The following is a 288358-nucleotide window of genomic DNA, read 5'->3' on the forward strand; positions in this document are numbered from 1 at the left end:
ACAGTGAGCAGGGTCCTCCTGGCGTGGACCTCCGGGGGCCCCCCCGGGACACCAGTGCTCGGGGCACCCCTCCCTCTGCCGCGGCCCCTCCCCCGGAGCAGAGGCGGGAGTCGCCAGGGTGCTTGCCAGCACCAGCACGGTGTGTGAGCCCCCGGCAGCAGTCACGGGAGCAGAGGTCCTGTCTAAAGTGGCCAGAACGGGCAGAAGTTAGAGAGCTGGAAAGGAAAGATAACGCCCCGGTCTCTCCTCTGCTCTGAGCAAAGTGACCCGAGTGTGTCCTCCTTGCTGGTTTCTCGGCACCTGCATTAAAGTCGTGGCTTCTCAGAATGTTCTCTAGGGCTTGTCGAAGCAACCGCACGGCCCAGAAGAGTGTGCTGGCTTGTGACATCAGGACGTTGCTTGCAGGCCCATGTTCAGCAATAGACTCCCGGCAGGGTCCCTGATGAGCCAGACACCTGACTTCTGGAATGTGTGTATCATTCCCTGAAGCCCAGGCCACAGCCCCGCAGGTCGAGACACCGGCAGCCCCACAGTGAGGACTCTGCGGCCTTTTGTTGTTGGAAAGGCCAAGTGTTTATCTGTAGAGGGAGGAATCCCTGCCTTGGTTAAAAGGATCGGTGCTAAAAAAATAAAAAATAAATTAAAAAGAAAGAAAGGATCGGTGCTGTGGGAGAAATTAGTATTTTTGGATTTGCACAGGTCCGGTCGCTGTGCTCCCCTGGAGGGTTTCCAACGTGGGTCCAGCCCCAAGCCTCCCCTTGTAGGGCTAACAACTGGCAAGGAGGGACGAGTGAGCATGTGGGCTCCTAGCGTCCCTGGCTCCAGCAGCCAGGTGGGCCCCCGCTGGGGGTGCGAGAAGGGCCCAGGACAGACGCAGAGCTTTGTCCACCGCCAGCGGCAGGCCTGTCCTGCAGGTCCACAGCCAACCCCGCACCCGTCCATCACCCCGTCCATCATGGGCACCGGACAGCACTAAGCACTCCCGAAGCCCAGCCTGGGGAGACTCCCGGGTGTTGCAAAGGACTCAAGCAGGCTCTTGTCCTCCGGAGATGAGTCACGAGCTTGAGGAGGAGCAAGCAGGAAGTTTTCCCCTGCATGCCAGAAAAGGCTTTAAATTAAATTAAAAATGAGTGCATGTCAAACTGGTGCAATCTGGATAAAGTCTGGACATTTTCCTGCCTCTGACATTGTACCGTGCTGACACATGGCATCACCGTGGGGGAAACTGAGCAAAGAGTACAAGGGACCTCTCTGTGAATCTAGTAGAAAGTTTAAAAATATGTGTATCACCACGTTGAACCGTTCCATTTCACAGATAAGGAAGCTGAGGCCCAGACGTAGGCAGAGGCTTTCCCAAGGTTACCCGGTGAGCTGGACTCCTGGGGAAGGCTCTGACCAGCCCCAGGGATGCCCGCCAGACTGTGAGGTCAGAAACGGGCCCGAGTTCTGGGGATCTCTGCTTTCCTGGTGGCAGACCGCCTGTGCCTGGTGCTGGATTTAGGACCATGAGCAGGAAGACAGGCCCACTTTTCAGGAGCTTCGGGAGACAACAAGGTATTAGAAGGGTCAGTTGGGGCTCAGCAAGTATGAGGGGAAGATACTTCAGAGTTTTCCTTGACAGAGAGCTTAGTGGCTCTCTGCTGAAATAGCTGCCAGCTCTTGGGCTATCATAATAGGAGCATAGCGTCTAATATGTGGGAGGTGATAGTCCATTTAGCTTAGCATTGGACAGAGTACATGAAGAGTGTTGTGTCCAGCTCCTGGAGAATTCAGAAGAAAGGGATCAGACTGGCAAAGGGACCCAATATCATAACACAGCAAGAGCCTGAGAGGGCTTTTTTTAAAGAAGCAAAGACCTGTGGAGAAAGGGGAACAAATGTATGTAGTGTGACCCCAGCAGGACCAAAGAGAAACAAATCCTGAGAAACACATTCTGGCGTATTTTGAGGAAAGAGCTTTCTGATAGGCAGAGCTGTCCCATGATAGAACCTGGCTAGGGGTGGGTTCCCTGTTCCCAAGGCACACCCACCCTCCAGGAGCTCACTGCGAGCAGGGATAGGAAAAAAAAAAAAAAAAGTCGTTTCTCAGGATGAGATCTATAATCCCGGGGTGATAGAGTCGGTCTGGAAGGAATTCCAGAAACAAGCGGAGGGGGGGTGGGGGTGACAGGAGGTGAAGGGTCTTGAAGTTAAGTAGGACCAGCCTTTGCCTCGCCCAAGATGTCAGCCCGTGAGACCAAGGGCTGGAAGAATTATGACAAGGCTCAGAAGTCACAAGAGTCCACGGAGACTCTAAAGGGGGGGCATCATGGTCAGACCACACTTCAGAGCAATCACGCCACTAGAACACGTGGGTGTGGATGATGGCCTGTATAAGCTATGTATTGCTGCATAACAAACCACTCCCCCAAAACTACAGGTGTAGGACCACCCGAGCTCACAGTTCCGTAGTCGACCACGTGGGCTGGGTTCTGCTCATGGTTCTTCTGCTGGTCTTGGCTGCATTCACAGAAGCATCTGTGATCAGCAGCCACCCAGCCAGCTCTGCTCCTGGGGGTTGAGTGGGAGGGAGCAGCAGGCACAGAGTGAGCCCCAGATAATTTAAGAATCACTGTAGATTAGGTGTAGGCCGGGGAGCACCCCAATTCTGATTTCCCCGATCTAAGACAGAATCAGAGCAACTGAATCCTCCACAGCTTTGACTGCACTTATTGCATGTTTGATACAGGAGAGGAATGGTGTGAGGCTCGGATGCAGAGCATAGTGAGGCCCCGTCCTCTCGGAGAGCTCACAGGGCGTGGAAGAGATCACCTCATGCCGGCTGCCCAGTTTACAGATGGAAAACCTGAGGCCCTAAATGCTTGGCCCCGTCACGAAATGACACCACTGATGTGAAGTCTGGATGAGGCACCAGCTCTCCTACCCTGTCCAGCCCTCTCCCCCTGTACAGTGGCTCCCCAGAAAATGCTTCCTAAGATCACCTTGTCTTTCGTCTTTTTTTAAAAAGATTTATTTATTTATTTATTTATTTATTTATTTAAGAGAGAAAGAGAGAGAGAGAGAGTCTCAAGCAGAGTCCCTGCTAAGCACAGAGCCCGACTCAGGGCTCGATCTCATGACTCTAAGATCACAACCTGAGCTGAAACCAAGAGTCTGACACTTAAGTGATTGAGCCCGGCCGGGGGCCTCAAACACCAGGTCTTTCAAACAGAACAGCCCAGTGCTGACCAGGTGAGGGCAGGGGTGGGCCATTCTCATCCTTGGTCTCCTGTAAGAGATGTTTCTGCTGTCCAGTGACAGTTCCAGTCCTCCCGTCCTTCTTGGAAGCAGGGATTGAACTACCTCATGCTGTGGAGGCCAAGAGCGGTTTTCTCAACTCCTTTGGCCAATGCAAGAGGATCTGGATTCACTTCTAGGCAGAAGCGATCCTCTCTTCCTCTGCTGGAGCAAACCCCAAAGGCTTGTATCGAGACGGTGGTGTCACTAAGATGTGGAGACCCAAGAGCCTGGGCCCCTCAGTTAGTAGAAGAGCAGACCTCTGACCCCAGCTGCATTAAGTCTGCAGTATGAGCAGGAAATCAACCTTGGAGGTTTCAGAGCTGCAGAGCATTGGGGGATGTTTGTTACACAGCAGAACCCCTTCCATCCTGACTGATCCACCAGGCTTCGCTGGGGAGGGATAGCTCCCTACTCCCTACACCCCTTGCCCACCCCTTGCTTCTCTCTCTGACAGGTCTCAAAACAAGAACTGAGCCTATAGTGCTCACTGCCTTTCTCCCATTCTCCCTCTTTGGGAAGTGTCTGTCTGCAGAGTCGTGAGGTGAACTTAGCGCTAGAGGCTCTGCCTCAGTGGGGGAAGTTGCCGGCACTGCCAGGGCCTCCTGGGTAAGTGGGCCTGCCTCTGCGGTTCAGAGTTAAGAGGCTGTTTGATGCCACACATCTAAGTGACATCACCCAGCCAAGCCCTCCTTGGTCATGAAGGTGACATCGTGGCCCCCAGCTGCTGACCCCTGTCTGCCTCACTTAGTTCCAAACTCAGGCAGGCAAATCGTGTCCTCGAACCCCAGCTCCTATTATCTTGCCCATCTCTGAGTCCAAGGGACTCAAAATCCAAACGTCCGTCACTCGTGGGCAAAAACACGAAAGCCCAGTGGTGAAACGCAAACCTGATTCCCGAGAGACCTTTCACAAAACCCACAGTAATACCTTAGCCAGTTTTGATTCCGGGTTTCTTGGCACTGGGGACACTTTGGGCCACACGGCTCTGTGGCGTGCGGGGCTGTCTGCGGCATCCATCGTAGGTCGTCCAGCAGCATCTCAGACCCCTCCCTGCTGCCACTAGATTCCAGAAGCCTCCCCACCCCCCCAGCACGACAACCCAAATGTCCTCCATCCTCCGGGAGCAAGATGACCCTCCACCCCCAAGTGAGAACCACATTTCAGCTCATGTGACCTAGTTATCCAGCCACGGCCTCTGGGAGAGGCTGGTGGTCTGGGGGGACTTCTTGGAGGTGGTGGGACGCCAGCCCTCGAAGGACTGAAGGGCCGCGGAGAAGCCACGGTGCCAGGACGGCAGGACAGAAGGGGACGTGGAGGCGGGCACCCCCGGGGATGGCAGCAGAGCGGCAAGTCTGCACAAAGGCGGGTCGGCAGGACCCGGGACCCGGTGGCCAAACAGGGAAGCGCGCAGAACCACCGCGCAGCTAACGTTTGCTGCTGTCACTACCGCCCGTCCTCGCGCCCAGCCCAAATAGTGACAGTGTTTGCAGCAACTCGTCACTATTGATTTTGGCGTCATTCCCTGGCCTTTAACAAGAAATTGCTCCCGTCAGCGGCTGTGCCTTCTCCCAGTTAGATTCCCTCCATCATCCTGTTGCCAACCTTGGGGCGGGCGGAGGGGTGAGGCGCAGGAAGGGGGGGCGAAGGGAGGGAAGGACGAGACTCAGTCACAACGGCCAGATGTGCCCTTGTAAGTCAAGGCAGGGCCCAACGGGTGGCCAGCGGTGAGGTGTTAGGAGCTGGGGAGCAGGCTCAGGTCTTTACTCACAATGCTGAGGTTTGGGGCTCCGGCCGGAGGCGCCTGCCATCCGCTCAGGTCACGACCCGGGGTCCTGGGGTAGAGCCCCACATGGGGCTCAGCGGGGAGTCTGCTCCTCCCTCCCACGTGTGATCTCTCAAATAAATAAAGAAAATCTTTTTAAAAAATGCTGATGTTTTTGGTGCCTGGGTCTGCTGCAGATGCTCTCTCTCCCTCTCCCTCTGTGCCCCCCACCATGCTCTCTCTCTCTCTCTCTTGCAAATGAATCTCCTTTTTTTTAATAAATCAATAAATAATAAATAAAATGCTACTGTTTTGGATGCTTGAGTGGCTCTGTCAGTGGAGGATGCAGCTCTTGGTCTCACGGTTACTGCCCATATTGGGCAGCAGCTTATTGTTAAAAAATTAAGGTATTACCTATTTTTAAAAAAATAAAAATAAAAATAGGGGCGCCTTAGGTGGCCAAGTGGGTTGAGCGACTGCCTTGGGCTCAGGTCATGACCCCAGCGTCACCCCCACCCCCACCCTCGCTCAGCGGGGAGTCCGCTCCTCTCTCTCCCTCTGTCCCTCCCCTGCTCATTCTCTGTCAAATAAATGGATAAAATTTCTAAAACAAAAGCAAAAAATGAAATGCGATGTTCTGTGCATCGTGGAGGTTTGTGTATTCATATGGGGTTAAATCAATGCTAATCTTGATTGCAGATGCACTGGGCGGTGCGCCCCGAGGGGCCCCCCCGCCCCGCCCTCCCTCACCCTCCTGCGGGGGGGGGGGGGGGGGGGTTGTGGGGGGGGGCGCCCGCACCTGCTGCAGAGCAGCGACTGCAGCACAGAGGCCTACTGGGCTCGGGCTCAGGCTCACCTTCAGCGCCCCCTGCAAGAAAAGCCCCCCCCAGCCTTCCTCTGAATATAAAGCGCACCTCGATGACCTGATGCCCCAAACTGCCCCCTAGCCTGCAGCGACACCCCCCAGGGGACTCTGTGGGGCGAGGTCAGTCGTGAAGCTCAACGGACGTCTCTGCAATTCGAGCAGAGCCGCCGACCTCGAGGGCACGGCCGGGGCACAGCCGGGTTCCCCTCGGACGCCGCACAGGTTCCCGGGGCCCGGTAGGTTCCCAACCACCCGGTTCCAGAGCTTCTTGGGATGTAGAAATGGGAAAAGGCAACGATTTCTCTGGAACACGGTTGTTTAAAGAGCTCTTCAAAATAAAATGTTTGAATGATTGGTTTTGGTTTTTTTTGGGGGGGGGGGGTTGTTAGTAGGTACCACTTGTGCAAGAGCAAAACGGTCAACAGACTCGCACATCTAAACGGGTGTATCACGGACTCGATGTTTCCCCTGGGCAGGATCTATCGGGCAGGTGAACCACGGGGAATCCGGGATGCAGCAAAGGAAAGTGACTTAGTCTTTGGGATGGAGAGTGGCTAAAACTCCAAAATAGGGCATAAAAGGCTAAGAAAAGCCTTTAGAACCAAAAAGCATTTTTTTAAAGATTTTATTTATTTATTTATAGAGACACAGAGAGAGAGGCAGAGGGAGAAGCAGGCTCCCTGTGGGAGCCCGATGCAGGACTCGATCCCAGTACCCCGGGATCACACCCTGGGCCGAAGGCAGATGTTCAACCACTGAGCCACGCAGAGATCCTTAAAAGGGTTTTGAAGACAATAGTGTATTATGAAGGGGAAATTTTTTAAAATAAAACTTCAAGCTGAGATGGAGAAGAGAGGCGTTGATTTGGCGTTAGAGGAGTGTCCATCATAAATGCAAGGGGGGATCGTATGGAACTGTGCCATCGGTACTGACGTTAAAAGCAGAGTGGAGCAGGGAGAGGGGCTGCACTTAACTTTTGCTAAGCGTTAAACGCATTTTGGAGGTAGAGCCTATAAATAACTGGGCCCCGTCTGGGTGGACAAATGCTCACATTAGGGTTTTGGAAGCAGAATTAGTACCTTGCACCAAGCAGCCATGCTTTCCTTTATTCCTCAGTGGAATCTGAATCTAACAGATTGGTTTGCCCTCTGCAGATAGTCTAGAAATTGTTACGGTAAGGACATGGCAGGGTTGGCTTTTCTCAGCCGCCCCTGAACCCAAACGACTGTGCCACCAGCACCTTCTTTGGCCTTCATTTCCAAATGCTACCCCAGATGGACCCTCCATGTCAAATTTCCCTGTAACCAGGGAATCCTGGACATCAGGTTGAAAGGGAGCCGGTTCCCCCCACAATCCCAAGGCTTCCCCAGATCTGTGTTTAATGCCAGGGAAGCAAGACTTCTGAATGGCTGGGGGAAAAGGGAGACCAAGTGGTGTCTTAGAAGCAGGAATTCCAAGTCTACAGCGCCCCTGTGTGGTTTCTGTCTCGGCTTTGCAAAATATCACTTGCTTTCTCATTTCCATTTTATAAGGGACAAATGGCTGGAATGATTAGCTGGGTCTAACTGATGTCCTCCCACTGGGTTCTGAGCTCCCCAAGAGCAAGGGGGCACCTTTCAACTCTAGGACATGGCACATAGTAGGCATTCAGCAAACAGTAACTCTAATGCTCACACGATACTTCAAGCATAGGAGACCCTATTCTAAGCACTTTGCATGTATTAAGTCACAGGATCCTCATGCCAATCGTATCATCTGTTTCATAGAAGAAACTGAAGCACAGAGAGTTTAAGCAACTTCCCCAAGGCCACACGGCTAACAAGTACTGAAGCCTGGGTTCGGCCCTAGACAGTCTCTAAAATCTGTATGTTTAGCCATTATACCAGTGGTACCCAAAGTTGCCTGTGCACAAATCACTTGGGGGACCTCTGAAAATAAGTCCCAGGTATTGTGATTTAATTGATCTCGGGTGTGGCCTGAATTTTGGAACTGTTAAAAGATCGCCCCGCGCCTCCAATATGCAGACAAGTTGTGAGGACTACTGCATTATACTCTCCTGCCTCACGACTCAGCAGATTTGTTTGCTGAATCTAATTTGCTCCATGTGGAACTGCTTTCAGGAATATAAACAAGTCCAGGAGGAAAAAAAAAAAAATCCAACTCCAATAGTGGCAAATGATCTACAAGTGCAACTACTTATAATTCCAGTAGGGTACTGCTAAGTGTGGGGCTGCAGTCAGACATCCCCGGACTCAAATTTTCAATTACAAGCTACATGTTAGCAGTCAGGCCAGGTGCTCGTCAACCCCAATTTCCTTCCTTCCTAGACCAACGGGACCCAGCTGCCAGGTTCCCTTCATGCTGGGTGCCGTGACGTGCCAGGATTCTGACCAACAGTACGTGGGCATGGGATACCTGGGTGGCGCAGCGGTTTAGCGCCTGCCTTTGGCCCAGGGTGTGATCCTGGAGACCTGGGATCGAGTCCCACGTCGGGCTCCCTGCATGGAGCCTGCTTCTCCCTCTGCCTATGTCTCTGCCTCTCTCTCTCTCTCTCTGTGTGACTATCATAAATAAATAAAAATTAAAAAAAAAAAAAAACAGTACGTGGGCAGACGTCTCTAGCTCGGAGCTGCCTTCTCCCTCTCGCCAGCCCCCCCATCCTATTCCGGGGGAGGCAGAGCCACAAGGTAGGGGGAGCCTGGGCTCCCCCATCACCACCTGAGGAGAACTACCAGATACTTAGGAGCAGCGGCTGGACTTCACGTGAATGAAACACGGCTGGGATTGGGGGGTTCCTCTGTCGTTAGTGACTAGGGTTCCTTGGCTGGTAGACTGTGTGGCTTTGGGCAGGTCACTTGCAGGATGAATAGCACAGACACAAGATGATGCCCGAGTGCTGGGAGGCTCTGATCTGCTGCTCCCGAGGCTCCAGCGGCAGATGGGAGGGTAGGAACCTGAGGGTGGCATTTATTCCTCTGGCCCCTCTGGTTACTTCCCCGCATGCAAGGTCATCGTTGCCACCAGACCGCCCCTCCTTCAGCTGCAGGTTCTGGAGTCTCTCGCACTTTGTCCCTTCCAAGCCTGCCAGGAGGCTTTAGTGTTGCTCCACTTGCTTCTCGGGAGGAGAGAAATCACCTTGGACTCCTGGCTGAGACCCAGGACAGACCCAGAGCTGAGAGTCAAAGAGGCTCCCAGGGGCCATGTCCACCTATGCTAGGCCAACCAGTCCCTTACAGCCTCCTTATAGTTGTCCGTGTGGCCGCCTGCAAGGCCCTTGTTGACGCGGGGTGTGCAGGCCACACGGATGGATGCTGAGCACATCAGTTGCAGAGTCAATACTGAACACACGCAGAGTCGTCACCTACTTCGTCTATGCGTATTTGTACGAATTCTCATTGCTAAAGCCAAAGAACAGTAAAACTGCACTGAATAGAGGGCATCTTCGAGCACTAACCATGTGATCTTGGGCACATAACTTTGCCTCTCTGGACTTCATCCTCGACTGCAAAGTGACCGTGCAGGACTTAGGACCGCTAAGTTCATTCGTTCCTTCATTCACTCACTAGGCCCCGAAGTCTTGATTCTGAGCAAGGCCCTGTGCCAGGTGTGTGCGCCCTGCCCTCCCGGAGGGTGTCAGACAATAAACCCTGAGGCAAGTCAGTGTGGCCTGATGAGAGGAGGGCCACAAAGGTTTGTTATGTTTAAAGGAACATGTGCTACAATGGAGAATTAAGAGGTAGGGTGGCTGGCCCTGTCTGAAAAGGACGAGGAAGCAGGCAGAGGGAGCATTCTAGAAAGGAATGTTGGGAAGGCTCTCAGGCAAGGTTCTAGCTCCAGGAGGCACATTATTCCCCCCAGAGGAGGCACTGTGAGCCCAGTGGTTGCTCCAGGTGGATTTTGCACCCAGCGAACGTTTGGCCCTATCCGTGGACATTTTGGTTTTCACAGTTGGGGAGGGGTGCTACTTGCATCTACTGGGTAAGGCCAAGGGTGCACCTAGACATCCTGCAGTGCACAACATGTCCCCCCTCCCCGATGGAGGATTATCCAGCCCCAAATGTCAAGATTGCTAAGGTGGAGAGACCATGACTTAGCCCTGTCCATAGATTTTTATTTAACTGATGCTGAGTGGGGCCTGAGAAGAGAGAGAGAAAAGGAAAAAAAAAAAAGGAGAAAAAGAAAACGAAAAGAAAGAAAAAAACCTCCAAGTGGCTCTAACCCCTTCATACAGGAATGTGGGCAGAACCAGCAACTAGAGCAGCTGGTCCAAGCCAGGAGAGCGGAGCAGGGCTGGAGATGCAGGTGAGAGATGGAGAAACAAGTTTGTTGTTGCCTTTGGCTCGAGTGTTCTAGGAATCGTGAATCTTAATCTTCTAGCAAAATTCCTTTCTCAGTTTCCTAATTAGTGAGGAGTTTTCACTAATTCAGACAACTGTGCAGGCTCCCCTTAAATGAAGTCCTAGGAGGAGCGTGGGGTTTGGTGGTCACACCACGTGACCACAGCAAGGTTCCTGACCTTTCTGAACCGGCCTCCTCCTCTGGAAAACAGTGACTACACCAACTGCCCCTCAGAGGGGCTCTGAGGTTACAGAAGGAGCCCGGGCACAACACCCACAGAGGTCCCCATCCCTCCTTCAGGAGCCACGTGTGAAGCGGTGTTTCCCTGATAGCTCAGAGTGGTTTTACACAGTGACACCTGTCCTATCAAAACCTCTTTTAAAGCACTGCCTTTGTAAGTATTTAAAATTTCTCTTTTACAAGTAAAAACATTCCCCCATATAGAATGGATTAATCAAGTATTTACCTAGGTCCCTCAGATCAACACTACAAGGTACGTCTGCCCCGCGTCCACCCTGTAGGGCTGAGATAACAGAGTGATTAATACGTGGCGTGGGGTGGCGAACTTTAACACCACATGCCCTAGGTATCGCAGAAACGGGCAACAGGACACATGATTTGCCATCACAAGCACCGGGGTCATAGGAACAGTTTCTCAGTAACAGGATCTGACACAGACCTACGTGCCGCCCCGAGAAGGGTTTCACACAGGCTCTGGGAACAGTTCTTGGCGAAAGACAATAGTGTGTAAACCAAACTCCAAAGAGTAAATATTTTAATTTTCTTCCAAGGTACTCATTTCATAATATTTCCAATAGTCACACTGACAAGTTACATTTCCACAAAAATACTCGTACAGCAGCAGTATTCTTAAATTCTCACATCCAAAATTATCTTAAGCAGGGAAATTAGGAAACTTAGCAACGAGGATACAACACCGTGGAGAGGTTAAGTTCAGTCTCTAAAGTAACTCAGGATGGATTCGCAGAAGAGCCGAACTCGGGGCCCCTCCCAAATTCCACAGTGAAAGAGCGACCAGTCCCATGTGACCGGCGACTTCTACAATGTAAGACCAATCCAACTGGAAGCTGGAAGCTGCCATATGTCATACATACGGAATACATGTGAAACGGCAAAGTAAACATATTTCTTAAAGGAGGGGCCGCTATTTCCACCGCCCGCAGCACTAGAGGGGTCACGGGGCCCGCCGACAACACATCTGCCAATCTCGTGACACACAGTGGCGAGCACTCTGGCACCTGCTACAAAGTCACCCGCTTGGGACCACAGTGCCCACGGTTGGTACGGGAGGCAAAAATCCCTAACACCGTGTTTTTTGAAAACCACCGACATCTCAAAGTGTGAATTGTTGAAACTCAAATTTCCCACCCCCAAAGCAGCCCGTTCTGACGGTACGTTAGAAAACCTTTTCTGTGCCTGACATACAGTAACAGGATCTAAGGAAGGTGTACTCCCCACGGAAGGTGGGGACTTAGGGCAGCTCTGCTTTACGAGGTCTATTAAAGGGGGTGGTGTGCCATCAAGGTCCTGGAAATATGGAGATAAAAATAAATTGGCATTAAAGCACTCAACTAGGCTTCTCTGGAAAGACTGACTATACCTTCCAGTAAACAGAAGATTGCTTGATAAAAGATTCCCCCCCCCCCCACGTGAACTATACGCTATACGAATAACCTTCCTAGTTAAACCCAAGATTCACAAATTTCTAATTGATTTATTCTACTTGACACTAACTGGTACATCCAATGGATGCATCTGCAGGTACAAAAGAGTATCACTTTGTTTTTGATGGTCCCTTACTCTCAAGCTCAAAGAACTTTATGGACACCGGCCCTAATGTCTTAGGTAGGTCAAGACGACGTGAGGGGACACAGAGTAACTGCTCACCATGAACACCAGCCCTGTCACACGCCTCCCCATCTCTCTCTGAGGGATACGATCCGATGCAAGTATAAGACAATGGAAGCAAAGGCCACTGATTTCTCTGAAGTCACGATGCTTTTCACAGCTACAGAATTTAATGTTACGACAGTTGTTAACCCTGAAACCACGTAGTGGAGGGTGCTCATTTACAACTGCTGGAAGTCAGCACTGCCTGCTGCCTGTCCTCTCTGGCCCGGGTACACACAGTGCCCAGAACCCAATCCCAAACCCACCCGTGGGAGGCAGTACACCTCTGGACCAGCGGCCCCTGCACCAGAGCAGGCACAGTGGTCTAGGCGGTTCTGAAACTGAACAAAGGAACCGACCCTACAGAACACCCTTTTTTAAATGAGAGGACTAGAAATATTCCTCCTGGAAATATTTAATACCATTTAAAAGTGACACAGGAAACACTGGTTTTTAATATTTATGCTATTCTAGGCACACTGCGACTTGGCAAGATTTCCTAAAGTGAGTCTTGCATTATAAAAATATTGATGTTAAATACATGTGCTTGAAGTGGGAATCCAAAGTGGACCCAAACTTCACTAAAATGAAAGTTTATTGCTACGCCCAGAAGAAATGCTGTATTATGTCTATCCTAAAAGGCAAGTATTACAAGATGTTCTACTCATAATAGCGATCTGGGGACAGACAGGAAGGGACACTGGGGGTGCACGCCATTCAAGAGGAGGGACTGCCTTTATAAAGTGGTCTTCACAAGTCTCTGTAACACTGTGCTGTTCTAAACCTCGCTTCACCTGGACTCCTGGGGGAGATACCTGTACGGCCTCCATGCAGTGACAAGTGGACACAAGCAGTCTACTCCATGCAGAAGAGCACATCAAAAGTCAACCACACAGGTACTGTGGGCACTCAGACACGCAGTACTCTGGGAGATCCAAGAGCTCTTTGGGGCCGTGGCAATCGTGTGTGGTGTGACCTCAGTGCTCCCCTTCAGCGCCACCGCCTGAGGGGTCACCAGTCTGGGACACTCTACTGAGCACTACATCTCACACCATCATTCTCTCTCTCTCTCTCTCTCTCTCTCTCTCTCTCTCTCACACACACACACACACACACACACACACGCACCCTGAACATCCAAAAACCTCTGCTGGGCCTTATCATACAAAACCCCTTAGTTTACAGACAGACCCTAAGGCATAGAGAAATGTAACGTCTTGGCCAAGTTATCTACTGAGTGAGTGCCGACCTGGCAGCCCAAGGGTCCTCCCTGACCCTCTTCTTACTATGTCACTGTGACATAAAGTTGGAAAAGACATTTTTTAAAAAGAAAAAAACTGAGGATACTTAATAATGCAGAAGTGTTCAAACATAGTCTACATCAACACTTCAAAACAAGAGCATCTTGGTTAAACTGGCAACACACGGAGCCTTGATACTGAGCCTTTCTGAGGCAGGTTTCTGGTTCCCAAACCCAGATTCTGTGGCTAGCAGGTACAGGAGCACAGACAGCGAAAGAACCGTGGAGATTACATTGTGAAGATATATGTTAAAATAGGATTTATAAACCGAATCTGTCAAAAGACAGGTCTGTTTGCAACTCCAAGTGCAAAGATGAGGAGGGCTCTTTCCCCCTGTGCTATATCTAACTGAACTTAAATAACTAGTAAAACTATAGAAAATACATTTAAAAATCAAAGAGATTTTGTACTTTAAGTTTGATCAAGGGCTGTTCAGTTTGATTAACCAGAGATAACATACCTACTATGTTTTATGAAAACATGGAGAATCACGGGGTCAGTGAGCAAGGTGGTCAAAACATGCCCCCAAGCAGGCTGAGCCTTCGTGATAGTGAACAGGCGTGGCTACTGTTTACTCAGGATCACATTCTACATGGGTTCCATTTAATTGGAGAGTACTAGATGGTTCCATGACACCTGAACACACATGGTTGTCCGAGCAATCCCTTTTTAAAGTTTTTCAGCAGTAAAAAGGAAACAAAAATTAAATGCTGTTTAACGCAATTTTTATAAATTTTAAATGTCCAGATGTCTGCTTTACATTGCTTTCTTATTCAGAAAAATCTAGAGAATGGAATCGATTCTGGATCATTTTTTAAACTCCAAACTGAAATGTAGTTTTGAAATCCAAACTGATGTTGATGGCATTCTCCCCACTTCAGAAAATGAGAATTCACATCATTCAACTTTAAACAGTGGATGAACACAAAGCCTTGTACTTCTTTCTGCTAGATTAACCTAAAGCAAAAAGTGAGTTCTTAACAATTTCCCTCTCGCTCCTAGGTAATGATTTACTTGATATTAGCCAAAATCAGTTCGGAGAAAGTATTCCCAAGTGTCTTGGGAGGGGTCCTAGTATTGCATCTATGAATATGCTCTAAGAGAAGCAAAATATTCATGGAAGCATAAAACAATTTTACCTTTAAATAAAAATACTTTATTCATTCCTGACAGGTTATCAAAACGTACATTGTTAACCAAGTAAAAACGGTACTTTGAAATAGCTGACTAGGGCATATTTGGAGGATTTTTGGTTAATTTCAGAAAAGTAAAAATCATTTCCAATCTCCCTTTCCACACATTCCTAACAAGCTTGCACTCTATATGCTCAAAAGTGAACGCATAAACAATCATATGGGCCCCAGTTCATTATAGAACGCATATTTTCATTTACACTTAAAATAAACGGAAGTTACATTTGAGTTAGCTTCCTTTGCCAAAAACATTCAGTCTTACTCTATATTGTGAAGATTTGTAAATTACATAACGAATATATCACGACTTGTATTAATCTAAACGCGCGCGCGCGCGCACACACACACACACACACGATAAAGTGCAACACAACAGAACATGTCTGCGACATTCACGTCCTCAAATGCCCACAGAAAGATTTTCTGAGGGAATGGAAATAATGTTCTCAAGTGCACGGACACTAAATCCAGCAGACTAGGTTATTTATTCCTCAGTGATATTTATATTAAAATCCTATTTGCTGTGCTTTCCCTGTGGCTTCTGTCTCTCATTCTCAATGAGAGTTTTGAAGCTGTGATTCTTTTTTAAACCTTGAGAAATAAATCAACTCCTCAGGGCAACATAAATAGCGCTTTCCAAGTACGCAAATGTTTCTGAGCACTCTGTACTGTAACAGGCTTCCAATGATCTCTTATCTATACCAAGGAGAAGTACAGCCATTTTAATAAAAGCAAGGATTCCACTCACTTGGCAGCAAACACTGAAGGACTTTTGACACTAGCCACCAAACATTTCTCTAGGCAAGTACCAAACTAGCCCTAAAATGTCACAAGTTTTTGGTTGCATGTTGCTTTGATATTAAATTATTTAGCTAAGAAATGCTTTTGTTCCTGAGATGAGCACAATAAAGTTAAATGAATAACCTCTAAAGCTGCCAATGGGACACCACTCCTTATTTCCACCCTCATAATATCTTCATAAAGAATTGTGTCGGAAATATCAGTCTTCCCCATGGCGCCATTTCTGTGACTCGTCTTGCCGAACATCTGGTCTAATCTGGTTTCTCATGCCACCTAATACATTTGATGTTGCTTCTGTGGCCACAATCAGAGGTTTCACCACTGCGGGAGGAATCTGGCGCAGGACCTCGCCCACAGCACCAGTGACCCCTCTGCTCTCATGTTCTCGTGCTGCAGTTTCATAAATTGTCTGAGCTGTGTCTGTAAGTCCCTAAAGGGGGGAGAGGAAAGAAGGTCAGAAAAATCTCTAAAATTATCCTATTGTATACAACTTTAGCAGAGTTCATCAACATTATGCTTGTAACAAGACAAAAAAAAAAACAAAACAAAACATAACAAAAAAAACAAAACCCACTGTGCTTTTGAGATAACCCCGGATAATTATGACAAAATTATAAGGGAAAATAAGAGGGAATTATTATGACTCAGCATTTTGTTGTGACATGTGCATGTAGAAAATGTAGCTAAGCTACCAGTTCATGTAGGGAAGTGCAAAGAAATATTTAATGATCCAAGAGTAGCTTTCCTGGCACTATTAATCACTCTAGTTAAACTTAGCAAACAAAGCTTCTAGAATAAATATAATCACAAAAGGAACACGATGATAGTTCCTTTGATTCAACTGTAACAGAAAAATCGAATCCGAAGAAGCTCCAGAAAATTGTTTTTAAATTACTGGCTATGTACTAGAAAAAATTATTGTGGAATATTCAATTAAGATAAAAGACTAAATAGAACATCTTAATAAATTAAATAGAAAAAATTCTAAGAACATAAAGCAAGGACATGTTTAAAAATTAAAAAGTTTCTGTAGCATTTTTCATTTTCTTATAACTGTGTAACATTAAAATAATCATGACTGCTAAAATGCTTTAAAGCTGAATATATAAGTGTGTCAATCAAGCCAAAGTGGTAAAACTTCACGTGACTTTTGAATCTCCCATTGGTCTAACTCAATTCCTCAGGGTACACGAGGGACTTTGTGACCGTTTCAGTGAGTGGCACAAGGAACTCTGGGCTCTCCAGGGAAACCGAGGAACCCTCTCTGAACCCAGAGCCCAGCCATCGTTCCGACAAGCTAACAAGAGTATCATTTCTTCCTGACACGGCAGCAAAAATATGTAATACCAAGAAAAAGTACAGAACTAAAAACAAACAAACAAACAAAAAAAGAAACTGTTATTTTTAAAACTATCTACAATAAGAGAAACCAAAACAATAAAGAAAATGCTCATGGTTGGATCCACTCATCCCCATCATCATTCTCCCTCCTCTCTTAGCTCCCCTCCCTAGTCCACAAATAATAAACAGGTACTAGTTGATTATAATATAGTGAGAGTGAGTACCATACTGAGTCTGGAGACAACACAAGTGAATTAATATCTCAGCTCCATCACTTAAGTGTGTTACCTTAGCAGAGTCCTTTCTTTCATTCTTTTGTTAGTCAAGTCCTTTTGATGGGGAATTAAAATTCTGTGGTAAGTGTCAGACTTCAATGACACAATGTAGCCAGAAACACTTGCACAGCACAGCAGGCATGTAGTGCTCGGGAAGCATGCCTGGACCACTGCCACCCTCACCACAGCTACCTGTCTGCCACCAAGGGGAATGATGTAAAGCAGGGATCAGCCAACTTTCTCTGGAAAGGATGGCAAATATTTGTGGGCATACAGTTTCTATCGTATATGCTTTTTCTTTCTTTTTTTACAATCCTTTAAAATTGTTAAGATAATTCTGAGCTAATAGGGCCACACAAAAACAAGTATGGGCCAGATGTGATCTATAATCTATTGGTGTGCCGAGCGCCCAGGTTTAAAGGACGAGAGTATCTGTGAAACATCTGGAATGTTTTCTCTCAATCTTTTGAATTACTAACATCTAGAAGGGAAAAGACAAATTATCGCCATGTAGGAAGCCTCTATTTTAAAAAGTTTTTAACACAGAAGTCAGATTCCATCTAATCAAGCATACCCTACTATCTCAATCCCGCTCACTGTTCTCACCTTCCGTTCTCACCCCATTCTTCACATTGACAGTTTTAGAGAAAGAACCACATGGCAGATCCGATTTCCCAGGGTCCAATTGTGGCCCAAGAGTGATTCACCCGACTACACTGGGGAGCCATTCCTGCTGAGCCGGTGTCCTCATGGGCAAGTAAGGAACACCACCTACCTTTAACAGTTGCTGTTACTTTGCTGGCACAAAGTAAGTGCATAAATATTTTTTTCAAATGAATGTAGATTAAATCAGGCAGGCATTGTGCTAACTTTAAAGTGCTAAAAGCCAGGAAGCAGGCCAGCTGGCTCTGGCCCGCCCACTCAGGTAAGCACTCACCTCTTTCACAACACTGTAGGCCTTGGCCACACCTTCTCGCAGGTCCACTGGCTGGTGGGCTAAGCGGTGATGAGGAAACCTTTTGATCTTCTTGGGCTCAATAGAAAGGGTCCCAGGAGATACCATGTCATAAGCAGTCTCTGCTGCTGCCTGGATCATTTTATCATAAAGTAAGAAACGAATCAGAAGGAAGTCTGCAGAGTTATGCTTCAATAATGCACTTCTCATCAGGAGTGAGAAAGAACAGAGGGACTTGCAGGCCCTAACGCAGGCACTTCTGCAGTATCAGGAGTTGTTCACAATAAAAACTTAGCACTTTTAGAACAAGAATATAGAAGTGCGTGCTGAGAACTAGTACATGGATTGAGGGGCCTTTCTCAGTCGCTCCTCTGTCCTTCTGAGAACACTCTCCATGTCACCAGGTGAATCAGAATGCCCTGTCTGTGAACAACTGGATAAGGTCAACCAGAGCCTCATACTTAACATAAAAACCTTAATTCGTCTACTGTTTGATCTGTAATGCTTTCTTCACATTTGGCTATGATCTATTCATATAAATGAGGCAAGATAAATCCTCGACTAACTTAATGATTACAATTTAAGTGAAATACACAAATCTGACATCATATTCCACTGCTGTATTCTACGAATTACTTAACACTGAACAGCTGAGCAATAAAACAAAAACAAAACAAAAACATTAAATCATAAATAAAACCTCTATTCTCAACATTTGTATATTTAAAAATACTTTTTTAATCAAAATATCTTTTTATAAACAAAAAAAACCCAATCATTTTACAGTAGCTATTCCTCTCTGTACAGTAAGTAAGGCAGTCTGTGGAGAATACCTGTATAGTCTGAACCATTCTGTTTGTGAGCTCAAGAGCAGCCATCGCTGTTGAGGTGCCAAAGGAGGCAGCGCCTCTCTGGAACCCTCTGACAATACGACCGTCCTTCCGGTATTGCTCTATCGGTAACCAGACCAAGTCCTTTAGGCCTTGCACTAGAACAACAGTCAATACAGAGAGATCAGCAGGAGTGCTGGAGATCAGAACCCTGCCATCATTTTAACCCTGGGGTTTTTAACCTCAAATGGGATGCCAAGTGCTCTTACATGTGTGGTCATGCACACATGTCCTCACAGAGACTGTCCCAAAGGCACTCATAACCCCAAATGGGTTAAGAATCACAGATCAGGCAATAAATCATCTTTTGATTAAAAAAGAAAACTCACCTAATTGTACTAGTGAATGCATAGGCCCCACACCTCCCAAGATTCCTGGTAGCTGATTCTTCTTAATGTCAGTAAGCCATTCGGTGATTGCATATGAAAACAATTTGTCAACACCTAGCAAGCTAGAGCAAATGACTATTAGTATACAGAAAAAAGAAAGAAATTTGTAGTTTCAGGTAAGTTGGGGTTTTTTGTTTTTTGTTTTTAAGTTTCAGGGGTAGAATTTAGTGATTCATCACTGGCATGTAACACGCAGTGTTCCTTCTATCATGTGCCCTCCTTAATGCCCATCATCCAGTTACCCTATTCCCCACCCCCCCAGCCCCTGCCTCCCCTCCAGAGACCCTTAATTTGTTTCCTGGAGTTGAGTCTCTTATGGTTTTGTCTCCCTCTCTGTTATTTTATTTTTCCTTCTGTTCCTGTATGTTCATCTTCATCACATGAGTGAAATCATACAGTATTGGTCTCTCTGACTGACTTATTTCGCTTAGCATAATAATATGTTGGGGGGGGTTTTAACTTAAAAGAAAATTTACCAGTTACAAAGACAAAATATTATAGATGTTTGACCTAAATATATATATAAATGCACACACACACATATGTACACATATATATAATCCAGCTTAATGTTAGTAATTTCTACAAGGCTTCAGTAACATGTATAAATGTGTTCTTCCACTGTTCCTATTTCTTGAACATCTAAAGCTCTAGCATAGGGGGCACTTGGGTGGCTCAGTCGGTTGAGCAGCAGACTCTTGGTTTCAGCTCAGGTCATGATCCCAGAGTCCTAAGATCGAGCCCCATGTCAGGCTCCATACTCAATGCAAAGTCTGCTTGAGATTCTCTGTCTCCCTTCCTCCGCCCTTCCCCCCACTTGCATGTACGCACGTGTGCACACTCACTCTCTCAAAACAATAAAATCTTTAAAGCTCTAGCACAGGATTAACTCAATGTCTACAAATTGCTACATGGTTCTCACCTATTAACAGTCATTATATTGTGAACTTCCAGCCTTTTCACTAAATGAATGAATTTTTATGACTCCGGGAAATTATTAAAAAATAACTATAGCTATTTTTGAAAAATACTACTCTGTTATTAGTAGCTCCTAATCAGTAAGTCTCCTCTGAAAACGAGCTCTCTGCACACAATACTGTAAAATAATGATTTATGTTTGCTAAGAAAAATCAATGTTTGATCTGTTGTAAACTAATTGTAGTCACTATACCGTAAAGCCTTATAGGATTTAAACTGACCTACCCATGCCGGTAGAAAAGCCTCTTTAGCTTCAGTTCTGAGCAGTTTAACTGGGCCAGACCAATCAGAATCCCAGCTAGTGTACCCTTAAAAATTTTAAAAAGCCATATTAATGTGTAATTAAGAGCTAACATTTAAAATAGTTATTTGGGCAAGTCAAAGTAATATTCATTCACTAATGCAGCTAAAACAAAATATTTACAGCAAAAAAAAAAATACATAATAATATATATAACCCAATTTATACTAAATTTTACTCACAGGTTAAAGTAAATTATGTTTACTTTAAAAAGTTAAATTTTAAAATCTTGCATGTCATTTCAAACATATAAACCATGACAGAAAAGTTTAAAAATTAACTCCATTAGAGAAAACAAGGGAGATAATCTTATAGAGTATATTTATATAAAGTTTCCAAACCTGATCCATTGATACGTGTTTACCATGATAATCAAGTCGAATAGGAACTTCTGATGTGAATCTAAATTCTCTGAAGATAAAAAAAAGGAGGAGAGTTATTTATATTCAAAAGTACTACCAGTTGAGATTAGATATAATTTGTTCAAATGGATAATAAAAACAAAGCCACAAGATTGATAATGTGAAGATCTCAAAGCCTAAACAAAGGGCAATGTCTTTTAGCTCTACTTTTTTCTTAAAGTAATATTACTAAACTAATGTTAATCATCTTATACGTTGTATTTATTTTATTTAAATCTTCTCACAAAAAACATCTAGCTTACTAGATGTTTACCCTAGAAGAATTTATTCTGGCAGATATTCTCAATTTATATGGAGAAATAATAAAAGCAACCTTCAAGATTAAACCAAATAATATAATCATTACCAAGAAGTTTAAAAAAAAGGGGGGGGGGGATTTATTTCAGCTCCATCACGAAGCAGAAAGTGCTAGAAAAGCCAGCCACAAATCTCAGTTTTACCAGGTATATGTGATGTACCATGAGAAAGAACTTAAACTCTGAGCCTACCACACATCTTAGTAAATCTTTAATATGCCACCTATGTTGGTAAGTTTTAGTGAGCATTCTTGAAATTAATGTTTGACACTCAAACATCGGGAATTCTGTGAGAATGAAATCATAATTATATACCAATGGTATACAACAAACAAAAGGAGCTGGCTTCCCAAAACTGGACTGTTAAATTAGACTCAAAACACAATTTTTCTACAGAATTAATGTCTGCATTTATATCCTAAGCCATTCCACAGAAGTCTAATTTAGCCCACAGTAAAATGGAAATGCTGTATTTAGACATTAGTCACTAAAGAAGCCTGAGACCCCAGGTAATTCATCTTCCAAATACCCATCTCCATTTGGTTCTCTGGGCATTTTGGTTCTCTTCCTTTCTTATTCTTTGTTTTCTTCATGGTACATAATATGACAGATCAGATAATTATTTGTAAGCTCAATAACATAGGGATTTTTCTTGATTTTGTTCACTGTGCCAAAACCTGGCATACACAGAGTAAGAAGAGCTCAATGATTATTTGTGGAATGGTTGGACCATCACTTAGAAAATGCACTAGACTGGGGATTACGATCAATGTTTTGGTCCTGACTCGGCCACTAGCTGTGTGGTCTTGAGCAAGTCAACTTACTTCTCTGGAGATTAAAGTTCCTTGTCTGTGAAGTGAGTAATCTGGATTATACCACTGACTGCCACTCCTGCATCCTAGGCCTTCTAGGAGCTTTCGAGAGTAGAAACAAATCCATAAGCTATTTTAAATAGTCTAATGAAAAAAAAAAAAAAAACCCACAACATTTACCTAAGACTACACCAACTGACAAAAAAAGTGTCAAATTTCTTTGCTTTCAGGCCCCAACTGTTAACAATTCAATTTCCTTTGGACTGGTTATCCAGTGTTCACAAAAACCAAACTAAGAGTTCGGGTGTGATTAATATAAAATGAGAATTCAAATTCCTACTTCTGATACACAATTTTTTGGTAGCAAAAAAACTTTTAAAGATCAATGTGGGAAAGTAATAAAAGAGATTCTTCTTTCCTGGTAAAAGGTTTAGAACTGCCAGAGACCCTCTATCCCAGGATCTTTCCAATTCTCATAGTTCTTTTTTTCTCTTTTCTACAGTATACAAGATATATAAAACATGAAAGCACTTTAAATAGTCAAATTGAGCTTTGGGCCATACCTAATGTCTAACCTAAAGTCGGCTTGAAAAGACAGAATTTGGGGCCCATGGAGAGTACAGGAAATGAGGGGAAGTAACTAACTGCCCCTCACAATACTGGTGGCATGGGTCTTCTTCCTTACTCCTTCCGACAGAGCCAAGACTCCATGCCCCCCATGAAAGGCCAGGAAAGAATGAAGATGGGAAACGTGAATTGGTCTGGGAATGAGAGTAAATGTCAGCATGCAAGCAGCTAGCTGAGTTGTGGGGCAATAGTGAGAGCACACAGCACCAGCACAGCAGACCTGTCTCTGCTAAGAGTGCCCACTGAGCCAGAGACTGAAGGGTCAGGAAAGACAACAGTGATGGGGAAGAACAGATGGAAAACCAGACAGAAAATTCCCACAAGGGAGAAGGGGAGCCCAGGGAAGCCCAGGTGTGTAAAGGAAAAGAGGAAAGGACATCAGGAGCTACAAATAAGCTGTAACAGCAACTGGGAAGAGGGACAGGAGGGAAAATGAAGCAGCAAGAGGAAAAGAATATTTCTGCTCCAGAATCAAGAGAAAGGACTCCTGAACCAGGGTTACTATGTGCATCAAGGGGTGCATGATGCATGGAGCCCACACGTAGATACCAGTTACTGTTTGACAGCACAAAGAAAACCCGTTGTAACCTCATGATTAGTGGTACACAAACACATTAAATAACCAACTACAAAGCTCTAAAATACTCCATTTGTTATCAAAATCAAGTGACTTACCTAAAAAACACGGGCTGATCACTAAATGATGTTTCTTCAGCTGAGAAGTCCTTCTCTTCTTCCCCATTAACCACTTCTGCTGAATTGGCACTATCATCTTGGGAAGGCTGCTTTGGCCCAGGGAAAGACAGAACTAGATTTGGCTCCTTGGAGGCGCTTAAGTGCCTTGGCAAACTGCAGGTAACATCAGCTCCAGGAGACTTTTTAACTGAAAAAGTAATATGCACACTTGAAAAATGAGGAACCCTTCTACAGAGCAACTATTTAAAATTAATGTGGATTTAACTTGTTTTGCTACATTTCATTTAATAAACATAATTACTGCTACACAGAAAATTGACTTCTGCCTTTTAAATTATTACTCTGACATAAACTGCATTTGTAAAATATTAAAAAAAATAAATACAAAACACATTTATATAAATGAGAATAAAGACTAAGTACACTCTCAAAAAGGCCTCAATACAATCAAAATCAATCCAAGTACTTGTTACAGACTTTATCAAACTATACACATTTAATACCTTCTGGATCTGGAGCCATTAGAAGCTCTACTTCCGTGGAAAGACTTGTGAAGAAATCCTTCAGGAAGAACAAGGCATCCTAAAATGAAAAGATGCAATTATAAGCAAAAGGCAGAGGTGGAGAGGGGAGACATTTCTAAAACTACAAAGTATCTTAAGGTCCCATATTTTACTCATTATTCATCCAGCACTATAATTTGTTGAGTTCTTACTCTGTGTGAGGCACTGTTCCTAGTCCCATCACTCACTTGCTCTCTCACACACACACACACACACACACACACACACACACACACACACTTCCTTGTTAATTCTCACAACTCTGAGAAAATTATAGATGTGAAATTAAGACACAGAGAAATTAAAAATTACATAGCTATTTCTAAATCAAAGTACACTTCAGTTTTCTTAGAAATACAGTGTTCTTATTCTTTAACATCACTTCTCACTTGAACTGGTAGTTGGGATATTACCAACACAAGTAATAGCAGCTGGCAGACTAGATACTTTCATGTACCTTGCAAGATCTATCTTATTTCCACCTTTACCACTGTTATATTGCGTTAATACATTTTCTTCATTGGATGTGATATTCAAAATTAAAATCAGTAAAAATCACCCAGTGTGTGGTCTCTTTTGAAATTATATAAGGACAAAACTGCATGGACTTGTCTTAATGTTGTCCAAGCAAGCCACATTGTCCCAATACTAGCAGCTTCATTTTATCTACCTCATTCATACTAACAAATCCCTCTTGGAAAATACAGAAATTAAATACCTGAGCCTCTTCTTATATTTCCCTTTCATTTAAAAAAAATTCTCAATTAATATAAAACATTAATATTGTACCATAATGCAGTGTGGTGGGGAATTACAGGGTCATGTTATTTCACAGTATGCCATAAGTTTGGTAATTCCAAAGGATCTGATCAACTATCAATCACATTGGTCAGAAGCATAAATGATGAAAATGAGAAAGGTATTTTTCTAGCCACCATGGCATATGGGAGCCTGAGGGATGAAACTGAAAAACAAGCAAGTAGTTTCAACAGTACCAAAAATATTTTGGTTCTACAGTAAGGTAGTGAGTTCACAGAATTGCTCATTACATTATGCTTTACATTTATATATGTACATATTTTGCTATTCACATTACACACATATTACTATATAGATACATGTGTGTACATATACCTACACATTTGATATATATTTATATCAAATATTAGATGTTTATAAGGTTAGTACCTAAAATGTTACTCTTTGACCACTAGATGGTGATATTTTAATGCAATAAATGCTTTGACTGTAACTGCCTTCAAAAAAAATTTTTTTAAACCCACAAGAAAATTCCAAGTATAAATTGCTCTTGAAAAAAAGGAAGACTACAGAGACAGTGGCTTTGTGTGTGTGTGCGCGCACTTTCACTACAAATGCACAAAACAACAGAAGAGGAGATACTAATCATCAGCGTTTCAATATGCTCTCAGAAGTTTTGATCTGGTATTTCTGCTAAACTCTTTACAACTCAATAAAACAATCTAATTTTAAAACTAGCAAGACACAGACACTTTACAGAAGGGTATACAATTGTCAAGCATATAAAAAGATGCATATAGCATCACTAGTCATCAAGGAAATCCAAATTAAAACCACAATGAACACCAAATAAAATCATTAAAATTAAAAATATCAGGTTTGGTGAGAATGTGAAGTAGCAGCAGCTCTCATGGGGGGAATCCACAAGGGTATGACCACGGTGGGAAACTGGCAGTTTCTTACAATGCTCAAACACCTATCTACCTTATGGCCTGGAAACTGTTTATAATACTGAAAACATAGGTCCATAAAAAACTTGTACACAAACTTCATAACAGCTTTATTTGTAACAGCCCCAAACAAGAAAACCACCCAAATGGATATACAAATTGGGGCACAGCCATACAATGAAATGTATACTCAGCACAATGAACAGACTGAAAGAAATGAAGAGATACGCCTCAGATGATCACACAAAGATGAAGCTCCTGGCACAGGAAGCCAAATACATTTCCATTTAGCTAACCTATGGCGATAGGAAGGTCAATGGTGGCTTTAGGGGATGTGGAGACCAACCACAATGGAGGGGGAGGGGATGACTCTGAGGGGACCAGAAGATGCTCTCTATTTCAACTGATGCGTGGTTACTCAAGTGCGTGTACCTGTCAAGCTCAAACCTTACACCGAAAATCCTGGCACTTTATTATATGCAAATTATACCTCCATACAATCAACTTCTTCTTAAAACTTTAAAAAATTTGATTTTTACAAACTTCAACTATAGCTATTTCTAGTTTATTTAAGGTCTATGATAGAAGATACTAACAGTACAGTAAGACTTAAAGTGTTAAAATAATTAAAATGCCATATTGAGGCAATCAAGTAATGATGCTAAAAAAAACTCACAAATGTGCAAACTAGTACTGCTACATATTCACCATCTCCAGCCACAGCCAAGCACATAACTTACCAGAACAGCTTCACATCTCTTCTCACAACCTGAATTAGGCCTCAGTGCCTGTACAAAAATTTTAATGCAACTAACTCCACCACATTCCATAAGACCCTGCATTCCTTTAAGACTCACTTCGAGTGTCATCTCCTTCAGAAAGCCCTTCCTGATTACCCCTTTTTCTTCTGAATTCCCTGCCTGGCTTTGGAGCCCCCTCTACTGGGACATACTATAGACTATGTCTATCTTTATCACTGATCCTCACCACAGGGTGTTAAAGTAATCTGTTTTATGTCAGTATCTACCCCGTACATAGATCTTTTAGGATGGGGATGTTCACTTACCTTTGTATCCTCAGCATCCTACTATAGGACCTGGAAAGAGGCTGGCATTCCACAAATCATTTGGGATTAACAAGCATATCTTCCCTACACATATTTCCAGACAGTACAACACTGAAATAGATACCAGACTAGAAGAGTCAGGAAAACTGGCCTCTTCACAGTTCAGATCTCAAACTGCCCAGTTACATGACCTTCATCATCTACTTGCCCTTCCCTAGATAAAAATCACTCCGTTTCTTATTTAAATAACAAGTCAACATTATGAATCTACACCACTTAAGCAAAGAGTGCTATCCCACATATACTCTACTTTTCACACCAACATAAGGTGCAACAGGGCAATTCTGTTATTTCAAAAGCAGGCTATTTTCCATTTATTTTCGTCAGTTACGTGCTTCAGTTAATAAGAACAACAGCTAACAACTTCTGATTTTTAACACTGTGTTCCAGGCACCAAGCTAAATATTTAATAAATGCTAGTCTCATTCGATCCTCATTTTTTTAAAAAAATGAAGCTGTATATACTGCTATTACTTTGATTTTGTCAGTGAAGAAAGTGAGGCTTAGAGAAGTAACTTCCCCAAAGCCACCTAACTAGGGAAAGACAACAGCGGGTATAAACCCCAGTCTGACTCCCCAGCCCATACGCCTCACTGCTATAGTGCACGACAGCAGAGCATCACGTGTTCATACACCCTGAGTCATGTCTGCATAAGAGGCACCAACTAGGTTTTAAGCAGCTGAGTCAAAGCAAAACCCAGAATAATTTGATGGAATATTTGCTAGAACATGGCAAAGTGGATTTATGCCTTTCCACAAATCTCTGTTGTGACCTGTTTAAGTACCAAATTTACTCATTTGTCATCTTACCCAGGGCAGAAGGGCAGCCCTGGTGGCTCGGCGGTTTAGCGCCGCCTTCAGCCCAGGATGTGATCTTGGAGACCTGGGATGGAGTCCCACGTCAGGCTCCCTGCATGGAGCCTGCTTCTCCCTCTGCCTGTGTTTTTGCCCCTCTGTGTGTTTTTCATGAATAAATAAATAAAATCTTAAAAAAAAAAAGAGAGAGAGAGAGAGAGAGAGACAAACCCTCTGATCTTTCCATCACAGATGTCAGGGAGTCATTTCCTACTCTCTGAAAATACCTGAGTACCTTCACGAGTGTGCATATGTGAGCATGGGAAAATGGGAAGCATGTAGTGAGTGCTAAGTCACGTAGAAAATGAGAAGACCAGAGCACAACACCTACTGTTTACTCTCCAACAGTTCAGATCCCAAATGCCTGATGAATTGGCCCTGTTTCTTACCAGCAGAACTCTGCTTTAATTATGTAACTTTCCTAACAGTTAAGTAGCAATCAACATTTTAATTCAATGAAATTACACCTCTCCTTCTGAATCTGGGACATATAAGCGTAACTTCATAGACGATTCATGCAATACAAACCTGGTCAATATTGAGGCGAAGTGGCATTAGGGATACTCTCAGGCAGCATTCCTGTGGTGACCTGCCAGACTCCGGTCGCACATGTAATGCTTTCACTGTCAGCTACAAGATAAGAATATTTTTTCCCCAATGAAATTACAACCTTGTTTTCTTTAAAAAAAAAAAAGAAGAAGAAAGAAGAAAGAAGAAAGAAGAAAGAAGAAAGAAGAAAGAAGAAAGAAGAAAGAAGAAAGAAGAAGAAAGAAGAAAGAAGAAAGAAGAAGAAAGAAGAAAGAAGAAAGAAGAAAGAAGAAAGAAGAAAGAAGAAAGAAGAAAGAAGAAAGAAGAAGAAGAAAGAAGAAAGAAGAAAGAAGAAAGAAGAAAGAAGAAAGAAGAAAGAAGAAAGAAGAAAGAAGAAAGAAGAAAGAAGAAAGAAGAAAGAAGAAAGAAGAAAGAAGAAAGAAGAAAGAAGAAAGAAGAAAGAAGAAAGAAGAAAGAAGAAAGAAGAAAGAAGAAAGAAGAAAGAAGAAAGAAGAAAGAAGAAAGAAGAAAGAAGAAAGAAGAAAGAAGAAAGAAGAAAGAAGAAAGAAGAAAGAAGAAAGAAGAAAGAAGAAAGAAGAAAGAAGAAAGAAGAAAGAAGAAAGAAGAAAGAAGAAAGAAGAAAGAAGAAAGAAGAAAGAAGAAAGAAGAAAGAAGAAAGAAGAAAGAAGAAAGAAGAAAGAAGAAAGAAGAAAGAAGAAAGAAGAAAGAAGAAAGAAGAAAGAAGAAAGAAGAAAGAAGAAAGAAGAAAGAAGAAAGAAGAAAGAAGAAAGAAGAAAGAAGAAAGAAGAAAGAAGAAAGAAGAAAGAAGAAAGAAGAAAGAAGAAAGAAGAAAGAAGAAAGAAGAAAGAAGAAAGAAGAAAGAAGAAAGAAGAAAGAAGAAAGAAGAAAGAAGAAAGAAGAAAGAAGAAAGAAGAAAGAAGAAGAAGAAGAAAGAAGAAAGAAGAAGAAGAAGAAGAAGAAGAAGAAGAAGAAGAAGAAGAAGAAGAAAAGAAACAAATAAAAAATCCCAATGTTACTCCTTAGAGGAGAACTAAAAGTGGAATGGTTTCCCCCCTTTTCCTTAAAAGCCTGAATCACACTTTTCTGGGTCACACACTCCCTGAAAAACCTCATGAGAGAAATGGATTCTCTTTAGTGGGAAAGATGCAAATGACAGTGCTGTACACATAGTGTCCTGGGAGCCCGCTGGGCCCCTGAAGCGAACCTGTAGAGCCACCCTCCAAAGATGGCTTTCTAGGACATTTTCTTCCAGCAATCCTGAATCATTCCTATTCCACTAAAATTCAGAAAGTGTTAGAAATCCGGAAAACTTCCAGCAATACTAAATATTTTGTGTAGATCACTATGGACTTCTGGTTTTCCTCATGTATCATCAGCAATAATAATTAATGGGCCCTAAAAGTGACATGTAAAATAATTTTTAAATAAAACATTAAGCGGCTTATTTAAAAGGGATTTTCATATTAGCATAAAAAAAAACCTTCAATTTTCTCCAATCTAAATCTTCTGCAGTTAGATACAATAAACATACTTTTTGAAAAATACGCAACAGAAAACATGAGGTCTTAAATCTTACCATGTTGGAATGAGCTTTTCGAGGCATTTCTTTACTACAATACAGGTACAAAAACTTATTCATTTGTGATGTTGCCAGACGATCTCGAATTTCAAGATCCTGCACAATGAACACCTGCCGGGAGACTGGCTGCTCTACGAGGCCAGAATCACACTCTGGCTTGCAAGGCGGGTAGACCTCGTGCTGAAACTTCACCTTCACAGACAAAAAAAAAAAAAAAAAAAAACCACACAACAATTTTTACCTTTTATTTAAATTAGTTTTCCTCTTTAAAATGCAAAGTATCACCCATCATTTTCTTTGAATTCTCAGCTTCCACTCCACTTTCAGAGAACAGAACATTCCTTCATTTGTTCACTATATTGATCTATGTATGCCCCACCACACGAGGATAAGCTCAAATGACATTTCTTATTCAATCTTGGCAAAATCCTTATCTTTTTCAAGCAAAACCCTCCATAGGAATAATACACAAAATTGTCATCTTGCATACCTATGAAACCACTTGAGAAAGAACCAGTGGAGGCAGGGCTCAAGTTCCAAAGGGGGGCAAGGATACAAGCAAATGCATGGAATCTTCATCACTGCAATATCTCCATGTTAAGTACCCTAATATATATATATATGACAGTTGGCACAATCCCAGATAAGCTGGAAGAATTGAATGCATATAATGTCGTTGGTGACCTGAACATACTGGTCTCTAGACATTCATGAAGGATCTGATCACACAGGTCTTATCCAACAGCAGGCCCTTCCAGACATATCCCAAGGCAGTGGTTTCCCAAGTGTAGTCCTGGGAAAGGTATTATCAGAATCACCTGGGAACTCATTAAAAATGCAAATTCATGAGCCCCACCTCAGACCTACTGATTCAGAAATTCTAGGGCCCAGCAACTTGTTTTAATAAGCCCTCAAGAGGATTCTTTCTGATGCTTGCTCAACTCTGAAAGACTCCTCTAAGGACAGCCTGGGAAAACAAAAATGAAACAAAACCCCTCAAACTTCTCAGAACACCTGAGAAAGAAAAAGAAAAAGTTCTACAAACCCCCTGCACTTTTCCAATCCAAAGGGCTAGGACTTATGACTCAAGACCACAAGGTTGGGGAGTAACCAAAGAACTGCTATTAATGCTCTTACTTCAGTGGCTTTTTCCTTTCAAAATGCCATCTTACCTTGCTTAATTGTATTTCCATTAAAAAGTCATGGTTTCTTCCTTTTCCCCCACATACCATGTTGCGTCCATGCCTTGTGGGTGTGTGAGAAGGTGAGCTGTGAGGACTGCTATAAATGGAAAAATAAAAATTAAAAATAAGAATAAATAAACCTTTTGTTAAAGGAAATATTTAAAGAAAGGTAATGAATAACCTCAGGAAAAACAGCAAGATAAAAAGAGAAAATAAGATTATAGAACTATCAACACATGGCCACAAACTGTATTTCTCTATATCAAATCTACATCTTTATGCTTTAGAGACACTGAGAATGTGAATTTTATTACTGCCGTTGTGGCAATCATCTGCCTGCTAAATATTTACGACTCTGGAAAAACTAACTATGGTGTTGGCATTCATATAACAGGACATGTAAAAATGAGAACTCTTGAGAAATTCTTTAGTACATCACAAACTTCTTACAGTCAGAGTACAAATCCTAAATATCCCAATCAATACAGAAGAGAATTGAAGTTGTAAGTTCTTAAAAATCACTTTTAAATAGAAAGTCTATACACTGTTGTGCTAGAGGTTATCATTCCCTGAAGCCTTCTCTGATCCTCCCACCCTGATAAGAATGTTCACCCCACCGCACCTAGTCTCCGTAGACCTCTTCTAGACCCACCGAACAATGCACTCATTTAACAAGTACTTCAGGAGCATCGCCTCTTGCCTGGCAGTCTACTGGATGCAGGAGATTCAGGGCCAGGCGTGGTCCCTGCCTCTTGAGGCATACACTTCACTTCATTGCCCTCATCTGCTTACATAATGGTCCTTTTGAACAGAGGGCAGATTCTGAGTCTTACTCATTTTAGTGAATGTGCCTCTAACACAAGCTCTGGCACTTGGTAAATATCCAAAATATTTTGCTGAATGGCAATCACTTAAGTCACGTTTTAGTAAATATACAAACAATGCAACGATGTTTAGAAATGAAAAGCTTTAACATTAAAAGAGTAACATTTAAATTAGTTTTCTTTGTAAAGATTTTATTTATTTATTCATGAGAGAGAGGCAGAGACACAGGCAGAGGGAGAAGCAGGCTCCCCACATGTGGGACTTGATCCCAGGACCCCAGGATCACAACCTAAGCCAAAGGCAGAAGCTCAATCACTGAGCCACCAGGGTACCCCTAAATTACAGTTTTCAATACTACTTTGTTAAAAAGTTTTGTAAAGATTTTATTTGAGAGAGAGAGTGCTCATGAGCAGAGGGAGCACCAGACTCCCTGCTGAGGGATCCATCCCAAGACCCTAAGATCATGACCTGAGCCAGAGGCAGATGCTTAACCAATGAAGCCACCCAGGGGCCCCTTAATTCTTAAAATGACAAATTCTATGTATTTCTCTATGAAAAGAATATAGTGTCGGTAAAAAAAATAAATAAATAAGCTTCTGTAGAATTCAACTTACATGTAACTTTTAGCAGGAGAAGTAGGAGGGGCGGTTCCAAAATCCTTTCCTCCATAAAGATGCCAAACAAGAGAGACTTCTTTAACAACATAGCGGACGACAGGGACCGGAAAATGCAATGGGGCTTTGCTCGTATCAGTCTTCTTAACAGGCTGACTAAAGTAATTCTCTCTTATTACAATTGCATCATCAACCATTACTTTTACAACGGGCTCTTCTTCCTTCTCCTAAAATAAACATGGAACACACAGTCTTGTCTCAGTAGAAATTACTGATTATTATACTGCATAACTCAAATTTCTTGATTCTGGCATTCTAATATCAATATATGAATTGGGCAAGTACTGACATTAATACCACACTGCATACCCTGCATTATTCAGCATCAAATGGACTTACTGTTCTATGTAAATCACTCCACAAGGAGTCTTCATATCCTTCAATTTGGCCTTTACTATTTGATAACAAAAAGGCACAAATTTAGTGGGTGTGTATTGTTGTGGATGTGTGTCTGTGTGTATAGTTCTTTAATTCAAAATCAGTACTACATTCCAAATTGAACATACTTCAATATACTGACCAAATTACCATGTTTAATTGCTTTTTATGTTTTTAATTTCCTAGGATGAAGTAAACAAATACATTCACCAAGTTATTAGTAAGCAGTTTAATATGTATATAGACTAAATGGTGACTCATGAAGTTCAACTCCAGCATTAATGCTTAACTATTCTAGTTGAACTCTATTCATTACATCTAGATCATACTTTTTAAATGTGAGCATGACTCTCACATGGCAATTACACTCATCAACCATCCATCAGTCTTCACACAAACCACGTCTTACCTTTCCCAATTCTTGGACTAGCAACTCTGGATAGCACTCCTTTCGCCATTTCCTTGCCCTAAAAGCTATCTTAACTACATTCAACATCTGTAGTTTAATAATCTATGTAGAAAATTTTGCCCTCAAACTAATACACTATATATTAACTAACTTGAATTTAAATCTAAAAAAATTTTTAAATAAATTTTTTTTTTTAATTTTGCAAATATAGAGCATCTTGGAGTTTTGGAGCAATGTGTCACAGAAATAAATAGTGAAGTACAGCAAACATTTGCAAAGCCTCAATAATAAGTTACAAAATGAAGTCACTGTAAAGTGCCAAGAATTCTTAAAAAAAAAAAAAAAAAAAAAAAATCTAGAGACTCCTTCTCAGGTACCCTTTGGTCAATTCAATTTGTAACACTACCTAAAGGCCTCAATTGTATTATCCATTTATTACCTGACTGTTTGCTCTTGGTGCAAAAAGAATGCAAAAGTCGTCATTCTCAGTAGGCACACCTGCCATTGCATCACTAATCAAGTGGGGTGTGAATGAGGTATAAGGAGGGCCAGGCTCCTGGGACACATTCCCACTCTCATCTGGAAACAGGAAGAGGTCTGAACAACAAGGCTCCTGAATTTGAGATTTTTCATCCAAAACACCTAGGTAAAAAAGAATACAACACTCAACTTGGCACATTCTGAAACATCAACAATAACACTTAAACATTTTAGCTACATGTCAGATACAGTTTTCACCTACATCTCATTTCTTACAATAACCTTCTGACTACTAATAAAAAGAGTGATAATAAGTTTGAAGTTCTCTATGAGAACAGTAAATGACGGTCTCAAAGTCATAGCAAGTCTCCTCTTCGTTATTTCGCACTAGAGCAGCTCAGAAATTGAGCAGCAGCTGGTTAGTGTTGACTAGAGTTTTGTTTAAACCAGAATTGCGGGATCCCTGGGTGGCGCAGCGGTTTGGCGCCTGCCTTTGGCCCAGGGCACGATCCTGGAGACCCGGGATCGAATCCCACCATCGGGCTCCCGGTTCATGGAGCCTGCTTCTCCCTCTGCCTGTGTGTCTGCCCCTCACTCTCTCTCTCTCTATCATAAATAAATAGAAATTTTAAAAAAATTATTACATATTAGATCCACTAATTCTTTCACCATTCGGTCATTCCAAACCACTGTAATATGGACTCGGAATGTGAAGATGAATAAAGTGATATCTTAGCCTCAAGAGGCTCATAGATCAGATTTTTAAATTCTTCTATGGCAGCACCTTGGAGTTACTCATCCTTTATAAGTGCCCAGTGCTGGGGGATCCCTGGGTGGCTCAGTGGTTTAGCACTTGCCTTTGGCCCAGAGTGTGATCCCGGAGTCCTGGGATCAAGTCCCACATCAGGATCCCTGCATGAAGCCTGCTTCTCCCTCTGCCTGTATCTCTACCCCTCTCTCTCTTCATTCTCTCTCTCTCTCGAATAAACAAATAAAATCTTAAAAAAAAAAAAAAAAGTGACCAGTGCACCTGAATTGAAGCTGCTCAGTAAACATGAAATATTCTTTCCCACAGAAGTAGGTAGCTGCTAAAAGTTCCTATTTGTTCCTGAGTTCTAATTTATGCTAAATTAGAATGAAATCAACAATTTAACCATAAATTTTATGATACCAGGAGATAATTTTTAAAAATTACGATTTCATAACATATAGAAATGACTTTTCAACCAATTAGAAAAGAAATATTTTTAGATAGATGCTTCAAAGTACTTAGATGCTTCCGGTTGGTTTTGAAGGCTCTCCCACTGGCTGGTCCCTCCCTTTGCTGGCCAATTCTTTCCAATGAGAAGGGAGTTGTTGTTCCAGTAAGAGCCAAAGCTGTAAGATAAGGCTTCTGCACCTCTTTCAACATTCATGACCTTGCCAAGACTACCTTCTCTCCCCACTCCATATACTACTTTTTTTTTTCCACATACCACTCTTTAAAAGCCAACTCCTCTCACTTTTACTGAAATCTAATGAGACAATTCCAATAGTTGAGATCGTTACCCACTCCCCCAAGCACTTTCTCATGTCATTTCTCAATCATTCTAAGTAAGAGCATCAGTCTGGCTTGGTGCCAATCTGTTTTACGAAACTCTAAGCTAACAGAAAAGATAAGCTTTGTCTTTCACTTAATCTGTATCCCCCACAACACCCTGGCCAGTGGTTATTTATCTACTAGTCGCTTGATCACACAAGTGGATTGACTAATAAATATCTACCAAAACTTGGACTTTTAATAAGTTGTTCACTGCAGAATTTATAAGCAGACAAATAACATAAGCTTCAAGTGTGGCCCCAGTGCTCCCAGGGAGGAAGACCTGGCCTGTCCTACCGTTAGCCTGGGCTTGCGTAGACGCAGCAGCCTGCTGCAGATCAACCTCTTCCATAGCGTCACTCATCAAATCACGTAACATCTGCTGGTCGGCTTCAGGAAGGACTGGACCTCGTGAGGATGAGCGACCACTGGAATCTACCTACAGCCAAAACACCTAATTAAAAATAACTGAAAATGCTCTAAGAAGTAAACTACTTAGCATGATTTTGTCCTAGAAACACACTACAGTTTACAGCAGAAACAGAACACAGCTGTTGTTCTACCTTCTGCCTGGAAACTATTACATTTTAAGCTGTTAGCATCATTACCACCCCAACAACTACTGGCAAACAAATAAATGTGCCATCGTCTCAAAGCCAGGATGGTAAGCTGGGATGGTGGAGAGAAAGCACCCTAGAAGATTCAGAAGCTAAGAACACTACAGTGAGGCCTGGGGAGAGGCAGTCTTTCTCTGCAGAGTAGGAACTGCTCAAATCTGGCAGCTACACCAACCACTTCATGGCACAAAGCAGCTGGAGGTCAGAGCCTTGTGGCTTGGAGTGAATAGACACCCAAGGACATCAGGGGGCATACACAGCAGGGGAAATCTACTAAGTGAAGATTCATGGGCTTCAACTCCAGCACTGGTGCTTAATCATTTTGGTTAGTGAACTGTGCATTCATGAAATCCAGACCATGCTTTTTAAATGGGAGCATGACTCTAACATGGAAAGATCCAATTTGAAAGGGATAATTCAAAATAACTTTTAATAAACCGGAGAATGTTTTTTAAAAGAGAATAAACAGTAGAGAGAGGGAGTCTCATAAATCGCCTTAACAGTGAGAAGACAACAGGAGCAAGAAGTCCAGACCTGAAGCATAACACGAATGAAGTGCCAGAGCATCTAAACCAGAGACAATGCATGACCAGTCAGACCCATACTAGAGGCTCTGTTACCTCAGAGACTGAATCCTGTTCACGGAGCAGTTCATGAAAGACAATGAAGTAGCACTAACAAGTTAAAAATGCTAAGCAAACCAGACATTGCTCAATCTATACGTAAGAAAGCACATGAGAGTATAAGAAAGCACTGACCCAGAAATCAAAGTATCTGAGTTTTGTTGCTGTTTTTGCTAATTTGGGCAAATCGCCTAATTCTCGGGGTTTTAACTTATTCATCTCTAAAACAGAAGTGACCCTCTTTAACCTATCACACAGAGCTAAAGAAAATCAGAAACGAGAAAATATACCGAAAATCTAACAGAACCATATGTAACAAAAGGTAGCATTAGTCGTCTGGTAATAATACCAACCCTTATATCTATCTTCTCAGAAGCATTTTTACATGTAAGACTAGCAGAGAATAAGCTCTTGCTAGCTAAGTGTTTTCTTTCTTCCAGAGGGGAGATGAAAATAACTCAAGTCTGGAAGAAAGTACTGCATTGGCCCAGAAGACGAATGTTCCGAAACAAAGAATATCAAACAATAGAATGGTTTTCCAAAAAGGCCCATGGAGTCACCTTTCCGGACCCTATCACTCTGAAGGTAAATAACAACTAGGTGATTTCTCAAAGTTTCTTTTCTACCTCATGACTGTCATGAGGACCTCACTGGCACACACACATCACTCAGGTGGCTGCAAGGTGTCAGGGGTGAGTTAGCTCTAATGAACGATGCTGCCAGCTCTACCTTCATCTTTCGGTGAGGGGCTCCAGGCTTCATCTCTACCTTGCTCGCTGCATGTAAGTCCCCATAGCTTGCAATGTATTGAATGAGGTTCATTAACGCAGCACAAGAGTCTGAGCATGTTCGGATATGGACAATGTCACTAGAACAGTGTAGCTCAAAGCGTGGCTCAGTCTGGATGGACACAAGGGAAAAGGAATAAACAGGTTTTCCAAACAAGAGATAAAAATTTCCTGTTTTGCATAGGTTTACATTAAATAAAATAGAATTTTACTTGCCACAGGAAATGTATAACTAAATCTTAAAACATTTTATCTACTTTTAACCAAAATAATTTTACAGTAAATTCAATTTTTTAGTCACTCCTATAAAAAATAGGAGTTACATAAAAATTTCCATTTATTTTAATAGCTTACTTGCTCTCCATCAGAATCAGATTTCATTGCAGTTATGGTTAATTCCAAAAGCCCCATATCCATCACACGAACGTAATCTAGAATTTTTTTAATTAACAAAATAATCTGAGTAAAGGTTCCACAAAATACTTATCCAACCAACATGTAATAAAACTAGCATCTCTTTAAAATTCATGGCAGTTAGTGGTACAAATATTTAGAATGCAACAGAAATACAGCTTCACCTTATGAAAGTCCTATAATTCCTTTTATTTAGGAACAAAACTAATCTTATATTAAATAGAGTATATGTAACTTGATGCACTTAACTAACGTTCTAAGGACATTACAATTTCAAACTGGTATTTAATAAGATTCTTAGTTCAATGGCATTATTCCAGAGTTCAAACACTTTAAAATAGTCACATAAAAAAAAAAAAAAAAGCATTCATCCATCCCAGACTTTGTTTTTTAACTCTTACCTCTACTCAAATTAATAGTGACAGTATTACATTTGTCAGACAGATGTAAAGCAGCTTCATCCAAGATTATCCTGAGGAAACAATATAAAAACAATATCCAAAATATTAACTTTGAATACATGACATGTGACCACAACATCTTTAGTTGTATCATTCTTCTGATTTACAAGCTATGAAAGTCACTGGTGATTTCTTACAAGTGACATCTAACATCCCTAAAACTCATGATTTCTGAGTGCTAGAAATATTTAAATGGTGTTAAGAATGAGACTGAATTATTTGCTAAATTAATTTCAAATTTTCAGCATTTTTTAATAGATGCCCACATTCATAAATCTAAATTATGAAAATAAAGTGTTATCAGGTAGTATGGGAAGTTTAGATTTGTTTTTAAAAGTAAACTATCAATCTTAATAATTCATTTCCTCCCTAAAAGTGAGAAACAGTGATAAATGGAAGAGATGAGACAAATCCCATTTTTTCAAATGAAAAATTGAAAACCTAAAGGGACAATGACTACAAGTAAAAGAATGCTGATTTTAGCAATGCCTGGGTGGCTCAGCAGTTGAGCATCTGCCTTCAGCTTAGGGTACGATCCCACAGGGAGCCTATTTCTCCCTCTGCCTGTGTCTCTGCCTCTCTGTCTCTCATAAATAATCTTAAAAAAAAAAAAAAAAAAAAAGAATGCTGATTTTAACAAAAGGTTGGGACTTTAGTCAAAGACTTCAGCTAAATATCAGTTAGCATGTTTAGAACAGCTGCATTTAGCAGACATTAAAGTTTACCCAGGCACCTGAGAGTAGACGAGGATTTGTCCAAGGCCACGCTACTTGAAACACTGAAGGTTTCCACAGTGAGAAGAGATCGGATCGGCAAATAGAGAGGCCTGATATCAAAAGGAAACAAAGAATATCAGTCTTCTGCCAACAACAGAAACTCCCTTAAAAGATCATTTTGAACCTTAACCCTAAAATTTGAATTATGTATTTTTTCAAAACTTAGTACATACTTCAAATAAAGCTTTATTTTGCTCCGTGAACTGACCTATAATCAAGTGCGCAGCTCCAGAGATGAACATGAAAAGTTGTAAACGAAGTTGGAGGATTATATCCCAGAACAGGTTCATCAGCAATATTCAAGAAGTATAAAATCTATAATCACAAAAATATAAAATGCCCTGCTTTAGAAGGAAAAAAAAAGTTTTGATATGATATCCCTAATACCAACATAAAACATCTCACAGAAAAAGCAACTGTTTATTGACAAAATTAATGCTAAAAGAAAAAAAAAATCATTTTGAAGCAATTCATCTCAAAAAGTATTTGCAAAACTGGGGAGCCCCGGTTTTGGCTCAGTGGTTTAGTGCCACCTTCAGCCCCAGGCATGATCCTGGAGACCCGGGATCGAGTCCCACGCCGGGCTCCCTGCGTGGAGCCTGCTTCTCCCTCTGCCTGTGTCTCTGCCTCTATGTCTCTCATCAATAAATGAATAAAATCTTTTAAAAAAATGTTTAAAAAAAAAAAAGTATTTGCATAACTACTTTTGAAGTATTTCTGAAATGAAGAGAGAGCCCCATCTGACAACTGCAGTGTTACAGAAGTCTTAGAAAAATCCTATCTTCTCAAAGATACAATTTATATGAAAATCATTATAAATTCCTTCTATTCCATCTGCTTTTCTATGTAATCCACTTTTGGGAAAAGTTACTTTTCCTTAAACTATACCTAGCTCAGTCTAAAACCAGATCCTCTTACAAACATCCACTCTCCTCTATTTCTATCTCTATGAGGCTAGACTAAATCTCCCCTTTACAGCAGAGCTCAGGGTTCGCACCAACCATCTCTCGACCCTCACTACACAGATCTAGGTCTTCTCAGGTTTCCTAAATGCTTTTATGAAAGCTCTCTGAAAACTTTTAAGGTATAAAATATTTTATTATTTTCTCAACACAAAGAAAAAGTTCCTCTAAGGAAAATAAACAAGAATCACAGTGCATTAATTTTCACTCTCAATAGAAAAGAATTAACCAACTGCACTTCATTAATCAAAAACCAACTGCATTTCACTAATCCTTAGAAATGTCTCAAAGCATGTTACTGGCCTAGGGAATAACTCTGAAATTCTGGCACCTACAAGAGTAAGTGCAAGTCAATACATCATTTATTGTTCCTCTACACCAGGGACTCAATAGAATCCCTTCCCTTAAATGACATAAAAGATAACGGTTTTGAGATGTTCAAGGTCGAAACTTAAAGGTAAAAAAAATCGATTTCATTCTGGAGTGGTGATAACGTTCTATTACTAACCTAAGAGGTGGCTAGTTATACAGGAGTGTTTACTTCAATGATAATTCAATGCACACTGATTATTTACGATTTGTGACTTTACAGTATTACGTATCTGTATAAAGTAAAAAGTAAAATCAATATGTACCTAACAACTCTCTTACCTGCTCGTGCCAGCTAAGCCCAGAAGGAAGTATTCTGTGCTGGAGTGTGGCTCCTTTCAACCCCACAGCAATGAGAAATTCCTATACAGAATAACACAAAAAGTTACATTGATCACCCGTATATCACTAGGTGAAAACCTGAAAAGTTTTCCTAAGAAAATAAATGTGCTGCCTTTTACACAATCACGTTTAGCTAGTAATCAAATGAACAGCAAGTATTTAATGGTATAAAAGTGTAAAAACACAAACCTTTGTATTGGACTCTGATTTATCAGAAAGTATTTTAACTGCAACAGAGAGCATATTCAAAGTGTCTCCTCCAACACCATCTGAAGAAGCTCTACTGAGGCCATCTTCTTCAGAGGAATAAATAGTAGGTTCCAACCAGTGTGGGCGGGTTGAACTGGGCAGTCGTGTTTCTGTAGGAAGAATCACTCCATCTACTACACCTACATTGACAAGGAGGTGACAATATAACAAAATAATAATCTGAATTAGTTCACAGATTTTGACAACTCAAAACAAAAATCTATAGGCTTCCACTGAATATAATTCTGGAGGCAAAATGATCAAAAACCAGCTTGACGTTATTAATCTGTACCCTCTCTGCTAATGTTGGTAGAACTGACCATACCCTACCTAAAAAAAAATTAAGATATGAAACGCTAGGAAATTAAATAGAAAACTCTGAAATATTAAGACTGTGCAAGTATTGTTTTCTAGACTTTGGGGGTAAAAAAAAGAACGTGTATCTTCCATTCACAAGATAATAGGGAATGTGCTCAAAAGATGGTAAATTCTGTTTTTTTTTACCAAAAGGAAATGCTGCTTAAGTAACAAATGTAAAGTCCTATCAATTCATCAGAGGATAATAAGATACAGTACATCCATAAAATGGAATATTATCTGGCAATAAAAGGAATAAAATACTGTTACACTTGGATGACCCTTGAAAACATCATGCCAAACGAAAGATGCCAGTCACAAAAGACCATATATCATATGATTCCATAAATATCCAGAGTACACAATCCACAGAGGCAAAGTAGATTAGAGGTTATTTAGTGCTGGAGGGTGGGAGGTGGAAGGCCATGGCAGGGTTACATCTAAAAGGGTACATAGCTTCTTCTACAGGTGATAGAAAGGTTCTAATGTTGTGATGATGGCTCCAATTCTGTAAAATTTTGAAAACCAGTGAAATGTATAGTTTGAATGGGTGAATTATATGGAATACGAACTACTATATCTCAAAGTATAGAAGTTATTGCCCAGAAAAACCATAAAGTCTACTCCCAATTTACAGTATTCTTTTGCCAATGAATCAGAACAACCCACAGAAAATAATTTCTATTATCAGAGTTTTGTTCTCAAAATAGATTTTCCTTATTAGGGGGCAGTTAAGTGTCTTCAGCTCAGGTCATGATCTCGGAGTTTTGTTTTTTTAAGATTTATTTATTTATTTATGATAGACACACAGAGTGAGAGTGAGAGAGAGAGAGAAAGAGAGAGAGAGAGAGAGAGAGAGAGAGAGAGAGGCAGAGACAAAGGCAGAGGGAGAAGCAGGCTCCATGCCGGGAGCCCAACACAGGACTCAATCCCAGGACTCCAGGATTGCGCCCCAGGCCAAAGGCAGGCACCAAACCACTGAACCATCCAGGGATCCCCTGATTCCGGAGTTCTGAGATCGAGCCCCACATCAGGCTCCCTGCTCAGCGGGGAGTCTTCTTTCTCTCCCTCTGCCGCTGTCTACACTTGTGAGCTCTCTTTCTCAACTCTCTCTCAAATAAATGAATAATCTTTTTAAAAACTTTATTAAAATTTAAATGGGTCTAAACAGAGGTGAACAGAACACACATTCAACATGTGTCCTACCTTTGTGGTATAGACTGAGACTGCTGGCATGAAGGCAGATGTAGTGCTTGTCATCACAGCCTTCATACTTGGTCACACAAAACAAGGAACCACTGTTGAACTCTAACCAGAACTCGCCATGCTTATTTTCCAACAGCTCTCCATTATCTTGCTAATAAAAAGACCAAAAAACGCAGAAGTCATTACTTAAATGCAGAAAAGTCAAAATGCCTCTTGAATTGCTCCTTCCTGATTCAGCCAACAGGACTCGCCCATGTGGCAGCAAAGCACTTTGATTCTCAAACCACCCAACATGAGGTGGCATGAAATGCTGTGTAGGGTCTCCTCTGCCGAATGAACCCCTGCACTTCACTCTCCTTTATAATACGTAAATTGCTAGTGATCACCTCAGCAGCAGAACCAGTACATTTGCCAAAAGAAGGTCCATACTAGGTTTGTCTTCTGATCCACAGTGAAACGCTCTCGGAAGCTGCTGTCACTGCAGACCTTCCTCAGGCAGTGAAACAACCTCCCACTACCTCAATGACAGCATGTGTAAATCATGGCACATTTAAAATAAAATATACCTGAAACAATACTTTGGCTTTGCAAATCCTTACCCTGACATCTGTAAACACTGCCATTAATCCATGATTGATACTCAGAAGAACAGAAAGAAAACTCTGTGAGTTCTTGTTCTGAGAGTCTAATTTTTTTTTCCTACGGGAACGATAGTTGGGATCCACTGTAGAAAAATACTGCAACGTCTCCTCCTCAGATCCACTTTCCTCATCTGTGAGAAACAAAGGTCACAGGAAATATGGTGCTGACAGCTATGGAAATAAAATAGCAACTAAAACAATATCACAAAAATATTTTACAAAAAAAATTTTTAAAAATATTTTACAACCTGTTTTTTTTTTTTTTTACCAAGAATCTGGCATGACAATAAAAATGTACTTTCTATTTATTTTCTCCTCCCCACTGAACTTAATATATATATATACTACTACTATAGAGATAACATATATAATTGACAATATTCAATGTGTAGATAAAAGGGGGGAAATACTGTTATTAGAAGACATTATAAAATATAGTTACCAGGGGAAATACCCAAGAAACATTTTAAAATCAATTGAAAAGGTTACTACTCTGTTTATTGATAAACCCGGCATTTTAAAGTCAAAACAAAGTTAAATACATTACCATAGTGAACTGTGGATTTAAATGGACTAAAACTCTCTTTGTTGAAGGTGTTAATCAGCTGACTGGCTACAGAAAGACCAAGACCATAAGAAATATTTTCAAATGTCTCCACTGGTGAAGGAGCTGTTGGTTCCCACAGCAGCAAGTCATTAAAGATCCTACAGAAGACAGAAGTTGAAAAATACATAACTCCTACTTCAGCTAAAAGTAATCTCAAGAACATAACCTTTAAGAAGTCACATGAATAATAGTTTTTCTAAATGGAAAACAGAAATTAGATCCCACAAAGGATTTTTTTTTTTAAAGCATCAAATACATTTCTTTCAATAGGAAAAGTACTGATACGGCTCAACTACAAGGCAATGAGAAAGGAATCTGTACAAATAGGTACTTAATGAGCTATCAGCCTAGTTTTAGCTGTGTTGTGTGCATCAATTACATACACCTAAATGCACCTTAAAGGAGGAAGTTAAAAACTTATTAAAAAAAAAAAAAAAAGGAAACACTGTTCACATAGGAGAGCTCTCTGTAAACTGGAACACACCATGCACCCTCATCTGACCCACACACCCACCCATGGGGCAGCCCATGGAAGAATCATTACTCTCACTTCACACTTGGGAGAAACTGCCTCATAAAGGTTAAGTGCCCTGCCCAAAGTCACAGAGCTAATTTGGGGGAGGACCAGACCATAGCCCAGATCTTGTCCAGCTCCCAGTTCAGCTCTCCTCATTACTCACTGTTCCTAGGGATAACTGCTTTTTGTCTCGCTCCCACAGAAAGCACAGCTTCCCTGGGAAATGTGCATGGGAGAAGAATGCATAAGAAGCAGGGAATAAAGGCAGGAAATCCTCTAACTGGCTGCACGACCAAGTCAATACTCGTGATTAATGGGTGATACACATCAATCTAGGTTTCTAGCACATCCTACTCTGTCATGACTCAGATGTCTTGCTGCTCCTATGTTCCCCACTGCAATTAGCTCTGCTTCACATTTTCATAGAAATTCAGACTTTACAATGTCCTCTCTGAAGCCTGCTGTTAGATTTGGACCCACAGTGAATCCTTCACAAACCTAACTCAATCACGCGCCTGTAACAGTATTTTCTCGCTTCCCCTTCCTAGACCATAGCCTCTCAGAGAGACGGCCTTAGGTCTTGGTCATATTTATATGTCCTAGCACAGTGGCTGTCATTAAGCAGGCATTTGATGATGAGACAACCAGTGGATGACTCACATGGCAGGACTGCCAAAGGCACAGCCTCGTCGTAAAGCCTAGTGTGAATACCAATCAAGGTGCCAAGCAATGAGGCAGGCTGGCCCTTCCTGTGAGAAGCCACTTGTCTAGGAACTTCCTGGACCAATTCCTAAGCTTCTGAAGCCCTAGAAAGTATAAACCAGGACTGAGTGCCATGACTCTCAGTAGACTGAAATCCCCACTCCAAAAGCTCTCCATTTGGAACTATCAGTAGGTGAAGAATACCAGAGATACGGGGCAGAAACAAGTCTCCTCTCAGAACCAATGACAACTATGCCCCCAAACTGTGTGATACTTATTGGGTCACTGCTTCTTGGGTATATTGCTCACAGGACAAAGAAACAAGAGTGTAAGCCCAGATCTTACTCTAAACTCCTTTGTAGGGATCCCTGGATGGCGCAGCGGTTTGGCGCCTGCCTTTGGCCCAGGGCGCGATCCTGGAGACCCGGGATCGAATCCCACATCGGGCTCCCGGTGCATGGAGCCTGCTTCTCCCTCTGCCTGTGTCTCTGCCTCTCTGTCTCTCTCTGTGTGACTATCATGAATAAATAAATAAAATCTTAAAAAATAAAAATAAAAATAAACTCCTTTGTAAATAAATAATGAAGATATAAAAATGAATTTTCTCAGGAAATGCCCTTCCTATACGTTATTCCCTATAACAATTCTCTTAACTTCACAGGTTAAAGAGAAACTACTACTTTATGTAAAATCTGACCTGTAAATATGTTTCATATGACTTTGCATTTTCCTTATTTACATTTTGATCTAAACATGGTCTTGATATCATTAATACTGTAAAATATTAGATGTTTCTAATACCAAGAAAACATTTGAGATATTTAAGGACAGAGCGGGTGCTTGGATGGCTCAATCAATTAAGCCGCCAACTCCTGATTTCCGCTCAGGTCAGGATCATGGAAGTGAGCCCTGTGTCAGGCTCCTCACTCAGCAGGGAGTCTGCTTGAGGATTCTTGCTCTCCCTCTCTATTTGCCCCTTCCCCTGCTCTTGCTCTCTCTAAAATATCTTTTAAAAGAAGATATTTAAGGACGTATCACCATGATTCTGTGGTTATGAGCCTGAAATATAACAGGTAATAAATACTCATTTAAGAAAGCTAGTAAAAATTCTTTTATATTCTAAAGAAATTTTGAAATAGAAAAAAGTTCTCCTGTACCTAAGACCATCTAAAAAGAGCCAGTTGACCAAGGCACTAAAGGAATAAACCAAGATCTTAAAGTATATGAAGTTAAGGCAGAGTGGTTATAACCCTGCTCAGAAAGTTACTTTCTTTAATGTATGAAAATAAAAATAAATAAAAATTATATGGATAAAGAGGCAACACTAAAACATTTAGCAAAACTCAAATGGGGTGTGATGATTAGGTAACAATATTAATTTTCTCATTTTGAGGGCTGAATTATGATTATGTAGAAGAATGTCTATGGGAAATACACACTCAAGTGCTCAGGAAGGGCATTAGGTCAGCAGCTCACTCTCAAATGGTTCAGGGTTTGGTAAAAAAAAAAAAAAAAAAAAAAAGCTCTTTGTGCTATACTTGCAACTTCTCTAAGTTTGAGAATATTCAAATACTTTAAAAAATATTAACTTCATAATACATATTCAAAGCCAAATAAGGGGCCAAGAATTGACACCAAGAACTTAGATACATCATTTATAAGATCCACAGGGTGAAGGAGAACTTCAGCCTTTATGTAAGTGTAGGCACCTGAGAGCTGGAGATACAGAGTAGAACAGTAACGCTTTCCAGCAACCACTATGTAACCAACTCCCCAAAAGAACACTTTCCTGTTCCCTCCTCTGAGCAATCAACAGCCCCACCAGCCATCCCAACTGACCTCCCCATGTGCTCTCCCCATGTGCTAACTGCTGGCTCCTTGGGACTGCTCTCTAGCACACCTAAGAAGTCAGCTCCCATAGCGTGAGCTCTGTTCTGTATATTCACCAAATGCCAATTGTATTTGGCCTCTACTATGCTCATCTCTATTGTTTTAAGTAGAGTTTTAATTCTAAATTGTACTAATAGGTGACTTTTAAATATATAGACTGAAAAAATTTTTTTAATTATATATATAAATATATATAAATAATAAATTATATATACACATATATAGAGAGACTGAAGTGGAAAAAATCTTAAAAATCGAAGATTTTGCACTCAAATTCCTTTGAAACTATTTTTTCAGGGACACCTGGGTGGCTCAGCGGTTGGGCATCTGCCTTTGGCTCAGGCAGGATCCCACGGTCCTGGGATCGAGTCCCATATTGGGCTCCCTGCATGGAGCCTGCTTCTCCCTCTGCCCTTGTCTCCGCCTCTGTGTCTTTCATGAGTAAATAAATAAAATCTTTAAAAAAACAAAAACACTTTTTTCAGAAACTGAAGATTGTAGAAAAAAGGAGATAAAATCAGACAGGGTGACAAAACATGAGACACCTAACTCTGGGAAATGAACAAGGGGTGCTAGTGGAAGGGGAGGTGGGCGGGGGGATGGGGTGACTGGGTGATGGGCACAGAGGGGAGCACTTGATGGGATGAGCACTGGGTGTTATGCTAGATGCTGGCAAATTGAACTCCAAAAAAAAACTATGCAAAAATAAAGAAGTCTTTAAAAAATAAATAAGACTTTTCAAAAAGTTAAATAGAAGAACATTTTCTTCCTACACCTCAATGGACTATCCTGTAAATCTCATCATCAAGACAACTGAACCCCCCCCCCCCCCCGCAGCACCTGCTGGCCCTCCATACAGGCGTCTCTCAACTCTCTTCATGTCTCTGCACACACAGGAGACATATTTGCTCAGTACTCTATGGAAATGTGATGGAGAGCAACCAGTCACCAAAGGTGGATGGAATAAACATCTCACGTACAAGTAACTCAGTTACCAGACACACTGATTAGGAAATTCCACTATGACAACAGCCCCACATAACAGTTAACGGTTTTGTAATCAACACCACACAAAGTACCCAGGGGTTGTAGATACTATTAAAGCAAGGACAGAAAAAGGGGAAGTGGGGAAACAGGGAAGCAGTTAGGCAGAAAAGTACAATCCCAAAAACTCAACTAAATGTACTTAAACTCACCTATTATAAAGCTTCTCATAAAAACTTTTACTAGGTAGTGTTATGTGAATGTTGGGTAACGTAAGTTCCAGCACATAGTGAGAATTGCTGATTGCTTTATCCTGAAACTCTGTCATTTCTACAGGGTCTCCAGGCATCACCATCTAAAATAGAATAGTTTAGTGGGGAAAAAAAAAAAAAGCACCAAATAACCATTTCATGTTTAAAATAACAGTAGCACCTTCTGCCTTATCCATGGACTCGATATTGTAAACAGAGAAGAGTGTAACTTTTAAAGAAAGAAAAATACTATTCAGTCTTAGAGCTAAATGCCTAACAAAAACAGCAAAGTACTTCAAAAACAAAGAATGAAAACGACTGCTGTATGGAACAGGTAATTCTTTGGTTGCACGCTGGCATTTTACCTGCTCATTTTCAAACATGACTCTCCGAGAGGAGAAGGGAGATGGGGCCGGTCTTCGCAGATCACAAACATCCTTCAGGGAATGAGCACCCCCTTCCTCCTCTTCCTGGTAGCGGCCATCACTCTCTTCTTCCTCCGCAGCTATTCGCTCCAAAATGGAATGCACAGCTGGCGGATTTAATTTGAGTACAATTCTGACAGCAAAGACAATTTAAAAAAATCAAGGTCTCAGTGCAACCAGCACAGCTGTAACTTTTCCGCACTCTACTACAAAGACCACTGATGATAGGATTCAGCTTCTCCACAAAATCTAGTTATGTCTCATGTAACCACTTCTGAGTGTACTCCAAACTTGAAAATGTTGAATGGATGAAACAAATAAAGGAAGGGCATCACCACTGCATACTTGGCTAACTGAAAATCTGATCTTGTAACAAAAGGACAAAAGGTTATCTTTCAATTTCATTAACAGCTGGCAAATTTTGCCTAAGAATTCTATTTGTTTTCATGAAACCAAACCCTTCTGGGGTCTGTTCTGCTATTAAAGAAGATCTGCACACCTAAGAGACCTTGTATCATAGAAATTGTTCAAGTAGAAAAGACAGACGGATAAGAGATTAACTGCAACAACAAAGTAGCATTTTCCTTCAGGAATTTCAATAACAAAAAGGCTTGTTGGTGCACTGAAGCTACAAACCACAAGTAAAGGAATTCTGGGCCCCTGCTATCCTACTACTACCCGCACATCAGGAGCAAAGGCTTTGCTGTCTCCTTCCCAACACCACTGTGAGAAGCCTGGTGCCCTCAAACCAAACAGCTGTGAGGCATCTGTAACGGGTTATTCCCCTAAGTAGATGGTACATAATGGTTCCCATTTTGAACAATCATGACTGCTTCCTGATTTATGGACACCCTAATGCAAACTGTGCTACAAAATTAACTCCAGTAGATCCATTTCTTATGATAAAAACCCATGTACTAAACCGCTCATTATCAGGCATGTACTGGTCACACCTAAGAGCCTGCTAGGTCTGATACACAGGGGTGGATGTAAAAAAGGCCGGAGGGAAAATAGCACCTCCCCCCCCCCCAAAAAAAGTCACTTTAATTCTCAGTTGTCAAATATTGTTTTCAATGTACCAAAAAAAAAAAAAAAAAAAATCATTATTTCAAGTGAACAAAGTCCTTTTAAATATATCCAAGCCTACTACCAATCTATTAGTTTAATTAATGTTTTAATATACAATGAGTAATTAAATATGTTAATAAACAATAATCTATAATGAATAATTACTTTATTAATTCTAAGAAATCCTGAAGCAGTGGTTCTTAACATCCACCTGCACATCAGATCACCTGGTGTAATTTTTAGACTATCCTGATGCCGGCTCTATCCCAAAATCTCAGGGTGGGGCCAGTGAGTCAGAATTTTGTAAAAGCTCCCCACATCTGAAAAAGTGTCCTAAAGCAATCACAGACTATAAAATTCATTTGACAACTAATCAAATGGTGCCATATAACTCTTCCACTGTAGCACTGAACTATTTTTTTTTTAAATGGTTAATGATCCTTTTGTCCCTCTAATTAAACAAGGTAACTTTGGACCAGGGAATACATTTTATACTTTCATCTCTCACAAAATAGACAGACATCTTTCATATGTTAGTACACTTAATATGGATTTTTGAATTTAATTTGTCCATCTTTCTCTGCCTTCTCTCATCAGGGCTGAATATTTTTAGTTTAAATTAATAGCCAAAATGTCAAAAGTACTACAGCAGGGGCACTTGGGTGGTACAATCAGTTAAGCATGCTACTCTTGGTTTAGGCTCAGGTCATGACCTCAGGGTCCTGAGATGGAGCCCCGTGTGGGGCTCCACACTCAGCTCAGAGTCTGCTTATGATTCGCTCTCCCCATCTCCTTCTGCACCTCCTCCCACCCACACGTTCTCTCTCAAAATTAATAAAAAAATAATAAAGTACCACACCAATTTATTTTTGCAAGGATAATCTCATTAAAATCTATCATGTATACCTACTTACTCACCGTGGCCAGTCAAAGTCATCGGATGATGCTGTATCTCCATCTACTCCACTAGACACATGGAAAAACTTAATAGATGGTTCTCCTCTATCTTCCTGGAATGATCCTAATAAAACAAGACTGGTTAACTAAACTACATTTCTTCTCAAGTGCTGAAAGAAAAGATAGTTTCCTCCTTACATAATAAGCAAAGATCTTCTACATCTGGGACACAGTGTAATAATACTAAGTTGTATAGCACTTATTCCTTTGTTCCTATTTCTTGGGTACATATGGGGAGATAGCATATAAAGATGATGTTTTCTGTTCAAACTCAAATTCTTAGTTACCAAGTTTAATCTATAAGGTACATCATCATAACATAAATAGAGCAGCTGTCACTTGCTGCCACTGAATAGTTATTCTACATAGAAGTTTATGCAGTTAATCTAGGAACACACAGATAATAACTCTATTTCTTAAATGTTTTGTACCAAGCACTGTAAAAATTACTTCCATTCACAAAAATTGAATGCATGGTTTTTCAGTCCATTTTACAAAGAATGACTTTCCTCCAGAATAATAGTTTTTTCCCCACTATAGATAAGATCAGAACCCCTAAAGGCTCTTTCATGAAGTCCTAATCAGCAAGTCCATTGTAAATATCTCTGAAGATGTGTAAAACTCAGAACAAAGGAAAAAAAAATGTGCAGCCTATTTCCTGAGATGGAGGAGCAGGATATGGTGACAGGGGGAGGTGTGGTTAGATGAGGTGTGGTGGCAGAGGTTATATCGTTTAGGAACCACAGAATAAAGCATCAGAATCTTCTAGAGTTCCTCATAGACTTGGTTCACCCTACATTTATATTCTGTTAGATGACAAAAGCAAATACAGAAAAACTGTTAAACAGGTTTTACAAAGAAAAGTCGCCAGAGATTAGTCTGATAAGTGACAGTTCAAGTGGGAGACTTAGGTTTGAATCTGATTCTGTCATTTACATGGTCTTAGAAGGTACCTCTTCTTAAGTCTGTGGATTCCTCACTTATAAATTATAAATGATACAAAGAATTGGAAATAATAAGCCTACTATAACCATGATGACGAAAGGAAACCAGGAGAACATAGGAGAAGTGCTCAGCACAGTACCTAACAGATTGGCACTCAAAAAATTCCAGTTACTTTTAGCTATACAAGTCAGTCATGTGGCATTAAAAACGTAAGCTAGAGTACTATAGTACCCCGTAGAAAAGAAGTATTTTAATAAAGTGAATAATCATGCTTAGTAATTTTTTAAAAGTTAATTATAATCACATATTCCTATACAATACTGGAAAAAGGCCATTACTCTTGTTTTCTAACAGTGTCTAATGTTACTATATTGGGGATTGCCGTATGCTTTTTCATGATGTTTGCTTGAGTAGTAGTTGGTGGTTTCTGGTCTAGCTCTTATAGGCATATTCAATCTTACCAACTAGTTCTCTAAAGGTAAGTTCCAATTTAATTTGCTCTGGGGTTGATCCTCCTATAAATTCAGTCTTAAATTCTAGGTCTGTGAATGCTAAATGAAGCATCTCCTTCTGAAGTGACTTCTTAAACCATGGTCCTCTTTCTTGATCTGACCGAAGATCAGGTATTGGGAAGCGAATAGAAAGGTTTAAAGCTGGTGTGGCAACTTGTACGGATATCCGACAATTTGCAGGATTATGTGAATCATCCAGAAATACTTCAGTGAAAGCCTTGTGCTAAAACACAAATCAAAAATATGCCAGAATATCAAAGTAAAGAAACATAAATGATATTAGTATTGAACATTACAATATATATAATCACTACTTCCTCATTCAGTATAATGTACTAAAATACAATTCAAATTACCTACTACCATATTAATTTAGTGTAATGAAATTTTATAATGCAGTAGCAGCTACTGACAAAACTTCAAATAACCGGCAAAAGTTAAACCAAATAAATCAAAATCAATCAAAACAAACACTGAACTAAAATGAAGACACAGGTGCTAGAGATGTATAAACATATTACTATAGACTAAAAGACAATAGCATGTACATTAGGTTATCAGTAAATCCAATAGAGTTAAAAATCAATTCAGCATTCAATTTGAAGGATTTATCTACCAATATGCTACTTTAAAGACTTGGTGTGAAATAAGATTATGCCAAATGCAAGGTCCATCTCTGACTTAACTTTGTATTTCCAGGACTAAGCCTAGAGCCTGGCACAGCATAAGTTCTAAATATTCACCAAATGACTCACTCTGAGCTCCCAAAGGCTATGAGTCCATCAAATGGCTCTTAAAAACCAAGACACATATGCACCCTCTGCTCAAAATAACATGCCCTTCAGATAAAAGTCATTTATGTTTTGTTTTTCCCTAAAATGTGCTGAAGCTTATAAGGCTTTAGCCCAGAGAACACTGCAGGTATTAACACTCCTCCACTCTATGAATCGGCGTCTAACCTCCTGGATTTAGGAGTTCCCTTCTTCCCCTAGACTGGGATTTTTAGCACTATTCTTTTTCTCCCCTATTGGACTCTGTAATACTAACCCCTACCTCAGCAAAAATAATCGAAGAAATTAAACCATCATCCCAGTACATCAATGGCTAATAGCAAATATGCATACTAGTCCCAGAGAACTTGAAATAACTAGTAATTGGTGGCAACAAAAAATAAAGAATGCTGATTTAATGTAAATATCCACCACTAATTAAGGAACAAACAAGTAAGTAGAAAAACAGTGAATCTCCCTTTTCTTTTTAACCGAAGGGGTCAAAGAGCCCCCAAATTCCAGCCCAGAATTTCTAACAGATTTCTTGCAAATCTGACTTATTTGAAATGCTTAGAAAAAAAAAAAAAAAAAAACACCATGCACCAGACAGAACTAAGTATAAGTTACCTAATGTGATGCTTGGTAACAATGCCATAAATTATGTTCCCACTTTCAAAAGTGTACTTTACATTATCTGGACTACATTTTATAGGCAGATCAGGTTGTTTACTCAATGTGTGAATAAATTTTGGGCAGATATTACAATTGCAGTTTATAAAATTCAGAAAACACAGAGAGGGAAAGGAAATCTCATTCTACACTTTAACATAATCAAAGCTACCAACTGGTGTATTTCTACCCATTCTTTTTCAATACTTCAATTTCTTTTTAAGATTTTATTGTTTAAGAGAGGGAGAGAGAGGAAGGGAGGGAGAGAGAGAGAGAAAGACAGAGCGAGCATGGGGGTGGAGGGGGGGAGAAGCAGATGGAGAGGGAAAGGCAGACTTCCTACTAAGCAGGGAACCCAATGTGAAGCTCCAACCCAGGACCCTGGGATCATGACCTGAGCCAAAGGTATGCACTTAACCAACTGAACCAGCCAGGTGCCCCTATACCTCAATTTTATTTACACAGCTGTGATAAAAATTTAGAGTAGTACGTTTCACTTTTTCTCTTAATACTCCTTCATGAGCTTCCTTCATGTTGCTTCACCATTTTTATAACTATCATTTAAAATGGCCACATAAAATTTCACTTGATATATTAGCAAAACTTACTCAGCTAGTCTATGATCTAGACATAAGTTTCTCCATAACCTATTAAGAACACTTAAGCTCAGAAATGATTCCAATAAGCCCATTAGTTAGCTATAATTAGGATTAGTATTTGTAACATTCTGAATACTTACCAGACTAATATGTTTATTGTATGAAGTATACATGTGAGATGCCATCATCTCTACTGTGGTAAGCTTTTGTGGTTGGAGCAAGGAATTTAACCTGTCCACAATACTGATATCCAGCTCACAAAACACAGGATTCAACTTAATTTGTAATTCTGCCTTCTGAGGAACAGAACTAAGTCTTGCTTGATTGCCCTTTAAAAGCAAAAAAAAAAAAAGGAAAACATTAACATGATCACTAAGAGTACTACAAAATTAAGTGAAAACTAGGAATATGACTAAATAAAAACTGTATAACTATGACAAAATACGTATCAAATGAAAATTTACAGGTGGTAATCACACAATATGGCTTCTTACCTGGGGTCCTTTATTCTCAGAATGCTTATAATGAAGCTGAAGACACACAGGTGGATGGGAATCAGTTCGTTCCTTGGAATGGAACATTAAAAGCTTACAAAGACAAAAATAAATTAAATGTAAGATTTTAAACTATAACTCATCACATGAATTAATAGAGGGGCTAATAGTCGAAAGACCTTTTCAAAGCCAGGAAAGCTGATTTTACATTTCATTTTGGTCACTTATAAACCATGTCAATCTTAAGTTAATTTCTGTGATTCTTAGTATCTCAACTGCAGAATGTACATGAGAATTCAAGTAAATTAATGCCCAAGAAAGTACTTTGAAAATAAAATAATGAACAAGGGCAAAGTAACAGCAATATAGGTTATCTTGATAACTTTGGAAAGTTTCTCTAGCACACACTTTTAGAATTGGGAAAAAAAAATTAGACTAATAAATGAACAAAAGACATTTTGCTTGTCTTAAACAGTGCAGTATTTAACAGACTTCTTCTAAAATTAATAGTGCTTGGAAAATCAGTGAAATGAAGTCATCTATTCCATAACCTGTCTGCCACTCTAAAACAAGTCAACTCTAAAAATTCTACCAGACTCTTAGAATGACCTTGAATGCCACTTTAAAATGTTTCAACAAAATACAAATGTGTGTGCACGCATGTGAGCGTGCACGCACACACACTTCCTATGACTTCCTCTTTTTTTTTTTTTTTAAGAAAAATCACTGCTGTTAATACAACTCTTTAAAAGCAAAGCCGAAAAAAAATAAATAAATAAAATATAAAAAAATAAAAAAAAGCAAAGCCGATTTAAAGAAAAATCCTAAAGGAAAAATATCTAGTATAATTTACCTCTGTGTAGTGAGGAGGAACAGAATGAAAATCCGTGGGAAATAGGCACTCCAAAAGTTCCATTTGCCCGATGGACATGTCAGTACTAAAATATCGGGAAGCTGATCTTTGTCTTTGTTCATAGGACACTTTGATGCCAGTACCTATAAATCTATTACAAAAAAATGAAGCATTTAAGAGAACTCATTTTTTCTAGGTTAACCAATGTCAAAGAATAGTACACAAGTGTTAATAGCACAATTGTCCACCTATTCTGACAAGTTCAAGTTGTTAGTAATAACTAATATTCCAAAGAGTATTAACCAGAAAGACCGCTTCAAATTTCCCACTCCCTGACATAAGACAGCAGCTCTGTTGATAAGAAATTATCCAGGATATATGTATTTCCCAATACTGCCCTCCCTTGACATTTTATTTATTTATTTTTTAATTTTTATTTATTTATGATAGTCACAGAGAGACACAGAGAGAGGCAGAGACATAGGCAGAGGGAGAAACAGGTTCCATGCACCGGGAGCCTGATGTGGGATTCGATCCCGGGTCTCCAGGATCGCGCCCTGGGCCAAAGGCAAGCGCCAAACCACTGCGCCACCCAGGGATCCCTCCCTTGACATTTTAAAATTTACACTGCAGTGGACAAAAATCTTTCAAATCTGTAAAATATATGTAATAGATTCTTAACATTTTAAAACCTTCAATCATTGGATCCCAAGTGAAGTTGTCCTGTTTTTGCTGTTTTTGTTATATTTTCTACTAGCAGACATTTGAAACCTTGTCAAAAATGTTTTTACATTTTAATTATAAATACTACAGTCCACAGGACGCCTAGGTGGCTCAGTCCGTTAAGCATCTGCCTTTGGTTCAGGTCATGATCCCAGGGTCCTGGGATTGAGCACCAACCACATTAGGCTGTTTGCTCAGCAGATTCCCTCTCCTCCCTCTACTTCTGCCTACCACTCCCCCTGCTTGTGTTCTCTCTCTCTAGGTCAAATAAATAAAATCTTTAAAAGAAAAAAATTTTTAATAAGGTAAATACTATGATCCTAACCTGTACAGTTTCTTTAGCTACATATAAAAACTACCCTGTATACTAATTTTAATACTTCAAAAAACAATAAAAGGCCAAAACTGCTTTATCAAAATATTAATTTATTTTTTATATTTTTTATATATGCCTAAACCACTGTATAAAATATGATCAATCACTTTCATGTTAAAATTAGCAATGTTTATTAAAAAAAAAAAACTTTAAAAAATATTGTTAATTCATGAGAGACACACAGAGAAGGCAGACACATAGGCAGAGGAGAAGCAGGCTCCCTGCAGGGAGCCTGATGTGGGACCTGACCCCAGAATTCCAGGATCATGCCCTGAGCTAAAGGCAGATGCTCAACCACCGAGCCACCCAAGCGTCCCTACTTATTAACAATATTATATCTTCAAATTTAATTATCTCCTCACCTACCAGGACTCAACTCATGAAAAAGTCTTTGGCTATTTGGACGACTTAACTTTTTTAATAAAGTTTTGTTGTTGTTGTTAATTCACTCACAACAGTGAGAGCAAGACCTGAACTGAGATCAAGGGTTGGACATTTAATGGACTAGCCACCCAGGTGCCCCCGGACAGCTTTACTTTTTTAAAGCAGAAGTTGAAAGTACAGCATCCGTGCTTAGGATCAGCCTTGGTGCCATTCCCCACCTCAAAGACCATGTCACAGGGTTCATGTTGTGTCCACGGCCCCTCTCATTAGCTCACTCCACTCTCCCCGCACCACTGTCATCTCTGCTGAGCAAGTAGTGATAGTAAGAACTATTTTTAGATAGTAAGAACTATTTTTATGATTGTAACGGTGTCAATATTTTAAACGGCAAGATGTGGTCAAAAACACTGGTCATGAGCAGAGAAAACTCCTGATTATCTCAGTGTCCTAGTTTCACGTGCCAACTAACCTAAATTCGAAATGGTAAGCATTTCTGTAGCATTGCAAGAAAACCTTGTTCATTTCCTCATTTACAAATAAAATGTGAATCAGAAAACCAGAGATAGGTAGATACAAAAGTCCACATCTGATTCTTTTTCAAGCATCATTAATAAACATGAGAGAATTTACCGAAGGTGATCGTGTTTGCAAGCTTCCGCAAATACTGCTCGGAGAGACTTAAAATCATCTGCTGAAAATCTTGCTGGGTCAATATTTTCTATGCAGGTAAAGAAAGCTATCGCCAAAGGTGTCAATGGATTGAGGTTGAGTGATGTTTCAGGTGGTGATAAAGGATCGATGTGAAGCACAGAGATGGACAAGGTTCCCACAGCTAGTCTAAAAATAAGTTCAGGCCTGGATTCATCCACTGAAACAGATCTAGATGGGAGAGCTGAAACACATGGGTTAAAATTATGCATATAATTTGATATTTAAAAACAATCCATTATATCAAAATTATAAGACATTTACTCGTACATTAGTTTTAAAAAGCAGGTGATCAATCACACAACAATTTGAAGGATATTTGATATTAGACAAGTAAGATAAACTGTTATCTTTCTACATCTGACATCCAGGATCCTTGATACTTGAAGCATCAAAAAGAAACATATGAACAAAAGTTTTGCATTAATGAAACTATATTGGAAAAGTAGCAGATTAACCAAAAGCTGCTCACCACATTTTCCTCTAAGCCTTGCGTCTATTTCAATTAAATTTTGCAGAGAAGAGACTGGAGGTTCTCTTTCAAGTAAAGTGTAAACAATGGGACAAACTGCAATAATATGAAACTTACAGTGTACTTTTTACTAAAATTATTTAAATATGTAAAGATTACAACAAATCGGCAACTATTTTAAATTACTTCAGTGAGCTATTAAACCTTGCTTCACATTTTCTTCCTAAACTTTTGTTAAATGGCCCAGATCAAAAAAAATATGGAGAGAAAAGCAGCAGTACAATGGCATTTTCTAGAAACCATTTGTTTTAATTTTTTATTTTCTTAAAATTCCAATGGGAAACTATCAAAAAACGTCTTACACTACTTACAAGTCTTCTGTAAATTTGGTGGGTGAACTAGGTTGGATGGCAAGGTGGACCCTCTTACTGGTTGTTCTTTATGATGATCAAGGAAATCTCCCCACGTTGGCTGAAGCTGTAAACAATTTTTTTAAATCACATGAATAAACTGTAGAATTTCAGAAGCCACTTTAAAGAATCAAACAAAACTTAAATAATACTTTACCACAGTAGCACTTAATGGAGATCCTGCTGGAGTATTTGTGTATGTACTAGTTAATGATAACTCAAGGTCCATATTTGGAGGGTCTCCCAGAGGTGGAAGAGAAGAGAGACTATGAGACATGTCCATATCAGCCATGGAGAAGAAAACTTCTTCTTCTAGAGAGAATTAACCTTGTCAATTGTATAATTCACATCTTTTTTTTTTTTTTGCACATCTTTAAAGTAAGTTAACATACATTAATATACTTCCTTCAAATTATCTGAAGTAGAGTGATGCCCTAAATTTTACATTACTTCTGAAGGGGTAATCTGTGAGGATCCAAGATATAAAAGGTATAGTAAAAACTCAACCAAATACAAGTTAACAAAAAAGGTTATGCTATCCTATTGGTGAACTTGTTTTTTTCCCTTAAATATAGGATCTGCAGGACTACATGGTGTATTTTTAAGTGTCATATGACAATTTAGAAGTTAAAATCCAATTTTAAAATAGTATAAAGATCTTGTAATCTCTGGTTTCATATGGATACAACTCTTTCTTTAAAAAAAAAAAAAAAAACCTGAATATATTATTTCGAATTCTATTTACATTTCACTTCTTTCTGGAGGTTGTTTTACCCTCAAGCAAATGAGGTTTATTATGGCCAAAATTTCTTATAGACTTTAATTTTTTAGTTCTTAATTTATTGAGTTCAACATTCTATACTTCATTATTATTTAAGGTATTAGTGCTTAAAGAGTTTTAGACACCTATAAATGCAAAGTAAACTGGGTAAAGACTGTATACAATTGACAGAAGAAAAGATTTATATTTAATGGCATCTAACCATATATTATACAAGCATGTAAGAATTTGACAAAAATGAATTAATTATCCCTATTTATCTTTTGTGTAAATCTGCATTTTTGTAAATTGTCCTTAGAATAAAAATTTTTTTAAAAATCCTGATTTACAAAACATGAGATACATAATCAGAAAGATATTTGTGCCAGTGCCTCCCTGTAATGCTGTGGTTACATCAACTTAGAAATGTTCTTCTTAGAGCATGGAACTTGTTCTTTCATTACTAAACTCCATTTCGCAACAGCCAAATTAAGTTTACTTTGCTCTAGGATGACACTGTAGAAATCTAGTGTCAATTGTTTTAGTTGCTTACCACGGCTAGAAGGTGTACGAGCAGATTCTGTCTCATAAAAACTTTGCTCTGAAGACACACCCACCGAAAGGGAATCTTTTCTCAAATAATACCGGTTTAATTCCATCTGAATTCGATATTCGTCTTCCTGCTGCATGGGTCGGTTTTTTCTATCTTTATTAGCTAACCCTATTTTGCTAGAATTTTCTACAAGTATAGAAAGGAAAGCAAAACAGTAATTAAATTTGGAGTTACTTAATCATCTCTCTCCCAAAACCCACTTGTCCAATACCAACAGCAACTTCGTGCCACAGTTAACGCAGAACTACCACTATTTAATATTAATAAGGGCTATGCAGTAGCTTTAAGCAGCTAGCTAGGAATCACAGAATCTAAAAAGTTTTAAATAATTAAAAACAATAACAATAGAGTTGCCTATTGCCATACTTGCCTGGTCCAGCAATAGCTGCTAACATATCCAAAAGCAAGTGCACCTGCCTTGGTGACAGGAATAGATGAATAGAGTCTATCTGTCCATCAATATCCAACTTCAAAAAAAAAAAAAAAAAAAGCCATTCAGGATAAACACTCTTTAAAACCTCATCACCACAAATCCCAGTATACTTTAATGTACTGAGATGAATACTGATTAGTCTCGGATTCCTTCACCTAAGATTCCCTCCATTAATTCAATCTAAATGAAAAGACTTGAAGGTTACCAAACTGTTATTCTAAGAGGGAAAATCCTCCTGAGAAATTTCACGTTGGCAAGTCCAACGTCTTACTTTTTGTCTGAGTTTTCTGAGTATTTCAGGTATTTGAGGAGGCCCTGTGTCAGTCAGTGGAAGACACTAAAGATAGTAGCACAGAATACATTCCCATCAGGATCTCAAGACTCAACTCATAATCCTCAAAGTGGGATTCAAACCAGAGCAAATAAAGTTGGCTTTCCCAAGTCTGCCCATGGATAAAACTCCCTAGCAGAACATGTGAGGCCCTCCCCTACCAACAGTGTGCCATTGCACATGCCCAGTGTCCCACAAAGCCTACTCTCTGCTGGGCAGGACAGTGCAGGCCACAGCAGAAATGCCCACGAAATGAGCGCCATGTGGACTTCCTTGCTCATTTCCAAATCGTTGTCCACTTATCCTCCTAGAAATAAAAGCTCCAGCAAGTCTCATATCTATTCCTATGGAGTATATATTCTGACAGAACAATTACTCTATTTTCTACATCACATTCTAACAAGTTGAGTATGCCTACCTTACTTTTCACTCTCCTCCTCTTAGTTCTAATGCTAACACTCCTATTATCCTTATGCTATTTTGCAATTTAGAAAGAATTAATACATTTATATTTGGAAAATGGTGTCTTCCTGGTGGGGGGAGAGGGATTTCTTCTGATTGTAAAAACAAAATATTACATGATAATGCCAAGAAGCTTCCTTGACCTGAGAATATAATACATTTTCCAGTAATAATCATCACTATCACCTTTTTCTGAGTGTTGGGGCACTATGTTTTTATTACATTTCCATTTGTTCTAATAAAGTTCCTGTTCTATAGACAAGGACACAGGCTCACAAAGATTTACAACACAAGGCCATCTACAGACCCAGAGCCAGGATTTTAACCTCGGCTGACCCAGATGGGAAGTCCTCATCCTCTCAGGGTATGGCTATCTAGCTGCCCATGGAAGATTTCTTTTATGGGGCCCCTTACTGACGGCTGCCATCCCAGACCATGAATTAGCAAAGAGTTTAGTCTGAGGACAGTGGGAAAATCTCTTTCTGATTAACACACCAAATTTTTTTTTTAAAGATTTTATTTATCTATTCATGAAAGACAGAGAGGCAGAGACACAGGCAGAGGGAGAAGCAGGCTCCCCACAGGGAGCATGATGTGGGACTCGAACCCAGGAGCCCGGAATTATGACCTGAGCCCTATTATGCTCAACCACTGAGCCACCCAGGCATCCCTTAAATGCCAAATTTAAAATCTGATTTTTAATTTCTTAGTATTGAAAACATAATCTCTGACCTTTATTAGGATGAATGATCAAGAGTTTCACTTCTAATGTTCATGAATATTATTTGCACATTCTAAGTTTGGCATACAAAGAACAAAGTACCTATTACTTTCCTCTGGAAATAGAAAAGATAGGACATAACTAAAAAAATGAATTTCAAATTCAATATGACACAGTAACTAAACAAGAGGTCTATAAATTCAGTCCATACAGTTCCTCTATTTTCTTACATGATGCATTCCTGTATATGTATATGCTAAAACTGAACATGTGAACCATCAGGCTGACACATCATTTGGGATAGGTACCATCTCAGAGAACTAAAAAAAAAAAAAAAATTTTTTTTAAAGATTGATTTATTGAAGAGGGAAAGAGTACATGTGCACACACATGCAAGGGGTGGGGAGGGAGAGGGAGAGAATCTCAAGCAGGCTCCATGCCAAGTGTAGAGCCTGACCCGGGGCTGGATCTCATGACTCTGAGATCATGACCTGGGCCGAGATCAAGAGTCCAACGCTTAACTGACTCAGTCACCCAGGAGCCACTCCCCAAATCTTTCATAACATTTTGATCCCACAGTTAAGATTTGTGGATCTAATGAACCCCAGAGAGACTAAAGATCTAACACCTGAGCATCCCTAACCAATGCCACCTTTAACTACACAGTATTTATGTGATTTACGTTTCTCAAAGTTAGTATCTAGAACTTTTATTTTTCTATTTAGCCTTCATTTTCCTTAAATAAGAACAAAAGGTACTCAAACTCAAGTTACTATACAAATGTTACCATGTAGGCAAAAAATGCCATGCTAGAATTCCAGATGTTCATTTGTCACCTAATACACATATGTCCAAAAGTAACATCTAAAAGGTACTTACACAAATCAACATATAATGTGCAAAAGTTCAGGTTTGTACAAAGATTAAACATACAAAATTTAAAACAGAACTATAAAAGTGACTGCTGTGGTTCTTCCTTCTTAGAGAAATAGCTAATGCATTCCCCAGAGACATGGGTGTGGTTAGGTTCCGAAGGATGTTATTAGCCCATCACGGGATTCCCTGTAGTGTTTAAACATACTTATATGGCTTTCATGTTATTCTATGAACAGGCTTAAGACCTGGTGAAAAGATTTCATACTGCCTGAGGTAGGAGACAGCAGTAAACAAAGGAGAGGGAGTCCTCAGCAAGAGGAAGGTTGGCATTCTGATCACCACCATCCTCTGACTTCAACTATAGCCAGGCATGCCAATCCAAGGATGGATTGCTGGAGATCCTCAATCCTCTGTACTCAGCTGCTCCCTCTTCCAGGTCCCCACAGCAATTTCTATACCCCTTACTATACATTGTGTTAAGGCAAAGATAGTATTCCACTCTTCTCTATATCAGAGCCTGGTATACAGTAGTCCCTCAAACACCTACAGCTAGTTAGCCCAGTAGGTAAACAAATGAAATCCTGATATTTTCTTAATTTAAACTACATTTTACAGAGATTATATAAAAAATTAGTTTTCAAAGTGTGAAAATAACACTTCACACAGTTTTAACAGACTAAATATAGGCTTCCTGATTCTCCAGCAGATTATTCAATACTTTTCTGTGAGAAATAAGTGCAGTTGTCTTTACAGTGTCTTCAAAAAGCCATGAAACATGAAAAAATAATACATCTCTTTTCATAAATATTATACAACTATAAAAACGGCCATTCTGCTCAAAACCCATCTAGGTGAGTGGGCATTTTTACATGCATACAAATTAAACACCTTCTATGGTCAACTTCTTACTTTCCAAATCTCTTCTCCTTTAAACTGAATGTTATGAAAGAGTCTTTAATAAATTCCTTATTAACTCACAAATGTTTCTGAACTGCTAGAATGGGGGAAAGTGAGTGCAGGACACAGTGCTAATAACACCTGAGCCTAAGCAGAAGTGTGAGAGATAGTCCTCACATGAGGTCCTAAGACCTAAGGTCAGAGACAGCAGAGAGTAAGAACACAGACTCCAGGACAGAGGGTGCCATAGTTACAGGACAACACACAGTAGTCAATCCGCGGGTCACTGCACACATTACAGAATACTTATACTTTTGTTTTTAACTATAGAAAATAAAACAAATACTGACCTTAGCTCCAGGAAGTACTTCATTCTGTTTCAATGTGAGACTCAACTCCAGCCTACCAATTAGCCCTCCAATCTGCACTGGGTCAGAGGGTGCTACCTCTGGTAAATTTCTAGTTAGTTGTGGGTGTGGCTCATAAACAATTTTGGGATTCCAGCTAGGTGACAGCTTTGGCTCAGTTTCCTACAATGAGGCAGTAAGAATAAAGCAATTCTTTAAAACACCTTAGTTTAAATATCCTGAAATGCAAAATACAAATGTCAAGAAGAGTAAAATACAGGACATGAAAAATGTTATGTGACAATGAATAAACCAGTGTCTTATAGCTAGCATGGAACATAGTAGTAATAAAGGAAAATCACGGAAAAGGATTTTATGAAAAAAAGCACAATATCTATTCAAATTACAACAATAAGAAAACAACATTCTATAATAATGAAAATCCGAAATAATTTAAAAGATAAATTACAGAAGGACTGATTTATAAAAGGACTCTCTACTCTTAGAAAGGATTAATAAAAAGTTCCTTAATTACAAAATTTTAAGATAGGATTTATAAGTTTTCAATAATACATTCATTCTGTAAGGTAAATATGAACATTGCTTTCGTTTTTATAATAAAAGAGTATTAGTTGTTAATATACCATTTCCCCTCAAGACACAGTACCCAATGTTATACCCAGCACTGGTAGGAAAGGCACTGATCATAAATATGAGTATTTTAAAAACTCTGAAATGTGGGTCTCCACTACTGAATATTTTAGTTAACTTCAGATCAGCCGGAAACTCACTAACACATATTTTATATCCTAACACAATTTAATAGTCCTCCTTTAAACATTTATTTATTTACTTTGTTTTCTTTGTTTTTTGAAGAGGGAAAAATAGACTCTTAAGCAGGCTCCATTCCCAGTGCAGAGCCTGATAACGGGCTTGATCTCACAACCCTGAGATCACGACCTAAGCCAAAATCAAGTCAGATGCTCAACTGACTGAGCCACCCAAATACCCCTAATTTTAAAGATTTATCATTTAGTGTTTGGTGTTTTTGTTTTTCTCACCACTGGTGCAGTTGAACACACTGGGGAAGATTTTGCTGACGCAGAAAACTCCTCCCAGAAGAGAGATACTCCGGAGAGCTGAAGTAACTTGTGAGCAAAGGCTGTGGGCTGATGCACATTAATTCCTGAGGACTCGTCAGCAGCTTCATCACAGTAGACAGTTCTAAAAGTTCAAGACAAAAAAGCACTGGCATAAAACTTTTTTTTTAAGATTGTATTTATTTATTCATGATGGGGGGTTGGGCAGAGACATAGGCAGAGGGAGAGGGAGAGGGAGAGGGAGAGGGAGAGGGAGAAGGAGAAGCAGGCTCCCCTCAGGGACCTGATGTGGGACTCGATCCCTGAACTCCAAGATCACATCCTGAGCCGAAAGCAGAGCTCGCTGAGCCATCCAGGCATCCCATAAACTCCTAAGAAAATCTACTTGCAAATATAAAGAAACACGTAACTTTTAAAGTAAAAGTTTTTTCAAGCGTTGGCACTCCTTAGAAATGTCTAGAATGTGGTCAGCATCACTGTGCTTTACTACAGGAAATGTTTTGACCAAGAGACCTCACCCTCAAGAAAGATAATTTTATGGGGCTCCTATTGGGGGAAAAAAATTAATAACTTCCTAAAGTTAGCCTCAAGGAAAACAATTCCTGTGCTCCCTTACGAATATCTCCTGGTAAAGTGAGACAGCATTTGGCTCTAAGTCATTAAGTCTGACATGAATGACATTTCTTGAATTCTTATGGCCACTCTGAGTTTTTATGACTACACTTCAGTTTCAACAAAAAACAGAATGTAGTTCTACAAGAAATTTTATATACTTTTTAATATACCATTTCAGGGAATGCAACCTAATTTTAAAAATCTGTTAACAATAACCATTTCACTAATAGGTAATTTTATGATGATAGAAAGACGGAAACCATAGCATATCTGTTTAAAATTTGGTAAAAGCCCCCAACAGATCCCTATACAGAGTGTCGTTAGTGCTCAGTACACACACTTCATTCCATGCATTTCTGTTGGCATTCATATCACATTAAGACACAGATGAACAGTGACTGCCTCAAGGGCAACCCTCTTGGGTCCCCTCCCACTCTGCGTGCTTAGTACTATCCGTATGTTACCGTACTCTAAATAAACTTTGGGCCCACCAAAAATGAAAACAAAAAAACAGTGACTACCTCAGATTGACACTCAGGAGCATGTATGTCAATCAATCTCTGTTTTGGAGATAACATAGGGTTCCAAGTGAGCATACACAAAAAACTAAGTGCTGGTTTCTTTTTAAGTAAATCACTATCATACATATTGACCTTAAGATACTCTCATAGAATCCTCTCAAAGAAAACCAGTCAGCCTTTCTCATGTAAGCAGCACTTAAATCAAGCACAGGAAAGCAAAGAAGCCCTTCGAGTTAATGAGACATGCCGAAACAGGGTGTCACTCATATGAAAAAAACTCCAACAGAAGTGCTTTAAATTTAGCAGTACTCATATATTCATGATTTTTACTTGATATTACTAAAAGAAAAATCATATGCTCTGAATTCCACACAGTATTATATACTTCTACCCCGAATGGTACCTTAAGTTTTCAATTATAGGATTAAAATGTATCTTGGAAAGCCGCGCTTTACCCAGAAACCACACAACATGGTAACTGAATAGCATCATTTCTAATCTCTAAAAGCATCTGATGAAAGTCAGATCTTACTATTTATAAAAGGAAATAGGGCCACTTATTCTCAGATATAAGAAATCTTACCTTTCTATTCGAATCTCAAGTGCAGTTCCAGTTTTGGAATTGTCTGGCACGTGCTCAATTCTTAAGACTGTGTCTATAAAAGTGACTGTTACTCTTCTTAGTACTAGAACAAACAGGTAACTGTCAACATGATACCGCACATATACTCAATAAAAACTTCTAATGAAAGGAATAAATGCTACCTTACACAGAACTTAGAAAATACAAAAGTTGTATTTTTTTCCTTCAAAATTCCAAAATCTTAAGTTTGGTAAAAAAACATTGTGTCTTACTGAGCACCCACGCCAACACACCTCAACAGACACCTTGGCAAGGCCTAACACTGCTGAAATCTAAACCCTTCATTACACAAGTAAAATAAACAGTAGAAACTAAGGAACAAAAGAACATGAAATTAAATTGGATATATTTAAAATAACCTCAATCTCAAAGTTCTGGAGAACAGTAACTTCTTTAAAAAAAAAAAAAAGTCACTCCAATGGATTTTCCTTATACAAGGCTTATTAAATAACAGTACTAATTCACACACGCGCGCGCACACACCTACACACACACACACACACACGCCCTAAAATTTTTGAAAATACTCAATAATGCCAAACCTGTTTCAATGGTTTCAGCAAACTTTTCAAGTCCTTCAAAAGGCTGAGATCCTTCTCCTTGTTCATCTGTTAATTTCTGGCTAAGACATTCTTTTGCCAATTGCATACTGCTGGTCATGAAACTTGACCAATACATAGGCTCAGAACCAGTTGCTGCAGAAAATATAGATTAATCCTAGATAACTTCTCATAGTTACAACAAAGTTATTTCTTAAAATGCCACATTTGAAATAAAACTCTTAACCCTCCAAGAGACATTTAACATCACAGTATTACCTAGGCATACGATACTCTAAAAATTACTCTTGAGATTTAAATATCACCTTATAATAACTGAGAAGAAACAACGAAAAAATCACAGGAATAAGTACAGAGACATGTGCTCTCATTAAATGATATGTATGTCTAATATTAACTCATGAATTCATTCAAGAAGTATTTAATGCATGCATGGTACTATTCAAAATACTATAGAATGGGGTCAACAGATTTTTTGGCGAGCATCAGATGGTCAACAGTTTAGACCCCGTGGTTCCTACAGTCTACTCTGACTACTCTCTCACTCTAGTGCAAAAGCAGGCAGAGAGAACAAGGAAATGAATGAGTACGGTAGTGTTCCAATACAAATTTATTTACAAAAAATGTCAGATCAAAGTTGGCCTGCAGGCCATTGTTAGCTGACCCTGCTGTAGGGACAGAAAAATCATTAATTCTGCCCTCTGAGAGCCTACAATATAGTGAAAGAAAGGAGATGTTTAAGAAGGATTGGTAAACAACTATGCAATGTCAACAGAAAATACTGGCAGCTAAATTAGGAGGTTAATTCTTCCCACAAACTGAAGTTAACAGGAAATCTGGTTAAGGTGGCATCTGACCTAGGCTGTAGAAGGTCAGTATAAATGTAGATAAAACAGAAGAACATCCTGGGAGGGATACATGAACTGGGAAAAATCCTTTCCAGATATTCCCTCATCAGAGAATTGAACTTACTTCCTTACATTATTCAAGACAAACTGAGATTGTTAGAATTACTGTCTTCCAAAATGGAATTTAAAACCCCTTCCTTTTCACAGAGTATTTTTCAAGTAAGGGAGAATATTTGATTTTCCATAAGAAAGTATTATTCTTTCTACTCATCATGGTTAAAAATAATAAAATATTCTTGTTAATTAAATGCATTATCAAGGAGGATTTCCACACACAGACTACCAATTTTCAAAGTACAGGGGCTATTAATTCGAGTAAGCATAATTTAAACTCTGGTGTTTCAGACAACACTTAGGATTATAATACCTCAAGTATGTCTTGACCAATTTCACTTGCCACTCAAAGAATTTAAATTCAGAAGATGATTTACATCATGACTCTTACTGGCTTATAAAACACACATACACACTCACTCACTCACTCCAATGTAGAAAATCTGAACTACAACAGGGCACAGTGGTTAAGAAGGGACTCCAGAACTAGACTGCCTGGGTTAAGATCCCAAATTTCCACTTAATGAGCAATGACTGTGGACAAGTTACTGAATCTACCCGTGCTTCAATGTCTGGCTCCATAAAATGGAGAGAATAGTATCTATTTCAAAGAGCTACGGTAAAATAATATTGGCAAAGCATTCACAACAGCATCTGGCATGCAAGAAGCACTGTATATGTGTTTGGTAAGTCAGAAAACAGCATATATGTGAGTAAAGCTACCACATGGATATACCTATAAATAATGACTTGCTACTACTTTAAAGCTTTTCCCTCCTAAACTGTCCTTCTAAATGTTTTCAATCCTAAGGAAGAGGTGAAAAAACCGTACAATGAACACCTGCATAGCTTTCACTTAGATTCGTCAAAACTATACACACACTCACAAATACACATCCATTCTCATTCTTTTGCTGAACTATCTGAAGGCAAACTGCAGGCATCCTAACACCCACTCACTCACTCCTAAATACTTCAGCAGCTAACTCCTAGGAATATGAACATTCCCCTGCAAATGCTCAATAACATGAACACACCCAACAAACCTAGCACTGACAAAATACTATTTGCTATACATTCCACATCCAAATTTCCCAGCTGCCCCAATAACATCCTTCATAACAAAAACACAGGATTATCTACTGCAGTTTCTCATGTCTTACTCTTCTTTAATCTGGCACAATTACTCTATTTTCTTGTCTTTCATGAACTGAAACTTCTAAAGAGTATCACCCAGTTAATCTAGAGAATTTCCCTTATTTTGGATTTGCTTGAAGTCTTATGATTTGATTCAGATTAAGCACTTTTAGCAAGAACAGTATATAATATGATGTGTCCTTTTCAGCCATCACATCAGGACATACTTCATGGCAGTTTGGCCCACTATTGATGAGATTAAGTTTGATCACTAGGTTGTTGTGGGGACTATCAATTTCCTCCACCGTCAAAGAAACATTTTTCTCTCTGTAAATAACACGTAATCAATGAAGTATGTTGATATATCTCAATATCAAGTTCCTCAACAACTTTTCACCAAATGAGATTAGCATTCATTGATGATTACCACCTGTACCAATTTTTTTTTTTTTTTACCATGGTGGCCAAAACATGGTGATGATCTATCAATTTTTCTACTCTAATAAGTAGATATTCTACTGCATACAGAGCTTTCCCTTCTTCCTGCCTCCCTTACATACAGATTACTTATTTGTAACAATATGGACTTAGAGTTGTTTTTTTATTTTTTTTTTATTTATTTATTTATTTTTTAATTTATTTATGATAGTCACAGAGAGAGAGAGAGGCAGAGACATAGGCAGAGGGAGAAGCAGGCTCCATGCACCGGGAGCCTGATGTGGGATTCGATCCTGGGTCTCCAGGATCGCGCCCTGGGCCAAAGGCAAGCACCGAACCACTGCGCCACCCAGGGATCCCTGTTTTTTAATTTATAATCCACTTATTGTCATTCCAGATTTGGCCAACAAGAGCATCTATAAGCCCAATCCTCAGTCCTTTTAACATTTCTCCATTAATCTTTAAGCATTTCCCTTGTTTCTGGCATAATACTTTGAAATTTTAGAACAGTCACTTTATATGATCGGTAACAAATAATTAAACCAAATCATCAGTATACTAAAGTTACCATGGGTAAGTAAGGCAAGTAACTCTAAATATAAAATCACACACCCCCAAGTCCTAATATTTTATCTGCTGAAAATCTCACAAATATAATGTTAAGTAATACCGGGTTTAATGCAAGTAGGTTACTTTCCCAATCTGTGAAGAATACAAATAGAAACAGAAACACATAACACACCTACCTAGGCGGGGTCTAGGCCGGAAGACCATTTCTAGCCCTTTCACTTCCAGTGCACAATTATCCTGCAGCAAGGAGCCCCATGGAACTGACAGAGAAATTGACTGTATGAATCCTTCAGTGACTTCTAAAGGTGCATCTGCCGACTCCAGGATCTCATTGAGACACTAAAGAGAAAAACCAAATGCATTTTGAAATCACAGAAACAAGAACTCAAAATTGTTAACTTATTCAAAGATGCTGAATATGCTCATATGTAAGTCAGACACTAGGGATAAGGAAAGCAGAGTCCATAGTAAAGACTCCCCATCCTTATGAAGTTTACAAAATAGCTTTACTGTGACAGACACATGCATCAAGGTGTGATGAAGCTACATGAAAAAGGAAATACAGTACTATTTGAGCATGTAAAAGAACCTAATCTAGAGATCCAAGATAGGCCACATTGAGGAAGTGCTATTTAAAGGTGAGACCAGAGAAGGCTGAGGAGTTAACCAAGCAAAGGAGTCCACGCAGAGATAATAACATGTGGAGGATTCAAAGAAAGCAGAGGTCAGAGAGTGCAAGCCCACATATTTGAAACACAAAACTTTTTGAGAGGGAAATTAGGCTCTGGCGCAGTGTGCTAGTGTTAGTGTTACGGTGATGAGCCAGAGATAAGACTACATAGATAAGGGACAATGAAATCCAAATGGCCTTATAATTTATGTTAAGAAGTCTGTCATTTACCTCAAGAGCAAAGTGAAGCCACTGAAAGATTTTAAGCAAGGGCACCATGATGAGATTAGAACTTTTGGTGAACCACTTCTGCAAACACACTGAGTTGCATGCATGGGAATAAAGTAAAACTCAGGCACAAAACCGTTCTGAGCCAGGGAAGCCAGGAAAATTGGTTGGGTGAGGACAGTGACACTGAGGATAGTCAGAAGTGCACAGATTTTTGTAGAATATTAGGAAGTAGAATTAATTGGCGTCATGAGAAATAAAGGAGGAATGAAGAACGACTTCTGGGTTGGAGGCTTAGACAACAGGTTATTAGCTAGTAGTGCCATTTACTGGGGAAAAAACCTGGAGAAGCAGGTTAGGGGAAGCTCAAGAGCTCAGTTCCAAAGAGTACATGTGAGGAGACATTTGGGCGGAGATGTCCATAAGGCAGCCAGATATTCTGATCTAGATGTCAGGAGAGTCATCTGGGTTGATGATATGGAAGGGCATTATGAATCCAGGGGGTCAATGAAGCCCTAGGATGAGGAGAGACAACGTTTTTAGAATTAAGAGTCGGTTGGTCATCTGACTCTCTATTTCAACTCAGGTCATGATCAGGTTGGGGGTAGAGCCTGCTTGGGGAACCTGCGAAATAAACTAGAAAAAAGCAAATGGAGAGCAAGAAGGAAAATCAAGAAAGTCTTACATCCCAGAAAATCATGGAAAGACAATTATAAAAAGAGCGGTCCAGTGCAATAAAAGGTAACAAGAGGCCAAAGATTTCTAAATGTCCACTGGATTTTGTGATATTTAGGGTATGGGTGATCCCACTGAGAGCAGTTTCCATGGCGTGGTAAGGCAAACCAGACTACAGCAGAAGACAGAATGGATGTAAATATAGTTAATAGAATAAATATATTTCTTGACAATGTATTTTTTTTAAGATTTTATTTATTCATGAGACACGGAAAAAGAGGCAGAGACACAGGCAGAGGGAGGAGATGCAGGCTCCATGCAAGGAGCCCGATGTGGGACTTAATCCCGAGACTCCAGGATCACACCCTGAGCCAAAGGCAGACGCTCAACCGCCGAGCCACCCAGGTGTCCCAGACAAGGTACTTTTTAAAATTAAATAACAAATGTTTATTAAATGACAGTTTATATGTAAGGTACCTCCTGCATACTATGATGAATAGCAGTGTCATAATTCTTGGCCTACAACTTAATGTTGAATGTTGACATTAAACCAACTCACATTTTATCACCGGAAGTTACTACTTTAAAATGCTCTCTTCATGCTGGTGTTTGTGTAATCCTACACTTTCTGCAAAGCACACGGGCATGGGTGGTTTTAAGGTAAACACATCCAGATCCTCAATCCAAAAATATATTCTGTTCTACAACTGACCTTCCTGAGAAGAGTATTTAACAATGGCACTATGTTGGATCTCCATTCCCATATTCCCTTGTACAATTTCCCATCTTCTACTTATCCAACAAGACCTATCATTTCCCTTCCCGAATCCTCCTTTGTGCACTGCCTAGGTATGAAAATCTCCAGGCAGCACAAGCAATACGTTTGCTAGAATGTATTTTGGTCAGAACACTACAAGTCAAAGAACTAAGTGAAGTTGCTACTACAAAATTCCTTCAATTCTCATCTACTTATTTATGCCTCAAGCTTATAGTTATTTAAAAAATTTAGAATGAAATTTATGGTAAGCTCTAGTAAGTATATTCATTTATGGGCACACAAACTAATCAAGAAAAGGCAGAAACCACCTACCTACATCATTTAAAAAAAAATGTATTTCCAATAGAAGTTTTTATGTTCAATTTTTCAAACATATATTTATATGGTTTTGATCAACGGCACACTTGTTACAACACAATCCAGAGAAAAAAAATGTTAACACTTAAAGCCTAATGATTATCTGAAGGAAACACTGATAAGATCAATATGGTAGGCCCTTAGAGGAATTAAGGAAATCACTTAAAAAACTTAAAAGACATCAAGTGAAGAAATCATTAAAGGAATTAAAATGAGAATTAAAAGGAATTAAATTTTAAAAGGGAATTAAAAGGAAATATTTACTTAAATACAAAATAAAGCTGCACACTAACAGTAAATTTTTAAATATGATCAATTTCAACTTAGTTACATGTTTTTATTGAAGAGAAATCATAGCATGATCAATAGAAGACTTAAGCATAAAATATATAAATTAAGATAAAGTTCTGCAAAGAAAGATGGACATAGGAGTTCAACGCGAAAAGATACAATGTTGTCTCCAACTACTGATGAAGAGCTTGTTCAAGCATTTTTAAATTATAATAGTGGGTATTTAGATCCTACTGGGTGAAAGCATGTATTTTTTATATCAATATTTACAACACAATAAGAATTATTCTTTACAACTATTTAAACTGTTAAAAAGAAAACTAAAGGCCAAGGTAGAGTCACTTGTCCCCCAGGACAGCAAATCAAGATTTAATTGCAGTCTCAACCTCTCCAGGAGTGAAATTTTAAGCCAAACAAACTGGATTTTCTGGTTGGCACCAACAAGGTAACCTGGGGTCTCTCCCCCAAAGAAAAGATGAGGTAATCCACCTATGACTCCATGTTCTTCCCCCTAAGGAAAGAAGTCCAGGGCTGAAATAATCTTTTCTTTCAGTAATAACTTTTTGCCCTACTCTCCCTCCTTCCAATAAAAACCTTCCCTTTTGCACAACTTTGGAGCTCCCCTCTACCTGCTAGGTGGACGCTACCCAATTCAGCCAATTAGATTTTCAAATGCTCTTGGGTGAATTTTCTTTTTTAACAAAATTTCATTACGAAAAATTTTTAATTTTAAAATACACAAAGAATGCAGTAATTTTTTAAACATTTTAAGACTGGGCAAACATGTTTGAAGAACAATCCTTTAAAATATCATGTAGTCAGGTCCTAGCTCAGTCACTTCATTAGCTGAGTGGCTTTGGACAAGTTCTTGAGTCCCAATTTCCTCATCCATAAAATAGGATAGTATCTATTTCATAGGGTTATTGTGAGCGTAAATGAGATAATAACATGTAAAGATGCTAACATAGTTCCTGATACCAAGGATGCACTTTATAAATGCTGACTATTGTTCTTTATCTTGCACAGTGCCTACCTAGTGCAATGATGAGCACTATTAGGAATTCAAGGTGTGTCTGACATTAAGAAAAACATGAAGTTATGTTTCTCTTTAACATGTACCATAAGAGTAACTAGGAAAATACAGCTTATTAGTTTAAACCAAGGCATCAGAATTCAAAAAGAGCTAAAACACAGCATAAAAATTAGCAAGACCAAACTTAAACCAATTAACATTTCATCAGCACTTAATACATGTGTATTAAGGACACTGCACTACACTATTTAAACCTATGTTACTACACTAAATCATCACAATAGCCCTCTGAACTAGGTATTTTTGTGCCCATTTTACAGATAAGGTAACTGAGATCAGAAGAGTTAAGTACTTTCAAAAGCTCCTCAGTTCATCACTGCAGAAACAAAACTATATGAAAGAGAAATATTTTCACAATGGAAAATTTTGCAGAGGGTCATCAAAATCATGTGCTAACATCAATAAGTCTCTAAAATGCAAGATTTGGGCTTAGGAGCTGGCTTATCGAACAAGCTTTCTAGGACAAAAATTCTCAGTCCCTTCGTACTGTTTTCCAAAATGCAATCAAGGACAGTATGCATGACTCTCCTAGAATACTTCCTAAAAATTCAGATTCTTGACTCTTTAGAACACAAATCTATAGGGAAGGGGCTAGAAGTCTGCATGCTAGCAAACTTCCTAGGTGAACCCAGTACTTCTAGTGTTTTAGTAGCTCAGGTTTCTTAACTCTTTTGAGCCAGTGTGAGGTACAAAAAGAACATAGGAGTTAGAAAGACTTAAGTATAAAATCTTGCTGTACTGCTAATATTAAGCCTAAGTTAATCTCATAAAATGGAAATGTAGCACCCAACTTAGAGCAAGAAAATGTATATAAAAGCACCCAGTACAGTATACAGAGATGGAACATGCTTAAAAAAAAAAGATGCTATTATGCTCAAAAGCAAACTAAAATCCCTTACCTTGACTCCGTGTCCCCTCAAGTCATCAACCTCTTCTCTCATAGCCAAGGCAGAGATTCACTGGAACCACCAACTACTACCTGCCTTCTAACTGCAGCTCCTAAGACATTCCTCTTAACTTCCAAAAAGAACTACCAAACGCAAAGAACAATGTTCAGTCCTCACCTTCCTTGAATTTTCATCTCTAATTCCTATGGCAGCTTCCCTGTCTGAAATTCTAACTTCCTTTGGCTTCCATAACACTCTTCATACTCTCACTCTCCCTTCGGGTCCTTTACCACTTAAATGGTGGTATTCACCTCAGCCCCATGCACATACTACCCATGAACTTTGTGCGGTTCTGGTTTCAGTCAGTACTGACACTGATAACTTCCAAATTTTATCTTCAGCTCTTCCTCAACTCCCATACTATGTATGTTGTGAGAATTAATAAAAGGAAACCTCACCTATAATGGAGGGGTGGGGGTGGGCAATGGAGGCTTAGCTGATTGAGCATCTGAATCCTGATTTAGGCTCAGGTTGTGATCTTTAGGTCATGAGATAGGACTCCACACTCATCAGGGAGTCAGCTGGGATTCCATCTATCGCCCTCTGACCCTCCTCCCACAGGCATTCTCACTAGTGGGCTCAGGCACTCTCTCACTCTCTTAAGTAAATAAAAAATAAATGTTAAAAAATAAAACGGGATCCCTGGGTGGCTCAGTGGTTTAGCACCTGCCTTTGGCCCAGGGGGCGATCCTGGAGTCCCGAGATCGAGTCCTGCGTCAGGCTGCCTGCATGGAGCCTGCTTCTGCTTCTGCCTGTGTCTCTGCCTCTATCATGAATAAATATTTAAAAATAAAAAATAAAAAAAATAAAACAAAGTGGAGTCAGGAAGACAGCAGGGAGAGACCTCAGGCCCTACCACTGGCGGTCGATTGCAGACCTAACAAGGAGATACCTAACTTGCAAGTCCATCCTACTTCAGCTACTATCTTCTTATCCCAGCAAGAGGGAGGAAAGTTTCCTCCGCACCCGCCCCCCACCCTGGCCCCCACAACCACCCAGAGGGGGAAAGACAGTAACAGCTCAGCCAATGAAGAGCCACGCTACTGCAAACTCCCAGTTTACTCCAATGGACTTTTTGTCTCTGACAGCCCTTCCAACTTCTCCCTTTCCTCTATAAAAGAGCTTACTTCTTTGTTCTACGGGTTTTGCTGTAGCTTACTTGTCCCAGATTGCAATTCTCTGCTATTCCCAAATAAACCAATTTTTGCTAGGAAAGCAACCGGCAGTTTTATTTTTAAGGTTAACAATATATAGCTCTCACTGCCTCCTGAGCATCTCTGTCTGGAAGTTCCAAAGTCCCCTTAAAAAAAAAAAAAAAAAAATCCATGTTGAAACTTAAGCCTCCCCCCCTCCCCATCTCAATCCTCTCCTTTCCTCTCCTAGAGGGATGGGGAGGGAAACAACAAATACAACCTTCTCCATTTCTAGTATTTCATACTAAACCAACTAACTAGAACAAGTGCAGTAAGCTACAGCCATTCAAGATTCATCCCTCTACTCCTGTTTTTCATATTTTCAAGTCAATTTCAAAGGAAAAAATTAGAATGTTTGACTCTTAAAAAGGAAAGGATGCATCATATAAGAGGGGGAAAAAAGTTCAGAACAGTTTATTTCATGGGTTATTTCTTAAATTTTTGTACCATATTGATATCTTTGGAACAGAAGGGATTAAGGGCTATTACTTCATATTCAATACATTTCTTTTTATATGTTTGTGTGTGTATATTGTGTTTCCTCTTTACCATTTGAAATTTTTGCAATGAGTATGTTGATCATATAATAAAAGTAACTAAAACATACCAAAGTTTTAAACTGTATATAGGCAATGACAGCTTCAGTACCATGGGGATTGTCAATATTAGACAACTATCTAGGAAAATGGATTTGATAAAATTCCCTTCTCAATAAATATCAACTTTTCATTTGTCTCAATTTTGTGGCTACCTTAAACCTGTAACAGTTCAGAAAGTTTTATTATGGCATTGAAGAACAGTATTAAAAGAACTAATACAAAAAAAAGAAATAATATGGTAATGTTAAGGAAATAGTTCTGGAGAGAATCAACAGTTCGAGAATTTACACTGTGCCACTAAGGTACAAAATAATGGCTCTATATAAGATGTTTAAATAGGTCATACTTACATATAGTCCTATATGCACTTGGGTAAAATTCCCTATACCCAGTATCATAAAGTATTTAGAAATTCCCTCATTCTGAGAAATCCCAAGATCTACTACAGCCAGTATATGAATAGGACAAAATCTCAGCCTACTTGGCTAAATTGATACCCTGTTATCTACTTAGGCAACACTTTCCTCATTAGCCTGAAGTATATCCTTGTGATTGAGTACTTCTTAACCTAAAAGCAGAGCCACCTGAAGTGCTCAGCAAGTGTCCTATTTTAGATTACCTTAGAATTTTAATGTTGAAGGTCATTTTGCTTTCAGTTATCAATGAGTTTCACATATACACAGAAAAAGGTAACTCTAGTCTAATACACCATCTGGCAAAGAATTAGTAATCAATATTCCTTAAACTGAAGATTTTTACTATATATACCAGTAAGCAAGAAAGCAGTAGAAAGATTATTAAGTAAAAATTAAAAGACTTCAATGTCTTAATGTCTATCCTCCTGGACATACTGAACCTCTGTGAGGAAAGGGTCTTCACCCATTGCTATATCCCCCCAGCCCCTCATAGTGGCACATGTTAAGAACTCAATAAATGTAACAAACCAACTGATGAAAAAACTTCAATTAAAAAAATAAGAATAAAGTCATAGTCTTAGAAAGCTAGAAAAGGTAAGTCATCAAATGCAACCTCCTACCCAGTAGAACTTCCTTCTTTCAACATTTTGCATTTTCAAACATTTCCTTGGGAAAAGAATTCATGAATGTATGAACCCACTACAGTTGTGGAGTAGTTTCAAGCCCCTTGCTTCTATTCCTCCCTCCCACTTCAAGCCCCTCAAGGTAGTAATCTCCAAAGTGAGGTGTATGCATCCCAGAGAGTTTTAGCAGATGATCTATAGGTATGTGAGAAGTTAGACATTCTATATTCAATTTTTCTCACTTTTAGCTTTAAAAGTTCTACTAACATTTAGAAGACAAATGGGCATTGGCACGGTCACTCAGGCCATGCATCAGATTAGAACAAAGGGAAGAACAGTAGTTCCACGTTGGGGAAATGTTAAGAGTTAAATATACTCGGATATTCCATTTCAGAATACTGAAACTTATTTGAGCACAGATTATAATAAAAATAGACCTTTAAACAGTAGAACCTTTGTAAAGAGACAGAATGTGACAATAACTTCCTGATTTCCTGGTTTTCTTATGGCCAAATATTTAAGAGTTGAATTTAAAGATAAACAGTTTTCTTCTACACACAGAGTTCCAAATATACTAAAGATTTATGTGATGATCCAGGGCTATCAGTAGCATATGCTACCTAGCAGGGAGAGTCCAAAAAACAAAACATTTCACTTTTCTAAAGTAAAGATATCACTTTAGGGGCGCCTGGGTGGCTCAGCTGGTTAAATATCTGACTCTTGATATCAGGTCCTGATCTCAGGGTCATGAGATTGAGCCCTTTGTTGGACTCCACGCTCAGCATGGAGTCTCCCTGAGATGGTCCCTCTCCCTTTCTCTTTGCCCTCCCCTGACTTAGTTAAAGGTATCACTTTAATAATGAGAAAATAACTGCTTTTCAGGGCACCTGGCTGACTCAATCGGCAGAGCATCTGACTTTTGATCTCAGGGTTCTGAGTTTGAACCCCATGTTGGGTGTAGAAAATACTTAAAAATAAAATCTTAAAAAAAAAAAAAGGAAAAACTGTTTTCTAAAGGATATTTGCATTATAGAGTAGACATTTTGGAAAATTATATTTAGAAATGTTTCCATTCATCCATGATTTTGTTACTGAAACATGTTAAAAATATTGTCTATTTTTTAAAGTCATCTACATACATTATAAAAGATCTGAAAACATGAAAAGATTATCCAAGTGAATCTAAAAGTCTTAGTTTTTTAAAAAAGGTTTTAAAGTTAATTAATATATAAAAATGCAACAACTTCTAATTAGCAAGAAAACTGAATGAGATCAAGGAAGAAGGGAATTTCAACACAATCTTGTGCATAACTGATGGCTGAGAATTGAACCGTTACTAACGTCGTCAATGATGTGATTCTTCCATTTGGACCTATGAATCATCTTGAGGTATCTTTTTTTTTCCCACTCATGAAAATCATTAAAATCAAGAGTCAAAAGCAACTGAATTTGGAATCAGAGCTTTGAAGAGTTATAGCTAAGTGTCACATCAAAATTTAGACTAGTTCAAACACAGCACACTATAATAGATAATCAGCAACAGCAAATATTTACTGAATGCTTTGACATTTGGTCATATTCTTTGCCTTCGAGGAACAGAACCATAATCTTCAGATTAGGTCTAACCATAAATTGTTTTCTTAACAATCCTGAAGTTGTAAATTCAATCACCACCACCTGAGGCACCTACGTGGCTCAGTCAGGCACCTGACTCTTGATTTCGGCTCAAGTTATGATCTCAGGGTCCTCAGATGGAGGTCGGGCTCCACATTAGGCTCTGTGCTGTGTGGAGTTCGCTTAAGTTTCTCTCTCCCCGTCTCCCTCTGCCCTTCCCCTCTCCTGCACACACGTGTGTGCATACGCACGCGCTCTCTCTAAAAAAAACAAAAAACAAACAAAACAAAACAAAACAAAAAAAACAAATGAGAAAACAAAACAGAACATTAAAAAAAAAAAATCGCTGCCTGATTTCCCATGAAGATTAAATTAAAAACACAAATAAGAATGCCTAGTGTGCACAGTACCTGAAATAGATGCCCAATAAACAGTAACAACCATTTCCCTGGCTTGCAGCCATGTGATTAATGAAGAAACAAGGGGCTTAAAAATTAGGTCTGATTTCTCACAGTACCATTTGCTAGCTGTGTGACTTGGGGCATATTTAACTTCAACTTTAAAAGAGAAATAGTAGTCGTTACAGGGTTAATGTGAAAAGTCATTTAGAAATAATGCGTAAGGGATCCCTGGGTGGCGCAGCGGTTTGGCGCCTGCCTTTGGCCCAGGGCGCGATACTGGAGACCCGGGATCGAATCCCACATCAGGCTCCCGGTGCATGGAGCCTGCTTCTCCCTCTGCCTGTGTCTCTGCCTCTCTCTCTCTCTCTGTGTGTGACTATCATAAATAAATAAAAATTAAAAAAAAAAAAAACTTAAAAAAAAAAGAATGCATAAGATCATTCAACCCACAAAAGACAATGAATAGGTCTCCAATCCTCCTCCTCTAAGATAGCTTTTTCATACCTATACTAAAAGTATAGACTCATGGGTCACTGAACTGAAAAATATCCATCAGAATCCTTATCTTCAGCGAAGAATTACAGCAACACACTATCCTGACACGTGGAATGTATACTCCATTAAGGTTTATTAATCTCAGGTGAATTACTATGCCTGCCCACTGTCACTTAGCTAACTGGCAGCCTGGGCTAGTGTGATCTAGCCTCATGTGGGACTGGATCTACTCAAACTACAGCTCTTTCCACTATGTGTACTCTCCCTAGTTAAGTCATCCACGTATTTAAAAAAAAAAAAAGTTTATTCATACAAGTGCAATTAATTGAAGGGTCATAATAAGATGTTACCATAATTTGAGTTTTCCAGGTTTCTGTGGCTAAGAAGTCATTACTCTGTTAACAAACACTTTTATATATATATATATATATTAAAAAAAAATAGTTTAGCTTTTCACACAGCACCTCCCCATGGTGTGTGGGGAGGTTTCCTTTTGTTTTGCTCAACTATCACTACCGGGAAAGTCACCTATGTTTATAACGTCCTAAACGTAACCTGTGTACGAATGCATTTAGGATAGTAAAACTCTAAAATGCCACAAACCAATCCAAACTGCCAGCAGCAAACTCCAGCGCAAAAACTGAAGGGTTGGGGGCAGGAGAAAAGCTGGTCGGGGGGGATCCCTGAGTGGCCCAGCGGTTTAGCGCTGCCTGCAGCCCAGGATGTGGCCCTGGAGACCGGGGATCGAGTCCCACATCAGGCTCCCCGCATGGAGCCTGCTTCTCCCTCTGCCTGTGTCTCTCATGAATAAATAAAATCTTAAAAAATAAAAAAAGGAAATGTCAAAAAAAAAAAAAAAAAAAAAGCCGGTCGGTTCTTGTTCAACTCCCGGCTGAATACAGTTTAAGTGAAGCGCTCCGCGTCGCACCTACAAATGCAGGTACAACCGTCCGGGCCGAAGCACCTGTAAGACACCCCGAGGCCGCGCACAGCCTCCCGCTGACAAGTAGAAAGCAGGTTTTCCAACGCCGCAGCTTCAGCGCTTTTGCAACACCTGCTTTCACGCTCGGTCACGTGAGGCCAATAAGCAAAACCGAAGCGCCCTACTAGGGCCACACACAGGCGCTCACAGGTTGGCCTCGTAGGCTTCTCATTAAGCCAAAACAGGCAGAGCGGCCGGCGGCCTTCGCCTCCTTCCTTCCAGATGGCAGGCGCTGCACGGGCAGCCCCCCCAAACCAAGTGAGGGGATGACGAGGAAGCCTGACATCCCCAAACGTCCTCCCCCACCCTTAATCTTCCCGGACTGTCATGTCATGAAACAGGACGTGTTCGCCGCGGAGCCCTGCGACCCTCGCTACCCAAGGGGCAGCCGGGTCACCTCCTCGCAGGCCCCCTCCAACCCCCGACGCAACCGCTCCCCGCAGTGTAGACACCAACCCCTCCGTTAAGTTTCCGAAGCACGTGATGGGGGGGGGGGGGGGGCGCAACACGCTAGAACAGACTATAAACACTAGAACACATTTCCGTGAGCCCTGCCACGCTGGGATCCAAACAATCCCCGGGGAGCGGGAGGCGGACGGGGACGGGGGGTGGACGTCACCCAGCGCGGGGGACGGGTGATACCCGCTCGCCGGCCCCCGAGGAGGGGGAGCGAGGCCCTCCCGGCCGGCCGCCGGCGGCTCTTACCCATTTGTCCAAGGGGACTTGGGCGAGGGAGCCGGTGCCCTGGTACAGGTCCAGGCTGAGCTGCTCCAGGCTGAGCTTCTCCTGCAGGAAGTGGCCCAGGTATCTCTGCAGGAGGTACCGACATGCCCTCTTCTTGATGGACTCCGAGAACGGCCACGGCATGGTGAGCGCCGGCCACGGGGCCCGCGGGGGCTGCAGGCGGCGACTCCGGCCCTGGGGCCCAGGCTCCGGCTCCGGCTCCGGCTCCAGGCCGCGGCGGCGGCGGCAGCAGCAGCGGCGGCTCGAGTCCCGGCGGCGGGGCCTAAGCCCGGGACGGCCCCTCCATGCCCGCTGGGCGCCGGGCGTCCCTCAGGGCGACCCCATGGCCCGCGCCGCGGGGCTCGCGCTAGGCCCGGCGGGGACCCGTCGCCCCAGGCCCGGGGGGATGTGAGGGCGTGGGGAGGCCTCCGCGAGGGCCCCAGTCGTCACGCAGGCAGGATGCAGGGGCGCACGCGGCACGGCCCGCGGCAGGTACCGAGGCGGACTCCTCCACCGCCGCCGCCGCGCGACGAATTTGTTGTCATCCGCGGGGCGCGCTCCCGACTCTGGGGCGCTCCCGGCGCGTGCGCGACGCCCACGCTCGCGGCGCGCGGCCGGGCGCTGGCGGAAGTGACGCCACACTAGGGGCCGGGGGGGCGGGGAGAAGCGCCCGGAAGCCCGCGGTTCCGGCTCCGAGGGGGCGGGGCGGGCGCGGGAGGCGGGACGGCGCCGCGGGTCGGCTCCAGACGCCTCCCGAGGGGGGAAGCGGAGGACGCCGGGCGCGCGCAGGTGAGCCGGCGGGGGCTGCCCGGGGGGCGGAGGGAGGGGGGGGCTGCGGCGGGCGACGGCGGGAGGGGCCCGGGGCCGGGGCCGGCAGGGGTCGCGGGCGCGGCTGGCCTGGGCCGTGCGGCCACCTGGGACCCCGACCCCGGAAACGAGCTGTCGGAGCGCGCCGGCCGCGGGGGGGGAGGGGGGGCGGGGGCTGCAGCAGCGCCTGGCCCTTCCCGCCACCGCGCCCCCCCACCCGGTCCCCCGGCAGCGGCCGGCGCCCGTTGCCGGCAAGTTCTTGCCCCCCCGCCTCCCGGAGGTATTGTTTCCGAAGCTCCGGTTTGCCCAGCGGCTTGGCAGTTTGCAGGGCGCTTTCTTCCTGCGGGGCGTGCTGCACCGCCCCCCCGCCCCGGCTCCGGGAAACTTGAGCCTTGGAGGCATCTGCGGGCAGAACTGCTTTGTGTGCTCAACGCCAGAGGCTCCGGACCCCGCGGAAACCTGAGCCAAGCGCTCGTGCCGCTCCGGGAAGCTGCGCGATCCTAGTGCTGCCTTTTTTTTTGGGGGGGGGGGGGGGGGAGGGCATCTCCAGCGGAGGCCGAGCCGCCCTCTAGCTCCGCCAGCCCTGAGAGGCCTGCGAGCCGGGCTTCGGCGCCCCGAGACTTGCCGAGCTGCGGTGGGGGACGAAGCCAAACCGAGCCCCGAGCACAGACGGTTGCATCCAGGGATACACAGTGAAGACGGCGGGTTACTGGCAGGTCGGTAACTCGCACCAAGACCGCCCGGAAATGTTGACCCAGGAAGGCTCCGGGTCCCCTTTCCGCAGCCACACTCTTTTGAGAGTCAGTGCGCTCTCTCTCGCGTGTGTGTATGTAGTCGCTTGGACTGTTGTGTCCTCCCCCCTCCCCACCCCACCCCCCCGTTCTTTGTAGGCTTGTCCGAAGCATTGTCGGTAACCTCAGTTCCCGTGCTCTTCACTCATTCAGAAATATTCGTTAAGGGCCCGTGAAAGGAAAGTCTCCGCGGTTGGAGAGGTGGAGAAGGTAGAAAAGAACTCGGGGAGTTTATGTTCGCTGGTGAAAGGGCTACGCCTTTATTCAGTAAGCATTTGTGTTGTTGCCTGCTGGGGTGCTGGGGATACAGCAGGGAGCAGAGTTAAGTTTCTGGCCTCATGGAGCTTACATCTTGTTGAAGGGAAGGGAAACCAACAGTAATTAAATATATCATAGGCCGTGGGCTGGTACGTGCTGTTGAAAAAAGTAAAGTGATATAAAGCGAATGGAGAGGGAAGTTATTTGCCGCTTGTATACAGAGGGGTAAGAGAAGGCCTCTCTCATTTAACAAGGTGATGTTTTAGCAGAGTCTTGGAGAAAGCCAGGGAGCAAGGCATGTTGACTTCCGTGGCAGGGGAACAGCAAGGGCAGGATTGATGAGTTGCAGAGTGAACTAAGGAGGAGGAGAAGCTGGGGGCTTGGGGGCACAGGCCCTGTAGGGCCCTGTGAGGACTTTGGGCTCTTACTTGGGTAGGTGACTGGGTTCGAGGAGAGGAGTGACATAATCTGGCCTGAGTTTCTACAGAATCATGCTAACTGCGGTGTGGAGGTGGGAGGACCAAAGGAGAAAAAGCCAGAACAGAGATTATTGTAGGAATCCAGGTGGCAGAAGGCAGTAGCTTGGACTTAGAGTAGTCGTGGTCGAGGAGGTGCGAAGCAGTTAGGTTCTGGATATATTTTGAAGATATAAGTAAGACATGTTTGTGAATAGTGATTACAGTTATCAATAAAAGGAATATAAACAAAGCGACGAAAAGGCGGAATTTCATCTGGGCGGGGAATTAGCATAGGCCTTGGAAGGTTCCAACTGGACTTTTGACAAATGGATACAGTCGACTTCTTTCAAGGGCAAATGTTAAGTGATTTCCTTTGGAATAGAGAATTGCACAGGATGTCCACGAAATGCCTGAAATTTCAACCATCGGGAAAGGAAAATAAAAATCAGAAGATTTTGTTGTGATAACAGGCATGCTCCCTTCGAATGTTGCCTCGTATGTGTTATGCTTTCTAGGAGAAAGTCAGCATGCAAGTTCAGGCTTGGGACCTAGCATTTTTATACCTGGAGCTCGATTAGAATATGATACTCATTTTAACTCACAGTGCTATTTTTATGTTTTATCAAAGACAGAGTACTATCACAAAATGTTAACACCTAGTGTTAATTAAATGAGGAAGGTGAAGAAACATTGTCAACTTTTTAAGAATTCCGTAAAAGGCTTTGAAGTGACGGGTTAGAAGCTACATAGCAGAGCTGTATACATCCTTCAAAGAAATCCATGCTAATGTGTGAAACAAAAGAAAAGTGCGTGACATACTTTTGGCTTTTTAAGACTTGCACTCGTAACTGGAATATGATGTTCGGGCTCCCTTAGGGCTCCCGTATCTCATGATTCTGGGAGCTGTAAAAGACAGCAGCAGCCACAGCACTTCACGTGATGTTAAAAGCACCAAACTCGAAGTTAAATGGCTTGAGTTTCAGGGTCAGCTCTTCCTTAACCATCTTTTCAGTATATAATAATAAACATACTATTTTCTGAGCTTAGTTAGCACCGTGCTGAGCACTTTCCATATGTACTTGTGGTACCTTTATGTGATGCTATGGTTAGCTTCATTTTAAAGAGGAGGAATGTGTGACCAGAGAGATTCAAGTATCCTGCCCCAAGTCCCAGAATAGCTAGAGCAGAGATTCTTGCTGTGTTCAAGACCCTTTAACCAACTGCAGCCTACTGGCCACTTGTTCATATTGAGAGGATTTTTCAGGCTATGAGATATACAAATAAAAAGTCATCCTGATTAAGATACCGTGTTCTAGCCCTCTGCTGACTGTTGGGATGTCACTTGTCAGATTCTCAAAGTGAAAATTGGAAATCTGTATACTGCTCTTGAAATCATTCTGCCTCTATTATTTTTTTTTTTAAGATTTTATGTATTTGAGAGAGAGTACGGGCAGGGGGAAGCAGAGAAAGAGGAAGAAGCAGACTCCGCACTGAGCAGGAAGCTGGATGAGGGCTCAACCCAGAACCCTGAGATCATGACCTGAGCCAAAGGCAGACACTTAACCACTGAGCCACTGTGCTTCTATTATTTTGTCATGCTATATATATATATATATGACTGTTGTCATTAAGGACAAATCTACAGTCTTTTTTCAGCTCTTTGATGCTGTAAATCTGTGATGAAACTCAACAAAGTCCATTAAATTAAGTAGAGAATAAAGAACTTAGTGATAAATTCCTTGATAACCAGTTTATCAAGACTCCAGAACACTAACATACCACAAAAATTATACCCACAGATGAAGTTAGAGCTGGTTCCTAAATAATTGATGTATGATGTTATAAGGAATCATTTTGGAAACTTTCTACCAGATGACACAGTCATCTGACCAGAATAACTAATAGCACCCGTAAGGTATTCCAGTTTTTTGAAGGTACTGGCAATGGAATATTACTCAGAACCTGGTAGGGAGCCAATTTAGAGTCAAAATGGAAAGCAGAGAGGTTTTCTATTTTGTATTCTTCAGATATTGATTTGTCTTATTTTGCTCGTAATGTACTTTATATTAAATATAGTACCCAATCCTCTGTGTAACCTAGAGGATTACTTGGAAACAAAAAATTAATGCCTGGATGGTTTTTTTTAAGCATTCAAATTTTGAGTCTTTTCTTAAAATCTCATTTATAGTTTCTGGTTTTGAAGGAAAGGGTGTTTACAGGGATGTGGTGTTGCTGCTTATTTACAGTTTACAAGGCTTGTTAAATTAACACTATCTGTATATTTCCTCACTGTTAGCTCCCCCTATAATTGATTTGTTGTTAGTCATCTATATGTGTCTCTGTCATTGCAAGTAGGGTGCAGAATAATTTTATACATCAGTGTATAAACGGAAAAAGTATGCAATTTTATTTGAATTACAAATACTGTAATATATGATGATTCTGATTTTAAATTTTAAAATTTGGGGTGACTCAGTTGGTTAAGCATCTGCCTTTGGCTCAGGTAATAACCTCAAGGTCTTGGGATGGAACCCTGAGTCAGGCTCCCTGCTTGGCAGGGAGCCTGCTTCTCCCTCTGCCTCTGCCTCTGCCTCTCCCCACCCCAGCTCATGCTCTCCCTCTCTTCTCTCTCTCTCAAATAAATATTTTTTAAAAAATTTTTTTAATTTCAAAATTCATACTTCATAGAGCTATTGAAAACATTAAATGTTACGTGTTAACAGCAAATAAAGATTAAACTAGCTTTAGCTTTGGATAATTTCTAAATGTTGCTAATTATAATTAATCAACTTGATTCATCTTTACTTTCAAAACTCTTGTTTGAAATGCAGATAAATTCAAACCTCTCATTCCACTTGGAACTGAAGCTCCCAGTTATTTTAACTATCTCAATAACTTGGCTTCTTTTAGAAGAATGTTTCTGCTTCTATCCCTCGTACTTTCTAATATATCACATTTTCAAAAGACTTTTGTTTTCCTGCAAACAATACATTTTCTTTTTGCCATAGAAAAATTAGAAGATAAAAAATAAAGAGACAAGGAATAAAGGACTTAGTAATCAATATCTTGATAACCAGTTTCATGAATCTTCCAAAAACACTTACCACAGCCGCTAAATCATACCAACAGATGGAATAAGAGCTATTGAATTTCCTTAACTTTTTACAAAAAACAATACCCTAACTGAAGTGGGAAGAAATATAAAGACTTAGTCTAACTCAGTATGAATCTGCCGCGCTTCTACTAGCTTCCACCTCTGCTCATTAACCTCATACCCCCAGGCCCAATGCCTAGAATTTTAAGCTTTCTGAGTTAATTTCTTAGGTAAGTGCAGTACTCTTTTTACTTCTCACTCAAATTTTTTATCGGAGGCAAAGGAAATCCTAGGAGTGTAGAGGCATAACCTGAAGAAGGCATAGCTAAAGACCTCTATTTGTTTTTAAAAAGTTCTAGGCAATTTTACATCACACTTTCATAATATTGTTACTATAACAGTGATGTGTATTTGGGGGAGAATGTCTACAGTGTATATTCTTATTTATCCAGTTGTATGCCCATTGTCACAGGGCCAAGTATCACAGGTTGAGAAGCAGTGAGTTAGAATTTTTTCTTTGATTTATTCATTCAGAAAGTATTTGGTGAAGGAGCACCTGGCTGGCTCAGTCGGTAGAGCTCATGCGACTCTTGATCTCGTAGTGGAATTCTAGCTCCATGTTGGATGTATAGATTATAAACAAATAAACTTTAAAACATATATTCAGTGAAGACCTGCCTTAGGTGGGCCCCTGTGCTGGTGATGTAGACATCACAGGCCCTGATTTCCAAAGAAGTATGAAAATCTACAGCAATACTAATGCAAAGGAAGAAGGATGTAGTGATTAACTCTTTCTTGAGATCAGATACCGAATCCAGAAATAAATGTGTCAAGCTGAATTTTGAAGAACTGAAAGTCTAAAATAGAGCTGAGCTTTGGACATTCCAGTCACCAACTCCCGTGTAGTTGAAAATCCAAGTATAAATTTTGATTCCCCAAACTCTTAACTAATAGCCTACTGTTGACCAGAAGCCTTACCACTTATATAAACAGCTAATTAACAGATATTGTGTATATTATATGCATTATGTACTGTATTCTTAACAATAAAGAAAAGAAGATATTATTCGGAAAATTATAAGGAGGAGGGGCGCCAGGGTGTCACAGTCTGTTAAGCCTCCTGCTCTTGGTTTCAGCTCAGGGTGTGATCTCTGGGTTATGGGATTGGGAGCTATGTGGGGCTCTGCACTCAGGCTCTACTTAAGATTCTGCCTCTCCTCCCTTCCCCTGTCTATGCTGTCTCTAAGATAAATCTTTTTTTTTTTTTAAGAGAATCATAAGGAAGAGAAAATACATTTACAGTACAATACTGTATGTATTGAAAAAAATCTACATATAGGGATAGCTAGGTGGCTCAATGGTTGAACATCTGCCTTTGGCTCAGTTCGTGATCCCTGGGTCCTAGGATCGAGTCCCGCATTGGGCTCCCCATGAGGAGCCTGCTTCTCCCTCTGCCTGTGTCTCTGCCTCTCTCTCTCTCTGTGTCTCTCATGAATAAATGAAATCTTAAAAAAAAAAAATCTACATATAAATGGAACCATGCAGTTCAAACCCTTGTTGTTCAAGGGTCACCTGTAATGTCAAAGTACAATTTTTTTTTTTAAGTTAGAAACATAGGTCTTATACAAACATAGTAAGCATGTGTAAAAAATGTATTTAACTCTATGGAATGAATAAGTCATGAGAATAAAAGGCAGAGCCTAAGGAATGCAGTTAATGGTATTGTTTTAGTGGTGTAACAGGATAGATGGTAGCTACACTTGTGGTAAAAAACAGCCTAGTGTATGAACTTGTCAAATCACTAATTTGTACACCTGAAACTAATTAAATTTTGTGTGTTGACTATACTCAACTTTTTAAGAAACGTATTTAACCCATTAATGAAGGAATTGGCAAGGTGGTAAAGTTTTTCCAAAGTAATATGGGAGAGGGGCACCCTAGCTGGCTTGGCCAGTGGAATGTGTGACTCTTGATCTCAGGATTGTGAATTTGAGCCCCATGTTGGGCGTAGAGATTACTTAAAATCTTAAAAAAAAAAAAAAAAAAAAAAAAAGGTAATATGAGACCAAAATTTATGAAATAAGATCACAAGGTTTGCTCAAAACTGGAATGCACTTGGTTGTGCATTCCTGGCAAAGACAGAGGGACAGGGTCCAGATTACCTTTCCACCTGAAACAATAAGAAAGTGGGCAAAAACATCTGGGGAGAAAAGGCTTTTAAAATGTTGGGGATTAGACAATGAAGGACGCTGATCACTGGGACATTGAACGATCAGCGTTCTTCATTGTTTAATGCTGTGATATACAAATGAGGTGAGCCCGTTGCCCCAGTTTATTGCCTGGAGAGAATTTCTAGGCATGACACTGGAAAAAGAAACCCAGGTAGAGCCCAGTAGTCTCCCTGAATTAAGGATATGGAGCTTCAAGTTCAGAAAGGCCAAGTCAACTAGGACAGAGTACTAGAAATTAGAGAGCTTCACAGAAAGCAAGAGCTGTGGAAATGTACAGAGGATCCCCCTCCAGCCTGCAGCTGAATAAATACTGATCAACACATAGGTGTGAAGAAACTACCCAAAAAAAGTACAGGACCAGGGATGTTCCTGTTCCTATCACCAAAAATGGAAAATCCTCATAATCCTTAGGATATCAGAATATTCAGAAAGGTTATTGACTCCATAGTGGGTCAGAATTAACCAGAAACTAAATGGAGGTTTGATACTGCCTTAAAAAGTCTAAAAGCAAAACTCAAAAGGATCAGGTGGGGTGCCTGGGTGGCCCAGTGGTTGACCATTTGCCTTCAGCTCAGGTCCTGATCCTGGGGTCCTGGGATCAAGTCCTGTATCAGGCTTCCCACAGTGAGCCTGTTTTTCCCTCTGCATATGTCTCTGCCTCTCTCTGTGTGTCTCTCATGAATAAATAGATAAATAAAACCTTTAAAAAATAAATAAACCAAAAGGATCAAGCTATTTCCAATAACTATATCCCAAAAGAATGCTCAATAATATTTATAGGCATATTAAAATAGGACTGTATAAGGTAAAATACACATTGTTTGGCATCCAATTAAAAATTACCATGCATACAAAGCAGCAGTATACAACCAATAGTAAGAAAAATCTGTAATTTGAAATTTACCCATAAATAACAGTGAAATTAGTAGACAAGGACATTAAAAACCCGTATGTTTAAAAAGCTAGAGGGAAAAACTGAGCAAATTAAGTAGAGACATGGAAAATGTTTTTTAAAAAGACAAGTAGAGATAAGACACTGCAGAAGAAAAGATTAGTGAATTCAAAGACAGCAATAGAAGCTATTCAAAGTGAAACAAAGAGAGAAGAAACTAAGAACATGAAAAAAGAAGAGTAGGACAACTTCACTTAAACCTAATATTCATGAAATTGGAGTCCCCAAAAAGAAGAGGGACAAATTAATGTTTGAAAAGCCCCAAGCAAAAGAAATCAGGAAAACTACACCCAGAGGAACAAAGACAGCAATGACATTAGATTTTTCACGGGAAATAATGTAAGCAAAATAATAGTAGAGAGAGAGTTTTAAAATCTTAGAGTGGGGAGACTGTCAACCCAGGATTCTATACCCAGCAAAAATATCTTTCAAAACTGAAGGTGAAAAGAAGACTTGTTTAGATATACAGAAGCCGAAAGAGACACCTGAGTGGCTCAGTTGTTAAGCATCTGCCTTTGACGCAGGTCCCGCATCAGGCTCCCTGCTGAGGAAGGAGCCTGCTTCTCCCTCTCCCTCTACCCCATCATGCGCACGTGCATTCTCTCTCTCATAAATAAAACTGAAAGAATTCATTAACAGCAGGTCTGCACTACAGGAAATGTTATAGGAAATCCATCAGGCAGAGGATGTGATACAGATCATAGATGTGAGTATAAGTAAACACAAAGGAACACAGAGCACCAGAAATAGTAATTATGTGGTTGAATATAAAACACTTTCTTATCTAAATTGCTGAAAAATTATACTGTTTAAAACAAAAGTATGTATGTATTATGAAGTTTGTAGCACGTAGAAGTAAAATATGACAAAAATATTAAAAAGGCAATATAGTATACTCTTGTAAAGTTCTTATGCTCTACATGAAGTACATATCACTTCAAGGTTAAAGGTAGACTGTGATAATTACAGATGTATAGTGTAATTACAGATGTATCGTGTAAACTAACCACTAAAAACAGAGTTCGTAAGCCACCAAAGGATGTAAAATAGAATCCTAAAAAGTGGTCAGTCCAAAAGTAGGCAGAAAAATAAGGAAAAGCGAAGAGAATACAGATGGTACAAATAGATAATAGCAAAATAGATAGGAACCACATCAGTAATTATAGCAGTCATGTTAAATATAAAAGGCCTAAACACTACAATTAAAAGGTAGAAATTGCCAGATTGCATATAAAAGCAGGACCAAACCATATGCTGCCTGAAAGAAACCCACTTGAAATGTAGACTGTTGCTGTTAACCATTCTCAAAGGGTTTAAAAGAGGCTATTATACCAAAATCAAATTCTTCTCTCTGGGTATCAGCACACTTTAAATTGGGCTATTACTCTCCTTTTAAAAAAAAAAAATTATTAATTCATGAGAGACACAGAGACAGAAGCAGAGGGAGAAGCAGGCTCCCCACAGGGAGCCTGATAAGGGACCCAATCCCCATCGCAACCTGAGTTGAAAGCAGGCACTCAACCACTGAGCCACCCAGGCACCCCTCGATTACTCTCCTAACATTGTCCTTGCATTAGACTAGTTAGGCTAGTCTCCTTAGAATTCCTGCCACACCCCATGCAGGTTATTGCTTATGCTTTGTTCCCTGTGAAGAATTCTTTACAACTCTCAAGTCCTTTCTGCTTCATCCATAATTTCACCTGTGCTCATTCAAGACCAGTTTTGACTGACTTCTTCCATGAGTCAAAGTCAAGCCCCATCATAACTAACAATTATGTCATAGATCACAAAATATCAGAGCTCTCAAGAACAGTAAAGAGTTTCTTGTCTGTTCCCCTTATTTCATAGCTGAGAAAATCATGAGTCCAGTGAGGTTACGCGGCCAGCCCAGGCTCATACAACTTTAGTGGTAAGTTTGTAATAAGACCAAACATACCATTGCTTTCTCTAACTACCTGTCACCCAAAATTAAGTACACTTCTTAGGTTATAATTATGATGCATGTGTGTAGCATTAATATTTATGTACATATTTCATGAGCTTGTCTTCCCAAATTAAGCTATAATACCAATAGACACCTTTTTTTTTTTTTTTTTTAAGATTCATTTATATTAGAGTGCCACCAAGGGTGGGGGAGAGAAAGAGAGCATCTCAAGCAGACTCCCCACTGGGTGCAGAACCCAACTCAGGACTCAGTCTCAGGCTCCCAAGATAATGACTTGAGCTGAATTCAAGAGTTGGACGTCCAACCAACTGAGCCACCCAGGCGCCCCACCAGTAGACCTCTTTAATTAGTATTCTGATGCTTAGAGAAATGCTGGATATGTAGATGTACAGTGGATTATTTTTAATAATTACAATATATGATAAACTTAGAGTATAAATTGACAAGATCACAAAACATAAGTAATTCATTACCTTTTGCCATTTGAAACAAGATGGTTAATTCCTCTCCATAGAGTACTGAGATTCAGATTTTTTTTTAACATGTATTTCCAAATCTTGCTACTCATATATAAAATAAGTTTAATTTAGTTCCTTTATATCTACTGATTTTTTTTCCAACTGTAATGTAAACGGAGTTGATTACCGTGTATCCAAAAGTATTCCCAAAGGTCTATACCCACACTGATACAAGAGCCATTACCTATTTAAACTTAGATGAATGAAAATTAACTGAAATTTGAGATTGAGTTCCTCAGTCACTTTAACCAGTAGCTGTAGCTACTGTCTTTGACAGCGCTGATAAAGAATGTTTCTTTCATTGCACAAAGTTCTGTTGGTCTAGAATTTCCTGTACAATGATAAATTATTTTGCCTGCAGAAAGAGAGAAATCAAGGATTTTTACCAGATTCCTACTGATGAGAGAGTCATTCCAGTAACCAGACAGCAGCTCTAATGTGTGAGTAGTAATTTTAGTAATTTCTCTTCCCTGAAATGGGCACCCATCTCCTCCTCTGTGGTGCTGGCCTCCACACTCAAGTACATGAGATAATCCGTTGAGAAGTAAGAGAAAATAAGCTTATAGTTCATATTTTAGCTTCTCCTGTTTAAATTCATATTTATGTGTTTTTAATATTTTAATTATAGTAGAATGTGTATGTAAATACATATACATATAACAAGTATCTGTTTAAAGTATTTTTAGTTAATGAGATGCATAATCAGAAATGTAGATGCCACTTCTTTAGTGTCCCATTGATCAAGCCATCCTGACTGCCGTAGTTCTAGCACCATCACCACCAACTGCCTTCATGTTGGTGAGACCTTCATGGCTCTGTGTTCAGTCTCCTCAAGAGAGAATCTAATTGGATAGGCCAGTCACCATCTAGAATCAAGTAGCGGGGGATCCCTGGGTGGCGCAGCAGTTTAGCGCCTGCCTTTGGCCCAGGGTGTGATCCTGGAGACCGGGGATTGAATCCCACATCGGGCTTCTGGTGCATGGAGCCTGCTTCTCCCTCTGCCTGTGTCTCTGCCTCTCTCTCTCTCTCTCTCTCTGTGACTATCATAAATAAAAAAATAAAAATAAAAATAAAATTTAGAATCAAGTAGCTGGACAGAGCTCTTAATTTAGGATCCTTAATAAACCCCTTGTCAGCCTTGAGATGCTACCTTTAATTGAAACACTACCCCAGGTACATTTTGTGGTGATCATGGTACTGGAGTTACAGAATACAAAGCATGAAACTATTGTCAAGGAATCTTTGCAAAGAAGGCACTAAACTTGGCAAGTACTCTGGGCCTTCTTTTAAGAGAGCACTGTAAACTGTCTAGTACTTTACACTGCCCGTGCAATGTGTTTATTAAAAATAAACTACAGCTTCCTAAAAGTAAGGTCAGAAAACGAAGTCTCTTTGACTACCTTTGTATTCCTTATCTAATAGGCTACAGACACTGTGGTAGACAGAAGAGGCCCCCAAAGATGTCTGTATTTTAGTCCCAGAAACTGAATGCATTACCTTATATGATAAAAGGAACTTTGCCTATTGATTAACTTTAGGACCTCAGACAGGGACATATCCCAATGTAAGCACGAGACTCCTTGTAAAAGGGGTGCCCGTGTCAAGATTCAGAAAAAGGAGGTGTTAACCACCGATCCAGAGGATGTAGTGATGTGTTTTGAAGGTGGAGGAGGGGACCATGAGGCAAGAAATGCAGTCAGTGTCTAGAAGCAGAAAAGGCAAGGAAACATTATCCACTGAAGGCTCCAGAAGTAATACATCCCTGCTGCTACCTGGATTTTAGATTTCTCACATCTAGAATTAAAAGAAAATTCACTTGTGTTGTTTTAAGCCACAGGTTTGTGGTAATTTGTTACAGCAGCAAGAGGAAACTAATACAGACACATACTGATAATTATTCACATTCTACAGAGCTTTTATTAAGCATTTTCTGAATGACCGGCACAAAAATACAGAGTTCCATTTTTTAAAATCTCTTTACTTTTATAAAGCTGTTGAAGAGCTAGATCAATCACTGCTTTTCATTTTGAGTAGGCTTCTAAATCAATTGGGATGCTTTTAGTTGCCAGTAAAAGAATGGGAATTTGTTGGATTCAGTAACTGAAAAATGTGAAGATTGGTCAGGTGTCAAGACCGTGGCTCCATTTCCCTGTGAATCTCTCGGCTCTCTTCTTTCCCACCGTTAGCCGCATCCTTGGGCTAGTTTCCCCATCCGGAATGGCTACCAGGAACAACTGGGCTGTGTACTGAAGCTGCTCTGGATTGGAGCGACTGGGAGGAATTCATATGGTGATTATCAGCATAGTCTCTAGCCAGGATTGGAGTCAGTCTCCCTCATGTTGCTTGGTTGCTTTACTCAGTAAGGCAAGAAGGTGTTATGATTCCCCTAAGAAAATCAGGGTGCTATTAGGAATGGAAAAGGATATTGGTAATAATCAGGAGCTTGTTACAATGCATAAAAGATAAATTATAGTATCTTGAAGTAACACTAGTGTAAAATATTAGCTTACATAATGCTTCAGTACTAAAATGTATCATTTTCATGTATATGTATCATTACCTGAAGTTCTGAATGTGTCTTTTATATGCATCATGTAAAGTCATTTATTTGAGAGAGAGAGAGCAAGCGAGTGAGCATGGCAGCGGGCAGGAGGGGGTAAAGAGGGAGGAGGAGAGAGAGAATCCCAAGCAGCTCCCATGCCCAGCATAGAGCCTGACACAGTGCTCAATTTTATGACCCTGAGATCATAAAATCTAGAGTCAGACGCTCAACTAACTGTGCCATCCAGGGTGCCCCAAGACATTTTAGAAAAAATCTTCTAAAACTTTGCAGTTAGGAAAGTTGTCTCTCTTTTATGCCCGTTGGTGCTAATTATTACACAGCAGCAACTTGATGACATACTTCATGGACCTGTAAGGGTTTCTTCCATTTTGATGTTGGATTCTTCATCTTTCTCCATCATTAAGGTCCTAATTGCAGTGAATTAGACTCTTGCTTTAAAAGCTTGTCAAGCTTTCTCATCATCTTTTTAATGTAGTGATTATTATTCCTGACATCCATAATTGAGTACTTGATCACTTAAGCAAAACAAAGATATTTGGTATTCATGATAGTAAGAGATAGTAAGAGACAATAATGGACAGTTCCATTTCAAAATCTTCAACACTGACTCTGTAAAATAATAAAATGGATTATTTTCTTACACATGAAACCGATTATTATAATGAGTAGAATGATTATTTTTAGGATAAGGTAGAAAGTTTTAGAAAAACAAATGTTGGGCAGCCCCGGTGGCGCAGCGGTTTGGCGCCGCCTGCAGCCTGGGGTGTGATCCTGGGGACCCAGGATCGAGTCCCACATCGGGCTCCCTGCATGGAGCCTGCTTCTCCCTCTGCCTGTGTCTCTGCCTCTTTCTCTCTGTGTCTATGAATAAATAAATAAAATCTTTAAAAAAATTAAAGAAAAAGAAAAATGTTTTCACTTTCATATATATAAGTCAATATTAGATTCCAGTTATCTGACAAATTGCCCCAGCAATAATTGATAAAATTAACTTGCTAGGAATGAGGGACTAATTCTGTAGAGTGCTATAGGACTCAAGGTAAAGGAACCATAAACATCATTAGTTGGAACAGGATTGGAAGAATATGTTACTAGTACATTTGCTATGCATTTTTTTAAATGGTTAGACATAGTTTGTCATAAACTGCCTTTAGCAACTAGTTTGCCTTTTATGATGGCAAACTATGTACAGCTACAGAAACTCTTTAACTCCTTAAGATTTTTGCGAATAATTTTAGAGCAGTGGCCATACAGTAGAATCTCTAAACTCTAAAAAATATGCAGAAAAATCTCCCAGAGATTTTTATTCAGTTTCTCTGAGGTAGGGTCAGTGGCCATGGTAAAAACCACTAACTTAGAGGATTTTGAAAATTACAAATAGGGCACAAGTCAGTACTATAGAAAAAGAGATGGAATTTTTAAGGTACTAAAAGAATTATATAAATGCTCATAACAAGTTGAAGAGTCCTACTACATTCAGGACAATGAATGCTTAATCCAGTTCAGAGAAATGAAATCTGAATTTACTTTTAAAGCCTGCAGCTAAAAAGAAAGCATGTTTTCTTCTGAAAATTCCTGCATTCCAGTGCATTTTGACATTCATTAACTTTTCTCATTCATACATTTTGAATTTTAACAATACTCACTGCTACCACATCACAGAAGAGAAGCTAGAACTCCATAGCAACCTGGCAGTAACGTTGGATTGAGTTAGCCTGAGAAATGATATTTTTCCAATTATAGTATTTGGATCAGTTCAAAGAAGTGGTGAAAACATGAGTCATTTAATAAATGGTGTTGGGACAGTAAGCCATCCATTTCAAAAACAAAGCTATACAAAATAAATTCTAGGTGGATCAGAAAGTTAACCATCCGTGTAGAGAATGGGAACTTAGAAGACAACCTAAGAGGTTTTTAAAATGTAATCATGGGGTGGAAAAGACCCTTGTATGCAAAACCTCAAATCCAGAAGTCCTAAAAAGAGCCATTGAGAAGTTGTGCACTATAGTAGGTGAAGATTTCAATTCTGATTTAACAATCTGAGTTCATTTCCATTTCTGCTTTTTACAGCTGTATGATCTTGGAACTAAGAATATCCTATAAATATCAAAAAGATGTTTAATCAAAGAAATACATATTCAGACAATGAGGCATCATTCTTTGCCTCTCAGATTGACAAATATTAACAAGGATTGTAAAGAGGGTAATGAAAAAGAATATAGTCTCTCATTCTATTTGTGGAGGATAAATCAGTACAGCCCTTTTTTTGAAGGTGAATCAGCAGTATCTGTTGAAAGTTAAAATGAGCATACACTTTGACTCAGCAATTCCAATTTTAAATATCTACCCTAGAAAAATAATTACACATTAAAAAGAGTTATGTACCAGGATTTTTACTGACGCATTATTGGAAAAAAGTGAAAGCTAATATTCTGAATTATATCACTATGGGAATTAACCTTTAGGGGAAGAGTAGAAAACCTCTTTTTTTGAAAATCTATACATGTCTGTGAAAAACAACTTGGAAATGGTTTTGGGTTTTTTTGTTTTTTTGTTTTTTGTTTTTTAATTTATGATAGACATAAAGAGAGAGAGAGGCAGAGACACAGGCAGAGGGATAACATGCCGGGAGCCCGGCACGGGACCTGATCCCAGGACTCCAGGATCGCGCCCTGGGCCAAAGGGAGGCGCCAAACTGCTGAGCCACCCAGGGATCCCCCTGGAAATGGTTTTAGACAGTATTTTCCTTAAAAGTTGTTAGCTAGTTAATGTTTTATATTAAGGCATAGCTCCTCTTAATCAAACAACAGTATTTGGAATGTCTCTCTGTAAACATGTTTTATATCTACTCCTTTGCAGAATGGAAACAGACTGTAATCCCATGGAGCTGAGCAGCATGTCAGGGTTTGAAGAAGATGCAGAGCTTAATGGTTTTGAAGAAGCTGATATGAAAGACATGAAGCTAGAAGCTGAAGCAGTTGTAAATGACGTTCTCTTTGCTGTTAATAACATGTTTGTCTCCAAAAACCTGCGCTGTGCTGATGATGTTGCCTATATCAATGTGGAAACAAGAGAGAGGAACAGATACTGCCTCGAGCTCACTGAAGCAGGGCTAAGGGTAAGTCACTTCTTTATAGAAAAAAAAAAAAAAACTTTTTATTGTTATTTTTACCACTTTAGGGGGCAGGGGTCGGGGGGCAAGAAGATTGTTAACTGAGAACACAACATCCAAAAAAGTTTTTTAAGATTTATTTTTTTATTTTTAAAGAGAGCAGAGGTTTGGGGGGAGAGGGAGAGAGAGAACATCTCAAGGAGACTCCCTGCTGAGCCTGGAGCCCGGCAGGGGAGCTCCATCTCACAGCTCTGAGATCACAACCTGAGCCAAAACCAAGAAGGAGGCACTCAACCAACTGCACCACCCAAGTGCCTCAGGTCCAAGACCTTTGTAAGAAAAGCTCTTTTTCTCTAGTTATTCTTATTAATTCTAAAGTCTTTGAGTTTTTTGAAAAAGAAAAACATTTGATTTACAGTGTTACTTTGTTTTGAACATAACCCCCCAAATTAATTTATTTCTTGCCTATAGCTAAATATATCCACCAGAAGTAGGCATTCTGTGCTTAGGTGAGCTTTGCAATCATGTTGAGAGGATCTTTTCCCACTTTTTATAAAATGTCTCTTCTACTAAAACAACATACCTGATTGCTCTGCCCTCCAGCTGTTAGGTCAGAATTAAGTCACAGCAGAATATCTGCCTCCAGATTTGCAAGAGTGTCTTTTCCTGTGTGTGAGCTTTTCTAGAGAGAGTGACACCTCTGCAACCTTTGAAACAGAATCTTGAATTTAGAAGAGTAGAAATCCCTGGCCAAGAGCAACTTATCATTTAAAACAACAAAACTCACTGGGGCACCTTGATCTCCTGGTTGTAGGTTGGAACCCCACTTTGGGTATAGTGATTGCTTGAGAATAAAATCCTTCAAAAATAGTAAATAAATAAATAAATAAACAACCCAAAACTTGCTGTTAGGAAAATTTCTGACCTGAACAAAGGAATAGATATTAGAAATTCCAAAATTTAGTTTGACTTTAATAATTGTCAACCTTAGCCAAAAGATCTCTGACTTTTGTTAGTATACCTAAGGGTAGTCCTGCAAAGTTGCAGAGTATCCTAAGGTACAGGGCAAGGCCTGAGTAGGTAAGAATGTCAGACAATGTTAAGCACACAAATATCTTTTTATTTCACTAGATTCAGTTTGCTCAAACTATGTGTTCTATGTATCCATTGACTGGCAGTCACCTCCACTGAAATAAATTGCCAATCTGGCATCTTCACTACTTCCAATTCCTCATAACTGCCCCACCGGTAGCTCCTTTGCTTTGGGAGTAGTACCTAGATTAACCAGTCTTTGTGCTCTCCCTCCTAAATCCCTGACCTTGTGCTAAAAGCAGGTAGTCTTAGAAGTGGGTGCATCTTAAATAGAAATAGGCAAATCCAAAGTAGAGATCAATCATCCTGTGTATATTCATTCAGTCTTACACTGATTAGTTCTGAGGTGACTGTGGAAGGTAGGAAGCATTCTGATCAGAGTCAGAAGCCGAACATGTGAATTTGAGGAATCTTGGGTGAGTCATTCAACCTGTCTGCACCCTGCTTCTTTATCTATAGCCTAGAGATCAGGAAAAAAAACTAAAAAGGATTTGAAGGATGCTTATATGAATAGTTTGCAGAAAGGTCTAGAGCCGTTAGAAACCTGGCACGTAGATATTCCAATATTTGTCTTTGCAGTCTTACTCAGTTAGCTTTTACTGAGCAACTATCCTGTGTTGGAAATTAGAAATAGACTGTAGGGGGATCCTTGGGTGGCGCAGCGTTTTGGCGCCTGCCTTTGGCCTGGGGCGCAATCCTGGAGACCCAGGATCGAATCCCACATCGGGCTCCCGGTGCATGGAGCCTGCTTCTCCCTCTGCCTGTGTCTCTGCCTCTCCCTACTCTCTCTCTCTTTGTGACTATCATAAATAAATAAAAATTAAAAAAAAAAATTAAAAAAATAAAGTTTAAAAAAAAAAAATAGACTGTAGGCTAGCAGGGAAAGGAGGGGCAAACAGTGGTATGTGGTGTAGAAAGTGCTACAACACAGCATGGTTCCAAAGAGCTGTGATTCATCATCCTGACACATCTGCCTCTGCTTTCATTTAAAACAACAGCAAAGCCACTTGTAACTTAAAGGTGAGTCTTCTTGGATAGATGTCTTAAAAAATTAGTTTATATAGGGAATTCACCAGCTTTAGTCAACAAAAGCTAAGTTGATTTTGCCCAACACTGCTGGTGAACCAAGATAGATCTTGTTGGGGACAAAAGCTTTCACGGTGTTTAGAGAAAACACACACACAGAACAGCATTCCCTTTGATCTCACAGAGTTGAGCATTTGTTTCCCTGTCAGATAAGTGATGTGTTAGTAATGTTGAATTAGTAATGTAACTAATTGTAAAGCAGGATCGAAACTATAAGCAGTTTTTAGGGCTCTATAAAAGAGTTTAAATAAATAATAAAAATATGGACTGATAATATAGCATCTGTTCTGGTGCCTTTGTATGGTTGATCCTCAGTAGGTGTGGGAATAAATAGAAGCACGTTTCAGTCTATGAAAATGAAATACCTGTTCTGTGTAGGCTTTTACATTCCTTGTGACATTTCTTCTGACATCCCTTTTTAGGTTCAGGAGTAGGTAAATTAAACCTTTTACATTTTGAGAAAAAGATGATAAAGAGGGCATTTTGTTTGTGATGTTCCTTTAAGTTTCAGACTGCTTAGAAATACACTTAGTCAGGGTGCCTGGGTGGCTCAGTGGGTTGAGCATCTGCCTTTGGCTCAGGTCATGAGCCCCACATCAGGCTTCCTGCTCAGATGGGGGCCTGCCTCTCCCTCTGCCACTCCCCCTGCTTGTGATAGCTCTCTCTCTTTCTCTCTCTCTATCAAATAAATAAATAAATAAATCTTTAAAAAAATGAAAGAAATATGCATATTCTATTGATTGAGAAATTGAGTCATTGAAGAATGGCCCCAGTAAACACATTTTTGCTTTCTGTACCAAGTTAAATCTAGTTATTTGATCCACTGTTGCATTTCTCTTGTAGGTGGTAGGTTATGCTTTTGACCAAGTGGATGATCACTTACACACTCCCTATCATGAAACTGTCTACTCGTTGCTGGATACACTCAGCCCTGCCTACCGGGAAGCATTTGGAAACGCACTCCTTCAAAGACTGGAAGCTTTGAAGAGGGATGGATAGTCGTGACCAAGCTTTTTCCTTCTAGAGGGGGCTGCTGCTGGTACAAAATGTTGACATAAAGCTTGAAATACTTGCATATGGTCATAGTAGAAAACGCATTTTTGGTTTTATGTCCATTCCTTGCTTCAAATTTAGACTTCTGCCTCAGAACATTACTGACTAATGAATTGTCTTTCTTAGTTTTGGATTCGTTAAGGGAATCCTGAGGCCATTGCTGTGATACTGTCATTAAGACATTCAGATTTCTTCATATAGTAGCTCTGCCTTTCAAAACCTAATCAGTATTTCATTCTCTTATTACAGGATTTTGATGCTACCAGCACTCTCTTTTACATAGGAAATTCTAGATTTGCACAGTAATATACAGGAATTTAAATGACCTAACTTCAAACATGGATTCAGCTTGCTAAATCAGGGGTTTACTACTAGCTTGGACTGACTTTGTAGTAATTATTTTGCTACTAGCCTTATTGGAAACAAATTATCAACTAGTTTCCCCTGCACAAATTTTGAAATTCACTGCTTCACTTAATCTATTTATATTACTAATATGGACTGATAAAGATGAATTAATTATATATATATTACTTAGCTAGTATTAAATGGAAAACAGGTACTGAAATAATAGTTCTGTATTCCTTGTTTGCAACAGCCAGCCAACTAAGAGGACAAACCGTTAGCAAATGAATGTAATAATTGTTTCCAAGATATTTAAGCACATAAGCAAATATAGGAACAGGCTCCATTTTTCTTAACAAAAATCATCTTCAGTGTGTGTGTGATTCAAAAGGAAGAAGATTCTGAATTCCCAGAAAACAATATTTTGGCCTGTGTTGATTCTTATGAATGTTTGTTTACATGATGTACAGTATATATTCAGAAAGTATTTTTGCTTCAATGTTTCCTTTCTATACTGTAGTGCTTTGGTATTCCCTAGCACCCCTCCCTCCCCAACAGATGCACAGTATTCTTTCTCAAAGCTAAATCTACAATGTAATATGCCTGCATTGTATGGGTTTGAAACCAAAGGATGAATGAAGCATTCAGAGACTTGATATTTGAAAAAGGGAGACTCTCTTTTTATATTTTATTACAGGTACTAATATTTATAAAAATGAATCGTACCATGCTGCTACATGTTTTCAAGTACATATTGAATACTAAGGATTGGGGAGTCGATTTTTTAGTAGTACTACTAAAGCAGCAGCTGTAGAAATGTTGAAGTAAAATTCTGCATTGGGACACACCTTCATAATTTGTCATTTGCAGACTTTTTTTTTTTTTTAATCATTATTTAGTAATAGACACTTTTGGGCTCCGAAGATCATGTAGAACCACATTGAAGTTCGGTTTGGGTCAGTATTCATTGTCAGAGTCCATAAGGATGTTTTATTTCTGTTTGGTAAATGCATGTCCATTTGCAGCTTTATTTTCAGATGCTAACTGTTTGGGCAGTGATATCTAACTGCAGGTCAGATTTTCTCACGCTTAATCTCAGGCTAAATAAATGTAAAGGATATTTGTAAAGTTCGAATAAAATTCTGTTTACTCATTTCGAGTTAAGTATGAAGAAAAGTGATTGTACATTCAAAAATTGACTTTGTTCATTCTGTGATAAATGACTGGTTCCAGGAGCTTCCATGTCCATTTTTGAATTCTGTATGGTTACATTTTGCTGTGAAGTGATTTGCTCTTTTTATCATTATGAAAGAGGAACAGAGTGAAAAGACATTAATAAAACTATACAGATACTGAAACTTCCATTTCATCTAGCTTGTTTAAAGAATTTAATCAGATAAATTAATCCTTGATGTCACTTCCAAAAGGGGAAAAAAAGAAAAAGCCTCTAAATAAGTAACTCTTACAAGTCAACAAGAAAACAAGAACAGTGGGCATGTAGTATAATCAAACAACTTGAAAAAAAATGTATGGATGTCCAGTAACCACTTGAAAGATATTCAACCTGACCAGTAATTCAAGAAAGGAAAAGAGTTTAGCTCTGTATTTGACCTAATAACTTAATAATATCCGTTATTTAAATATAATGATATCAATAAGGATTTAGTGAGGGGCATGCAATGAAACCTTTCCAGAAAATATTAGTAATAGAGTCTTTACAAAGCTTGTAACTTCTGTACTGGTAATATCCTAGCAATCTAGCATGGAGAAAAGATTCAGCAGAAGATACACTACAAGAATATTCATTTTCTCTAATGGAAAGTTGGAAAGGCTCTAAAAAAGCACATCATGTGCTTTTGATGGAAAAATATGCAGCCATTAAAAAATGAAAAAATGGCAATAGGAAAATACACTGCGTGATTTAGAAAAGGATATAAAACTATTATCTATTCCTGGAAAATCTACAATGTTAGTAGTAGCTCTCATTAGGTGATGAGATAGGTCATTTTCATCCCCTTCATACTCTCAATTTCTGCGTTAGCCTGTATGCACTAATTGAAGGGGAAATACAACAGATCCAGGGTTTCAACCAGCTAAAGAACTTTCTCTTGCAAAAGCACCAAGCTGGGTTGAGTGCTCACTCCCAGGATCCTTGAAGAGACAAAGAATGCCCACCTCCTTTCCCACGACGACACCCTCCCCACCTTTACTCCAGGTCACCAACAGCAAATCAGCCACCAATGGTGTCCTGATGGTTAGCTTCCTCCCCTCGCTCACTGCAGTTCTGTACAGGATTCAGAAACAATGTGCTGTTTGGCTGTCGAGGGGAGCAGGATAGAAATACAGTTTCTGACGTGTGCGCGTCGACTTCAGAACTCTACCTTCAACCCATTTATCTTGTGGATGACAGCTGACTCTTGGACAGACAGAGGGGCATGCTCAGCAGCCCACCTGTGAACACTGCAGTTGGGTCAGAACCCAGTCTTCTGTCTCCACCAACTATATAACCATCGTGTGTGTGTGTGTGTGTGTTGATAAAAGTATCACCTGAACTTTGTGGTTATAGGCACACCTCATTTTACTGCACTTTATAGATAATGCAGGATTTTTTGTCACAAAGGTCTATTTGCTACATTAATCAGTGATCTTTGATGTTGCTATAATTTTAGGCAGTGTCACAAACCACTCCCATAAAGGGTAATGAACCTAACTGATAAATTGCGTCCTGGTGCTCCACCAATGGGCCATTGTCCTCTTTCTGTCTCTCTTTGCACCTCTGTATTCCCTGAGAGACAACAATATTGAAATTAGGCCAATTAATAACCCTACAGTGGCCTCTTAAGTATTCAAGTGAGAGGAAGGATTGCACATCTCTCCCTTTATATCACAAGCTAAAAATGATTAAATTTAGTGAAGGAAAAGTGGGAAGCCAAGAAAGGCCGAAAGTTCTGCCTCTTGCACCAGTTAGCCCATATGTGAATGCAAAGGAAAAGTTTTTTTTTTAATAATAAATTTATTTTTTATTGGTGTTCAATTTGCCAACATACAGAATAACACCCAGTGCTCATCCCGTCAAGTGCCCCCCTCAGTGCCTGTCACCCAGTCACCCCCACCCCCCGCCCTCCTCCCCTTCCACCACCCCTAGTTTGTTTCCCAGAGTTAGAAGTCTTCCATGTTCTGTCTCCCTTTCTGATATTTCCTACCCATTTCTTCTCCCTTCCCCTCTATTCCCTTTCACTATTATATTCCCCAAATGAATGAGACCATATAATGTTTGTCCTTCTCCGATTGACTTATTTCACTCAGCATAATACCCTCCAGTTCCATCCACGTCGAAGCAAATGGGGGGTATTTGTCATTTCTAATGGCTGAGGAATATTCCATTGTATACATAGACCACAGCTTCTTTATCCATTCATCTGTCTATGGACACCGAGGCTCCTTCCACAGTTTGGCTATTGTGGCCATTGCTGCTAGAAACATTGGGGTGCAGGTGTCCCGGTGTTTCACTGCATCTGTATCTTTGGGGTAATCCCCAGCAGTGCAATTGCTGGGTCATAGGGCAGGTCTATTTTTAACTCTTTGAGGAACCTCCACACAGTTTTCCAGTGTGGCTGCACCAGTTCACATTCCCACCAACAGTGCAAGAGGGTTCCCCTTTCTCCGCATCCTCTCCAACATTTGTGGTTTCCTGCCTTGCTAATTTTCCCCATTCTCACCGGTGTGAGGTGGGATCTCATTGTGGTTTTGATTTGTATTTCCCTGATGGCAAGGGAAGCAGAACATTTTCTCATGTGCATGTTGGCCATGTCCATGTCTTCCTCTGTGAGATTTCTCTTCATGTCTTTTGCCCATTTCATGATTGGATTGTTTGTTTCTTTGCTGTTGAGTTTAATAAGTTCTTTATAGATCTTGGAAACTAGCCCTTTATCTGATACGTCATTTGCAAATACCTTCTCCCATTCTGTAGGTTGTCTTTTAGTTTTGTTGACTGTATCCTTTAGGAAAAGTTCTTGAAGGAAAAAATGCTACTCCAGTGAATACACAAGGATAAAGCAAAACAGCCTGATTGCTGTTGGGGAGAAAGTGTTAATGTTAGTGTAGACAGAGGACCAACCAACCACATTACCTTATGCTAAAACCTAATCCAGAGCAAAGCCTTAACTCTTCAATTCTATGAAGATTGAAAGAGGTGAAGAAGCTGCAGAAGAAAAGTTCAGAGCTGGTAGAGGTTGGTCAGGAGCTTTAAGGAAAGACAATGTCTCCATAACATAAAGTACAAATCAAAGCAGCCAGCTATCCAGAAGACCTAGCTAAGATGATGAATGAAGGTGGCTACGCTAAATATTTTCAATGTAGATGAAACAGCCTTCTATTGGAAGAAGATACCTTCTAGGACTATGATAGCTAGAGAGAAGTCAATCTCTGGCTTCAAAGAACGGGCTGACTAGTCAGGAGCTAATGCTCCAGTGACTTTAAGAGGAAGCCAATACTCATTTTCATTCCAACATCATAGGGCACTAAAGAATTATGCTAGAGACGCCTAGGTGGCTCAGGTCATGATCCCGGGGTCCTGGGATTGAGCTCTGCATGGGGCTCCGGACTCACCACGGAGTCTGCTTATCCCTCTGCCCCTCCTCATGCTCACTTGTTCTCTTTCAAATAAATAAAAATCTTTTTAAAAAAGAATTACACTGTCTGCTCTATAAATGGAACAACTAAGCCTGAGTGGCAGCACATCTGTTTACAGCATGGTTTGCTAAGTATTTTAAGCCCCTGTTGAGACCTACTGTTCAGAAAAGCACAATTCATTTCAAAATATTACTGCTCATTGACAATGTACGTGGTCACCCAAGAATTCGGATGGAGATCTGCAGTCAGATGAATGTTACTCTCGTGCCTGCTACCGTATCTCTTCTGCAGCCCGTGGATCAAGAAGTCATTTCGACATTCAAATCTTACTTAAGAAACATTTCAAAAAGGTGTAGCTGCCTTATGATACCTCTGATGGATCTGGACAAAGTAAATTGAAAACCTAAAAAGGATTCACCATTCTAGATGCCATGAAAAACATCCGTGACTCACGAGAAGAGGTCAAAAGGCCAACATTAATAGGAGTTTGGAAGAAGTTCATTCTAACCCTCATGGAGGACTGAGGGGTTCAAGACTTCAGGAGAGGAAGAAACTGCAGATGGGGGTGGAAAGAGCAAGGAGCATGAAGATGGGACTGAATTGCTTCAGTCTCACAACAAAACTTGAACAAATGTGTTGCTTCTTATGGATGAGCTAAGAAAGTGGGTTTCTTCAGATGGAATCTACTGTGAAGATTGTTGAAATGACAACAAAAGGTTTAGTATATTTCATAAACTTAGTTGATAGAGCAGCAGCAGGGTTTGAGAGGATTGACTCCAATTTTGAAAGAAGTTCTACTGTGGGCAAAACACTATATCAAATGGCATCACATGCTAGAGAAATCATTCTTGAAGTGTCCATTGAGCTGCAAACTTAATTGTCTTATTTTAAGATATCGCCCCAGCCTCCCCAGCCTTCAGCACCCACCATCCTGATCAGTCAACAGCCATCAACATTGAGGCAAGACCCTTGCTGAGAGCTCAAATGGTAGCATTTTTTTTAGCAAGAAAGTATTATTTAATTATGGTATGGACATTAGTTTTTTAGACATACTCCTACAGAACACTTAACTACAGTATAAGGCAAACATAATTTTTATATGCACTAGAAAACCAAAAAATTCATTTCACTAGCTTTGTTGCAATATTCACTTTATTGTGGTGGTCTGGAAACCAAAATTCTCCAAGGTATGCCTGTATATGAAAGCTGGCTTTGAAAAAAGAAGGGAGTAATAGTAAAAGAAAGGTACATTACTTGTTGATATAATTGAATCTCCTTTTTTCACCTACCAATATGATAGATGTAAAATTCGTTCGAAGCCATCCACTTAAAAAACTATGGTGCTAGCTCTTTTAGCTGTTACTAGGAGTATAAACAAGAATGAAACAAGGTGGGATCCCTGGGTGGCACAGCGGTTTGGCGCCTGCCTTTGGCCCAGGGCACGATCCTGGAGACCCGGGATCAAATCCCACATCGGGCTCCCGGTGCATGGAGCCTGCTTCTCCCTCTGCCTGTGTCTCTGCCTCTCTCTCTCTCTCTCTGTGACTATCATAAATAAATAAAAATTAAAAAAAAAAGAATGAAACAAGGTGAAGTATTTTCTAGTAACGCATACAGTTGAAGAGCTTTCAGAATACTTACCTGCTGAGCCGCATATCAACAAGGACAAACTAAAAATCAAAAGGAAGCATCCAGTGAATTCTAGAGAATTTGAACTAACAAGTTATTTGAAAGAATGTTAAACAATACCCAGTCCATCAAGTTTCGCACAGGTCCTGCATGAATATTTTTACATCTTGTTGATGATTTTAAAAATAGAATGTTGCTATGAGCAAGCTGTTCCCAGATTGAATGCAAAATTTGAAAGTGTTAATTATTTTACCAAAACAAGTTTTATGAGACCTGTATAAAAAAGAAGGAGGTGGGGGGGTGCCTGGGTGGCTCAGTCAGTTAAGCATCCAACTCTTGATTTTGGCTCAAGTCATGATCTCAGGGTTGTGATCCAGCCCAGCATCAGGCTCTGTACTGGATCCTCTGTGGATCCTGCCTAAGATTCTCTCTCCCTCTCCTCCACCATTAATTAATGAACTAATAATAAATTAATAACCAATTAATTGAAAAGGGGTGAAGACAAAAAAAAAAAAAAGCATGAAAGTCTCCCATTTGCAGAAACAGGCCTTAGTGTTGCAGGAAAAAGAAAGGCAAGTTCGCCTTTGGACACCCCTTCAGCAAAGGCTGTCATGTATTTCTTATTTAATCCTAATAGGCCTGTGAGGCTGGTGATTTCACTCCTGTTTTACAGCCGATTTATCCCAACCTCCCACAAATGGCTGCAGAGCTGGAATTCAAGGCCAGATCTGCTGAACGCCCAGAGCCTCCAAGCTGGCTGGAACTCCTGGGGCACATTTTTTTTTTTTTGAGGCAATCAGTTAAAGAAAAAAAATTTTTTTTTAATTGGCATATGTGTTAAATATTTACATTTAACAAGTTATTGTTCAGAGCACGAAGTATTTCAGTAGAACCTGACTATTCCGAGCCACGGGCAGGAGGATGTGCACCAGGACGCCTGTGGCCCGGTGACAGGACAAACTGGACGTCATCTTTTAATGTGTCGCTTAGCCGAGCACCTGCGTGTATAATCTCACCGGGAAAGGTCAAAAGCCTAGATCCCAGCCCGTCGTGAACGTGGGTGACCCTCTGGCCGCCCCCCCCCCCCCCCCCCCCCCCCCCCCGCGCAGCCCGAGGTCTCCGGAGCGGCCCCAGCGCCCGCGGGGTCGCAGCCCCAGGACAGGCGCGGGGAGGCGGCGCCGCAGTCCCTCGGGCATCCTGCACCCGGGAGGCGGCGCCGCAGCTGCTCCCGCGGGGGGACGGAGGACGCGCACCCCTCCGGTCGGGCTCCCCTCGTTCAGCAGAGTCGGCAGCATTTTCGGTCCTGCGGGTTCTGCCAGGGTCGGAACGAAAGCGATGAAAGGGGGTGGGGGTCACGTGGCCCCGTGGCCGGGCCCCAAGAGGCTCGGAAGGAGGACTCGCCGCGCGGGGGAGCAGCGGGCGGGAGCCAAGCCCGCGGGGAGCGGGGCGGGGAGACCCCCGCGCGGGAAACCGGAGGCCCCGCCCCTGGAGGCCCCGCCCCTGGAGGCCCCGCCCCTGGAGGCCCCGCCCCGCACCTTGAGCCCGCCCTCGGAGGCCCCGCCCCGCGCCGAGGCCCCGCCCCCTGAGGCCCCGCCCCACGCCTTGAGCCCGCCCTCGGAGGCCCCGCCCCGCGCCGAGGCCCCGCCCCGGAGGGCCCGCCCCCGCCCTGCCTCCTTGGCAACCAGACGGACGCTTCCTCCCCTTAGCAACCAGTGAGGCTCCGGCCATGGCTGAAGAGGAGGAAGTTACTGCAGCCACCGAGAAAGTTATCCGCGTCCAGAGGGTGTTTGTAAACCACCTGGATTCATACAGCAGCGGGAACATCGGGAAGGTGAGCGGCGGCGGGTCAGAGCCGAGCCCCAGCTCCCGAGCCCCCCGCCCCCAGCCCCAGCGCCCTGCCCCCAACTCCCAGGCCCCCAGCTCCCGAGCCCCTGCCCCCAGCACCCCCCCCAGCTCCCGAATCCCCCTCCCGCAGCCCCCAGCCCCAGCTCCCGAGCCCCCCTCCGGCAGCCCCCAGCCCCAGCTCCCGAGCCCCCCTCCCGCAGCCCCCAGCCCCAGCTCCTGAGCCCCCAGCCCCAGCCCCCAGCTCCAAGCCCCGAGCCCCCCTCCCGCAGCCCCCAGCACCAAGCCCCAAGCCCCCCTCCCACAGCCCCCAGCGCCCAGCCCCAGCTCCCGAGCCCCCCTCCCGCAGCCCCCAGCCCCAGCTCCCGAGCCCCCCCTCCCGCAGCCCCCAGCCCCAGCTCCCGAGCCCCCCTCCCGCAGCCCCCAGCACCAAGCCCCAAGCCCCCCTCCCACAGCCCCCAGCGCCCAGCCCCAGCTCCCGAGCCCCCCTCCCGCAGCCCCCAGCCCCAGCTCCCGAGCCCCCCCTCCCGCAGCCCCCAGCCCTAACTCCTGAGCCCCCCGTCCCAGCCCCCTGCCCCCAGCTCCAAGCCCCGAGCCCCCATCCTGCAGCCCCCCGCCCGCAGCTCCCGAGCCCCCGAACCCAGGGAGAGTCTGCGCCACAGCCTCCCCGAAAGGAGGGTCCGTCGTGGTCCCGGGTACCAGTCCTCACGCAGAGCCCCAGCTGGAAGCCCAGGTGTCTGGAGATGGCCAGTCCAGCGCTGGCTCCTCCCCCGTTAATGAAAGGAAACTGAGGCTCAGAGGGAGGAAGGAACTTGCCTCAGTTCACATAGGAAGTTGGGGGCCTGACCTGGACCCAGAGCCCAGGCCTCCGGTTCTCTTTCCCCACGCACCGCATCTAGGCAGGCAACCGGCAGGTAAGTCCAGTGGTTATGCGGCCCAACCAAGCGTATTCATTCGTCCATCCCTTCAACATACAGTTTGAGGGTCTATTATGTGCCAGGCGCTGTTTGGGCCCTGAGTCCCACTAAACTCCCCACCCTTCATCTTTAGCCCTGAGAAGTGAGGATATTATTCTAGGAGAGGATCCGGAGGCCCTTCATCTTAAAATAGTAATCAGAAGAAGCCATAATTTTATCACTTGCCCGCAGGGCTCCTTCATCTCAACCCTACCCTCCAGAGCTACACAGAAGTGCAGCCTCCCCGGGGCAGACGTCTCTGAGGCTAATGATCGCATTTTCAGACAACATAGGCTTCCTAAAATAGGATGTGGCCACAGCCCATACCACCTGTACTGGTTTCCTAGAGCTGTGATCACAAATTACCTTACACTGGGTGACTTAAAACAACACACTTTATTCTGTCTTGGTTCTGGAGGCCAGAAGCCTGGAGTCAAAGTGTTGGCAAAGTGTTGGTTCCTTATAAAATCTGTGAGGAAGATTCAGGTGCTTGCCGGCGATTCTCACACCTCTTGGCTTGTAGACTCATCACTCCAACCTCGGCCTCTGCCTTCCATGGTGTTCTCCTCAAGGGTCTCTCTGGCCAAATTTCCCCCTTGTTAGGACACCAGTCATTCGATTAGAGCCCACTCTAATCCAATATGACCTCATTTTAACTTGATTACATCCGCAAAGACCCAATTTCCAAATGGGGGATGGGAAGGGAGTAGGGGACCACTCTTCAACCCAGTACACCATCTAAAGTTGATCAGTCCAAAAAAAAATAGAGATTTAGGTAGATAATTTATATGTAAAAATAGGATATTGTATATATGGCATGCAATAGCATGTATTTATACGTGATGGTGATGTTTAAAGGGAAGCCACGAGGGCCCATGGTGGAGTCATTTGCCCTCAGGACAGCAAACCTAGACTCCACTGTAGTTTCAACCTCTCCAGGAGTGGAATTTTAACACAGTCTGGAATTCCCTGGTTGGCACCCAGGAGTTATCTGTCACAAGGCTCTCTCCATTCCCCGAAGGAAGATGAAGTGACCTGCGTTAGACTCCCCTCTTCCCTAAGGCAAGGTGACCTAGCTAAAACAATCCTTTCTTTTTGTGCTAATAACTCCTCACCCCACCCTCCTTCCTATAAAAACTTTCCATTTTGAGCAGCTTCTCAGAGCTCCCTAGCTTGCTAGATGGAATGGCTGCTCAATTCATGACTTAGTAAAGGCAATTATATCTTCAAGTGTTCTCAGTGGAATTTTGGTTTTTTAACAGTATGTCCATCGTATATAATATGTATCTACTACAAGAGACTAAAAATACATGCTCTATCTTCTACATTACTGGAAAAGTAAGGGGGGCTGAGAAAGAACCAGGAGACAAAATGAAAAAATACAGTAAAAAAAAAATTATTTAAAGAAAGGAAGCATTAAAAAGACAGATGTAGTATGAAGTGATTCATGTCTTTCAAAAAGATAGATACAAATAGAATATAGGTAGGTAGATAGATAAATAAATAGAGATGATCAAAAAATAAAAATAAATAGAGATGATCTATACACAGAAAATGTCTCAAAATAGAGACACCTGGATGGCTCAGTAGATTGAGCTTCCAACCCTTGGTTTCAGCTCAGCTCATGATCTCAGGATAGTGAGCTCCACACCCTACGGGGAGTCTGAAGATTCTCTCTCTGCCCCTCTCTCCATTCTCTCTCTCTCAAATAAATAAATCTTTTTTAAAAACTAAAGTAAAAAGAAAAAGTCTCAAAATATAGACAAGGCACATCACTGTTACTGCCTCTACCTTCATGACACCTGCTGAGTAGCAGGCATAGAGAACTACACAGTGGATAGGAAGCAGGTGCTGCCTTTGATGACCTTGCCTCTGGAAGGAGTCACGATTTTTTGAGCAAATGCAGCATTTCTATTGTGATAGGTACTTTGAAAGAAAGGGAGAAGAAGATTGGCTGGTGCAAGAGGGCAGCTGCTTTCAAGTCTCAGAAAGGGCTCTCCTTAAAGCTGGCCTTAACCTCAACCCTTAGATGAGGATCGAGCCAGAGGAGCCAGGGCTCAGGGCACAGCAGAGGCAGAGGTTCTGAGGTGGGAGTCGGAGGACACGGAGGTGAGGGTGCAGGAAATCGGGGCCCCCGGCCAGCAGGCACAGTGCCCAGGGCCCACAAGACTTGGCGGCCCACAAAAATGTCTTAATATCTTTTAAAATCAGGGACGCCCTGGTGGCTCAGCAGTCAAGTGTCTGCGTTCAGCCCAGGGCGTGATCCTGGAGTCCCAGGATGGAGTCCTGCATTGGGCTCCCTGCAGGGAGCCTGCTTCTCCCTCTGCCTGTGTCTCTGCCTCTCTCTGTGTCTCTCATGAATAAATAAATAAAATCTTAAAAAAGAAGAAGGAGAAAGAAGAATGCTTTAAAATTTTTTTTCTTTTAAAATCAGGAGGAAGCAAATGAAATTTTAGAGCCAAAGATTATGGGTCTTCAGGGCAATACAGTCATGAAATACAATTTTTATTTATTTTTTAGATTTTTTATTTGTTTATTTGACAGAGAGAACACAAGTAGGGGACTGGGGGGGAGGAGCAGAGAAAGAGGGAGTGGGTGTGGAGGGCTCCCCGCTGAGCAGGGAGCCCAATGCAGGACTTGATCCCAGGATCCTAAGATCATGACCTGAGCCGAAGGCAGATGCTTAACCAACTGAGCTACCCAGATGCCCCAAAATAAAATTTTTAATTTTTTTTTTCTTGGAGAAAAGGGCCCATGAAAGTCAGAAGGTGGCCCTGCCTAGCAGCTAACTGCTGCCCCACGTGTGATCAGAACTCCAGTGATTTCTGTTGCATAAATTAACAAAGCAGGATCCAGAATGGGGGTGAGGAGGAGGGTCAGGAGTTTGGTTTATATTCTAGATCCAATGAAAACTATTGGATTTTTTTTTTTAAGGTTGTATTTGTTTAAGGGAGTGGGGGGATTGGGAGGAGCAAAGGGAGAGGAACAAGCCGACACTGTGCAGAGCATAAGGCCCACGTGGGACTGGATCCCACGACTCTGAGATCATGACCTGAGCTGAAATCAAGAGTTGGGTGCTTAGTGCTTAACGGACTGAGCCACCCAGGTCCCCCCTGGATTATTTTAAAAAGGGAGGTGGCCTGATTGAGATTAGAAGGGTGGGAGGCAAGAGAATTTACCTTCTCCTTTACCCTCTTTTGAGCTCTGATTATTTTTTTACAGCATAGTATTTTTAGAACAAACCATTTTCTTTTAGTTTGTAGAGATCTTGTCCAAAAGCTTATCAATAACAGAATTTTTCAGTTATTCCTTGACTAGTTCCAAAATTTTGGATCTCTAGTTCCAAAATTTTAGGGAATTGTTCTCCATAGCAAGCAACAGGGGAGTGGGGATATGGAGCATTTGAAAGAAATGGAGGCTGGGTCTCTAGTCTTCAGGCCCCCCACCCAGCTGTGCACCACCACCAGGTCCCCTGCCCCCGGTCCCTCTCCCCCACTCGTCCGTGGGAGAGAATAGGGTGGCAGTTGTGGTACACATGCTGCCTTGGGGATCAGAAGGTCTAGTTGCACCCCACCCTGCCCGTGCAATCTCTGGGAAGTTCCTTATAGCCGGACATCAGTGTCTTTGTCTGGGAAGTGGGCTAATAAAATTGAATATGTTTGAGCGAGAAATGAAAATATATGACATACTTGGAAGAAATATATTCCCATAAGTGGTCGAACCTGATAATCTTGCATTACGAACTCAAACTGATTTTTATCGAAATAAATGAGGTGGGACTTCTGGTTTGTTTGGTTTTGGTTTTTTTTTTTTCCTCCCAACATGTGATAATGTCATGATTACTTACATATGCTTAAATTGCAAATTAAAATGGAATCATTCTTATTTATATGTAAATAATGATTTACGTGTAAGTATATATGCATATAATATATATGCGCATATGTATATATGAAACTTTTAAACGTTACATAAATCATTCCCAAGGATAACTTCTGTAAATAAGAAACAGAACTTTGCCAAATTGATTCTTTGTTTTTTTTTTCCTTTTGAGAGAGAGAGAAATCACATTCTAGCAAGGTGAGGGGGAAGGGGCAGAGGGAGAGAGAGAGAGAGAATCTTAAGCAGGCTCCATGCCCAACACAGAGGCCAGTAGTGGAAGCTTGATCTCATGATCCTGAGATCATGACCTGAGCTGAAATCAGGAGTCACACACTTAACTGACTGAACCACCCAGGCGCCCCTCTTTGGTTTTGGGGTTTTGTTTTTGTTTTTTGCCAGCTTGATTCTATTTCATTAGTCATTAAGGTAGCCACTGAGGACCACATGTGGCTATTGAATCTTCCAATGTGGCAAGTCCAAAGGGAACCGTGCCTGAGCTCAGTGTAAAGTGCACACTGCATTTCAAAGACTTAGTATAAACAAAAAGGAACCTAAAGGTTCTCATTAATCATTTTTGTATCGATTACATGTCAAATTAGTAATATTTCAAATCTGTTGGGCTAAATGAAACATTATTTAAATTCATTTCACTGGTTTCTTTTTACTTCTGTTACTGTGGCTACGAGCCAATTTAATTGACCTGAGTGGATAGTATTTCCATTTCTACATTTCTATGAGACAAGACCAATATAGTGACCAGCCTGTTGCCAGAGCAGGGAATGTCCTTACCACATTCTTTTTTTTTTTTTTTTAAGACTCTATCCATCTATTCATGAGAGACAGAGAGAGAGGGAGAGAGAGAGAGAGAGAGGCAGAGACAGGCAGAGGAAGAAGCAGGCTCCATGCAGGGATCCAGATGCGGGACTCGATCCCGGGACCCTGAGATCACGACCTGAGCCAAAGGCAGACCCTCAACCACTGAGCCTCCCAGGCGCCCCCTTACCACATTCTTTAAGCCCTCTGAGCCTGGGTTCCTCATCCGTAAAAATAGAGCGTCCTAACAGTACCCACTTCACCATGTCACTGTGGTTATTGTTAATTTTAGCAAGAGAACAACGTACAACACACTGGCTCTTGCAAACCCTCGAGAGAAGTCAGTTTTTAGAATCATTTCACCGACTGCCCTCACTTTAAGTTGTTCTTAGCATTTTCTTAGTCACTGTGTGTTTTCTTGCAGTTTCTGTCTAACTGTGTAGTTGGGGCTTCTCTCGAAGAAATTACAGAAGAGGAGGAGGAAGAAGATGAAAATAAGTCAACCATGCCTGAAGCCTCATCAGCCAAACTGAAGGAAGGCATGTTCCAGATCGTGGGCACGCTCTCCAAGCTCGAAAGCGTTCGGCCCGACTTTGCCGTGGAGACATACGATGTAAGTCCTGGTGGCTTTTGCTAAGAGGAGACCCAAGGGCAGAGTCACCCGGGCTCCTACACCTTCACACTATGCTCTTATTCTTTGCTTCTCCCTCTCTCTTCCACGAACATGGGGGTGGGAGTGGGTGAGGGACAGGTGGAGACAGGTGTTTCTCCTCTGACGGAGGACCACCACCGTCTCTACTTTAAATGTTTGCCTTGCCTGGAGCAAAGAATTTAAATTAGATATTCTTGGAAGGGATGGATCTAATCTGGACTTTTAGACTCATAAAATTTCTAATCTTAGGGCGCCGGGGTGGCTCAGTCTGTTAAGCATCAGATTCTTAATTTCGGCTCAGGTCATGATCTCAGGGTTGAGAGATTGAGCCCTGTGTCAGGCTCTGTGCTGTGTGCAGAACCTGCTTAAGATTCTCTCTCTCCCTCTACTTCTTCCCAAAATTTCTAAACTGTGTTTAAAATGCATCTGACCCTTGGGACGCCTGGGCGGCTCAGTGATTGAGCATCTGCCTTCAACCCTGGGCATGATCCTGGGGTCCCGGGATCGAGTCCCACATCAGGCTCCCAGCATGGAGCCTGCTTCTCTCTCTGCCTGTGTCTCTGCCTCTCTCTCTCTCTCTCTCTCTCTCTCTCTGTGTGTGTGTGTGTCTCTTATGAATAAATAAATAAAGTCTTTAAAAAATAAAATAAAATGTATATGATTCTACATTACCCAACTACCCTGGGCCCAGTGGGTACTTTCTGTGAAACAAAAGCCTCCTTCGGTAATAAACCACTCAATAGTAATAGATATTACTGGCTTATTGAGCAACAGTGCTACTGTTGTTGAAAACCTACCTCTGTGCTCTGGAGGTGAGATATAACATGAAGACAGAATTTGGGGATAAAGAGGAACAATAGCTTTATTACTTTGCCAGGCAAAGGAGGCTGCAGCAGGCTAATGCCTTCAAAACTGCAGACCCAGTTTAAAAACAAGAAGATGTGAACCGACGTCTTTCCAAAGACATCCAGATGGCTAACAGGCACATGAAAAGATGCTCAACATCGCTCATCATGAGGGCGATACAAGTCAAAACCACAATAAGATACCTCCAATATGTCAGAATGACTAAAATCCACAGCGCAGGAAATACCAGATGTTGGTGAGGATGCAGAGAAGGGGGAACCCTTATGCGCTGTTAGTGGGGATGCAAAGAGGTGCAGCCACTCTGGAAAACACTACGGAGTTTGCTCAAAAACTTAAAAATAGAATTACTCTACAAGCCAGCAAGTGCACTACGAGGCATTTACCCATAGGATGCAAAAATACAGATTCCAAGAGATATATGCATCCAGTGTTCATAGCAGCATTATCTACGAGAGCCAAATTATGGAGAGGGCCCAAATGTCCATCGACAGGTGAATGCATAAAGAAGATGTGGTATTATAAATACACTGGAATATTACTCAGTCATCAAAAAGAATGAAATCTTGCCATTTGCAACAACGTGGTTGGAGCTAGAGAGTATCATGCTAAGCGAATAAGTCTGTCAGAGAAAAACAAATACCATATGAGCTCACTCACATGTGGAATTTAAGAAACAAAACGGATGAACCTGGGGGTGAGGTGGAGAAAGAGAAGCAAACCAGAAAACAGACTGTTAACTATAGAAGAGAAACTGAGGGTTGCTGGAGGGGAGGTGGGTGGAGGGATGGGGCAACTGGGTGACGGGCGTTAAGGGGAGGCACTTGCCATGATGTGCACTGGGTGTCACATGTAAGTGATGAATCACGAAATCCTGCACCTGAAACTGATTTTTTACAGTGTATGTCAACCAACTGGAGTTTAAATAAAAACTTAGAAAAATGGAAAAAACCCTGCAGACCCACTGGGGGCAAAAGGCTGAGAGGTTTTACAGGAAAACAGAGCATGTGAAGGGTCGGGTCGGGGCTGCCAGCCTGCCTCCTCCCGTCAAGGTGGTCTCCTGACAGCGCTGGCGCCAGTCTCGGTGCTAAGTACACGTTGAGGTCAGCAGGTCATCAATATCGATACCAAGTTCCTGGAACAAAGGATTCTATAGAAAAGCAAGTAAAGAGGAGGGGGTGCTGCAAGAATGAAGAAGAGAAAAATGTTGTTCAGTCTAAAGCCAAGCCTTAAAAAAAAAAAAAAAAAGGTCACCTGGGTGGCTCAGTGGTTGAGCGTCTGCCTTCAGTCCAGGGCGTGACCCTGGAGTCCCAGGATCAAGTCCCACGTCGGGCTCCCTGCAAGGAGCCTGCTTCTCCCTCTGCCTGTGTCTCTGCCTCTCTCTCTCTCTGTGTCTCCCATGAATAAATAAATAAATAAATAAATAAATAAATAAATAAATAAATAAAATCTTGAAAAAAAAAAAAAACAAGCCTTGCTGAAGCACTAGCATGTCCATCTAAATTTCGACCCATCTTTACATTTCTCCAGTGGTTTCACTGCTTCCCCGTGACAGATGCAACACAATCCTCCTCGTGAGACATTTAAATATCCCTGAGAGGATGAGAAGAGACACCTCTCATCACCCTGCCTGCCGCTCTTCAGACCCTACTGTCCGGCTTTGCACGCACCACATCCTGCAACAGCCTGTCCTCTTCCAACCCCACCCCGGGCCTATTCATCGAGATTGCATGCAGGATGTCACCTCCTCCAGGAAGCCCTCAGTGTTTCCTGCTTCTTCCCCATGCCTTGTTTGGCTACCGAGCTCTTTTCTTGTACCCCCATAGCAGCTTTACCCGCCTACATCATCACACGTGTCACCCTTCATGGTTATTGTCTATTGGGGTCGCACAGAGTATAACCATCAGCCCTTTGAGAATAGCATTTGGCCTCCCTGCTGGCTACAGGCCTCTTCCTCTGCCCCCCCGCCCCCGGCCCTTGCCACTGCTGCCCCCTTGCCAGGTTCACTCCTGCACGCCCCGGCCATTTGTCAGCCCAGTGCCATCAGGCTCTGTCCCTACCACATCACAGGAAACGCCCTGGCCAGTGTCACCAGTGAGCTCCTAATTCCCAAAGTCCTGTCTTCCCTGGCTTCCAGGAGAAAGTCTCCTTCCCCTTTCTGCTGCCTTCGCACCCTGACTTCCCTTGTGCATCTGAGGCTGCTTTAAAAAAAAAAAAAAAAAAAGATTTTATTTATTCATGAGAGATGCAGAGAAAGAGGCAGAGACCCAGGCAGAGGGAGAAGCAGGCTCCCTGCAGGGAGTCCAGTGCGGGACTTGATCCCAGGACCCTGGGATCACACCCTTAGTCAAAGCCTTACGCTCAACCACTGAGGCACCCAGGCATCCCCGGAGGCCCCCTTTAAATTCAGTTTTCCCCACAGCGCTCTCCTTTCTCCTAATGGACAACCCTCCTAAATCTTTTCCAGTCCTGTGGCTTCCGCGCCCCTATAGGAGGCAATGCCATTCAAATCTGTCGCCAGCCTGTTGACCTCCAAACCCAGCTGCTCTCTGGCGCCCTCCCCCAGGAGTCCTGCCGGCACTTCTGAATCAGCATACCCCAAATCAAATTTATTATACTCCTCTGCAAGACCACTCTGTCTTTTAACCTCCTTGTTCTTATTTCGCTTTTTAAAAAGATTTTATTTATTTATTTGAGAGCATGAAAAACAGCATGAGCAGGGGCTAGGGACAGGAGAAGCAGACTCCCCACTGGGCGGGGAGCCCAATGCAGGACTCAATCCCAGGACCCTAGGATCATGACCTGAGCCGAAGGCAGACGCTTAATCGACTGAGCCATGCAAGTGCCTTCCTCCTCATTTTTATTCAAGACCTTGTTCTCTGTAACAGTTTGGGCTGTTTGGGGTTGCAAATCCTAGTGGAAAAAGGCAACATAAACTGGCTTAGTAAATAAGGAAATTCTTCAGTTTATGTGGCTGGTGGTCTAAAGAAAGAGACAGCTTCAGGGCTGGCATGATCCAGGGGCGGCTGCTGCTTTTCCTGCCCCATCCTGGGCTCTGCCTTCCTCTAAGGGTGACTTCATTCGCAGCCTGGCAGCAAGGCTGCAGCAGTCCGGAGCCTTACAATCACAAACAGCAACACTTGCAGCCTCCAGACTGTGGGACATGGATTTCTGTTGTTTAAGCCACTCCGTTTGTGACACTACGTGACAGCAGCCCTCAGGAGTGAGTACAGGTAGATGCAAAAGGCCTTAGGGAACCGGGCTGGGGAACCTGGCTGTCTGCAGCAGTGGGTTTAGCAGGGATGCATTAACCCTGCCAGGGTGGTCCTCTCTTTATATGGGAAGGCATTCACTTTGCTTTTGTTCTCTAACCAAGGTATGTGGTGAGAGACCACGTCTGATCTGAAATGTTCTGCTTTAATGCAACTGGTCAAGAAACTGTGGGGAATCTCTGATCCTCTCGGTATCTGAAATAATAGCAAATGCAAATCCTGATTTGGAAATGCAGGATCCTCTTAACGGTTCCGGTTCCGGTAATACCTGCCCTTGGTGCAGGAGCCCTAGGGACCGTGCTGGCATCCACGGAGGAAGGAGTGACTACTCAAAACACAAATGATCACCAAAGTTACTTTTGCCTAATGTAAGAACTTTATATTTTTACCCATTAAAAGTTTCCATATTTTTAAAATATTCCCCACTGTCAACTCTCATAAGGCACCTTACCTCTACTAAGAGGGACGGATTAATTCCATCTTGAGGATTGTGCAACGATCCACATTAATCACTCATCAGCACTTCCGAATGATTCAGGATACATAACGGCTCAGCCCATCTTGCCTAGAGTTGGAGTTAGTTTGAAATGCCTCACACATTTTCTTCCAGTGTGTTGTAATCCTTCCCTTCGGAATTGGAGCTTCAACAGCCCGCAGAAATAGTACCTAAGATCGTCGTGCAATTTTTTTTAATCATCTGTTCCCAGCTATTTTCATAGACTTATTTGTTACTTGGAAACTACATACAGCAGAGAGCCAACATTTCATTTGAAATAGAAATCCTGCGAATGTTTCCTGTAGGACACTTCCATCTGCAGTGAATCTAATTTGAAAGTTGTCATTCTCACTAAATATTAAGATCGGCTCCTCGCGACAAACGACTGTCAATTCTCTTTTTCAGATCATCTCTCGGGAAGACCTCCTCATGCGCCTCCTGGAGTGTGACGTCATTGTGTATAACATCACTGAGAACCCACAGCAAGCCGAGGAGGCCATCTGGGCAGTCTCTGGTCAGTGAACCACTCCCTTCTGTCACCAGGGACCCTGCTTTGCGGCAACTTATTTAACCTAAGAGCCATCTAATGACCACTAGGCAAATTAGGAGCATGAGAAAACCGATCTGAGACTTATCTAAAATGTGAAATGAAATTAGGCTAATGAAGATGCCTTTGGATAGCATAAAAAGAGAACCTCGGGATCCCTGGGTGGCTTAGCGGTTTGGCACCTGCCTTTGGCCCAGGGTGTGATCCTGGAGTCCCGGGATCGAGTCCCACATCGGGCTCCCTGCTGGGAGCCTGCTTCTCCCTCTGCCTGTGTCTCTGCCTCTCTCTGTGTGTCTCTCGTGAATAAATAAATAAAATATTTAGGAAAAAAAAAAGAGAAGCTGAGGCATATGAAAGTCTTCAAGAGTTTATTTGAGCACAAATCGATTCATGAGGGCACGTCCCTCTGGAAGTGGTTAGGAGCGCTCCAGCAGGAGCCGGGGGAAACACTGGCAGAGCAAAGGCATTGCAAAGCAAGGGAATTATTTGGGTATAGCTTAAGCATTTGCCCCACCTGGAAGAGCCTAGTTGGCTATCATGGTTAGTGGTCCTCAAGTTTTGATTTTCTAACCTTGCAGCATTTACACTCTTGGGTTCTGGTTTGCTTACCCGGACTGCCACAGCCTCAGAGCCACCCGAGACTTCATGGCCCCTTGTTGAATTAATGAAACGATGCGTGCTTCCCAAGAACGGAATCATTTTGATCCTAAAAAAAAGAAATAGGGGATCCCTGGGTGGCTCAGCAGTTTGGCGCCTGCCTTTGGCCCAGGGCGCGATCCTGGAGTCCTGGGATCGAGTCCCACATCAGGCTCCCTGCATGGAACCTGCTTCTCTCTTTGCCTGTGTCTCTGCCTCTCTCTCTCTCTCTCTCTCTCTCTGTCTCAAATAAATAAATAAATAAATAAATAAATAAATCTTAAAAAAATAAAATAAAATAAATTAAAAAAAAATAAATGAAACCATAACTTTCAAAATTCACCCTTTGTTCATTCTGCGGCCCTTGCTTAAGGCGGTGGGGTTGAATGCATTGGGAAGACACCAGGACAAATGAGACAGCTTCCACCCTCCAAGTGCCTGCAGTCCCGTGGGAGAGCTGAGGCACACGCCGCGGACTGTAATGCAGGACAGAGAACTGCAGGTTCTCGAGAAACAGATCCACGACGGATGTGCCTTTAACAAGACAGGATTTGATTCAATTCAGCGGGGGTCCCCTGGTAGCAAGGGCCAGGAGAGGGCCCAGGGCGAGTGTGTGCATTTCTAGAATGCTTTCAAAACTGTCATGACCTCTGAGGCCCGCAGGTCTAAGACAGCAAGGTGACATTTGGCCATTTGTTGCTGTGACGATTCATCTCCTGATTAAGTCGGGAGCAAAGGAGAAAGAAAGCAAAGTGGCTTATCTGGATCACCCTTCTAGACCGGCGGGCCAGCCAAAAAGACACAGGGCCACCTTACATTTCAGTGTTTTATGCACATCAGCATTTTTGTTCCAGGCGGATTAGATCAGAGATCAGCAAACGCTTTCTGTCAAGGGCCAGAGAGTAAATCAATATTTTCGGCCCTTCGAGCCAAGTACGGTGCCGTTGTAGCAACGCAGCCATCGAGGATATGCAGCTAGGTTCCAATAAAACTTTATATTATAAAAAGAGGCAGGACTTTGCCACCCCTTGAATGAGATCAACAGGGAAGCAATATTTTGGCTTAAATTCAAAGAAATGGAGGAGCCTCAGGAATACGTGTACCGCACTCAGGGAAATGATCGAAAAGTTTTGTCTTGTGGGTGCGGAGGTGTGGGATTCCTCAGGAGCTGAGAATGCTTGATGTCCCTTTTGTGACTTTGTGCCTAGATTTCATCCAGTGAGAAGCAAATCAAAAATGTGAGCATTGTATCATCTTTTGAAGCAGAGGATTTTTTTTTGAAAGCCTACTTTCTGCATTTTGTCCCTTTGCAGATATTTATAGATGATTATAATTGCACCTTCTAAAAGAATTACACCATTGAAAATCATAATCAGAGCTCACGTGTATTGAGTTCCGATGTTGTGTCAGGCTTCGAAAATTGATTTTTCCATATAATATAGTCTTGCAATTAAAAAAAATGTTTTTTTCTGGAATAAAAGCTGGACATGTTTTGAAAATTAAAAAGCACAGTAGGGCTGGGGTGCCTGGGTGGTGCAGTCAGTTAAGTATCTGAGTCTTAGTTTCAGCTCAGGTCGTGATCTCAGGGTTGTGAGAATGAGCCCCACATCGGGCTCCATGCTCAGGGAGAGAAGTCTGCTACAGATTCTCTCTCTCCCTCTCTCCTCCCTCTGCCCTTCCCACTCGTGCTCTTTCTCTGTGTCTCTCAAAAAAATATTTAAATAAAATAAAAATAAATAAAAAGCACAATAGGGCTTAGACTAAAAAGGTACGACTCCTTGTATTTCCCTTTCACCCCATCCCTACGCCCCAAAAGGAACCTCATTTAACCCACGTGTACCTTTTAATGCATAAAAATGCCTGCACTGCTGTCCTCTGATTATGTATTTTAGACATTAGCCCCTGCCCTCCTGCTGTGACAGATGAGCCGCAGCTCCTCATAGGACCCCCACTGCTCCTCGAGGGAACATAATGGTTTCCCAGACTTTGACGCTGCATCTCGTTTCATGAGCTTTAAAATACGTGTAAATAAATAAATAAATAAGACTGTGTTTTACTGCCTCCTTCTTCATTCTAATAAAGAGCTTTAAATAATTAAGAAAATTTTGCTTCTCTATTTGGTGGAGAGGTTTTAACTGTCTTACCTCATTTCTGAGATACAGAGTGTTGGTGTCTCCAAGAAAGGACAGTCAGAGGCCTTCAGTCTGCCATCAGGGTCACCTGGGGGGTTGGGTTTGGTGGTGCTTTGGGAATGTTGTCGTTTGACCTAGTGTGCACATTCTTAGATTTGGGGTTTGTTTTTTGTTTGGGGTTTCTTTGTCTGTTTGTGTGTTGTGGGTTGTTGTTGCTGTTGTTGTTGTGGTTATTTGCAAAGGATATGTATTACTTCTTCATAATGTTTTATTAAGTAATTCTAAAATGTTTTAATATAAAAGGATTCTCCGACCTTGCCTTTCACCGATGCTATTAAAGGAAGACAAAATGACACGGGAGAAGGGAATAAAGTATTAGAAATAAGAGCAAACATTTGCATATAAGGATAAAATGTGCTTGCTCACAAGTGAACAAGGAGATTATTTTAGGCCCATTAAAATGATCATAAAGGAAAGGATAACCCATTTTGAGGACCTCTAAGTGTGCCAAGCAGTCACAAAATAGGCCAGGCTGGAGCACAGTAGAGCAGAAAGGGTAAAAGGGCAAAATGAAATTGAAGAGGCCATTTTGGTTAATGAGATGAAACTGGAACTAAAATTAACATTTGAGTCAGAGATGAATCTGTGGACGTGGTGTTCTTGCGCTTTAGCCAGTAACGTATTCTCAACTTAGGGTCAGCATCCACGTGCTTATTAGATTCAAGATATCAGCACTTTATTGTTTTGATTCTATAGGGAATCAGCTCATGAGAATACAATTGTGCCATGACAACCGTGTCCCTCAGCTCCTCTGACAATTTAATTAGACCTCCCTTTTAGATCTTTTCTTCTGGAAAATCATATGTCATAAAAAATATTGTAATGGAATCACATGCCGAAAGTATTTAAGGAGGCTTAATGGTTCCGTGTGTGGAGAGCCACCCCCAGCCCCACCCCTGGGAGGTGATAAACCTTCTAGAAATCAAGTGCTCGTCCTTCTGTCCACCACTGTTCTACAGAATTCTCATCATCACCCATCCCCATCCTACCAAAGGCCCTCTGGCCCCAGTCCACAGGGCCCGTTGATGGGCTCCCTTCCCCAGGCCAAGTGGAGTGGGAAGGCCAATTGTGGGCGCACCCACAATTCCTTCCTTCTGCAACATCACAAGCTACACAGGACTGCTTTCTATGAAATCGTAAGGGAGGGGGTCTTATCTTCTGAATTGGGGCCTTTGCATCCCCACGCCCCTAGAGCCTCCTGGTCCATTCTCCATGCAGCTGGCTGACTGTTGGGCTTAGTGGGGAGAGCACCGCCCTTGCCACCAGGCTGCCTGGATCAGACTGTGCCCCTACCTCTCCTCCATAGATCTGGGCAAACTGCACCCCAGGTCCCTCATCTGTAAAACAGACGTAATAGTAGCACCTATCTCATGACGGTAAGGATGCAGTCAAGCCCGAGAAGTGTTCCGGTCCACACCAGCTAGGATCCATACTCCCACTGGCACCCCATAGAAGTAGAAGCACACTGCTACCGGCCAGGAGGCAGAAAGGAGGGCTACACGTGTGAGCTGGGTGCAGAAGAGCTCGGCTGGCTGGGAAGAGAATGCCGAGAACAGGAGGGCACATGAGGACTTTGTAGATCCAAGTAACTGCTCCATTTTTTGGCCCTACAGCACTGAACGAAGAAGTCAACCACTTTGAGAAGCGGAAGGTGTTTATCTTAGTATCCACGGTGATGACCTGGGCACGATCCAAACCCCTGGACCCTGTAAGTAATGCCCCAGCTTTTCCTTTTTTTTTTTTTTTTTTTTTAGATGTGTGTATTTATTTGAGAGAGAGAGAGAGAGAGTAAATGAGGAGAGGGGCAGAGGGAGAGGGAAAGAGCATCACAAGTAGACTCCCCGCTGAGCTCGGATCCTGACACAGGGCTCCATCACAGGACCCCAAGATCATGACATGAGCTGAAATCAAGAGTGGGACGCTCAGCCAGCTGAGCCGTCCAGGCACCCATATGGTAGCTCTTCCTTTATACAATATTTTGCCCTTAATAGCTTGTGATCTGTGTATGGAGAGAACTTTCGACAGTGCACCTGTATGCTTGCCCTCCTGAACCCCATCCCGTAATAAGCATTCAGCAGAAATCAGTGACTCTCAGCACACTCAATTCTAGGGGGCCTCACTGTGTTACGGGAGGAGAGGAAAGGAAAGGAAAAGATAAATGATGCCTATTAAATCATAACCATCCTTACTTACCACTTATACTTCTTATCCAAAAAAGCTCTCCTTTAGATGTATTTAGACCTTGATTCCTGTCATACACTTTCTTGTGTAGAAATGAAAAGGGAAATGGAAGCCACATACAGTTGTCGTAGGAACCCTCTAACCCCTTCCTCTTCAGGGGCCAGGTGTCTGCTCCACACCTGCCTTCTGTCTTTGTCCACACAATAACACAGTCTGAAAGCTGCCTCGTGTCATTTGCTTCCTTTTCCATAAAGCACGTGGTTATTCCTCTGCAGGAAGATGTGGACTGACTTGCAGTCCGGCTTCTGGGGTTGCTTATTATATGTACTGATGTCAGATTTCCATTTGCCGTTCTGCCCCAGGCCCTTTGTGCCCGGGAACCACCTTTTCACTCCAGTGCTGAATCACAGTGTAATCTTGCAAAAAGACATTTCAAAGGGCAGTTCCGTGAGCATGCCTGGTACCTAATTGCATTTGAAGGCATGGCAGTAGAGCAGCTGTGCTCAAGGTCACCCGGGGAACCGACAAGAACAGTCTCAATGCTTCCTGGTGGAGCACCACCTTAAGGAGCCACTGATGGCAAGGCATATTCCACCTTCAGAGATGTCAGAATGTGGGGAGGGAAATGCACACGTTAGAATCAAGGGAACGCGTTACTTAGAATGAGGAGATGTTTAGGGATTTATCACACATTGTGTCAAAGGCCATTTGTTTGTTTAACTGTCTCTCATCTTGGTGAACCGGGAGATCCTTGAGATCAGAGACCTGAGGCTTTCTGTCCTTTTCTTGCCAAGTGCACTCACCTGCTCTATCTGGTTGCCATCACCTCAAGGACCAGGCCAGGCGTTTGACTCCCATTCTGGTTCCTTCCTTCAGACTGCCTAGCAAAGTGCCTGCTGGAAAACAATCCCTGGTCACTTGACTGGCTGCTGGCCTGACTGATTGTGCTCACTCCTTCAGTGATAAATTAACTCAGGCTGAATTAAGCAAAACGGGAATGTATGACTCATAACTGGTAATTCCAAAGGTGGACTTTAGGCATAGCTGGAGCTAGAAGCTTAAAACATGCCCTCAGAGCTCACTGCTCTCTTTCTCTCTTCTGTTGCTTCTTACGTCCTGAGTAGGCTTCATTCTCAGCTAGGCTCCCCCTCCTGCTGGCCCCCAGCAGCTCCTGGGCTTCCATCCCACAGCTTCAATTCCATTTTCCACTTTGGTCGTGTGTCATCCCAGGACTGGAACATGCTGTTTGTGTAAGTCTTGGACCTAAACTTGAGCCAATCACTGTGGCCAGGGAGCATGGAGCACAGGAGGTGTGGCCAGACCCGAGGTGGGCTGATTAACCCCTAACCTACATGGGCTGAGAGTGGAGAAGAGATGCGTCCCCCCTAAGGGAATACAGGGAAATGGCTGCTGAGTCAGCTCCTATGTCCTATGGCACGTCCATATCCTCTCACTGTGGTTTTAACTTCTTTTTCCTCATGATGGCTTGAAGTGAGGCTTATGAAGGTATAACTTACATGGAGTACGGGTCACCCTCTTTCTTGGACAGTTCTATGAGCTTTGACAAATGCACACAGTTGTGTAACCCACCACAGCAATCAAGATAGAGAACCAATTTTGGGGGGTTTTAATCACTCTGCCCCCAAAATTCTCTACCCCACACCACACAGGTACTCAGTTCCAGTGAGCTCTTCTATTAATTTTTTTAGAGAAAAATTAACAGAACTTATAGGGCTTTTAAACAGGATCTAGTAATGCTAAGACCCCAAAATGAATAAATCCAACTGCAGTGCAACGAATGAGGTATTTATGGATGAAATGATACTGTGTGAGATTTGCTCGGAAATCTCCCTGGGATGAGGAAATAGATGCGGGGCAGAGAGGAAACCAGGTTTGCTATGTCAGAATCTGAATCGAATCATGTGGAACCATCACACAACCCAAATCGAAGGATGTTCTGTTAAAGAGTTGGCCCATATGCTTTAAAAATGGCAATAATAAAAAATAAATAAATAAATAAATAAATAAATAAATAAATAAATAATAAAAATGGCAATAAAAAATGGTAATAAAAGACAGAAAACAGAAGTACTGCTCCAAATAAAGATGAACAAGACATGACATTCAGGGCCAGATGTGATCCTGGACTGGACCCTACGCTGGAGGAAAAGTGCTGTAAAGGGCATGATTGGGACAACTGACAAAATTGGAGCATGAACTGTAGATTGGATAAAAGTACTTATATCAATATTGAATTTCCTTAATTTTGTCAGGAAAATTCTATGGTTTCTTGGGAGAATGTTCTTAGGAGATATGCACTGAAAATTTAAGAGAAAGGGGGCATGGTGTATGCAGCTTGCTCTCAAATGGTTCAGAAAAAAGAAATAACGTGTCTACTGCGGGGAAATATAATTAAAAACAAAATCTTCACCCAACCCAGAAAATCCCTACACATGGTAGTAGAGAAAGAAAACAGCTTTATTACTGAACAAGCATTAAAATGGAATGTCATGCATGTCATGGGCTATCCAGTAAGAGATTGCAGAGGTAGAAGGAAATCTCACCTTTTTCTATAGCCAAGCAGATTCGGTCCATTACATACATGTTTCCTGATGAACAATAACTAGTTCTTGGGTAAGAGGACTTGACAGGGCCATCTGTCACAGATTCGTCCTCGATTCACCTCGTAATTCGGGTGGCCATCTGTATTAGCTAATTGTCTTTATCCAGAGGAAAAACAAATCTTTCATATCTTTATGGCAGGAGGTCGTTGTGTAGTTGAGAGCAAGGTGCGCAGCGAAGTTAGGCCCCTACATTCCCACGGAAACTGGAAGACAGAGGTGCTCTCCCCCTCAAGGTGTCCCATTTCTTTTTTTTTTAAAGATTTTATTTATTTATTCATGAGAGACACATACACAGAGAGAGAGAGAGAGAGAGAGAGGCAGAGACACAGCCAGAGGGAGAAGCAGGCCCCATGCAGGGAGCCCGACGTGGGACTCGATCCCGGGACTCCAGGATCACGCCCTGGGCCAAAGGCAGGCGCCAAACCACTGAGCCACTCAGGGATCCCCGATGTGTCCATTTCAAAGAGATATCTTCCAGTTCTTCGAGAAAAATGTTTATTGATAATAAAGCTGGCAAGAGGTTGATTTTGCTTCTAAAAAACTCATACTCTTGGGGCACCTGAGTAGCTCAGTCAGTTAAGCATCCAACCTGTGATTTTGGCTCAGGTCATGATCTCAAGGTCTTGGGATCCCACCCCACGAGGGGCTCCGAGGCCAGCGTCGAGTCTGCTTAAGATTTTATCTCTCGGGGCAGCCCAGGTGGCTCAGAGGTTTAGCGCCGCCTTCAGCCCAGGGCCTGATCCTGGAGACCCGGGATCGAGTCCCACATCGGGCTCCCTGCAGGGAGCCTGCTTCTCCCTCTGCCTGTGTCTCTGCCACTCTCTCTGTGTCTTTCATGAATAAATAAATAAAATCTTTAAAAAAATATATTTTATCTCTCCTTCTCCCTCTGCTGCTCCCCATGCTTGTGCACTCTCTCTCTCTCTGGCTCTCTCTCTCTCAAATAAACAAAATCTTAAAAAAGAAAGACCTTACACACATTTCAAAGAGACAGAGAAACAACTTACAAACGTCTTAAAGCATAATGCTCTAAGAAAAAGGATGGGAGAGAAATCTCTTCCATTGCTGTCAACAGGGAAAATTAAGTTTCTTGTTTTTTATTTGTATTTGTCCTTAAAATATACATACAAGGGATGCCTGGGTGGCTCAGTAGTTGAGCATCGGCCTTCGGCTCAGGTTGTGATCCCAGGGTCCTGGGATTGGGTCCTGCATCGAGCTCCCTGCAGGGAGCCTGCCTCTCCCTCTGCCTATGTCTCTGCCTCTCTCTGTGTCTCTCAGGAATAAATAGAATCTTTAAAAAATATATACATACAAATAGGAAAAAACAATATGATAAAATTTTAAACATTAGTGGATCTGAGGGGGAAAAATGTACAGGAGTTCTCCATACTGTTTTTTGCAAACTTTCTGTAAATGTGAAATTATGTCAGTGTAGAAATTCACAAATAAGTAAAATGTAGTAGAAGCATTGTGGGAGCAGAAGAAAGCCCAATGGGATTTCATTTTTCCCTGTTTTTCTTTTTTAAAGATTTATTTATTTGAGAGAGAGAGAGAGAGAGAGAGTGTGTGTGTGTGTGTGTGTGTGTGTGTGCACGCGCGCGTGTGCACACACAGTGGCAGGGGGTGGGGAGGGGCAAAGGGAGAGGGTTAGAGAAACTCAAGCAGACTCCTCACTGATCACAAAGCCCGATGCAGGGCTCGATCCCACGACCCTGAGATCAGGAACTGAGCTGAAACCAAGAGTCCGAAGCTCAGGGCCACCTGTGCCACCCAGGCGCCCCTGAGTTTTCCCTGTTTGAGGCACAGTTGCACTGATAGTCTAGGGGTCTATGCATGTCACAGGTGACTTGTAATTGTGCGTTGGGCTCAGCTAAATCGGTAAGGGCAGGACATCTGGCGGGTCTGTTAGACGTGAGGCCCTGCAGATGTGCCTGTCTTTGTCGCCTGGCCCCGCACAAGCCTTGAATAAGACCATTTGAGTGCAACCACTTCTTGACTTCCCTTAAGGCCCGTGACTGCTTCCTTGCCCAGAGATGGTCACTATCCCAGTTACGGTTATGGTTGGAATAGGGAATTTGAGTATCTGTCCTCAGTGTCTGGCCATAGAGATTAGAAAAGTTTCCCCCTTTTCTAGGGAAAATGAAGCAATCTGAGCCCAAGCTGATCTGAAGGCCAGCTTGTCCCCCAAAAATCTAATTGAAGATGTGGGGCAGAGGAAGACTTCAGCATCCATGTTTGGTTGAGGAAGTCAGGGTGCGATTATGGAAATCCGAGCCTTTGGGTTGCAAGTATCGGAATCCAGCTAGAGCTAGCTGACACAGAAGGAGGACGTTGTTATAGAGATATAAGCAATGTCTTACAAAAATCCACAGACTGAGATGCCGTTGGGCATCAGAGATTGGGGAGCTGGGCACGCCCTGTGCACCTGTCCCCCTGCTCTTCTCGGCTTGTCTTTTTGGCATCATCCCAGGAAATCTGAACAGCCAGTGGAACCCGGTCCAAGTGAAGTAGGGGTCTTTAACAAGATATGTTAAGTTAGAATAAACCATTGCCAACTCACGACTTCAAGGAAAACAGATCTTCAGCTCTGTCAGGAAAAAGGGCCCACCAGCAGCCCTCCTGGGCCTCTCTAAGACATTAATGTTCATCTCTAAAGCTGCTTTTTGGCAAAACTAGCTCCAGGACACCATAGAAGGTAGTGGATTCCATGTTTTGGGTGGGTAAAAACCTGGGTAGGCCTGGAACATATTTTTGGTGCTAGAAAGCTGAGACATTTTCAGAGATGCCACGGGCAGTGCCGAGAGGACATAGAGGGCTCCCCGTAGCCCCGTTGTGAAGGGTGGTGTCATGAAAATAGTCACGCGTGCTGAGCATTTCCCATCTGCATCTTCAGATCCAGTCTCCACTTTTCTCCACCCTGCTCTGGCCTCACGGGCTAGAACAATGAGCAGCTTTACCCTCCTTTGCCCACTGGGTTTGGCCAATGGGAGCAGCGTGAGAGGATGAGAGAAAGGAGAGGTCAGGGTATTTATTCTGCAAACTCCCTTCAATAGACATGCTGTTGGCAGGTCGAGCTCCTCAGTCGAAGTCACTGTGCCTGTCTGGCAGCCTGTCTGCTCCTCTCTAGGCCCTAATTGTTGCTGTCTTCCTCTTGACTTAGGGACCTAGGAGTGGTCCAGAGCACCCCATTACTGACTCCAGGGTATCTGACTTCCCTACACCCTGTCCACATTTTTGTAAATAGTCTTGTTTTTAAACTCTCCTCAGATTGCCCACTTCGAGTGCGCTTTCTCTCCTGCTAAGACCCTGCCCAACATATTGTGGTCAACTAAAATCCACTGAGTTAATGAAAGTTAATGACTTTGTTATGCAACTCAAAAGGGAAAGGTGAACATGGATTGGTATAAACACTGCTGGTCCTCTGGCAGTCACCCCCCTGCCCCATCTTCCTTGCCAGCAGAGTCTTGATTTGTTCAGGTGGCCACACTGCCCATGAGATAGGGAAGGGAGATGCTATCCCCAGCTCCTGGAGGAAATCCTTATTAATCCAAATGAACCGTGATAGTCCCATTCCTCTTGCCAACGATGGGTCAAGGGCAGGCATACAATCTAATCCCAGGATGCCAGGGAGTAACAGCCAGACCCCAAACCCATAGAATGTCTTAGCCATGGGGAAGGTTTATTCCTCACTCATGTGAAACATATGACAGGTGTTCCTGATGAATGAGAAAGTATCCTTCCAACTCTGAATCCAGACCCAGGCTCCTTCCATTGGATGGCTTGACCATCTTCCAGATTGGCTTCCAGAGCCATTATGCAAACCTACTCCAAACCTAGGGACCCAAGGATAGAAGGCACAAAAGATCATGTGCAGTAAGCTTTCCAAGCCAGATGTGGAAGACATGTGCATCCCTTCTCTAAATCCCCTTGATGAATCGCCAGTGACATGACCACACCCACCTGAAGAGAGCCTGGGAGATGTCATCCAACTCTGTGCCCAGGAAATCAGTGTGGTCCAGGCTCTGGCACAGAGAGAAGTCTGCTGGGAGACCTCTGGGAAGGGTTCATCCCTGATTAAGAGAGACTTTGAGGAAGATGCAACCTTCTTCCCACTGGAGATATTGTCCACTCTGGATATGACACTCAGGACTGCCGCTGCCAGTCAGTCTTGCTATGCGTCTGAAGGACACACCTGAAGGAGGTGGAGCTAAGAGGGCATCAGAAGAGCAGAGAAGCCCAGCATGTGGCACCTGGAGCCACCCTGGCTTTTGTGTTGTTTAGTTTTAAGTAGGCTCCACATCCAGCATTGGGAGCCCAATGTGGGACTTGAACTCACAACCATGAGATTGAGAATTGAGCCAAGATCAAGAATTAGATATTTATTTAACTGAGCCACCCAGGAACTCCTGGGGCCAACCCATTTTTGAATGTTTTTTTTTGGAAGATGATGAATCCCAGCAGTGTTGAGGCCACTTTGAATTTGGCTTTCTGTTCCTTGTAGCCAAAGCATCCAAATGGATACAAAACTGTGTACAGAGCATGTTTTAATACAAAAGAAGGGTAAATAGAATATTTTCGTTTGTATTTATTTTAATAAGTGAGAGAATCTTAATATTTATGGGGCTTTTTTTCTATAGATAGATAGTAACCTGTTTTCAAACTCTGTCTTAAAAGTTTATGTGTGAGTAAAGAGGGGTGACTGTTAATCAACCAAATAGCCCAAAGGAAAAAGGGCAGATGTGCTCTGATGTCACTTGGAATAACCAGGTAGGAAGCGTTCAACAGGTGATCCACACAAGCAGTCGAACACAATGACCAATCAAAAAGCAGGTCTAACACTATATTACAAGACAACGGATTTTACCCAATGTCCTAAACAAAAAGGAGGAGATCACTCTGCAGAGTTGGTTCTTCACCTCAGGAAGATTGAAGACTCTAAACAAGCTTATTGAGGGGCTCCTGAGTGGCTCAGTGGTGGAGCATCTGCCTTTAACTCAGGTTGTGATCCCAGAACCCTGGGATCCCTGAGAGGAGCCTGCTTCTCCCTCTGCCTGTGTCTCTGCCTCTCTCTCTGTGTCTCTCATGAATAAATAAATAAATCTTTTTAAAAAAAGCTTATTGATTGTACTGAGATGTTAACGAGACAGGCCAAGCTTCCAGGAATGCTACCAGAAACCACTGTGTAACAACCAAAGGATAATGGATATAATGCCAACAAAAAGTCGACTCATCACTTCTTGGAAAAGCAGAGATGCAAACAGTTGCAAGGAACCAAAACTTCTATGAAAGACCCAGAATTAAAATATACTTTATTTGTCATCTATTTGTAACAAATGACTATTAAGGACAAGAGGGAACACAGTCCAATGACCAGTGGCGAAGGTTCATGGTGTGCAAGGCAGGTCTCTGTCCCGACCAGGAATCTGGATGATAGCTCAGAAACTGCAGCCCAGCCTGGTGCACACTGATGGGCAACGGTGTAGCTGGCCAGGAAGATGGTGATCTTCTCACCCTCAGAATGCCACAGAAGAGGTTGACTGGTCATCAAAACCTGTGGCCAGAGAACCAGAGCACCGGGGATATAACTGCCTCTTCTGCAGCCAAGAGGAGAGAAGCTGAAGCAAATCATAGAAGAAGAGTGCTAGGCACCCAGGGAGCCCAGGAGGGCCAGGCAGGCAGGCAGGCTGGCCACCCCGTCATGACAGCCAGGGCTCTGGAGATGCCAAGACTCAATTCCTCTTGAAGGCTGATTCCACTGTTTCCAGACCCCACGTGAGTAGGATTGCCAGATTTAGCAAATGCAAATACAGGATGTCCAGTTAAATTAGAATTTTAGATAAACCATGAATAATGTTTAGCATAAGTACATCCTGTGGGGTATTTTTTTTTAAAGAGAATTTTTTTTAATTGTTATTTATTATTTATGTATTATAGTCACAGAGAGAGAGAGAGACAGGCAGAGACACAGGCAGAGGGAGAAGCAGGCTCCATGCACCGGGAGCCCGATGTGGGATTCGATCCCGGGTCTCCAGGATCGCGCCCTGGGCCAAAGGCAGGCACCAAACCGCTGCGCCACCCAGGGATCCCCATCCTGTGGGGTATTTAAGACATACTTAACACTAAAAAATAATTTGTTTGTTTATCTGAAATTCAAATTTAGCTAAGTATCCTGTATTTTTCTCTGGCAACCCTGTGTCTGAGCCACTGGACATACTCTAGAGGTCAGCTAATCAGGTAACATGGACTCATTGAGTGTCTACCATGGACCCAGAATTGAGTTGGGTTAGCTTGATCTTCCCCACCAACACTGGCTCTCTCCTGGTCTTCCTCCCCACGGCAATACCACCATTCCAGCTGCTCCAGCCTCACTCCCTTCCACCTACCAGCCAACCCATCGGTACATCTTGTTAACTCATCACCCAGAATGTGTCCTAATCCATCTTTCTCTCTTTGTATCCATGGCGACGTTCTAGCCTGAGCCTCAGCCTTTACCCCTCCTGCTACAAAAGCAGCCTGGTAACTGGTGCCTGCCATCACTTCCTTCCAATCCCATCTTCGAGGAACAGCCTAAGTGATCCTATTAAATTATAATTCAGATCATGCTTCTGTTCTGTTTAAAACACTCAGAATCCTTCAATACTTTTTTATGCTCCTAGAATAAATCTAAATTCCTCAACATGATCTACAAGCCCTGATCAACGGGCTGGTGACTGCCTCATCTTCTACCAATTCCCAGCTTGGCCCTGGAAATTTGGGCCCTTCCTGCCAACAGTTGTGCCACCTCTGGGATCCTCACCCTTGTGTTTCTGCTGTCTCCCCGATTCACTCACGGAAACTCAGGACTCAAGTGCTTTGGATTGATTATCTAACTTGGATCACTGTGATGAGGTTGAAAGGCTCCTTATCGAAGGACAATCATTAAATGGTTTCACTCATATGGGGAATATAAGAAATAGTGAAACAGATTATAGGGGAAAGGAGGGAAAATGAGTGAGAAAAATCAGAGAGGGTGACAAACCATGAGAGACTCCTAACCCTAGGAAATGAACGAGGGGTAGTGGAAGGGGAGGTGGGCAGGGGGATGGGGTGACTGGGTGACGGGCACTGAGGAGGACACTTGACGGGATGAGCACTGGGTGTTATGCTATATGTTGGCAAATTGAACTCCAGTAAAAAAAAAATACACATATAAAAAAATGAAAGGCTCCTTATCTAAAACTGTTTTAAAAATCCTTCTCAAATTACTAGGACCTCTGCATCTACATGGATCTGGGGAAGTCACTCTATACCATGAGTTTCAGTTTCCTTCTTTGAGTTTCAGAAAGTTTTCATTTTATTGTTCTGGAAGGATCCTTCTAGGGGTCTGTACAGGAGGGTAGGCCATGAAAGGAATTAACATGATAGGCCACCAATGGGTTGTCAAGAAATATTTTTCATCCCTGATTCTCAAAGCAAGTTGATATTGCACTTTATCTTATAGAAATTTGTACGTGGACTGCTCTTATTTACATGAGGTTGATGGCAGGGGAAAGGGCAACGTGACAGAGAAGAAGAACCCACCGGTGAGATTAAAACAGGAAACTCTAGCCCTGGGAGTTATACCATATGTTGCCAAATTGAATTTAGATAATTTTTTTTTTTTAAAAAGGAAACTCTAAGGGATGCCTGGGTGGCTCAGCGGTTGAGCATCTGCCTTCGGCTCAAGGCATGATCCTGGAGTCCCAGGATCGAGCCCCACATCGGGCTCCTTGCAGGGAGTCTGCTTCTCCCTCTGCCTGTGTCTCTGCCTCTCTCTCTCTCTCTCTGTGTGTCTCTCATGAAAGAAAAAAAATCTTTAAAAAATAATAAATAAAAATAAATAAAGAAGCTCTATACATTGCAAGAACTATTGAGAAAGGGGTTATTTTATTTACCCAAAATACAAACATAGTGATCCGAAGGGGCACCTGCACCCCAATGTTCATAGCAGCAGTGTCCACAATAGCCAAACTGTGGTAAGAGCCTCGGTGTCCATTGACAGATGAATGGATAAAGATGATGTGGGGTGTATATACAATGGAATATTACTCAGCCATCAAAAAAAGAAATCTTACCATTTCCAACAATATGAATGGAACTAGAGAGTATGATGCTAAGCAAAGTAAGTCAATCAGAGAAAGACGATTATGATCTCACTTATATGTGGAATTTAAGAAGAAACATATGAACATGAGGGGAAGGAAAAATCAAATCAGATGAAAACAGAGAAGGAGGCAAACCGTAAGAGACTCTTAACTCTGGGAAACACACAGAGGGTCGCTGGAGGAGTGGAGGTGGGGGGATGGGGTAACTGAGTGATGGGCATGAAGGAGGGCATGGGATGTGATGAGCACAGGGTTATATGCACCTGATGAATCACTGATGTCTACCTCTGAAACTAATAATATACCATATGTTAATCAATTGAATTAAAACAAAATTTTGAAAAAGAAATGGGTTATTTAATGTCTTTAAAAGAAAGACATTTAAATTTTTTATTTTGCTTGAAGTCAGGATAAATAATAAAATTTGACCAGCTAAAACATTTTCAAGGGAGGTGAATCACTGTAAAAGTAAGCAGTAGCTTTTCAAATGTTTTCTTTGAGCTCTCTGGAATGCAGGCGAGCCAGCCTTTGGGGCTTAGGAGTGTTATGTAACTCTAAGCTTTATGTATCCAGGTCTGGCTTTTTGTCTTTCATAGGATGATTCTGAGATTCCATTCACTGAAGAGGATTATCGAAGAAGAAAACACCATCCAAATTTTTTGGACCACATAAATGCTGAAAAAATGGTTCTCAAATTTGGAAAAAATGTAAGTACGGAGTAGTAAAGCATTTGGGGTAAGGGAAGTTCTTTCTTCTTTCTTTCTTCCTTTCTTTCTTATGATTTTATTTATTTTTTCATGAGAGACACACAGAGAGAGGCAGAGACACAGGCAGAGGGAGAAGCAGGCTCCCTTCAGGGAGATTGAGGTGGAACTTGATCCCAGGACCCCAGGATCATGACCTGAGCCGAAGGCAGATGCTCCAGGGCTGAGCCCCCCGGGTGCCCTGGGAAGCTCTTTCGAAGGCAGCGCAGTGTGCACGGCCAGGGCAGCCGCGCATGTACGTTACATCATCTCAACTCATTACATGCCTCTGTGTCTAGTTTCCTCGTCCTCACACCCACAGATCTTTGAGCTTCAGGCTCACCCCAAGATGTGCTGTCCTTAGGTTCTAGTCCTGATGCAGGTGTAGCTCACTCAGTTGAGAGCCTTGTGTTAGGTCCCAGCGGAGCTCAAGCCCTCACCCACTAAGGTATGGGTCCAAGAAGTCCCTTGGCTCAGAAGAAACAAATAACTCAGAGTTCGAGTGGGGAGGAGGGGGAGCCACATTTCCCCTTCTTCCAGAATCTCTCTCCTTTGTTTCTTTTTTTTTTTTTTTTTCCTTTGTTTCTTATAGTGGAAAAGTGTGTATAACTAGCTCAAGGTCACATAACTAGAGATCTGCTGAGCACCTTTCTGAGCACTTCCTGGCCTTGTCTGATTCACTCTGTACAACAACGGTGTCATATATATGTACATAATTATCCCCATTTTACAGATGTGGGCATTGGGGGAAAGAGGTGTCAAGTGGTAGAGCTGTGGTTCTAACCCAAATCCACCAGACCACAAAGACGACAGGGCTTATTTTTATTTTTTCTTGATTCCAAAGCTCCATCATTCAATCGAGTTGATCTGGACACAGGCACAGTCACCAGTTATTAAGATGCACCTAGAGGGACACCTGGGTGGCTCAGCATTGAGCATCTGCCTTTGACTCAGATCATGATCCTGGGGTCCCAGGATCAAGTCCTACATTGGGCTCCCCATAGGGAGCCTGCTTCTCCCTCTGTGTGTCTCTGCCTCTCTCTGTGTGTCTCTCATGAATAAATAAGTAAATCTTAAAAAAAAAAAAAGATATATCTACAGCTTGGGCACCTAGGGGCTCAGTCGGTTAAGCATCTGCCTCAGTCTCAGGTCATGATCCCTTGATCCCAGGGTCCTGGTATTGAGTCCCACATGAGACTCCATGCTCAGTGAGGAGTCTGCTTCTCCCCTCTCCCCGCCCCTCTTGTGCTCTTTCTCACTCACACTCTCTCTCTCAAATACATAAAATAAAATTTAAAAAAGACATACCTACAGCTGAAAAACTTTTGTAAACACTAACAGCTTCTCAGCCTTCTGTTGCAGCAAAATTTATCATTTATATATATATAATGCCTCTATACATATATATACTATATATTGTATTTCCTATCTTTAATCAAGATAGATGATAGGAATGCCCTGGTGATGATGAATAAGTGTACTTACACCTAAGAATTATTGAGGGTTTGCTCACTACATGCCAGGCACTGCACTAAACGTTTTACTTATGGTAGTTCATGTAATCCTCGTGTATCTCCTATAAAACCATCAAAATTCTATCAAGGGTTATTATCATCATCCTCATTTAACTTCTGTAGAACTTACACAGAACACCCAAACCTCTAAAGGTTCCATCCACCAAGCTTTTCCCATGAGCAGAGAACCCACAGCAGTGATATGGAATAACGGCTTTAAGGTGACACCTACTGGTCTCAGAAGATATTACGGTGGGAACTTTGTCCCCACCTGTCCTATTAAAAACTTTCTTCTTTCTTTCTTTCTTTCTTTCTTTCTTTCTTTCTTTCTTACTTTGGTGATACAAATACTGCAAATATAAAATATTTGAAGGACCAGTGGGATTCAGAGTTCTAGCCCCTTTTCTACTCATTAATTTATGACCTTTGCTAAGTCATTAAAATTTTGGAGTTAAAATAAATGAATAAAGGCTCTAGACTAGATAGGTCTAAATGTCTTCCAATGCCAAATCTTTTTTTTTTTTTAGATTTTTGATTTATTTATTTATTCATGAGACACACAGAGAGAGAGAGAGAGAGAGAGAGAGGGAGAAGCAGGCTTCATGCAGGGAGCCTGATGAGGGACTGGATCCTGGGACCTTGGGGTCACAACCTGAGAGGAAAGTAGATGCTCAACCGCCGAGCCACCCAGGCATCCCTAAAATCTTGTATTTAAAAATACAATTATATTGACTTTAGTATTTTGAATTAGCCGGAATTGCCTGTTTGTCTTGCAAGTTACTTAAATCATTAAGTGGGTCCCTGAGCACCTATTGTGTGCATCGCTGCTGGAAAAAGAAAAACTATCAAAACAGCAATGTATGAAATTTATTTTAATAATTTATTGTAAGAATGACCACACGGACTTGATCAACCCAAGTTGCTCGTGATAATTTTTTTTTTTTTTAATACAAAACGTTTCTGGATTGGCTTTAATAATGTCATGTTGGGAGATTTTCGCACAACTATTCAAATCTACAAGTGAAAATGGCCTATAATCTGCCTTTGACATACTGTATTTTTCGGGGTTTAGTGTCCTGGTTTAACTATTCTCATACAACAATGGAATATTCCTCAGCCATTAGAAGCGACAAATACCCACCATTTGCTTCGAAGCATTTGTGCTTCGACAAATACCCACAATTTGCTTCGACGTGGATGGAGCTGGAGGGTATTATGCTGAGTGCAGTAAGTCACTCGGAGAAGGACAAACATTATATGGTCTCATTCATTTGGGGAATATAAAAATTAGTGATAGGGAATAAAGGGAAAGGAGAGAAAATGAGTGAAAACATCAGTGAGGGAGACAGAATATGAGAGACTCCTAACTCTGGGAAATGAACAAAGGGTGGTGGAAGGGGAGGTGGGTGGGGGGTGGGGGTGACTGGGTGATGGGCACTGGGGGGGCCTTGACGGGATGAGCACTGGGTGATATGCTATATGTTGGCAAATTAAACTCCAATAAAAAAAATAAAAAAAAAAACTATTCTCATACAACTAACTGAGAACAGAATCTGCCTGTAAAACGATCTTGGGGTGTATGAAAGCAGTGGGGGGTTTGGAGGGAGGGGGTGTCAAGAAATTAGCCCTTTAGGCTGTTTTCAAATTAACCGGCAAAAATTGCCCGTAAGACTTTCTTCAGACCTTTAACAAATTTCTCTTTGTGGTTAGGCTGCCCCTTTTCGGGGTCACTGTTTCCCAGCTCCCCCCCCCGCCCCTCTGCGGTCCGGGAGGAGGAGCCCAGGTGTCCCTGCAGGCCGCGGCTCCCTCGCCGCACCTGTTGCCCCGCCTCCCTCCGCTCAAGCGAGCTCCGTGATTGGCGGCTGCGGCGGGGGGCGTGGCCCCCGCGCTGGCCCCGCCTCCCGGCCCCTGCGCGGGGCTCCCCCGGGTCGCGGCGGTCCTGCCTTGGGCGGTGCCCTGGGTCGCGGGCGCAGGCCCCCCACGGGCGAGCCACCCCGTGGCTTTCGGGGGCTGCCTGTGGCTGGTTGGGCGAGCTTGTCTTGTTCTGGGGTTCAGGGACGGATGCCCCGCATCACCGCTCACTCGAGGCCTGTCCTGCAGCCGGAACCACGCCTTTAGCAAACCGGAGAGGCTTGGGGCTCCACCTGCCTTCTTTGAATCTTGGGAACTCTGGACTCTTTTTGTAAATCTTCCAAACCCCAAAAAGGAAAAGAGTGTCCGTTTCAGCGCCTCAAATGCCAATGTTTAGGGCCGCCCCGGTGGCTCAGCGGTTTAGCAGCTGCCTTCAGCTCAGGTCGTGACCCCAGGGTCCTGGGATCGAGTCCTGCTCGGGCTCCCTGCAGGGAGCCTGCTTCTCTCTCTGCCTGTGTCTCTCATGAATAAATAAATAGGATATATTTTAAAATTCCAATGTTTTCTTGTGTCCCATCCCTTTTCTTCATCACTCTGAATCCTTTTTCCAGTTTTACTATTATTATTATTATTATTCCAGAAGTGGCTTTTGCTGTGTGTGTTCTGTCTGTATCTTTGTTTTCTAATAAACCAATGTCTCTGTCTTTATTCTTCTTCCTTCTAATTCGGGTTTATGCTGCTTGGGGTTAGACGCTAAGATCATTAATATTCAAGTCTTTGTTTTTCTGATATAACCACTTCATGCCACAAATTTGCCAAGTATGGTTTTGGCAGCATTCACCAAGTTTTGAAGTGCCCTAAATGCTACTTGAGTTGTTATTAATTTCTACAAATTTTCTAGTGGCTCTTAGAATTTTTTTTTTGGCCGCCAATTATTGAGAAATGTTTTTTTTTTTAATTTCCAAACATCTGGAAAAGGTGTTACCTTTTTGTTCTTTTTTATATTTGTAATTGTTTTATATTTACCTGAAGTAATATAACTAAATTAAATTCTTATGAAAGTAGAAATCCAAAGCTCAGCTCTATACTAATTACTCTTTAGTGAGCTAATGGCTATAAGATATGTCTATACTGTTTGGTTCTAGAGTGTTTATATTGTGTAAAACACAGAAAACCCTTATAAAGCAATTGTGATATTGTAGAAAGAGCATTGTATATGGTGTGGAGTGATCTGGGTTCAAGTCCACATTGAGCCACTTATGATTTTTTTTTTTTTTTTTTACATTAGGCTGGTGATTTAACCATTCTAAGACTCCTTTTTCTAACCATAAAGTGAAGATAGTAATGCCTTCTGCTTCTCTTTCTTCTCTTTGGTCTCAGGTGTAGAATTTAGTGATTCATCACTTAAATATAACACCCAGTGCTCATCACAAGTGCCTTCCTTTATTTCTTTTCTCCTCCTTCTCCTCCTCCTCCTCCTCCTCCTCGTCCTCGTCCTCCTCGTCCTCGTCCTCCTCCTCCTCCTCCTCCTCCTCCTCCTCCTCCTTCTTCTTCTTTCTCAATACAGGACTTTATTTGAAATCTTTATCTGTTCCATGTCTACTAACATGAAAATTTGTTTTTTTTTCTTTTTTAAATTATTTTTTAATTTAAATTTTAGGTGATTAACATACAGTGCAATATTGGTTTCTGGAGTAGGATTCAGTGATTCTTCACTTACATACAACGGCCAGTGCTCATCATAACAAGTGCCCTCCTTAATACCCATCATGTCCATTGCACACCCACTTCCCTCCGTCAATCCTTGGTTTGTTCTCTGTCATTAAGAGTTTCTTGTGGCTTGTTTCCCTCTCTGCTTTTTCTCTTTTCCTTATTCCCATATGTTCATCTGTTTTGTTTCTTAAATTCCACATATGAGTGAAATCATATGGTACTTGTCTTTCTCTGGCTGACTTATTTCACTTAACATTTTACACTCTAGCCCCATCTATATCTTTGCAAAAGGCAAGATTTCATTCTTTTTGATGCCTGAGTAATATTCCATTATATATATATATACACATACATATATGTGTATATATATATATATGTATATGTATATGTATATGTATATGTATATGTATATGTAGGTACCATGTCTTCTTTATCCATTCATCAGTCTGTGGAAATTTAGGCTTTCTATAATTTGGCTATTATTGATAATGCTGCTATACATATTGGGGTGCATTTGCCCCTTTGAATTAGTATTTTTGTATCCTTTCAGTAAATACCTAGCAGTGCAATTGCTGGGTCATAGGATAGTTCTATTTTTTTAGGGTAATTATATTTTTGACTTTTGAGGAACCTCCATGATGTTTTCTAGGGCGGCTGTACCAGTTGGCATTCCCACCAACAGTGCAAGAGGGTTCCCCTTTCTCCACATCTTTGTCAACATCTGTTGTGTCCTGCGCTGTTAATTTTAGCCATTCTGACAAGTGTGAGGTGATAACCTCATTGTGGTTTTGATTTGTATTTCCCTGATGATGAGGGATGTTGAGCATCTTTTCACGTGTCTACTAGCCATATGTATGTCCTCTTTGGAAAAATGTCTGCTAATATCTTCTGCCCTTTTTTTAAACTGGATTACTTATTTTGGGGGTGTTGAATCTGATGAGTTCTTTATAGATCTTGGAGACTAGCCCTTAATCCAATGTGCCATTTGCAAATATCTTCTCCCATTCCATAGGCTGTCCTTTAGTTTTGTTGACTGTTTCCTTCACTGTGCAGCAGCTTTTTATCTATTATCCCAATAGTTCATTTTTGCTTCTGTTTCCCTTGCCTCCAGAGGTGTGTCTAATAAGAAGTTGCTACAGGCAAAGTCAAAGAGTTTGCTGCTTGTCTTGTCTACAATTTTGATGAATTCCTGTCTCACATTTAGGTCCTTTGTCCATTTTGAATTTATTTTTGTGGTGTAAGCATGTGGTCCAGTTTCCTTCTTCTGCATGTCACTGTCCAGTTTTCCCAACACCATTTGTTGAAGAAATTGTCTTGTTTCCATTGGATATTCTCTCCTCCTTTGTTGAAGATTAGTTGACCATTTAGCAGTGGCTCCATTTCTGGGTTTTCTTTTCAATTTTATTAGTTTATGGTCTGTTTTTGTGCCAGTACCATGCTGTCTTGATGACTATGACTATAGCTTTATAATAGAGCTTGAAACCCAGAATTTGATGCCTCCAGTTTTGCTTTCCTTTTTCAACATTCCTTTGGCTATTTGGGGTCTTTGTAGTTCCATACAAATTTTAGGATTGTTTGTTCCAGCTCTGTGAAAAGTGCTGGTGGTATTTTGGTAGAGATTGCATTAAATATATAGTTGCTTTGGGTAGTATGGACGCTTTAACAATATTTGTAGTTCTAATCCATGAGCATGGGATGTTTTTCCATTTCTTTGTGTCCTCCTCAATGTCTTTTATAAGCATTCTATACTTTTCAGAGTACAGATCTTTTACCTCTTTGGCTAAGTTTACTCCTAGGTAGCGTATGGTTTTTGATACAATTTGAGTGGGATCAATTCCTTGATTTCTCTTTCTACTGCTTCATTATTGGTGTATAGAAATGCAACAGGAGCTTCTGGGTGACTCAGTCATTCAAGCATCCAACTCTTGATTTTGTCTCATGTCATGATCTCGGGGTCATGAGATCAAGCCTGTGTCAGGCTTCATGCTCAGTGCAGAGTTGGCTTGTCCCTCTCTCTCTGCTCCTCTGCTCTCTCTCTCTCTCTCTCTCAAATAATAATAAAGGAATGCAACAGATTTTTGTACATTGACTTTATATTTTGCAACTTTGCTGAATTTGTCTATCTGTTCTAGTAATTTTTTGGTGGAGTCTTTCAGGTTTTCTGAAATGACATGATATTCATGTCATCTGTGAATAGTGAAAGTTTGACCCCTTCCTTGCTGATTGGGATGGCTTTTATTTCTTTTTGTTGTCTGATTGCTGAGGCTAAGACTTCCAGTACTATCCTACATAACTATGGTGAGAGTGAATATCCTTGTCTTGTTCCTGAGCAGAGAGGAAAAGTTCTCAGTTTTTCCCCGTTGAGGACGATATTTGCTGTGGGTCTTTCTTATATAGGCTTTATGATGTTGAAGTATGTTCCTTCTATCCCTACTTTGTCCAGAGTTTTTATCAAGAATGGATGCTGTATTTTGTCAAATGCTTTTTCTGTATCTATTAAGAGGATCATATAATTCTTATCCTTTCTTTTACTGATGTGGTGTGTCACGCTGATTGATTTGCAAATACTGAATTGCTTCTGCAGCCCAGGAATAAATCCCACTTGATCATGGTGAATAATTCTTTTGGTGTACTGTTGGATTTTATTTGCTGGTATATTGTTGAGACTTTTTGCATCATGTTCATCAGGGATATTGGCCTTTAATTCTTTTTAATGGAGTCTTTGGCTTTGGAATCAGGTAATACTGGCTTTGTAGAATGGGTTTGGAAGTTTTCCTTCCATTTCTATTTTTCGGAACAGTTTGAGAAGAATTAGTATCATCTCTTCTTTAAATGCTTGGTAAAATTCCCCTGGGAAGCCATCTGGCCCTGGACTTTTGTTTGTTGGGAGATTTTTGATTACTGATTCAATTTCTTTGCTGATTATGGATCTATTCAAATTTTCTATTTCTCCCTGTTTCAGTTGTAGTAGTTTTCATGTTTCTAGGAATTTATCCATTTCTTCCAGACTGCTTAGTTTGTTGGCATATAATTTTTCACAATATTCTCATAATCGGGGATGCCTGGGTGGCTCAGTGCTTGAGCATCTGCTTTCAGCTCAGGGCGTGATCCCAGGGTCCTGGGATGGAGTCCTGCATTGGGCTCCCTGCAGGGAGCCTGCTTCTCCCTCTTCCTGTGTCTTTGCCTCTCTCTCTATGTCTCTCATGTATAAATAAATAAACTCTTTTAAAAAATAATATTCTCATAATTGCATTTCTGTGATGTTGGTTGTGATCTATTTATTTGAGAGAGAGTGAGTGAGCAAGAGAGAGAGAGAGCACAGAGGTAGAGGGAGAAACAGACTTCCTGCTGAGCAGGGAGCCTGACTTGGGGCTCGATCCCAGGACCTGGGATCATGACCTGAGCCGAAGGCAGACGCTTAACTGACTGAGCCACCCAGGCACCCCAGAATCTCTCTTTTTTCACTCATGATTTTATTTATTTGGGTCCTTTCTCTTTTCTTTTTGATAAATCTGGCTAGGGGTTTATCAATTTTAGTAATTCTTTCAAAGCTCTTAGTTTTGTCGATCTGTTCTACTGGTTTTGTTTCTATTTCATTTATTTCTGCTCTAATTTTTATTTCCCTTCTAATGCTGGCTCCAGGCTTTATTTGCAGTTTCATTTCTAGTTCCCTTAGGTGTAAAGTTAGGTTGTATATTTGAGACGTTTTGTGCTTCTTGAGGTAGACCTATATTGCTATATACTTCCCTTTTAGGACTGCCTTTGCTGCATCACAAAGGTTTTGGACTGTTATGTTTTCGTTTTCATTTGATTCCATGTATTTTTTAAATTTCTTTTTTGATTTGATGGTTAACCCATTCATTTTTAATTTTTTTTGTTTATTTTTAAAAGATTTGGTTTATTAATTCATGAAAGACACACAGAGAGAGGCAGAGACACATGCAGAGGGAGAAGCAGGCTTCTTGCAGGGAGCACAATGTGAGACTCCATCCTGGGACCTCAGGATCATACCCTGAGCCAAGGGCAGATGCTCAACCACCGAGCCACCCAGGCATCCCAAATTTTTTGTTTATTTGAGAGAGAGTGAGAGAGAGAGAGAGAGTGCATGAACAGGGAGGAGGAACAGAGGGCGAGGGGGAAGCAAATTCTCTGCTGAGCAGGCAGCTGGACATGGAATCCTAGGATCCTGGGATCTCAGAGATCATGACCTGAGCTGAAAGCAGATGCTTAACTGACTGAGCCACCCAGGTCCCCTAACCCATTTATTCTTTAGTTGGATGTCCTTTACCCTCCATGTATTTGTGGTCTTTCCAAATTTTTTCTTGTGATTGACTTCAAATTTCATAGCATTGTGGTTTGAAAATATGCATGGTATAAGCTCAGTCTTTTTGTGCTTGTTGAGGGCTGATTTGTGACCCAGAATGTGATCTATTCTGGAGAATGTTCCATATGCACTCAAAAAGAATGTGTATTCTGCTGCTTTAGGATGAAATGCTTTGAATATATCTGTTAAGTCCATCTGCTCCAGTGTATCATTCAAAGCCATTGTTCCCTTGTTAATTTTCTGCTTCCATGATCTGTCTTTTGCTGTGAGTGGGGTAAAGTCCCCTACTACTATGGTATTATTATCAATGAGTTCTTTATGTTTGTTATTAGTTGATTTGTAATTTTGACTGCTTCCAAGCTGAGGGCATAAATATTTACAATTGTTAGATCTTCTTGTTGGATAGACCCCTTAATTATGATATAGTGTCCTTCTTCATCTCTCATTACAATCTTTGATTTATTTTTTTAAGATTTTATTTATTTATTCATGAGAGACACAACGAGAGAGAGGCAGAGACACAGGCAGAGAGAGAAGCAGGTTCCCTATGGAAAGCCCAATGTGGGACTCGATCCCAGGACCCCGGGATCACGCCCTGAGCTGAAGGCAGACACACAACCACTGAGCCACCCAGGTGCCCCTCTCCTTGAAATCATGTTAGATTTTTGCCTTGTTCATCTGGAGGCACAGTCCTGTAACCCCTTCACAGTGTTAGACATTGCTAGAATGAAACTAGAAAATCTTTTTTTTTTTTTTTTAATAATTGAAAGCAGGACCATACCTGTAAGCCAAGTCCAGAGCTTTACAGACCATTCCCAGGGATTAACAGAGTCTTATCTAGTTCTTAAGGCTCAGACAAGTTTAATACTAAAGCCACTAGTCTTTCATTTAATTTTCAACTTCTCTCCGGCCAGCCCAGTCTGACTCAGGCTCAAATGAATGCAGGATGGAGGGAGGCTAAGATGTGTCAGCTCTCCTCCTTCTGCCACCTTTAGTCAGGTCCCTTCTCTCCTGTTCTCTATCCCATGCTCTACCACCTGCCTGTTCTTCATCATCATCACCATCCTGATCATCTTGTTCTTTTTCTTCGTTTCCTATTTCTTAATTTTTCATTATTATAAACCTATTCATTTCATAATCTCTACTATCTTTTTTTTCTGAAGGTAATGTGAGTCTGATTTCACTCATGGCAGCTTGTGCCCTCAAAAATTTTGTAATTTTGGTTTGTGAGCTCATCTGTAGTGAGGTCTTTTGGTACAGTTTCTATGAGTGTGCATATTTTCTTGTGATTTCTGGAACTCCACTTGTAAAAATAATCCTGTAATTTGACATGGATTTTTAAAAATAGCATCTCTTTAAATTTTCAATATCCATTTCTTTACACTCATCACCCCTAAAAACCTCACGTAAATGAATTCTCAGGGAAAAATGAGCTAGTGCAATGTGTATCTTCCAAAAGGGCTGCTATAAGAGTCTCAAGTGTATTCATGAATCGGTTGCCTTCAAAATTCATGACGGTCAGTGTGAAATGGGAATTCACAATGAGAATATGTCTTACAGGGCCACCTGGGTGGCTCAGTGGTTGAACAAACAGTGCTTTTGGCTCAGGTTGTGAACCCTGGGTTTTGGGATCTAGTCCTGCATCAGGCTCCCCACAGGAAGCCTGCTTCTCCCTCTGCCTGTGTCTCTGCCTCTCTCTGTGTCTCTCATGAATAAATAAATAAAATCTTAAAAAAAAAAAAGAACATTCCTTACAGTTTGTAATTGGCTTAACAGCCCATGCTGTACCCTCAGACCAGCACCCCATCTGCTGCTGCAATGAGGTCACCATCCTTGCCCCAGCTGTCATCCCTTTACTGGGGCTTTTAAGGAAAGGGGAGGTCCCTAGGTGGGGGGACAGGGGGCTTTGTATTTGCCTCCCTGAAATGCCCCAAGAATCTCACTGCCTGAAATGCTTTTAATGTTAATTTTTGGTTCTGGAATCCCTGGACTAAGCAGGTAATTTCAGTGTGAAAGACAAACCATTGAGCAGTACAAGGCCAAGGATAAAATTCTCAAGGAAGCCTTGGCTAGGTTTGACACAATTCCTTGCCACCGTCTTCCGCCACAGGGTGGACTTCTTTCTAGTTCACGCTTTTATGGTAGATGAATCTTTTCATATAGTGACCCAACTCCTCACCTCACCAGACGGAGTGCTTTGTCTCCTCTACTCACATGGATTTTAAAATGCATACTCCTAAAAAAAATAAAATAAAATAAAATAAAATAAAATAAAATACATACTCCTAGATTGAGACCCTCAACCTCCCAGGGTGCCCACACTGTCCACTCTCACCACTCTTGTTTTCACTTCTGTTTCTGGCCCCTAAGGATAGCTCTTATGCCCTTGAGAATTGTGCCATCCTAGAAGGACATTAATGATGTTTTATTTGGAATTTCTAAGTATTTACACTAGGTTTTGGATTTTTTTAATCCGCCATGGATTACCTGGAGCAGAAGAGAGACTCACATTCCTGATAAAGGCTTTGGACCCAATTCCATTATGTGTGTGCATCTACTCTGGGAGGGGTTTCCCATAACACCAAGCAATTCTTGGGCACCTGCCCGGTGTCCTACATTTCAAGTCAATTCTGACACTATCTTCTTAGAAAGAAGATTTAACCCATTAAATCCCATGGGTTTAAGACTCAGTCCTACAAGACTGTCCCCTGCTTCAGACACGTGTGGAGTTGCTGAGCACAACAGTCAAGAAAGAATTCTTGAGACATTGTATGATATAACTTAGTTTTTTTTTAAGTAGCATGAAGACAGGACTTATGGGAAGAAAGGGCTGCTTTTTTGCTGTATGAAGCTGGTAGTTATACACTTCGTGTTCAAGAGGAAGGGAATGTGCAGAGGGTATGAGATCATAAATGTTTCTTTGAATTTCTAATTGTAAAACTACTTTTGCAAGATTTATCTGGTGTTTTTCATACAGTTCAATATTAACCATCAGTGAAATATATGAGCAGTCATGAGACCCCTTAAAAATGTAGCAACCAGGGGGCATCTGGGTGGCTCAATTGAATAAGCTCTCATGTCAGGCCTTGATCTCAGGATTGTAAATACAAGCCCCACCTTGAGCTCCATGTTGAACATGGAGCCTACTTAAAAAAAAAAAAAAAAGAATGTAGCAACCAGATCATATTTGATCTTTACCGAAACTATGCAGGCTAGGACAGCCTCTTGGGCTAAAGGTGGACATTTTTTTTTGCTTCTATCCTTCATCAGTTGCAAGCTCAGGCCATCACCTGTGGCTTCTGACCAACCCTTATAGATTGAAGGTTCCAATGACCCCTCCCACCTCCCTGAGCCTTAGGTTTAATTAGTTTGCTAAGAGTGACTCACAGAATTCAGAGAAACATTTTACTTATTAGATGACCAGTGTGTTATAAAAGAATATAGCTCATCAATAGCCAGATGGAAGCAATGCACAGGGCAAGGTTCAGAGAAAGGCATGGAGCTTCTCTGCTCTCCCCAAACCTCCACATGTTCACCAACCCAGAAGCTCTCCACACCTTCTCCTTTTGGGTTTTTATGGAGGCTTGATCATGTTTAAATAAATCATTGGCTGTTGGTGGTTGAACTCGATCTCCACCATCGCCCCCCACCCCCATCGCTCCCTGGAGATAGTGGAGGGAACTGGAAACTGGCAATTAACCCACATCTTCAGGCTGGATCCAAAAATCACCTGGTTAACATAAAAGGCACCGTCATCACTCCATTTTCTTGGAAATTGCCATGGTTTTAGGATCTCAGTGCCAGATATGGAGATGAAGACCAAATATATATTTCTTATTATGAATCACAATATCACACCTTGTATTGAGGCCCATTACTAAAAACTCCCTATGTATGTCTGCCTCCCCTACTGGGTAAGTAAACGTCATCGTGAAAAGACTCATTTTTATATCTCATAGACACCAGTGTGGAGCACGCAGGTGTTAAGTCTTTACAAATTATTATCTCTGGCTTTCATTTAATTAAAAGTCCCAAATAAATTTTGGTAGTGGTCAGAGGCATTCATTCATTTTAACCACTAAATAATCTGGTTCAGTATGAGTAATAATATTATATTTAGCTTTTTTCCTCTACTTTGTCTAATAGGCCAAAAAACTCACGACTTATGTGGTTGCTGCTGGACTTCAATATGGAGTGGAAGAAGGCATCTTACATTATTTTTTTAAGGTATGACTTTTCAGTGACTATGAGGGTTTTTTAAAGTGTTTTTTTTTTTTAATTTTTATTTATGATAGTCACACAGAGAGAGAGGGAGAGAGAGGCAGAGACACAGGCAGAGGGAGAAGCAGGCTCCATGCACCGGGAACCGACGTGGGATTCGATCCCGGGTCTCCAGGATCGCGCCCTGGGCCAAAGGCAGGCGCCAAACCACTGCGCCACCCAGGGATCCCTTTTTTAAAGTGTTTTAGAGTAAGGTTATACAATTTGAAGATTTTTTTTCTTTTTCTATTTTTCTTTCTAATTATTAGCAACTTGTATATACTGCTCTCCGGATAATGAGAAAGTTGGATTTCCTTTCATTCATGAGACAGACATTGATGCCCATCGTGTGCCAGAAAACATTGTAGATTCTGGGAATCGGATACCATAATAATAAAGTCCTCACATTTGTGAGGTTGCATTCCAGTGGCGTAGAGGAGGAGAGCCAGAGATAAGAACCCCATTAACCCGCACACATAGAGTATTTCAGATGTTGAAAAATAAGATGGAAAGCAACAAAACAGAGAAAGATAGAAACAGAGCCAGTAGTAGGCTCTCAAGTTGTATCTTGATTATGATGGTCAGGGAAGACCTTTCCCATCATATGACATTTGAGCAGAAAGTTACAAGGGAGCTGGCTACTTTGCTTTCTAGAGGAAAGGTGGTAGGAACTATAAATGCAAAGACCTGAGGCAGAAATGTGTGAGTTGTGTTAAGGAACAGCAAATAGATGAGTGTAGCCAAATTACAGGAGACTGGTAGGTGATGAAGTCAATTTGTCCTTAACCATTCTCAGCTGCTCCTCACCTACCTGACCACTGAATGTTGGCTTTCTCAGGTTCCTGCCTGAGATCCTCTTGTCTTTTTTTTCCCTAAGATGTATTTATGTATTTGAGAGAGAGAGAGAGCACAAGTAGGAGGGACAGAAGAAGAGAGAGAATCTGAAGCAGATTCCCTGCCAGGAGGAGAGCAGGATGCAGGGCTCGATCTCACAATCCTAAGATCACCACCTGAGCTGAAATTAAGAGCTGGACACTCAACTGACTTCACCACACAGACACCTCTCTCCTGTCTTCTCTATCTACATACGCTCTTTCCTGGGTTGGTCTGTCCATTCCCATGACTGGTACCAATGACTCTCAAACATCAGTTTCTACAGCAGGGCTCTCTCCTGAATCTGAGCTCTGTGAATCTAGCTATCTAGTGCCTCACTTTGGATGTTCCATAAACCCAAATTCTACCTACAGTCATCCCCAAACCTGCTCCAGGATCCCATCTCAGAAAATGGGACCTTCTTCTACCCAGCTGCACCAACCAACTCCTCCTTCTTTCTCATCCAACACAAAATCCCCCAGAACTATACAGCCAACCTCCTCAGTATCTCCTCCTCTCCAACCCCACTCCCCCAACCCCCCAACCACAGGCTAGGTAGGGCAGACAACTCTTGTCCACACAACTATCCTGGCCTCCAGCTGCCCATTTAGATTCTTACTTCCCATCATTCCTTCACGAGGCAACAAAAGCAAATCTAATGATGTCACTTCACTGCTTAGAACTGTTCAATGCCCTATCAAAATACCATCAACTTATTTCACAGAGCTGGAACAAATAATCCTAAAGTTTGTATGGAACCCAAAAAGATCCCAAATAGCCAAAGGAATGTTGAAAAAGAAAACCAAAACTGGTGGCATCACGATTCTGGACTTAAGTTCTATTACAGAGCTGTAATCATCAAGACAGTATGGTACTGGACAAAAACAAACCTATAAGCCAATAGAACAGAATAGAAAACCCAGAAAAGGACCCACCACTAAATGGTTAACTGATCTTCAACAAAGCAGGAAGGAATATCCAATGGAAAAAAGACAATCTCTTCAACAAATTGTGTTGGGAGTCAGGCAGCCATAAGCAGAAGAATGAAACTGGACCGTTTCCTCACACCATTCACAGAAATAAACTCAAAATGGTTGAAACACCTAAATGTGAGATAGAAGTCCATCAAAATCCTAGAGGAGAACACAGGCAGCAACCCCGCAACAACTTCTTATTTAGACATGTCCCCAAAGGCAAGTGAAACAAAGGCAAAAATGAACTATTGGGACTTCATCAAGATAAAAAGCTTTTGTATAACAAGGGAAAACCATTGACAAAACCAAAGGACAACCAACAGAATGGGAGAAGATATTTGCAAATGACACGCCAGATAAAGGATTAATATCCAAAATCTATAAAGAACTGATCAAACTCAACACCCAAAGAACAAATTATCCAACCAAGAAATGAGCAGAAGACAGGAACAGACATTTCTCCAAAGATGAGATACAAATGGCCAATAGACACATGAAAAAATGCTTGTCACTCAGCGTCAGGCAAATACAAGTCAAAACCACAATGGGTTACCACCTCACACTGGTCAGTATGGCTAAAATTAACAAGTCAAGAAATGACAGATATTGGTGCAGAAAAAGGGGAACCCTCATATACTATTGGTAGGTATGCAAGCTGGTGCAACCACTCTGGAAAACAGTGTGGAGGTTCCTCAAAAAGTTGAAAGTAGAGCTACCTTATGACCTAGCAATTGTATTACTGGGCATTTATGCCAAAGATACAAATGTAATGATCTGAAGGGGAACGTACACCCTGATGTTTATGGCAGCAATGTCCACATAGCCACACTATGGGAAGAGCCCAAATGTCCATTGACAGGTGAACGGATAAAGATGTGCTGTACGTATACCATGGAACACTACTTTGCCATCAAAAAATTTGAAATCTTGCCGTTTGCAATGACATGTGTGGAAATAGAGGGTATTATGGTAAGTGAAATGTCAATCAGAGAAAGACTATTATGTGATTTCACTCACATGTGGAATTTAAGAAACACAACAGAAGATCGTAGGGGAAGAGAGGAAAAAATAAGACAAGATAAAATCAGAGAAAGAGACAAACTATAAGAGACTCTTAATCACAGACTCTTACACAAACTGAGGGTCGCTGGAGGGGAGGGGAGTTGGGGGATGGGTCATGGGCATTAAGGAGGACACATGATGTGATGAGCACTGAGTGTTGTTATACACAACTGATAAATCACTGATCTCTACCTCTGAAACCAATAATACATTAAATGTTGATTAATTGATTGTATTTATTTATTTTTTAAGATTTTATTTATTTATTCATGAGAGACACACAGAGAGAGGCAGAGACAGAGGGAGAAGCAGGTTTCTCACGGGGAGCCGGATACAGGACCCAATCCCCGGACCTGGGATCACGACCTGAGCGGAATGGAGACGCTCAACCACTGAGCCACCCAGGAATCCCAATTAATTGAATTTAAGTTAATAAAAACCCTTTAAATGGTTTCCCAAAATCCAAAATATCTTACAATATTCATCTGCTATGGCCCCCACTCCTACCTCTTTCACTCTTGAAAAGCAATTTAAAATCATCTAGTACCTGACAGCTTAACAGTATCCAGACTGTTTCTTTACTGAAATACGTAAATGCAGGGAAAAGACAAGGATTTGGACTCTGAAGATCAGGGTTCAAATCCAGGCTCAGCGAATCATTATCTGTACAACCTCTTGCCTTTATCTACTAAGCATTTCATCTATGAACTGATAATAATTACCCCTGACCCGTGGAGTAATTTTAGACTCTCAATCTCATTTTTTTTGTAATAATGGAACGTGTCATGCATTTGAAAGCATTTCATTTCTCTGTAGACACCATTCAGATGACCACTGGAGATCACCAATGAGATTGTAGATTTCTTGAAAAGTATTTCAGTCCTGAGGTTACACTATTTCTCTTAATAGGATTTTTTTTAATTTAAATTCAACTTGCCAACATATAGTATAACACCCAGTGCTCATCCCATCAAGTGCCCTTTTAAGTGCCCGTCACCCAGTTACCCCATCCCCCAACCCACCTCCCCTTCCTCAACTCTTTTTTTTTCCTTCCTCAACTCTTAATAGGATTTGATCAGCAACGTAATCTCATCAGAACTGATTCTCAAAAATCCCCTTTAGACGATGACTTCACAGACAGCTGGGTCTTTTGAACTCCCCTGACTATAGCTGTGTGTAAGGTGTAACAGACAATTAATATATAATTAACATACAACCAGAGAAAAATATGCTTTTGCTTTTCTTTCAGATAGCTTGGTTGGGTGAGGTCCCTGCATTACCAGTGTTTGGAGATGGAACAAATGTAATTCCAGCAATTCATGTTCTTGATCTAGCAGGGTAAGTGTTTTCCTAGAGCTAGGACTTCCCGGAAAGTAATTGACTGATCTGTTTGTGTTTAAGTGAACACTTAGAGAGCACCTACCAAGCTCCAAGACCCTTACGCGTGTCACTGTATTTGTTCTTCATGACAACCCTACGCACAATGTCTGGTTATTATCTCTGTTTTGCAGCTGGTGGAATAGTATCCACCATCTAAAAGTACCATGCTTCGGATGACAAGTTCAAGTTCATCTTTTAGAAAGTTTATCAGCAGAATAGCATGTCTTCCAATTTTGGAAAAGAAAGAATTTGTTACATGCATTCTGGGGGCCTTTGTCCTGGGTAAGCTTGGTGTATCCAGCCTACTGACTTAAATTCCAGAAATCAGACAGTGACCTCTATCTAAACCGAAGCGGTTTTTTGTTTGTTTGTTTGGCAATTGTGGGTGAACTTGAACTCCTGTTTTTTTACACTCAGAGTATCCCAGCAAAAGGCCCCAGGTAGGTCTGAAGACCCTCCTTCCTTGTAGACGTTGACTTGGACACTGTGTCAAAGAGAGGGTTTGCTATATTTGTGGTTTGTCAGTTCCACACTTCAGGTTCCAGGGACTTTATTCTAACACCCCCATGACTCCCCTGCAAGGAGTGAGCAGTATTGGCACTTCCCTCAGATTCTGGCTTCTAGATTCCACTGGTGCCTAGTAAATTAGTCATCCCCAGGTGGGTTTACAAATTTGCTGGGAAATAATGAAATTTAAGCTTCAAGACCCACCCCTGCATAAGTCTCTTCCAAGGCCCCAAATTGAATTTTTATGATTTTTCTTAAAGAAGCGTCCTCTAGGGATCTCTGGGTGGCGCAATGGTTTAGTGCCTGCTGTTGGCCCAGGGCGCGATCCTGGAGACCCGGGATCGAATCCCACGTCGGGCTCCCGGTGCATGGGGCCTGCTTCTCCCTCTGCCTGTGTCTCTGACTCTCTCTCTCTCTGTGTGACTATCATAAATAAATAAAAATTAAAAAAAAAAAAAAGAAGCGTCCTCTAAATAATGTAAGCTTCAAACTTGGTTTAAAACCTGGATCCAGGGATCCCTGGGTGGCGCAGCGGTTTGGCGCCTGCCTTTGGCCCAGGGCACGATCCTGGAGACTCGGGATGGAATCCCACGTCAGGCTCCCGGTCCATGGAGCCTGCTTCTCCCTCTGGCTGTGTCTCTGCCTCTCTCTCTCTCTCACTGTGTGCCTATCATAAATAAATAAAATAAATTAAAAAAAAAAAAAAAAAAAAAAAAAAAAAACCTGGATCCAGCCAGCATTTAACACCAGACATGGAGGAACTGAAATGTACCCTTCTTTCCCGCAGAGATTTTGCATTACCTTTTCAGGTTTTAAAGATGTAAAAGAATCTTTTACATGAGTAAAACAAAATACTTAGCATTATTTCTTAACATCTTTCTTCCAAAGAGATAAATCAGAGTTCACGGGTACCTGGCTGGCTCATTGGAAGAGCATGTGACTCTTGATCTTGGGGTGTGAGTTTGAGCCCCACGTTGAGTAGAGATTACTTACATAAATAAAACTTTTAAAAAATCAGAGTTCAATTGTTCCTATTACAGAGGGACCCAAGCTCCTTTCGGGCGGATTTTTTCTAATAGGTTGCTTTAAAAAAAATTATTTATCTCTACAGCCAACATGGGGGCTTGAACTTTCCCAGCTTCTCCATCAGCAGAGATCATTGTCCCAACCCTAACCGTGTTGGAAATGAAGTGAGATGCTGTCTGGCCCCTGGCAGTGGTGATCAGTGGATTGTACTTGACTCCGTCCCTTTTGCTTTTTCCCTCGGTGATGGTTTTTCCTGGTGGGCTGCAGAGTGATACAAAACATAATAGACCACGTGCCAAAGCTTCATTACCTGGTTGCCGTGGACGAGTCTGTTCATACCCTGGAAGACTTGGTCAAGGTACTGCCGTTCCATCCCATATTTGATGGCTTTTCTTAAACTGTGTTCATCTCTAAAATATTGCTCTGGGATTGGGTGTGCTAACAAGACTGGGGACTCCCCAAATGGAATATTCTTAAAGCCAAAGTCACTGTCTGCATTTGCAGTGCATGTGTTGGGATATTTACAATCAAGATGGCCTTTCTGCAGTCTGTGCCTGGAAGGGAACAGGAGGGACCGCTGTGGGACCAAGACACACATGAATTACATGGAAGGGTTACTAAAATGTGTACTGGACACTTGCTCCAAAATCCTGATACGGTCAGGTTCCCCAAACCTACTGGCAGATTCCAGGGCCTCTAGGTCTGTGGGAGCTGTCTCTCCAATACAGGCCACTTGTTATCTTGTAGCCCTGCTGGTCCATCAAGTGTGGCCTTGCCCTGACTGCCCCCTACTCATCTTTAACATTCAGCTCAGATTTCATCCTCGGAAAACCTCCCTGCCTCCTTCCCACGTCCCGCACAGGCCAGGCGCCTCTCTTCCCAGGGTCCCCTCTGCAAACTGCGAGGGATCCAGCATAATCATCTGTGTACTCAGGCTGACTCCCTCCCTTTCAGACTGAGAGTCCCTTGAGGGCAGGGATCGCCCCTGACTCATCTCTGTTTCCAGTCCCTCCCTGACTCGTGGTGGTGAACTTGAATATTTGCAAAAGAAATGAATCAACATATACCCTCAGGGTATTCCTCCTCTGTTCAGCCAAAAGAAAAAAAGAAAAGAAAAAAAAAAAAAGATTATTTACTTATATTGTCATTCATTCGAGAAATTGTGTATCAAAATCTTACAGGCAAACTATAGTATTTCAATTTTTTCTCCAACAGTGCATCAGTAAAAACACTGGCCCTGGGAAAATCCAGAAAACACCCAAAGAAAATGCTTTCCTAACCAAGGACTTAACGGTAAGTAGATAAGAGATTCTTTTCCCTAACGTATTGGTTCTTGAGGGATTTGGAGTCAGAATATCTGGCTTCCAGGTTCATCTTTGCTCCTCCTGCACAGCTAAACATTCTCCCCCAAAGCAATTTCCCCTTCTCTTCTGAGAGCTTGTTTCTTTTCTGAAAAACCCTCAGAGGTGCTGGTCAGAAGATGTATTCGAAAACTGTTTGATACGTAAATGCTTTACAGACAGACACTGGTTGTCCTTCTCTTTGGCCTCTTTGTATAATTCACACAGGAACCTGGGATTTCTGGTCCCATTACAACAGAAACCTACGCAGCTTTTGTCAGCGGTGTGCCCTTTGAACTTGCTTTAGGACATAATTTTTTTTTTCTTTCTAGAAATTGCATCAAAACACTACCTTTGAGCATGCTTCCGAAAGGACTAGTATCACTGGTTGCCTCCGGGGAGCAGAGCTGAGTGGGTGGTGATGGGGGTCACAGAGAATGCTTTCCTTTATATTTTTTTCTTTTGGATTTTGAGCCATGAGATTGCACTATTCAAAGAATAGATACAATTACAATTTGTTTAAAAAAAAAAAAAAAGAAGAAGAAGCCTTACACTGGGGCTTCCAGCATCTTCTAGCTCTTTGAACTGCTTGTCTGAGAGCCAAGATGCTGCCCATCCTGACGCAGACGTGGGGTGAGTTTGGAAGTGTCACAGATGCCCACAGGGGGTGCTCGGTCAACACCATTGTGGGTGCCACCATTGACTGGCTTCCATGTTTTGTGAATGTATGTATTTTTCTTTAATAGCAGCGATTTGGGTCTGTTATAACCTTCAAGATGAAAGAAAATCTCAAGATGATTCTCCAATCTCTAATATTCCTTTATCTCTTAGCAAGAATGCCTTGACCATTTACTGGTCAACTTGAGAATGGAAGCAATTTTTGTGAAGGAGAATTTTAACATTCGCTGGGTTGCCCAAACAGGATTCGTGGAAAATATCAACAGTATCCTCAAAGAGTACAAGCAAAGCAGAAGATTATTGGTAACTATGACGATTTCCTGTTTCAATTCAACTTAACGATTTCGTTTCTTGTTTTAAATTCTGACTTAAGCAATGTGGATGAAACTTTTAGTATAACCACACCAATGAAAATATTTTCTTTTTCAAATGTGCCAATTTCTAAAATCAAGTTCTTTTTAAAATATGACCCACTTGTCCCTGTCTAACCATCTGTAAGTATATTATATTGATTCTGTCAATCAAAGATTAAACATTTTAAAGGTAACACGGATAATGACTGTTATGCTTGACACAAATTGAACACAATCGTAAGCTCAAGGCTGACTGCCACAGCACTGTCTATATACAGAAAAATAGCAGGTGCCTCCTGACCTGTCTCTTTCAGCCTGGGTTACCTATGGGTCCCGGGATCGAGTCCCACATCGGGGTCCCCGCAGGGAGCCTGCTTCTCCCTCTGCCTATGTCTCTGCCTCTCTCTCCATGTCTCTCATGAATAACTAAAATCTTTTTTTTTTAAACATCAAACTCTTAGATGTGCTTATCTCCACATCAAAAGTAGATGTGCTTATCTCCACATTATAGATGACGAAACTGAGGCTCAGAGAGATTGAGCAATTTCTTCAAGGTCCCACAGCTAATCAGAGATTCAAACTGGCTGGCATGCAAACTTAGCTAGAAGAGCCTAACTGCAGCGTCTTCACACCTCCCTACCTGAAATCAGGTATATGTAGCCCTTGCCCAGGCCCATGATTTATCCCAGGGAAGTATCCCAAAGATAAGAGTGGTTCATACGTGAGAACATGTGTTGAAAACTAGGGGAGACCTTATGAGGAACAGATGCCATCCTAACCATAGCTACCACTGCGCATGGGAAGCTCCATATGAGCAAGAACAGTATCACCATTGTGTCCTAAGAACCATATTCTCCTGAAAAACATGCCTCGTTAAGAGTAAGTAGAAGATGTGCCTCTCAGCAAAAGAACAATGATTTCTTTAAGCATCTGAGATAGCCATGGTGGCTGTACCTGAGACGCACAAGACCCAACTCAAATGGTGAAACTAGTGTTGTCTTCTGTGGGTCAAATGTAAATCAGCACAGTTAAAGTATAAGAACAAGACGCCTTAAAGAGATCTCATGGTTCCCAATTAACAAGACTGGGTAGACCATGATAGAGGGAATAAGCACATCTAAAAAAATTTTTTTAAAGATTTTATTTATTTATTTGAGACAGAGAGAGAGAAAGAATGTGAGGGAGAGAGAGAGAGATACCATAAGAGGGGGGTGGAGAGGGAGGGGCAGAGGGCGAGGGAGACTCCCCGCCAAGTAGGGAGCCTCATGCGAGGCTAGATCCCAGGAGCCTGGGATCATGACCTGAGCTGAAGGCAGACACAACCAACTGAGCCACCCTGGTGCCCCAAGCATCTCTGATAATTAAACAGTCTATACATCCCTGGGGGCATTGGTCATGTAAAAGCATAGGACAGGAAACTATAGAGGGTAAGGTAGACAGTGCCATACCAGTGACATCCCAAAACATGGAGCCTTAAGCCAAGGGCTTCCACGATTCCAGGCCCTTTAGCAAGGCAAGCTGGTCCCTGCTGAAGACTGATGCATCAAGCTAATGTGACTGGATGCCATTATGTAGCCTGTACATCTAACTCTTCATGTTCCACATGATGCTCATCAACAACCCTCCATGCCTGTTTTCTCCGAGGGAACATATGTACCAGACAAGTGCACTTGGAGTTCTGAGTTCAGTGGGAGTCATACTTCTATTTTTTAAAAGATTTTATTTATTTATTTGAGAGAAAGAAAGAGAGAGAAAGAAAGCATGAGCAAGGGAGAAGGGCAGAGGGAGAAGCAGATTCCCCACTGAGCAGGGAGCCAGCCCCATGTGGGGCTCGATCCCAGGACCCTGCGATCATGACCTGAGCCAAATGCAAATGCTTAAGCAATTGAGCCACCCAGGTGCCCCAGTAGTTCTCACTATTAAGTAGATCCACTGTCATTCTGTTTTTTTACCTGGCTGAGGTGCGCCCATCCCAGGAGACAGATCTGCCATCGGTGTGTGGACAAAATGGTGCTAGTGAACATGTTCAGTAGACAGGGGACCTCAGGCTGTGGTGAACGCACCAGGTCCACCAAGGAGCACAGCCCTGCCTATTGGGACTCAAGTAGTTTGAGCTGCTTTCTCAGACACCTGCCCTCCCCTGCCCGCCATCTTGGTCATCATCATCACCCCAAAAGTGTCCCTCACCGGTTAAGATCAGTCATGTTCACCATCGTCATCCAGCACCACCTGCAGTGGTATTTCCTTCATAGCCTTGGTCCCTTCATCTGTCAAGTGGTGGTCATAATAACTACAACCAACTTTGTGGCTCAAATTAGATAACTTTTAAGCGCATGGACACTCTGCCAATGGGAATTCTTCCCATCAGCCTGATTTTTGTTATTAATTTCCCTTACAAAGTACGAGGCCTCAGTTCAACTATTGGGACCACATTGAAAGAAATGACGACTACCAATTTTTTTAATTCAGTATTATACATTTACTCCCTGGTTATGAATGTCACAGAGCTTCTGGAACATTCAAACAAGTTTCAGCAGAAGAAATGGTGGGGCTGTTTTTTTGTTTTGTTTTATTTTAATGAGTATATTTTTTTAAAACTAGAAAGAAAAATAACTGTGCTAAATAGTAAAGTATGATTAAAGATCCAGTTAGCCCAGAAACAAGATTCATGAGGCAATAATCTAAGCCGCCACACACTGGACCAGAAATTCTATGTCTTTGTTGTCTTTATGAGAGTACTATGACTCATATGTGGAATTTAAGAAACAAAACAGATGAACAGAGGAGGAAAGGAAAAATAAAATAAGATGAAATCAGAGAGGGAGACAAACCATAAGAGACTCTTAACTCTAGGAAACAAACTGAGGGTTGCTGGAGGGGAGGAGGGTGGGAAGATGGGGTTACTGAGTCATGAGCATTAAGGAGGGCACGTGATGGAATGAACACTGGGTGTTATATAAGACTGATGGATAACTGACCTCCACTTCTGAAATGTTAACCTCTGTATGTTAATTAAATTGAATTTTAAATTAAACATTTTTTTAAAAGACTAATATGGTAGTATATAGCACTTGAGTACATTTTTTTTAAGAGTATATTTATTTATTCATGAAAGACATAGAGAGAGAGGCAGAGACACAGGCAGAGGGAGAAGCAGGCTCCCTGCAGGGAGATTGATGCAGGACTCGATCCCTGGACCCCGGGATCACACCCTGAGCCGAAGGCAGATGCTCAACCCCTGAGCCACCCAGGTATCCCTACACTTGAGTACTTTGTTTTTTAGTACTTTTGGGGCTGTTCCTAAGCACATCTTGTTGAGTGTTGTGTCCCCCATGGTTGGTCAGTGCACATAGTAGGTGCTCACTAAGTACCTGCTGAATGAATGGACATGAATAGCCACTCCCTGATGATGGGACAGCAGCGCTGTTGGGACAATGTGCCAGTGACCACAGAGGCTGGCAGTGGAAGAATGACTCTGGAGACTTGACAGAGGAGCATTAACCCACAGGATCCAGAGACATTCAGAAAAGACACCCCTTCCCCTGAAATAAAAAACACTCTATCGAGCCACAGATTGTTCATGACTCACTGTATGGTCCTTGTGCTCCTTCTGCAGCCGATCAAGATTTGCATTCTTGGTCCTCCTGCTGTGGGAAAATCCAGTATTGCTGAAGCCTTGTCAAAGCACTACAAGCTGCATCACATTAAATTGAAGGATGTTATTTCCGAAGCCATAGCAAAACTGGTAACGTTCCTAACTACTTCACTGGGAATTTTTGTATCTTAAAAATACTCTCCTTGGTCTTGTAATAAGGAAGCCACTAATTTTAAGTGGCATCCTGCAAAGAGATTTGTTATTTTAATTGGATTTTGTTCTTGGCCCCAGTTATGAAAAGAGAACATCCCACAGGACTTTCCTCTGGGAGATGGAAGCATCTTTCATGGGGTGCCCTTGAAATTTAGTCTGTCTCCAGCTGTTGCTAAAAAATACATCTAGTATTCTCTCTGTTGACTGCACATTTTTAGTTAGTTTTTTTTTTTTAAGTAGGCTCCACACCCAGGGTGGAGTCCAACTTGGGGTCTGAATCCCCGTTCAACACCTGAGCTGAGATCAAGAGTAGGATGCTTAACCGACTGCACCACCCAGGCACCCCAATTTTTAGGTTTTTTTTTAAATTCTTGATGTACATTTCTCAGAATATTATCAGACTATTTATTAACTACTTTTTAAAAACGGAAACTATTGGGGCCCACCTGCATGGGTTAGGCGATTAAGCTTCAGACTGTTAATTTTGGCTCAGGTCATGATCTCGGGGGTCATGAGATTGAGCCTCAAGTTGGGCTCTGTGCTGGATGTGGAGCCTGCTTAAGTTTCTCTCTTTCTTTTTCTCTCACTTGCTCGCTCGCTCTGGCCCATCCCCTGCCCATTGCATGCACATGCACACTTTCTCTTAAAAAAGAGAAAGAGAGAGAGACTATTTTCTTAGAGAAGCTTTCGGTTCAGAGCAAGACTGAAAGGTAGGTACGGGGATTTTCCATATACCCCCTGCCGTTTGCATGCATAACCTTTTGTATTATCAACCTCCCCACCAGAGTGGTTACATTAGTTACAACTGATAGATCTACACTGACACTTGGTTATCATCCAAGCCCATTGTTTACTTTAGGGTTTTTTATTGGTGTTATACATTCCTATGGGTTTGGACAAATGTATGACATGTATTTACCATTATAGTATCATACAGACTAGTTTCACTGCCCTAAAAATCCTCTGTGCTCTGCCTATTTATCCCCCTCTCCATCAACTAACTGCTTTTTATAATTTTATTGGAAACGGTAGCTACTCTGATACATTTCCTTCAATGGTTACTGATAGTCTTAATTTCTACAAAATGTGTTTTCTTCAAGTAAGATAAAACCTGCCAACTAGAAAAGTGTTGATTCTTAAGCAGTCCTGGTGTTAAAACAGAAATGGATTCTTCTAAAATAGAGTAAGAAAAACCTCGAGGCTCTCATCCATCTTTGTAGATACACGCATCCTGACAACTTGCGCAATGACTGGGTGAGCGTATTCCCTATTCAGGCACCAGCCTTTTTAGGATCACTGGCTAGGTAGTTTGCGAGTAGCAGATCCATGGAGGATTGGATCCATCATCTAATTTAAATATTCCTGGGGTATGTAGGAGGCGATTGTCACACCTAAGGATGAAGGGGAAGAAGAAGAGGAAGGTGAAGAGGAAGAAGAGGAGAATGTGGAAGATGCGCAGGAGCTCTTGGATGGCATCAAGGAAAACATGGAGCAGAACGCAGGTAGCACACATGGCACAGTCTCAGTGGTTGAGCGTGTGCCTTTGGCTCAGGTCATGATCCTGGGGTCCTAGGATTGAGCCCTGCATGGGGCTCCCTGCTCAGCGGGGAGTCCGCTTCTCCCTCTCCCTCTGCTGCTCCCCCCTTTTACTCTCTCTTTCTGTCAAATAAATTAAAATATTTAAAGTCATAATAGTAAAAGATCAAATGTGTAGTCATAAATAGTTTATAAACATCAAAACTCATTAATTAAAAGGCAAAGGATAAACCAGGAAAAGATATTTGCCACTTATATGATAAATATTTAATATCCTTCATATATAAAATGCTCAGGCAAGCTAATAAGAAAATCATTCAATCCTTAATAGAAAAAAAATGGGCGAATAATGTGGAGCCATAATTTCTGCAGGAAGAAATACAAATAAATGGAAAAATATCCTTATTCATTTGGTAACTTCAACCAGTTTGTTGAACAAACTCATCAGAGTGAGATGTCACTTTAAACACAAACCCTGGACTCATTCTTTCCCTACCCATGGACAGAGTTTCAGGCTGGTTCCATTGCAACTCCTAGATAATAAATAAGTAGTCTTTTTGCTTAGAAGAAGTCCATTCCAATCAAATAATTGCAAGCTGGGTTGTAAACTTAGATATTTCCAAGGGACCTTGCCACTTTGCAGAAAAACAGTCAGGAGCAATTATTCAGAAACTAAAACCATTTCATTCTGATAGACAGTTGAGATCCTCCATCAAACTGGTTTTACTGGTATCGTCTATAGAGTAGTCCAACATGTGACTTATCCAACGTAGTTTCTCCTCTTGCCACCCTCTCAAGCACATTCGGCTTCTTTCCTCTTACCTCCTCTTCTCATCTTTGCTGGTGGCTGTTTCTGATCTTCCAGGGATGGGCTGGGCAGGTGGGAATCAGGGAAGAAGGACAGAGGTATAAGCCAGCCCTGGGTGACAGAGGGCCCCTTCCTAGTGTTGTCTTTCACAGGCCCTGCCCCAGAGGACCCCCCACTGCATTCCTTGGACCACAGCTCTTGACTGCCCTCCCCATCTCTGGTCTTCTGGCCTCAGCCCTTCGTTCCTACAGGTGTCCTCTCCCCAGCCACTCACCTTCGAGAATTCTAGTCCCTCTACACCTTCCTCTGAAGTCAGGGTACCTCTTCCCCTCTTCTTGCCCAGGACACTCTAGTCTGGTTTTTAGGGGTAGAGAACATAGGCTTGCATCACACCCTGGATGTCCACTTAAAGCAGGTGGCTGATTATCTGTGGCTTGGTTTCTGCTTTGGTATGGGCTGGGCCGGGAGGAAATGGAATTGAGAATCCCAGAAATGTCCCAGAGGAAAAGGAAGGTACAGAGAAAACCAAGTTTATCGTTTTAAATTTTTTTAATTAAAATTATTTATTCATTTATTTTAACTAAGTAGGCTCCACACCCAATGTAGGGCTTGAATTCATGGCCCTGAGATCGAGTGTTGCATGCTCTACTGACTGAATCAGCCAGGTGACCCTTTTGTTTTTTAATTTTTTAAATGTATCTTTTAAAGATTTTATTTATTTGACAGAGAGAGAGAGAGCACAAGTAGGCAGAGCAGCAGGCAGAGGGAGATGGAGAAGCGATTCCCTGCTAAGCAGAAAGCCCAGTGAGGAACTAGATCCCAGGGTCCTGAGATCATGATCTGAGCCAAAGGCAGATGCCCAACTGACTGAGCCACCCAGAAGCCCTTAATTTTTTTTTTTAAAGTAATCTCCACATCTAACATGGAGCTTGAACTCACGAACTTGAGATCAAGAGTAGCATGTTCTACTGACTCTAGAAAACCCAGTTTAATATTTTGAGATAAAACATTGCCTCTGCCTCACCTACGAGATACTTGGGAGCTGTTATGCTGGTTTTTTGTTTTGTTTTTAAAGATTTTACTTATTTATTCATGAGAGACACAGAGAGGCAGAGACACAGGCAGAGCCTCCCCGCAGGGAGCCTGATGTGGGACTTGACCCCAGGACCCCAGGGATCACGACCTAAGCCAAAGGCAGATGCTCAAGGTGGCTCAAGGGCTGAGCCACCCAGGTGCCGGGTGCTGGATTTTGAGATACTAACAGCATCCTGGGTCCCACCCCTCGGGGGAGGGGAAACAACCCGAGATAAGACATCCTGCTGTGGGGACACCCATGGAAGGAAATCTGGCGAGGCCACATTAGAAGGCGGAAGGCTGGGGTTTTCAGAAATCTATAGGTAAACACAGCCATGTGTGTATATACCACAGGCCTGAGGTGTAAGGCCAGAGCAGGGCCCTGGGAACCGTGAACAACGCCACCCCAAGGGAACAGGGGGGAACATCTAGGATCCAGACTAACGGGATGAGACAAACACTGGACAATATTTATTGGACCGAGACTTATGTAATTGGTCTTTGCAAGAACTGCAAAATTGTATGCAAAGTGTCCAAGTGTGGAACAGGACGGTGTGAAGTGCCAACGGGGCTTTCTGTGCCCGCCCGACAAGGATTCCAGAGCCCAGCCGAGAAGGGCCTGTCCCTGGCAGGGGGACTCTGTTCTCCCCCACCCCCTCACCCCCCCACCCCGGATGTAAAGAGAGGCCCCTGGGTCAGAAGTGTCTGCCTCTAGGGGCCATGGAAGAGGGCAGAGGAGGTGGCCTTTGGCCACCCACCTGCTTCCTATAAGATTGGAAGAGTTCATTCCATTCCCTTTGACCTTAGGAAGGTCTTTCTTTCTTTCTTTCTCTTTTTCTTTCTTTCTTTCTTCTTTCTTTCTTTCTTTTCTCTCTTTCTCTCTCTCTTTCTTTCCTCTTTCTTTTTCTTTCTCTCTTTCTCTCTTTCTCTCTCTCTCTCTCTCTTTCTTTCTTTCTTTCTTTTCTTTCTTTCCTTCTTTCTTTCTTTCCTTCTTTCTCTTTCTTTCTTCCCCAAGTTTGTCCTCAAATCCTTCTCATTCGTATTTACCTGAAACTAGAACATGGATCTTGATTATTATGTTTGGACAAAACCAGACCTTTGAACTCACAGCACAGACCTCCATAGGAATGTCACCGCCCAAGCAAGGACACAGAGGGTAGCTCACTCTCCCCTCCCGTGACCCGATTTGTTACTAAACAACCCTAACGATTCCAGCGGGACACATTTCACAATCCCGCAGTGGGCACCTCCGTGCCCTGACAATCCACTCCGGCCCAGCCCCTGACCATGCAGCCAAAGCAGGGGCTCGCCTAACCTGGAACGCACCGGTTGCAGGTTCCTTGTGCTCACTTTATGTGTTTCAGAAGCATTGTGGGATGAATGAAACTGGTTGGTTGGCTTCCGGGTGGTCATTGGACTGGTCTTTCAACCTTTCTGTGAGTTTGAAAATAAAAATCGGTGGGGAGAAGAGGGAGGATATATGTAAATGTGCCAAATTCCTCGTGTTTATCCTGTGCATGGATTTTTTTTTTAAGATTTTATTTATTTGAGAGAGAGCAAGAGAGAGAGGATAGCAAGGGGAGCGGCAGAGGCAGAAGGAGAAGCAGGCTCCCCGCTGAGCAGGGAGCTCAAGATGTAGGGTTTGACCCCAGGACTCTGGGATTAGCACCTGAGCCAAAGGCAGACACACATGACCTACCCAGCCACCCAGGTATCCCTCCTCTGCATGGATTCTTTTAAAACCTTGGATACACCTATCTATTTTTGAACCGTGTTTTCATAATTACGAATATGGATTAAGATGAGCATTTTAAATATTACTTGAGTGTGAAAGATAGACTTAGAATAAAAAAAAAAAAGCAGGTGGTGTTTCAAAGGTTCTGTGTTCATTCATTTCAAAGCAGAAGTGACAGTTCCCTTCCAAGGAGCTCCACGCTACCAAGGTCATGGGTGCATGTCTCGGAGGTCACACTTCTCTAGAGAGAGCCACTTGGGCTAGGCCCTTTGTGTACTCACATTCCATAATTATCAGAAGCTGCTGCTAGAGGTCCCTTCTTGCATCCTGAACGCGTCAGCTCTGGAACAAACAGGAACAGATAGCAGAGCTCGCTGCCTGAAATAAACCGAGGGATGCATGGAGGTGCCTGAAGCTTGATTTCTGAGTATGTATGTGCCTTTGCCTCAGCAACAGAGCCTTGGAAAATCGGAAATAGACTGCTTAGATAACACTGGTCTTTGAATTTTGCTGAATCCGACTTTTTTTTTTTTTTTTTTTTATTTGCCTTTATTTCTTTGCACCACTGTGAACCCTACTGGGAAAGAATGTCAAATCATTTCGAGGAATTTCATGATGTGAGATAACCCCTTTGGTTTTCTTTTCTTTTCTTTTCTTTTCTTTTCTTTTCTTTTCTTTTCTTTTCTTTTCTTTTCTTTTCTTTTTTTTGTCTCAGCCCTCACATTTAAATTTCTGGAAGACACAAATAGTTTTGAATCAGTGACTGTCTAACGAGTGGTGTGGCAATGAAAGGTAGAAGAAAGAAGGGGTGTTATAATTACATCATTTTATTGAATTAATACAGTGATTAAAAGACACCAAAAACCTGGGCTCCTGCTTGGGTGGCTCCGTCAGTTAAGCATCTGACTCTTGATTTCGACTCAGGTCATGATCTCAGGGTCAGGAGATCGAGCCCTGTGTTGGGCTGTGTGCTGGCTGTGGAGCCTGCTGGGGATTCTCTCCCTCTGCTTCTCTCTCCCTCTCAAAACAAATTTTTTTTAGAAGAGACCAAAACTATTTTACATTGTAGACACACTGAAAAACTAAAAGTATGTTATGAAACTAAAAATAAATTTGTAGCTCAATTACCCAAACTTGCTAAACTCACGTGCTGTAATGCATTTGTTAAAGCATGTGAGGGCGGGCCGTGTCTCAGAAACTGTAGTTGTTTGATGATTATGATAGAACAATAAATGAGTATCATAGTGAAGCTGCGTCCTATTGTCCTTTAGCCATTGTGCCAGTTTAAGAACAGACTCCTCCCTCCTCCATGATGTCACGCCATCGCAGGAACCCAGCATCCAAGGCTGGAGAGGGAACTATGTAGTAGGGCGAAGGTCGAGAATGCAGATATGGAGAGATGGGGGTGGAGAGGGTGTTCTTTCCTGCAGCTTTAAAGAGAATGGTGCCTTCGACAGATCAAGTTTGACTTTTATTTTTACTTAATGTTTTAGATTTTTATTTTTAAGTCATCTCCACCCAACATGGAGCTTGAACTCACAACCCTGAGATCAAGAGTTGCATGCTCTACCCACTGAGCCAGTCAGGCACCCCAATTGTGATTTTTATTCCAATGCAGCAAATATTTATTGCTATTATTACACTATTAATAGGTCATGGGTTGACAACACATGAATACTATCTCACTTAAATCTTATAATAGAAACATTTATTGCTATGTATTGAGGCTATTATTACTCTGTCTTAAGGCTATAAGCCTATGTATTAAGGCATAATATCAAAACAGAATTTAGTGAACCCTGCTGAGAAGTGGGAGCACTCGGATGTCTCCACTTGCTCCTTGTTCAGCCTCACCAGGAGGTTGTGACTGCAGAAGAACCTTCAGGAACTGCAGACATCAGTAATTGCTTCTGTTCTTTATTGCAGATGAGCTCATTGGATTCTCCTATTTTGCTGTCACATTAGAATTCACAGGTCTTGTTTAAAATACAAAACCACATATTTTTAACTTTAAGGGAAAATAAAGGATTTTCAGTAGTAACTTTGCACAACAATTTTCTTTTTAATTTTTTAAAAAACATTTTATTTATTTGACAGAGAAAGAGAGAGCCCAAGTGGGGGGGCGGGGGCAGCAGGCAGAGGCTTCTGTCTCTGCAGGGAGCCCAATGTGGGGCTTGATCCCAGGACTCTGAGATCATGACCTGAGCCAAAGGCAGAGGCTTAACTAACTGAGCCACCCAGGTGCCCCCCACAAAACAATTTTTGGGATGACTTTGAATGTAGCCCCCATGTAGAATGTGACTTCCTAATAATATATTTTTTTCTTTTTGCCAGGCCGACTAGAAGATCAATATATAATTAGATTTATTAAAGAAAAAGTGAAATCTATGCCTTGCAGGAATCAAGGTTATATTTTGGATGGATTCCCAAAGACCTATGATCAAGCTAAAGACCTGTTCAATCGTAAGTTTAAGTGTTCTCTTTATTTTTATTTTTATTTTTTAAGATTTTATTTATTTATTCACAATAGACATAGAGAGAGAGAGAGGCAGAGACACAGGCAGAGGGAGGAGCAGGCTCCATGCAGGGAGCCTGACGTAGGACTCGATCCCGGGACTTCAGGATCGCGCCCTGGGCCAAAGGCAGGCGCTAAACTGCTGAGCCACCCAGAGATCCCCCTGTTCTCTTTATTTTTATTAAACTTTTCTTTCTTTCTTTGTGTAAACTCTACCCCCAACATGGGGCTTGAACTCACTACCCCAAGATCAAGAGCCGCATGCTCTGCGGACTGAGCCAACCAGGTGTCCCTCCTTCATTTGAGTGTTTACATTCAGATTAGTTGCAATGTATCATCGTAATACTCAGTTAAAAATTTAAAATCAGAGAGAGACTGTGTCTGAAATACATGCTTTTCTATTTATGGTTAGTTTTCATCAGTGACTTCTAGTTAAAATATTTAAAATTTTTTGCCATGCTGTCTGTACTGATAACATGTAATAAACACAACGATGTAAATTTTGTTTTGTTAGAAGAAGATGAGGAAGAAGAAGAAGAAGTCAGAGGCAAAATGTTGCCCTTTGATAAATTAATCATACCTGGTAAGTTTAGAGTATTTCTTGAAGGTCATATTTAAAAGAATGCTATTGTATACCTGAACCATCTTTTAGCAGATCTCTCTCTCTTTTAAAGAAAAAAGGTACAGCGATACTCTTAAACAAAATTCTCAAACTAGAGAATGTATGGAGGGCACACATCAGGAATACCAAATTCTGAAACGGACAGAAGCCCCTTTGAGAATGTTCTTTTCTGCTGCTGCCTCCAGGAACAAAGCACAGGGTGGCCGGTCCCCTGCTATCTTGACTTCAGAGTCAGTTGGCAAGACCACCAGGGACTAGACCCTTCCTACCGTTTTAGGTGCTAGCCATGCCATCATCTGCCCCCTCTTTCCCAAATGCAGGATTGAGACTGGGCAGGTGCAGAGCTTCTAGGTTCACTATTCTCGTAAATAGACATTGCACAATGTCCTCTTGGAAGTAAAGTGTAAACAATTTATTCCATGAAAAAAGATTTGCTGAGTACCCAGCAGTCATTTCTTGTGACCTTGCCTTGAACTTTTAAAGTTGTTTTTTTTTTTTTTTTAAGATTTTATTTATTTATTCATTAGCGACACAGAGAGAGAGAGAGGCAGAAGCAGGCTCCCTGCAGGGAGCCTGATGCAGGAGTCGATCCCAGGATCCTGGAATCACAACCTGAGCCAAAGGCAGACAGACATTCAACTACTGAGCCACCCAGGGACCCTAAAGGTTGTTTTTTTTTAATCTTTATTTTAATCTTTAAAAAAATTTTATTTTATTTTTAATCTTTATTTTAATCTGATTTATTTATTTATTTATTTATTTATTTATTTATTTATTTATTTATTTATTGTTTTGGGAGAGAGAGAGAGAGCATGAGCAGGGGAGGAGCAGAGGGAGAGGGAGAAGCAGATTCCCTACTGAGCAGGGAGCTGGATACGGGGGCTCAATCCTGGGACTCTGGGATCATGACCTGAGCTGAAGGCAGATGCCCAACTGACTGAGCCACCCAGGTGTCCCTAAAGTTGTTGGTTTTTTTTTTTTTTTAATCAGTTTGCATGCAGTATCATCATAGGAAACACAAAAACAGTTTTTTTCAGCAACTGAGCCCAAGGTGATCACTTGGGCAGTGGGGATGACTGCTCACCTACGTCAGAGTCCCCACAGGAGTGAGTGTATGGCTGTTATCCTCTCCCCTTGGTCCAGGAACAGTTTTCCATGGAGCTTCTGGCAGCACTGGGGCCACCAGAAAGCAGTCATCCTCAGGGATGAACACTTAGGGTTTGCCTGGGGGCCCTGAAGCCTGGAGTGGGAACTTGCAATACCAAAGGGGTGGGTTGTTTGGGAGTTCCATTAATGTATGCATTGGGCTCAGAGAAAGTTAAAAAGTAAAATCGATTAAATAACACGGTCTGTCTAGTTTATAAGCATCTATCACTTCTGGGCAACATTCATTCATTGCAAATCCCGTCGTAAATCCTCACACCCTCACTGGGGCAGTGAACCTGACCATTCATTGGTCCTGTGCTGGGATTTGCACAAAATAGGAACTAGTTGAACCTTTGCATGGTCCTGCCAGGCCGGAGTTACTCCCATGGTTACCTGATCCAGAAGCCAAAGCCCAGAGACTTACCCAATGCCACTGCCCTGGTAAATGGAATGGCTTAAATTCAAACTCGGTTTTCTCTTTGCACTGCCTCCAAAACACAGAATTAACGAAACCCCTCCAGGAAATGGAATCACAAGTGTGAAACGGTAAAAGATTCTTAACCTTGATCCACTGGGCTGCCCTCTCTCTGTTGGATGTGGTCCAAACGTGTTGAACATGTCATCTGTTTGGAATGTTTAGTTTGTTCCTAATAAATTATCCTCTTTCTGGAAATTGTCATTATTTTCTGTCTTCCTGGAAGAAATTAGAGGATTGCCTCATTTATAACTGTGGGATTTTAATATAGGGATGTGGCTAAGTGAGGACACGAGAGGTTAATGCCACTGAAAGGAGGGTTCCCAGAGCAGGGGGTGTCCGCACCATGCTGTCGCGTGCGGGAAGTGCCAGGCTTGCTCAGGAGGCAGGAAGAAGCAGGAGGGAAGTCTAGGCCATTGCCTTAATTGGAGTTTCTGTGGGAAAGGCAAGGTGGGGGCCAAGTAAACACTGTTTTTTAGAGGATTGGCTAGTTTGAGCCAATTCCAGTAGCTTTTGCTCTCTAGTTGTCTGGTACCTGGCTCTGGGATGATTTGAGGCAGGGTAAATATTGGCTTGGTATGTGCAAGTTATAAATATGGAGTGAAATCTTTAAAAAAAAAAAAAAGAAAAAAGAAAGAAATATGGGGTAGTCGTCCTGTATATGAGGGGCATGATCCTGAGTAAGTAGTGGAGTATCTTTCGGAATTAGCCAGTCCTGAAAAGGGCAGTCTCCCTCCAGGTCTGTAAGGCTCCTCTGAAATCAGAACATCATTAGATATAGAAAATAACATAATTAATACAAGTCTCCATGCTTGACTTGAGTGACAAAACATTTGAATCTATGGTGATCCAGTTATAGGTGGTATTATCTCTCCTTGATAAACCATTGCATTTTACAACTGCTGCTAGCCTGCATCCAGCTCAGTTATTTTCAAATCTCCTCATTGAAGTAGACAAGATTAAAGTTATACCTGCTTGGGGTGCCTGGCTTGGTTGGGAGAGCACGCCACTCTTGATCTCAGGGTCATGAGTTGGATTTCCACATTGGAGATGGAGCCTACTTTAAGTAGAAATAAATAAATACATTTGTGCCTGCTTGATGAATATGGAAAAAATGTTTTAAAACACAGATTTTTGGGGCACCTGGGTTGCTCAGTTGCTGAGCATCCGCCTTCAACTCAGGTCGTGATCCCAGGGTCCTGGGATCGAGTTCCACATCAGGCTCCCTACAGGGAGCCTGCTTCTCCTTCTGCCTGTAACTCTGCCTCTCTCTGCATGTCTCTCATGAATAAATAAATAAAATATTTAAAAAACAAAAACAAAACCCCACCAATTTTCAGGGGCACCTGGGTGGCTCAGTTGGTTAAGTGTCCAAATCATAATTTTGGCTCAGGTCATTGATCTCATGGGTCATTAAGTCAAGCCCTGTGTCAAGCTCAGTGGGGAGTTTGCTTGAGATGCTTTCTCTTCCTCTCAAGTAAATAAATAAATCTTAAAAAAAAAAAAAGTACAGATTTTCATATCACTCTAGATAGTCAAACACAGTGACCTCCTTGTTAAGTACAATCTTACCAAGCAAAAATCTGTTACTTGCTATTTGTAGTTAGCCAGTACAAAGACAATAGATGTTCCTATATTTTAAAGACTTATTTATTTATTTGTTTGAGAGAGAGAGCACATGAGCAGGGGGAGGGGCAGAGAGAAAAAGAGAATCCCAAGCACACTCTGAGCTAAGTGGGAAGTCTGACATGGGGTTCAGTCTCACAATCCTGAGATCATGACCTGAGTCAAAATCAAGAATTGGATGCTCAACTGACTGAGCCAGCCAGTCTCACCAGGATCGTAGATGTTCTGAATAATTATCTTGAGATACTGCAAAATCCTGAAGTTCTGTCTGAATCATAAGAGACAAAGGACTTGGGGATCCCTGGGTGGGCAGCGGTTTGGCGCCTGCCTTTGGCCCAGGGCGCGATCCTGGAGACCCGGGATCGAATCCCACATCGGGATCCCGGTGCATGGAGTCTGCTTCTCCCTCTGCCCGTGTCTCTGCCTCTCTCTCTCTCTCTCTCTGTGACTATCATAAGTAAATAAAAATTAAAAAAAAAAAAAGAGAGACAAAGGACTTTTAATATCATCTGGGGGCACCTGGCTGGCTCAGTCAGTACAGCACGCAACTCTTGATCTTGGGGTCATGAGGTCAAGCCCCACCTTGGGTGTAGAGCTTATCAATCAATCAATCAATCATCCATTGGGAAATATATTTCATCAAGCTAAAATTCTCTGAAAGTTGGAAGCAAAGTACATTACTCAGTGTTCATAGTTATTTGATTATTTGGAATCTTCCAATCACTGGGGAAAAGAAATACAGCATTGTATTTTTTTTTTTTTTAAGATTTATTTGAGAGAGGACACAAGCACACAGAGGCAGAGGGAGAAGGAGAAGCAGACTCCCCACTGAGCAGGGAGGCCGACAAGGGGCTCAATTCCAGGACCCCGAGATCATGACCCAAACCGAAGGCAGATGCTTACCCTACTGAGCCACCCAGGGACCCCCAGCATCATATTTTAAAATTCTTAGATTACAAACAGAATTATTAATTTTTCTTTGTTAAAAAAAGATTTATTTATTTATTTATTTATTTATTTATTTATTTATTCATGATAGAGAGAGAGAGAGAGAGAGGCAGAGACACAGGCAGAGGGAGAAGCAGGCTCCATGCCGGGAGCCCGACGTGGGACTCGATCCTGGGACTCCAGGATCGTGTCCCGGGCCGAAGGCAGGTGCTAAACCGCTGAGCCACCCAGGGATCCCCCAGAATTATTAATTTTTCATCTAAATGCCTGGCATCAGGGAGCTTAACTACATTCAAATTCCAGTAATTTTATGAACATAATTTCTTCTTAAAGATTGTTTTTATTTATTTGAGAGAGAGAGACAGAGATCACGACAGAGATAGTGAGAGAAAGATTGAGTGGGGAGGAGCGGGAGAAGCAGGCTCACCGCTGAGCAAGGAGCAGGACTCTGGGTTCGATCCCAGGACCCCGGGATCATGGCCTGAGCCAAAGGCAGACGCTTAACCGACTGAGCCACCCTGGCATCCCCATTGATATAATTTCAATCTAAATACTATACCAGCATTTTGGAGGTCCAGCTATCTCCTCTCCTTTTCAAAATATAGCCATTCATGAAAATCAAATGATCAAAGACGAGCATCTAAACTAAATGAAAATAGGTCAGAATAGTGCAGACTACAATTATGAATTTATTTATTGGATCTTTTCCCACCAGTTCTGTCCTCAACCTTTATTTTCATTGTTCACATGAAGCAGATGGTACCAAGGGGTGTCCACTTGCCGCACGGGCACATTCTACTCTGGGATCTGCTCAGTAATACACTTCTTTTCTCCCTCAAAAAATCTTGTTAGAATGCATTTGAGTGAAAGCGGCATTTATTAGGTGGCAAACTAATACAATTTAATTTATTAACTTATTTATCTTTAAATGTTCCAATAAAACTTGATTAACAAAATCAGATGATGGGCCAGATTTGGCCCACGGGGAACCAATACAATTCTAGGATAAAAATGAAAACAGTCCCATGCTTTGCGACTCTTACAGGTAGCAAGTTATTTGGGATACACGTGGTTAATGATCAGGGCACCCACGTACTCTGACCATGTTGAGAACACCTGAGAATAGTAACTCACCTGGAAAGTCTTTCACTGATGTGCACTTTAATCATTCGTTCACTCAACAAATGTTCCCTGAACTTATACTAGAAGCTGAAGGAACAGCTGCTTTCATAATTTATTTTTTTAATATTTTATTTATTTGTTCATGAGAGACATAGAGAGAGAGGCAGAGACACAGGCAGAGGGGGAGCAGGCTCCATGCAGGGAGCCCGACATGGGACTCGATCCTGGGTCTCCAGGATCATGCCCTGGGCTGAAGGCTGCGCTAAACCGCCGAGCCACCGGGGCTCCCCTTTCGTAGTTTAAAAGAAAATCATAGGTGGGTGAAATGATCCCCATCATTAACCTGAGTCCCGCGTCAAACATCAGATAAGCGCTGTGTTAAATGGAAGGCAGGTGCTTCCTAGCCAATTGCAGAAAGTGAGAAGAGAGCTGGATCCTTGGGGGATTAAATTCCCAAGGGGAGTCCTTGTTTTTATGAATTTGCCAAATCGGCCATCAGTTCACCCAGCTGCTGGTCTCTGGGAGCCTCTGGTGCTGTGCTGGCAAAGAGGTGGGGTGGGTGTTGACGAGGAGGTGGTTGATGTCACAGGGTTATCAGAGATGCACTAATTCTGATTTCTGCTGCTTTTAGTTACTGGATTTGTTTGTATTCAATGATTAGATTTGCTACTAATTGTCATTAGATATTTGCTATTTCTAGTTTCTGCTGCTTTTGTTAAAAGGAGGGAAGGAAGGAAAGATAGAGGAAGGAAGAAAGGGGGGGAATAGAAAAATAACAGATCTCATAAAATACTATGGCCAATGGTTGGGCCTCATAGGGGATGGTGTCTGGAAATGTCAGTGATTTTTATCTATTTATCCTCCATGAAAGGCAGCAAGAAGGCCAATTTGTCATGAGGTCCAGGCTGGTTACCAGACATTTCGGGTACGCACTGGCCCAGCCATGAGCACCTGCTAGTCAGCCCCTTCATCTGTGGGTTAACTCAGGAGCCTCTCTCCCTTAGAGTTCGTTTGTGCGCTGGACGCCTCGGATGAGTTCCTGAAGGAGCGGGTGATGAACCTTCCCGAAAGCATCGTGGCGGGGACCCACTACAGCCAGGACCGCTTCCTCCGGGCTCTGAGCAACTATCGGGATCTCAATACTGAAGATGAGACGGTCTTGAACTATTTCGATGAAATTGAAATCCACCCGATACATATTGGTATGAAATGAACCCAAGACTAAGGTGAATGTGAAGAACCACTGCCGAGTGTCAGGACCCCCAGGCACCCCCTGGTGCATGCCTATCATAGGGCTGACAGGGTTGGGGGGTGATGGGGAAGCATAACTATGTCCCCAGGGCCAGGAGGTCGCAGGATCAGCAGGGCATTCCTCCTGGAGAATCCTTCTCCTTGAGGATTTGGTGGTGTGTGTGTGTGGGGGGAGAGCAGGTATTGTTATATGAATATGTATTGGATATGTTATGAAACCAAATGCCAAATTGGCATTTTTTTAAAAGGACACTTCAGAGATACGTGTATTTGCTGTTGACTGCTTTGGGGCAGCATTTTGTCCCCATAGCACTGTAGGGCACTGGTGTTCATCACAGAGTGCCTCCTGGCCTTTACACTGGCCATCTGATCCCCACAGCTACTCTGAACACAAATTGTTTTTCAGGGCATTCCTCTTTGTTTCCAGTAGACACTTAACTCAGATCTTAGCACCCAGCAGGCACTCAGTAAATAGGAGGACATGTCATCGACCTCATGGTGGTCATTGTTCCTAGCTCCAAATCTCAGCTGTCATACGTGTTTCTATCCCCTTGGCTTGGTGAACCACTGAACTTCTTTTCTGGTTTCCTGGATCTTGACATTTCTTCCTCCCCTGGGTTTGGTAGGAAACCCCTAGCCTGGTGGAAGCCTAGTGGCCAGACTGATTCCTTGGGGCTCTCAGGGGCTCTCTTTACCCTCAAGAGCCAGATGGGACGGCATTTTGACCCTAGAGTACTGGGAGGTGTAGAGCCAAGGAGACAGGAGAGCTGATTTCAGATGTGGTTCTGCTTCAGTGTTCTCATCTGTGGAACAGGGAAATAATCCCTGGCCTGTAGAGTTGTTACAGATGTCGAGCTCAGAGATAGGAATTGTCTGGCACACCGGAAAATTCAACAATTCAAATTCACTGGTAACTAACTTTGTTATTTACTACCAACACTAAGGCATAAAATAATGTGCTATTTAAAAAAATATTTATTTATTCATGAGAGACACAGAAAGAGAGGCAGAGACACAGGCAGAGGGAGAAGCAGGCTCCCCACAAGGAACCCGATGTGGGACTCAATCCTGGGAATCCAGGATCAGGCCCTGAGCCAAAGGCAGATGCTCAACTGCTGAGCCACCCAGGCATCCCAAAATAATGTGCTATTAAGCAATGAAAAGATAACACAATTTATAAATCTGCTTCACACCTGTGGAAGTGAGTGGGTTTTGTCCTCATCTGGATGTGTCTGTGCACATTGGACATGTGTTTTATTTTTATTTTTTTAAGATTTTATTTATTTGAGATACAGTGAGCGAGAGAGAGCATGAGAGGAGGTGGTGGTGGGAGCAACGGAGAGGGAGAAGCAGGCTCCTCGCTGAGCAGGGAGCCTGATGGGCTCGATTCCAGGACCCCGAGTTGAAGGTGGATGCTTCAACCACTGAGGTGCCCCTGGACACACATTTTACACATAAAACCTTAGGATTTGAATCTACCAGTATGGAAAGTAGCTCACCTTGTTTGCTTAGAGAACTGGGAGAGAATGGTGAGCAAATTTTACAAAAACAGTGATTGCCGTCTTTTCAGTAAAGCTCAAAAAGTTATTTACGGAGAATCAAGAGACTCCACCCCCCCCGCCCCCGCCCCGGGGAGAAATGTTGAGAAAGAACTGATGGGGAGGAATGGATGAGTGGTCATTATGTTCCTGTCTCATTCTGTGCCTGTCACATTTGGCCTCGTCTCCACCCTGACACTCAGGAGAGGACATAAAAGGGGAGGGAGAAATGGATCTTAGGGATGGATGTGGGGGAAGGTGTCAAGGTCAGGAATGCAGACAAGCCTCAGAAGGATCAGGAACGGGGCTGGCATCTGCATTCTCCCTCTGCACCTCTGGACTCCTCTTCTCCCTTGGGAGTCTCTTTCCCTGGCTCTTTGGACCAGCAACTACACTCACCCATGTAGTGGATGGGGGCCACCCCACAACCCAAGGGTTTCCACATCACCCTAGGAGCCAAGCCTAAAGCTACCAGACTTTCTGCCCTAATAACACATCCCTAGAAGGACAAATCCGAGATCGTGGTTTGAGCAGATTCCCACCCCCAACCAGGGTCAGGGCAGAGGAAGTACTGGTTTGGGCAGCACTATTCTCCAAAAGTGAGCCTCTTCAAAAGTGTTTGAGAGCAATTTCAAGGACATCAAGTTGTATTACTCTGTTAGAGAAATCGGGAGAAACACACTTAAATGTCATAGTGCAGGAGACAGGTGTAATATGTTTTATTTTGTTTGCTTTTGGTGGCTTGCTTCCTCAACCACCATCTGATACACTGGCTCAGTTCTTCACCTCTTCCCCCACAGAAGCTTGAGGTGCCTCTAGTCTGGGTCAAGGTCCTACTGTAGGAACATAGGAAGGGGGCATGGCAGTAGGTGTGCCTGGGGGCAGGATGACAAGAAGGTCCTTTCCTGTAGGAAGGTCTGAGGTGCTGAAAACCAAAATCTTCCACCGCAAAACCTTCTTTGCAGGCACCTTCCAAGCAAACCCAAGAGGGTGATGTAGGATTTCCTGTACCTACTTGGTGGAGAAACCCATTGTTTACCAACAATTGTTTTCTTTTTTCTTTTTCTTTTTCTTTTTTTTTTTTTTTTGGTCTTGATATTGACATTACTCAGACATTCTGGAATTTGGACTTTTGCCTATTCAAGTAGGCTAACTGAAATGGCTTGTTTTTCTTATGAATTAAAAATGTGTCCCAGAATCATTGATTCTTAGAAAACAAAAGAAACATGGGGGAAAGCCTGCTTGGCTTCCAGCAAGTACAGGACTTCCTCCTGTGGAAACCCCCACAGAAGCATCCCAATCTCTGTTTGGATGCTTCCACGGATGGAGAAGTTTGTTTTGTTTGTTTTGAGGAGGTCCATTCCCTCCCTGATCCCCATTCAAAATCAACACTGTCACAGCTCAGAGACTGAGCCTCAGCCTTCCCCCACCCCATGACTCCCAGACACAGGGCTGATATTCACCAGTAAGATAAGAAATTCTGAATTGTGCTGGCCACTGGGACAAGAAAGCCCAATGTGGTAATTTCCATAACTTACCATGGGATGTTTATATTAACAAAGAATTTTCCCGAATGTGGTCTCAGAGGATGTTGCAGAATCTAAGTATGTGGTGACCTCCTTCCTCTCTCCTGGTCTTTGAAGATGTAGGAAAACTTGAAGACTCTCAGAACAGACTTGCCATCAAACAGCTCATCAAAGAGATTGGGGAGCCTCGAAATTATGGTTTAACGGATGAAGAAAAGGCAGAAGAGGAGCGGAGGGCTGCTGAGGAACGGCTGGCCAGGGAGATGATGGAGGAAGCAGAGCGTGAGCACAAGGAAGCCATGGAAATGGCCGAGAAGATGGCTCGCTGGGAGGAGTGGGTGAGTGAGTGTGTGTGGGGGTCTGGGGTGGGGGCGCCCAGCTGCACTTGCCATCCTGCTCGTAGTGAAAGATCATGGAAATACCCCAACACATTTTGGTTTATTTTTGGTTTTGGTTTGTTTTGTCATATGACCATTTCCTAAAAGATGCCCATGGTCTTTTGCTTGGTGTGAGTGATCACAGTAATAGTAACTAGCCATCGCCGGGAATATTGATTTCCCAGATCCTAGTAAATGGGTCACATTGTGCTTCATGCCCACCTCAGGATTACATCTCATTTTCCTCCATTGACCCATCTCACCTGGGTGGTCAGCCTCATTGACCCTCTCGATTCACCCAATCACTGAGTCTTATCTATTCTGCTTCCAAAAATTGCACTCGGATCCACCCACAGCTCCTCACTTCTGATCAGGGGCAGGGGTTCTCACCAGAATTACGGTGCCTACTCATTGGTCTTCCCACGGCGCCACTCGTGCTCCTGTCCCTCCCCAGCCTGTTCCCAGCAGTCCTTCTAACATACAGATCCACGCGGGCCATGCCCTGTTGAAAACACTTTATAGGCTTCCATCACCGTGAAACCAAAGTCCAAACTCATCATCACGGCTCTCAAGGTTCTTGGTGACCTGGCTGCTTCTAACGTTTCACAATGCGTTTGAACAATACACCATCTGCCTAACTTGCTTACTTGCTTTAAGTCTTTGGTACAGTCATCTTTCCAATGAAGCCTTTCCTGGACACCATATTTAAGATTTCAACCCCTGCCATTCCCCACAGTACGTTATACTTCCTTTTATACTCTGCAGTTTCCCTCTTTGCACGTATTCTAAAGGACTAAATATTTTATATATTTATCTTGTCGTCTTTTCTCTGCACAGAATTTAAATTACTTTTGTCTATGTTGTTCGTGGCTGTATTTCCAATGCCAAGGACGGTACCTGGCACATAACAGACACTCAACAAATATTTGTGGAAGGAAGGGGAGATGAAGGAAAGATGTCCTTATGCACACATCTTGGGGTGCCTTGTTATCTCCTTAGCATGGATTCCTAAATTTTGTTAGATCAGACTATACATGGCTTAATTTTTGAGACCTATTTCAAAAGTCCCTTCCAGCAAGGGTAAAGCAGTTCACACCTTGCCTACCAGTGGCTCTCTCTACTCCTCCTCCAACCCTGCTTGGTCAGTTGTGCTCATGAATATCAACCTGATAAAGAAAACCCCATCCCACTGCTTTAATGTTCATCTCTCTGGTCAGGACGTTCAACTCTTCCTATGTTAGTTGGCATTTACACTTCCTCTGTTGCAAGTTTTCTCTGCTCACTTTGGGCTGGGTCTCCTTTCCTTAGTATTTGGCAAGAACAGCTTCTGATCAGGTAAAGTAGTAGAAACAGGAATGGCCTAGGGAGATAACAGTTTCCCAAGCTGTGCTGCTTGGACTCCAAGTCCCACTCCTCCTCGTCAGTTATTCTCTCTCAGTTTTGCCATTTGTAAAATGAAGCTGATAGCACCTGCCTCATACAGCAACAGGGGTGGTGAGTCAGTCTGTGCAGAAGTATGTGATCAATGCCTGGCAAATTGTGTGTATCTCGTAATAGCCTCGCTTCTTATAATGTGTTGCAAAGAGTGTTTCTCGGCTCATCACTTATCTTTTGACAGCATTTATGGTGTCTCTTCTGGACATAAAGAAGTTTTATGTTTGTATGTAGTCAAATCCCTCAATCTTTCTCCCATGTTGACTTCTGGATTTGCTGTCTTTGTATGTAGTCAAATCCATCAATCTTTCTCCCATGTTGATTTCTGGGTTTGCTGTCTTGCTGAAAGACTTTTTCTGAACAAATAATATTGGTTAGGACTCTTTATCTTGCAAGTGACAGAAAGGCAAGCTCAAAATGGCATAGAAATAAAGAAAACTTACGGATTTACATTGAAGTCCAGTGGGTAGGGCTGGCTTCAGGCAAGGCTTGATATAGTGGCTCAAATGTCACCAAGACCTGGGGTCCCTGTCTCTGCTCTGCCCTCCACTGGCATCATCCTTAGGTTCCACCTGATGTGCTTATCCTTTACTAACATCCACAGTTGGGAGGCAGGCTGGACTGTTGGGCTTAAGTCCCACCTAAACCACCAGGCTAAAAAGGGAGACTGCTCCAAGGAAACCTGGAATTACTATTTCCAAGAGAGAAGGGACCATATGCTGAGCAAGGAATAACATATCCACCAGAAAAATACCTTCTTAACTTTTTATTAGCACTTCTGTGATTCTTTCCTTCCTTCCCATCTTCTCACTCTTTCTTCATCTGGGCAGCTAGAAATTATCTTGATTTAAGAAATGAGTTAGGGATCCAGTTTATTCTTTTCCAGATTACTGAGTTGTTTTTTTTTTTTAATTTTTATTTATTTATGATAGTCACAGAGAGAGAGAGAGAGAGGCAGAGACACAGGCAGAGGGAGAAGCAGGCTCTATGCACCGGGAGCCTGATGTGGGATTCGATCCCGGGTCTCCAGGATCGCGCCCTGGGCCAAAGGCAAGCGCCAAACCACTGCGCCACCCAGGGATCCCAGTTGTTTTTTTTTTTAACACCATTTACATCTTTTCTCCACTGTTTGAAGTGCCATCTTTACCATAATGTGAACACACACATCGATATCTGGTTCTAATGCACTGTGGGATGAATCAGGTGAAAGTGTTCTCCCCTTTCTATCTGTTTACCCTAACCCCTAAATGTTCTGTTTGTAGAATAAGCGGCTAGAGGAAGTAAAAAGAGAAGAAAGAGAATTACTAGAGGTCCAGTCTATTCCCCTGAGAAACTATTTGATGACCCACGTTATGCCAACACTGATGCAGGGTTTGAACGAGTGTTGTAAGGTCAGACCGGATGATCCTGTTGATTTTCTGGTAAGAGATAATTTTTTAAAAAATATCAATTTGAAGGGCACCTGGGTGGCTCAGTGGTTGAATGTCTCCCTTCGTCTCAGGGTGTGACACCAGGCTCCCGGGATCGAGTCCTACATCGGCTCCTTGCAGGGAGCCTGCTTCTCCCTCTGCTTGTGTCTCTGCCTCTCTCATGAATAAGTAAATAAAATCTTAAAAAAAAAAAAAAAAATCAATTTGAAACGATGCCTGAATCTAAACAAAAAGCTAGTTGAGATAGAGAAAATGTGTGTCTGGTTATTTGGGAAATAGCCTCTAAAACCTTTACAGTCTATAGTAAAATTTTATTACTCATTTAAAAGTAAAAATTTACGTACTTTTGTTTTTAAATTGTAAACATTGGTAGTAGTGTTTTCTAAATTGATTGGTCTTTTTTTCTTTCTTTCGATTATAGGCAGAGTATCTCTTCAAGAACAATCCTGAAATGCAGTGAAACTTTAAAGATCGTGTGTGATATACCTTTACAGAGTTAAAGATGAGATTAACACCGTAATTTGAAATTTTGCTTGCAAAAAAATGTTTTTCCAGTTTTTGGAAAATTCTTTGTTTTCCCCACAAGCAAATGCTTTATTATTAATTTTGCAAATATTTTATTAAGTAGAATCATTATAAAAAGCTGTATGGCAACAAGTGACTTTGTTACAGAACTTTATTTGAAAACTAAATTGATAAAAGTATGCATAGCTCATGGGACAAATACTGATTTAATATTCTTAGTCAAAGTGTTCTATACACTTGGATTTACAGTAATTTATAGCATGAAGAAAGTCAGACTATATATTATTTGAACACATAGGCTAATGACTTTACACAATTTGCGATGGCTCCAATGCCAACGGGGTCAGGAAGAAATGAAAATGGCTTATGCTTTGTTGACTCACACTTAATCAAATGTCATTTGTTTCTGCTAGGTTAATTTTTGAGTTCAGAGTCAGTATCAAAACAATGAGTCAGAGAGAGAATTGTAAACCTCTTGGTAGAAGAGTTCCAATAACAGAATGAGTCCTAATATTTGTGATAATTAAAAGTTGCTGAATATTTTCAATAAACTACAATACAGGCATAAGCCATTAATCCCTATGGTCTTTTTCAGCTTGAAAAAATCCCATAATTTCCAGGATTACACTGAATGAGAAATATATTAAAATATATTTCATCTCTTTAAATAATGTCATCTGAATATAACAGAACTTTTTTTTATTATGGTAATATATATATAACATAAAACTTACCTTGGTGACCATTTTAAAAGTGTATAAATCAGTGGTGCAAATACATTAGCTGTTTGTTCCATGAAAGGGGGTTTATGCAAAATGACCTCTGAAGGCTGAGAAAGCAGGAAGACCGAAGAAAAAGGCTGACAAGTCCAGCTTAACAAGTAATGGCTTATTAAGAAGACTTACAGACAGAAGTGTATCCCAGGGTTGCCCCAAGACCAGTAGATCTCCCAAACCCCACCTCCCTTAAGACCTGCTTTTACTAGTCGTAGGGGCCAGGAGTCCACCCAGTGGAAGAATGGTTAAGAATAAGTGTGTGCTGGGACGCCTAGGTGGCTCAGTCAGTTAAGCATCTAACTCTTGATTTCAGCTCAGGTCATCACCTCAGGGTTGTGAGATAGAGCTCTGCACTGGGCGTGGAGCCTGCTTGAGATTCTCTCTCCCTCTCTCTCTGCCCCCTTCTCCCTTAAAACAACAACAACAAAAAGAATAGGTGTGTGTCATAGTCCTATTTCTAGGACAGATCACTTAAAGGCCTGGTTAAACAAAAGGAAAGAATGTGTGTGTGTGTGTGTGTGGGGGGGCTATGCTCAAGAAAGCTTAGGTCACACAGCTGCATCAATGGCACATTCGCCCAAGATGGCACTAGTCTGCTTCACACAGTCTTGGACACTCATCATCACTACCTAGTTTTAGAACCTTTCCATCACCCAAATGGAAATCCTTACCCTGTACTATGCCTTCAACACAGATCCTGGCAACCACTAATCTGCTTCCAGTCTCTATGGGTTGGTTTGTTCTGGATATTTATATAAATAGAATCACAATACATGGCCTTTTGTGTCTCCTTTCACTGGCATATTTTCAAGGCTCATGCCATAGCATGTATCAGGGCTTCATTCCTTTGTGTGGCTGAATAATATTCTACTGTACAGATGTACCACATGCTGTTTAACCATTCGTTCATTGCTGGACAGTTTGGGTCATTTTCACCTTTTAGATATTGTGAATAATGCTGCTATGAACATTTGTGTACAAGCTCTTGTTTGAACACCTGGTGTCAATTTTGGGGGGTGGATACGTAGGCATGGAATTGCTATCACACAGTAAGTCTATGTTTAACTTGCTGAGGAATCAACAAACTTTCTCTGCGTCATTTTCCACTCCCATCAGCAATGCATGAGGATTCCAAGTTCTCCGCATCCTTACTAACACTTGTTATTGTGTGCGTGTGTGTGTGTGTGCCAGTGATGCTAAATGGGTCTGATGTGGGTCGCAGTGTAACTAAGCACATGCTTGCTGGCCATCTGTGTATCTTCTTTGGAGAAATGTATATTCCTGTCCTTTGCTTTGTATTTGGGTTGTTTTTTTGCTATTGAACTGAAGAGTTCTTTATATTTTCTGGATATGAACCCTTATCAGATACATGATTTGCAAATATTTTCCCCTATTCTGTGGCTTGTCTTTTCACTCTCCTGATGGGTGCCCTTGAATGCAAAAAAAAAAACTCTTAATTTTGATGATGTTGGATTTACCTATTTTTTCTTTTGCTCCACTGCACTATTTTGGACCTTTATACTTTAATCGAAAACACTAATGGAGAGAACACCTCCTCAGGTTTGAAGTCATTGGCCTTTATAATAGTTAACTTTCATGCCTTCATGATGGTTACATTTCATGACCTTGCTTCTTAGTTTACCAAGAAAACCTCGCGATCAAAAGAGCTGTTCTATCCTCCTCCTGCAAACTAGCTCTGTTTCCTTCCTGTGCTCCCACCTGAGACCAGCCCCTGACTTCTGTCCTGGATGACATCCCGTCTCACATCATCAGATGCTGCTCCTAGAATTGTCTCTCCTTTCTCATAGTCTGCTCTTTTCCTCTCTTCTCAATTATCACCCTTTCCTTCCAACTTAATGTACTAGCTTCTAAACTTCAAAACAAAACAGGACAAAAATGATTAAAATGCAAAAATCTTCCTAGACCTCTGTATCCTCCTCCAGCCATGTTCCTCTTTAGAGGATCAAGGTTACCAGTGACCTCCAAATCCAACTGTCAAATCTTGGCCTTTGACAAGTTGACTTCTCTGAGCATTTACTTGACCTCTCCTTACTTGACCTCTCTGAGCATTTTATCATTTCCTCCTTACAACCTTCTCTTCCCTCCACCTGAATGTCTAAAGCATAGCCAATCTAATTTCTAATCACTCACCCCTTCCCTCCACTGCTGCTCCCCAGGTCCCCACCTCAGGGATTGGCAATTTCATTCATCCTTCCAGTTGCTCAGGCCTCCCACTTGGTGTCACCTTTAACTTTTTTTTTTTAAATCCATACTCAGTTCACCAGCGCATTGTACTGGCTTAATTTTGCAACATAACTCCAGTCAGCCTGCTTCTCACCCCTCTAGCGCTACTGTCCTGGCCAAGTCTCCCACCTGGATTGCTGCTGTCAACTGTTACTAGGTTGCTCTTCCTGTGACAGCTCTCAACATATCAGCACGGGGATCTTTTTCAAACATGTCAGATCCCCTCGAAGCCCTCCAAGGCCTTGCCATCTCATGTAGGGTGGGAGGCAAAGTCCTGACCTAGCCTACGAGGCCCTATAGTCTGGCCCCTCATGGCTTCACTGCCCCTTCACTTTACTCTTCATTGCCAAGTGCAGGCTGCTTTGGGGCCTTTGCCTGGAGTCCTCAGCCCACATATAACCCTGTGGCTCACTCTTACTTCATCCTTGGCTTGGATCAAATATCATGCCCCAGAGGGGCCTCCTCATACCATCCTCTCAATGACATCTCACTCTGTTCCTTTTCTCTGCTTACACTGACATCATTTTATAAACCTATTAGCTCTTTCTTCCACTAAAATGTAAGCTCCACAGAAGTGGGGATTTTGTATTTTTCTGTATCTCGAGAGATGAAAAAGGTACACAGGACATAGTAGAGATGTAATAAATATTAGTGAGTGAAAGCTATTTAGCTGAAATTTTGTTTTTATTTATTTTTTATATAACTAATTCAAATCTCCAGTCTTTTGATGAAGTCCATTATACACATTTCCATAGGCTGGGATGGGATACTTGAGTAACTCTGAGGGTCACTAAGAGGCTTCATGAAGTGGCACTGATTTTGGCAAATTCATGCTAGAGTCTAGCCTCAGCCATGTCTTAGGTCAGGTAGGACCCCGAGATGCTGATTTGTCTTAATTAATCTCCTAGGAAACCAGGAGAGAAGACAGGGTACCGACTGAACTTACAATGAGACACAATGAGACACGTAACTGTTGAGTGGGTGGATACTTGCACCCGTTTCACCAGTACTTTCTTTTCCTAGAAGCAGGATCCCGAGTGCTTGGCGAGTGCAAAACCAGGACAAGGCAGTGGCTTCCACTAGCTTGATCCACCACTCCCCACCATACCTGTCCTGTGTGTTCGGGTTCTCCTGACAAGGTGCACTCACCTGGCCTTTGGATGAGCAGTGAGTTTTTATCTCCACGACTCCTCTTGACACATTGTCTCTTCGGAGATATTAATATATTCATTCTTCCAGGTCTTAGGTTAGGAGGCGTTGTCTTTAAGGTGACTTTTCATTTTTCTGGTTTGATTCATAAAGTGTCACTTTACAGTTAAGGTCTCTGAAGGCAATTTTCCTCCTAAAATCTGAGCCATCCAGCTTGTCACTGCTAAGCATCCTCTTGATAGAACTATAATTTGGATGAACGTATTATATATCCTGTAGTTTTACTATACTTATATTTGTATTATACTATATATAACATAGTTTGTTATATTATTTAAAAGACTGGTATCATTTCCAAAAAAAGATGTGTAAAGCCTCTACATTGAAAATTATAACACACTGCTGATAATGGTTAAAAATGAAAGAAATGGAGGGATAAACTATATTAATGGCTTGTAAAACTCAATATTGTTAATACTTCAATTCCTCCCCCAAATAACGACCTGTAGAGTCAATGCAATCCTAAGCAAAACCCCAGTGTGTTTCCTTTCTCTCTCTTTTCTTTTTTTGCTGGGAAGTGATCATCTGATTCAGAAATGTATATGGTAATACAACAGAACTTAGGATAATCTTAGGGAACAACAAAAACCTGAAGGACTTCACTGTCCAGATAGCAAGACTTATTATAAAGCTACAGTAGTTAAGATCAATGGAAAAACAAGGAGTCTAGAAACAGATCTACACATTAACAAATCACCTGATTTACAACAAAGACACCTTTAAAATTTTTTTGACAATCCAATTTAGAAATAGGAACAAGGGACGTCTGGGTGGCTCAGTGGTTGAGCGTCTGCCTTTGGCTCAGGGCATGATCCCCAGGTTTTGGGATCTAGTCCCACATCAGGCTTCTCTCAGGGAGCCTGCTTCTCCCTCTGCCTATGTCTCTGCCTCTCTATGTCTCTCATGAATAAATAAATAAAATCCTTTAAAAAAAAAAAAGGAATAAGACTTGAGAAACTCCTTCATAAAGAGGGATATCCAAATGAACAATTAGCATATTAACAGGCGCTCAAAGGCATTAAGCAGGAGAGAAATGCAAATGAAAACTGTAGGGGGATTTGGGCACAATGCTGCCAGATGGCTTAAATGGACTGTTTACATCAAGTGTTGGGGAGGATGTAGAGCAACTAGAACACACGTATGTTGCTGGTGGGACTACAGATTGGCCCTATCCCTGTGATAACCTTTGGAAGTATTACTAAAGCTAAGTATGGGTATACACATGATCCAGCAATTCCACTCTTGGGTATATACCCAAGAAGGATGAGTGCTTATGTCTACAAAAAGGCATGTACAAGAATATTCAAGTAATATTACTCATAAAAGCCCCAAACTGGAAAAAAACCCTAACGTCCCTTAATAGGAGAAAGATATACTGTGATATTTATAACAGGAGAAAGATAGTGTGACAGTAGAGAATAGTACACAGCAATGAAAAAGAATCAATCGTCACTCCCACAACGTCTCACAGACGTACCGCTGAGTGAAAGAAGTTACATACAAGGGTGAATAGCATATGATGCCATGTATATGAAGTTGAGAAACAGATATAATTAGTCCATAGTGATAGAGGTAAAAATAGGGGTTACATGGCAATGGTGGTGGTGGTAATGAATAACGAGAGTACAGGAGAGTGTACACAGGATAAAATTCATACAGGTCAATAGGCAGTGTTATGAGGCACAAGCACAAATGACTTAATACTTGTACACATTACCATATAACTATACTTTAATAATCTTTTAAAAAAGAATTAGTACTCTACCTTAAAAGAATGAAATATACCATGTGTCCTAAACTAAAAACAAGACAAAACAATTCCTTAAAATGTGGACCTGTTCATACCCATACAGTTCCTTAGATCCACTGCAGGAAAGAAAAATACCATTTGAATTCCCACTTTAAAACATTAGTCTTTTGTTAAAAAAATTGAAATTAATCAATACCATTCAAATTCATTACATAGAGTGTTTTTGTGTATGACACTGTATTAGGTGTTATTTACAAAGTCAGTTTAGTTGAGAAGGAAGGCAGATTCTAAGATGGCCCTCCATGATCCCTGCCTGATGGAATTCATGCCTTTCTGGACTCTCTGAGTGTGGTGGAACCCATGATTTCCTTCTAGGCCATGGAATTCAGCAAATCTTAGGTTACATAAGACTATGAAATCATGCTAGCAGAATCTTTTGCTTTTTGAGCTAATGTGTTTTGATGAAGCAAGCTGCACTGTTGGAGACCCACATGGCTAAGAACTGAGAGGGCCCTTAGCAAGCAGCCAGCAAGACACTGACATCCTGACACCGACATCCTCAATCCAACAGCTCCAAAGGCTGGAATTGTGCCAACAAATGCGTGTGGAAGTCAGTCCTTCCACAGTTGAGCCGTCAGATGAGACTCCCCAGCCCACCACAAAAGCAGCCTTGTTCAAGACCCTGAATCAGAGGACACAGCTAAGTCATAGCCAAATTCCTGACTCCCAGAAAATGTTCAGTAATAAATGTGTTTTTCTGTTTTTTTGAAATGTTTTAAATAGTTTGAAATTTGTGGCAAATTGTTACGAGCACTAAACTAGTATCACTGAATAGGCATCATTACTTTCTAGGAGTTAGGACACTGAGGTGATCAGTGTTATGAACTTTTGAATGTCCCCAAATTCATATGTTGAAGTACTACCCCCATCCCCCCCATTGCAGCCATGAGACTGTATTTGGAGATGGGGCCTCTAAGAAAGTAAGGTTAAATGGAGCCGTAAGGGTGGGGCCATGATCCAGTAGGATATTCTTAAAAGAGACTCCAGAGAGCTTATTCTCCCTCTCTCTTCCTTTCCCTCCCATCACCTCTCCCTGGGTCCCTCTCCCCACCATGTGAGCACAGTGAGAAAGCTGTCACCTATGAGTCAGGAAGAGTGTCCTACTAGAAACTGGCCATGCTGGCACCTTAACCTTGGACTTCCCAGCCTCCAGAACTGTGGGAGATAAATTTCTATTGTTTAAACTACCAATTCTGTGGTATTTTTCTTATGGCAGCTCATGCTAAGATAATTACCAACTGTTTTTGTTTGTTCTAGCCAGATTAATTACAGAATTGAAAAGAACTAAATGGAAAAAAATAGAAAATAATTGAATGGAAATACCGTGCAAATCTAAGTTGTTTTTAAAGAATCAGAAACAACTTAATTCTTAAGTACCAATATGTGCCAGGCACGGTTCTGTGCTTTGGGCTTAGAATAATTTGAACAATACAGTCGGTTCATTTCTTCATAGAGCTTAGATTTTAGTGAGGATAACAGAATAAATTTTAAAAAATAGTGAGGAAGTTCTGGTTATGTGATAACGATTTTAATGCAAGTAAACAGTTTAGATATGGTGGTCTGGGATGGCATCTGGGAGGCACTGACATCTGAACTTCGAGAGGCTGAGAACAAGCCAGCCACGGGAGGGGCTAGGACAGAAGTGCAACGGGGGTGAAGCATGGAGGCTCTGAGGCAGCAAGGAGCTGAACATGGTTAAGGAAAAGAATAAAGGCCAGTAGGGTTTAAGCACAGTGAGGAAGGGGCAGAGTTTGAGAAGAGGTTAGAGGGAAAATGAAGAGCCAAGTCACGCAAGACTTTGTAAGCCAGTCAAGTTTGGCTTTATTCTAAGAGCAATGGGAAGTCATTAAACTGCATTTTATGGGAGTGTGATAAAATCTGAGTTACGTTTTCAAAGTCCAGCTGCTGTATGGGGGGATGAGTGGAAGGAAAGCACAAGCAGAAGCAGGGGAAGGACACCGAGGCTACCCCACGCTAGACAACACAGTGGCTGAGACGAGGGTGGTGGCAGAGGAGATGGAGAAGGGGGTGACTTCTGATGGATTTTGGAGGTGCAATTGACAGGAGTTGGCGACGGGTTGGCTACAGGTATCGAGAGATAGTTAGGAATCATAGGAAGGAATCGAGGAGACTGACTTGCCCTTTTGGCTTCAGTCTGGAATACTTTTTTGCCACTGACCTAAAGGCAGAGACTAGAGGAGGCAAAGGTTCGGGCTAGTTCTTATCAATGTGCTATTGCTGTTCTTCCTTTCATGCAAATGGCAGGAGACACATTCTTCATAAATAAACATCTAAGGGGAATTTAAAAAGGTACAGTACTCATTAGATGAAAATGCTACTATTTTTACTCGAGTAACTCATAGATCTAGTTAACCTTGGTTAAAAAAATTTTCCCCAAATTTTTATTTATATTCTAGTTAGTTAGCATACAGTGCTAACATTGGCTTCAGTGATTCATCACTTACATATAATACCCAGCACTCAACACAAATGCCCTCCCCTTAATGCCCATCACTCATTTAGTGCACCCCCCCCCCCACCTCCCCTCCAGCAACCCTCTGTTCTCTAGAGTTAAGAGTCTCTAATGCTGGTTAAAAAATTTTTAAACAGATGCATCATTAGTTGCCAAACAAATCACTGTAGTTTATTATCGGGGTAAAAATCTCCATATTAACGTAGTATCTCTAATTAGCACCTCCTAAGTGACACTGAAACACAATCTTGCTAGTTCCAATATATGAAGATGTTCTGTTCTCAGAAACATTTCTGTGCATTTCTTAAATCTGAATGCACTGTGGACCTATGAAAGCCAACTTAGGAATTCTCCCCACTACTTATGACACTGCTCCATAGAGAATGAAATCTGAATGACACTTAAGATACTGGTAGAAAAATGTCTTCTTCCATCCTCACAGCCAGTAGAACACAGGCACTGTGGTAAGGAGGCGAGGGCTGCAGGGCTGGGGCAGCAGCTGGAGGGACGGGGCCAGGCTCTGAGGACGAGCAAGGCAAAGCTAACAAAAAGGGTCCTGTAACCAGCTCTCGGGGTCACTGGCTTTATCTCCTGCTCCACCTTCCTCGGCTCAAGCTATATACTTAAGTGGATTCTAAACTCTGGGGATATGTGACCACCTGGCCTGTTACTCGTGAAGTTTGGGTTGGATTACGTTGTAGTTACAGGTGTACAGAAGCCCCCACACCTCTTAAATAAGACTTCATTTATTTATTTGAAATAGAGAGCACATGCACGATGAAGGGGGGGCGGGGAGGAGGCTGACTGAGAGGGAGCAGCCGACTCCCTGCTGAGCAGGGAGCCTGACCCCGGGCTCCATCCCAGGACATGAGTGGAAGACAGACGAGAAATGGACTGAGAGCCACCCAGGCACCCCAAGAAGTTCCTATTTTTTTTTTTTAAAGATTTTATTTATTTATTCATGATACACACAGAGACAGAGACAGGCAGAGGGAGAAGCAGGCTCCCTGTGGGGAGCGTGACCTGTGACTCCATCCCTGGACTCTGGGATCACGCTCAACCTGAAGCTGGTGCTAAACTGCTGAGCTACTGGGGGTGCCCACAAGTTCCTATTCTTAAATTTGTGACATACATCATCAGTGCCTCTGTGCATGGGCAAATTTTAAGACCGCAGCCTTAATTTTATTTTATTGATTCCTCTTGGAGCTCAGATTTTCAGACTTTTAAGGACAGGTCTGCTCCTGGGCCCGCAACCCACACCATCTAGATGACAAGAGGGTGAGGGAACCACAGAAGAGTGGAGCGTCTAGGACCAGTCCAGCTCCCCATCAGCGCTGTTTGAGGAATGAGGGCCACGCACATAATTCAAAATTTTCTAGGGGCTACATTTTAAAAGGAAACAGATGAAGAAGACGTTATCTTTGAGGACTTCCTTTATATATCTGAAAAATACGATTTCAGCGTGCAACGAATAGAGAATGCGTATTAGGGATCTCATCATTTTGTTCCTACCGAGGTCTCTGAAATCTGTTATTTTGGCACCTAGCACTACATCGTAAAGTGCGCCAGCCTCTTCTCAAGCGTCCAAAAGTCGCTTGTGACAAAGGGCTACGGTATTAGGACAGACGCAGGTTTGGGTCCCGGGCGGCCTTCCCCTGGGCCTTTAGTCCCGGACCGCTGGTCCTCCTAGGTGTTCCGTGAACACGCGGTAGCATTTCCTGAGCTCGGACAAGTCCGAATCTACTTACTTGCACAATTTAGAGCTTTCTCCATCCCACCCCGTCATGAACCTTCTGCCTGACACTCTAGAACGTGTTCTAGTTCGTGGAGTGGGGGGGAGGGGGGATGGATGAGGAAGGAGGAGGGTGAGGGAGGGGGAAGAGGAAGGATGGGGAGGGGAGGGATGGAGACTGGGGACGGAGGGGGAGGAGGAGGGGGAGGAGGGATGGAAGGAGGAGGGTGAGGGGAGGGGAAAAGAGGAGGGTGGGGGGGAGGAGGGGGGAAGAGAAAGGATGGGGAGGAGAGGGGGGGAGGGAGGGGAGGAGGGTGAGGGAAAGGAGGGGGAGGGAGAGGGAGGAGGGAGGAGGAGGGAGGGTGAGGGGAAGGATGGGGAGGGGAGGGATGGAGATGGGGGAGGGAGGAGCAGGAGAAGAGGGGGAGGGGGAGGAAGAGGAGGAGGAGGGGGGAAGAGAAAGGATGGGGAGGAGAGGGATGGAGGGGGAGGGGGAGGGGGAGGGGAAGGAGGGGGAGGGAGGAAGGGGGAGAGAGAGGAGGGGGAGGGATGGGAGGAGGAGGGGGAGGGATGGGAGGAGGAGGGGGAGGGGAAGGAGGGTGAGGGGAGGAGGAGGGGGGAAGAGAAAGGATGGGGAGGAGAGGGATGGAGGAGGGGAGGAAGGAGGAGGAGGGGGAGGGATGGGAGGAGGAAGGAGAGGGAGGGGGAGGAGGGAGGAGGGGAGGAGTGGAGGAGGAGGAGGGGGGAGGAGGGGGGAGGAGGGGGGGAGGAGGGGGGAGGAGGGGGGAGGGTGAGGGGAGGGATGGAGATGGGGGAGGGAGGAGCAGGAGAAGAGGGGGAGGGGGAGGGGGAGGAGGAGGAGGAGGAGGGGGAGGGATGGGAGGAGGAGGGGGAAGAGAAAGGATGGGGAGGAGAGGAATGGAGGGGGAGGGGGAGGAGGGGGAGGGAGGAAGGGGGAGAGAGAGGAGGGGGAGGGATGGGAGGAGGAGGGGGAGGAGGGTGAGGGGAGGAAGAGGGGGGAAGAGGGATGGAGGAGGGGAGGAAGGAGGAGGAGGGGGAGGGATGGGAGGAGGAAGGAGAGGGAGGGGGAGGGGGGAGAAGGGGAGGAGTGGAGGAGGAGGAGGAGGGGGGAGGAGGGGGGGAGGAGGGGGGAGGAGGAGGGAGGGGGGAGGGTCCGGGCCGGCCTCAGACACCCTTCCTCCGGGTTTCGCCCCGGGTGCGGGGTACTCGCCGGGCGCCCCGCCCCCCCGCCCCTCGGCCCCCTCCCCCCGCCCCCCGGGAGCCCAAGCCTCGCGACAGCCCCGCGGTGCGCGCGGTGTCTGGCCCCACTTACCGGAAGGCTGCGGCGCCCCGGCTGCCCGGGAGGCCAGCTCGCGTCCCGCCCCGCGGCCGTCACGGCGCAGCCCGCCCGTCGCCTCGCCCGAAAGCCGCCCGGGGGACCGCAGTCGCCGCGACCCCGGGGGCAGGGCTTCCGGTCACCTCGCCCGTCGGCCGACCCCTCCGAGCGCCGCCGCGGACGCCGTTCGACGGGAAGCGCGGCCGCCGCGGCGTCGGGCGGCGGGGACGGGGGCGCATTGTGAGGTGCCACGTCGCGCCCATCGGCGACTGGGGCGTCCCCGCTCGATGGCCGGCCGGCCGCCCGGAGCCTACCGCGCCGCTCGCACCCGACAGCCGACGCCCGCCACCCGCCACCCGCCGCGGAAGCGCGACGGCTCTGGGGCGGAAACGGCCGCGCTGCCGGCCGCCTCTCGAACTACGATTCCCGTGAAGCTGCGCGGCGCCGGGCGGCCTCTGCGCAGGCGCGCGCACGGCGTGCGTGGCGGCGTCAGCGGTTCTAGAACGTTGCTGTGGTAGCGCTCGGGCGCCATGTTAGGACGAAGGGGAAGGAGGAGAAGCGCTTAAAGCGGCGGGAGCGGTGCGGGAGTGGGGTTGGACCCAGGGCCGAGGCAGGCCCCCCCCCTCCCTCCCGCCTCAGTGGATCATGCCCAGGGCGGCAGCGGCGGCGGTTGCGGGGGGGAAGTGACTGGGCGGTGCCGGCGCAGGAGACGATGCCGTTGTAAGTGATGTGTATTCTGTCTTCTCTGGCACGCCGCGGGGCCTCGGGGGCGTCGGGGAGGGGGAGGGGAGGGGGAGGGGAGGGAGGGGTCGGGACGGGAGGGGGTGGCGCGAGGGCCGGGCCGCGGCCCCGCGGGGACGCCGGCGGGAACCGGGCTCTTCCTGCTTCCTGGCCCGCTCGCCGCCGCGCTTCCCCCGCCGCTTCCTGGCGGCGCGGCCGTCGGGCCGGGGGCCTTCCCCTTCCGGAAGGGCCGGGGCAACCTGAGCCCCGGGCGCCTCTTCCCCGCCCCGTCCGGGGACGGAAGCAAGAAACAAAAAGAAAGGGAAGGAGGAAAAAACAATGCCCGGCGGCGGCGGGGACGGCAGGCCCAGCCGGCCGCGGGGTCCGCGCGCGGGGTCCGGGCTCGCTCCCGGCGTCTCCCGGGCTCGTCGCGGCTTGTCTGCCCGGTCGGCCTCCGCCGCGGTCCTCGCTTCCTCTCGTTCCCGGGAAGCCCCGGGCGTGCTCCCGAGGCCACGCACCTCCGCGCCCGGGGCCGCGCGGGCTGCAGCTAACACCCCGGCTTAGAGCCAGGAGCCTCGCTGTTTGCACCGCCGCCTCCTCCCCGCGGTCCTCCCCCCCCCCCCACGTCCTCTCCATCTCCCCCCCACCTGGTCCTCCCCATCCTCGCCCCCCGGTCCTCTCCATCTCCCCCCCCCCCCCCCGTCCTCTACATCTTCCCCCCACCTGGTCCTCCCCATCCTCGCCCCCCGGTCCTCTACATCTCCCCCCCCCCCCCCCCCCCCGTCCTCTACATCTTCCCCCCACCTGGTCCTCCCCATCCTCGCCCCCCGGTCCTCTACATCTTCCCCCCACCTGGTCCTCCTCATCCTCGCCCCCCGGTCCTCTACATCTTCCCCCCACCTGGTCCTCCCCATCCTAGCCCCCCCTCCCCGTCCTCTCCATCCCCCCCCCCCCCCCGCCCTTTCCCCCCACATCCTCCCCGGGTCCTCTACGTCCTCCCCATCCTCCCCACCGTCCTCCTCCCCCCCAGTCCGGTCCCCCCCCCCCCCAGGCTTCCCCTGGCCCGCAGAGGGGCACCTGCCGGGCTGTCCCTCCACCGCGCGTAGTGTCGGGTGTGTGCTCCCTGTTCTGCGCTGGGAGGATCGATCGAACGCCTTTTGCCTCCTCCTCCCTCCCATCTCCACGGGTACTTTTAATTTCTCTGGTTTGTAGGCTTAAAAGCTGGTCCGTCCTTTTTTGCCTTCTGCTCTCACGAGGTCTGCGTTTTATACTTTATTTTTTCTTTTTCCCTTGCAGCGTTTTAGAAAAGTTTTTCTGTGTTTCAAAGAGGGAGATGTAATCTGAGAAGTCATTGTAAGGGATCGAAAGTAGATTATACACCTTGTCTTCTCTTTTCTTTTTTTTTTTCCTCCCTGCGTATATCCAGCCGTGTAGAGGCCTCAGTAGTGAGACTGCATTTCTTCCATTTCTGAAGATGCGAGTGTGAGAGTGCTCCTTCCTTTTGAGACGAGGGGCCGAATTTTCTTCTTTGTAGTCCCAAATTAGTCTCAAAACTATGTAATTGACACTCGAAGTTTTACCTAAATGCAAAGTAAAGGTTTTGTGACGTCTAGATACCTAACATAGCAGCACCTCAGGTTTACCTGTTTTATTTTTTTTTATCGGAGTTCCATTTGCTAACATATAGCATAACACCCACTGCTCATCCGGTCAAGTGCCCCCCCCTCAGTGCCCGTCACCCAGTCACCCCCACTCCCCGCCCTCCTCCCCTTCCACCACCCCTAGTTCGTTCCAGAGTTAGGTGTCTCTCATGTTCTGTCTCCCTTTCTGATATATCCCACTCATTTTTTCTCCTTTCCCCTTTATTCCTTTTCACTATTTATTATATTCCCCAAATGAATGAGACCATATAATGTTTGCCTTCTCCGATTGGAGGGTATTCTGCTGAGTGAAATAAGTCAGTCGGCTTACCTGTTTTTTGAGTAGAGACCATTTGTTTTTCGCAAATATCATTGATTATAGTTTTACAGTTTTACTTGTATGACTGCGTACCTGTGTGTGTGTGTGTGTGTGTGTGTGTCTGTGTCTTTACAGGTGAGACTCTAACTTTGATACAAGCTTTTTGATACCTGTTTCTCTTTACACAGTATTTAAAAAAAAGGGATTTCATGCTCCTCAACCACTCCTGTCATTTTCGAGAGACCTATCAACATATTTCTGTAAATGAGAATTTGTTTTAATTATGCAGACCTAAAATCTTAGAATCTGCAATCCCTGTTAATTGATTCATTCATGCTTTTATGACTGGTGGAGACAGACACTAGGAGTACTGATTTTTATGGCATTTTTCAGTTCAGAGCAAGTAAATGTTTTTAGTGATGCCATGTGACTTCTTTGTGTTAGCTCACATTTTATTGCACTGCTTGAAAAACAACTTTGTGATGATCATCTCAGTATTACAAATTGATCAGTGATAGGAAATGTTCACCTTAAGAGGTTTTTTTTTTTTAAATTTTTATTTATTTATGATAGTCACACAGAGAGAGAGAGAGGCAGAGACATAGGCAGAGGGAGAAGCAGGCTCCATGCACCGGGAGCCCGACGTGGGATTCGATCCCAGGTCTCCAGGATCACGCCCTGGGCCAAAGGCAGGCGCTAAACCACTGCACCACCCAGGGATCCCACCTTAAGAGGTTTTAATTAGAAATAATGTGATTGTATCTTTTTCTCTACAAAATAAAAATACTTTTTTTTTTTTCTAATTTTTATTTATTTATGATAGCCACACACACACAGAGAGAGAGGCAGAGACATAGGCAGAGGGAGAAGCAGGCTCCATGCACCGGGAGCCCGATGTGGGATTTGATCCCGGGTCTCCAGGATTGCGCCCCAGACCAAAGGCAGGCGCTAAACTGCTGCGCCACCCAGGGATCCCTAAAAATACTTTTATGCCTACTGTTTCCCAGCTTTCTTTGAGGAAGGGAGGTGTACATTTTCCTTAAAGACCTCAGAGCATAAATTTTTTTGGAAGTTCAAATGTATAAAATGGAAGAGTTCAGACAGCAGATTCACACATGGATAATTGGCTTTCCAGTGTGTTTTCTTGAAATGTGAACAATATGCCCACTTTTTTCATTAGCTATCTCTCTCATTTTTAACCCTAATATTCTTAGATAAACTTCAAAAATGTCAGGCTGCCTAGTTAAATAGGCCTTTTTCCTCATTAATTGGCTTTCTTTGTTTTTCATGTTCTGGTGTCACATTGTCTTTCATTTTGTTTCTTTGAAGTTTTGAATTGTGTTTTCTAGGCTTACCATTGTTTTGATTTTCACTTGCATTTTAGTTTGCTTGTCCTGTTAAATCTAGGTGGGAGGGACTGTGGCATAGACCATAGTTGAGCTGTCAGGATGGTTAAATAAAAATAGATTATTGAAGTTTAGGTCGTTACAACATTGTGAACAAGTGTTCATGTTTTGTGTAAAAGTCATACGTAATAGCATATATAATTTTGAAAGACTGGTATGATTTGAGAGCCATAGTGATGAAGCTTCCAAAAATTTTGGTAGTCTTTAGGATCCATTAATAGAGGGTTTTTCTTGTGGGTACTGTTGACATTCACAGTCAGATAATTCTTTGAAGGGGGCTGTTTTGTATGTTGTAAGGTAAATTTAACAGCAGGAGCCCCGGCCCCTATCTCTCCAGTAGTGATAACCAAAAAAATGTCTCCACATGTTGGCAGATGTACCCTGGCAAGATTCTCCTTGTTGAGAATCACTGCATTGATAGAGTATAACACCTTTCTGGGAACTGTGTTCTGATTTCCGCCCTACCTTGTACTGGGTAGAGCCATTATTCGAATCAGTTCAGTTCTGGCTATCACAAGTGTAATAAAAAGATTTGGAGGAGAGTAATCATTGTCAGTGACCTATCATCCCTACCACATTCATAGAATGTTGTTGAAGTTATTGGAAGAAATATTTAGCAAGACTTGGGGAACAGAGGAGACAATAGCTTTACTCCCAAATACTTGGGGCTGTCAGAAAAAATTAGTTTCATGAAGTCGTAACAGGTACAACTGAGACCTTTTGGTGGGTGGTAATGGGTACCAGTGATTCTCAGTGTGATCTGTGGAGGTGTTTGAGGTCCTTTTAGGGAGTACATGAAATTCAAACTATGTTCATAATAGTGCTCAAATGTTACCTCTTTTTTTATTGACATTTTCATCAATGATGTGAAAATAGTAATGGATAATGCTGTTCTTAGGGAAAATTGAGGCAGAGGCACCATATTGGACTAATAGTCATTGTATTTCTTCATCACACATATTTTAAAAAGTTCTCGTTGAAATAGTAAGACATGATAATTTTAGTAAATTCTGACTCTGTCTTAAATAAGCCATGTTAAAATGGGAAGTACACATAAAGCTGTATGCTAAAAAGTAGAATGGTTGTTTTGAGAAAAGCACCTGATTGATTTGTGAGCTAATGTAGTGTTTCTCTCTTGGAGCTCTTTTATCTGGGGAAAAAAAAATGAGCTGTGGGTCTTGACACTTGGACCATTTAACATTTACTTGAAAGTGAAGTGAGCCTGTCTCTTTAAGGAAAACAGCTGACAACATTGGTGGCCAAATGATAAATTTGAACTTTAAGATAAATACTAGAATTTTGGAAAGCTTGTCTCTGTCACTGTGAGACTGACAGCTTCCTGGTCAGTTTTAAAAAAAAATGTTTCTGGTTAGGTTGATAGGGATATTAATGATACATGTTTTTAAAAATACGTATTTTCTAATATGTCAACATTTGGAAAATAATCCTAATTTTGATGTAATAAAATCATACATTGGTAAAAGGCACATTTATTTTTTTCACGGCTGGTTCTTATTTTATTGGACTTGATTTCAGTGCTTCTGTGATGTAAACCAAACAAAGGACTAAATGTTTAGTTGAGGGGATGAAGCCACCCACAAATTTGGGCAAACTTAAGGTAATTGGAATCAGGGAAAAGTCTAAGGGGTAAAAGTCTAAGGGGAAAGCCTTGTTTCCTTGTTTCCTAACAGTTCTAAAAGATTCTAACAGTTCTAAAAGATCAGTTTTATGGAAAAATTCGAAGTGTCCAGATGTCCTTTAGGCAGGAGAAACAGGCAGGACCGGAGGACGTAGGCAGTAGGGGCAGACAGTCTGCAGCACGGACGGCTGGGCTGGAGAAGCCACTTTCCCGTCGGTCCGTGGGACGAGGATGCTTTCCTCAGACAAGAAAAGGCACATTTAAAGTGCAGTGTAGACCTATGGATTTTTTTTTAGAATTTTATTTTTGAGTAATTTGTACACCCAACATGGGGCTCGAACCCACAGCCCTGTGATTAAGAGTTACAGGCTCTACCTGCAAAGTACCCCTACATCAGTGGATTTTAGTGCACTTAAGGGATTTATTGATGTGATTTCAGCTTTGATACTGTAATTAACCTTTAATCAGTTACTACTTATGGAGTTTTGGGGTAGTATCAAAAGAATATCCACAACTATTTGAAAAGGCTATTGAAATAGTGTGACACCAGGTTTTCTTCATATGTGTCTACCAAAACGACTTGTCAAAAGGATTGAATGCAGAAGCAGACAGGAATACAGCTGTCTTTGATTAAGCCATAATTAAGGAGATTAGCAATAATATGTAAGACAGTGAGATTAGTGTCACTAAATTTTTTGTTTCGGAGAAAAGTTTTTAAAAATTATGTTAACATGTAACAGATTTCTTGGTACTTAACTACATAAACACTTAAAAATTGGTCCCCTTTATAATTCCAGTGCAGTAAATGTTGGCAGACATAATCCATATAAGCAAAAGATCCTTGGGGCCCTCAGTAAGTCTTAAGAGTTGTAAAAGGAGTCTGTGACCAAAATGTTTGAGAACTTGAGAATTGCTGCCATATAGGAACAGCTGAGTGCTGCCCCAAGCTGCTATTTCCAGTGGTGGTGTCATTGTAGCATTTCTGGGTGGTTTTTGGACAGTTGGGAGGGATGGACACACATGTGGTTTAAATTTTTTTGTTGTTGTAGATGCAGAACTGGATAACCTTTAGGGACGGTAACAGTGATTTTGGGTTTCAGATTTTAGGATTTAGAGATTGCGTAATGAATTACTTGGTGCCAAATAAATGTTGGCTGTGGTTTTGGAATGTAGTGTTTTACCTTAAATCTGTTGTCAGTTCATGTGTTTTGATGGAGAAGTTAAAAGATAAGGTATTGGGATTGAATACATTTATGAGCCTATTCAGTTCCTATTCCTATTCCCTAGTCACCCCCATCCCCTACCCTCATCCCTCCCAGGTGAAAGCATTCTGGCCAGAATGAAGCCATTTGGATCCCTATTTTTTCATATTTTGGTGGGGAGGGAGGCATCTTTTTTCTGTATGTTCATTGCTCTGATTATTCAGCAGCTTTTAAATAATTGCATATTCTCAGTTTATGATTCACAAAACAGCATTGGAGGAGGTATTAGTTCCCTTTAAAGTTGGTTAAATGGAGGCTTGAAGTAGTCACATGTCCAGCGTCTTTAAGGGTGCTTTTAGTTGTAGATAGGGGTTTACTTAATTCCACTGTGGGTTCTATGTTCCGTTCTCATTCCAGTACTATACGATCTCCTGTGGACTTTTTTGGGAACTGTGTTTGATCAGCTCAGTTGGAATCCGTTTAAAAGTCTTAGGTAGAATTAATTTTCAAGATCACATTTCTTGTGTGTAAAATATTTGAATCTCAAGATTTTTGTTTTGTTTTGTTTTTTTACTGGTGACATGTATTATATACATGAAGGGTATGTAAAGTATAAAACACTACTGAACCTAAGATCTTAGAATGTATTTTTAGTTTTATTTATTTAAAGCCATGTACAGGTTTACTACTCTACATACTCCCATTTTGTGACCACCGCGTTCTGTGGATTGTGTTATTTTTTAATCTTTGGGTTGTAGGTCTGCAGAATTAGGATTTAGAGATTCACATTTGTGGAAATTTAAGGATTTGGGAAGGAAAAAAAGTAGGGATTTTGTTAGATATCTTATTTTCTATCTCTTCTGTCACAGAATTGTCTTTCAAATTTGTATTCCTTCTGTGTTTTGTCCAGAAACTAGCTTCTTGAATTTTATGATGGCTTTTATAGTTTTTGGGTTGTTTCAGAATAGGGTTCCTATCATTTTGGTCATCAAAAACATCTTGCATTTCGTGGAGTTAGTGTTTTGATACTATAACAACATATTTTTGACTATTAATACTTTTCTAATATATTTTTATAATTTTTCAGGTTCTCTGTTTTATTTAGATTTTCTTCATTTTCAAGTTGTACTTGGCAAACTGATGCTTAAGTACTGTAGTCTGGCTGGTTGTTGTTTTACTTCTCCCAGCCCCTTGGGGAGAGTGGGCAAAGGGGCAGTTGGAAATGGCCTTAGGAAGGAAGAATAACTTAGCCATTATTATAACTGAGAAATAAGTAGTCTTTCTCTGCATAATCAGCCTTGCATTTCCAAAGTTTCGCCCTGAGATTCATTAGACTTTAGTCCCATCGAGCATAAATTATTACTGGGCCCTCTGCCTATTAAATATTGGCTGAATACGTTTTTTTTTTTTTTTTTAAGATTTATTTGTTTATTTATTCAGAGACAGAGAGGCAGAGACACAGGCAGAGGGAGAAGCAGGCTCCATGCAGGGAGCCCGACGTGGGACTTGATCCTGGGTCTCCAGGATCACACCCCGGGCTGCAGGCGGCGCTAAACCGCTGCGCCACTGGGGCTGCCCCTGGAATACATTTTTTAAGAATATAGTGAGGTCGTAAATATGTTTGGTACCACTTATACAGAATACATGGAGGGTGAATTAGTGATTCTTTGTATAATTTCTTGGTGATCAAATACATTGTCTTGGTTATTGGCTTGACTAAGCTACTAGTAAAATTAAAAAGTTCTATGTTAAACTTCTTGTAAAAGAGATTGTATTATTTGAGTTAAGAATTATTATTGACTGCACATTTAGGTACTTTAGAAAAAGATCTCTTATTCCTCTTCTATCCAGTGTCCTTTCTTTCCTGCTTAATCCCAATGGGCACATTTATGTTTAGGGTTAAAGTCTCTTTACAGCAAATTATATTGCGGTGAATTGTTACATTAAATAGTTTTTTGATTTGTCTGATTGCTTCCAATGAAGACTGTCCAGCAAGTGATGCTTCAATTTTAACTTGACTAAAACTGGGAAGAAATGATAAGTGTTTTCTGTTGGCTGGTAGCTATTAATTTTAAGGCAGTTGACTTTGTTGATACCCTAGGGGACAACATATTCCACATGTCCAATATGAGGAGGCAGGGATTCATCAATAGTTGGGATGCACAGTCATTAAACATTAACTATTTGGGAAAACGCCATTGGTGATTTGTTATTCTTTCCTTGCCTGTGTTAATAATCATCTGTCTGGATGATGCTCTCCCTCCGACCCCCATCAAAGCCATTTGGAGTGCACACCTCCTTAAGGGTATTCTTTGGGATAGCCTTGATTCTTTGTTTCTGTAGTATTTATTTTAAGCTTTTACTTTACACTAACTTGTTTTAAGGATCTGTATCCTAGACCAAATCTAAGATGGTCACTGAGAGCAGAGATTGTCTTTTTATTCCTGAGTTTAGTGTTGTCTTTCATACATATTTAGGAGTTCAGTATATTTCAGCCTAATAAATGCTATACTTTCTGGCAAAATGAAGTTAAATGAGAAAAAGGTGCTTCAAGAAAAGAATGGATTTCTCCATGCAATACTACAATTAGAAATAGTAAATGCACAGCAAACTATGCTTTATTTATTGCTCCAGGAAACTGCTAAGGCATCAGGATTATCAAACTTCATCAGTCCAGTTTTTCTGGGATCCCTGGGTGGCGCCTGCTTTTGGCCCAGGGCGCTATCCTGGAGACCATGGATCGAATCCCACGTCGGGCTCCCAGTGCGTGGAGCCTGCTTCTCCCTCTGCCTATGTCTTTGCCTCCCTCTCTCTCTCTCTATCATAAATAAATAAAAAAATTAAAAAAAATCCAGTTTTTCTAAAAGATTTTATTTTTTTTATGAGAGAGAGAGAGAGGCAGAGACACAGGCAGAGGGAGAAGCAGGCTCCCTGTAGGGAGCCGGATGCGTACTGTATTCCAGAACCCTGGGATCATGACCTGAGCCGCAGCCGCTCAACTGCTGAGCCACCCAGGTGTCCGAGAAATCCATTTTTAAAGTCTTGTTTATTTCTCTTTACAATGATGTGTTTTGAGTAGCATAAACTGATTTTTAAAAATTTAATAATCAAAACGCTAATTATTTTAAATTGAACATTTATTTTGTGTCCCTTGCTGCCAGGGACTAATTTTAGGGTGTTATTTTTGCCCCCTTGCTACCACTTAGTTTAATGGTGAATGGTAGAATTAGATGATTTTGACCTTTTGTATGACATCATGAAATAAACCTTTATAAAGTGCGAAGTGAAAATATCTTAGTTCTTTTTGGTGTGCTTTCATGTATCTATAGCCAAAATTTTTTTTCAAATATATAAAATTATGTATCAGGAAAGATGTTATAGACACTTCAGCATAGAGATTAGATGCCTCGGTTCTTAATCTGGCCCAATGAATTTAGGCAAGCCGTTGTTTCTCTACTTTCTTCATCTTTAACATGGAGAGAGTTAATAGTAGAGTTGTTAGGAACAATTGGGAATATTGTAAAGTACTTGACATGTTGTCTGGAATATGTTGAGGTTTCAATGAATACTATTATCATAATTATATTCCATGGCTTTTTTTCAGCTGATAATGTTTGTAGGCATCTTTCCATGCTACTCACATATAATAATCACCTCATTCTTTTTATATGGCATGGTATTATGTTGTTAGAATGTACTGTAATTAACCAGTCCTCTATTATATTAGTGGATATTTAGGTGGTTTCCAGTTAGTATATTGTATACAGTGCTCCAGTGAACAACCTTGGGCATCTTTTTGTGTTATTCCTATGAGAACGGTCAAATTCCACAACTTCTGGAGTCACAGAGGTATTTACTCCACCCCCTCAAAGAGGATAATTCTGAGATAATGGGCACTACTTATTTCAAGTTTATTGTTGGATTTGGGGCCTGTATTTGGCCTGTCTTATCATCTATTGTACCCCTATCCCACAGAGGCTGGAAAATTTTTTATTTATTTATTTATTTTTTTTTAAATTTATGATAGTCACAGAGAGAGACAGAGAGAGAGAGAGAGGCAGAGACATAGGCAGAGGGAGAAGCAGGCTCCATGTACCGGGAGCCCGACGTGGGATTCGATCCCAGGTCTCCAAGATCGTGCCCTGGGCCAAAGGCAGGCGCTAAACCGCTATGCCACCCAGGGATCCCTGGAAATTTGGATTTTTGTGTTACAGTTCATATATTGGAACTGTATTGTGAATTAAAAAGAACATGTTTCCCCAACTTCAGGTCCTTTGGTTTGAGTCTTGTGTCCTAGTATTTCTGTAAGATAGATTTTTTAAAAGATTTTATTTATTTATTCATGAGAGACACAGAGAGAGAGAGGGGCAGAGACACAGGCAGAGGGAGAAGCACGCTCCATGCAGGGAGCCTGAACATGGGACTCGATCCTGGGTCTCCAGGATCATGCCCTGGACTGAAAGCGGACTAAACTGCTGAGCCACCCAGGCTGCCCTGTAAGATAGATTACTAGAGGTGAAGTTGCTCTACATAAACTTTTAAAATTGATACATGCATTTTTAATTTTAATGAATATTGTCAGATTGCTTTTATGTTCATTTCCATTGTGCTGGATAAGAGTGCTCATTTTCTTTTTTTTTTAATTTTTTTTCTATTTATTTATTTATGATAGTCACAGAGAGAGAGAGAGAGAGTCAGAGACACAGGCAGAGGGAGAAGCAGGCTCCATGCACCGGGAGCCCGATGTGGGATTCGATCCCAGGTCTCCAGGATCGCGCCCTGGGCCAAAGGCAGGCGCCAAACTGCTGCGCCACCCAGGGATCCCAAGAGTGCTCATTTTTTTACACTATTACCAATATTGTATGTTTATATCTTTCATTTTTAATTGATTACTTTCTGTAATCTGACAGAAAAATAGTTGTCGTCGTTTCCTTGCCTGATGTGCAGTGAAACTTTTTTTAGTTGATTTAAGAACTCTATGCATTGAGACTATTTGTCTTTTGGGATAGATTGCATGTATTTTTTCTTATCGTTTGTTTTAACTTTGCTTATATTTTTGTTGTATAAAAGCTAAAATCTTTTTATGTAGGTAAATCTTGTGTATGGCTTTTGAGTTTTGTGTGTCTTGCTTAAATATGGTTCTAAAAATTGTGTTAATTTTTAAATATTTTGAAATATTTCTAGTTCTTTAATATTATGGCATCTAGAATCTAGATTTTAAAATGGATAACCAAACCCATTTGAGTGTTATTTTCCTCAGTGACTTGAAATGGTTATTAGCATAATGTATCCAGAGATTGATCATACTTTGTATATATAGCCACTAAACTACAGTTAACAAATCCTAGGAACTTATATATTTTTTTTGTTTTTTTTTTTGTTTTTTTTTTTTCCTAGGAACTTATATTAATTAGCGCTATCATTACCGTACCAGAGTGGTTCTTGACATTTCAAGTATACCTATTAAGTTAGATACTTAAACTTTTGAAGTAAATATATAGCTGAAATAAGCAACCTACAGTCATGCACTAATTTCACAAAAATGTACTATTCTAAGTACCTAAATGTTTATCCTAAGTGAGTTGTGTTACCCTACAGCCTAGCATCGGGAAAGGACTTTTCCTTTGAGTATTGTGCTTGGAAACTACTCTTTAGTATTAATAGATGTGCTATAGTTTTTAAATTCCTGGTTTGCCATCCAGTGTAAAGAGATTTAGTAAAGTCTAATATAAGTCCCTAGAGGTACAACTTCTGGATAATACTATAACTAGTGACAGAAGTGAAACCAGGTATATATAACTATATATATAGTATATATATAACTAGTAGCTGTGAAATCAAGTCTGCATTCTTTCTATTTTATCAGATGGCTTCTGAGTTAAGAACAAACTTATAGAAAAAAAGAATTTTGAATTCCAATACCAGAAATCATGGAAGTTTTTAAGGAAGCTGTTTTAGGAAGATATGCTTGGTAGGAGTGTGGATGGTGGACTGGCATGGCAAGGGAGAAAGAAGAATGGGAACAAGGTGCCAAGAGTCAAAGCTAGTGTAGTCGGAATGGAATTGTTACAGAGTGTTAAAACTTAAAAAAAGAAAGAAAGGGAAAAATGGGCACATGTCCTGTGTAAGCTTTGCTTTGATGAAAATATTTTATTTATTTGAGATAATGTGAGAGCACGAGCAGAGGGGAGGGGCAGAGGGTGATAGAGAAGCAGACTGGGCTCAATCTCAGGACTCCGAGGTCATGACCTGAGCCCAAGGCAGATGCTTAACTGACTGAGCTAGCCAGACACCCCTGATGAAAGTGTTTTAAATATTGCAAAGAAAATATCCGGGCAGCCCTGGTGGCCCAGCTGGTTTAGCGCCACCTTCAGCTCAGGGCATGATCCTGGAGACCTGGGATCGAGTCCTGCATGGAGCCTGCTTCTCCGAGAACTCTGCCTGTGTCTCTGCCTCTCTCTCTGCCTCTCATGAATAAATAAATAAAACCTTAAAAAAAATCCCATTATCTAAGGCAGAGAAAAATTCTGCAAATACTTAACACTGTTCTCACCTGCCCCCGCCCTGGGCACCACTCCTGCTCACCAAAACAAGTGGAATGGGGAAGTAATATCTTGCCCTCTCTTTTGATTTTGAGAGGGAGCAAAGTACATATATGTACTATAAGTGTAGGTATGTATTTATATCTCACTCTGATCCGGAAAGGATTAAGACAGAATGCTTTAGTCACATGTTAAAACCCAGCAAAATGTTTTGCATTAAAGGTTGAGTGAAAAGGAAAAATAAGGATAGAAATACAAAACAGCAAGAAATTAGGGTACGAGTTCTTACAGACAGTGATACTTGTGTTGTTGTAGAGAACTTGTCGGATGGCCCGTTTCACTCTGAGAATTCAGAGTATCCTAAAAGTAAAGATAAATCCTATTCGTGAGATGAAAATAAGCTGCTCAGAAAAAGCACAAGTGTTCTTCATAGTAAAAACCTGAAAGACATTTTAATGAATCACAAATACTGTATGTAGTTCTGTATCTAGTCTGGTTTTTGTTTCATGTAATTGTAGAGTTTTATTTTAAATATGGACTAATGTCTGAAGAAAACTAAATGCTGGTAAAAAATGTCTCTAGAAATGATCTCTAATGTGTTTGAGAATGGGAGGAATAACTTTGCATTGTTAGGATTGATGGCTGACTGGTGTATTGTTCCAGGAGAAGGTCTGTAAAGCAGAATCCTTTAAATTACCCACTATTGGAGTATGTATTTTTGTTTTGTTAGAAACAAATCAGCAAATAAAAGATCTTTAAGTTGTTTTATCACTCTACTTGATTTCTCATATTAGAATTGAATGGAAAACTTGACTTTCTCCATTTGAAGTACAGTCATGGTTAATGTTTCTACTTGGGACATTTTGGATATTTAAAGCATATGGCAGCCTGGAATTTCTAGTCCAGCTTCTTAAGATTAAGCCATTTTTTATTGGCTTTTTATTTTGTAATTTTCAGAACATGTATTTCTTTTTTTTCTCTTTAATTTGATTTTGATTTATTTTTATTCTCTTAGATGTGTTCTTGAATCCGTGTATGTTCTTTGTAAAATTTTTTTAATTTTTTAAAGATTTTATTTATTTACTCTTGAGAGACAGAGAGAGAGAGAGAGAGAGAGAGAGGCAGAGACGCAGGCAGAGAGAGAAGCAGGCTCCATGCAGGGAGCCTGACGTGGGACTTGATTCCAGGTCTTCAGGATCGCACCCTGGACTGAAGGCTGCGCTAAACCGCTGAGCCACCCGGGCTGCGCCTGAATCGGTATATATTCTATATGTGTACGTGAATTAGATATATGCTCTATCTATATTATATGTGTGTAGATATATGCTATATATGTTCTTTCCTGAATTAGATGGGACAAATAAATGTGATTTTAATTTAGATGATGTGACTATATTTTGAATAAAGTAAATAGAAAGCTATAATTTGCATCTGATTTGTTTCCCTATCAAAATGTTAGTGTGGAAACTCATAAAAATCAACATATTTTTCAAATTAGGGTGAGCAGATTTGATGTGAATTTAGAAACATTAGTTTGTATCCTAATATTCTGGTGTTATTTTTGAAGTAGACAGGGCCTTTCCAAGCATTGTTTTTTGTGTGACAAAGAAAAACTTGAATATTTGAGAAAGAAAAAAATGGGGAAGATAAGTAAGTGAGCCTTAACTTCACAGAGAGTGGGTATTCATATTTTGTTGATGACCCAACTCAACTGGTAATGGATTTCCCCATCAGAAAAGGAACGAATGCAGAGAAACATACTCCTTGCTCAAAACAAAACAAACAATCCAGTTGAGGTTTATTACCTGAAGTTACGAAAATGTGAATTCATTTCACACTGGACTTGAAATCTCTCCTTGTTTGAACAAAGTCTGACTAGAGTGAGCTTGCACTTGTTTTCATTTCTGGCTTTACTCAATGTTAAAATAATTTATTAAAGTATTCGTAACCCTGTGTGATAGTCACAAAGGGTTCTAGTTTACTTGGAGAAACTCCTATGAAGCAATGAAAAATACGAGAGAAAGATCACTTTGGGAAATGTAGTAAGTGTACTCTTCCGTTTAGTACCTAATTTATCTGAAATTAGAGTATGAAGGTGAATTCTCAAATGGTTAGGCAGCTTTGAGGGCTACATTTCTGAGGTCAGTTTTATGGAACCTGACGATAACTATGTGTTTATTGACAAAAATCTGAACTAGCCAAGACATGAATGCCTTTACACTTAGGTTAATTTGTATATTTTAATCACGGGAGATGCTACGTGAATTTGAAAAATAGGACATTAATGTAAGATATATGTGGTCTGAGGCAGTGATTGGTGGTCATGTGGATCCCCAGCTCTGTGAATTAACATAGCATTTATATAGCTTTGCAGTTCAGGTTATAGAAGTAGGAGAAAGGATCTGACATGAATTAATTGCTGTAACAGATAATATATCTGACTTACATTTATTTAGTAAATGTTATTATAAACCTGGATTAAAATTGAGACCGTGCATAACTAGATCAGAAAACATTGACTAGATAATAAATGGACCAATGGCTAACTTAGAAACAAGCAGTATAGGCTTCCTAGCATTCTTAGTTCTGTGTTGATATCAGAAGACAAAATATAGAACATTGTCCAGCAGTTACAGTACAAACCAGAACCCAATTGATAGTTATTAAATGCATAATGGGACTTCCTGCGTAGGATTCTTGGATTTGGCACATTATTGCTTAAGTTGATTATTGCACTTCATTTTTTCCCTTTTCAGTGTAAAAAAAAAAATACATACTTAGAACTTGGAAAGAAAAATAGGGGTGTGTATGTATGTATATACATTTGATGTATGTAATTCAACAAAAAATAACTAGTCAATTTAATATCCTAAAGCATTTCAAGCATGCCATTCCTTTTTAAATCATTACAGATTTAAAATACTGATTGTAAAAATCTAGATTTTCTCTTAAAATGGGAAAAAAACACTATTGGAGTACAAATCTCTCCAGAAATGTGTATTAAGCTTAGTATGAATATAGTGCCCCCCCCATTCTGCAATTGATCTTTGTTATTTTCCCTTGTTATTTTACAAATTTTATTCACTATGAGTCAGATTACTAAATTCTGTTTGTGGAGAGTCTCTTGTATTGGTTAAATAGTGTTTTTGTAGTGTGTTTATCATGGCTTTAGAAATAACAGTATAACAGATTTTGGCTCCTTTTCAAGAACTAAAGTTTCTCAGAAGTTCACTATGTTCTAGATTGTGTTTTCTCTACCAGTATATTTGATCTGGATTCTTACAGCTAATTTAGATATTTAGGTCATGACAAAATTAAAATACTTGGAAGAGAAATGGAGTTTTCTTTTTGGTCACTTGCCTTTAGTTGGTTAATTTTTGTTGTAAGATGCCTTTTGAAAGCAGTCATTTTAGGTATGTCAGGAAACCAACTGTGTAGAAATGCATTTTATTTACTAAAGCCGTTTTTCTAGTCAAACAGCTTGTTTCAGATTGTAGAAATCCTTTGGCAGTAATTTTATCTAATTTTGTTTGTAGTCCAGTTACAACGCAGGGATCACAACAAACTCAGCCGCCCCAGAAGCACTATGGCATTACCTCTCCTATCAGCTTAGCAGCCCCCAAGGAGACTGACTGCCTGCTTACACAAAAACTAATTGAGACTCTGAAGCCCTTTGGGGTTTTTGAAGAGGAAGAGGAACTGCAGCGCAGGTGAATACACAGATACATATTTTTCTTTTAATTTATAATTTTTTATCAGTGTAATAAACTAATTTTGAGGCATTGTCTACTCAGAATTATTCTCTGAAATCTTTTTCAGACAAGAATGATGCTTAGAAAAAAACCTTTTTTTTCTACATATAATTTTATTCCCTAAAAAGGGGTTTTGATGCTTTTTTTGCTTATTAAAGTACAGAATTGTCAAAAGGGGAATGCTTACTCAGCCAAAGGAATGCCTTACCCAGTGTAACAGTGCCTACATACAGTTAACTACTATGTGCTTACTTTCTGATAACTTAGAAACTGGTTAAAATTTAGGGAGCAACCTATTGAGAACTGATATTCATTTTTAATTAGTAATGAAACCACTTGATACTTGATTGATATTTGCTCTATCAACAGGATTTTAATTTTGGGAAAATTAAATAACCTGGTAAAAGAGTGGATACGAGAAATCAGTGAAAGCAAGGTAAGGTGACTTATTTGTATATGAAATAATTTGCCAAGTGAATACCAGCAGTCTTAAGTAAGCTCTTCCTTTTTGAGTGGATTTAGAGTCTTGAACGCAAAGTCCGTTGTAGACTATTGATAACATGACTTCTGTTTTGAGTGAGTGTGGAACCTTATGTGGGGCTGGATCCTGGGACCCCGAGATCATGACTTGAGCTGAGATCAAGAGTTGGCCCCTCAGCTGACTGTGCCACCCAGGAGCCCCACGAATGAAATGTTAAAAAGGAAGTTTTCTTTGAGATGAGCAGCAGATGTCCAGATTGAAGTATTTGGTACTCATTTTTATCGAATCTAGTGTTTCCTTAACCTTCTATAGGAAATACAACTTCATTTTAATGGCATTTTTAAAATGTTTAAAACAGTAGTCAAGTAGACAAAGCCAGAACTTAGATTTATTGAATATGAAATGTGAGTACTGCCTCATCAGTGGTCTTGTTTCAGGTACTTAGTAAGTTTCTTTAACCAGTAATTCTTGATACAGTTCTTCCTGCTGGTTTTACTGAGCATAAGAATTTGTGTTTGGATGAATGAAATTAATGCTCATTCCTGTTTACATTTATTGGTGTCCTTTTCTTTATAGCGTAGCTGCAAGTAGTAAGTTGGTTAGGGAGGGGAATGACATTAGGCTTCATGAGTTTCGATCCTTTGTGTCTGCATTTTGTAGAGAATTTCTTCCTCAGCTACTTAGTTTTGAGACTTGATACGGGATTTCTTGATGTTGACACTGTTGATATTTTGGGATCAGAGAAGTCTTTTTTTAGGGTGCTATGCTGTGTATTGTAAGATGTTAAGCAAAACACAACCCTGGCCCCTTTTTCCTAGATAGACTCTCTCTGCCCCCTGTGTCTCCAAATTATGACCAAAAATATCTCCAGACACTGCCCTATATTCCTGGAGGAGTGGAATCATCCCTGGTTGAGAACCAGTGATTTAATACACAGTTCCAATTAATTTTTACAGTATTTGGGGGAGAAATTACATAAAATCTGAATTTTACTTCAGTTGTCTCATTTGTTGTCTAACAGTCTGAGACTTAAAAAAAGATTTTTGCAATTTAAAATATTTTGTTATGACCTGAATTAAAGAATCTTAATTTATAGGTTACAGTTATTGAGATGGCTGTAAAACATACTAATGTCTAAAAGTGTCTAATACAACAGCCATTAATAACATGTGGCTAATTTCAGCTTAACTGAACTAAAATTAATATTCAGTTCCTCAGCCAGCCTAGCTATGTTTCACTGTAAATAGGTGTGTGTGTTTGTATTTTTATTTATTTACTCATTTATTTCATACTGTAGTGGCTATTATATTGGATAGTTTGTTAGAGCACGCTTATCCAAAAAGACCGTTTTACTAGAGAAGTCTGTAGATCATTGTTTTCAGGTTGTTTCTTTTTAACTCCCGTTGTAGGCCTATTTCAGCAACATCTTATTGTCTTAATTTAAATAACCAGGCCAACTTTGTAAGTGAGGTTTTTAGATTTCTTTTTTTTTTTCCCCACAGGTTTTTAGATTTCTAAATGTAGGAAGACAAATGTTTTATATGTATATAGATATGGTCCTTTTTCTATAAGTGATGATTAAATAGGCCCTTAAAAAAACCAGGGGAGTCCCTGAATCATTACAATTTATTTTTAAGGTTTTGGGAGTATGAAGTAACACTCTGATTTATGTTACTTGGGGGAGGTGAGGAGGAGTGATTGGTATTTTGGTACTGAATAAGACTTTACTGAGGAATTAGAAAGTGAAGAGAAACATTGACCAAGCACACATTAAAATTGTTTTTTGTTTGGACAGGTATCATCCTAATCACCAGTGGCATTAAGTACTCACCATAGTACTTTACAGTAGTACCAGGGTCAGGAAGATGATTTTTAAATGCTTTCCTTTCTCCTTTTTCTTGGTGTTTCTACTCTAAGACACTATCAGTAAGTTTTAGTTCTGTTGGAAGTCATCCCACCAAAACCTTTTGGAATCTAAACTGTTATGTAGCAGTATTGGCCTTAAAGTCACTTTTGATATGGTAAAATTACATCTAATGTAGTATGGAATATTCAGTATAATCTTAATGTAATTTTTTAAGCAATCAGAATATGTTTTTTGTTATATTTTAACATTCATGATATGTGCAGCATCTTGGTCACGAATAAAATCTGCTTGTAACATTGCTTGTATGGAACCACATGTTCTCCCGTACACTAGACCTCTTTTATAGCAGTTTCCAGGAATGTGGCAAAATTCTAAAAGGGTATGGGTCACTAGAAATTGCTTGAATTTCAAAGTTGGTTGATATATGAAGACCCGGTATTTGGTAGAGCTTATGGAGTTTGTTTACCTTTCATAAGTTTGCACTGAATTCTTTTTTTTATTATTATTATACAATGCTACTTGAAATAGTTTCTTTTATGCTCCACTGACAAAATACCCATATTTTGTTTAAACAGAATCTTCCGCAATCTGTAATTGAAAATGTTGGAGGAAAAATTTTTACATTTGGATCTTACAGATTAGGAGTACATACAAAAGGTAAATACTGTTTTAATTATTTTGAAGGAATACTTTTTTTAGTTCCTAAAAATCGTAATGACACATTCATTTAAATTACTTGTGGTGTATCATACAGCTTAGGTTTGCATGGAAGGTAGAGTACTTCAAGGACCTTAAAATTGGTTAAGAAGATAAAAAAAAAAAGGCTTCTAAACCTTCACTGTCTAATACGGTATTAAGTAAATTAAACATCAGTTCTGTACAGCATAGGAAATATAGTCCATAGTATTGTAAGGATGTTATATAGTAAGAGGTGGTAACTACACTTAGAATGGTGAGCAGAGAGAGCATAATGTATAGACTTGTGGAATCACTGTGTTGTACACCTGAGGCTCATATAACATTGTATGTCAGTTATACTTGAATTTAAGTAGTAAATTCAGTTCCTCAATAGAAGTAGATACGTTTTCAGTGTCGATCAGTAATGTTAGCTAATGGCTACTGTGCTGCAGAGTGCAGAGAGAGAACTTTTTTCTCCATTGGAGAGTTCTTTTGGACAGGGCTACTTTCTGTATCATTTCCTCTCCCTGAAGAATATCAAGTCAGGAAATCAGAAAAAGGGAATGAAAGCTTTTTCTAAAGACCTGTGGTCTTCTTTTCCCCATCCTTGTTTTTTTTTTTTTTTTTTTTAATAGTTGTAAAATATAGTTGAGCAAAAACCAAACCACGACAGTGTCTGCAGCTGTTGGTGATCACTGTCCATATTTTCTGGCTTACACTTGTACTATTTTATGCAAATACATGGTGAAAATGTTATCATGGCAGAGAACATTTACTGGATTCTTTCTGGGCACTGAGCTGATAAGAAGCTTTTGGTCTTCATTATCTTATTTATTACTCAGTTCTCTTATTCTAATGTAACAAAAAGATGTGTGAGACTTAAGAGAGGCAGTAGGCTTAAACAGTTTCTCCCAGCCATCTCTTGGCAGAACTAGGATTCTTCAACCATAAACCACCAGCTTCTATGTTAAAAGGCTCTGCCAGGATAGTGTTCTCTTTTTTCTGGCATCCTTCCTTCTCCCCATGTCCCACTGCTCTGTGCCAGCTGCAGTTAGTGCATTTATTCTTGATGTATCCTGTGCACTCTATGCCTTTCTCCCTTTCACGTACATGCTAAATATACAGCCTTCAGAGTAGTGCCTTAGCTCTTGGGTCTTCTAGGGAAACGACTGTGTTGACCTGATTCCACATTGATTCTTTTATGATCCCAGTTATTGATTTAAGTCATCTTTGTCATGTTCCCCCTAGGTACTCAGTGCTGGCCTCCTTTCAAGCACTAAATTAGTAACAAATATCTTACCATGGTCTGCCTCTTTGGATTTTTGCCAGTAATCCTTTTTTGGAGTTTATTTTGTAGGTCCCACTTAGGGGCCAGATAGAGGCCTGTGAGCACTACTTACATCATGTGTGGAAGAAAACGGTTTTTGTTTGGTTGATTTGGTTTGCTAATGAACATGGTCATAACCAATGACATCAAGATGTTGGGTGTATTCTTGAATAGTTCCCTCACTTTAACATAAAAGTCTCATCTGAGTCCCCTTTCTTTGACTCCCAGGTCACCTGGGCCACTACAAATATAGGATGCTGCAGGAAAAAAGATAGCCTAACAATTAGGATCAAGTTTTTCCTCTACTGACCAGTAATGTTTTTTAAGGGGAAGGGCACATTTTTAGAGGCTCACCAGCATAATGTTAACAGATTCTCAACATCAAGTACTGCCATAATATGCAAAATAATTTTCTTGTAATAGTAATTAGTGGTTGATGGGCTTAATTTTTTTTAGGTGCCGATATTGATGCGTTGTGTGTTGCACCAAGACATGTTGATCGAAGTGACTTTTTCACCTCATTCTATGATAAGTTGAAATTACAGGAAGAAGTAAAAGATTTAAGAGTGCGTAAATGTTTGGGGTGAAAGGGGAGGAATTATGAAAATTAGTGAAATTCAGCAAATTTTATGCTATAGACATCATTTATTGAACTCTTGCAATTTACCAGATCCTTTCAAGTGCTTAACACATATGCTTGCATTTCACTCTTTACAAGCCTGAAATAAATTTCATCTCACAGAGTTAGGAAATTAGGCAAACAAAATAAATATTAAGCAATGTGGCCACAATCACATCTGAGTGGCTGAAATCAAGGATTTGAACCTAGATTTGTCTGATTTAAGAGCCTAGAGTCTTAACAGCTAGCTGCTGAGAACCTAGTCGATGTCAGGCATTATGCTAAATTATGTTTAAACAATTTCAAAAGTCTCATTCACTTTGAAGTACTAAAACTAGTATAGGTCTAATCTATAGTTTCAGAGACACTGAACTTACTTAATTTTCTTACAGGCTGTTGAAGAGGCATTTGTACCAGTTATCAAACTGTGTTTTGATGGGATAGAGGTAAGGTATAATTCAAATAGACAGTTCTTGGTATGCGTAATGTTGATTGATGTAGGTTAAAAAATGATTTTAATTGGTGAGTTGATGTGATAGAAAGAATTAAGTTTTTTTTCAATAGAAGTGACTCCCTGTTCTTTGTAGAATATCAGTTCTAGTCTTTTAGTTTTACTTATTCAGAGAGAGGGAGGGGGAAGGGAGAGAGAGAATACTAAGCAGGCTCCACACTGGGCTTGGTCTCATGACCCCGAGATCATGACCTGGGCCAAAATCAAGAGTTGGATGTTTAACCACCTGAGCCATCCAGGTGCCCCACTTTTAGTGTTAGGGGTTTTTTTTTTTTTTTTCCTTTCCTTTTTTTTTTTTTTTTAAGAGATTTTATTTATTTTAGAGAGAGACATGCTGGGGGCAGGGGCAGAGGGAGAGAATCTCAGACTTCTCGCTGAGTGTGGAACCCAATGTGAGGCTCGAGCCCATGAGCATGAGATCATGACGTGAGATCAAGAGTGAGGATCATCTGACTGAGCCATCCAGAAGCCCCTTAGTCTTTTTTCAAAGAGCCTCATGAAATTAAGAGCCAACATATAGACCATGAAACATTAACTAAGAAATGCTGCTACAAAATGGTTTATTTGGTAGGTTTTCCATTTACAAATTGATATACTTTTAGTCTTCTTAAGGCAATAACAACATATTTTTACAAATGGAACTTTGCCTTGACTTCATTTAAATTAAGTATTTAAGAAGTTGAGAGGAAACTGACCTGTTAGTGTGCTGAGGTATTTTCTGATACGGGAGGATTTATGAGTTCGGATTCTTGAGGTGAATTTATTTCTGCTGTTCTCTACATTTATAGTGAAGGCAGTTGGAACAAAGCTGATAAGACAGTGAAGCAACTTCAGTTAATAACATAACTTCTGTCATATATAATGGTGCTGGAAAGTCACTGATAGTGAAGATTATAAAATCTTGGAAACTGGGAGAATAATACGTCAGTGTTAGGCAAAAAAGACCACTTCTATAATTGTTGCATAAGGATGCCCAGATCTGTCATAAAAAGTTGAATATGAATGATTAACCTTAATTAAGTAGATACAAAATGCTAAATTTAGTAAAGGTTTGTCAAGTTCAGGTAGATTTTGCTGTCAATGTTTAAATAAATATAAAATTAAATATTTATATATGTAATAATCTGTAAGGTATCAATGTCCTGCTTTCCCTACAAGAACATTACCAAAGAAGAGTGAACTTTTCAGGATGCAGATGAAAAGTCAGATGTTTACTTGAAATATTTAATGTGTGTTCATTTTCTGTCCATACATTGTATGTAAAAATAACACTATCTTAGGGAATGTCTTTATCTTTGAACATTTTAAGCATTTTATATTAACTTGGAATGGCAATCTCTGTCGACTTGCTTTTTGAGTTGCCAGTTTTTGAAGGCACATAATCTTTATTTCTGTTTAAATTGGGGGAGCTACTGGACTTAGGAATCTGTTTCATTGGAACATTAATGCTATACCACAAGTTAATTACTTATAAAAATGTACAGCTGTTTTTCTTATAAAAGTGTACACCTATTATGTAGGTGCAGGTTTAAATGAGTTTTCACAATAAGCTCTTTTAAAATACTGCCTTCTAAAGTGATCTTCTGAGTAGAAGGCTTATTTCTGGTAGCATCCAAAGTTTGGGAACCATGAAATCCTGCCCTCGGGAATAATGACCAAATCCATGCTAAGTTTCTTCACACTGTCACCTTTCCTTGGGAAAAAAAAAAAAAAAAAAAAAGGAGGGGTGCCAGTGTGGTTCAGCTGGTTAAGCATCAGACTCTTGGTCAGGAGTTTGGGTCCTGCATTGGGCTCTGTAATGGGCGTGGAGCCCACTTAAAAAAAGTGGGAGGTTTTTTGGTCAGTTGCATTCTATAAGCCTTCACAATTTGTAGTGGTTTTTTTTTGTTTGTTTCTATTTAGTCAAAACTAAGTTGGGGAAACCTACTGTAATGTTATAGATATGTAAGTTCTTAAATATAAGGAGCCCCCTTTTTACTGGGAGGTATATTTGGGCTAAATATAAGAATGTTGGCCTTATAGTTGGGGCACCTTTAATATATAATCAATTCCAGTTTATATAGATGGAGGACTAAACAGTTAATTTTAAATAGTCTTGCAGTAGATGCATTAATAAATTTAGTATAGCCAGTAGATACATTAATAAATTTAGTAAATCAAACTTAGTAAGCATAATTAAAATGATAAGTAAGTATTCAAGTTCTCTTGAATAGTTCCATGTTTTGACATCTGACTAAAATACCTATGATATAAATTAATGGACTTTGGAGTTCTGGAGGCATTGTCTTGTTTGTAGTTGATGAGAAGATCCTGGCTTAAAAGAGTATTAAGTATTTTCTTTGTTAAAGAAATGCCTTAAAATAGTTTGATGGATATGGAATATTAACTTCTATTTTTGTTTTAGATTGATATTTTGTTTGCAAGATTAGCACTGCAGACGATTCCAGAAGACTTGGACTTAAGAGACGATAGTCTGCTTAAGAATTTAGATATAAGATGCATACGAAGTCTTAACGGTATGTTAAAAATAAAACCCACTTCCATTTGCATAGTAGCAGTTTTTGTCAAATATGAAATAGATTATGGAACCTTTTATAGCCATGCTGTTTACTAATAGTTAAATAAAATATGCTTTACTTAATAGACTGCAGAGGAGTATGTGGTAATTTATCTTACTAGTATCGTGCACTGTTACTTCTTTTGTTTCTGGGACATTTAAAGACATTTGTGCTTTATTAGGTGCTTTATTAGGTTTCACTGCATTACCCTGTGGTCATGATATTCTTTGTAACCTTTTCAACTGTTGTGTTTAAAGGGGTTACTTTTGAACACCTTCATATTTACTTTGCTGTTGCCATGCTCTCAAAGAACAATTCTTGCGAATTTAAGTGGATTAAACCCTTGTCAATGTGTCTGGACTGGAAGAAGTCTTAATTACATGATGAGATGAGATTAGGCAGATTACAGATTCTTTGGTTTATAGTAATGCGTGTGATAGGAGATAAGAGTTTTATTTGCCTTTTTTATTGAATTAATATTACCGTTTCTATGAAATAAGTTTTTGAGTTTGACATCAATCTTAGAAAATTGAAGAAAAACATTATTAAACTTTGATGATTTAATGTTCTGTTTTTTCACTCCCTGTTAATCAGGTTGCAGGGTAACCGATGAAATTTTACATCTAGTACCAAACATTGACAACTTCAGGTTAACTCTGAGAGCTATCAAACTGTGGGCCAAACGTGAGTTCAGAATTTGTTGGCTAGCTTATTAAAAATGTTTCAACTTTTGTTCAGCACTAACTCTTCTTTTTGCTTTTCCCTTATCAACAGGCCACAACATCTATTCCAATATATTAGGTTTCCTCGGTGGTGTTTCCTGGGCTATGCTAGTAGCAAGAACTTGCCAGCTTTATCCAAATGCAATAGCATCAACTCTTGTACATAAATTTTTCTTGGTATTTTCTAAATGGTATGTGTTTAGATTATATTAAAATAAAATTGATTGTAGACACTGAAGTTTAGTCTTATTTCTATGACATTTCTGCAGCTGGTTTCAGATTCAAATTTTAGTTCATGATGTAGCCATTTAGGTAGCCTTGGGGAGATCATGTGTGTAAAATGGCAAACCTGAATTCCTTTCCTTTCCCTTCCCTTTTCCCAGGATAGTAAGGCAGGTGCTTTTTTGTGCTTCCTTATCCTCTAAATAAACCCTGAATTTTAGCTGTCATTTCTGCTAAAATCCAGTGAATTGATACCAGTTTCAGGAAGTTGGATAAAACTTACATATACCGCTTCTTTTACTCTTTGGATTCTTCTAAATCTATAGGTCATTGGAATTTTTTTTTTTTTTTTTTTGCTTTCAGCTGCCCATTTATCTTTGGTAAAATATTAAAAATGTATGTATAAAAAACTTTCAAGAAGAACTACAGATGTGTAAAAAAAAATAGCAAAGTGTCCTCCTTTTGAGATTAGTCATTAACCCAGAAGAGCTTTTTTTTTTTAAGCTTCCTCATTTCAGCATACTCATATTTGTCAATCATTTCCTTTAAGAAAAGTGAGATGAATTATTTCCAATTCATATTAGTTGCCTTGGTTAAAAGGTTAGGTTTTTTTGATTTTTAATTAAATTGATCTTCGAGATTTGTCTTCCCACTCTATACCTGCCAACCTTGTACCTTCTCCCTCTGCAAAAATAGTTCTTTTTTAGTTTTTTAATACAAATTTAAGTTGTTGGAAGTAATTTTATAATTTAGAACTGTGCCACATTTTTCAGTACACATGCTGTTATTTGCAGGATAGCACTTAATCATACATGATCAGTTTTGGTGAGATTGACTAAAGAATGTCAGAATTTCTGTAATGCTACACATACATAGCAAATAATATTTCTAAGAACTTAAGCTCTATACTAAGGATGGCAAATATTTTCCAGCTTTTGATCTCTTCCAAAAAGGACTGAGGTAGCTACATCCTAGATCGCGTCTTGAAAACAATGTATTCACATCACAAAGTTTCATCACACATACTCATGTTAGGACCTTTAAGTCATGAGATAAAATTTTCCTAAATCAAATTCTGTAATTACTCCTATTCTTCTGCTTAAATGAGTTAACTTTTTCACCCTCAATTGTCTTTGGAAATAGCTAGTATAAGGATAGGACTTTTGTTTTTTAAGAGAAATTTATCTTGTTGGAAGGTTGAGGTGAACACATCAGATGTCTTGGAATAGTACTTTTTTTTTTTTACTTAAATAGTGCTTTATCAGTTCTTCAGAGGCAGAGAAGATGTTTGACTTACCAGCCTGAGAAAGCTACCAAATGGTTTAAGTTAATTTCATAGTTATAGTCTTGAGTAGTCTTAACCTCAAAAGATAGGAATAAAAGATTTATATATATCAAGAGGGCAAAATGAATGAAGAAGGATCACATCACAAATGCTGTATGTTTAACAAAATACGTTTAGTTGGTAATATCCAATAGTCTTATCAAGTGCTACAATCTTTTTAAACAGGGAATGGCCAAATCCAGTGCTATTGAAACAGCCTGAAGAATGCAATCTTAATTTGCCTGTATGGGACCCAAGGGTTAGTGTATTATTTTTTCCCCTACAAATTCGCACTGTGCAATAACAAGTAAAAATCATCTGCATAATCTTCAGGGAGACTTCCATCCTTTTATGTATGAGTAGACATGTCCGTATTACACTTTCTTTTAGATAACCTCAACTATAATTGTCCTCTGATGTGAGAAGCATAATTATGTACCCTGTAAACTCCATTTAATTGTACATAGTTTATAATATCAAGTTCACTAACATTTTAATTCTATATAGAACTACCTTGTAAGTCAAAGTTGTGTGGGCATTTGTGCTTTAAAAAAAAAAATAAAAGGATACTCAAAATCCCTGTATTTTTTTATTTGATCTAAATATTCTGTTAAAATTGGGTTGTGGTAGGAAAACTGTTTAACGTTTACATGTGGCAGATAACTTCTAAGCAATATCACTCTGATTACTATGATGTAATTGTAAAAATTGGTTTGGATATTTCAGATTACAAAAACCTGGTTGGGATAAAAGAAGAGCTTCTGTTCTGCTTTTTGGGAAGTTATGATCTTTACTGCTTACTCAGTTTAAGTGTTAACAACATGCACTTTATTAATTGATAAAAGAAATATAGGTTCCAATAAGGCTTTTAGGTCTATAAAGGTCTATTTTTCTACATTAATTTGCTGTCTTATGACAACATCGAAAATAATGTCAGTTTTTAAGTCTGTTAATTACATCAAGCTATTTTCAAGTTTTCCAAACCTCAGGCATTTAATTTTGGAGGAATGTGAATTTACAGTTCCCTTCGTGGAAATATGTCACTAACCATTAGTATACAGATTAAGATTAAGTTATTCAGTCATTTCATTTTTTCCTAAAATGATAGCAACATGGATAATATAGTCTCAGCATGTGTCAAGAAGCTTATACTTCCAATAGGTTAATGGTATATTAAAAACCATGTTTCCATCTTGTTTAAAAATTGTTTTGCACAGAACACTATTTAGTATGACATTTCTGAAAAGTATAATTGTGTGTGCATCCCCATTTCTGTTGAAAAAAGAAAAACTAAACATCAGTAGATGCCCAACTAGAACCTTTTTTGCTTGACAGGCACACTATTTTCTAGTAAGCTTGCCAAAATAGTCATGCCAAAATGCTCAAAGCAAATCTTTAGTTTAGACCAAATCTCTGATTCTATGAAGAATTCCTATAAAAACTGTCTCCTTACATGGTTTTTCTTTCTCCCAGCTATGAATGAACTAAAATTTAATCATTGGTTCAGTTTAACAAGGGGTAAAAAGTCCAAGTATCTGTTGCATATGTACTTGAAGAAACTGATTGGCTGTTGTTGTATGTAGGTAAACCCCAGTGATAGGTACCATCTTATGCCTATAATTACACCAGCATACCCACAACAGAACTCCACGTACAATGTGTCCGTTTCAACACGGATGGTCATGGTTGAGGAGTTTAAACAAGGTAAGTGTTTATCCTTATGCTCTCCTTTATACACGCAGGATCTACATACCTGTAGACCCATAGTTGGCTGTGCAGTTTAAAATGAAGAAAGCATTCACTCAAGTGGGTGTTGGGATTGATTGATTACAGTATATATTTGAAAACTGACTTGAAAAACTCATTTTATAGTTCCTTTGAGGCAAATTATTTTTGATTATATACTGGAAAATTAACCAATTTAAAGCTATCCCCTTAGCTGGCTCTTGCTGGGCTGCTTTAGTGCTATACGGTTGCCATGTTAAATTTTAAAATGCTACCAGTTTGTCTCCACTGGGTGACATGAGAGGTGCTTTTAGCAAGCTATATACTTGGAAAGAGCTTTGAGCAGGATTGGGGCCAAAGTGCCTATTATTTTGGAGGAACCGTTAAACTTTTGAATTCCAGTAGTACTCTTCTAATTTCATTGCCAAAAATGGTCTTTGAGAGAAGTAGCTGAAAGAGGATTGTTTGATTGATAATAGTCAAGAAAACAGAATTAGCTGTACCACTACCAACTTCAAACTCAGAAGTGTAAAATTGTTTTCTGTAGTCTGAAGAGGCTCTTCATAGGAGAATGTAGCTTAGAAATATTTGGAAGCTTGTTTTTATAGAAAGGCAAGAATCAGAGCTTATGGGAAATTTTTTTTCTTGGTTAACTACAGTGCTTCAGTTTTTGGAGAGAGTCATCCAGTGAGCATGGCATTTAGAGTAATGGTAATTTACCAGAAACCTGGCTCTCAAAAAATCCTCCAGCTTTTTGAAAAGTGTGTATGTATGTGAAAATCTCTGTGCTCCAAAGTCATAAAATTGCTATGTTAAAATTATGATTCTAGGATTATAGTGACTGCATGTGGTATGTTTAAGATCTTTAAAATTCTAGATTGTTGGACTGAAGCATGCCAACATTTTAATATGTTTTTAATTTAGGTCTTGCTATCACAGATGAAATTTTGCTGAGTAAGGCAGAGTGGTCCAAACTTTTTGAAGCTCCAAACTTCTTTCAAAAGTACAAGTATGTATTTTAAGGCATGTCAGACATGTTGCTCTCTTAAAGTAATGGTTTAATGGTAGCATATGTGACATCTCTTCTTGCTAGACTAATGGAGTTTTTAATTTTTCTTTAAACATCTTCCGTAGAATTTTCCTTCCTGTCACAGAGGGTGTACTGTTCTTAGTAGACCCTGTATTTTTTCTTGTGAAGTGTAGCCTCTATAGTTTGCTTCCCCGGTATAACCAAACTATGTTTGTAGCAGTGTCAGTTCTGTGGGCGTCCTAAGTCATCACAAGAACTCTCAATCCGTATGCCTTGGCAAAGGAGTGAGCAGTTAAAATCTGTATGTAGTATTGTTCTCTCTTAGGAAACTAAGTATATTCAGCCAGTTCTGGAAACTTACCATTGAGATTCTATATATAACCATAGGCAGAGCTAATAAAATGTAAACATTTTATTCAACAGTCAGTGAAGTGTTTACAGTAGTTCTAGCACACTATTGGCCTACTGTTTTCCCCTAATGTTAATAAAGCCCCTTTAGATATTTCTACAAATAATTTTCTTGGAATCTAAGTGGGTGTAATATTTTTTACTAATGGTTTTAATATAATGATTTAATACCTTAGTACAGGTTAAAGCCTGATTGTGTTGATCTTGATGAAAATTGTAAGTTATAATAAATCTTACTTTAAAAAAAATGGACTTGCACTTTTATTTGCCCTGAGCTGAAAACCTGCCAAAGTCCCACTTAAATTTTTTTTTCTTTAATGCTTGAAACTTTCCTGACCATTTGATCTTGTGTTGGATTGTGTTTTGTAATAATCTAAGCAAGATTGCTTTATGCTATTTCCCCAATTAAAAACAAGACTGATGACCTTCATGATGTCTCTGTGTTTTGTTTCTGTATCTTTTGCATGAAAAAGCAATATGGAGCCAGCTTAATTGTTGTGTTCTGGGAGCACTGCGTTGTCAGTAAAAATTTAAATAGCATAACATTGAATGCTCTTGTTTATTACTTATTCCCCATAAGTTGTGCTTTTCCATTTGGCAGATAATTTTTTTATTGTTTTTTATTTTAACCAGTGTTGAGGAAGTACCTTTGGATATTTAAACTAATAAACATATATTAAGATATTTAAAAAAAATACTACAACATCAGAATACATAATTGCTTGTATGGAGTATAAGGAAGAAACTGGTTTTGTAGAAAAATAGCATCTTTTAATCCCTGAGAATCAAAGACTAAGCTAGTTTTTCTTTTTCCTGTCTCACTTCCTCATAGGACTAAGAGCTGGGTAGAATGAAGTCTTGAAAGTACTTAATAGAGGCTTCTTTCACTTGAAGAAAGATTAATCGTTGAAATAGAAACCTTGATAGTGTCATCTATTCAAATAAATTTGCATTACTAGAACTTTGAAGGGTTTTTTTCAAAGCTTGCTTAATCTTGTCTTTTAGAAGTTTTAAGCTATCTTTATGCCAAACAGTACCTAAAAGGTCTTCAGTGGACTGAGTAAAAGATGATAGATTATTCTCTTTACTGAATTCTCTTGAAACAAATCATTTTAGATGATCAAAAACAACTTCAGGCATGAATAGGGATGAGGAAGTAGCAACAAATAGCAGAGATTGTATAGGAAAAATTTTAAGTTTTAGCTGTGAGTCTTGAGAAAAACAGATTTGAAAACGTGATAGTAATGGGCTAGATTTATCTATACCAAATCTTATTTATATTTTTAACTTCTCCAAAAAATTTCCTCTTTATAATATCTAGTGCTTATTATTAATAGAATGTAGAGGTAGTCACAGATTTGAATTTTTCTTTTAGCATTTCATATGATATCCCCCAAATGGGCTGTACAACTGAATTGAAATTCTTAGTTTTCTCTTGAGTGAAAGTTGGTTAAGCCTTATTTGAAGTACATCCTGAAAGTAGTGTAATTTGTTATGTATTGGATTTTAAGTTGTAATATGCCCGCGTGTCATTCTTGGAAAGGAGAAATTTCATTTGTTTTAAAAAGGCAGAAAAGTATCTTGAGAAGATCTCAGTGTTCTTGAGAAAAAGGCATTAACAGTGCTTTGTACAGTTTTTAATAACTAAAGATATTTTTCATGTTTTTCCTTTAAGGTAATTCGAGTTGACACGTAGCAATAAAATAAGTCATCATTGACCTAGGAAATGTGAATACTTGTTTCAGGTATTCCATTTTACTAGGAAAAAAGGAAGGAAAGGTAATAGTGGCAAGAGGCCCGCATGTTCTCTTATAATTTCAAGGAGTAGGTGTGAAAGAATAATTTAGCCTTAAAATGTCTTAAAAACTTAAAATACTGAACTTGGTCCCAGGTTTTGCAAAGATGGAATTATAAGGAGTTTTCTCTAAGATAATTACATTTTTTCCATTCACATATCTAAGCTATATTCTATATACCCGGGAAAAATATTGTGATGAAATGGCCAGGAAACCTACTTACATATTTTTTGGGGGGATAAGCAGTTATTAGGTAATAAAAGCAACTAAATCGTTCTTAGGGATTTTTAAATAGGTTTTAATTCATTTGGGATACATTTTTATAGCAAAAGCTTTTTATTAGAAACTGAAAATCTTTAAGTTTGGGGAAAAGTTAATGACTTACATTAACATTTCAAAGTGTCTCCTTAAGGCATTTGAGCATCTTAAGCAAATGGTGATGATAGTTGGAAATTGGGGATCACATTCTTTGGGACAGCTATACAAATACATGGAGTCTAAATTTAGAAGTACTTGGTGCCTCTCTTCTATGATAGGAATCTTAGGAATTGAATACAAGTTCTGGTTCTTAAAACTTAAACTCAGGTGGGATTTGGTTTCAGTTTCTTAGCTGGATGAGTCTTTGTTTTATAAATGGATTCCTAATGACAGGTTATTTCTGTTAAACTTACTTACTGCATTTTATGTCTCCTACTTCAAATTTGCTTAAATGTGGCTGAGTAAAGGACATAACTACAGAGTAGATTACCACGCCCCCCTAGTTCCCCTCATTTCAGTAAGAACCAAAGTTGAACTCTTTGAACTTCAAAACTTTAAACTGAATTGCCAACAAAATTATATTCAAATGGATTGTATGTTTTGCCTTTGTGAAGAGAGAATGTTGTGCATCATTTGTTGAAGACTCGAGTGGTGATTAAGAACATCCATTTTAATAGTGTGATAAAAGAGTAGTTTAGACACAGATTGTTTTGTTCCTTTACTAGGGGAACACAGACAACTTTGCTTTTTTTGTTTTTTGTGTACATGCCTGCTTTTTACAGTTTGTTGTCTCCTGTTGTAACTTGTTACACTTCTGTCAGAGAACTCTTCCTCCATCTTTCTTTCCTTCCCTCCCCCATCGGCTGCCCATTTCCAATCTCCCAGGGACTGGAAATCAGAATACTGAACTTGTTAGGATTTGGATGCATTTAAGAGCATTTGAGGGCTCGGAGAGTGAGTTTATGTGTGTGTAAAATGCATGAGCTTTTAGTGCTTTTTTGTGACTTATTAACTTTTATTTATTTGAGCCATCTGTGTTTGTTCTGTATATTTGGTTCGATCCAAATAATGCTGAACAAATTTAAACTGGTGGTAAAGGAAGTATTGGTCTGTATGGATTTGAGCTGCATATTCACATATCTGTCTACATGTTTTCATATTTATACGTATTATCTCTGTTACCTTAAGTTGATAAGTACTTGAAGTTAAGCTCATTTGAGCTTCATTTATCCCGCTGCCAGTAAGTGGCATTGTCCTGTGTTACAGATGGTACATACAAGTCTCATACCTAGGTTACATAGCTATGAAGACTCATAACCATTTTTCAAATGCTTTATGAGCATAAGTAAGTAATCAAATGGAATATTTTAAGGAAGAATGGTTAAAAAATGCCTTAATTTGTCAAATTTTCATTGTCCCTTCCCTAAATGTCTTCTTTCTCTCTCTCTCTCTCTCTCTCTCTCTCTCTCTCTTTCTCTCTCTCTTGCCTAGGTCAGACATTTGGTTTTAGTCCAAAACCTCATTTATAAGATATGAAAGATAAGAGTTTTAGGCTTTTTAAAAAAGAGTAAACCAATTTAAAAATTCTCATCATACTCTGGTTTTTCAGACTAGTGTCCGTGTTTAGGTGATCTCAGTTTGCCGTTTGTGAGGTAGTTTCTGGTGAGAAGTTTGGCTTGCAGCACCTCTAAAATGGGTTCTGTAGAAGAGTATATTGGACTGAACTTCTTAAATATAAAATAACATGAATTATACTTTTAGTTTGTTTTAAAAAGACTTAAAATAGTTATAATGGCATTTTGTGAAATAAAACTTGCCTTTTCTCTAATTTAATGGAATTGGGTTCCACATGAAAATCAGATTTCTTTGCTCTCACATTAGTGATATCTGCTTTTTTTTTTTTTATAGAAATTTATACTGTTACTTGAGAAAAATCATTAGGCCTACCTTCAATATTCAGTTTTAATTTTTGCTGCCTATTTGAGTTAAAAAGCATGATGTGTTTGAACTATTTTTGAGCTTACTGTTGTAATATGTATAATTAGTGATCCTGTTTCTGTGCTAAAGCCTTGGTGCATTATTTCTGTCAAAACAACTTTGTTTTAATAGAATATATTTTAGTGAACAGCTTATAGATATAAAGCACTCCACTGGAGTTTTTGGACCAAACTATCAATTAATGTTTATTCATTGTTCTTGGATTAAGTTATTTTGGAATAATTTTTATAAAATCACTCTTTTTCAGAAGAATTAAACTCACCAGTAGTTAGAAACTTGTGGAATTTAGCTTTTATGATTTTATGTACATCTTGAACTTGCAGTCCCCCTTGCTAAAATGTTGCTGATCTATAACTGTCACAAAGCTATTACATTATGGTGTTAATATCCAGCACAAAGCAGTTAAATAAAATAAATAGCATGTTGTCTTTATCTCCAAAGGCATTATATTGTACTTCTAGCAAGTGCACCAACAGAAAAACAACGCCTAGAATGGTGAGTATAAGATTAGACTTTACAGAGAAAATAAGCAAAAATCCAATCAGATAGCTGCAGAATGCAGTAGGAGATGGGAGAAAGTTTGTCCTCCCATCCAGTCTGGTTTTATTCATAAATGGAACTTTACTATTTATAATGGAAGTGTAGGAATTTGGGGATTCATATACAACTTTGTTTTTTGTTTCCCTTACGGATATCCATGTATCGTTAACTGTATATTTAAAGTGCTTTGTTTTAGCCTACTGCTTTTTTTCCTTTAAATCATTGTGGGGATGTCTTTTGTAACCTTCCTAGTTTGAAATGCTACTTGATTATCCTTCCTCAGTTTTTGCTTTAGCATTTTTGTTTAGAGCCTAAGACTGGTTTTATCTATGGGAATTCAGATGGTTGAACTGCCCTCACACGTGTTTAAGTATGATCTTCATATTACTGCTTTGCATAAACATATTTGACTTTGTGCATTTTATTTTTTAAATTAACCAGAATTTTCATTAATACTAAGTGACATTTGTTCAGGGTGGGCTTGGTGGAGTCAAAAATCCGAATCCTGGTTGGAAGTTTGGAGAAGAATGAATTTATTACACTGGCTCATGTGAATCCCCAGTCATTTCCAGCACCCAAAGAAAATCCTGACAAGTAAGAAATCTTCTAATTTAATCTAGTTTCCTTCTCTCCTTTCTTTTACTCATAGAAGCTTTCTATAGTCAACTTTTTAGTAACTAGAGTCACCATTCTATTGATCACATATGACACAAAACCTATTTAAGATTAGTGGGTTAGGTTTTCCTGATGAGAAACATTAAAGAGAAGTATTTCTTGAGAAAAATCAACACTGAAATAGTTTTCTCTGATACTAATCTAAGGATGATTAATTAGAGTTCAAATTCTGCAGATCTGCCTTTTAGCATTTCTTAAAATTTGTTTCTTCTCACCCATACTATACAGTGGTTATCAGAGTAGCTATATCCAAATATGTCTTGCTTTTCATCTTAATTTTTTTTAAAAGAGAGAACATGCTTTCAATTGAACTTGCAAAAATCTGATTTGTGATAGATTCTGGAACATTGGGAAGAGGTGTTAATAAAAGGCTTACCTTATTCTTTTAAGGGTCTTTTATAGATCGATTTCTGGTTCAGTTGTTACTGAATTATTTACCTGAGATTCTACTTTGCCTATACTTCATTTGCATTTGGATGGCGAGGGGAATTTTAGTAATGAGCTTGTTAAAAAAATGTATCATTAAAGAAAGATTGAAAAATACAAGTAAATTGATCATTTGATACTGTGCTGCATTGGTATATAGCCATTACTCTGAATTGTTGATAGAGGTTATTTCCTTTTGCAGTCCTGTAAAAGAGTTGTTATTTGAGCTTTTTATAATTTTTTGTTGCTGCAGTCATAATTATTAGAAGACTGATCCATTCAGTTAGATTATTAAATGTTCAAAAGTAGCTGAATCAACCTGGTTTCTGTTATTATGTTATTATGTAGTCAAATTACTGTTCATGCCATCTTTTTCCTTTTTCTTTTCTTAAAAAATATTTATTTATTTTAGAAAGAGAGTGAGAGAGAGCATGCATGCGTGGGCAGGGGTTGGGTGGAAAAGAAACAGAGAGGGAGAGAGAGAAACCCAAGCAGACTCCATGCTGAGTGTAGACCCAACATGGAGCTCTCTCACAACCCATGAATATCACACCCTGAGCTGAAACTGCAAGTTGGATGCTCAACTGACTGTGCCACCTAGGCACCCCTCATGGGACCTTTTTGATTGAGTTTTTAAATTTTAAGGAGTATATATTACATTCTAGTTAAAATTTTTTATCTAGAATAATCTTTTTTTGTTTCAGATCTTTCTAAAATGTGTTACTTCTTTTCCCTTGTTAGTTTGAACATGATTTTTATTGTGCCTTTGGTACTTTGGGATCATTAACAGTGGTTGTCAGTACCTTGTTTATATAGTAATAGGAATATGAAGGACATGTATGGTGGAGGACTTTGAGTTTTGATGGAGTTTAGGTTTAGAACTCTACTTAGTTTGCTTATACACTTGGATTCCAAGTTTTTCCACATACGTCAGGTTGTTAACCACATTGACAACATTTTCATGAAATCTTGATAAACTAGTAACACTTTTCTTACTTTGCAGGGAAGAATTTCGCACGATGTGGGTGATTGGGTTAGTGTTTAAAAAAACAGAAAACTCTGAAAATCTCAGTGTTGATCTCACCTATGATATTCAGTCTTTCACAGATACAGGTATACCTCTTCTTGGATGATCAAATCATGTAACTTGCATATTTGAATTTGTCTTCATGTGTACCATAGTGATATTTGCAATTACTGTTAATTTACTTGGGAGTATTGAATGATGATTATCAAAATAATCTTAATTTGGATTAGTTACTAGTTTTAGTAATGTCTAATACATAGGATTTTTTGTTTTATAGATTTAAAGTTAAGTAGGACCATTTTAAATTTGGTCACAATTATTTATGAAATTAGAAACCACATGAGTATTTGTGTAAAAAAGTGAATTTGTGTCTGCTGACTGCCACAATAATCGTGAACCTTAGATATTTACAAAGCTAGGCTTTTGGTGATGTGAAGAAATTTTATTCTATGTCAGATATAGACTTAAGTGTTGATTGATTCATGGGTAGAGAATAGGGTGATTAGAGCTACATTTCAGGTTGATCTATACCCTGAGGTATAACTGAGATAGAAGTTTAAAGAACAAATGGTGGGTGTAGTTCACAGAAGCTAAGCCTATATTTATAGATGCACAACTTTTCAAGGCAATGGTGACTATGCATAAACGCATAGACTATGAATATACATCCTCTTTAGGGACTCTTGTTTTCTTTCGAACATCTCTCCTTTACTCCCCATTAAAAACATTTTTAGTGTGTGTCATTTTCACTTGTCCTGAATAAGTTTTCCCCCTAAGAACATTTGGATTTAACATTAACAGTTTTTTTTTTACATTAACAATTTTTTTTACCTCCTGAGAGGAGAGACAGAAAGTGGTACAAGTTGTTAAAAAGTTAGTGTCCTATACTAAGTGTGAAGAAGAAGTAAAAGGAAAAGAGTATGCCTTTGAGAATGTAAATACTCACGTCCAGTGACTAGAAGGCCTGACTTCTGTAGTTGGTGGGGGAGGTGGTGATGGTGGTGGTGGTGGTGCACCTGGGTGTGGAATCCCTCACAGTGTGACATCTGGGAGCTGCTCCTGTGCAGGTAGCTGTCTGTTGTGAATGACCATCAGCAGCCTTGCAGTTGGTGATATAGTAGCAGTTAAAGTTTCAACTAAAACAAGGTAACTGTAAATGAGACACATTAGGTAGTTGCCTTCTTGGAAAATTCAGGTGAAAAATACTCTTTCTTATAGAAAATTGAATTGATTTCTTGGTTCAAATAATTGATAAGTAGGATTTTCATTTTTAGGAATATAAATGGAATATGGCACAATTCTTTATCATGAGAAACACCGAAGAATATTTAGTGTCCCAGCAAGTAGTAACCCTTAGTAGCTGTGACAACAACAGAAACACAGATTTTTTAGGATGTGATTTGGAGGGTGGTAACTCCACTTGCTGAACATCACAAAACTGTTATTTTCCAGAGTAAAAATTTTGATGTCAGCTTAAACTGTAAACAAATCATGTAGAGATACTTGAATTAGAAAATTTTTGTGCATCTCATCTAGATTGAGCTGTTTATCAGAGATTGTGCTAATGAACCATCAGGATTTTCAAGGAATTTTTAGTTACTTTGGGAGGGAAATGTTGAGTTGTCCTGTACCTTGAAACATTTTAATGGAATGCTTTGTAGGATTGTCTTTTTTCTTTTCTTTTTCTTTTTTTAAAGATTTAATTTGAGAAGGAGACAGCGTGTATGTACACGTGGGAGGAGGGGCAGAGGGAGAGGGAGAAATAGACTCTCCTCTGAGCAGAGACCCTGAGATCATGAGTTGAAGGCGGATGCTTAACTGACTGAGCCACCCAGGCACCCCCTTTGTGGGATTTTCTAATAAAACAAATATTTTAATAAGTTCAGTACTCAAATTCTTACTTCCGGTCTCTTCCAACTTCTCTTCAAATCTTTTTGATCTCAGGTATTGGCAGCTCTATCCCTGTAGTTGTTCAAGCTAGAAATCTTGGAGTCCTCTTTGACTTTTTTTTTTTTTTTCATAATTTGATGTTAATGCATTAAAAAATCCTTTTGCCTCTACTTTTAGTGTCTTTTGAGATTCCTGCTACTTATGGCTATTTCTACGGCTGTCCCACTAGTCCAAGCTCATTTGTCATTGCTCTGTTGTATTTGCATTACTAGTTTCCCTGGCTTGCCCTAGCCCAGCTATTAACGGGATAATAGTTATTCTCAGTCAGCATCCAAAATGATACTAAGCCAAATCATGCCTTCCTTTGTTAAAACTTATAATGGCTACCAATTTCTCTTGGAAAGAAGTCCAAGTCCTTCCTTACTCTGGTGTGCAAGATTTTACCTGATTTGGCCTTCTTATTATGTCTGGTCTCATTTCCTGTTGTAAGTTTAGAATCCTTTATCCATATGTCTTGGAGCCAGAAAGGTAATAAAGCTAGTAAGTAATATTCCTAGTGGGGCTTGCAGCAACATCTGGTAGTCAGTGACAGTAACATTTCTTTGGGGAACTGTTCAGGATTCATATTAAGCAAAGGTAGAGACCAAATAGTGATAAAAGGTTAGATCAAGGCTAGTTGTTGCCAGATGAGTTTTGGTGCCAATTTTAGGAAAAATTTACATGTTTGGAGCTTTGGCGATTTCAGAATTATTCTTAGGGGGTTATGCACCTTGCCTTTTCCTTTTCTCCAGTGGTCCTTTTGTTGTTCCTCTAACATTCCAAACATCCGCTCAATTGAGGAAATTTTGCCCTTAACCTTGGATCTGCTGAAATACTGTTCCACCATTTATCTCTTTCACTTCCTCACTTTCATTTCAGTCTCCATTTTGATGTCTTCTCAGTTTCCAGGCTAAGCTTGTCTTCCCTACTCTATTTTTTTTTCCATAGCACTATTATCTGATAGGGGTAATTTTTTACTTTGATTGTTCCTGTTTACTGTTTGTCTTACTAGAATGTAGACTCTGTGAAGTAGTTTTTTAATTTTTTAAAAATATATATACTTCAAAGATTTTATTTATTTTAGAGAGTGATCATGAGCAGCGGGGAAGGGCAGAGGGAGAAGGAGATTCCCTGCTGAACAGAGAGCCCAATGGGATGCGGGACTTTGTCATAGGGCCCTGAGGTCATGACCTGAGCAGAAGGCAGAGGCTTAACTGACTGAGCCACCCAGGCTCCCCAGTGTGAAATTCTTTTGGTCTCAATCTCTTCTGTATCCCCTATGGCTAGAACAGTGTGATATAGTATAGGTGCTCAATAAATTGTCATATGACTGAATGAATGGATTTTTCCATTTAGGGATTCTCTGGAACTTACTTGAATGAATTTATTTTTAGCATTTTCTTTTTGTTCCTGTCACCCCTATTTGAGTTATTTCTATAATAGAAGATGTTACTACTTGTCTTAAAGTTTTATCTTGCATATTTTTGAAAAGGTATTTTTAGGTTTAGTCAATAATTGCTGCATTTGTTACCTAATTGGGCTAGAATTTTAAATAATTGTGGTAGCATAAAAGGGTATAAAGAAACCTTTTTTCCCCAGTCCTGTTGTTTCTTAAAGAGTTACTCTTTGAAGTTTTTATTTTAAGAGTAATTACATTGGAAGAGTTAGTATACTTTTGCTTCTATGTATTATATAGACCTTGTGGTAAAAGGTACTTAGAGTTTGCTCAAGCAATGGATTATGTCAGATTAGAGATCAATTTTGGCCTAGTAGTTTCATGCACAGGATTGATAGAAAAGGATCCCTACTTATAATGGCTTCTCCTGAGTGAGTTTTACTGCCTTTGTTAAAATGTTTCTATTTCTTGTAACAATTTCCTAATTGTGTAGTTTATAGGCAAGCAATAAACAGCAAGATGTTTGAGGTGGACATGAAAATTGCGGCAATGCATGTAAAAAGAAAGCAACTCCATCAACTACTACCTAATCATGTTCTCCAGAAAAAGAAAAAGGTAAATGTAGAATGTACTTAACGAAAGGATTAGTAACATGTTTTACTGTATTCAGTCTATCGATAATAGCTCCAACGCTTAGAATCATTTTAAGTTCTGCTTGAAGTACATCATAGCTTTTTAAAAATCTGTTCCAGGCAGCAGTTCCACTCTGTGAAACCTTGCTCCCAGTCGTGTTTCCTGCATATACTTGCAGACCTCAGATAGATTAGTGGTGATACTTCCTATCCTTATTTTATGTAAACTTTGTCTCTTTCAAAGTCTTCTGTTCTTATCCATTTAATACTCACATCAGTATCTAATTTACTTTCCTCTTTATTTTATGTAAACTTTGTCTCTTTCAAAGTCCTCTGTTCTTATCCATTTAATACAAAAGTATCTAATTTACTTTCCTTTAAAAAGTAAACCTAGGTTATATGTGGATCAAGTAAATTGTGTGGGTTTTTAGAAAAATGGCTTTATTTTGTTAAGAATTCTTCATGTATATTATTGAAAAATCCAGTTATTGGATAGAAGATCACAAAGAGGTGACCAGAGTTAATGTTTTATAGTATGTTGTTCCTGGTAATAGTGCTTCCTATTGAATAACTTGCACCTATGTTTTTCTTAGTTGGACTTAGAGAGGACATATAAGGTTCTGATGAATATGTACTATTTAATAATTTTATAAGGTTTACAAGCCTAAAAAATATAAAAGATTATATTATTTAAGAGAATATGAAAGAAAAGTATAGCATATATAATGGTATAAGCATCTAAGTCAAGGGCAAGAGCTGGGTTGATTTCAGAGTACACCCCTTCCCAGCTGGGAGAGTTGGGCCAGTTATATAACAAACACCATGTTCTTGATTAGCTGCTTCTCAAAAAGGGAGATAACATTTTTTACCTACCTCATTAGGTATTTTATGAGGATGGAATGAGTCAATACCCATACAACATGGCTTCGACTAGTGCTTGGCACATAACGAATGCTCATATTTGTTTCTGTTGTTATCACCATAACTTGGGGGTAGAGGTACTTGCTTTTTTATTTTGCTCTAAAATGCAGTTTTCAAAGGCATTTTCATTTTTAAAGTAACTTAGTGCATTAAAGCTTTTATGTGGCTTGTTTTCTTCTCAACCTAATGTTTTTAGGAGTTAACTAAATAATCTAGAAAGTGGCAAAAATGTGCTGTTCTTAAGCCATTTCATTTGTCATAAAATATACATAAAGTTTACAATTGAGGAATTTTATTTTTAAACTAAAGTGTCAAGTCAGACATTTGTCCTCTGATTGTCCCTTGGTGTTATGAGTTTTAGCAGCCATACTTAAGTATGTATTTTCTACATGTAAAAATATATAAATATTTTTGTGTGATTTCAGAAGTGAATGTAAATAGATTGTTATATTCTTTAACACTTAACTAGTATATTTCTATTGTATTAACACAGCTATAACTGAGGTAATTAGATTTTCCAGAACCCTTAATTCTCAGATTACCTTTTTTTTTAAAATTTATTTTTAAATATTTTATTTACTTGAGAGAGAAGGAGCAGGGGAAAGGGCAGAGGGAGAAGCAGACTCCCCGTTGAGCAGGGAGCTCAATGTGGGACTCGATCGCAGGGCTCCAGGATCATGACCTGAGCAGAAGGCAGACGCTTCAACTAACTGAGCCACCAGGCACCCCTAGATTACCTTTTTAAAACTCCTGTTTGCATCATTGTTCATATTTGGAGCAATGAAAGTATAGTTTAAATACATTTTATTCTATTAAGATACTATCTATCTAAATCTTTTGGAATATAATAAGAATTCTTAGTGATCAGAAATTTTTTAGTCCAAACATTGTATTTATCGAATAAAGCTTAACTGTATTCTCATCAGCTACTTTTCACATATCAGTGTGTATTTCTACATAGAAATTTTCCACATATCATATGTATCTTTAAAAGGTTTTTTTTTTTATTTATGATAGTCAGAGAGAGAGAGAGAGAGGCAGAGACATAGGCAGAGGGAGAAGCAGGCTCCATGCACCGGGAGCCTGACGTGGGATTCGATCCCGGGTCTCCAGGATCGCGCCCTGGGCCAAAGGCAGGCGCTAAACCGCTGCTCCACCCAGGGATCCCTTTAAAAGGTTTTTGATGATTGTGGTGCTGCTCTTTGGGTGCTTATTATGTCTCCAGATTATGTTATATCACAAACACTACCTGGCTGCTTGGTATTTCTTTGTATGGCTACAGTATGATTAGGTCTGTCCTTTATTTGACATCATTTGGATTATTTCTAAGTTGCCACTAGTAAAGCAGCACTTTCTTGTTTTCAGAAGTGGTATATAGAAATCTAGATCCATGAATCTTTTCTCTGAGACTCTTATTAATAGCTTTCTTTTGTCAGCTGCTCTTTGCAAGGCACTGTATGAATGTTTTTCTATATTTAATGATACCACAATCCACAGGTATTGTCATTTATAGAAGAAACAAAGTGGCTAATAATCTTGCCCAGGGCTGTATAGTAGGTGTGATTTGGACCTAGGTCTCAGTATAAAGCATGTGTGTTTATTTCTCTCTGTAGTATGCTCTGTCTTTATCTTTTATTAGAAAGTTTGGGTAGAACATTTATGATGTTTTGGCATTGAAGTCTCTTGTGGTAAACTTGATATAAACACAGGCAAAAGCAGAGCAGCCAACTAAAACCTTGAGGTTCACATATCATCCTCAGCTGTGCCCTGTTGTCTCACAGATGTTTGATCACATGGTCAGGCAGGTAACTATGTAGGATTGAGGGTAATTTACTTACTGTACAAATCCTTGTCTTGTGGAGAGTGAAATTGGTAGCATTTTTGTGTAGGAAAAAAGCTCATTAGAAAATTCATTTCACAACTGACTTCATAAACAAGTGGCATTACTCTCTCTTCCTCTCCCTTCTGCCAAATCTCATCTTTCCCATTTGATCAGTATTGATTTATGTACAACAGTAATTTCTGTAGTGTAGATCAAAGGATGTCTTGAATTTGGGGAACTAGAGAGTATGCACACACACACACACACACACGTGTGGGGTATGGGTTTTTGTCAGTAATGCAGTCATTTCTATTAAAATGTTTCTGTAGGTAAACGGAGCATCAAGGCTAAAAAGGATTCTGGAAAAAAATGAAGAAATCAATTTGATACTGTAGTACAATTGATTGTAGAAATGGAAACTAAGTTCTTTAGAAATCAACTTTCCCTCACAGAAACATTTGTAACTTAAGCTTTATTTTGGTTTTTCTAGGTTAAGTAACATTTTAAATGCTTTGATTTTTAAGAAGCAGGACTAGCATTAGGGTTTACATGGGGATATTAGATTTTACTTTCAGAAGATTATTTCTGCTTTATTTTCTCAGGATAATTTATACTATTAAATGTAACCATGTTAGAATTCTGAGTTGGCAGTCAGAAGAGCAGAAATTCTCGCTTTTGAGAGAGCCTTTAGTTATTTGAGAGAGAATTGATTTACAGATGTTAGAAGTGGTACTACACTATACTTGATAGTTTTTCTTGAAATCACACAATTTTATGTGGATTGTAGAATAATTGAAAATTGATTTTAAAAAATTGGTCATAATCCCAAAAGCCAGAAATACTCATTGCTAGTATAGTGTTTATCATTAAGACTTTTTTCCTAATATATATGTTTCTATATATTTATAGTTCTCTGATTTAAGATCCATGTCTTTTCATATTATAGTGCTTTTTAGTGTGCAGTCTGTTTTATGAAGAGTGTGTATGTCTAATGTAGCATTCCTTTGTCCTTTTTTGTCTCCCTTGGAAGAACTGTAGTGTAGTCAGGCCTCTTAGAAGTCAGGAAGGATGTGTCTACCAAATCTTTGCCTTATAAGTTCACCATGACACTTGTGAGTTTTCATGAACTTACTGATTTTTGCTTTGTAGTAGAAATCATTTATCTAAGTACTATGTTTGTGTTTCAAAGATCCGGGTAAAATAAAGATATATTTGACTAAATATTTTATTAATTGCAGCATTCGACGGAAGGTGTCAGATTGACACCTCTGAATGACAGCAGCCTCGACTTGTCTATGGACAGTGATAACAGCATGTCTGTGCCTTCACCTACTAGTGCTATGAAGACCAGTCCATTGAACAGTTCTGGCAGCTCTCAGGGGTAAGGCAAACAAGGGAACGAATTGGAGTGGCTATTCACTAAACATACCTGCTGAATCCTCTTGTTAAAGTCACCTATTTAGAATATTGTTTTTATTCCATCTTCTAATTTTTTTAAATATAGCAATTAAACTTATTTTGGGGGGAAAGTAATTTTTTTTTGTCCTATTGTGTCATACTTGTATTCCCTTTTCGGGACAGGTATATCTTAATTCAGATACGAATAAATGTTAGTACCATGATCCCTCAAATTTCATAAAAGGTTGGTCTCTGACATGTATCGTTTAACTTAAGATTTTTTTACTTTACTGTGGTGCAAAAGCACTACACAGTAGAAACCATACTTTGAAGTTTGAATTGTGACCAGGGCTAGCAGTATACTGTACCATAGTGTCTTGTGATGCCTGGCAGTAACAGCGAGCTGCTATTTGCTTTCAGCCCTGTGCTCACAGGGTCAGCAGCCATACTGAAAACCGTTCTGCACCAAATGGCCATTCTATTTTTCACTTTCAGTATAGTGTTAATAAGTTACAGGAGATAGACAGCACTTTATTAGAAGATAGGCTTTGTGTTGGGCGATTTTGCCCAATTGTAGGCTAACATAAGTGTCCTGAGCATGTTTAAGGTAGGCTAGGCTAAGCTGTGGTGTTTGGTAGGTGGTTTTATGTATTAAATGCATTCTTGATTTCAGATATTTTAATTTATGATGGGTTTAATGGTATGTAACCCCATCTTAGGTCAAGAAGGATCTGTACTGAGGCTTCTACCTGCTTCCAGTGAACTGGTGTGCTAAGGGGAATGGACAAGAGGGACAAAAATCACCTTTCTGTCCTGGAGCTACTTATATCTGTGTAGCAGGGGAACAGATCTTTGGAAATACTAGGGGCCTTCTAAAAAGTGAAGGTCTCTGTGGGCTGGTTTTAGTTACAGGAAGCTGCTTTTTTTTTTAAAGAATTAAGTGTCTTTTGTGGCACCTGGATGGCTTAGTCCATTAAGCATCTGCCTTCGGCTCAGATCATGATCCCAGGGTCCTGGGATCAATCCACTTATCGGGCTCCCTGCTCAGTGGGGAGCCTGCTTCTCCCTCTGCTTATACTCTTTCTGGCTATTTCTCTTTCTCAAATAAATAAATTTTTTTTTTAAAAAAAAGAACTAAGTGTCTTTAAAAATATTCAACAAAGCTAAACATTTTTGTTATGAAAGAAATACATGGCTGTGGTGTCAACTAGAATGCAAAAAGCCATATTTTATATTTAACTTCTATAGATTTTTAGTGTTTCCTTGAATCTTTTTTTTTTTTTAATGGAAATTCCGGGGGATCTTCAAAGGAATTTTTATAGAAAGAAGTTTTATACTTTGAGTTTACGCACTGTACATAAAATAAGTGTATGTGTGAAGTAACTTCAGAAGTTTAAATGATATTAGTTTCTTATGTAATACTAAATAACTTCTGTAAATAAGACTTCTGAATTGTAAATTTATAATTGTATATTTGCTTAGCAAATTTTGAGTATTTATTCACTAGCCATTTTGCTAGCTCTTTCTGGTTTTCTTCTTTCATCTATAGTTGTTCTTTGGCCAGCTCTCTCTTTCTGTTTAAATCATTAGATGTATGTGCCCTTGAGGGCCCTCTTCACAGTCTTTGTTCCATCTTGGTATTTTCCCTGGGGGAGTGGGATCACCTGTGCTTGTTTTCATTTATTTTCATGTACCAATAAACTCCAAAGCTTTTTTTTTTTTTAAAGATTTATTTATTTGAGAGAGAGAGCACGAGCAAGAGGGACAAGGGCAGAGGCAGAAGGAGAATGTAAAGCTGACTGTGCACTGGGCATGGAGCCTGATTTGGGGCTCAATCCCAGGACCCCAAGATCATGACCTGAATTGAAACCAGCTGGACACTTAATCGACTGAGCCACCCAGATGCCCTGTGAACTCCCAAAGCTTTAATAAACTGCCCTGGTTACATGCAAATAGCACATGGGCATCCAAAGTCTAAGTCCTTTCATGTCTCCACCTTGTCATGGCATCACTGATCCACACTTGGAGAGCGCAAGCTGCAGCCAAAGGAATGAGAGTAGACCACAGAAGACTTTCTGCTTTTATTTTTCTTTCAGGGAGTAATTAAAACGAGATTATTTAACTGTGATAAGATTTATTTGAGACAGAAAAGTTGAAGAGAAAGGAGAGTAAAGGATGGATGATTCGAGTTTCCTGAAATGATAGGAGGGAGTAGGATCCAGAACACAGAAGAGACGGGATGGCTTTGAAAGCTTTTGTTGTTTATTTGGGCCACTAGGTGGTCTTTTAGGGATCTCACAAACCTTTAGATTTTATATGCAGAACTTTTTTCTATTTCTAAGACCATTTTCTTACTTATATAGCCTTTGACAGGATTTTCTTATACCCCAAATCCGTTAAGTCTGTTCCCCCAAATCATATGAACAGATTGTTTCTGGAACTGTCCTGTTTAATATGTCACTAGCCATGTGTGGCGATTTAAATTTGTTAATATTAAATAAAATTAAATATTCAGTTTCTCGCCAGCCATATTTCAAGTGCAGAGTAGCTGCATCTATATAGTAACTCCCATACTGGATAGCACAGCTATAGGACATTGTTCCAGAGGGTTCTGTTGGACAGCACTGCTTTTGAGTGTGTGTGCTTTTGGTTGTTGGCTATATTTTATCAAATAAAGTCAGTTACTGATGTATACATAGAAGTAAAACTAAAAAATCATTTCCTTTAGAAAATAACTTCCCATACTAAATTTTGTTACGGAATTTTATACTTCTGCTTTGTCACTTTTTTTACTTTTTTTTTTTTTTTTTTTAATAGCAGAAACAGTCCTGCTCCAGCTGTAACAGCAGCATCTGTGACCAACCCACAGGCTACTGAAGTTTCTGTGCCACAAGTAAATTCCACTGAAAGCTCAGGGGGTAAGGAGATGGGGTTGACAGGCTTGAGAATCCTTACACCATATTTGGCTTTAGCCTTTATTTTGAAAGATGGCTTTATTGATTAAGTGGTTTGAATTCAGTTTTTTAATGCTATTATCATTGATGTGAAATTAAACTCGGAGACCTAAAGCTTTACCCTCTGTTGATAGGATTTATTGTAATTTTTATGTGTTCATGTACTTTATCTACTTAGGTACATCGAGTGAAAGCATTCCTCAAACTGCCACACAACCAGCCATTTCACCACCACCAAAGCCTACGGTCTCCAGAGTTGTTTCTTCAACACGTCTGGTAAACCCACCACCTAGACCTTCAGGAAATGCAGCAACAAAAATACCTAATCCTATAGTAGGAGTCAAGAGGACATCCTCACCTCATAAAGAAGAGAGTCCCAAGAAAACCAAAACAGAAGAGGTATCTATATATTAGTTAGCCATGGGAATACCAGCCTGTCTAGTAGAAGAAAATCTTTGTGAGCCAAAATTGAGAAGTAAAAGGAAGAAAGTTCTTAGAAAATGTTTAAGTGTAGTGGTTTAGGGCCATAGTCTCTTCACCCTTCCTACTCTTCTCGATGACTACCTCTTCCATAAAGCTGTGCCTCTCACATAAACTTAGCTCATCAAGTCTGTAACACAGTTTAGCATGTCGTCCCAATTTCTTATTCTCTCATAACTATTATATTTTAGGTGTACTGATTCTTTGGTTGCCCATTCAGACACAGTTCTGTGATCCAAGTGGAGTTTTGGAGTTTCTTACACTGTACGTGGTATTGCAGGGTTATTGAATATGAGGTTTTTAGGGAATTCTTACTGAATAACTGGCCGAATTTTCAAAGTCAGACTAATTTTGAGACCTTGAATGATTACTTCCTCCAACCCTTCAGGAAATTTTCTAGCAATACTTTAACTTTTAATAGTGGCCAGTTTACCTTGCCAAAGTCTCAGATAATTTTAGGAAAACCATTAAAAGTGTACATTGATTCTGGTGTATCTTTGAAAATACAAAACAGAAGTAAGTTAAATTGTTAAATTTCATTGCTCCCTGGAGTCACTCTCAGTTGTTTTCCTGTTAGTGGTACAGTCATCATTGTCCCAGATGTGACAGTCCAAAAACTCCCAATTTCATTGATTTTTGGTTGATAATTTGTTACTTATGAATTTACTCACGTCACCAAAGTTTCTTTAGAAAGGGGAAAAAAAAATCTGGATTTTTCTCATAGGAGTGTTTTGATCTGTAATCGTGAAAAATAATTGTTATTCATTTGTAAGTGTTCTATTTCCCAACTTATTCTGAAGACTTTTGGTTTAGATTTTTTTTTTGGATATAGTCATTATTAACTAAATATGGATAATTTGATGAATTTTGTCACTAATGATGCTGAATGAAGAATGATTATATTATATCATACTTTATAACATGTATTCTGAAAACCCATCTGCATAGTTATTTTAAGGCAGAGATTTGGAGCCTTGCTTGTACATCAGAATTTTTCAGAGTGATTTTTTTTTCTCTCCTCTTCTAATAGAGATTTTACGGCCTCTTCCAAATACACTGAATCAGAGACTTCAGGAGTTAGGCCAGGGAATCTTTTTCTCAGACCCCTCAGTGCTACATGACTATGTTATGCAGCAACCTAACAGTGTACCGGTTCTGGTGGAACTCCACATTGTGTCTGTTGATACTTGTTTGGAGGTGACAGAGCATTGCAGAATTGACATTTCTTTATTGTAGTAAAGAACACGTAAGCATAACTATAGATGCCTATTCGTTCTGTTTACTTCTGATGATGATTTAATCTCTTAATGGCTCCCGAGAGCTCTGACTCCCGGTATCCTGGCACAATGTTGGTAGTTTCATTTGCACTTAACGTCATAGAAAACACTCCTGTTTCCTGTCTAGGTGGAGAGGCAATAGGAATAGGATTTTTAAACTTCATATGGACAATTTTAAATCTGTGCACAAGTAGAGTCATTTCCTGGGCCTGTGTACCCACTGCGCAGCTTCAGTTACACTAGGCTGTGCCAGACCCTGCATTCTTCATTTTTGGGCCTTTTCCATCTTCCTCTGCCTGGGCTATGGAGATGAAAATCCAGACATTGTATCATCTCATTAGTTTTTTGAAAATCATGTATCTAAAAGATAAGGATTACAAAAAAAAAGCATAAATAAAATATACTTGTCCCACTTAGAAGAATCAAGTATCTAGTCACTGCTCAAGCGACCCTGATTGTATCATCATTGATTTTTTATAGTCTTTTTGTTCATTCCATTCTGTAATTAGGTAAGATCCCTGTGCAGCTATTGATTGATTCCTCTTAAGTATTTGTTAAAACAGATTTCCCTCCCTTTTTTCCTTGCAGTTTTTTTTTTGTTTGTTTGTTTTCTCACAGGCTGGGTTTTGTTTATCACAGCTCCATGGAGTTGACCAAAAAAACCAATTTTATGATATAGAAGAGATCTTAGATCTTGAGTTTCAGTGGCTTTTCCATTTATAAAGCTGATTAAAGTCAGTCAGGATTAGAACCCAGGCCTAAATCTCATGGTGCTAAAGGAGAAGATTATTTACGAATCCTCATTTTGGAGCTCTCCCAAACTAGGTCTTTTATTCTCTATTAATGAGTACTTGGTATTAGAAATTTTAGTAAGCCAGAAACACTGGTCTTAATTAATAATGCACTAATGTGTAGAGACAAGAGGGGTTCAGGTGTGGTTAGGTCATATATTGCTGCTTAATTTGCATCATGTGCGAAGGCTTTACAAATATGTGAAATAAAAATAGACAAATGTTAGCCCTGGATTGTATGGTTAAATGATGCTATATATGTATTTTTAAACTTTTTCTTATGGAAAATTTCAAACATGTACGAAATTAAAATGTACAGTCCTGTTTGCATCACTTAGCTTCAGCAGTTAACAGCTTACGGCCAGCCTGTTTCATCTACACATCTACTTCCTTTCCCCTTGTTATGAAGCAAATCCCAGGCGTATCATTTCAGCCATAAATATTTCTGTGTGTATCTAAAGATAAAGACTTCTGAAAAACAAACTACAGTATATTATCACTATATACGTGTGTGTATTGATATATGTGTGTGTGTGTGTGTACACACACACACACATATATCATCGTATTTACCAGTATTAACAATAATTCCAAAGTGTTAACGTATCGAGTCAGGGTTAAAATTTGCCCAGTTACGACAAATTACTGTTCGTGGTTTATAATGTTCGCAGGATACAAATAAGGTCCTTTTTAGAATTGGTTTATGTTACCATTATATCTCACATGGTTTTTATGTCTTGTTATAAAGCCACATTTAAAATGATAGTTTTACCTAGTAAATACAGCAGAGAAATTAAGGTTTAAATAGTTTTTCTTAAAGGGATGTTAATTATAAGTCACTGTAGGAATGGGAAAGTGTAGCCATTTTTGGCTTCTCCTTTCCCTTCTTTACTGAAAATGAGTTATTTTTGAATATAATGATAACAAATTAAAAAAATTAAGACAGGAAGAGAACATTTCTCAAACCTCCTGTTCTTCAGGATGTTACCAAGTTTTACTAAGCAGGAGGATTCTGTGGTTAATTAAATTTGGGAAAAGTTAAAGAGGTATTCTTGATAGAACTTCTCAAAACCTTTTATAAAATGTGTTAATACGTATGTAAATTTTCTAGAATGGGGGTGATAGTATTCCAGGTTTCTAAATTGTTTGATCAAAGAACTTTTTTTTCCTCTTCCTTACAAAAAAAAATTTTTATTAACTTCGTGATTTTAGGAATGTACTTTAGGTGGTGTTTATCAATAGTAACAGCTTTCTTCATATTCTTCTTAAGTTTGGAAGATACCAAAGCCAAATTAAATATGTTACATTAAAATTTTTTTTTCAAGTGAACGAGTGATCTACTTTAAGGTCATAGTTGATCTTACAGGTTAAATTACTTAATAATTTAAAAAAATTTTATCAATTAAAGCATTAATTGGCAAATAATCTAAATTGTTCATTTTAGAGAATAAAGCTTTTTTTTTCAAAAACAGGATGAAACAAGCGAAGATGCTAACTGTCTTGCTTTGAGTGGACATGATAAAACAGAAACAAAGGTATACTAATTTAGCCTTGGAATACATACGCAATTAAGAGTACAGAAGATGTTTTAGAAATGTCTCTAGAATATTGTACTGTCTTTTGTTCTGTAGAGGTTTTAGATTGTTTCCAGTATTGTTTTTAGAGAAGTGTTTGTCCCTTTTGAATGTTAATTTATGATGCTGAAATTTAATTTCTCAAGTGTTTGAGGTCTTACTAAATGCAAGGTAGCCCGAGTGGACACTGAATGTAATAAGGTGATGAGTGAGGCATGTCCTGTGCCTTTAAAAACTTATAATTAAGTAGAGAAAATAAGATATAGAAGCAACTTATTACATTATCAGAGATCAAAATCATTGAGGCTACTGTGGGGTGGTGAGGGGCAGGAGCCAGTGGAATGTTATTTCTGAGTGAAGAAATGGTAGTAACAGGCTTTGTAGAAGGACCATGTAGTATTTGATGTAGTCCTTCAAGGATATGTAAGGATTTGGGGCTGTCCAAGATGGTCATCTGAGTCTTGGGGTGAGCGTATGGTATGTTTAGAGAATCCGTTCTTGCCAGAACCTTCTGGGGTGCATGGGGCTTGAGAATGAGGTAGATGAGGTGAGAGGGAGTGGTTTAGCCAAACTATATTAGACTTCAAATATTATTTTTTCAGAAATTGAAATGTACTGAAGGCTTTTTAACATTTTTCCTCTTATTGTAGAAAATTTGGAAATCCTCCTCCTCCCAAATTATTCCTATAATTGCAAGTATTTCTTTGGTGTTTTTATAGACTTTATTTGGGCATACATGCCAGTGCCTTTTGCATTTAAATCTTTATTCACTCTGTAAACCAGGAAAAATTGTGCCTGTTGATAATATAATTCATAAAATATTTATAGCTTTCTTAGGGCTATTGCCTTACTTTGTTCAACCAGTTTAATTGTTAGCAGTTGTTTCTGTTAAAAAAAAGGAAGTTCTTCTTTCTTACTATAGTATTGACTTTAGCTAAATCCCTGCTATCCATTTATATTTATTAGAATAAATTAATGAAAGGATTACTGAGGCAGATAGTATGCTTACTTTTAAAAAACTTGACACACAACGCCAGTCTGTGCTTCAGAAAGCCTGCACTGCCATTTCTATTACCTGCATCCTGTTTACCCTGTTTCATTTCATAAGAGAAAATTGACATTTCATTGTTTTATTACTATATTTATTGTTTTATAGAAATTCAAATTTTTACATGTTTATTTTCATTTGTTTGTGTTATATGTAGTATTTTGTTTTGTGCACAACTTTAAAAGCGTTTAGAGTAGTGGAATGACATGGTTTGCCCTGTATTTTCTGATCATACTTAAGAGTAGTGTATTGATTATTGAGGAGAGGAAGAGAAACCACAAAAATAGAGGAATGTTTTAGGGACTTTTTTCTTCTTTTAATTAAAGATGTGGGAGCAGTTTTTGTCCTTGTGGGTAATTTTATTTTATAATGTTTACTGGGTTTTGTTTTTTTCACATAGCTAAGGGCTTGGGCTTGTAGTGTGTCCATTATTGTCTGGGCAACATTTCATAATGTGCCTGTGTGTGTCTTTAATTATTATTTGCTCCAGAAGTCCAAGTTGGAGATCATTGGAGAGTCAGAAGATACTCTGTGCCTCTAGAATTGAAGTAGGCCCATAGAAATCTATGTGTGTGTGTGATGAGGGTGAGGCGGCCTGCGGCCAGGCTCACTAGATGATTTGTGATGTGGTCCCATCTTTCTCTTGACCCTCCTGTCTTCCAAGTTGTCTTCTTTATTAGCCACCAAACCCAGTCATGTTCTTTTATTCTTTTTTAAGTCTCTTTCCTCCCCCGTCCTCTTTGTCTCACAGGAACAACTTGATACAGAGACAAGTACAACTCAATCAGAAACTATTCACACAGCGGCTTCTCTGTTGGCCTCTCAGGTACTAAGTGCAAAAAGCAAGGAGAGTTTTATAAATGTTGTTAAGATTAGTGTGGTGTAATGAATTAAAATGAGCATATGCAGAAGAAGACTATTAAAATGATCCCCATAACAGTAATTGCTAGCTTATCAATGTGTGTATCGTAGTTTAAAGGTAGAGCACGAGATTTGATAGAACCGTTGTTTGGCACTGTCAAGATGCTTAACTCATCCCCTTATATATTATTTGATATTGCAAATTATTTAAATCCTCACTAGTCGCAGTATGCAGTATTCATATAGAGGTTTTCCCTACAGATCAAAGAGTGAATTTTAAATCATGACAGAACTAAAAACCATTCTTTGTGGATCTTTTTGTGAAGTTAAAATGATTTTTTTTTTCTTTTAGAAATGTGTTTGTCTCACATTTTACTTCTGATTTTCAATTATTAATTTAATGTAACCCATAATTCTTTCAGATTATTTTTTCATTTGTCCTAGAAATTCTGTGATAGTCCCTCTTGCATACAGTAGGCACCTTGAATCTTTTCTTTTTTTTAAATACTGATTGTGAACCTTCATTTTGTTTGTGAAACAATGGTTTTCTTTTTGAATCCTTTCAAATTGAGCATACTTCAAAGTCTAGGTCACACTCTGACACAAAATAAATATTTTAAGTAGCCATTGACCTGGTGACTCTGCAAGACCCCTCAGATCATTGTTGCTCACAGTGAGGCTGCTGAACTGAGGCAGTGATATTTTGCTGCTTTGTATCTCAGAGTTATTTTAATGTGATAATTTTAAAATGTGTTTTTGCTAACTATTAACCCTCATAGCCTCTAAAGAGAGAAATACCATGGTGACTTTCTGAAATGTCTTTTATTTCCATAACTTTGATCTAATACAAATTTGGGATGGAGGAAGTAACTAAAACAGCACGAGGAAATGTGCTTTGCATCGATACATGGACAAAGTAGTCTATCAGTTTTCGGCTCCTGTATGTGACTACACATCTTTTGGCCTGCCACATCACTCCAGGGAACTGTTTTCATAGTTTTATCTTAAGTTTGTTCATTCCCATGGTGATGAGTACTCATGGGTATTTGCCTTTTTGTATTTTTACGGTGAGGTAGAACTTAATTTCTGGTGGAGAGATTTGTAGAGCCATTGAGAGAAAAATCACCAGTTAATAAAAAGAGTGATGATATGGAATAAAAAAATATATATATACATCCCTATATTTGGTGTTAAAAGGAGTATATTTCTTTCTGGGGAGATGACTACAATGTGGCTGTGTGTAACAAAGAATCCTTATTGTTTTGAGATAACTTGAGATACAGACAAAATGGTAGCATCTCTGGGATTTGCTTCAGAGTAAGCGTGGGAGTGAAGGTGGGGGGACGGTGGATGGCTCTGGTTGGGCTGCTGGCGAAGCTTGGTAATGGCTACAAGGGATTCACCGTAGAATGCGCTCTACTTATGTGGATGCTTGGAATTTCCCATAATAAAACATTTAAAAATTTATCTCTGTTTTTGAATGTTAAATAAGGCATACAATTTAATCTTTTTTAACATGGAGTTTTCCTAAAATTTAGAATAACTAAATCAGTACTGAGTTGTATAGGTTTAATTTTATAATTTATAAGGTGGGAAAATAATGTCCTGGTAACTGCTGCTTCTGTGTGTGAGATGAACTTTAAGTGTTCTCCCACATGGGGGTGCTCCAGCACCAATTAATATTACAGCTGTGAGTGTTACTACAAGTAAATACAGTTTAACATGACTTTAGTAATTATACGACAGGTCATTCTTAGAGGAGTGTGTCTGTAAAAGCTGCATTTTAAAATTACTTGGGAATTATCTGTATATTGCTAAAATACTCCTATTATTTGACAATTACAAGTGTAGAGCAAATAATTTTATAGTAATAGTTATATTTGCACTTCATTCTTGTTTCTCTTTAAAGTTTTAATACTCCTATGGTAAGGTCCCATCCATGTCTTAGAAACTAAAGCAGTGGAAAGTAAATCTTATTTTTAAGTTACAGTGCTTTGAACAATGTTGTGTTCTTTGCTTTCGTTCTCAGAAAACATCCAGTACAGACCTTTCTGATATCCCTGCTCTCCCTGCAAATCCTATTCCTGTTATCAAGAATTCAATAAAACTGAGATTGAATCGGTAAAAACAACCTCAGGGGTCCATAAACAATATCTGCCAACTCAACCTGTTGTCTTCAAATGCTAAAAAAGGAGCATGGAGGGTACAAGACTAGAAATGACTGAATATGGATTTAGGTTTTTTTTGTGACCTCCCTTACTGGGCTAATCAGCACTTGATCGGAAGTCCAGGTTAGTATGTGAAGCCAGGAGTACTATTATTATTGTGTTAGCAACAGTTGCATTAACTATTTCAAAAAATTACTGCCTTTAAAAAAAAAACACCTCAAGTTATATTTGTATCCATAATTGACATCTGGATTGGGTTTATGTTTGATGCATTGTTTGGAAAATTTGCAATACAAACTGGCATAAGAATTCCTTGTTCGATGATGCACTTTTATGTATTTTTTTATTAGAAAAGTATAACTAATTTTAGATTTTCAGCTTGATGGATTTTCATTTTTTCCTGAAAGATTTCCTTTACCATTAGTCTTCAAATTGGATACCATTGTGCAGTGGCGTACTGTTCTTCAGAGAAAGGATAAGAGGACATCTAGTTCGGTCCCTGTGTGGGAGCTGCAACCCTTAAAAATGAAATGTCAACTCTAGGGTATATATTTGACATTGAAAGGATAATTAGGAAATAGTTGGTTTTGATGGGGTCATGATTAAGAAATGATATATTGGTTTTATTTATAGAATTGTTTAGAGTGCATACAAATCAGCGATCAGCCAGCAAATATTTTTCTTTGAGCTTATTAAAGCTCTATATTCTTTGGCCTTCAATCTGTTGTCTTTGAAACAAAGCTTTTTGCCCCCCTTCCCCCTTTTCTTTTTTCTCTTCTTGCTTGTATGCATAAGATAGAACTTAATTTCATAAGAAACAAAATGCCAGTATTTTCTTAAGCCATGATGTGAAACCAATGATCCTGTGGCCACATGGCAGAGAACACTAAATTTCAGTTCCGTGGCTGAAACTTTAGGGTGACTAAAAGAAATGTGTGTGGAACATGATGCCCTATCTGGGACGGCCATTTGATCTCTGGACATGCGGAATTTTGTACACTCCACAGAACTCTCTGTAGTAAAGTTGATTTTCAATTTTAAACATGTGGGCAAAAAGGCATTTTCTCCAAGAATTTTAAATGGATTTTTATTTTTAAAATGGTTGACCAAAATTTGTCAGTAAATTTTACATGTAGAAACATTTTAAAAATCACTTCTAGCAAGCACTTGGCATCTAGTCAGCTCTCTACTCCTTTTTCATTTTGTTTTATCCGATCAATAGATTAGGAACTCCTTTCTGCAAAGAAAAGAAGTCCTCATAATTAAGCAGCAGAGCATCCATCTTCACGAAGTATGAGGGGTGCCAGATGTTGATAAACTTATTCTTTCCTAATCTGGACAAAGCAGACCTAACAGATTTTCTGATGAGCATGTTTATGAATCTTCCATTGTGTTCCATTCTATCACATGTGCATTTTTCATGTCAAACTGCAGTTACTTAAAACTCTTCCCCTGTCCTTCTAAATTAATTTTCCAAAGTTGGAGTGTAGTCTTTCCCCTTAGGCTATGCATTAATTGAGGCTTTCTTTTCACCGTACCTTATGATGTCTAGTAGACAGTGTTTCTGCTTCCCACATCTTCGCTCCGCACACTCACCTTGCCCTTCCTCCCACCACCTAAGACAAACAGATGGTCATGCTAACAGGTGAAGTGTACAAGGTGTCTGTGTGTTTTGTGTAGCTTCAGAGTTAGATTGAAATTGCCAGGCACAGATTTAGTCTTGTCATTTTGTTTACACATTGGGGAAAAAAATTCAGTTTATTAAACGTTTCATGTAACTGCACCCAAGTTTTGCCAAGCTGGAAACTTGGACCTTTTCTGTGTAGTGACTTTTTAATTCTAGTTTTCATAACCTGGAGATCAGACTGTTGCTTTCGCATGATGTATGTAGTGTCTCATGACTGGAGTTTGCTTTGTTTTATAGTATCTGTACTCCTTGTATTTTTCAAGAGCTATTTTGTAAACAGATGATGTATTTCTCCATTGAAAACACAATAAAAAAAAAAAACAGCACAATACACATTTGGCTGGTTTCTTTTGACTTACCTTTATTTCTCTTGTTTTTTTCAGTGATCAATTGGTTTTACTTTATGAGTTTATAGTATGGCCGTAAATGAAGGTTTGCAAAAAGAATTTACTTAAATTTAGAAAAGACTTGCTTCAGGATAATTTAGGCTGTTAGTGGCAGCCTTGTATTAATCGATAACTTCTGTGATCCCTATTTTTCATGTAAAAGATCATTTAGGAGGAAAACGTAAATGTAGTTAATAACTCACTCTCAGCTGTCCCATTGTCTACAGTACTTATTTTGTGTACAGTAGACTCTATGCCTTTTCTATATTGTTTTGTGCATGTAGACCGCGTACTGCTGATTATGATTCCCTTTTCAAAGTTTTCAGTGCAGTTGGTGCTTGCTTTCTTTGTCAGCAGGTGGCACTGTTGTTTTTCAGTGAATTTAGGATTATAGACCACAAACTGGCCAGGATCTTCTGTTTCTCATTTTACTAAACCCAGATCAGATATTGCTTTTCTTAAACCCCCAAGTGCTCAACATTGCATGTTTAAGTACTGGGTTAGGAGGGAACTGCTTTGTATGTTTGTCATGGCCAACTCCTGAGTATGGCTATCTTAAGTGCTTTGCGTGGAGGTAGACCTTCTAAGGTTAAAAGTCACTGGGCTTAATGGACATGCAGTTGTGCATACTTCCTTCCTGAAATGCCAAATTCTGATACCTTTATTATATATAAAGGAATATATGACTGCAACACTTAATGACTTTTTAACAAACATTTGGGACTATTCAGTAAAAGGGAAAATACCGTACAGATTACCCATGACTCCATTGTTCACACCTACAGAGTTGAACTTGCCGGACACCTACAAAGTTGAACTTGCTGGACTTCCTCTACCTCGATAGACACCTAAACATGGTACTGAATAGCTGACTTTCTGACTTTGATCACCTACATGGTCTTTTGGCTTTTCATGCATCTTACCGAATTAGTAAAACAGTTGAAAGTTGTGTGTTTTATGGCTCTAGGTATATTCTGGAATGAAGTTTGTATTTTTCTAATTAACACCTATTTTTTTTCTCCACACAGAAAAATGTTTTAGAGCTCTGCGAGGTATTAATTCTGGCTGCACTCAAGGTGGCAATAAGTGATCAGCAGCTCCAAGTAGTAATTGATGTATGAAAGGGTAAATCATTAACTTACACAAGCTTGTAGACCAAGCCCTGGGAATGCTGTTTGTGCACTTAAATGCATTTTAAGCAAAGAGAAACTGTTTATCTAAAAAGGCATTGAATAATCCTTTGGATATACTTTTGCCTATTTTATTTCTAATAAAAGAACAGCACAAGGAATAGTTGCTTTTAGCCTCAATTGTATAGTTTTGTTCTGTTTTGTTTTTTAATTCTCCACTTTATTCCTTTATGGTTAGTTTTTCTTCAAACCGGAATCACAAATGGATGCTGTCTTAACTGAGACCTGAACTTGGTACATGAAACATTAAATGTGTTCTGTAATAAACATGACTTTCAGTCACATAGCAACAAGTGGTCAGTTTAATTCTGTTTTTCATATTTGTGTAATCAATTTATTCATCCTTTCTCTGTATTTACCAGTATAAACATTCTTGTGACATCTTTTGTAGGTTTATTGGCACCAGGAAAGATGGCATCAGTATTTCTGCGCCGTATATTTTAGAAGTGGTTGCATATACTTTATCGTAGAAGTGATTTCATATACTTGGGAAGTCCTTCAACTTCTGCTTCTCTTCCTGAGACATACTTTTGTCTCCATGTTCTGCAGACGTCATTGCAGCCGATCATACATGTATTTTGTTGAATGGGATGGAATTTTAGGTGCATTTTTTTTCTTTCTTCATCTCTCAATTCACAGGCTTTTCCTCAAAAGGGTAAAATTAAGGCTGTGCGCAAGTTCACATATCAGAAAGCTCACATTTGTGCAAAAGGTGGTGATTGTAGTTATTGTGCTTTTTTCCTGCAGTTACCCTTTTTAAAAATGCTTCACATTTTCAGATAGCTTTAAAAATCATACCTCCAAAGGGTGAGTATTGTTTAGAGTTTATAGTTTAAGCACTAACTGTTTAAAGTGTTAATTTTGAAGATAACTATACTATACTTTAAATAAGACTTTATTGCACTTACTTTCCTTCCATTTGGGGTACTTTCTTTTTCTTTCTTTTAAAAAGATTTTACTTATTTGAGAGCAAGCATGAGCAGGCAGAGAGGCAGGAGGAGAGAGAAGGGAGAAGCAGGACTACCCTGAGCAGGGAGCCAAACTCAGGGCTCCATCCCAGAACCCTGGGATTGTGACCTGATTTGAAGGCAGATGCTTAAGCAATAGAACCACCCAGGTGCCCTTGTTTGGGGTATCTTTAAATTGAACTAGTAAGATGGGAAATGGATCTTCTTTCAAAATGAAAAATAGAAGTCTGTTGTGTGCTTTCATCAAAGTTTTATGTTTTTTTGCTATGTTTCTAAGGTACAGCCTAATCCCTTAATCAAAAATAGTTTCCGCCTTGCCACCTAGCTTAGGGTCTTTGTTTAATATGTGTTACTTGTTTTTTCGCGCTAAGAATGGATTTATTTTTTTAAAATTTTTATTTATTTATGATAGTCAGAGAGAGAGAGAGAGGCAGAGACATAGGCAGAGGGAGAAGCAGGCGCCATGCACTGGGAGCCCGACGTGGGATTCGGTCCCGGGTCTCCAGGATCGCGCCCTGGGCCAAAGGCAGGCGCTAAACTGCTGCACCACCCAGGGATCCCTAAGAATGGATTTATACCACACCTTCCACACTCCTTTTTTCTTAAGTGCCAGAATTGACCAGATGCTCTGGACCATGGACCATGCTCCAGAGCATGTGGGTTTTGTTTTACATTGTGGAATAAATGGTGAGTCTAGGAGCCCCAGAGCTGATTGACCCTGGGCTTGAACTTGCCACTGACATTTGGTCTTGGCAACAGAGTTGCTTTTTCCCACCTGAGCACAGACCTCAGAGCCATAAGATTAGAGACCTGAGACAGACTACTGCGAAAATACATTATTTGGAACAGTATAAATTCAGTTACATAGTATCATAGTTTTCAGCACATTGTATAAAAATGGCTTTGCCTGTAGTTGCTGAATACTTTTCAAACTGTTGCATCAGTAGATTAAAATACAGATTAAACGGAAAACCATTAAGTTTAAGGTTTACGTCTCAGGCTAAGTATAATGTAATTAACAGAGTGAAAATGATGAAGTATCACCTAGTGTGAGTCTCCGGTATCTCAGTATTTGGAAGTATCCAGACCGTATATCTGTTTTCACCTAACTTAGGTGTTTTAAATTTTGTATTAGTCATGTGATTATGACCTGATTTTTAAAAACACACCCAAACTAAGTCTCTTAAAAATACTTTGTAAGCCTTTTAGAAGCATTTCATTTAATTAATTTGTAAGATGCTATTTTCTGATTCAACAGATTTCAATCTGAAAATATGTATTTTGAATAATTCAAGAATTTTAGTTTTATGGGTTTCTTACAGCTCCTTGCAGACAGTTCTCAGAGTCTTGTGTGTTTTCTAATAATGACACGTAGTCCTAAAATCGTCAAAAAAATTTTTTTAGTATAATACAATTTTTGTTTTAAGAAGACTTATGGAAATGCAAAATAGCAGTTATTTCTGGGAAGTAAAATGATCTCGTGCCACTGCTGTTCCCCTCTGAATCCCACATATATACACACATATGTGGATATTTGGGTTCTTTTCAAATTTTAGGCATAAGAAAGTAGGTATATGTATTTTACTGTAATAATGCAAAATGTCCCAACTTTGTGCTTGTTCCTTGTGGATGCTGTCTCTGTCTTGGCACAACACCCTCCTTACAAACTTTCACACTGTGTGGTGCCTGGTGCTATGTGATTTCCAGAAATCTGGCATGAGAATTGGTCCTTGTTTGCGTTTTCTGACTGCAGTGGAGCTGTTAATAAAGAGATTGATGATAAAGTTGTTGAAAAGAGACAGTTGGGCAGAACTGCTCCCCATGAGTGACAGAGGGCATGATCTGCCTTCACAGCCAAGAAAGCCGCCCCCAGCAGAGAACCTACCGTGCCTGGACACTGTGCCAAGACTATTAGAAGGAGCTTTACTGCACTATTAAACTACTACATCTCTTTAATTTAGACTTGCTTCCCATTCCCATTTTTATCCTCAAGTTCATGAAATGAATGCTCAGGACATATTTGCAAATAGGACACACACACTTCCCAACTGTACAATAATTATTTTTGCAGATTCTTAAAGGCACATATAATTCATCCTAATCTGGTTTAGTAAGATTAAGTTTTACTTAGAAAATATGACTACAATTTTTATAGAAAGCCTATTCCTTCTGGACAGCAGCCTCTTCAAAATCCTGAGTTAGGTTTAACATTCTCCAGAAGCAGCATTGGCTGCAGTAAGTACTGGTTTATGTTGTTACTTATCTTAGTCATAATGATTGTAATTGTGTGTATTTTTCACCTATCACTGCTAGAAGCTTAGGCTGCTCCCATTCAGGTAAGCTTTGTCTTTGTGGTCTCCCTGATGGTCCACTAGAATTTTTGACACAGTAAGACTGACTTTAGAGATTTTGCCTAAAAATTTTCAACCATCCTAGGTTATGTGAGAATTATGTTACTGGTCAGATGTCTTTTGAAGAAACTACTATATCAGTGTGGCCTTTGTCGTGTAAAGTGACCCACATGTGGACACTTAAGTTTCTTGACAATGAAAATTCTTGTGTAATTTTGGAAGTATGTTTTTTTTGCCATCTGCCATGACTGTTAGGTGGATGGATATAAATAAATAAACATTTCATGAAGTATTTCTTTTAACTTGAAAAATATGTTCATAAGATCTCAAGGTTAGAAGGAACCTAATGAAATAACTAGTTCATTGCTATCCATGACCACCTCAATGATTTCCATTGTAGGGGAGTCCAAATATCATCATTTCCATTGCTGGGCCCTATTTAAAACTGAAGATTGGACTCAAGGTGGTTTCCTTGATTGTTCCCGGTAGTCTTACTGTTCCTTTTGGATGGAAGTTCTGACCAGTCTCTACTTTAACAGGAGACCTTTAAAGCAGATGGCTGAATTTTCACGGATAGTTTTGTTTGTTTATCCCAAGTCAAATCTTTTTTTTTTTTTTTTTTTTTTCCCCCCAAGTCAAATCTTACACTGGCAGGTGTTTTATGGTCAGTGCATTAAGACTGTGAAGCCAGACCAGACCAGAAGATCTTAGCATGTCACTTATTCCTTAAACTTTGAGGAGTGGTGATCTAACCCTTAACCTGCATTCTCCAGGAACTGGACAACTGGAGGGGAATTAGCTCAAACTCATAATCAGGACAAGTCCTCCAAGTGAAGTAATTTCTTCTGGGAGTAATGGGGCAACTTGTCCTTAGTGTTACTCCAGCTCCTTTTTAGTAGGCATTTTTGAGGTTAATATTAAGCATGGGCTGTTGCTAAGCCAGGAATCCACTGATACAGAGCATGGATATACACCAGTAGTTGGCAATAGATCAGTTAGCTTAAGTAATTTGTCAAAGGTCATGTGAATTTCTCTCCTGTATGTCTGACCCTAAAGTGAGTTTTGTTTTTCCCCCTACCATTCTACATTGTTCTCAACTTACCTTTGGTTTAGGAGGAGGAAATAAAAAGAACATTTGTAGGACCATGGTGCAGTGAGCCTTCCTGGTGTCCTTGAATTGTGTAGCACGTTTCACAGACTGTTTCCTGAGGTCAGGTTGATTGTTAGCCTCTGGACCTCCCAAGAAGTTTTGTTGGACACACTCCCCAGGTTGGTTTCCCGAGGTTGGTGCTGTCACAGAACTGTAATCGGATCCCCACAAAATAGACTTGGATGCTGTGGTGGGTGGAAGAAAGGTGAGCTGTGAGGACTCCTGGTACTTTCCATTAGCTCCCCTTGGCCCTTGTGGTACTTCTAGTGAAGAGTTTAGATTTGGCTATTGTTAAACAGGTTGTAGAAAAGCATGAAAATTCTCCCGTTTCCAGAAGGGTTTGAAATGGCTAAGAATTAAATTTTAAAAAATTGTTTTAAATTATAATTGACACAATGTTGCATTAGTTTCAGATACACAACATAAGTGATTCAACATCCAAGTTACTCTGTGCTCACCACAAGTGTAACTTGCCTGTGCTGTACCTTCTTCATTCCCATGACTTACTCGTTTCATAACAGGAACCCTGCATCTTCCATTCCCTTTCACCCATTTTGCCCATTCTCCCTTCCTTTGGTGATTATCTGTTCACTCTGTATTTATGTCTGGTTCTGCATTTTGTGTACTCTTGTGTTTTTTAGATTCCATACACGAATGAAATCCTACAGTGTTTGTCTTTTCCCTGACTTATTTCATAGCGTAATACCTTCTAGGTCCATCCACATGGTCACAAATGTCAAGCTCTCATTCTTTTACATGGCTGTGTAATATTCCAGTGTCTATATGTATACACCTTTTAAGAATGAAATTTTGAAAAAGGGTAATGCATTTCAGATAAATGGAAAATAAATTATTGTATTGTAAAATGAAGCCAGGAACCTAGAGATAATACTGCCCTCCCCTTGTTTATTCAAGTATTTTCAAATTGTGTCCACACTTGTGTAGTTGCTGGCTCCATGGAACTAACATTCCAGGGAAAGTTAATGTTTTTTTTGTTGTTGTTAATCTTTTTATTAGTAATGGCTAGTTGCCTAACCACAGGTATTATGAGAACTGTATTCAGAATTATTAGGGAATTCTCACTTGTAATTTTTGGTCACTAGTCAAGATTGTAACATCCAGAGCAATGGAGTTTCCATGAATGAAGGACTAGAAGCAGAAGCATTTGAGGGACTTTAAGTTCCGTGGTGTTTCACTTGAAACCTGCCATATTGGTTGCCATGAGGAGAGAATGGGAAGGAGAATCCCATCGGTGTGTTTGAGGCATGAACACAAGTCAACTGGAAGGTTGGGGCCCCATGGAGAAAAAGAGATGAGGTCGAGGCTTTTTGTTCAGTGAAAAGCTTGAGCTGCCACTCCAGAGAGGACATAGTATTGTCATCTGGTGCCTAGTCCCTAGTGTGAGAATTCCTTAGGATACTAGGTCTATGTCAGGCTTGGCATGTGCTAAAAACGGTACTGAGCAAAATTGTCCATTAAGCCATCCATCTTTGCCATTTTATCACTTGAGCTAATTCCAAACATTTAACCAACACCTTTTCTGTGTGGTAGTGAAAAAGAGTGTTTTCATAGATATTCATTCAGACCTTGGCTTTTAGCACTTCAGCATTCAGCCTGGAAAGCCCATCGGCCTTCAGGTTTTTACTCACAATTTTAGCTCTTGGCTGGGTTAGCCAAAAGGGTCTATGGCAATTTGAGCTTTGGTCCAAGCTAGGATTTAGGAAATCCAACATTGGAAAGATGTTAAGTGTTCAAGATTCCATTAAAGTTTGTATCAGGTCACCTTGGTGAATTTTGTTTGTAAATATTTCAGCCACGTACTGTCACCAATTTCTTGAAATTTTTATCTATGTAGTTGGTGCAAGTAGCCTGAAACCGGCCTCACTGAAGGTTCCTAGGTTATAGTGGGAGGGGAAAAAGCCCCCAAACTCTGGTAGATAATTTTTTTCTGATTAATAGGTTGAATATTGCCTAACTTCGGCTTTTTAGGTCAGTTGAATACTTCACTTTGCATCCAGTCTTGAGCTTTATGCTTCTGAAGCCACCAGCAGTGTGTGATGCTTTATTAGCACTAAGAAGCGAAGCTGGTCCAGTGATTAGAGGAAAAAGCCCAGGTCTCAGGAAGGACGGATCTTTTCTGTCTACCAGGGCCTGGTGATCATAGGAAAATTGTTTAACACTGAGTCTCTTCTTAAAAGATTTTATTTACTTATTTGACAGCACAAGCAGGGGACACAGCAGGCAGAGGGAGCCCAATGGCAGTACTCGATCTCAGGACCCTGGGATCATGACCTGAGCCGAAGGCAGATGCTTAACTGACTGAGCCACCCAGGCGCCTCTAACTAACATTGAGGTTCTGAGTAAAATTTAACTAGTTATTTAATTTTAAAATCACTCATTCAGCTTTTATTTGTAAAATTTTATTGTGCACGTATATTTATGAGTCTCCACAAATTTATATTAAAATACATACTCAGAGTATCACTACTCCAGTCTGCCTTTTCTTTTTCCTGTTCCCAATCAGGAACCACTCCTATTTTTTCTTCAGTTTTATAGATCATTTTTATTTATTTATTTTTCATTTGTATTTTATTTACTTTCTAATATATGTATATTTTAAATCCAGTATAGTTAACATACAGTTAACTATGTTAGTTTTAGGTGTACAATACAGCGATTCAACAATTCCATATATTACTCAGTGCTCATGATTCATGTACTCTCAGTCCCCTTGTCTTATTTCACCCATCCCCCTCTGGTAACTATCTATTTGTTGTCTACAGTAAGAATCTGTTTTTTTTTTTTGGTTTGTCACTTTTCCTTTGTTCATTTGTTTCTTAAATACCACATGTGAGTGAGATCATATGGTATTTGTCTTTCTCTTACTTATACTTAGCATTATGCTCTCTAGGTCCAGCCATGTTGTCACAAATAGCAAGATTTCATTCTTTGTCTTGGCTGAGTAATATTCCATTGTAGATATACACCACATCTTTATCCATTTATCTATCATAGGACACTTGGGCTGCTTCCATAATTTAGCTATTGTAAATAATGCTGCAATAAACAGGAGTGCACCTATCTTTCCAAATTAGTGTTTTTGTATTCTTTGGGTAAATAAATATCCAGTAGTGGAATTACTGGATTATATGGTAATTCTATTTTAATTTTTTGAGGAAACTCCATACTGTTTTTCACAGTGGCTGCACCGGCTTGCATTCCCACCAGCAGTGCACAAGGGTTCCTTTTTCTCCATGTCCTCACCAGCACTTGTTATTTCTTGTGTGTTGATTTTAGCCATTCTGACAGGTGTGAGGTGGTATCTCATTGTGGTTTTGATTTGCATTTCCCTGATGATTAGTGGTGGTGAGGATCTTTTCATGTGTCTGTTGACCATCTGGATGTCTGATTTGGAAAAATGTCTTGGGTTCTTTGTTTTTTTTGGGTGTTGAGTTTTATCCATTCTTTATGTATTTTGGTACTAACTCTTTTATCAGGTCATTTGCAAATACCTTCTCCCATTTGATAGGTTGTCTTTTAGTTTTGTTGGTTGTTTTCTTTGCTGTGTAGAAGCTTTTTATTTTGATGTAGTCCTCCCTATTTTTGCTTTTGTTTGCCTTGCCTCAGGAGACATCTAGAAAAATGTTGCTATGGCCAATGTCAGAGAAATTGCTGTGCTCTCTTTTAGGATTTTTATGATTTCAGGCCTCACACTTAGATCCTTAATCCATTTTGAGTTTATTTTTGTGTATGGTGTAAGAAAGTGGTCCAGTTTCATTTTTTCGCATGTCACTGTCCAGTTTTCCCAGCACCACTTATTGAAGAGACTTTTTCCCATTGCACATTCTTTCCTCCTTTTGAAGATTAGTTGACCATATAATCATGGGTTTATTTCTGGTCTCTCTGTTCTGTTCCTTTGATCTGTGTCTTTTTTTGTGCCGGGGTCAGACAGTTTGGATTATGACAGCTTTGTAGTATATCTTGAAGTCTGGGATTGTGATACCTCCAATTTTGTTCTTTTTTTCAAAATTGCTTTGACTGTTCGGGGTCTTTTGTGGTTACATATACATTCTAGGATTATTTATCTTTGTTTTTTTATTGGAATTTTATGTGGATTAGCAAATAAGTAGAGTGTAAAGAGAATCAGATTTTTCTTTTTTTAAGTGGTAGGTTAAACTTAATTTGAATTTGTTAGAAGGCAGACACATAGGCCAGTTGGAGACTTTGAAGGAGTATCTGCAAACCACCCCTCCTTCCCAAAGCTGTCTTCCAGATACGAAATTTGGGCAGGGCCAAAGTAACGGGAAAAAAATCTGGAGTCAGGCAAAGCCCTTTTTATTTTTCAAATTGCTGTGACTTCTTCATCAGAAAACTCTCTGCCTTAGTGCCAAGACCAATGCAGTGCACAGCTTCTTTGGGGATGGTGAGTGGGCCTGTCTGCTTCTACTGAGGGCTCCAGCACTGAATTTGGGGAGCAGGGTCAACTTCTGACAGTAGCTGGTGTCATGCCATACGTCTAATTGCTACAGCAAACCGTGAGGCTGGTGCTGACTCGGTAAATGTCCCCATTCCACAGATGAGAAAACCAGGAATGGTTTGTGACACGCCTCACTCCTGGTCACACAGTAGATTGGAATTTGAACCTGCCTTACTCCAAAACTTAATCCTGAAATATCACCTTGTGTTTTCCCGCTCTACAATGTTGCTTTTTAGTATTTCTCTTTGGAACTCGGCACTGGAAAGGCCAGGGATATTCACTCTTTTTTGGTGTAGGCTTCTAATTTCAGAACAGCTAAATCCTTCCTGCTGTTTGGATGCCCTCAGAGCTGGCCTACCACAGGTGAGGAGGAGGAGACACCTGCCAGGACCTGGTGTGTTTATTAGTACTGGGAAAGCTCTGGCTACCTCAGGTGAGTGGACCCATTCACACCCAATTCACTTACCGATTGGTTTTCCTAAAATTTGGGGGGGTCGCCTGGGTGGCTCAGTTAAGTGTCTGCCTTCAGCTCAGGTCATGATCCTGGAGTGAGGAGTCGGCTTCTCCTTCTGCCCCTTACCCCACTTGTGCTCACTGTCTCTAAAATAAATAAAATTTTTGAAAAAAAGAATTTGGATTTTTAAATTATGTTTTTCATACAGCTAGGATGCTTACTTTCATATATTTTTCTTAAACCAATTAAGACGAGTACCTAGAACAAAAGATTAAAAAATTTAAATTCATCAGAGCAAATAGAAATATTAACACCAATACTTTATAGGTTGTTCAGGAAGTGCTATAACTACCTTATTTGAAGGTATTTTTAAAAAAATCTTACGGAAAACACAGGATTAAGGAAGCAGCACCCTTAGACGAATTAAATAAAAATAGTAATTTTTTTTTTAAGGAAAAAGTAAAAATAGAAATCAGTGTCTAAAAATGAATTGTTTGTGCCCAAGACTTTGTTATGTTGTATATAAAATGCCACGACTATGGTAAACCTTGTTCACAGAATGGATTGTGAGTGAACATGTCATGTAGCAAATTCATTACTAGGTGAATTGGATTTTAGGCAAATTTGATGCTATCAAAAATTTTCCGATCATAACGGGAATATCTATTTTTTGTAATACTTGTAAAAGAAAGTATAAAGAAGACAGTAAAAATCATCAAAAATCCTACCTCTCCGAGTTAGTTTTAAAAATCTCTTATGAGTCCCCCCCCGTGGCTCAGTGATTGAACGTCTCCCTTTAGCTCAGGTTGTGATCCCAGGGTCCTGGAATTGAATCCCGCATCAGGCTCCCTGCGAGGGAAATCTTAAAAAATAAATAGATAAAAATCTCCTGTATTTTTTTCTTCTAGAGACTTTTTTTTAAAACATAGTTGAGCTCATACTAGGTAAGCAGTTTAATGTCATAAGCATCTTCCCTACACATTGTCATGGCTGTTGAACAAACTGAGTGAGGAACCCAGGGATATCTCCCGAATGCATCCGGAGGAGCCACCCTTTGTGGTGTGGCCTGAAGGAGAAACGTGGTGGTGTCCGGACTCAGGAGGGCAGCAGGGAGGAGGCCGGGCCCTGCAGTGGTCGGGGACCTTGGAATTCTTTTGGGGGAGAACTGGATTATGGCCAATCCGCCTGGCGACTGGCGTCTTGCTGAGATGAATACCCCTATCAGATGGTTGGAAAAAGCAAATGAGTTCAGAAAGCCTTAACTTAGCCAGCTCTGCCCTCAGTCCCTCCCTGCTTTGTCTTTGCCACGTAGTGCGGTCATTCCAGCGGACGCCCTTCTGCTTCCTGGGAGGATTCCTTTGGGCGAACAAGGGTCACCGGCCCCCCGTGACCCTGCGCTGGGTGCTGCTACGGGAGGGACTCAGGCCAGGAGGGACTCTGCTGAGACTCCGTGTCCACAGTACTCGGTGCTCTGGGGCCTTGGGTGACATCCCACTTAGCTGCTATGACAACTGTGAATTAAGGAGCCTTTAAAGCAGGAAGCAATAGGTCGAACCCGCCCGGTTGCAGAGCCCCGGCCTATCCTGTGTCAGCACCGTTCGTTGTTCAGTCCTCTAGAGGCCCTGAGTGTCCGTCGCAAAACAAAACGGGCAGGCGCCCCGGTCCTTGGGACAGCGTACGGTTCACGGGGTGAGGATGGCAGACGACAGCTGAAGTGCACATCACTCCGAGGCTCCGAAGGACCCCAGTGCTTCCGAAGGGACAGGCGCATCCCAAGAATGGCAGCCTCGGGCGTGCGGAGGGAGAGGGCAGCCAGGGGCCCGTGACTTCAGAGCAAGGGGAAGGAGCCAGAGTTTGGGGAGCTCTGTGGGTGGGGGCTGGGGCAGAGAGCTGCCAGTGCCCCCGGGTGTCACAGCGTGACAGCCAGGCCCAGAGGTGCCGGGGATCGCAGCTTCCCGGGGGCCTCAGGCAGCACGGGGGAGAGGAGCTGCGTCGACGGGAAGCCCGTGGGGCTGGTGAGGCAGGAGGCGCCTCTGCGAGGAGGGGCCGGCTCGGTCGGGAAGGCCCGGAGGCCGGGAACAGCGATCTGTGCCAGCGCGCTCGCCGCGGTGCCCAGTTCCCCGGCAGGGGTCTGCAGCTCTCCCGCAGGGTCTTGAGGGTCAGGAGACATTTCAGCGTGACCAAGATGTGGCCCCAACTCAGCAGGGCTGTGACCTAAGAGGGGGAGGAAAAGCACAAAACGAACAAGTGGCCCGGTGCAGCCGTTTCGGGCTTGGGTGGCTGAGAGCACCAGCCGTGCAGGGACACTCGGGCCCCTGGGGCTGCCATGTCCTCCCCCGCGCGCCTCATGTCACCCACACCCGCTTCGAGGCCTCCAGCTTGCTTCTGGCTCAGCTGCGCTCCGGGACCAGTCAGTGGACCCTGATCCGGGCGTCCGGGGACAAGTCCCCGTGCCCCGTTCCAGGGGGTAGCACGGATCCTCCGAGGGCCAGGCTCGCACCAAGCGCTGTGGGAGCCCACCTCGTGATCCTGCAAGAGCCCCACGGCGGCAGGCGGGCAGCTCCCGGGTCCTGAAGACCTGCCCCCCCGCGGAGCTCGAGCGTGGGGCCCAGCGCCGAGACCAACAGGCGCAGTCGGCGGCTTCAGCGCTGCCCACCCCCTGCCTGGGCGTCTCGGCTGTGACCCCCAGGACTGCAGCAGCAGCTCGCCCCGGCTTCTGGGGGCCTCAGGTCCCTGAAACGCAAGTGCATCTGGCTGCAGGGCAGGAAGGAAGAGCTCGTCACCGAAGCCGCCGGAGGCTGCGAGCAGCGTGCCCTTCCATTCCGACGCGTGCGTGGGGGCCGTGATGTGACCTGGTAGGGCGCGGGCCTGCATCTCTGCGGAGTCCTCCCCCATGAGGCCTTCTAGTCCTTGACACCCATCACCATGGGGGCTCGGCTTTGCTAGGCTGAATATGTAGGAGTCTTTAATCAAGGCTAGAAACCGCTCTCCCTACGTCCATAGCTAAGCACGGGGACCCCCTGTTGCCCTCCCCGCCACCGGCCCCCAGCCTGCCTGTGGCCCGGGCTCCGCTGCTCCCTGACCTCCAGAGTCCGATCCCTGCCCACCCCACAGTCACGGAGGCCAAGCCTGGGTTCCTCTGTGCCCGAGTCTGGGGGCGGGGGGCCGCAAGGGCCTCCACACTCACCGCTAGTGGGAGACGCTGCAAAGGGCACCCCAGTCCCAAGGTATTTGGCAACTTGCAACCTGAATGGAAGACACTTGGGAAAACAGCCTAACAGGCATTTGGGGCCGTGCCTGTCCTCTTGTCCTCTTGCCGCAGACTTCTCGGCAGTGGAGGAGCTGCAGGGGGGTGTGGTGGGAGGCTGGGGGCGGGCGGGCGGGAAGGGGAGACGTGAGCACTAAGCTCTGGGCACCTCTGCCACAAAAAAGTATTGAGAGCACGGCCCGGGGACAAGACCCTGCCCCTCCTGGGCCTCGCGTCCCCAGGTAGGCGCCTCCTCCCAAATCCGAGCCACCGGGCCTGGGGCGTGTGAGTGGCTCCGAAGGGGGCTTCCCACAGCAGCCGGGCCTGGGATATCCCACGAGGCCCCCACGCCGCCCCAGGCTCTCCGGGGACTGCTTCTCCCCTGCTCCTACTTAGGGCGCCGCATCTCCTCCCAGGGAGCTGGAGCCTCACCTGCTCGGGAGGGGGGATGTGAGGCAAACACAGGGAGGCACTGGCCACGGCTGGCTGCTTGCCCCCAAGCACATCCCGAGTCCCAGGGGCCTGGCGAGAGTTCCGGGTGTGTCAGAGGAAGGAGGCAGCACCCCGTCTCACCGGCCACTGCATGCTCACCCTACGCCCCGCTCTCGCCACCTGCTCGGTGTCCGTCCCTTTGGTGCCTGGCCGGCTTCCACTCACTCTGCAGACTGCGGCTGGGGGAGCATCTTCTCACGAACATCAGAAGATCATTCTGGCTGGGGTTAGACAACCCCCCCCCCCGGCCCCCACAGTGCCCTCCAGCGAAGTCTTTCTTAGCACCTGCTGGATTGCCTTCCCGCCCCACCTGGAAACCGAGCTCTTCAACACTGGGACCTTTTCTTGATCGGGGTCTGTAGCCACAGCCCAGGAGAGCGGTAGATACCTGTCGGTGCACATTTGGGGATGAAGGACCGATCAATTCCCACCTGGGGGAGCTCTCGATGTCCTGGGGGATCCCAGCTAACATGTGCGAAGACTTCTTGATGTGCTAGACGCTGCTGAGCGCCTCACGGAATCAACAATCCTGCAAGCAGAAAATATAGTCCCCATTCGATCGACCCTGAAACTGAGGCACAGAGCAGTTAAATACTTGTCGGAAGTCCCACGCCTCCCAGATGAACGGAGCCCGTTGCTACGAAGGGAGCCTTCAGGGCCGTGCAGGGGGAAGGGGGGCACCTTCTGTAGCTCTCAGTTCTCAAGACAGCCCCGTGGCAGTAGTGTCGCTGCCTGGAAACGAAGCATTTGGGGAAATTCGGTGTCTTGTTCAAGGGCACCAGCAAGGGAGCCGTCAGGCCTGAATTCAAGCCCTTTAACCGGTTCTGAGAGGAGGACCCCGAAGGCCAAGGAGGCCCTCAAGGCAGGAGCTGTTTCTGCCTGTGGTCTCTCCCACCCGTCTGGGAAGAGACTCTGACATGAGCATCCTTATGGTCATTTAGGGAATAAACCACGACAGGGAGCCCAGCTAATGGGGATGTGGTTGGTAACTAGAAGGTCCTCCTAGATCTCAGGGGTCACTGTAAAAAAAAAAAAAAAAAACCCTTTCCTTGGAGTAGGGCTAACTTCTGGTTACCCAAAAGCTTCCTCCAGTTCACCAACTTCCTGGCTACGGCAGTTTTTGTAGAATAAAATGACTCGAGCCAAACAGGTTTGCGAGTATGATGAGAGCCACTGCGACCCAGGGCTGACCAGTGCGGTCGGGGAAATTTAGCTGTAATTTATGTGATGGGGAAAAAAAGAAAAAAGAAAAAAAAAAAAGAAAAAAAAAGCCCTATCTCGGCCTGTGATTCATTTGTATAAAAAATGAACGTGCTATCACGGCCCTAATGCTCGTATCTTTAGACGCTGAGAGTGTCGCGAGAGAGCAATGTGGATTCACATTCAGCCCCAGTGGTTCTAGAGCGATCCCCAGCGATTGTCTCGAGTGGGGTTGGCTTGGAGGGGTGCAGGGCAGACCCAGGAGGGAGGGCAGACGGCCCTCTGCAGGCGGAAGCCCGCGCCCCTGGGGCCCCGACTTGCAGATACTCTGTCCCCCGGATCAGCCCCGAATCTCTGAACAGGGCGGCGGGCGGGAGGGGCTTCTAAGCTGCGCACCAAGGCGCCCCATCCTCCTGGGGGCACAGCTCTCCGCGGCTCCCACATGGCATTCCCGGCCAACACCCGCACCAACGCGTCCGTTTGCACAGCTCACGCTGGGTCATCCTCGATGCCTTGAACTTGAGCTCCCTTCAGGTTCACCAGGTCCACCCCTCGACGTCGTCCACACCTGAACCCCTGTACTCCTCATGGGAAGCCTGGGAAGCCTTGTTAACTGCATTTTACAGGTGAGGAAACTAGCGCAGGTGAGAGGTGTGCAGCTTGTAGGATGCGTGTCTCTAGCACGCACAGCCGCTTTGCTAATCGGTTTGCTGATCGCAGGGGGGGTGGGTGGGGACAGCACTTTGGGCCTCCGTTGCCTTTTTAAATGATGAGCATTTGAACCCCGGGAGCTTTGTCCTTTCTCTGCATCCAGCCCTGCGGCCCCGGGGAGCTTCCTGCACTTTTCTCCCAGAAATCCCAATGGGTGGGAGTTGGAGAGAGGAGGCAGAGGGGAACTCAGAGTGAGGCGGAGGGAGGGTGGAGGCGGGGGTGTGCAGTGGGGCGGCTGACAGCTCTGCCCCCAGGCCCTGAGATGCTGTTGACCCCGCAGCTCGGGCATCCCCACGCACCTAGCACCTGGTGGGCTCGTGGTCATGTGGCTTCCCCCGAGAACACGCAGCGTGTTCCCTATTTTCAGTTCCTCCAGTTGGCTCCGTTGCAGCTCTTTTACTCCCACACTGGACGTAAGCAGCTTGAGGGCGAGGACCAGGTCTTTGACTTCATGTTTTCTCAGCACAGCGCAGAGCGGGAAAAGCACAGCTTTGGCACTGACCTTCTCGGGATCTGCTGGATCTTTCTTTCCCTCTGTGAACAAAAGAGAAAATACAAAAGTATTTGCATGTGAACTCCCCTCCCCTCTTCCCCAGGGAAGACTGGCTGTGTGTCTCTTAGAGACTCTGGGCCTCAGTTTCCATCAAGGAAAGGGGGTCGTTTGCCTGAGGTCCTTGAGGGAGCTTCGGGTTCCAATCTCCATTAGGTTCTAAGTCTCCTCTTTGATCAAGAATGTCTTTCCTCCAAAAACTGTGACTTGATGAAGAATTGGCCCCTCCTCCGAACCCAGTGGCCTCTTCCCACCCTGCCAGGCTCTGGCCTGCTCTGTACTCCCCGTGGCCTGCCCCACCCATGGCCCTTTGTTGGAAGGCTCTGGATCTGGAGAAGGAGCTGGCCCTGCCCGGCTTCTCTAAGGGAGTTCTGATGAATACAGATCCTGCCTTTTTTGCATATTAGCCCGGGTGCCAGTCTGAACCCAGCTGTGTGCAGCGTAAGGTGACATATAGATTCCCCAACCCGGCCACGGCTCCTCCACGCGGCTAATGGAAAAGCTTTCTGAGTGGGCCTGCGTTGCATATGCATAAGCTCCGCTTTGGCTAGGGCGTGGGTGGAGTGAGGTTTCACTCCCTTTCCCACTGTCTCCCTGTGCTGCTTTGGGCTTCCTTCTAGAGCAGCAGGCCGTCTGGGCTGAACAACGATGAGCAGTGACCTGGCCAGGCCCTGGCCGGGCCTCTTGGGATCTCTGGTGTGCCAGCGGTAACCCGAGGGGCCAGGCCCTTGACCTTCTGCGGGACACAGGTCAAGCTCCTTTCCTGGCGCTGGAGGCCTTTCCCCCCGTCTGCCCCCAGGCCTCCCATGACCTCTGTCCTCCGCTCATCCGGACTCACCTGCCAGCTCCAGACAGGCCAGGCCTTCTCGGGCCTCCCAGCCTCTGCACTGGCTCTCCTCCCCCTCTCTCTGCCCCTCCCATGGGGCCCCTCGGTGTTCCTGTAGCTCAGTGGTCCGCCTCTGGCACACACCTGCACTTGGAGCTCACATCTGTCCCAGGCCCCTGGGCTCTCCCCAGCCCTGCCCCAGTGTCTGCACACAGTGAAGAAGACCCAGAGCCAGTGCTCTGGTCTCTCCCTTGATCAAGAATTCAGTTTTAAAACCTTGCCGGAGCTTGCCACAGGTGTCTCTTGCAGAGGCTGAGATAAGACTCAATGGAGAGGGTGGGCCGGTGCAGGGTGCTGCTTTTGCTGCAGCCACCAGCGAAGCTCCTTTCCAGGAAAGGTGGCAGGTCCCCGTGGGGGAACAGGTGGGAAGTCGGGCCGCTGGCCACCTGGGGGTGGTGGGCGCTGCCTCCTGGCCCTCTCCTCCCTGCCCCGAAGCCGCCCCTGCCGGGTCTCCTAGGCGGCCACTCTCTCCACTCCTCAATTCGGATAGCTGGAAGAGCTGAGGGGCTAATGGAGTTTATATAGCTTCCCCTGTATATATTTAGAGATAAGAAGTTCATTTAGGGATTAGGGGCTGCTTCTTGTCTATGCATCATTAAGCATACCACATCTGCTACTGAGCTAGCAATCAGCAGAATATTGAGAAAAGTTATAAAGAAATCTTCGCGACGCTTCATTTTCATTCCCAGCTCCCCGAGTCCTGGCTCAGACTTTTGCGAGGGAGCGAAAGGGAGGAAGTGGAACCGGGGCTGTGGAAGCCAGCCTCTCCCCGAGACCAGGCGCTGGATGCCGAGCAGTGATCCGACCACGACCTGCCGCCCGCGTGCGTGCACACGTGCGCGTGAGCAAGGAGGGCGGACGGGGGATGGTGGCAGAGATGACCTCGGACAGAGCCACGTGTGCATTCTCCTGCGGTGGCCGTGCCAGGGGGCATGTGGCTCCATGGAAAGCGGAGGGGCCCTCGAGGGTCCCGAGCACTGCTCTGTGGTCAGAGGCCAGAGACCGAGCTTAGGTATCATTTCTTTGGGTGACCTTGACCAAGCTGCGTCCCCTCTGCGGTCCTCAGTCTCCGGATCTGTGAAATGGGTGTTTGGCGGCTGCGGGGGGGGGGGCCCTGATAGGGGCCTGCTGCCACCCTGCACAGCAAATGCTCTAGCTTTGGCTGCCCCAGTGGGGGGTGGAGGGCTGCTTGCTGGGACGCTGGCCCTGGGCGCAGCAGCCACGCCAGCCTGGGTTCTGGAGGCGGGTGCAGAGCTGGGAACCCCAGGGCAGCGGGTGGCTGTCCAGCTCCCCGCCTCCTTCCTTCAGCAGGCCCAGAGGACCGAGGCCCCTCACCCCCTCCCTGGGGAGCCCCGGCCAGCCCAGCCGGTTGGCTCAGGGGTGCAGGAGTGGTGGCCCGAGGCCTGTCCTCCAGCGTGACATGCGGCGCGTTCAACTGCAGGTGTCACTGTTAGCTCTGCAATGGGGGCTCGGCTCCCGGCCCCAGGGCGGCCACAAAGGAGCCTGCTGGCTGCCGGCCGGTGGGCCTGTCGCCACCAGCGGGGCCTGAAGTGCAGCGCCCCTCGGGCCACAGCCCTGGGGGCCGCTCGGGGTGGGGCCGGCCCACAGGCGCATCCATGCAGTTGGGGTGCCCGGAGGCCCTGGGGACCTGGGGCCGGGCTGGGCGGGGACGCTGAGCTGCGGAGACAGAGCGCCTTTCCCTTTCTTTAGCAGCCAGCAAGGGAGGAGAGGCCCGAGTAAAGAGGGGTGCCCCCCCCCATTCCTGGGACCTCAGATGGCGACCCCGCCCCCCTCACATACCACGGACAACTTCATGCTCAGGATGTGGGAGGCTCCTTCTGAAAAGTCCGTGTTTTCAGAAATGACCAGGTGGCTGCTCTTTTTCAGGGAGTTCACCCCAGAAACCACATCCCGCCCTGGCCAGCGGGCACCCCAGGCACAGCCACCTCCCGCTCCCCGGGCAGGTGCCTGCAGGGCCGCAGCCAAGCCTCGCCCACTGCTCTTTGGGGGCGGCTGAGCCCAATCAGGCCCTGCCCCGTTTGTTTTGCTCCCTCTTTTAATTCTGGGTTTCACCCTGGACACACAAACACGTGCTGAAACCGGGTTCTGGGGAGGAGGCCTCTATCTGGGTGGTGGGGGGCCCTCCCGGAGGTCCAGCGGCTGCAGGGAAGGGGCTGCTGGCCCCGGGCTCCCTTCCTTTAATTTCTGCCAAAAGACACCAGAGAAAGAAGGCCCCGTGTGTGGGTGCTGGTAGGGAGCGAGGGCAGGGAATATTTCCAGGCCTTAAAAAAAAAAAAAAAAAAAAAAAAAAAGAGGAAAAATAAATTTTTGAATAAGAATGGTCCATGTACTGTGACCGCAGGGCAAATGCAAATGTCTGTTTTCAAACACAGACTCGTGAATTCTTATTACCAGTTCGTGACTGCGCCTCCAAGCAGGACATTACATATTCATCAGTGTGAGGCACCTCGGCTCCCCACGTCAGGTGTGGCCTTCCCAGCACCCGTGTCCCTTTAATCACGCAGGCGGGGAAGGGAGAAAAAGGAGAAAACAAGGAAACCCGTGACCGGCCGCATTTGGTCTGTTTCCTTCAGTCCCTAAAGTGTTAAGGGAATAGGAGATAAAAAGATGCGTGCAGAAAAAGAAGCAGCCACAGCCATCCTCCACAAAGATCTTTTTAGTGTCAACTTAAATGTACACAAATAGCGGATGATGATCTCTTTTATTGGACTAACATTTATCCAGTAATATCCACACACTTTTAAAACCATCGAGGCCTCCTCTTCAGGTGTTCATTTGAATAGAAATAGCTGAATGAGTGTTTTTATAATTGATCCCCCGAGAACTGAATGTCTAGTGCTGCATAACCAACATTTTCCCATTGCTGGGGTTTTTTTTTTTTTTCCCCCAAATTGCCACTCTGCAAAATTAGGATTTTGTACAGTTTTGATAAGAGAATTAACCTCCCGCGTGCCAAACTCCCTGAGTGTGAGAGGCTCCCCGGGAGCCGGCCGGTGTAGGGTCAGCTCCAACGCCAGCTCATTTCTGGGTGTTTTTTGCTGCCTCCTTGGTTCCAGGGAGAAAACTCTCCAGATGGGGCGGGAGGTGGATTTGATGGAGGCTTCTGAGCCCAGGAATGCGAATTTCTTATTTTCTTTCCCCTTCTATTCAGCAGGTTGGGCCTTGTGGCCCCCACCCCACCGACCCCGCCAGCCCCAGCAGCTCCCAGATGGATGGCCCCGTGCTGGCCTGATGTGGCTCCCCCCAAGACCTTGGCGGGGAGCAGTGGAGACTTTTCTCTCCTTCCAGTGCTTTCTTGGGAATGCTGCTAAGTACTTTTAATGTTCCACTAGCATACGGGGGTCTATGATCACAGTACATGTTCTCTGGAGAACATTTGAAAACTACGTGGAAGCATAAAGTCAAAAATAAATATCACCCCAATTCTACCATCCAGGGCGAGACAGTGCTGGATTTCCTGCCAGTCTTTTTTTTTCTATGGGCGTGCATTAAAAAAAAAAATATATATATATATATATATGTATATATATATATATGAAATTGGGATCATACTGTACCTACTGTTTTGTCTTCTTTCCCCCCTTTGAATGGTGCGTACAAAGCGTCTCCTGTGTCTTCCAGCACGTTTGGCAGCGTCCGTGCAGCGGCCGCACACAGCCATCAGATGGCTGCAGTTGAATGAATTTAATTGCTCCCATTGATGGGCAGCGAGGTGAGAGCTTTTTTTTTTTTTTTTCTTTCTTTGACCACGTACAAAGGAAGTGTCCCCGGCCCTTCAGAGGGAGGCCTATTTAAACCAGAGCAAGAAAGTTACTTAGGAAAAAATTTCCCTTTGTGACCCACAGGGGCTAGAAAACACGGATTCTTCACCTGAGCAGGGACAGGCATCTTTAGTAAGACAAGCCCCCCGGGGCCGGAGCCGGCGACCACGGCCAGGGTGCCTAGGAGCAGGGATCTGGGGTCCCCATCCCTCCCAGGCTGTGTGGCTCTCCGCCTCACGTGTCCCTCTCCCGCCCTGAGTCAAGTTGCCACCAGTCCTGCGTTCAGCCGTGGGGAACAAAAACCCCGGCTCAGCCAGCTTCAAAGGCGAGGACACTGACTCTGTCACATGACAGATTCCCCGAGGTGACAGTTCCAGGTTGGCCGGTTCAGCCACTGGGCAAGATCGCCGAAGGACCCGCGACTGTCTCCGGCTGTCCACCCAGCCTGCCTCCCCTCATGGGGCACATTGGCTGCCCCCCACTCCAGGCATGCCATCTGGACACGAGCAAGGCCAACGGTGGAAAAGCAACTGTTTCTTCAAATGGGATTATTTATTTATTTATTTATTATTTATTTATTTGGTCAGCAAGGACCTCCTTTTCCAGAAGGCCAGGCCTGTCCGTGGCTAGACCCACATGCTCGTGCCTAAGCCGGTCATTGGCAAGAAGGGGACTCATCCTCTGTAGGTTGACAGCTACCTGGGATGGGGTGGAGGACACTGTGGCTGTCTCGGGATGTGCACTTTGCCCTTCTGGGCTCAGAATCCCGAGCCCCTGCACCCCACCTTCCCGCAGGCCCCTCGAGGCTGTGAGCATTGACTTCTTCAAGCGGCGGGTTCGCTCAGAACCCAAGGCAGCCTCACTGAGTGACTAAAATGTCAGTGGTCCCTCAGAGCTTGGCGGGGGTCACTGGGGATCCTGGAGTCCTCCGTGAGACCTGGGGCACCCCAGTGGGGGTATCCCTAAATTCCAGTGTGCCCCAGGAACCTCCATGGGGGTTCTGCTCGGGTGGGCCCCAGACGGCTGCCTCACTGTGTGGCCCCCTTCCCTGCCCGCTGTGCTCCGCTGCCCTACTGTGTGGTTCTGTCTTCCTGGTTCCTCGCCTCCCACTTCTGGAACAGAATGTCAACCATCCGATGGAGAGTCCCTCCCGCACAGGCAGCTCCTCTGGATTGAGAGGGGCCAGCCTCACCCCACCCCAGTGCCGTGATGGGTTCAGGGTGCTGGCTAACCAGGCGGGGCATTACACCCCCCAGATCAGTCTCATTGGTTGCCATGGGGAGGGGCACGTGATCCAAAATTGTTTCAGTAAGAGTGGATCTCGGGGCGTCGGCTGGGATTCATGGGGAAGAAGTGTGCTTTCTCTCCCCTGAGGCCTCCGGGGTGTGAGCCTGGAGCTGCTGCTCTCCCGCTCACTGTCACAGGGGAGAGTCTGCCGGACAATGAGGGGGACGTAGAAGAAAGCGGAGTTTGGAGACGGAGAGAGACACCGGGTCCTGATGGCATCAGCGGAACCCCTAGATCCAGCCACACCTGAAGCAATCAGTACTAGCCCTGAAATGATCATTTATGGAAGCCAATAATTTTTGCTTTCACCTGAACCAGATTGAGTTGGGTTTTTGTCGCAACCGAAGAGGGTCTTGATGAAAACACCCACCCAATGGGTTGCTCCTCCCAAACCAGGATCTCACGGCCCTGTTTTGACAACCATCCCTGACTGTTGGACGGGCCAGGCCCCGTGATCCCGGCTTTGCTGCTTCCTCCGGGTGCTAAAGCCTGAAGCCTGGTCAGATCCCTCCTGGGGCCGCCGCCTCCAGTCCACGAGCTTCTCCGTGGGACGGCTGCTTCCCCTGTGCCCTCCGAACAATCTGGTGTCCTCTTTGGAGAAGTCCGGCAGAAACAGGAAAGGCATTTCCCTCCCTCTGCCCGGCCTTCACGACTCCAGGGATGCCTACCTGATAATTCAGCTGAAAATTTCCGTGGCTCAGTTTCTGCGTCTCTGAGTCGTCCGCTCGGGCTCCTCTAACGACCCCGCTCCCCTTCCTGAGGCCGGTGGTCGAAGCGCATCTCTGGCCACATCCCTGTTCAGCCAAGCTCGGCACATTTCCTGTGTTCATCCTTCTTCATAAATCACGTCTCCAGCCTGCTAATCACTGTGTACACATTTCAAGGGATGCTTTGCAATTTTCATCGGCTCTGATGTTGAGAGGCCTAGCTCCTTCCACGCAGCGAGGGGCTGTCCCTCCTAAAGGCTGCGTGTCCCTGTGTCCAAATGCTCATGGGGTCAGAAGGGAAAGGAAATGGGGGGAGCAGGCCTGGTGTAAGTTGTGGATGGTGGGGCATGGTGGGCGGCCACCTCTCAGGGCCTGCCAGGTGCCACCATGTAGGAACAGGCTTGGCATTGCAGATGTGATGATTTCTTGGGGGGAAGGTAGAAAATCCATGTTTTTATGTGAAATTTCCTTTTTTTTTTCAACCGCTGGCAACAAAATAGGACAATTTAAATGCTATGGAGACCCACTGTCCCTTAGACCACCAGTTTGTGACTTCTGTCCTGCAGATGAATAAAGTGACAGGATGTCAGACCACAGAGGGCGGGGTGGCCTAGCGGACAGACACTAGGCTGGGGAGGGAGGCCTGTGTTCGGGTCCTCCCCCCACCCCCACCTGCGTGTAACCTTGTGCACATTATTTAGCCTCTGAACGTTTCTAGCTCCTGATGTGTTTTCCTAACCTTTGCAAGGTCCTATGAGATGGGTTTCGTTTTTTGCATTTTGCAGAAGAGACACCCAGCTCAGGTTGGTGAAACATCCCCGCCAGAGGCTCTGGAAAGGGGCAGAGCCTGTGTTCCCAACGCTGGGCTGTTGGGGTCACTTGGCCAGTTCACAGCTCGAGCCCCAGCACGTCTCCCGGGTGGCCAGGAGCCTGCTATCTGGGTGAGGAAGAGCCCGGAGTGTCTTCAGTGGCTCAAGCTGGTTGCCGAATCCGGACCCTCCAGGCCCACAGGCAGCTTCCCCTGCTGCGGACGCGGCGCTGCCCTATCTCTCCACGTCCTCAGCACGTTGTATTCTGCAGCCCCATTTTCTTGCCGGGTTCTTGGTTCTGGGTCATGTTTCCAAGACTCTTGGCCCTGGGTTAGGGTTTCATCATCTCAGTCAGAACAACCCCAAGAGGGGCATCCTGGGTGGATGTGTCCACCTGCCCACGACTGGGATTGGGGTGGCCTGGTCCTCGTTGCCTTCCCATCCTCACTATCCCTTCCTTCGTCTGGGATCACGGCTTTTGAAAGGAGGGAGATTCAGAAGCTCAGGCACTTAGAACTCTTAGCTCTTGCTTCATCCGGGGCGCTCCCTCATGATAACGATGACACAGGAGACTGTCCCCGGGCCGCACACTCTGGGAGGGCGGCCACAATCTACAGAAGCCTTGAGCTTTTTTATTATCCTCATAAAACAGATAAGGGCAAGCTATTTGTATCATCCCATTTTATAGATGGGAAAAGAGAGGCCACACTTGCTCATGTTACCCACCCGGCGACGCCATAGGTAAACTGCACCTGGCCTACCTCTCACCTGCTCGGAGGTGGCGCTCTCGCCAGCTCTGCCCTCCGCCCTCCCGCCTGGTCTCCGCTGGGCAGCCTAGCGAAGCAGAACTTGCATGTTCCTAGAACTTGTTATTTACTACTTGCTCGTCCTTCCTCTCCTTCCCCTCTTCTTCCACAGCAGGTCTTTAACTTCTAGAATGTGAACATCAGGAGTGCGCCAGGAAGACAAGCGTGTCTTAGTTCGGGCTGCTCTAACAGCCTAACACAGACTGGGGGGCCGACACGGCAGGCTATACTATAAATTAAATGCAACAACGAGACCAGCCTTTCCTACACGTTGGCGATGCTACCAAGTGTGGCCAGGACTAGTCCTCTCCATGTGCCGCCACCGCCCTCGCACCTTTGTGTTTGGAGGCTCCTCGATGCTCTGAGTGGGCTCTGTCATGATCCTCGTTTTACAGATGGGCAAACTGAGGCATGCAGGTAGACGCACTTGCCCGAGGTCACATGGCTCCTGAGCAGCAGAGACAAGACCCCGCTGCAGGCCTGTGGTCTGTGAAGTCCTTTCCTTGGCACCGTGGAAGCCCTGGAGGGCCGGCCCCCTCTCCCTCTTGGGGAAGGCCTTTGGGACCTGGAGCTTGGCAGCCCACACCCCTGGAGGGTGGTCTGTGTGGATGCGACACACGGGGACCCCCAGCTCTTCCACCTGCTACGTGGGCACTGGCCCAGATGGGTATGGAGCCTGGGTTCTTCAGTCTGGGGTCTGCTCTGTTCCCTCTGCTCTGGACTAGGGATGATCACCCCGACACTGAGGTGCTCCTCCGGACCCTGGGCCTGGCCCTCCCTGTGCAGGCTTTGGTCCCAGGGGCTGTCTCTTGGTCTGTGTGGCCCACACTGCAGAAGCATGGATGCGGGGACCCCTCTCTGCCAGGACTCAGGGCTCTCAGGCTGCCCCGCACACCAAGGGCAGAACAGGAGAGGGGCACTGGGAGCCCCGGGGGAATCCAAGTCCCAGAGCCAGAGCAGAGATCTTCTGGCTCCAAACCAGCCCTGGATCGTGCCGCATCCCGCACAGAGGGTGCAGCACCCATCTGAGATGCGGAGATGCAGGGGAAAGCTGTCTAAGGTCAGGACCCTGACTCGACTTCCCCTTCCAGCTCACCCCATAGCCATGCAAACCAGACCTCACGTTCCTGTCTACTGGCCTCTGGTTTTCATCTCCATGCTCAAGACGTCACCCAATCCATCCGCCTTCGTAGCCCTTTCCCGGAGCGTGGACCCTCTTCTGCCCAACAGCTCTCTAGGTGTGCGGGCTGCCTCACCTCCGCGGGAACCCCCTCCTGCATCGACTCCCTAGTTCCTGTCTCAGGAGGGTGGTCCTTTGCCAAGAGGAATGTCCAAGGTTCAGGGATGGAAGGTGCTCAGCTGCCTCGGAGAAAATAGGAGGAAGAACATGTGGGTGCTCCTGAGAGGCGGGGGAGGGAGGCACTGGCCCCAGGCACAGATTGCAAAGCACCCCCCCCCGCCGCCCCAAATCTTAGTAATCAAGGGAAAGAGTATTTTATTTTATTTTTTAATTTAATTTAATTTTAAAAATATTTTATTTATTCATGAGAGACACACACAGAGAGAGAGGCAGAGACACAGGCAGAGGGAGAAGCAGGCTCCATGCAGGGAGACCAACGTGGGACTCGATCCCGGGACTCCAGGATCACAACCTTGGCCCAAGGCAGGTGCTAAACCGCTGAGCCACCCGGGGATCCCAGGAAAGAGTATTTTAATGCCATATTTTAACCTCAGAATTGCTGGGAACAAACCCATGATGAACGAAATATCAAAATTCCAAAGCCAAGATCAACCAGGCAGAGCCATATTGGCGCCTGAGGCAAAAGGAAAAATCAGTAGGAATGATCCTTCTCTGTTTAAAATGTTTGATTTTTGTTCATCATGGATTTTTTCCATGGAAATTTTGCATGCAAATTTTTCCCAATTTTTTTTGCATTAAAATATTACTGATCTTGATTTTTTGCACGCCCCCTTAAATTCTGTGCCCAAGCTGGGTACCCTGTTTGCCTGGCCCTGATCCCAGCCCTGGGAGGCCAGTGGTCCCAAGGCCCCATAGGACATCTCGCTGTCTCCCAGCTGCTGGGGTCCCTTGCAGCCCTGACTTTGGTAGAGTCCCTCACTCGGACGAAGGCCTCACGGGGGGAGTGTTTTCTTGTGGAAACGGAGGAGGAGCACTGCTTTCAATATGTAGGTAGATGCCAGCACAGCAAAGGTGGCGCAGCGTGAGATGAGCGGGGGGCTGGGCAGGTGGAGACAGAGGCGGACGTGGATCTTCCTCAGGCAGGGCTTGGGGCTGAGCCCCCCTGATCCAGGGCAAGGAGGGCCAGCTGACTTCTTGACACAGGGGTGAGGCCAACTCCTCAGCTGTCCAAGGCTGACCTTTGTCCTCACCCCTGCTGGGCATTGCTCATCTCTGGCTGTGGCTGCCCCAGCGAACAGGGCATCTATCATCCCAGAAGCTCCTTGGGGCAAGAGGCGTCCAGCAGAGGGCATTTGAGTCTGGTCACAGATCCCGATGAAAACTCACTTTTTGTGGCTGGAGGGTGGTCCTTCTGGTTTCTGCCGGCTTTTCAGGGGCTAACCAATACCCTGCCGGGGAGGCCCCTCCCTTCCTTCCTTCCCCACGTCTGGGGCAGGCATTGCTAACAGACCTCAGCTGCCAAGACCAGAGGCCCGTTCTAACACAGGCCTTCAGGACGTCACAGCCAACTTGCTGGAGGTGGCCAAAAAATGAAATTCGCCACCGTTGGCTATATCATTTCTCCCCTCTCCTCTCCTTGGTGGTGATGGGTTTGTGCTTGAAAGTCTCCTGGGGGAGAATTGGGGGCTGGTGGACTCATGGGAAACATGTATTAAGGGTGGCAAGACCACAAGAGAAAACTGAATTTGTGGATGTGCAGTTGACCCCTGAACAGCACGGATTTGAACGGCAGGCAGATTTTTTTCAATAAATATAGCACAGCCCTGTTGAATGTACTTTCTCTTCCTTATGATTTCCTTTCCTTTCTCTCTTTTTTATTTTTCTATTTATGATAGTCACACAAAGAGAGAGAGAGAGAGAGAGAGAGGCAGAAACACAGGCAGAGGGAGAAGCAGGCTCCATGCACCAGGAGCCCGACGTGGGATTCGATCCCGGGTCTCCAGGATCGTGCCCTGGGCCAAAGGCAGGCGCCAAACCACTGCGCCACCCAGGGATCCCCCTTTCTCTCTTTTTATTAGTTTTTACTTATTATCTTTTTTTAGAGAGGGAGAGAGAGAGAATGTGTGTGCTCGAGCAGGAGGAGGGCAAGAGGGAGAAGGAGAGAGAGAATCCTAAGCAGACTCCCTGCTCAATGTGGAGCCCAACCCTACGACCATGACCTGAGCCCAAATCCAGTTGGACACTTAACCAACTGAGCCACCCAGGCGCCCCTTCCTTATGATTTTCTTAATAACCCCTCTTTTCTCTAGCTTACCTTATTGTAAGAATACGGTATGTAGGGGTGCCTGGGTGACTCAGTGGTTGAGTGCCTGCCTTTGACTCAGGTTGTGAACCCAGGATCCTGGGATCGAGTCCCACGTGGGGCTCCCTGCATGGAGCCTGCTTCTCCCTCTGCCTGTGTCTCTGCCTCTCTCTCTGTGTCTCTCAAGAATAAATAAATGAAATCTTTAAAAAAAAATCATGAATAAATAAATAAGATCTTAAAAAAAAAGAATAGGATATGTAATACATATAACATACAGAATGTGTGTTAATCCACTATTTATGTAGTCAGCAATGCTTCTGGTCAACCATCGGGTATCAGTAGGTGAGTTTTTGGGGAGTCAAAGTTATAGCTATACTCAGATTTTGGACTGGGAGGAAGGGTCGGTGTCCCCAACCCCCGTGTTGTTCAAGGGGCAACTCTGATCACACGTGTATGGGCAACCCTCTCAGGTCCCCTCCCTCTTTGGGAGCTTTGTACTGACGCTCAGTAAACTTTATTATCACTAAGTAAACTTTGCTGCCCACCACCAAAATAAATAAACACATATTTATATAGTAAAAAAAAAAAAAAAAAAGCAAAACCCCCAGCAGTCCAAAGAGATGACCAGAGACATTTGACAGGTTGTCATTAGTCACGAAGTGTACCACACAGTGAATTTCCAGGTAGTTGTCACGTGAGAAGAGTGTCAGGGTCATGGATGCCGGTGCTTTCAACGGATCATGCACAGGTCTCCTCGGCCTCTCCCCAGCTGTGCAGGAGGAGCGTGGCCCCCGCAGCCCCACAGGCCTGATGTGGAGCCCGGCTGCACTCGGGGACCACTCATGCCCTGGGGGCCTGGGCTTCTCACCTGCCGGACAGGAGAACGGCTTCTCTCAGGTTGTTGGGGAGATCAGGTGAGATCATGACTTCAATGCACACATTAGGCGCCGGATGAATGCCGACCCTCCCCTCCCCTTGCCCTCCCTGCCCTTCTCTGAGTGGCCCTGGCCTCCAGCTGATGCCTTTCAGATTTTAAGACCTGGCCTCTGTCCGTCCCGTCTTAGACGTGCTCTTGATTTCAGCGTCTGGATCCCCAACCTCAGTGTGGATGAAAAGGTGTTGAAAATTTATACCTGGGGCAGATCTAGGTTTTGGGGAATGTGGAGTTGATACAATTTGGGGTTTCCTCTCACAAAACTATGCATTGTGTCTCAGGCTCAGGGCCACGGAAGGGGCCTGGGGGAGCGAGGGGGCCCCAGCTGGAGCTGCCTTAGCGCCTCGGCAAATCCCCACCGGTCACACATGAGAATCTCAGGCTGTGAGCTGGAGCTCGGGGCCTAGACCCCATGGCCTCCTCCTCAGAGGCCCCCTGTAAGGGGGAGGGGAGCGGGAGAGAAGGTGGACGTAGGGCTCCCTGACCTCCCTCAACCATGCTCGGGTTTGTCAGCTTAGGGCAGCCCTGCCCTCCCCTCCCCTGCCCTTGAAATTTGGTGGAAGTGCCCCTGGGGCTCCCCTGCGTGCCCTCGGCCCTGAGACCGAGAGGGCGCCCGGGGAACACTGGCTGCAGGTGACCATCCTGAAGCCCGTGCCCGGCCAGGTCCTCCCGAGCCTGCTCAGCTCAGAGGGGAGGCCTCCGCACCAGGGTCCTGGCCTCCAGCCCGCTGCCCTCCTGCTCCTTCCCCTCCCCCTACCTGCTGCCCCCCCTTCCCTCGCTCCTCCTCCAGCCTCCTACCTGCCCAGTTTCTCTGGCTTCCCTCCTCCCCTCCTCCTCTCCCTCCTCCGCCTCCTCCCCTATCCTTCTCCCCTCTTCCCCCTCCACTTCCTCTCCTGTCCTCTTCCTCCCCTCCTCCCTCTTCCCCTCTTCCTCCCCTTTCCCCTCCTCTTCCCTTCCTCCCTCTCCCCTTCCTCCTCTCCTCTCCCTTCCCCTCCTCCCTTCCCCCCTCCCTCTCCCCTCCTCTTCCCCTCCTCTGTCTCCCCTTCCTCCCCTCCTCCTCCACCCCGCCTCGTTCCCCTTCTCCTCCTTCCCCTCCTCCCCTCCAACCTCTCCCCTCCCCCTCCTTCCCCTCCCCTTCCCCTCCCCTTCCTCTCCCCCTCCTCCCCCCCCTCCTCCTCCAGCCTGCCTGGGGTGGCTGTGCTCTGGAAGGCTCCTGTCCCTCTGGAGGTGTCCGCTCAAGGCTACAGGCCCCCCTCGCCCTCCCCTCCCCAGCGCGGGGCCCAGCTGGGACGTGGGTGATGACGAAGCCGTTCGGTTGCCTGGAAAGGGCTGACAGCAGACACAGCCCTGGTCGGGCAGAGCAGGTCCCCAGCCAGCTGGTGAGGGGATGGGCCCGAGCCAGGTAATTATTGCCTGGTGCAGAGGTCGAGAGCCGCAGAGCGGCTGATGTACTAATGAAACACAAATGGGACATCTGTGTTCAGGAGTTCAGCAAACCATGGAAAACCCAACTTTGCCAGGAGTTGATGTACTCCCGAAAGCCGACTCCGTCCTTCCGGCTAAGGGAGCAGTAAGCACACCAGAAGCCGCCTCCGGCTCCTCCGCGCGGTCTCTACCTGGGGGTCTTAGGGTGCCCGCACCCCCGGGGCCGCGGCACGCCCAGGGCCTCTCCCCAGCTTGGAGAGCTCCTCCAACAGGGCCCTGGGGAGGGGACGGGAGGTGGCGAGGCGGTGGCCTTCCCTTCCCTCCTCCCGCCGCAGCGCGTGTGGTGCCAGGAGGGCCCACTGAGGCCAGAGCCCGGGGTGGGGGGCAGGCAAGGTGCTGAGCCCCACGTGACTCCGGGAATGCTGGGGGGGGGGCGCGACACCGAGAAGTCACACGGCCTCCTGGGTCTCAGGCTTCCCACCTGGAAAGTGAGGGTGTGGCTAAGGCCCCTGTGTTCACGCAGACTCTTGGGGTAGCAGACGCTGACTCTGCCTGTCGTACCCCACAAACAGGCTTGTCCTGCAGGAAGGGGGTGTTTTGTGGGATGGGAGGGAGCCCTGGGCCAGGAAGACCGGGAACCAGGGCAGCCGCGGGGACCCGGGCAGCGGGGGCGGGGAGGGGGCTTGCCCACCCCGAGTCTTGGCATCACTATGATGAGTCTAAGCCTCAGTTTCCACATCTGGGGGGCAGGGTCTTTGGCCCAGCCACCCAGGTGTCTTTCCTGGGAGAGGGTGGGCACACCAAAATGTGGCCGCTCAGGGTCAGCCCCAGGACTGGGAGCTGCTTCCAGAAGGAGAGAGCCATGGAGCGCCAGTGGCCACGCTGTGGCAGCTATGA

The 288358-nt window shown here is 41.9% G+C and overlaps 4 protein-coding genes across 21 annotated transcripts; 3 read left to right on the forward strand and 1 right to left on the reverse strand.

The window, feature by feature from the left end:
* Positions 1–11001: 11001 nt before the first annotated feature.
* ATG2B (autophagy related 2B) lies at positions 11002–82809 on the reverse strand. 2 transcript variants are annotated; one of them, XM_072762247.1, is made up of 42 exons: positions 82516–82809; positions 70625–70787; positions 67324–67476; positions 66722–66824; positions 64964–65126; positions 63906–64085; positions 60206–60302; positions 59776–59961; positions 58620–58771; positions 58424–58529; positions 57503–57764; positions 55390–55540; positions 54537–54629; positions 54183–54371; positions 51954–52227; positions 50509–50611; positions 48463–48655; positions 48059–48201; positions 43694–43851; positions 43105–43277; positions 42506–42656; positions 40883–41082; positions 40634–40714; positions 39229–39335; positions 38978–39070; positions 38185–38255; positions 37724–37800; positions 37311–37481; positions 35639–35780; positions 33722–33924; positions 32436–32662; positions 30985–31093; positions 29810–30004; positions 28213–28314; positions 23935–24013; positions 23411–23618; positions 20920–20989; positions 20503–20585; positions 19240–19361; positions 18854–19008; positions 18003–18152; positions 11002–15879 (listed from the first exon to the last, which is right to left on the reverse strand). In XM_072762247.1, the coding sequence occupies exons 1-42, from the start codon at positions 82675–82677 to the stop codon at positions 15649–15651; spliced, it is 6231 nt and encodes a 2076-aa protein (XP_072618348.1). In that variant the 5' UTR covers positions 82678–82809; the 3' UTR covers positions 11002–15648. The 2 variants fall into 2 exon arrangements, with proteins under 2 accessions (XP_072618348.1, XP_072618347.1); XM_072762246.1 differs by having other exon boundaries at positions 58620–58774.
* GSKIP (GSK3B interacting protein) lies at positions 82542–104196 on the forward strand. 9 transcript variants are annotated; one of them, XM_072762253.1, is made up of 6 exons: positions 83287–83322; positions 83891–84056; positions 92973–93033; positions 93949–94027; positions 99010–99268; positions 102284–104196. In XM_072762253.1, exons 5-6 carry the CDS (start codon positions 99011–99013, stop codon positions 102437–102439), a joined length of 414 nt encoding a protein of 137 aa, XP_072618354.1. In that variant the 5' UTR covers positions 83287–83322; positions 83891–84056; positions 92973–93033; positions 93949–94027; position 99010; the 3' UTR covers positions 102440–104196. The 9 variants fall into 9 exon arrangements, with proteins under 9 accessions (XP_072618357.1, XP_072618352.1, XP_072618349.1 ...); XM_072762254.1 differs by lacking the exon at positions 83287–83322 and adding an exon at positions 84285–84398; XM_072762251.1 differs by lacking the exon at positions 83891–84056 and having other exon boundaries at positions 83230–83322.
* Positions 104197–110788: 6592 nt separating this feature from the next.
* On the forward strand, positions 110789–186941 carry AK7 (adenylate kinase 7). Of its 2 annotated transcripts, XM_072762262.1 has the most exons (18): positions 110789–110930; positions 117017–117205; positions 122282–122390; positions 126865–126959; positions 138776–138886; positions 152471–152551; positions 156743–156831; positions 158674–158764; positions 159622–159699; positions 160578–160727; positions 164394–164522; positions 165961–166087; positions 172073–172201; positions 172768–172836; positions 179197–179394; positions 182625–182845; positions 185581–185739; positions 186170–186941. In XM_072762262.1, the coding sequence occupies exons 1-18, from the start codon at positions 110826–110828 to the stop codon at positions 186206–186208; spliced, it is 2169 nt and encodes a 722-aa protein (XP_072618363.1). In that variant the 5' UTR covers positions 110789–110825; the 3' UTR covers positions 186209–186941. The 2 variants fall into 2 exon arrangements, with proteins under 2 accessions (XP_072618363.1, XP_072618364.1); XM_072762263.1 differs by lacking the exon at positions 172768–172836 and having other exon boundaries at positions 110805–110930; positions 186170–186405.
* Positions 186942–197844: 10903 nt separating this feature from the next.
* PAPOLA (poly(A) polymerase alpha) lies at positions 197845–256534 on the forward strand. Of its 8 annotated transcripts, XM_072762260.1 has the most exons (23): positions 198339–198573; positions 212509–212578; positions 214858–215031; positions 215443–215509; positions 217997–218078; positions 219883–219992; positions 220438–220491; positions 222961–223072; positions 223709–223798; positions 223889–224027; positions 225569–225641; positions 226966–227086; positions 228032–228116; positions 233039–233092; positions 233612–233731; positions 235242–235351; positions 239084–239205; positions 243204–243346; positions 246181–246281; positions 246496–246716; positions 250338–250400; positions 252239–252313; positions 254378–256534. In XM_072762260.1, the coding sequence occupies exons 10-23, from the start codon at positions 223942–223944 to the stop codon at positions 254471–254473; spliced, it is 1470 nt and encodes a 489-aa protein (XP_072618361.1). In that variant the 5' UTR covers positions 198339–198573; positions 212509–212578; positions 214858–215031; positions 215443–215509; positions 217997–218078; positions 219883–219992; positions 220438–220491; positions 222961–223072; positions 223709–223798; positions 223889–223941; the 3' UTR covers positions 254474–256534. The 8 variants fall into 8 exon arrangements, with proteins under 8 accessions (XP_025868332.1, XP_072618358.1, XP_025868334.1 ...); XM_026012547.2 differs by lacking the exon at positions 212509–212578 and having other exon boundaries at positions 197845–198573; XM_072762257.1 differs by lacking the exon at positions 212509–212578 and having other exon boundaries at positions 197845–198573; positions 246184–246281.
* The last annotated feature ends 31824 nt before the right edge of the window (positions 256535–288358 follow it).

This window comes from Vulpes vulpes, chromosome 6 (assembly GCF_048418805.1).
Source record: "Vulpes vulpes isolate BD-2025 chromosome 6, VulVul3, whole genome shotgun sequence".
Lineage (NCBI taxonomy): Eukaryota > Metazoa > Chordata > Mammalia > Carnivora > Canidae > Vulpes > Vulpes vulpes.

Coding starts and splice junctions, on each gene's coding strand:
- ATG2B (XM_072762246.1), bottom strand. CDS start 82,677: ATGCCGTGGCCGTTCTCGGAGTCCATCAAGAAGAGGGCATGTCGGTAC. Junction 54,372..54,536: donor CTGAGAATAAAGGACCCCAG/GTAAGAAGCCAT, acceptor TTGCTTTTAAAG/GGCAATCAAGCAAGACTTAG. Junction 30,005..30,984: donor TGGAAATACAATTAAGCAAG/GTAAGATGGCAT, acceptor TTGTCTGTGAAG/GTGAAGTTTCAGCACGAGGT.
- GSKIP (XM_072762256.1), top strand. CDS start 99,011: ATGGAAACAGACTGTAATCCCATGGAGCTGAGCAGCATGTCAGGGTTT. Junction 99,269..102,283: donor TCACTGAAGCAGGGCTAAGG/GTAAGTCACTTC, acceptor TTTCTCTTGTAG/GTGGTAGGTTATGCTTTTGA.
- AK7 (XM_072762262.1), top strand. CDS start 110,826: ATGGCTGAAGAGGAGGAAGTTACTGCAGCCACCGAGAAAGTTATCCGC. Junction 158,765..159,621: donor CCCTGGAAGACTTGGTCAAG/GTACTGCCGTTC, acceptor TTTCTCCAACAG/TGCATCAGTAAAAACACTGG. Junction 160,728..164,393: donor AGCAAAGCAGAAGATTATTG/GTAACTATGACG, acceptor CTCCTTCTGCAG/CCGATCAAGATTTGCATTCT.
- PAPOLA (XM_026012547.2), top strand. Junction 227,087..228,031: donor GGTTGAGGAGTTTAAACAAG/GTAAGTGTTTAT, acceptor TTTTTAATTTAG/GTCTTGCTATCACAGATGAA. Junction 252,314..254,377: donor CTTCTCTGTTGGCCTCTCAG/GTACTAAGTGCA, acceptor TTTCGTTCTCAG/AAAACATCCAGTACAGACCT.